Source organism: Miniopterus natalensis, chromosome 17 (genome assembly GCF_054644295.1).
Source record: "Miniopterus natalensis isolate mMinNat1 chromosome 17, mMinNat1.hap1, whole genome shotgun sequence".
In the NCBI taxonomy this organism is placed as follows: domain Eukaryota; kingdom Metazoa; phylum Chordata; class Mammalia; order Chiroptera; family Miniopteridae; genus Miniopterus; species Miniopterus natalensis.
The window spans coordinates 42,133,770-42,404,370 of NC_142097.1; the positions used below are offsets into that span (position 1 = coordinate 42,133,770).

General features: G+C 53.0%; 21 protein-coding genes, 1 long non-coding RNA gene, 5 other non-coding genes and 2 pseudogenes across 44 annotated transcripts; 14 read left to right on the plus strand and 15 right to left on the minus strand.

Annotated features, from left to right (window-relative positions):
• Positions 1-4,094: 4,094 nt before the first annotated feature.
• Positions 4,095-12,322, minus strand: FDXR (ferredoxin reductase). 2 transcript variants are annotated; one of them, XM_016220350.2, is made up of 12 exons: positions 12,213-12,322; positions 11,421-11,518; positions 8,322-8,417; positions 7,991-8,113; positions 7,668-7,781; positions 7,252-7,353; positions 6,423-6,530; positions 6,082-6,166; positions 5,749-5,948; positions 5,495-5,666; positions 4,665-4,835; positions 4,095-4,541 (listed from the first exon to the last, which is right to left on the minus strand). In XM_016220350.2, the coding sequence occupies exons 1-12, from the start codon at positions 12,289-12,291 to the stop codon at positions 4,411-4,413; spliced, it is 1,479 nt and encodes a 492-aa protein (XP_016075836.2). In that variant the 5' UTR covers positions 12,292-12,322; the 3' UTR covers positions 4,095-4,410. The 2 variants fall into 2 exon arrangements, with proteins under 2 accessions (XP_016075836.2, XP_087681811.1); XM_087825685.1 differs by having other exon boundaries at positions 5,495-5,695; positions 5,745-5,948.
• A 4,311-nt stretch (positions 12,323-16,633) lies between these two features.
• FADS6 (fatty acid desaturase 6) lies at positions 16,634-28,727 on the minus strand. Its single transcript, XM_016220348.2, has 6 exons — positions 28,550-28,727; positions 27,835-28,001; positions 19,809-19,989; positions 19,045-19,232; positions 17,739-17,918; positions 16,634-17,147 (listed from the first exon to the last, which is right to left on the minus strand). The coding sequence occupies exons 1-6, from the start codon at positions 28,710-28,712 to the stop codon at positions 16,998-17,000; spliced, it is 1,029 nt and encodes a 342-aa protein (XP_016075834.2). The 5' UTR covers positions 28,713-28,727; the 3' UTR covers positions 16,634-16,997.
• Positions 28,728-38,540: 9,813 nt separating this feature from the next.
• On the minus strand, positions 38,541-42,058 carry USH1G (USH1 protein network component sans). The gene is made up of 2 exons (XM_016220354.2): positions 41,895-42,058; positions 38,541-39,762 (listed from the first exon to the last, which is right to left on the minus strand). Exons 1-2 carry the CDS (start codon positions 42,056-42,058, stop codon positions 38,541-38,543), a joined length of 1,386 nt encoding a protein of 461 aa, XP_016075840.1.
• Positions 42,059-43,530: 1,472 nt separating this feature from the next.
• OTOP2 (otopetrin 2) lies at positions 43,531-50,199 on the plus strand. The gene is made up of 6 exons (XM_087825687.1): positions 43,531-43,843; positions 44,099-44,235; positions 45,376-45,434; positions 45,865-45,986; positions 47,558-48,435; positions 50,029-50,199. The coding sequence occupies exons 1-6, from the start codon at positions 43,531-43,533 to the stop codon at positions 50,197-50,199; spliced, it is 1,680 nt and encodes a 559-aa protein (XP_087681813.1).
• Positions 50,200-51,881: 1,682 nt separating this feature from the next.
• Positions 51,882-61,275, plus strand: OTOP3 (otopetrin 3). The gene is made up of 7 exons (XM_087825759.1): positions 51,882-51,900; positions 55,909-56,397; positions 56,485-56,621; positions 57,236-57,294; positions 57,574-57,692; positions 59,277-60,091; positions 61,105-61,275. The coding sequence occupies exons 1-7, from the start codon at positions 51,882-51,884 to the stop codon at positions 61,273-61,275; spliced, it is 1,809 nt and encodes a 602-aa protein (XP_087681885.1).
• Positions 61,276-62,566: 1,291 nt separating this feature from the next.
• Positions 62,567-77,674, minus strand: HID1 (HID1 domain containing). Of its 2 annotated transcripts, XM_087825688.1 has the most exons (19): positions 77,597-77,674; positions 74,231-74,380; positions 73,560-73,730; positions 72,945-73,058; positions 72,244-72,350; positions 71,889-72,005; positions 69,991-70,213; positions 69,739-69,795; positions 68,934-69,074; positions 68,670-68,760; positions 68,320-68,471; positions 68,147-68,225; positions 66,556-66,720; positions 65,808-66,035; positions 65,347-65,453; positions 64,796-64,876; positions 64,139-64,230; positions 63,775-63,933; positions 62,567-63,503 (listed from the first exon to the last, which is right to left on the minus strand). In XM_087825688.1, the coding sequence occupies exons 1-19, from the start codon at positions 77,660-77,662 to the stop codon at positions 63,440-63,442; spliced, it is 2,364 nt and encodes a 787-aa protein (XP_087681814.1). In that variant the 5' UTR covers positions 77,663-77,674; the 3' UTR covers positions 62,567-63,439. The 2 variants fall into 2 exon arrangements, with proteins under 2 accessions (XP_087681814.1, XP_087681815.1); XM_087825689.1 differs by lacking the exon at positions 62,567-63,503 and having other exon boundaries at positions 63,844-63,933; positions 64,800-64,876.
• Positions 77,675-86,349: 8,675 nt separating this feature from the next.
• CDR2L (cerebellar degeneration related protein 2 like) lies at positions 86,350-96,811 on the plus strand. 2 transcript variants are annotated; one of them, XM_087826345.1, is made up of 5 exons: positions 86,350-86,436; positions 92,164-92,276; positions 92,512-92,660; positions 93,207-93,371; positions 94,251-96,811. In XM_087826345.1, the coding sequence occupies exons 1-5, from the start codon at positions 86,358-86,360 to the stop codon at positions 95,143-95,145; spliced, it is 1,401 nt and encodes a 466-aa protein (XP_087682471.1). In that variant the 5' UTR covers positions 86,350-86,357; the 3' UTR covers positions 95,146-96,811. The 2 variants fall into 2 exon arrangements, with proteins under 2 accessions (XP_087682471.1, XP_087682472.1); XM_087826346.1 differs by having other exon boundaries at positions 92,545-92,660.
• Positions 96,812-100,252: 3,441 nt separating this feature from the next.
• MRPL58 (mitochondrial ribosomal protein L58) lies at positions 100,253-106,098 on the plus strand. Its single transcript, XM_016220364.2, has 6 exons — positions 100,253-100,535; positions 102,885-102,921; positions 104,720-104,779; positions 105,330-105,412; positions 105,499-105,668; positions 105,928-106,098. Exons 1-6 carry the CDS (start codon positions 100,350-100,352, stop codon positions 106,010-106,012), a joined length of 621 nt encoding a protein of 206 aa, XP_016075850.1. The 5' UTR covers positions 100,253-100,349; the 3' UTR covers positions 106,013-106,098.
• LOC148091306 (uncharacterized) lies at positions 102,798-109,261 on the minus strand. Its single transcript, XR_015715888.1, has 3 exons — positions 108,949-109,261; positions 105,239-105,492; positions 102,798-104,990 (listed from the first exon to the last, which is right to left on the minus strand). It is a non-coding gene; the product is annotated as an uncharacterized LOC148091306 (long non-coding RNA).
• Positions 107,998-108,070, plus strand: TRNAR-CCU (transfer RNA arginine (anticodon CCU)). The gene has a single exon. It is a non-coding gene; the product is annotated as a tRNA-Arg (tRNA).
• Positions 108,461-108,533, minus strand: TRNAR-CCU (transfer RNA arginine (anticodon CCU)). The gene has a single exon. It is a non-coding gene; the product is annotated as a tRNA-Arg (tRNA).
• Positions 108,949-109,021, minus strand: TRNAR-UCG (transfer RNA arginine (anticodon UCG)). The gene has a single exon. It is a non-coding gene; the product is annotated as a tRNA-Arg (tRNA).
• A 220-nt stretch (positions 109,262-109,481) lies between the features above and the next one.
• TRNAR-CCU (transfer RNA arginine (anticodon CCU)) lies at positions 109,482-109,554 on the plus strand. Its single transcript has one exon. It is a non-coding gene; the product is annotated as a tRNA-Arg (tRNA).
• A 1,878-nt stretch (positions 109,555-111,432) lies between these two features.
• ATP5PD (ATP synthase peripheral stalk subunit d) lies at positions 111,433-116,027 on the minus strand. Of its 2 annotated transcripts, none has more exons than XM_016212461.2 (6): positions 115,829-116,027; positions 114,129-114,259; positions 113,739-113,835; positions 112,519-112,590; positions 111,759-111,821; positions 111,433-111,633 (listed from the first exon to the last, which is right to left on the minus strand). In XM_016212461.2, the coding sequence occupies exons 2-6, from the start codon at positions 114,248-114,250 to the stop codon at positions 111,502-111,504; spliced, it is 486 nt and encodes a 161-aa protein (XP_016067947.1). In that variant the 5' UTR covers positions 114,251-114,259; positions 115,829-116,027; the 3' UTR covers positions 111,433-111,501. The 2 variants fall into 2 exon arrangements, with proteins under 2 accessions (XP_016067947.1, XP_016067948.1); XM_016212462.2 differs by lacking the exon at positions 115,829-116,027 and adding an exon at positions 115,093-115,221.
• Positions 116,028-116,134: 107 nt separating this feature from the next.
• Positions 116,135-127,404, plus strand: KCTD2 (potassium channel tetramerization domain containing 2). The gene is made up of 6 exons (XM_016212363.2): positions 116,135-116,494; positions 118,062-118,170; positions 120,001-120,092; positions 122,011-122,106; positions 123,833-123,958; positions 124,695-127,404. Exons 1-6 carry the CDS (start codon positions 116,150-116,152, stop codon positions 124,722-124,724), a joined length of 798 nt encoding a protein of 265 aa, XP_016067849.2. The 5' UTR covers positions 116,135-116,149; the 3' UTR covers positions 124,725-127,404.
• Positions 127,405-130,601: 3,197 nt separating this feature from the next.
• Positions 130,602-135,995, plus strand: LOC107536573 (E3 ubiquitin-protein ligase TRIM65-like). Its single transcript, XM_087825761.1, has 7 exons — positions 130,602-130,617; positions 130,895-131,565; positions 132,798-132,893; positions 133,087-133,320; positions 134,179-134,341; positions 134,563-134,625; positions 135,430-135,995. The coding sequence occupies exons 1-7, from the start codon at positions 130,602-130,604 to the stop codon at positions 135,993-135,995; spliced, it is 1,809 nt and encodes a 602-aa protein (XP_087681887.1).
• Positions 135,996-148,027: 12,032 nt separating this feature from the next.
• Positions 148,028-161,154, plus strand: SLC16A5 (solute carrier family 16 member 5). Its single transcript, XM_016212466.2, has 5 exons — positions 148,028-148,205; positions 151,004-151,259; positions 153,845-153,988; positions 156,095-156,904; positions 158,337-161,154. The coding sequence occupies exons 2-5, from the start codon at positions 151,061-151,063 to the stop codon at positions 158,597-158,599; spliced, it is 1,416 nt and encodes a 471-aa protein (XP_016067952.2). The 5' UTR covers positions 148,028-148,205; positions 151,004-151,060; the 3' UTR covers positions 158,600-161,154.
• A 750-nt stretch (positions 161,155-161,904) lies between these two features.
• ARMC7 (armadillo repeat containing 7) lies at positions 161,905-173,249 on the plus strand. 2 transcript variants are annotated; one of them, XM_087826347.1, is made up of 3 exons: positions 161,905-162,270; positions 162,362-162,505; positions 171,454-173,249. In XM_087826347.1, the coding sequence occupies exons 1-3, from the start codon at positions 162,180-162,182 to the stop codon at positions 171,813-171,815; spliced, it is 597 nt and encodes a 198-aa protein (XP_087682473.1). In that variant the 5' UTR covers positions 161,905-162,179; the 3' UTR covers positions 171,816-173,249. The 2 variants fall into 2 exon arrangements, with proteins under 2 accessions (XP_087682473.1, XP_087682474.1); XM_087826348.1 differs by having other exon boundaries at positions 162,362-162,441; positions 171,454-171,674.
• On the minus strand, positions 168,685-170,093 carry LOC148091308 (large ribosomal subunit protein uL15 pseudogene; annotated as a pseudogene).
• NT5C (5', 3'-nucleotidase, cytosolic) lies at positions 173,027-174,570 on the minus strand. Its single transcript, XM_087826351.1, is given in 6 exon segments — positions 173,027-173,252; positions 173,255-173,386; positions 173,509-173,623; positions 173,823-173,883; positions 173,956-174,056; positions 174,352-174,570. Coding segments are annotated over 6 exon segments (693 nt in total). The 5' UTR covers positions 174,556-174,570; the 3' UTR covers positions 173,027-173,172.
• A 3,079-nt stretch (positions 174,571-177,649) lies between these two features.
• On the minus strand, positions 177,650-190,580 carry JPT1 (Jupiter microtubule associated homolog 1). The gene is made up of 5 exons (XM_016212405.2): positions 190,431-190,580; positions 184,245-184,387; positions 183,553-183,650; positions 182,632-182,650; positions 177,650-177,927 (listed from the first exon to the last, which is right to left on the minus strand). The coding sequence occupies exons 1-5, from the start codon at positions 190,484-190,486 to the stop codon at positions 177,773-177,775; spliced, it is 471 nt and encodes a 156-aa protein (XP_016067891.2). The 5' UTR covers positions 190,487-190,580; the 3' UTR covers positions 177,650-177,772.
• Positions 190,581-197,186: 6,606 nt separating this feature from the next.
• Positions 197,187-207,590, minus strand: SUMO2 (small ubiquitin like modifier 2). The gene is made up of 4 exons (XM_087826350.1): positions 207,427-207,590; positions 205,705-205,836; positions 200,336-200,407; positions 197,187-197,646 (listed from the first exon to the last, which is right to left on the minus strand). The coding sequence occupies exons 1-4, from the start codon at positions 207,445-207,447 to the stop codon at positions 197,584-197,586; spliced, it is 288 nt and encodes a 95-aa protein (XP_087682476.1). The 5' UTR covers positions 207,448-207,590; the 3' UTR covers positions 197,187-197,583.
• Positions 207,591-214,438: 6,848 nt separating this feature from the next.
• Positions 214,439-231,059, plus strand: NUP85 (nucleoporin 85). Of its 3 annotated transcripts, XM_016212420.2 has the most exons (19): positions 214,441-214,508; positions 216,105-216,198; positions 218,154-218,322; positions 219,915-219,985; positions 220,509-220,552; positions 221,988-222,057; positions 223,235-223,356; positions 224,664-224,798; positions 224,903-225,025; positions 225,220-225,351; positions 225,583-225,689; positions 226,992-227,075; positions 227,221-227,286; positions 227,488-227,639; positions 228,385-228,502; positions 228,607-228,707; positions 229,902-230,053; positions 230,387-230,488; positions 230,869-231,059. In XM_016212420.2, the coding sequence occupies exons 1-19, from the start codon at positions 214,476-214,478 to the stop codon at positions 230,968-230,970; spliced, it is 1,977 nt and encodes a 658-aa protein (XP_016067906.1). In that variant the 5' UTR covers positions 214,441-214,475; the 3' UTR covers positions 230,971-231,059. The 3 variants fall into 3 exon arrangements, with proteins under 3 accessions (XP_016067907.1, XP_016067905.2, XP_016067906.1); XM_016212421.2 differs by lacking the exon at positions 230,387-230,488 and having other exon boundaries at positions 214,439-214,508; XM_016212419.2 differs by lacking the exon at positions 230,869-231,059 and having other exon boundaries at positions 214,439-214,508; positions 230,387-230,849.
• On the plus strand, positions 223,465-224,655 carry LOC107536617 (large ribosomal subunit protein eL42-like; annotated as a pseudogene).
• On the minus strand, positions 224,203-246,256 carry GGA3 (golgi associated, gamma adaptin ear containing, ARF binding protein 3). 9 transcript variants are annotated; one of them, XM_087826340.1, is made up of 17 exons: positions 246,119-246,256; positions 240,460-240,544; positions 240,260-240,335; positions 238,862-238,960; positions 238,024-238,147; positions 237,662-237,765; positions 237,447-237,527; positions 236,956-237,093; positions 236,310-236,391; positions 236,082-236,198; positions 235,524-235,769; positions 235,068-235,138; positions 234,548-234,864; positions 234,115-234,335; positions 233,648-233,817; positions 233,384-233,494; positions 231,435-233,157 (listed from the first exon to the last, which is right to left on the minus strand). In XM_087826340.1, the coding sequence occupies exons 1-17, from the start codon at positions 246,156-246,158 to the stop codon at positions 233,047-233,049; spliced, it is 2,193 nt and encodes a 730-aa protein (XP_087682466.1). In that variant the 5' UTR covers positions 246,159-246,256; the 3' UTR covers positions 231,435-233,046. The 9 variants fall into 9 exon arrangements, 7 of the variants coding, with proteins under 7 accessions (XP_087682467.1, XP_087682466.1, XP_087682465.1 ...); XM_087826341.1 differs by lacking the exons at positions 231,435-233,157; positions 246,119-246,256 and adding an exon at positions 224,203-225,134 and having other exon boundaries at positions 240,460-241,301; XM_087826339.1 differs by lacking the exon at positions 246,119-246,256 and having other exon boundaries at positions 237,456-237,527; positions 240,460-241,300.
• On the plus strand, positions 241,937-242,057 carry LOC148091309 (small nucleolar RNA SNORA32). Its single transcript, XR_015715933.1, has one exon. It is a non-coding gene; the product is annotated as a small nucleolar RNA SNORA32 (small nucleolar RNA).
• MRPS7 (mitochondrial ribosomal protein S7) lies at positions 246,249-249,542 on the plus strand. 2 transcript variants are annotated; one of them, XM_016212422.2, is made up of 5 exons: positions 246,249-246,558; positions 247,173-247,288; positions 247,398-247,461; positions 247,833-248,000; positions 248,919-249,542. In XM_016212422.2, the coding sequence occupies exons 1-5, from the start codon at positions 246,376-246,378 to the stop codon at positions 249,138-249,140; spliced, it is 753 nt and encodes a 250-aa protein (XP_016067908.1). In that variant the 5' UTR covers positions 246,249-246,375; the 3' UTR covers positions 249,141-249,542. The 2 variants fall into 2 exon arrangements, with proteins under 2 accessions (XP_016067908.1, XP_016067909.2); XM_016212423.2 differs by having other exon boundaries at positions 246,395-246,558; positions 247,097-247,288.
• On the minus strand, positions 249,461-253,311 carry MIF4GD (MIF4G domain containing). The gene is made up of 6 exons (XM_016212424.2): positions 253,250-253,311; positions 252,227-252,358; positions 251,301-251,410; positions 250,972-251,127; positions 250,789-250,881; positions 249,461-250,208 (listed from the first exon to the last, which is right to left on the minus strand). Exons 2-6 carry the CDS (start codon positions 252,306-252,308, stop codon positions 249,981-249,983), a joined length of 669 nt encoding a protein of 222 aa, XP_016067910.1. The 5' UTR covers positions 252,309-252,358; positions 253,250-253,311; the 3' UTR covers positions 249,461-249,980.
• Positions 253,312-253,791: 480 nt separating this feature from the next.
• SLC25A19 (solute carrier family 25 member 19) lies at positions 253,792-263,453 on the minus strand. Of its 2 annotated transcripts, XM_016212455.2 has the most exons (8): positions 263,337-263,453; positions 262,926-262,976; positions 261,096-261,265; positions 260,754-260,909; positions 259,284-259,454; positions 257,347-257,530; positions 256,332-256,462; positions 253,792-255,778 (listed from the first exon to the last, which is right to left on the minus strand). In XM_016212455.2, the coding sequence occupies exons 3-8, from the start codon at positions 261,225-261,227 to the stop codon at positions 255,590-255,592; spliced, it is 963 nt and encodes a 320-aa protein (XP_016067941.1). In that variant the 5' UTR covers positions 261,228-261,265; positions 262,926-262,976; positions 263,337-263,453; the 3' UTR covers positions 253,792-255,589. The 2 variants fall into 2 exon arrangements, with proteins under 2 accessions (XP_016067941.1, XP_016067943.1); XM_016212457.2 differs by lacking the exon at positions 262,926-262,976.
• Between the last annotated feature and the right edge of the window lie 7,148 nt (positions 263,454-270,601).

The window sequence follows — 270,601 nt, forward strand, 5'->3', positions numbered from 1 at the left end:
AAGTGAACGTCATTGCTTTGGTGAGTGGCGCCCACTGACATAGCTCTGCCTCCTAGCTGGCCGTCAGCCACAGCTTTGCGGCCTCTTCACCTTCATCACATCCCCAACAGAACCTGTGAACAGGGCGGAGAGCCAAAGGGTGACCAGGGTGGGCCTGGTTTCATCTCAGTCAGAGAAGTCAGGGTCGGGGCTCGGAGGGGATACTCTACTCATTTTAGTGCCCTCGAGATCTCCCCTGTGTACGGTTGTCAGCCTGGGGCATGGTGGCCCTGGAATGGGGACCTAAGCGTGCCATGCCACACCACACTCAGCCACCACCAACAGCAGTTTACGCCCGCAAAGGACACTCACTGCCGGGCTTACCTCTGCCCAGGCCTCCAGGCCCTGCAGGCTGCCTGCCCCCTGGGGAGCCCCAGCCTCCCGCACCCCTGCCTCGGGGCTCTGCGCTCAGAGCTCAGATCTGTCCTGCCCAGTACAGCAGCCACCGCCCCTGGGACTACGGGCCCTGGAAATGCGGCTCGTCCGCGCGGAGCTGTGCTGCAAGTGAAATCACACCCGGCACTGGAGACTAGTAAGGAAAAAGGAAAGTAAAACACCTCGCTAATCTTTTTATGTTGATTACATGTTGAAAAAAAGTTAGATCCATTGAGTTAAACAAAATATACTATTAAAATTAAGTTGGCCTATTTCTTTTTACTTTTTATAAGGCGGCTACTAGAAAAGTTTAAATTATACATGCAGCTCCTGTTTTCTTTCTTTTGGAGAGCATGACCCAGGCTCTCCCTGAGCTCCAAGGCAGGCAGGTGCCCCCTGGGTGATGCCCCAAGCCCGCAGGGGACTGCTGCCCACCCGCTTGTGGCCCATGACTTTCAGGAACGCACTGAGCTAATGTTCCACAACCATATGGACCCACAAATGGCCCAGGGGAGGGAGACAGTGGTCAGTCCTCCGGGACACTCAGCATCACCTTGACCGCCGGGGCACCTCCGTGTGTTTCCCCCCCGCCTTCACCCCAGCTCCCCCAATCTCAGGCAGGCTCCCCAACACGGGACCAGGTACTGAGGGCTCCCCCCTCCGCCAGGTCAGGAGCCCACCAGATGCGCTGCTTCCCGAAGCGGAGGGACCGCAACTGCTGGCGGATCCACTGCCCTTCCCCCGAGCGGCCCCCGCTTTGCCGTCGGGTTTCCCTCCCTCCCTTTTGCCGAGCCTACGCCCGAAGGCCGGCGTCGGGGTAAAAGACAGTCCCTCCGTCTCGCCACCCCTGGATGGGGCACCGAGGTCTCCCTCCTCCGAGACCCGCTCCCCGCTTCCCAGCGGCCTCCGCACGGCCCCCGGGGGCGCCCCACCCCCTCCCTCGGGCAGGAATCTCTTACACTCGGGCTGTGAAGTTCGGGGTATTTTTAGGCCGGTGATAAATAATTCACAGGGAACGTGGCATCAGGCTCCCCCGCGGGAGGAGGGGGCTTCGGCGGCCAGAGCCGCCGCCACTCGCGCTCAAGGACACTCGCAACGCAGCGGCGCTGACTCCCCGCGCGAAGATCCGCGCCACGCCTCCTGGCGGCCAAACTGGGCACCGCGCGCTCCGTGCCCCCCCCCAGCTGCTGCCCCCCGCGGGCGTCCCGCGTTCCTGGGCCCCCACTCCCACCCCCCCAAGCCGAGTCGTGGCGGGAGCCCCACCAGTGGGGTAGGGGACGGAGCTCGCCTGGCCGGCGGGGCTGCCCTAGCACCTGGAGCGCGCCCCTGGGTCCAGCGGCCAGCCTGCCCGTCTCCCTTCCCTGCAAGTTCCTATTCAAATTCCTTGCACGGAGTTTAGAAACAGACTCGAAGCCGACCGGCGCAGCCGGAAACTGGACGGGCTCCGAGACAGAGCAGGCCAACCCACAATAAGTTCCTTCCCTCAGTTTCCCTGTGGCCCCACCTTGGAGACACAGCCAAGGTGGTGCCTCCATCAGAGGGCTGGGGGACCGAGCCTGAGGTCCCATCGCGCCAGCAGGTCTCCGAACCGGGTGGACCACCGCCGTGAGTACAGGGCCCGGCGGGAGTTCCCGCTTTGCTCACCTAGCAGGACCTTTGGATGGGGGGGGGGGGGGCAACACGCACCTTGGGGACCTTCTGACTGCTAGAAACATTTGCCTTCGCACGTCCCTGGCCCTGCCCACCTAGGCCTAGCTAGACGTGACCCGCCTTCTGCAGCAGGCTCCGGCTTCCCTTCCCTGCCGTCGGGGATCAGAGTGGAAGCCCCTGGGAGACCAGAGCAACCTGCTGGTGCCATAGCCAAGGCCCAGCACCACGGGGCTCCCAGGGCCTCTCCGTCCAACCTTCCTTTCTCGCCCTCGGAGTCTGGGTCCGCTGGGCTCAGGGTCAGCATTTAGAAAGACCTCACCGCCTGGCGAAGCCCAAGCTGATTCCCTGGGGTCAGAAGAGAGAGCTCACGCCCACCTAGGAGAGTTGGAGGGGGGGCTGGGGCACTCACTGTGGGTGAAGGGGAGGGGGACTGACGGCAGACGCTGTAGGTGCTCAGCCGACCTGCAGGAGTCGGGCTCCCGGAGTCACCCGCGGCCCCACGTTCTCCCTGCTCCGTACCCGCTCCAGCTCCCTTCGCTCTGGCTGAACCCAGCAGCTGTCCCCTGCTCAGGGCTCCGTTCCCTGCCCCAGCGGCCTCCAGCAGCAACAGTTGGGGACTTCCGCAGCCCAGGCTCCCGCGTCCCCGCACCGGCCCCTCCCCCGCGCTGTCGCAGCGCCAGGCGAAGGAGCTGGAGGGCTGGGCGACCCGGGAGACCAACGTCTTGGGCGCCTCGCCCGCGTCCTTCCCTCACGTCCGCCTGTCACCTCCGCCTCTCTTCCTCTCCTCCCGCCCGGGGGTCCACACCCCAGGCCTGGCCCCGAGGGTCCCGGTCCCCTGGCTGCCCCCTTCTCTGGCTCCCTGCGCCGGCCCAACTCTCCTCGTGTGTCCCTCGTCTGTTTCCGCCGTCCTTGCCCGCGCGGCCCCCGAGCTCAGCCCCAAGTTGGCGAAGTTTGCGCCCCCGATTTGCCTCCTGCCACTCACCGGGGGAAGGGGCGCCGCGCCCGCGCCCGGAGCCTGTGCGGGCTGCCTCTCGCGCGGTGCACGTCCCGGCGCCCGGGCTCCGCGAGCTGGCGCGCGCTGTCAGAGCCCGGCGGGCGCCGGAGCCCAGGGGCGCGGGGCTGGCGCCCGGTGCGGCCTGGCGGGCTGGCCTGGGCTGGGCCCGCCCCGCCTCCGCGCCCCTCCCGCCAGACCCCGTCCGGGGCTGGGCTGCGCACCGCACCTCCGGCTCCCGGGGCTCGCCAGCCGCTGTGGCGGAGCGCTCACCGCTGCCGGCTCCGCCCGCCCCACCGGGGCTGGCGCCTCCGCCCCGCCCTGGCCCGCCCGCCGCCCGCACCCGCCTCCATCCCCTCCTAGCCGCGGGAACACCACCGCCTGGGGCCCTTCGCCCCTCTTGAGGACTGTGTCCCCAGACTGACACTGGGGCCAAGGTAGCCTCGGAGAAAACACCAGCCCAGAGCCCTGGGTTCGAGCCCGCAGCCCACTAGCTGTGTGACCTTGGACCAGTTAATTTCGAGGACCCCTCAGTCTACAAAGTGAGGCCAGCATCTTGGGGACTGGCATTTAGATGGTGAACATGCTTAGTAAATTGCAAACCACTACGGAGATTTTGGTCCTGTTGGCTTGTTGATCGGGCTGAAACCTGATACGGGAGGCAAGGCATTGGAAAGTGTGGGGGCCCCAGGGAGGGACTGGGGCAAGCTGCTGCCCAGTCCCCTCACTCCCCCTTTTTGCTTTTTCTCGTTTTGGTTGTACCGGTGGCTAACCAGGCAGTGAGGCCAGCAGAGCAGGCAGGCCCAGGTCCCAGGTGCCTGCAGTGTGGGCGGAAGGCAGGCAGGCCGCAGCAGCAGGGCCAGGAGAGGAAGGGAGGGTTCCTGCCAGGCCTGGAGACCAAACCCACCTCCAGCCCCGGGCCCCTGAGCAGGGAGCTGGCTCTGCAGCGCCACCTGGGGGCTGGAGGGGAGCTGCTGCTGGAAGGTGACCCCAGGCCCCAGAAGAAATCACAGGCACATCAACCATTGGCCCTCCGTTGCAGCTGTTTTATTTTCAGCATATTCTGGACCTGGTGACCCTTCACAGTACAGGAGGAGAGGTGGGAGGGAGGAAGGTCAGCCTGCACCTGCACCAGTCCCTAACTGAGGTTATCTCCTTGCTGAGAGTTAAACCCACACTGGCAAGGGTGACCTTCTGGCAGGAGGGAGTGCTCATTGGTCCCTGGAAGAGGCAGCCAAGGCCCCACGCCAGAGTGGCCAGGGGGTGCAGCTGTGGTGCAGAGTCCCATTCAGACTGATCCCGGCCCCTCTCCTCTGTACAGCACTCTGCCCTCCTTGCCTGGCAGGGACCTGGACTCAACGCCCCAGCAGCCGCAGCATCTCCTGAGGATCCAGCAGCTTCTCCCTGGGCTTCCCAACACCCTGGCCCCGGGACACCTCCTCAGCATCCAGCTTCTCCCAGTCCGAGAAGGAGATGGGCCGGACCCCTGAGGCAGAGGGAACATGAGTCACTGCCCCACCTCCTCCAGCCCAGCCCAGAGCACGAGCTCCCAAGGTAAAGGCCAGGGGCCACCTACCCCACCCCCCAGGAGTTCACACGGGGCCCAGACCTCGGCTGCTGAGCAGGGCCTTGATGGCCACATAGCCGGGCCTGGAGCCAGACGGCAGCAGCCCGGCCTTCAGGTCCTGCAGCAAGGTCTGGCTGGTGCAGAAGCTGTCGGTCATGGTGGTGGCGATGACGCCTATGGGCCCCTGCTTCACCCAGCCACTGCAGTAGAGGCCTAGGAGGCGATAGCCAAGGTGTAAAGGAAGGGCAAGCAGCTGGACACTCACCTGGTAAGCCTGCGCCTCCAGTATATGCCCATGTGCACAGACGTCAGGACATCCCAAGTCCTCCCAGCAGCCCCAGCAGCTGGGCCCCTGTGGCCACTGGCCCACCTCCCTGGATCCTGCTCCGCCTGGTTTTACTTTACTATCTCCCCGTACCCCTCAGTTTCCCTGTACACCACAAGCTCCCAGAAGGCAAGAACTGGGTCTTGCCCACCTCCAGTTTCAGTAGGCGCTTCGTAAACATTTACTGAAAGAATAGTCAGGTGTGTGGATATTTAATCAGACTGGAAGCCCCCTGAGGACAGGAACTGCTCTTTAGTCTTCAAACCCAGCACTGAGTACAAGGCCTAGCCCAGAACAGGCCTCCCTCAGTAAACTGAACAGTTTAATAGCCATACACAGGTGGGCATCTCAGCTAGACTGGGCATTTCCTCTAGGGCCAGGAGGAAGGTGGAGCTGGGTTCTAGGACCCACATCCCCAGGGCCTGGCTCAGAGCAGTTTTCCAGTGCATGTCACTGGATGAATGAATGAATGTGAATGGCCCCAGGAGACATCAGCTTCCCTGTCCCCCACCAGAGTTTGGTACCTAGCATTCTTGCACCCTCTCACCTGGTACATCCACAACCCGGCCCTCCGTGTTGGGGATGATCCCAAGTTTGGGGTCAAAGGGCACACTAGGGTCAATGGGGCGGCTCTTATACCCAACGCTGCTCAGCACCAGCCCACAAGGGAGGTCCTCCGTGTCTCCAGTGGGCACTGCCCTGGCGGTCTCACCAACACCCTGTTGGGGAGAGTGTGGGCAACACCCAGCTGAGGTGAGGAGACTTGAGAACAGGGGTGTCTTTGGGTAACAGGAGACTCACCTCCAGTCTGGTGACTGCCAAGCGGATGCCTGCTGCTCGCAGCCCGTCTGCTGAGGGCAGCACCTGCTGGGGGCTTCGGAAAAAACGGAGACCCCAGGCTCGGGGGGCCACTGCCTGGCGGGCAGCCTCCTCCCCTGCTGGCTTCTCCGTGGCTGTTCGAAGCAACAGTTCTGTCAGCCGCTTCCGCGGGCGTGGCATCTCTGTCAGCAGCACAAAACATCTCAGGGCTGTCCCTGGGGTACAGTCCTCTCCCCAACTGCCCTCCCCCAAGCCCTCTCTGACCTAGACCATCCCCTCCCTAGTGAGCTGGGGGGCCAGGCCAGGGCCCCTCACCCTTGATTCTGTCCTGGAGGCCCAAGAAATCCGCAGGATCCAAAATGGGCCGGGTTCCTGGTAACTGAATCATCTCCCGCAGCTCCTTGGGGATGGGGGGTTGGGGGGTTGAGGAGTTGGGGAGGAGGTCAGGCCCAGAGCACTGTCCACTGCTGAGCACACCCCAAAGCCCAGGCCAGCTAGGACATACCACCACCACCCACCACCATGGAAGGCACTGGGCCTGTCTGGCTCCTCTTTGACCCCAGGAAGCAGCATTCCAAGGGGCTCTCCCCTGCCCCACCTCCCAGGGGAAGACCGTCTTCTTAGGACCACGGCCCCTCTCCCTCTGGCTCCAGCACCTTAATGGTAAAGGCCACTTGCTGGGGTCCACGTCGGCCCACGATCCACACGGTTTTCACCCGACTCTTCCTCAGTGCCCCCAAAGAAGCCTCTGTGATGTCTGTTTTCTGGCACAAAAGGAGGACTTAAAGTCATCCAACCGTAAGCCTCTCCATTTGGTCATGTCCCTACCCTGAGCTGAGAGGGCTGACAGCTAGAAAGTACACCTCTGCCCCATCTGGTGGCCATAGGCAGCACTGCCGCCAATTCTGCAAACGGCTCAAACTAGTAGCAAACCAGGCCCATGCTCTTTCACTCAAGTTTACCATGTGCAGGGCACCATGCAAGGGGCGGGGGGTTATGGTGCACAAAAGAGACATGGTGCCAGCCCTCACAGAGCTTCTGATCTGGTGGGGAGAGAGATACTTATCAAATACTCATTGACAAATGTAAAATTAAAGTGGTCATAACATGCTTCAAAACAGGAGACAAGTCTATGAGAGAAAGGTATAAGGCTTCCAGAAGGAAAGGACAACTGAGCTAAGAACTAAAAGATTAACCGGCAGGACGTGAGTTGAGAGTGTTCCTAGCAGGGGGAGTGATATGTGCAAAGGTCCTGTGGCACACTGAATAGTAAAGGCCCTTGTAACTAAAGTGCTGAAAGTAAAGGAGAAACTGTATGAGATGAAGCTCGCAGGCTGCCTTTCAGAAGGCCTCTGCCTGATACCAAGGGGAAGGAGAGGCACTGAGCTCAGTTTTGAGGGATGAATCCTGGACCCTGCAGCAGGCGCACCCTCCCCTCAGTGTGACATCCGCTCTCCCTCTCCTGCCCCTGGCATACCCACTCACCTCCAGGTGCTCAGGTGGGGTCAGCAGGATCCGGGCCACGTCCAGAGCCACATTCCCCTGCCCCAGAATCACGGCCGTGTCACAGCTCAGGTCTGGCGCCAGCTGGAGGGGAGAGGTCTGGATAGGGTATCCCCAGCCTTGGCTCCAGTCAGGCTACCAATCCATAGCTCTCGGGCTCCCCCACACTGGGGAACTCCATCCCATCTGAGCCTCCACTCAGCCACCCCCAAACCCTACGCCTCCCTCCCCAGAGGCCTTCCACAGCCATCAGCCTGCTGGCTCACATCTCATCTCACCGGGAGCCTTCCAGTGCTGCACGATGGCTCCTTCTTCCCCCATCTCTGGCATCTAAGAGCTGCCCCAGCACTGGCTGAGAGGTAGGAGGAAGAAGCAGCAGGAGTGCTCCCCAAACTCACCTCCTGGTTCTCGGGAAGCCCATTGTACCAGCCCACAAAGGCCCGGGCTGAGAACACACCAGGCAGCTCCTCACCGGGAATGTCCAGAGCCCGATGGTCCTCTGCTCCGTAGCTCTGAGGAAAGACCAGGAGTCCTCAACGCCACCTACGGGGCCAGACAGCCACACCAGCCTCCCCGTGCCTCCTGCCAGCTCCTCCTCCTCGGCTTCCAGCCTGGCCCACGCCCAGAGGTTTGGGCCTCACCCCTACGCCTTCCACCCCTCAGCCTCCACCTCCGGCTGCTGCCCTGCCCCATCCACCGCCCCCCACCCACCTGCACTCACCAGCACCACAGCATGGTAGGCCTCCCGCAGCTCCGGCACGGTCACATCCCTGCCCACAACCACATTGCCGTGGAAGGCACAGCGGTCAGAGCAGGCCGTCTGGGTAAAGGTGTGGATGACATTCTGCCGGGCCCCAGGGTGGGAGGGGTTAGAGGATGCAGCAGCTCCAGGGACCATGCTTGTGCCACCCTCACCCCACAACGTCCCCAGAATGGAATCTAGGTGGCATCTACAGGGTCTGGGGTCGTTCCATGCGGCCAGCAGAGCTTCCCTTCCCTCCTCACCTTGACCAAAGTCTCCAAACCTCCCCTCCATGCCCAGAGAGACCCACCTTCACCTCGGGGTGGTCGGGCGCCACGCCAAAGCGCACCAAGCCGAAGGGCATAAGCTGCTTCTCATAGATGTCCACGTGGGCCTGGGCGTGGTGCTGGGGGAGAGGGTGGCAGGTGGTGGGGCCTACGGAGGGACTGGGCCCCTGTGGGTCCTCCCCTTCCCAGACAGAGCAGGGAACCCAGCCCAGTGGGCAGAGGACACAAGGAGGTCTCAACCCACTGCAAGGAGAAAAGACCCCCTGACTCCCCACCTGCCTAGAGAGCTAGACAAGAGGAATGGGGCAGCAGAGGGCAGGCCTCGAGAACTGCCAGCCAGTGGAGACAGGAGGACTCGGCCGACAGGAAGGGGCTTTAGCTTTCCCTCCACTGGAGGGGGACCAGGGGAGTGTCTTTATCTCCTTGGGTGAGATGCTCCACACAGCCTGCCTTAGACCCCTCGACACTTCTAGAAATGCCAGGCCAGGCTGATGACCCGAGAATCACCCTCTGAAATTCACGCCTGCCTTAGCTTGAGATCATCCTATTGGAAAGGGGACCAAGCTGGACATGGAGCTGAGAGCACAGCTGGGGCATGTGGGGGCAAAGGGAGATAAAAGTAGCCCTACTCTTAGTCTTAGAAAACACAACCTCACTCACACACTGGCTCCAGGGCACCTAGAGGGGCTGTGGGGAAGGCACAGGGTTGGGGTCAGGTGCCAATCAGCCACATGACTGCTAAGTCCAGGATCTGTTCTTTCTCTGTAAACTGGGACAGATAACCCCACCCCTCTGTCAGGGCTGTTGGGAAGCATCCTGGAGGTCAGGACGGTGAGAGACTCTGGGCCATAAGCAGGTTCAGGGTCAAGCAGTGCCCAGTGACACACACCCTGCCTCGTACCCCCATCCTGGCTCCTACTGTAATGCTCTGATTCAGTGGGACTCAGGCCAAATGAGCTCCTGCCCTCCAGTTGCCCTCATCCTGACAAAGGCTCCTGCTCACCTCCTCGCCTTTGCCCAAATCCCCCTTTCCCTCCAGTCCATAGCTTGCACTCAAGTCCAGGCCACCCACCACCCACCCGTGTTTCCTGACTCCCCATCCGTGCCTACTACAGGTGGTGCCTGACCCACCGCCTTCACACCCCACTAATGTGGTACCCAGGTATAGCTCTGGCTTTGGAGTCGACAGCCACAGGGACCCCACCACTCTGGCTCTCTACCTTCTCTGTACAACAGAACATCCCTTCTGGCGTGATGCTCAACATTAAATAAGCAAGGCCTGAAGCACCTAGGCCAGGGCTTGACCATGGTGAGTGTGCCGTCAACCCAAAGTTATCGTTACTGTTACTACTATTGCTGTTGTTGCAAGTCACTGCCTCACTCATGAGCCCTCCCTGGCTGCCCACTGCCGCAGGGCAAAGTCCAAACTGCTGAGCCTGGCGGACAACACCTTACACAATCTGACTTTATCTTCCATTCCTCCGGGCTGTGGGTCCTTCCCTCTAGGTCACAGTGCTCTCTCCAAGGCCACCTCTATAAAGCTAAATCCGATGGACATGTTATCTTGAACAGCCGACCTCGTCTCCCAGGGAGCCCTTTCCTCCCCAACCTTGAAGTTCCCTCCTATCCCTCCAGCTATTCTTTCTCAAGCCCCTTTCCCTCTGTCCCCCCTCTTCTGTTTAAATTAAATCTGTCCCCCTTCTAACAGAAACTTTCTCTAAGGTTCTTCCAATATGGGACCCTACACTCCACTAAGTGCCACTGCCCAGCTGTGCTGCACATGTTCCTGCCGCTGGAACACAACCAGGAGCTTGGAGCTCCCAGTGGGCAAGGACCAGTTTGGAACTGGCCCATGTCTATCCCCCAGCACCCCACAGGGAAAGCACATGCAAGTGTTTCCCCACTGAGTGCAGGTCAGAGCTTTTACTCACATTTGAGGCACTGAAAATCCTGCCAGAAGGCCCAATCTCAGGTTCAGTGAACACAGTGTCCCTTACACAATGCCCTCCAGGGCCTCCCCAGCCCCTGTGAGACCCCTGGTCTCTGTCCCAGAGCCCAGGCTTGGCCGACTACATGGCAGCTTGCCTGGGATGACTCCCCGCACCTGGGAGGCCTTCTCCAGAGCCTGTGGCCTCCTTTAATACAGATTCAATGTACCTTCTCCAAGAAACACTTTCTGACTAACCCCAGCTAACTCGGCTTATGCTGGTCATATCACTGGAATTAGCTTTCACCTGTGTTGTTTGGCAGGCATGCTTAGGTCACTTTTCAGAAGGGTGACCAACTCATCTCAGTCTCCCCAAACCCTTCCAGTTTTAACATTGAAAGCCCTGTGTCCTGGGCAAACTGGGCCAGCTGTCACCTTACCTTTTAAGCATCTGCAAATGTGTGTGTATAATTAATATGTTCATCATTTCTCCTGTAGCTTCACTCCAAGTCCCTCCAAAGCCAGGCCATTGTCCCATGTCTTAGTTAGCCTAGGTCTCCCTTCTCCCCTCCCCCACCATGGTTTTCCCACCCTCCCACCAAAGTCCAAGGTCTGGCAAAGTCCCAAGAGTAATTAATAACCTTGGGGCCCTGCCCACCAAGGCCAATACTTTAAGCCTTGAGACCCTGGCCTCTGGGGGAGGGGATGGGGGGGAAAGCAGGCTGAAAGAACAGCATGGCATGGGGAGGCCTGGAGCCACTGGTGAGGAGAGCACAGGGAGGTGGGTAAAGTTACAGAAAACCCTGAAAGGAGGGGGCAGACCCTCAAGATGCAGGATGTTGGGGACTGAGTGGAGATGGAAGAAAGAAGGGAAGAAGAGGCGCAGGATAGTCACCTTGCAGGTCTGCATAAGCTCCCTGCAGGGCTTGGCCAAGGAGGCAGAGCCCACCACCGGCCAAGGACCACTGACCATCGCCCATGAAGCAGACACACTTCTCTCATAGCTGAGGACCTAGAATGGGGAGCCCCAGATGCAGGTGACAACATGTGCAGAAAGTGTCCCGTCTAGATGGGCTGGGAGCCCACTCCCCATCAGGGATCCAGAGTACTTTTAAACCCAAAAGAGTGGGGCTTGCCCTCAGGATTGGAGCAGCAAGTGAATCGTGGGTGAGGGAACCAGGAGGACACGGCTTACCTTTAGCAGGTGTTGGGCGGTGTAGAAGCCAGCTGGGCCACTGCCCACCACACAGATCTGGGGGGTCTGCTCCTGTGTGGAGAACTGCTGGCGGGAGCCTAGGGGTGGAGGAGGGGGAGGAGGTCAGAACAACCAACTTCAGTGACAAACATGAGCTTCACCCTCCTTTTTGTCAAAGCTTTGGCGTTTACAGTTCCTTGTTTCATCGGAATAAAGCCATGTCTTCATTCAGTACCCCACATTTCACACATGGACTTCCTATGTCCGGTCGCAGAAGATGACCCACTCAACAACCCCCACCACCCACCCCTGAAGTTGCCCTGCACAGAACTTCATTTTCCTTATGGGGTCCCCTACCCTCCCAGCCAGAATATCGCATCCTTCTATCGGACCCCGTGGATCTTCCCACAAGGTTCCCATTTACCTCTCTCACCCTTCTCTTCCACAGAACCCTACAGCGCCCCAATAGACCCGTCCCATTCCTACAGACCCCTGTTTCGCCTCAGACTTCTCTCTAGCCCTACAGACCAGCGTATCACCCTCATTCACCCCTTCTCTCGCCCGTGGACACCATGGTCTCCCCTTCTCACCTTAGTTGACCCTCCTCTCACCCTAGGGCGCCTCACCCCACCGGCCCCCGTCTGCCTCCGTACACTGCCCGCGGGAGTGGACCCCCCCAGTCTCCTGCCTCGTCCCTCTCCAGCTCTGCCCCAGCTGGGCTCCCACCCCTCCACTTAGGGTTCGCAGGCCTCCCCGCACTCCCATCCAGCCCCAGGGGTGCGCAGCTCCTACTCGGGGTGCTCCCGGAGGGAGGCGGCCGGATCCGAGGCCATGCCGACCAGTGCCACCAGCGCCAGCAGCGTGGAGCCATGGCCGGGACGAGGCTCCAGGCGGCAGAACTGATACCAAGGACCGCCCCGCTCGGCGCTGGGCCCGGGCTCCGTCCTGGCCCCGCCCTGACCCCGCCCACAGGCGCCCCAAATCCCGCCCCCACGCTCTGGGAAAGCACAGCGTTGCGGGTCCACCCCCGCGCCGGAAAGAATCCCGCCCCCAAAAGAGAAGCCCGCCCTTGGATCCACCCGCTTCCGCTGAAGGCCCGCCCCCACGACTTCCGGTCCCTGCGTGTCTTAATAAATTTCTCCCCAATCTTCACCCTCCCTCCAATTATCTGAAGTTTAGAGTTAAAGGAGAGCAAATCCCCATCGCTGTTTCAGTCCCGCCGGAAGGAGGTAACCAATTAGAGAGGAGTTTACTCAGCTTCGCGTCGCTGGCTGATGACGCAAAGCGCCTTTCCCTTTTGATAGGTAGTCCCCGGTTGCCTGGTTTCCTGCTAGCCAATCAGCAGTGAGTTCAAGCAAACCCGGAAGTCGGGGGGAAAAAGGGGCCCGCCTGGAGCTCAGCGGCTCCTTTCACTGACCAGGATGCTCTACAGGTAGGACCCCCAGCAAGATGCCCACATGAGAAATATCCACACCTGTAGAGAGTTTTTATGAAAATTTATTTGAGACAAAACTGATTAAAGAGGGCACATAAGGACGATTATATGAAGATGGCAGAAAGCAAGGCAGAGCTTGGGCTGCGGGATCGCTAACTAGATTGTGTGCTCTCTTGAGGGCGATGACAGCCTGGAGAGGTGTTGCATATGGTATATCAAAAACGTGTTAACCTAGATGCACGGGAACAATGGGCAGGACTGGCTTAAAAACCTACTGAAGAAGTTATAGGCCTGGGACGTGACTGCCCACCACGACCTGCCCATTTAGGAATTTACGATCAGATCGCCCTGTGAGGTTACTTTCTGTGGAACCCCTTTTTTCTTCCACACAGATTTTGTCCTGCGTGACTCACCCCTTTCCTTTACGCAGGTGAGGAAATGGAAGAAGCGATTTGCCCCAGGTGCTATGGACAGAGCCAGATCTTGTCCCTGAGGTGAGGGAGGCACTGGCCTCAGTGCAGAATTTAAGAAAGCACCAAAAACCTCAGTGATCAACATAATAGTTTAATGCAGCACTTTCAAAGAGCAAAATTAATGCAAACCAAAAAAGCCCCACGATGAACAAAGTAGATTTGTAAATGACAGGATCCGTGATCATAGCTGACCCAGGAAGCCTCATGCCAGCTTCAGCTTCCTTTTCTCTCACAGACCCTCTTGTCAAATGCTTCCCTGGAGAAGCCTTTCCTGACCCATCCTCTCCCAGACTGGTTTAGGGCCCCTTCTTGTCCTCTTAACACTCTACCCAATTGTTATTATATTGCCTTATGGCTTTTAATTGAAGTGTAACAGAAAGTGCACAAATCAGAAGTGTAGTGTTTGATGAATTATCACAAGATGTAATCATGTAACCACCACCCAGATCAAGAAGTAGAACATGGCCAGCACTCCAGGAGCCCCTTGTGCCCCTTCTCATCACTTCCTCTCCCTCCTAATGTTCCAATTTCTAGTAAGTCCCTGCGTTTTGTGCCTGTCCCACTAAACCAGGAATGGGTAAACTGTGGCTTGCAGAGCAAATCCTACCCAATACCTGTTTTTGTACTATACACAAACTAATGGTTTTTACACTCTTACGTGTGTATTTTTTAATGTAAAGAATATTTTGTGATGTGAAATTACAGAAATTTAAAAAAATTATTGGAACACAGTCATGCTCATTTCTGTACATATGTCTATAGCTATTTCGCTCTTTGATGGCACAAAATGCTTTGAGTATTTGTGGCAGAAACCACGTGGTACACAAAGCCCAAAATATTTAGTACCTGGCCCTTTCCAGAAAAACTCAACTCCTGCACTAGACTGTAAGCTCCAGAGGCTGGGGCCCAGTCTCATTCACTCTTCTCTCCCCAGAGCTTCGCACAGTGCCTGGCACATAAAGGATATTCATAAAGAGTTTGTCTTATGATAATTAATCATATCATTTATTATCCTTTCCCATGGGAGGAAGAGAAGGAGACTTAGGATCAGATAAGACAGAAAGCCCTAGAGGGCTCCTCTCCCAGAGGCACTGTGTTTGCTGGTTAAGAGCAGGGGTTCTGGAGTCGGACACACTGGGTTCAAATCCTTCTTCTACCATTTACCATTCTCATCTGACATTGAGAAACTTAATCCCTCCAAGGTTTATCTTCACAACATGTAGCATGATGGAAAACAGTCCCACGTTCATATAAAGATTAAAATTAAATGGAATGGGGAAAGAAATGTGCCATAAGTTTTGAATAGATGGTAGCTGTCATCATTATCATCAATATTATTGCCTCAGATATGCCTGTGTAGATTAGATCTTAGGTCACTGCAGAGCCCTAGAAGGGCCTCATTCCCTCCTGTCACCTCCCCTCCCCTCCAAGCCCCATGCATCCCAGTCCACATTCTCAGAATAGCAGAAAATCAAGTCTCAGGATGATCAAGCAGCTTGTTCCCAGGAGCCTGTGGTGCAGCCAAGTCTGGTACCAGGGCCTCCAGCGGCTGCCCAGTCCCCACTCAGGCCCAGATCGATAACAATGAGTCACTGGTTATGGATTAGGATGGTTTTAATCATTAGCCAGGACTATGCAATGGGGCCTTTTCTGACATTGCATTTTTCACGTGGAGATTTGGCAGTTTGATTAGTCATACTCCTGGACCTTAAGGCCATTTCTGAGCTACTGATGTACTTCAAAAGAGCAGCGGTAAAGTATAGCAAAGCAGTAGGCTCGGGAGGCTGCCAAGCCTGCCTCGTTCCAAGCGGGCTGCTTGGATCCAACACTGCTGATCAGTCAGCCTGTCAGCAGGAAACAGATGGTGCTCTTGACAGTGCTGATCGCAGAGAGTTTAATGAAGGAACTTTCTACAGAGGTGTGAGCAGCATTAAGGGACAGGTGAAGCACTCCTGGGCTACCAACAGCTGGAAGCCACTACCACCCAGGCCCTGAAGGGGCGAAGGAAGGGGCTGTTTCAGAGGTAGAGTTGTAGCAGGAGCTGTGGCCTTCAGCAGAGAACGGCAGGGTGGAGAGGAGTGGGGAAAGGACGGGGAGAGCCAAATGGCAGCTACCCGGCAGAGCCATCTAAGGCCACACTAGAGATGGGCTCTCGCAACAGGACCAAGCTTAGAGAATGCCTTTCTCCTGCCATCTGAGCCCTCACCCAATACCACTTGCTGACATTGAGCCTCAACTCAGTGGCAGCATGCCTTTCGCCCACCCAGGGACTTCCCTGAAAAGCAAGGCCATTATGCACTCAGAACATGCTGTTCATGTTTTCAGCCTGGGATGATTTTGTCGCCACCACCCCCCTACCCAAGGGACATTCATCAGTGTCTTTAGACTGTTCTGATTGTCACAACTTGGATTCCTGGCATATAGTGGGTAGAAGCTAGGGATGCTGCTAAACACCCTACAATGCACGGGACAGCCCCATCAACAGAGAATTATCCGGCCAAAATGTCTAGTGCCAAGGTGAGAAACTCTGTTTTAAACTGACTGCTCTGGCCTCCTTCTCTGGCCCTCCTCAGCCTCCAGCTGGGCCTTCTTTGCACCCCCTCTTCCAGCCTCCAGCCAGGGCAGCTCCCAACCCTCCCAAGGCTGCCCACTGTAGGCTGACTCTCAGTGGTATCCCCAGCCTCTCCCTCTGGCGTCACGAGTTCCCTTACATTCCCGCCTCCCTCCCAGGCTGCGGACGATGTGATGTGTTCACAGCCCAGCCCAGCCCTTGGCTTCCAGCTCTTGTATTTGCACCCACCCTCCTTCTCCGTTTCCTCTCTAAAGCCACCTGTCCTCCAGGCCCTGTGCCCATCACCCCCATCAGCCTGTTACCTTCTCAGGAATTTTTCTCTCTCACTTGGTCATTCTTCCAGATCCCCTCCTTCCAAGTATCATGGAACAAAGCAGCCTTTTTCCAGAGCTGGCCAAGATCATGCTCAAAACTATTTATACTTTCTCCCCTACTTCCAGAACCTGGAATGTTCTTTATAAAACACACTTTGATCTCGCTGATGCTGCGGCTCTTGGGAGCTGCTGAGCCAGTATCTTGCACAGGCTTCTCTGGCTGGGAAACTAGGAAGTTCTGCCAAAAGTGACTTCCCCTGTGATCCCTGGGGAGAGAGCTCCTTAGGAGACAGAGGCTCCAAGGGCACAGGAAGAAGCAGTGGCCAACTAAGTATGTGACTCTCCCAGTGCCAGGGAGGCCCTAGCTGAAGGCTGACCCTGCTCTCTCCATGCCCCCTCCTAGCCTGCCCCCTGCACAGGCCTCTCCTCACCCGGTCACCCTCCCTTAGTCCTACCCAGGCTCAGGCGGAGTGGGGAGGGATCCAGCAGTTTAGTCCTGAGATGAAGTTGGCCAGAATACCCAGCCACCTTTATTCCTTTCCTCCAAACACCCCTCAAAACTCAGCAAAGCAAGCGGGGCAGGTGACCCCCCAGGTCCCCCAGCACGAGCTCCCTGCCTCCCTGCCCACCCAGGGCCTCCACACTCTAGGTCCGCCACCAGTAGCCCAGCCACGCCCTCTGGGGAAGGGCCTGCGCCCTCCTGGCCCCAGGAATGGCAAGCAAAAAAGGAAGAGCCAGGGTTGGGCCTGGGAAGGGGAGCAGGGTACTGTGCCCGCCCACCCCTCATTGCAGCCCCACCAGCTCAGTGATGGGAGGGGTCTGCACCATGAACTCCTCGTAGCGACTGAGAAACAGCCGGAAGCGAGCGAGGTAGGTGTCCTTGTTGTAAGGCAGCTGCTTCTCCCGGAGGAACTGGGATACCACGGGCTTCACCTGCCAGAAGGTGGGTGGGAGGAGGGGCCACTGAGCCCAGACTGGACTGCGGCAGGCCCATCCCCATTGGGGCCCTTCTCTTCCCAGCCCCCAGTTTCTGCTTTGCTCCATAATGCTCGGGGGGGGGGGGGGGGGGGAGTTGGAGAATCCCTGCCTCTCCCCCTCCTAGAAGACAGGAGAAAGAGGGACATACTTCTCCACAGCATCCCCCATCCTCCTTGCTATGGTGGCCGCCAACCATGGCTCCCTTTTAGCAGCACCTACTGTGTGCCCAACATCTCAGATCCATTTCTCCACTTCATGCTCAAGGCCTGTGAGCGTAAGCACTGCTCACTCTTCATCTGCCCGGAACAGATGAGAACACTGAGGTTCAGGGACAGCCAGGGAGCTTGTTAAGTCCCACTGCTAGTAAGAAACCCATGTGTCTCTGACCAGAAGCCCACACTGCTGCTTACACAGTGGACTGCCCTTCCTGGGGACCTCTGACCGGGCCAGGTGGGGGACTCTGTGCAGGCAAACGCTGAAGGTTACCCACCCCCTGCTCTCAAACAGTCCCTTTGTCCCAGCCCCTCCAGCTCGACCCTCATCTACCTTGAGGCACATGTTGTCGGAGAGCTTGGGGAACAGGTGGTGCTCCACGTGGCAGCTGATGATGGAGTGGCCGAACGCCCAGTCCAGCACGGGCAGGCGGGGCAGGTTGAGCACACCCAGGCTCATCATGTGAATCCGTCGGGGCTTCTTGTCCCGGGAGAACATGGGCAGCCCGATGTGCTGTGACATACAACGCGGGTCACGGCCTGGGCCGTCCCCGTACCTCCCCACCCTGCCCCAGTGTCCTCACCTAGCACTCAGGGATCAGTGGGGCCTTCTGCCCCCCACTCCCGCTCCGGCGGGACCTGGTAGAGGCGCGAGGAGGCTGTGCCCTGAGCTCAGTCTCTTCCATCTCTGGGCCTCTTGCCCCGACTCTACAGTGAGGGGCTTGGCCTGGGTACCCCTCAGATCCTGTGGTCCTCTACAGCTCTCCACCACCTGTTTGCTCTCATGTCACTATGTCTGGACCTCTGTGCCGCTTTCACCAATCAAAATCCTGTTCATCATTCAAGGTCAAGTTTGCACCTGCAAGTATTTTTTCACTTGACGGGTTTGTATAAATGCCTTCTCTGGTCCTGGTCCTGTGGCTCTGTCTTTTGGAGCATTGTCTGTGCACCAGGAAGGTTGCAGGGTTCGATTCGTGGCCAGGGCACATACCCAGGTTGTAGGTTCGATACCCAGTTGGGTGAGGATTTTTAAAAAATAAAAATAAAAGTAAATGCCTCCTCTGCCAGGCATTGTCCTAAGTCTAAGGGACAGGAAGGGAACAGGAGCTCCCATTCTAGCAAGTCAGGCAGACAGGACACACTATGGATTAAAGTCTTCATGGCAGCGTGGTCAGTGCAGAGATGGTGATGGGCAGGATGCTCTAACCCAGGGTCTTCACTGGTTCAGGGAGCAGGGAGGTGTTTGTCCCTGTGGAAATGGCCTGGGACAGTGCGCTGAGCCCCTCCCTCCCAGGGAGACCTCCGTCTCCAGCTCCTCCGTCCGCTGCCTCGTGGCTGTGCTGGGGCCTTGGCAATGACCCTCATTCTGCCTTGGGGTCGTCACAGTAAGCCCCCCGAGGGCAGGGGCTGGGGGCTAATCACTTGTGTCCTCAGGGGGCTTAACCAAGTGCCCCAGGGCACAGACCGCTCTTAACAAATCTTTGGTCCCCACGTGAGTGGCAGCCGGCATTGAGGAGAGCAGATTCCTTACCCAAGCCCACAGCTCTCCTCCCGACCCGCAGAGAGGAGCAGAGGGCTGGGCAGGAGGTGGCGGGATGCTCCCGCCGCAGCCCCGCAGCGCCCTGGGCGGGGGCGCTCACCTGGAAGATGTTAACATGGAGGTAGGGGTGGGCCAGCAGGGATCTGGTGCTGAGCATGCAGACCAGGGCCGAGCCCGGGCTCTGGAAGCCAGACACGTTCCGGAGCAGCCAGTAGTGAGAATAAAGGCCCAGGGAGATCAGGCCCAGCGCCCGCAGAGCTGCCCCGAGCTTCGCCTTTCTCAGCCTCTCTGCCAGAAGGGGAGAAACAGTGAGGGGGCGGGCAGGGCTCAGGTCCCAGCTGGCTCCCTGGGGGCCCACTGGTGCTAACTAGGTGACCTAGGTCAGCCACACACAGCCCTGGAAGTAGACTCACCCACGTTACGGATGAGATGGAACATCGAGCAATTTGGCCAAGGTCACTCTGATAGTCACTGGTGGCCTGGGGCCTGGATCCAGGTCTGCCTGCCCCCAGCCCCGCTCCTTCCAACAGAGGACATTGCTCCCATGATATTAAAAATTCTAATATGCAGCGTTTTTCCATCTCTGACCTCACTGTGCTTTCACACCACCCTTGAGGAGCGGGTAAGAACCTGAGGCTCAGAGAGGTTAAGTTACCTGCCTGAGGTCACCAGCCAGTAGTGGCTAAGCCAGACTTGGCCCGGGTCTGAGGCTCTTTCCACCCTGCCTGGCTGTCTCGAAAAGTTTCTGTCCAGCCATAACTCGGGGCTCCCCTCCTCACAGGCAGCCTGCCCGAGGGGAGGAGGAAGGCAGAGAAGGGAAGGCTGGGTCTCCGCAGCGGACTCGGACCTCGGCCACATACTCACCGACAGCCACCAGTGGGGTGATGATGGGGATCAAGAGAGGAGCGAGGAACATGTAGACATAGGCGTTGAGGTAAGGCAGCCTCCATGTGCTCGAGTCCCCCAGGCCCAGCACGTTGGTGTAGCCATGGTGCATTTTGACATGTCCATACTTGGCCTCCTCGGCAGGGAAGGCCGTGCACACCTAGAGGAGGGAGCCGGAAAGGGCACCGGGGCCCATGGCAGTGCAGCCAAGCAAAGCAGGGCCTTTGGGCACCTCGGGAACACCCCACCCTCCAGGGCCTTCCTGCCTCACTTACACCCCTAGCTAATCAACCTTGACCATCAACTCTCAGGTATCTGTGACCACAGAGTGGCAGCCAGTCAAACCAACTGTGTCCACTTGGTGTGGCGCTGCAAAGTGTCAGGGAGCATGAGGCCAGCCCCCCGGACTGCCACTCTGCCCCTGACCGTCCAGGCAAGCCTGCAAGCCCGAGAGGATTGGACAAGTCACGTTCCGGGCATCGGATTGCAATTGTTTTGTGTTTATCTTGGAAACATCTGTACCTTCACTGCCGTACTCTGCATCCTGAGCCTACTGCAAGGAGGGGAGGGGAGTGGGTGGGGTCTGGAGGAGAAGGGGGGCCATGTCCTAAACTGTCCAGGAGGGTGGCAACTGGGGAGGGTGCCGCCAAGAGCTAACTTCTCCCTAGGGGTGGCTTTTCTATGGCATTTGTGGGTTTCTCCAAAGCTGGTCAAGAGCAGCAGCTCTCTGACTCCAAACATAGTCTTTCTGGATGCAAAAGAGGGGCTAAGGTGTTTCTTATGCAGATATATGCAAACGAACACGCAGATAGCAGCCTCCTCCAATATTTGATCCAGGCCACACACAAGATGCTGCTAATTGCACTGGAGATGCTGCTGCCTGTTTCCGGCAGAACATGAAGGGCTTCCCAGTGCCAATCCGTGAGCCTCTTCAAGAGCAGGAGACCCCTGGGTGAGTACTTTGCGTTCGGCACTTTGCGTGGGTGACTCGTTAACCTTCCAGCCCGGGCCTGGGTGGTGTTATCACCCACTGTAAACAGACACGGAAACTGACAGAGAGGCCACGTGACCACCCAGGTCACTCAGCTATGTAGGCAGCAGGGGCGGATTGGAACCCAGCTCTCATCCAAGACCAGCCATAAGGCCCCTGAGACCAGCCACTGGCCGCCACAGAGCAGGACCCAGGCTCTGGGACCAGGCAGCAGAGGCAAAACCAGGAGACACCAAAGGACACTGTCTTAACGCTCTGTGCAGACTTCTCCTTTGGGATGAAGTGAAGCAGAAATGTAGCCAGAAGCTCTATCTAAAGGACACTGAGGAGCACAGGTAATGATGTCACAACTGCAGTTTTACAAAAGGTGTGACAAGCCAGTGCTGTACAGGATCCCGGGAAGGCAGAGGGCAGAAAGTAAATGCTAATTCAGGGGCAGCGTTGCTGTGGAGTCCGGGAAAACAAGCCCAGCTGCTTTGCTCTTGGATGATGTAACCCCCGGGGGCGGGATTTGCTGTCTGTTTTTGTAACCTCTACAGAGGGATGGAACCTGGGGGAGGCTCAGGAGGGTGGGCAGGTAACCTGTGGTTTAAAGCAACACCTCTTCCAAGCTTGCCATCCCCGAGGACCTGCCCGCTCAAGAGGGCACAGCATTGGGGCCCCTTGGTTGGTTCAAGTTGGTGGCAGAAATCTGGCTCGGGCACAAGGGCTCTGCAGCCGGGGTCTGTTTTGAGCCTCACGGTTCTGGCCCATGTGGAAGAAGCAACTGTTTTTCACTGCTCCTTCCATGCCCTTCTGCTCTAAGGGTCAGTCCCCTCCACTTTGCTTCTTACTTCAAGAAATGTCAGCTGGATTGTCAATAAATCAACAAATAACAAGTGCTGGCGAGGCTGTGGAGAAAAAGGAGCCCTCGTGCACTCTTGGTGGGAGTGCAGACTGGTGCAGCCACTGTGGAAAGCAGTATGGAGGTGCCTCAGAATATTACAAATAGAGCCGCCATATGACCCAGCGATTCCACTAATCTGAAAACATATAAGCACCCCTATGTTCACTGCAGCATTATTTACAATAGCCAAGATCTGGAAGCAACCTGAGTGCCCATCAGTAGGTGAGTGGGTAAAGAAGGGTGCATACATACAATGGAGCAGGACTCAGCCATGAAAAGGAATGAAATCTTGCCTGCTGCAAGAACATGGATGGACCTAGAGGGCATTATGCTAAGTGAAGTATGTCCGACAGAAGGGCAAATACTGCATGATCTCATTACATGTGGAATCTAAAGAACATGAAAACACAAAGCCAAACAAACAGACTCCAAAATACTGAGAACTAACGGTTGCCAGAGGGAGGGGGTTAGAGGTGAGAGCTCTTTAAAAACAGAAATATTAGCTGTCTGCTTCGTGACAAAGTTGATTTTCCTCCTGGTGCAAGCTCTGCCTCTCCTCCCAGACCCGGAGCTGACCACTCTGGACAGCAATGCCAGGAGCCACCTGCAGCCTGAGCCAGGCCCGCAGGGGCCGGCAGAGGCTCCCAGTCAGGCTCTCAGCCATGGGTCCAGACTCGGGGACGCAGGGAGACAGGCTGCCTATTGGGTATGTGCGTGTGATCTGTGACTCAGGACACACTGAGTCTGTGTACGACTTGCCTTTTTATGTGAATGAGAACAGATTTGAGGCTGTTTCTAGAACACCGGATTCTCACCCCCGTCTAGATGTTCTTTCAGGAGAAGAGGGGGAAGGAGTGGATTTAGGCGAGAAGGGGAGGCGCACACAGGTTACAGCGTGTCCAGGCGCACCCGCACCCATCGATCGGAGGGCAGTGGGACACGGCCTCGTGCTGCGGAGGTAGCTGGAAAATGGACCGGCCCGCTGTGAAGCGTTATTTAAAGGTCTTGCCCAAAAGGACTCCACATCCAGACCCAGAGAAACTTCTGGAAGCCTCAAGGTTGGTGCTGCTTCTTGATGATCACCACCCTCTGTGCTCAAGTGGCCACACTATGCGAAGGGCGGGCGTCGGTGTAGTGCCTTTTAACATCTTCTCTCAGCTAAATACGGGGGCCCCAAATCTCGGATTCATTCGTTCGTTCGTTCGTTCGTTCGTTCGTTCATTCATTCATTCATTCATTCAGTTGTTTGTCCACTAAAGTGTCCTCAAATCTCTGCCACTGGCCAAAGGCCATAGTCTAATTTCTTCTTTGAATGGGTAGTGTGTTTACCTAAATCAGAACGCACAGCTCAGGCGGGCGGCCTCCGTCTTCCCGCCCAACTGCCCTGGGGGTAAGGGAGGCTCTCCATCTCTGCACAGTCCTCTAGCATTTTCCTTTCATTTCTTAAACAAACAATACTTTGCAGGATTAAAAAACATCACGATAAAATTATGACCCAACCGAAGATGGGTGTCAAATAGGTCGCTCTGCTAGGCTGGAAGGGGAGGAACAGGATGAGGCAATTGCTGGGCCAGAGGCCGTCGGGCTGGGGCGGCTGGGGCGTGAGGGTGGGAAGGGCAGGCACCAGGCAGAGTACAGGAGAAAGGCAAGAACTGGGGGGGGGGAAGGACAAGGCCAGGCTTCTAGCTCAGGGCCAGGGGCATGGTGGGGCCACTCGGTAGGCGGGCAGCAGGCATGGACAGGACGAGAAAAAGGGGCTGGGGTCATCCCCAGGGCAGCCTCCCTCAGGCAGGACGGACCCCAGGCTGGAGTGCACCCAGCTCCCATTCCTCCCCCCAGCTCCTCTCACTGATGCCCAGGGGCTGGGCGGCCCCGTCATGCTGGCTTCATTGCTGGGGGGCCTCTGGGGCTCCACGGGCTGTGGCGACAGGCTCGTCAGACAAAGTATAGGACGGCCAGATACATCCGAATGTCAGATAAAGAACCAGTCACTTTTTGTAGCCACACACCCCCAACACTGCCTGCCTGCTCTTGTCGTTTATCTGAAGTTCAAGTTTACCTGGGCGTCTCTATTTGATTTGCTGCCTCTGGCAGCCCCCACAGTGAGAGTACAAGTTCCTGATGGGAGTCCTCAGGCACAGCGCAGGCTCTGTGAGAATTCGGGGATGTCAGCAGCTAATTTGTCCGCTAATGTGCCCTCGGACCTGCGCCGCTGGCCAAAGGTAGTTGTCTAATTTATTTTTTGAATAGGTAATGTGTTTACATAATTCAGAATTTGAGAGTGTGCAGTAACCGGTCTTCTTCCTCCCCCTTTGGACAAGGGAAGGACAGTGGTGAGGGCCGAAGCCAGAGGACCCCTGCACCCCGTCCTGATGGGAGCGAGCGGGCTGAATGTGGTCAGCGCTGAGCCCATCAGCAGCTCCGAGAACATTCTCTACCCTTTCAGGCTGTGTCCCCAGTAATCTCTTAGCTCCTCTTCTTGGCACACATGCCTCCCTTTCTCCAGGGTCCCCATTAGATTCTAGTGACCCCATATTTCTGTGGGTCCCTCGTGCACTGTGCTGTTTCCCATGTCTGTGCCTTTGACATCTGTTGCATCCAAAACCACCTTCCTGCTCTGGGCCAACCCTGTCCTGGAAGCATCTGCTTCAGACACTCTCCCCAGGGCTTCTCAGCCTCCACACTTTTTTTTTTTTTAATTGATTTTTAGAGGGGAAGAGAGGGGGAGAGAGAGAAACATCGATGTGAGAGTGGAACACTGATCAGCTGCCTCCTGCACGCCCGCTATCAGGGATTGAACACTCAACCCACAACCTGGGCATGTGCGCTGACGGGGAATTGAACCGGCTGGCACTGAGCCACACAGGCCAGGGCAGCTGCGGCACTCTGGACATTTGGGCTGGGTCATTCTATGTTCTGGGGACCTGTCCTGTGCATTGTAGGGTGTTCAGCAGTATCCCTGGTCTCTACCCACTAGATGCCAGTCACACACACACACACACACCTCAGTCGTGAGAGCCAAAAATGTCTGCGGACATTGCCAGTGTCCCTGCCCCGCTCCCACCTCTCTGTGCCCATGGCCTCACACCACCTGGTTGATGGCGCCATCAGGTTCTGCCTGCCCGGCTGCCAGCCCCACCACATGCCAGCTGAGCAGCCTCGGGCAAGTGACTTAAACTACCCCCTGACCAGTGTTTCCTCATCTCAAAGTGAGTAACAGGTAATAACAGCTTAGACCACATGAGGAGGCGTGGCTATTAAACGAGGTAATTGGTGTAAAGTACACAGGAAGCAGCCACTAAGTGTCAGCTGGTACAATCGGGATTTTTCTTATTTTGAGGCCATTTGTGTGTCTGTTCCCCCCCTGGATTCCGAGCCCCTGGGGAACTGGAAGCGTGTCCTTCAGGTTGTGTCCCCAGCGCCCAGCGGAGGGCCTGGCAGGGAGCAGAAGCTCACTAATGCTGAGTGCACTGCTCGGCCCCCAAAGCTTGCCACCCAATCTTCCAGGCAGCCCCTGCCGCCCTCGAAACAGCCCTGCTTTTCTCTACAAGCCCCTCCTTCAAGGGATCATTGGACTCAATACAGTCCTTCATAGCCCACTGCCTGGCCTTGGCCTTGCTCAGGGGCAGGCCCACTAGATGCCAGTAACGCACACACATGCACACGCCTCAGCCGTGCAAGCCCACCCGGGTCCCGCCACCAGGAGCTAGGCTTTACAGACCCACAAGAGTAGGAGCCACCACGAGACCCCCTTCCCAGAGTCGGGCCCATCCCCGAGGAAGCCACACCAAAGCTGGGAGTGGGGGGTTAGGGGCTGCTTGAAAGTATTTGGGGAACCTGCACGTGATGAAACGGCTTAGAACACAGAGAACAACTCAGGCCCACAACTGCACTAATGTCAGTTTCCCTGTTTTCCTACTGACCAGCACTTACATAAATGTAATTATTGGGGAGAACGGGGTAAAGGGTTCACCGACCTCTCTATACTATTTTTGCAACATCCTGTGAATCTGTAATTATTTCAAAAATAAAAGTTGTGGGGTTTTTTAACAAAAATATATTTTGGACTGCAGATCTGAGTTTGCCCTCTAAATTAATTAAAAAAAAAAAAAAAAGTCATAGCTGAGCCTACGCAGTCTAACACACCTGGGAGCTCTGGTGGAGAAATGTAGACAGAAGGTCAGAGAGAGAGACAGCCCTGAGCATCAAGGCCACCCTGAACTTTTGGGAAGAGAACATTCGAGCATTATGGCCAGGCTGGGGGTTCTTGGCCCTGTTTCCACCACCACAAAGGACTTGGATGAAGGTGGGGGCATTCCCCCGGGTGACACTCTCTCCCCGGTAGAGCTGGCCTGCGCTCCCTTTGGACCAGCTGTGACTCAGGAAGTTGAGACACAATAGAGCTTAGTAACCGGTACAGCCTGTCCTCACCTACTCTGAGGAGGATGGTGAGTGACACGCAGGAGAGTCCCTAAGGCCCTCTGATTTCAGGAGCTGATCCTTCCCAAGCTTCAGTACTTAAGCCACGTGACCCTGCCCACCCACCTTGTCCCCCCTTCCTGTGGCCCTTCACTGGCAGTCCCCAAGAATATCAGCGAGGACAGGGAGGGGCGGGCACTCTTGCACGGGAGGCCAGGGTTATCAGTGGGCTGGAGAGAGGGTCAGAGGTACGCTAGGAGGCCTGGAACATTCTCGTGTAGACAGAAGTGGGACTTCAGAGGGAGGCTCATGCTGGTGTGGGGAGGTGTGTATGGTTTGGGATATTTCAGCAGAAAAACGACAACAGCCCGAAGTGTCACCGCCCCCTCCATCCTGCTTGCCCCTCCCCCCAGATCCAAGGGGTCAGAGAGGGTGAGGTCCTGTCCACCCCTACTGGAGCCAGCAAACCCTGAGACAAGCCCGGCGAAAGCTGGGTGCCCCAGGAAAGCCAGCGATGCTCAGCTAACACCCAAGGATTAGACTAGTCTATAGTGACGGGGTCTTCTGAGGGCCAGGGCGTGGGAAGAGCACGGATACCCAACAAAAAGAGGGGACAGCGGGACATGGGAGAAGAGGAGAGTCAAGGTCCAAGAAGGTCCTGGGCAGCCAGAGCCACAGCCAACAGCCCCCTGAACGTTCACGCACACACACAGTTCTGTCTGCTTTGTGTAACCGCATCAACCTTCCAGTTAAAAACAAACACCACCACCAAACAAGCAGCCAACACTGCTGGTCCTTTCCTCGCCACTGATTCATGTCCCCTGCAGGGAACAAAAGCAAAGCTAACATTTGGGGAGCATGGAGGAGCCAGGTCCAGGCCCTAAGTCAAGATCCCAGTGAGTCCTCCTCACGCTGGCTTCACGAGGGGGGTAATGAGGCTATTTCTGTTTATTAGATGAGCAAGCTGACACTCAGATGCTGAATTCCATAACATGCCCAAGGTCAGGCGGCCAGTGGGGCTGGGAACCCCACTGAGGAGTGGGGCGCCAAAGGCTGTGCCTACACTGTCCTCTGCCCGGCAGGCCAGGTGCAGGTCCACCTGGAAAGGAGCGAGGAGGGAACAGAGGGAGCAAGTTCCGAAGAGGAACCAGAGGGCCTGAGACCAGTCCAGAGAGAAGGGCAGCCTGGCCAGCAACCTTTGCCTCCCTGGCCTTACCTGTGGGGGGAAGGCTAAGGCCGGATGGGGAGGGGGGGAGGAGGGGCACAGGGTAAGGAGAGAGGAGGGTCCTTCCTGGAGCAGACTTGGGGGAGCAAGGAGGGGACTTCTCAGGATGGCTCAGCCATCGCCAGGCATCAGGGGGCACGTGTCCCAGAGCTGGGACACTGCGAGGAGGACACTGTCACCATGTGGGCCAGTGTTGCAAAGAGGTGACGGCACCCTCAGGAGAAACGGGCGCCGAGGCCAAGTCCACTGCCATAGGTAGATACTCATGCATCCCTCATGCGGTTCTCTGCCCACAGGTGCCACCACCCTCAAGGGCACACACAGACGCACACACTGTAGTGCCCGCCACACACTTTGGGTCCACATCCCAACAGCTGCAGCCGCTGCCCACGTGGGCACACGCTGCTGTCCACATCTGCACGCTGGCACGGAACCACGAGGTTGCCCGCCCAGTGCCGGCAGCGGCCTCCACTCCCAGGCTCACCTCCACAAAGAAATGTGCCCAGATCTTGCTCCAGCGTTTGGACTCGGTGAGAGCACCATGAGTGGCCAGGTGGCTGCCTTTCACAGTGAGCGTGGAGTGGCTCACACCCAGGATGGTGATGCCCAGGACAAAGACCAGGACGTTCTCAGAACTCAGGCACAGGAACCCTGCCAGGGGGAGAGGGCAGGGTCTTTCTCAGCTTTTGGAGATCTGGGCCCAAGCACCCCAGGTCCCCACTGGTGGAAGCCCAGACCAAAGTCCCACTATGGCCTGAGGGGGATGGGTTGGCTCTCTCTACAGGACTTGGGGACAAAACAGAGCCCCATTGACTCCTCAAGGTGATTCCAGGAGTCTTGATTCTGGGCCCCAGCCAGAGCAGGGTTGGGCCTGGGCACCCCGGGGGGTCCAGACCAGGCGAGGTCCAGGGAAACGCCCCCTCCCCCCACCCCTGGAGTTCCCCCCACAGAACATCCTCCCCTCCCCCCGACCACCAGCCTCTCCGTGACCCCTCTCCGCTCTCCCCTCCTCTGCCCTCTCTCCTCCAGCACCCAGGTCCTCTGGGGACACAGGGCAGGGCACCCCAAACAAACTTTCAGATTTGGGGTGTGGCTCTGCATCCTGGGGTCCCCGGCACTCGGCGTCTCCCCAGCTGCGCCCCCCAGCCCTCTTCTTTCCCTACCCTGTCCCCGTCCCCGTCCCCGTCCCCGGGCCTCACCAGGCAGCACGGCGAGCAGGCTGAGCGCGAGGACAGCGCCGTCCGCCCCGTGGCGCTCCCACCACGAGCTCGCCCGCACCACGTCCCGCACCCGCGCCTCCAGCTCGCCCAGCAGGGCCTCAGCCCCGCCGCCCGCCCGCGGCGCGCCCTGCGCCGTTTCCATGGGGCCCGGCCGTCCGGGGAGACGCCGAGTGTCCGCGGGGCGCGCGCGGCGCGGAGCACGGGCGGGGGCGCGGCGCGCGGGGCGGAGTCACGCGCCCGGCACCCGCCCCGCGTGCTGTGGCTCGCGCTGGGCGCCGGGCGCCTCTGGACCCGGACCAGAACCAGAACCGCCGCAGGAGGAACCGGTAGATGCGCGAGGGTGGGAGGAGCGCTGGCGCGGGGCGGGCGCGGCGGGGGCGCGCTGGGGCTCTGACCGCCTGACCTCAAGCAACTCCGGTCCCCTCGCCCTGCTCCGGTTGCAGCAATTTTATCCCACAGCCTGAGTGTTTTTCTCGGCAGCACTTGGCAGACGCGTGTCCCGTGGAGGGGAGCCCTCTAGCCCGGTGGTTTGGGGGGTGAGAGGGACAGCTGCAGAGAAAACACATCCAGGCTTCACCATTCCCGGTGGGGTCCCTCCCTCACCCAGGGGTGCCCAGGCCTGAACCCAGGAACGAGGCCACGGCAGACAGCCCCCAAGACTTGGGTCCTGGCCCCTTCCCGCCAGGCCAGCCCCCCCCCCCCCCAGCACTGCTCTAGAGGCACAGGCCACTTGGCTCCCTGCAAACCCCCCTCTCCGATTTCGCCTTTTCTCTCTTCTGTTTTACTTTCCCCTGGTCTCACATGGAAGTCCCTCCAAACATGAAGTCTCCTATGGTGAGGGCAGGAGCCCTTTGGGACAGAGTGAGACCAGGAAGGGGGCCTGTCAGGAGCACTAATGACAGATTCCTTCTGTCTTCCTTGGTGTTTTCCTTCGTGAACTCTTACGAGCTTGTCCCTCCAGTTCTTTATACAAGGGCAAGATTTCTTTTAGGCTTACAACCTAACAGGCCGGCGCTCACCACCGACGCGTCTGGCTGCTTGAAGTGGCCATTGCCTTTCACATACTTGCTGGGTTGTGTGGTTTCCCCACAGCGCTCAAGGACGGTATCAGCCCACCAGAGGTGCAGGAGACCAGTTTGAGGACTGTTTGGGTCCCCTCGGAGGAGAGGATGCTGGGGGGGGGGACTTTGGGATGGGAGATGGGAGAGTAACAAACTAAGGAAGACTTGAACAGACGGTTCACCAGAGGAAATGCACACACGGCCAATACGCACGTGAAAGGATGCCAACATCACTGGCCTTCGGGAAATGCCAATTATAACCCCGGCGAGCCCGCCCTCGGCCGCTGGAAGGGCTCGGGCAACGCTAAGTGCGGACAGTGGGTCGTGGAGCAGCTGAGCCCTCACTGCCGATGGGGGGACAAGTGGCGCAGCCCCTTTGGGAAACAGCCCGGCCTTTCGGGGGGGGGGGGGTAAATATCCACCTGCCCATAACCCGGCCCCTCGGCCCGGTGTTCACCCAGCAGCGCTGAGGAGGCCTCCGCATGGGACACGTGTCTGAGTGGCCATAGCAGCGTCCTTCCCTGCAGCCAAAGTGGAAGTCGCCTCAGTGTCCACCAACAGGAGAGCGGACAGACAAACGGCTACAGCCGTGCAACCTGCGGAATAAGAGGAGCAGCTGGCAGCCACGCAGGTGACAGTGGAGATGAACTGCCATCTCACCAGCCACATGCTGGGGAAGAGCCCAGACACAAACGGGACTTGCTGCGAGTCCCCTTACAGAAAGTTCAAGAGCAGGCAGGACTGACAGAGTGGCGGAGATCAGCTAGCAGCTGCTTGAGGGGGCAGGGGGCGCACACTCGTTGCAAAGGGCCACGAGGAAACTTTCTGGAAGGATGGAAATGCTTTGGCTTTGATCTGGGTGTTACTGACCCTCGAGAGTGTTCAGTTTGTAAAAACGCACCCCGCTACACTGTAATGATATGTGCATTTTTCTGTGTGTGAAATTTTAATTAAAACATTTGCCTTGTTTTAAACTGGAAATAGTGTTTTTGTGGTATAAATCAGAAGGTAGATATCGCCCATCCACCCAGTGCAGGGAAGTGTAGGAGAACAGAGTGGGGCTGGCATCTGGGTTCCCTTGGCCATAGGGTTGGCAGCAGAGCATGTGGGGTGGCAGGACACCTGGTTTATCAGTCTCTTCCCCGTTCCTCTCTGTCAGCCCATCCTGATATCCATCCAGCCCCTGGTGCTCCCCTTCCCTGCTCCCAGGATCCTGCTCACAAAGGTGAGAATGAATTCTGAGACTGAGTCCTGGGATGAAAGGCTCTGGGTGGTTGGCCAGGCAGGCCTGCACCCATCCTGGCTCCCTGTTTGGCTTCTCACAGCAGTTTTTCATGCATTACACTTATTCAATCAATTTTATTGAGCACCTACTATATGCCAGCACCTCCTGTGTCTTGCCTTTCCTCTGACCTCATCTACCAGCTGGCATTAGACAGCAGTTGTCATGCACTGCCCAGCAATGGTCCCTCCTGCACACTGTGATGTAACCACAAGATTCAGTGTGCTCCCCGTGTCTGTGTCATCTGCCTGTATTAGTCAGGGTAAGTAACACTAGCTGTTGTAACAAACAACCCCAAACGTCTCAGTCAGTGGCTAAACACAATACAGATATATTTCTTGCTCACATCACAATCCCGTATGGATCCTGTGGCCCTCCTCCAAGTGGTGACTTGGGGATTCAGGCTCCTTCCATCTTGTGATGCCTCCACCTCCAACACAGGCCACCATGATTGCCATGGGAATGGAAGAGACAACATGGAAAGGTAGCTTTAGCTCCAGGTCTGGGAGTGGTGCATGTTACTTGCACCCTCACCCCCGTTGGCCAGAACACAGGCATCTGGCCCCAGCTACCACGGGGTGACTTGGAATTGCGGCCTTCCTGTGTGCCCCAGAAGAGGGGGAAGTATAAATGACCACATAGCTGTCTCGGCCCCATAGCCAGCTGCACTGTGAGCTTCCCGAAGGCACTGACCCTGCACAAACCTCTTTATGTTTCCCCGAGCCTCCTCCGTAACTTCCAACCTGCCTGCCCTCAACACAAACTCACACACACATCACACCCAGCACAGTGGCTTGTACCCAGTCGTTGCTCAGTATTTACCCGCTGAGGGACAGATGAGTGCCAGTCAGAACAGGCTGTCCAAAGGAGAAGGGGGTGGGGATTGGCAGAGATAGTTCCTTCCTATTCCTTGGACCACTCTGCTTCCCTGGGGTGTGGTACATAGTAGCTGCTCAGTAAACTTTTGTTAAGTAAATAAAGAGATGGATTCATACAAAGATTAGGAAACAGGCTCAAGAGAATGGAAAAAAGAGATTAAAATATTGTTTTTAATTGGATGGTGGAGAAGACTCTGGCCCAAACCCGAGAAAGGTGAGCCCTCCTCCCAGGCCCCAGTGGGCTGGGTACCCATGGACCTACTCAGGCAACAATGATGCGGGGAGTGGGGTGTTAGACGATGCTAGGTTTGGCCTTCCTGGGACCTCCGGAGTTCCCCGTCCTGGGGCAACAATGACTCCTCCCTTCTGTGATTCAGATCTTTATTTGCTGGGGTTCACTGGGGTTAATTATTGTTGTGGTTGAGGTAGGGGTGGGAAGGAGCCCTGCGCTGGCGCCAGGGCCTGGAGGGGGGTCTTGAGAGTCATGGATGGATTTGGAGACCTGAGAGGCTGGGGGGCACAAAGTGAATTTATAAAGGTACCTCCTCCAGCAACATAACCATTTCTGTGCTCTAAGCCTAGGTGGCGGGGTCTCTAACCTTTCTTGTCTTCCACCCATTCGTGCCACCCACCAAGTCATCAAAGCCCGGTGAGGCCTGGCTCCATGAGGCAAGTGGCGCTATTCACAGGGGTGTGGCCAAGTGAGCTGGGGGAGAAGCAGCCTGGCCTCTGGCTCAGATCTTGATCACCTGAGAGTGGGACTGGCACCCCAAGCTCCCCTGGCTCCAGCAGGGCAGGCCCACATCGACGGGGTGTCTCAGCGTCAGCCCCATCTCCGAGGACTGGACCCCCAGCCTGCCCCAGCTGCCTGCAGCCTCCATCCCGCCTCCCCAGGCTGCCAGCCCTCCTGCAAGGACCAAGTCAGGTTGGTGACGCCCAGAGGCAGGTCAGGGAGGGAGGGGGTGAGGAAGAGGGGGCCAGCCTTGTGCTGATGGGGACACTGCTGAGGCTCTGAGGGCTGTCAGTCTGACCACATCTTACAGGAAGGGAAACTGAGGCCCAGGCCACCTTTCCAAAGTACACAGCAAGTTAGGTCCTTGAAAACCCGAGGCTGGAGCTGTTAGTAATCCCTACTCCCGACGGGTGAGGTTCCCAAGGGTCACCTGGCTGTTCCCTCTGAGCCAGGTCAGCACCACAGTCCAGCGTGTGCAAGTGACCCTGGATAGGATTAGCCTTGAGGGTGTGTGTTGGGCCTGGCGGGGAGTGCGCGCCGTGACCCTTGCACAGTATGGAGGCCCAGAACCCTGTCTAGAGCGAGGCTCCGGACTCAGACACACCCAGGTTCCAGTCCTTGCTGTGTGACTATAGGTAAGTCACTTGGCCTCTCTGAGCCTCAGTTTTCTGAGAGGGTGATTCAGAGTGGACGAAGGTGACACTACTTGCCCTAACAGCTCTCTGGGAGAGTAGTAAGATAATTTCTGCAGTGTGGATATCAATGGGCCACACAGGGCGCGTGCTCGTGGCAGGTGTGGTTGTCACTCACTGATGCCAGTTCGTGTACAGCTGTACTTATCTTTATTTTGAATATTGATGTGGCTTAAATCTCACATACCTCAGTATCAATAGTGATAATAAAAAGTGGTTTCTGTTTCCAGCAAGAAAAGAGCCTGAACCTGCTCACTCCCTCTATTTCCCTCTCCTCTTTGCCCCTGTTTTCCGTGTGTGAGCGTGTGTGGAGGGTTGGGGTTCAGGGCCATGGTGACTTCTCCCACTTCTGCTCTGAAGTATGACCAGGCTGTGCAGAAGGTGTGGTGAGCATGGAAAGAGGAGCCTGGGGACAACCCAGCGTGTGAGTTCTGTCTACCACGGGCCCAGGGATGCCCAGGCCTGGCTGATGCCCACGAGCCCTCCCCATCTCCAGATTCCTGTCCACCAGGGCAGGCTGGTTGTCAACGCCCCCTGCTGGTCAGATGAGGATGCCTCCAGTGCCCCCTCCAGGAGCTAGTGCGTTTAGTGGGGTCGGGCTCACTCTTAGGTGGGGCTCAGTCTCAGGAGACTGCTCCCTGGGACTGCCTAGGGCTCACCGACGGGTGGCTGGGCCCACAGATGCAGTGGGTCTGCCTCGGGCCACCAATAAGCATGAGCGTTATTAACTGATGTGCACTAAACAGTGGGCAGTGTGTTGAGTGCTTTGCCTGTATTATCATTTCACCCTCCTAATGACCTATGCGATGAACACTGTTATTACAATAAATTATAACACCTAGTTTACTGCTGAGAAAACAGACTTGGAGAGGCGGGGTAACTTATCCAAGGCAGTACAGCTAGAAAGGGGCGGGGATGGTTTTGCTGCCCAGATCTGGCTGTCTCCTGAGTCCTGCCACCTCTCCTACAACCCAGACTTATCTCAGAGGAGGTGACACAGGCATGCGCTAGGAGAACAGGAGAGTTACAACTGTCCAGGACTGGCTAACATGGGGACAGGAGGCAGCTGGCACCATGGAAGGCATCAGGAAACCTGGGACTACTTTGCCTGCTTGGCTGGTCTGTGACCTTCATCCAGTCCCTTGCCCTCTGGCCTCAGTTAACCTCATCTGTAAAATGGGAAGCTTGTGCCAGCTACCGGGAGGCCCTTCCTGCTTCTGATTCATCCCACCACCCTCATCTCCATCGTATCAGTAATCCCACCTATGGTACTTCACAGCATTGTAACCAAGGCTTCTTAGCCTGGGGTCCCTGGACCTCTTGGGGCTCCATGAGCTGCCTGAAATTGAAACTGCACTGAGTGTGCATTTTTCCAGGGAAAGTGCCCATATTATTACCAGATACTAATCCCCAAAGGCTAAGAATCACTGGTTATTCTAACCTTTTAGAAAGAATTTCCCTAACTCGATCCAAGTTTTTAGGGGAGTGGAGAAAGTTGAGTCTCTACCTTGTAAAATTGTCCCCTTCGCTGTGTGTTTAAAGGCCCCTCAGGCTTCCTGGAGCCGCACCAGCTCCCGCGCCCCAGGCTTCCACCCTCGGCCACTGTGACCTCTGGAGACCCCGTCCCGCTGCTTCGGGTTAGTCGCGGCCTCGGAGCCGAAGCTCTGCCCGCTCGCTCTCGTCGTTGCGGGAACTCAACCCCATGTCCTTCCCTGGACCTGCGGCGCCAGGATTGGCCTCTTTCCCGAGGTAGGTGCAGTGACCAAAATGGCCAGTAGGGGTCGCTGCGCGGACGAACCCCGCGGGGCATGGGAGCAGAATCTCAGATCTTGGCCCCCTTGGCAGCCCCAGGGCGAGGAAAGGAGGCCTGTGTTCTGGGTCTGGACCTTCCCTTTGGTGGGCCTCAGTTTCTTCATCTGTAAAGTGGGAGGGAGGTGGCCTAGAACCCCTAGATGGTTGCTAGGCAACTTTCCGGTGCTGATGTCCAGCGAACCTTTCCGATTGATGTTGGAGGGAGGGGTCTGTCTTGAACTCCCCTTGGCAGAAGCACTTGGCCCAGCATCCTTGAGAAATGAAACAAACCGCCAGGGCCCTCGAGATCAGGGTTCATGGGGCCGGGTGATGGATGGAGCCTGCCGGGATATGGCTTCTGCCCGTGTCTGGAGAAGCCCAGGCAGACCCCGGGGAGAAGGGAGAAAGCATCCTACCCTCAGCATCCGCCGGCCCTGGGAACAGGGCTGGAGCCTGGGCCATCCTTCTCACTCAGCTGCTGGGGGCTGTCCTGTCCCAGTTTTCTGAGCCTTCCCTCTCCATCAGCTCCAAATCCTGGGCCCAGAGAGAGGTAAAGGCCCAGGGATAATGGGAGGCCCTACAGACATGCCCAACCATCCACCCCAAGACCCCCTCCAAGGAACAGGATCAAGTCCTCAAAGGCACAAAAAGACCCTCTCCCTCTCTCACACCCCACCCCCTTGCTCTCTTCACCCCACCCCTCTCCCACCCCGGGGTGATTAAAGGACAAGACACAGGCGCGACAATGATGCGAAACATACTCTACAAAAGTTATAATGAGCCTGCAGGAGGGGTGCTGTGCACAGGGGTGGGAGTCACAGAGCCCACCCACCCCAGCACAGGGAGAGCAGGGAGGGGCTGAGGCAGTGCACAACCAGGAGCAGGAGAGAAGGGCAGGACCTGGGGCTCCGAGGAAGTCGAGTCGGCACTTGGGGGTGGCCCCAGGCTCAGGCCCAGAGAACAGGGAGGAAGACTGAGGTGGGCTCAGGGTGGCAGTGGCAGGCAGCCAAGCCCTCCGTGTGGGCCGGGGCCATGGACCACTTCCATCGCGCCCCAGCTCTGGGCATGCGTGGACGGGGCCCACACACAGGCACAGACACCCAAAGGGAGGCCTGTGGCATTCTTTGGGGTTCTTTCCCTGCCCCAGCCAGGGGGCCCCAGAAAGGAGTGGGGGGGGGGGCTGTGGCAGTGCTCCCAGCAGAAGCTGAAGGTCAGGGATGGGGTCCATTGCATGGGGGTGGGTATGTGCACACATTGTGTGGGCTCCTGCGTGGCTCTCCCACATCTGTGACCTTGGTCTGGCTGAAGAGCTCGGAGGACACCTGTCTCAGGACCCTCTGGGGCTGGCCCTTCTCCTGATCTCACCACCATCACAGAGCAGGGCACCCGCTGAGCCCTCGCCCACCTGCTATTCATGTAGAACATGCAGCCTCCCAGCCACTTCCAGACCTTGAGGGAAATCCACCAACCAACCCCCAACACAGGCACACAGAGCCCCAGGGACCTGGGGGAAGTCAGCAGCTTAGGTCATCCGCACCCCCAGGCTGCTCCAGTGTCCACAAGACAGGACTGCCCACGCCCGGCTGGACACCCTGCCTCGCCCAGTCTCCCTCCACCGTCTCAGGCCTGGGGGCCATAATACTGCAGCCGGTTACTCTAGCACCTTGCGCCTACTGCCCTGACCCGCTGGGGTCCCTGGGGGGCCAGGCTACACAACCAAGGGGAGGAAGGTGGAGGACAGGGAGGGAGGCAGAGTCAGGCTGGGCTCCGCCGCAGGGTGAGCTGGGAAGGGCACCAGTCACCCCCACACTCCAGCCTGGCACTCCAGCTCCCCAGCGTGGCCAGTGGAGGAGAAGGGGACTGGCTGTGCCGGAGCAGGGTGGGGGCAGAAGTCAGGGCATTTGGCTGAAGAGTCCAGCCAGGACCTCTTCTCTGGGGGTTGGGGGAGGGGAGGGAGCCCAAACTCTTCCCTTCACAAAAATGTAGGACTCGAGCAAGTGTCCAGCCTGGGCAACGGGATCCTCAGAGGAGGGATGGGGGAGACAGCAGCCAGGGACAGGCTGTGCCCACCCCTCACCCACCCACTCCCACCGCTCTAACGGGCACGTATGTCATCTAGTCCCTGGGGCCTCCTGCAAATCCACATGTCCTTTAGGGCCACTCAAGTGGGGGTGGCTCAAGGGCTCCAGGACCCTTCTGGGCACCTCCAGGCCACACGCTCAGCTTCAGAGTGTGGGCAGGATTTCAAGGGAGACGACCCACATGGTCCTTGCCCCTGGGGAGGGGCCCCGGGGGCTGCAGGGCTGGCAGCTGTGAGGACTTCGTGGCCCCACTGTGGGTTGTGGCAACTTGCAATTCATTTTGGTCTGGGGAGAGAAGTCCCCCCGTTATCTGTAGAGAAAGAGACAGAAATAGGCCTCAGATAAGAGCCTTTGAGACATTCTAAACCAAGACTAGCCGTTTTGACAACTTACCATCTCTGGGCAGGCTGATGGTCAGGCATGGGGACCCTTGCCTAGGGGTGCCCACCCCATACCCCAAACTCTAAACCAGATGCCTCCCCACATCCACCTCTGCCCAGACATGTAGGGTAAGGGCCACAGACACCAAAAGGGCTTGTGGAACACCATGAGGGAGGGGTGGGGCAGCGATGGGCCACAGCACTGCCAGTGTGGCAGCAGCCTCGAGCTCCCCACCATGGCTTTTGGAAAGTGCGTGACAGCTTGGCCCTTCGTGGGAGTCACTAGTCCCCAGGCTTCAGAGTCGCATAGTCAAGGGGTCAAGCCCAGCTCGGCACTGAGCAGCAGCAGGCTCGTGGGGTGAGCTACTCTAACCCTCTGAGCCTCCACTTGCTCGCCTGGAGAATGGGGGTGGTCGATGCGGCCCTGCAGTTGGGAGTGGGAGACGATTAAGTGAAAGCACGTGCGTGCCAAGGGCGTCTGCGGCAGCTGGGAGTCGGGAGGGCTCAAAGCATCCTGGCTGGCCCTGGCGCCCGAGGCCCAGCGGTTAGTGCGGGACCGTGCACGGCCAGGCCTCGGGTGTGATTCCCGGTTAAGGGCCTGCACCTGCCCAGGTACATCCTGGGGCACCTGTGACGGCGCTCAGTCAGTGTGTCTCGCTTCGGTGTTTCTCTCTCCCTCTTTCTCTCCCTCCCTCCCTTCCACTCTCTCTAAAAATCAACGGGAAAAAATATCCTCCAGTGAGGATTAACAACAAAAAAAAACAAAAAACAAAAATCCCAGCTGTGACCACTGTGACCACTGTGTCTCATCCAGAGTAAGACACCCACGTCCCCACACTTCGGTGTATCCAAAATCGAGGTGCACTGTACTCTCGCTCTGATAAGAAAGCCTTGTGTCTTCACCAGAGTGGCAGCTTCCTTTTCCGAACTGAGGGTAAGGAAAATAAGTGGGGCCTCTTGTCACTGATGGCGACTTCGGTTCTTAGGAAATGTGGTTATAATCCCTCACTCCCGGGAACGGCAGGCCCCTCCCGGCGCAGCCCGCTTCCCCCAGTCCCCCAGGGCGAGGCACTCACAGCTCGGTGTCCTCCAGCGCGGGTGGGCGCTCCAGCGCCTGCCTCCGCCTGCGCACGGCCCCCAGGATCTTCTTGCGGGACCCCAGGGGGACGCTGATGCTGCGGAGGTCGAGGTCCGAGCACAGCGTCAATGCTTCCAGGTCGATCTTCTCCTGCCGCAGGAGCGGGGCGAAGTCCTCCATGTGCAGGGAGGCCAGGAAGGTCTCCAGAGGGCTTGTCTCGGGCTCCAGGTCCTCATCGAGGCCCAGGTCCAGCTCGTCCCAGGGCAGCTCCTCGGCGCAGCTGCGGTCCTGCAGGCTGTTGGCACTGCCCAGGCTGTCATCGTCCAGGCTGGGGGAGCTCTGCAGCCGGCCCCGTGGCGTGCCCGCGCCCTCCGGCGCCGCGTCTTCCCGGCCCAGCCCATGCAGCCCGCTGCTCAGGTAGTTCCTGCGGAACACCATGGTGCCCAGGCCCGGGCGGGTAAACAGAGAGTCGTGGCCGGAGTCGGTGCTGACCTCCGAGTGGGCAGGCTCGGCCGCCAGTGTGGCACGGGAGACGCTGTCCTCGTCGGAGAGGAACATGTCCCGGAGCGGGGAGCGACCCCACTCCTTGGGGTTGGCGTAGGTGCCCTGGCGCACGAACATCACGTCGCTGCCCAGCTGCAGGCCCGAGAGCGAGCGCACGCTCTTGCGGCCGTCCTCCGAGATCTTGAAGGTGCCCTCGCCGCCCTGCTTGCGCCGCTCCAGCTTGCGCTGGATCTTGGTCTTGCCCCGGTTGGTGCCGTGCAGGGTGGCCTGCGAGTAGGGCAGCTGGCTGCCCAGCGCCAGGTGCTGCAGCCGGCGGCTCAGGGTGCTGGACGTGAGGCTGGAGAAGCTGAGCGTGTCGGAGCGCTCGGCCAGCTCGCGCCGGTAGCGCCGCTCCATGCGCTCGTGGTGCCTGCGCTGCATCTTGGCGCACTCGCGGATGCGCCGCTCCGCCTCGCGGAACGCCTTGTCCTTCAGCTTGCCCACCAGCTTGGGGTTGAGGCCGCTCTGCTTGGCCGCGATGGAGTCCAGGTAGCGCACGCACTCCATGTGGCCCTTCATGGCGGCCATGTCCAGCGGGGTGTGGTAGTCGTTGTCCAGGCACCAGATGTTGGCCCCGAAGGACACCAGGAAGGAGAGGCAGTGCAGGTGGCCATTGGAAGCTGCCAGGTGCAGCGGCGTGTTGCCCCAGATGTCACACTTGTCCGGGTCGCCCCTGCGGGGGGAACGCGCGGAGGGGCCCGATGAGCCGTCGCAGCCCGGGCAGGCAGTCCGCGGAGGCTGCAGGTGGCTCCCCGCAGGCTCGCCAGGGGGACCCGAGGGCCTGAGATCTCTGCTCTGACTCCAGGAGACGCGCAGCCCTGAGCCGCTAGACGGACTTAGCATGGCCCCAGGTGCGCAGGGGGTGGGGCGACAGAGAAGGCGGGGGCAGGGCGGGGCCTTCCCCAAGAGGCCCGAGGGCTGGGAATCTCAGGGCATAAATAATTGATGCCCAGAGAGAAAGGGGTGAATTATTCATGGGGCCCGGTGGGGAGCTGGCCCGGAGAGGTGGTGGGCCAGGGCGAGTCTGGGTCTCTCGGCAGGCGTGGCGGCCAGCGCGGCCGCATGTGCAGGGTGACGTAAAGGAGGACCGGGGGGGGGGGGGGGGGGGGGGGGCTGGGCCTGAGCCCTGGGTGAGTGCGGGAGGGTGCGTGCCTGCGTGGCCGCGGGCACGGCCATGTCTGCAGGGAGCGGGGCCAGGCCTGGCAAGCCCGAGTGTGAGAGCAGGTGTCGGGTCTTGGCCTGGGCCAGAAGGGGAGCGTGGGGGCAGCCAGGACTAGAGGAGAGGAGGAGAGAAGTTTGCAGCCTGCGCCCAGCCACCCTGCTGCCCCATCTTTAGGAGCCCCGTGAGGCAGGCTGGCTTGGACCTGTCCAGGGGACCCACGCAGCCCCCTCCACATCAGGCTGTGTTCTCCTAGGGCAGGTTCCCCACTGGGCTCCTCCAAGCTCTCCCCTCCCTGGGGGGGGAGGGGGGCCTAGCTCAGAGTCTCTGCCTCATGCTAATGAGGCCACAAGGCCACCCCTCAGGGACAGAGAAAGAATCACCCCTTTGTCATTACCGCTCCCTGAACAACCCCCTCCTCACTTCCCCTACAAGTTGCCAAGTCCTGGAGGGCAATGTGGGAGGGGCTGCTTGGCATCTGGTGTCCACACCTGAACGCCAGCCCTTGCCCTCTGCGGGAGTTGGGGGGGGTTAGGGAGGTTGAGTCTCTCTCTGAGGGAGGGGACAGGCGGGCAGAATCACTGTGTGCCCTCTTGGTGTGGAGAGGGGCCAGTCTTGGCCTCTTGGAACATGGTTCAGCTGCCTGGTCTTAGGGCTGCCCCCACCTGCTGGGCCCCAGGAACAGCTACCAAGGGAGGGCAAGGGGGGTTTCCCCGCCCACCACAGGCCACAGGCCAGCACCTGGCACCAGGGCCAGCTGGGCCCCTGGCCCTCCACCAGGATTGCCCAGGGCCTGAGGTGTACAACGTTGACCCTCCTGAGGCATCTCTTCCACTCTTTTTCTCTGTCCAGGCTGCCCTGGTGTCCAGGTCAACCTGACTTCTCTTTATAAATCTGCTGGGGGCAGGGGAGTTGTCCACAATGTCATTCAGACCCAGGAGCCCCCTTCAGTGTCCCTGGACCCTGCATTCCTCAAATGCTACCTCCATCCCTGGCTATGACACCTGGGTTCTATGCCCACCCCTCCCCCTAGACAACTCCAAAGGGGGGGGTGAGGGAGCCTTTGGTGGGGGAGGGGCACAGAGGGAGTTGTGGGGTGGCTGAACCCAGTGACATTTGGCACTGTAGACAATGCCCATAGATCCCAGCAATGAGCAGGGAGAGAGAGTGTGAGCCCCAGCCTAGGGGGTGGGGGGCAATGCTGGGAGAGCCCTTTGGATCCCAGCCTGGGGGTGGGCAGTGAGGAGCCCCTCCTTTCCTAGCCGGGCTCTGACCCCTCTGAGGCTTCTGCACCTTCTCTCCGTTCCCACTGTGCCTCTCACCCTTGCTTCAAGGTGCCACCCACGCAGGAGACCTCTCCCACCCTCCCACCTCCCCCTCTCTCTGCAGCTCCTCCCACAATCATGAGCCCCCAAATCCCAGTCCTCCTCTGCTAGCCCCATATCCAGGTCACAAGTGTCACACCCCGCAGCTTGCGCCCCCTCCCTCCCAGGACGGCCGGGCCCCGAGTTCCCACCTTAGGGCCCGCCGCCAGGGCAGGGAGTGGCTCAGGGGAGAGGGTCTGGAATCTGGGGGAGGGTCTCCGGGGGCGGGAGAGCGCCGCGATCCCTTCCCCCTCCCCTGCGGGGCTGGGGCTGGATACTCACCCCCGGCTCACGATGAGGCGCAGCGACTCCAGGTTGCCATGGTAAGCAGCCCAGAGGGTGGGGGTCATGCCATCCTCGTCGGGGGCGTTCAGCTCCTTCCGCGTGGCCTCCTTGAGGAGCTCCAGGTAGCCGTCCCGGGCCGCCCGGTGGTACTGGTCGTTCATGGCTCCCGACTTGGACGGGGCGGGCCAGGGGCACAGGAAAAGGCCCCCCGCGGGGGAGGTTTGGGGGGTTAGGACTGAGGCATGGGGCTGGGGGAGGGGGCCGGGCAGGGGCTGGGGCCGCCAGCCCCCGCTGCCGCAGATGGTGGGTGCGGAGCGCCAGAGCCGCCGCTACTCCGACATCTGAGCCGCGCACCCGCGGGAGGGGGGAGGATCTCCAGCCGCCCGGGGAGCCGCCCCCGGGCTGCCCCTGGGTCCTAAACACCCTGCTGCCGGGAGCACAGGGGTGACCGGACGAGGCCCTGCCCTCGCTCCAAAAAATGCCGACCCCAGCGCCCTGCCCCGTGAGGACCAGTCTGGGGACTGTCCGAGGTCTGTCCTCAACTAGAGCCCCGGTGCGCGGCTCCCGATGTCTCCACCCGTCAAAGGAACGGACCGAGGGCTGGGGAGGGGTGCCCGAGGGCGGTCCTGAGCCCCAGGGCAGTGGGCCTAGGGGGGTTCTTAGCACCAACCGCCGGACAGTGGGCGAGTAGAACCCTGCGGCCCAGTGCGGCCCCGCTCCGCGGGCTCGGCGGGCGCTCTCCAGCAGGGGGCGCTAGACGGCCGGGCGGGACTCCGCGCCCGCGGGGGAACCTGGCGTCGGGGCGGGACCGCTCGGCCTCCAGCGCAGCAGAAGCGGGAGGGACGGAGCGGGAGGGAACTTCGACCACGGAGAGGGCGTCGGGGAAAGGGGCGCGAGGGGCCAGATCTTGGGGCAGCAACAGACGAGCACCAAGGTATAGGGCGCACCGAGGGCCTTGCGGTGCCTGCGGGTCCTTGGGGCATCTACTGAGCATAAGCTCTCGGGGCTTCTGGCAGCCGAGACCGCGGGGTGCCAGGGCGCGGTGGGCGCCGTGGGCGGGGTGCCCTCTGGGTGCGGCAGTGCGGGGGCCCCGCGGAGGTGACGGGGCGGCGGGAGAGGGGGCGCCTCCTAACAGGTGAATATAAATCTCGCCTTATCTGGCTCCCTCTCGCCCTTCCCTAAATTCAGCTCGGAGGAAAGATGGGTCATGTGAGCGGGACCGAGAGGTTTCCGGAGCTGAGCTCCCTCGGCTGTAAATCACCCTGCCCTCCGCGGTACAAAGCGCCCGTCGCGCCCGGCGTGGGAGCGAGGAGACGCTCGCCGCCCTCTGACCCCCAGCGCAGCGCGGGCTCCCGGCCCAGCCAGGTGGGTGCGCGGGGCCAGGGGCCCTCGGATCTGGGGAGTTGGGGACCTCGGACGGGGTCCGACGGGGCTGCGTCCAGTCTCAGCCTTTCTCTTCCCCGTTGCCAGCGCTTCCTCCATCACCCGCAGCCCCCCTCCCCTCCCCTCCCCTCCCCGGGTTAGCAATTCCCCGGCCCCCAAATCTAGGGATAAGATGAAGGACCGACCCGGGGTCCTGTTCGCCCCCCCCCCCCCCGCAGTGACGCCTCCAGCCTCCCCGGTCGCCCCTGCCATGTCCGAGGAGCTGGCCGCCGGCCCCAAGGAGAGCCCGCCCGCGGCGCCGGCAGGGCCCCCCGAGGTGTGGAAGAAGGGGGGCCGCCTGCTGTCGGTGCTGCTGGCCATGAACGTGCTGCTGCTGGCCTGCACGCTCGTGAGCGGCGGCGCCTTCAACAAGGTGGAGGTGTACGACACCGACGTGTTCGCCCTGCTCACCGCCATGATGCTGCTATCCGCGCTCTGGATTCTCTTTTACCTGCTGCGCACCGCGCGCTGCGCCCGCGCCGTTCCCTTCCGGGACCCGCACGCCGGCCCCATCTGGCTCCGAGGTGCGGGGGGAGGGGGGTCAGTGGGACATCCGTCCGCACACTCAATCCTAGGCTCCCCCCTCCACCCACCCATCCATCTTTCAAGCCATCCATTCACCCCTACACCCGTCCACCTCTCCATCCATCCACCTGTCCAGCCCACGCGCCCCACCCTCCATCCATCTGCCCAACCACCCAACCAACCCTTCATCCAGCGGCCTAGCCTCAGGTCCATAAGCCTCTCCCGCCTCTCTGACCCTCCCCTCCCATTCCCAGGCGGGCTGGTGCTGTTTGGGGTCTGCTCTCTGGTCATGGATATCTTCAAGACGGGCTACTACTCCAGTTTCTTTGAATGCCAGTCGGCCATCAAGATTCTGTATCCTCTCACCCAGGCTGTGTTTGTCATGGTCCAGGTGGGTGGGTGGGAGGAGTGTCCTTGAATGTGGTGCAAGGGAACCAACACCCGGAATGGGGGCAGCAGACCTGGGCTCCACTCTTATTGCACCCTGAACAATCAGATGACGTGGGGATAGGACTGTAGAGGAGATCATGAGTCCACGCAAATGGAAGCACTTGGTAATGAAGTAATATCCAAGTGTGATTGCCTGCTTAGGGAACCTGTGATTTCATTTCAACCTGAGCAGCGCCACTAGTTAACTCCTAAGAGGTGTGACTTGTGGCAGCCACCCTGTCTCCTAGGATCTGGCCTGCCCTCCCTGGGTGCCCGTAGAGGGCTTCAGTCTTGGTCCAGGGTCCTGCTGTGGGCATGGCCAGTTTGGCCTCAGCCATGGCCCTTATACTGTGTGTTTGTTCAGGAAATAGGGTGTGTTGTACCGGGGGGTTTTCAAATAAGTTCAAATACATATATTTTATTTACTGCATATACAACACGTTGAAAGACCTTCCTACTGAGCTGAGGCAGGACTAGTCTTACATGGGACCAGGACAGACCCCAGTCTTGTATGCCACCCGTATGCCCCACCCCCCGCTGAAACATTCCTGTGGCCAGTTTTCTGCAATTCAACACACTCGTGACTTTGGGATCTGTATAGTTTTGGTCTCTTACATTTTATGAGTTTGAAGAATCCTCGGGTAAAAGGAAAACACAGACACTCCCGCACAGCAAGGGTTTGTTGGCAGCCGGCTGAGCGAGGCCTTGCAGGGCAGCAAAGGGTGACTGTGGGACAGGGATGCTGCCGGGACGAGTGAGAAGTCACCAGGGATTTTTTCTACCTTGGACAAGACCTAGCCCGAGGCTGGCCTTGCCCCCAGGAATAAATAGCCAGACACTCGACTCTCCCAGACCTCCACCCTGCAAAAAACAAACACCAGGAGCAGAAAGTTTTACAGGTGACACTTTACAGATTGTCAAAGAACAGAACACTGTTCCACATGAACTGTCCCTGGCCTCATCTCGTAGAGCTAAAATAAACTTAGTAACTTCCTACGAGGGTTTCGAGGGAGAGAGAACTTAACGCTGGGCGCGGACATGGGCACTGGAGCTCCGCTGTATTTGCTGTGCGGAGTACATGACCTCGCCACTCTCTCTACAGACTTACTTTCTCTGGGTGTCTGCTAAAGACTGTGTTCACATCCACCTGGATCTGACCCGGTGAGTGCCTGGGGCGTGGGTCCTCTTTCTGCCCCTTAGGTGGGGCTCCAGCCAAAGCCCCCTTGCTCTGCCAGCCTGATTTCCATCAGCCTGTGCAGCGACGTGTGCGTGTGTGTGTGCCCACACTTGCTCATGCGCACACGTGCGTGGATGTGCACCTGCATGCGCCTCCATGGGATGGGCTGGGTATCGCACTATATGTCCTTTATCCCCAGAGAGGGAGCAGCGGTGCCGGAGCCCCTGGATATCCCCAGGCATCCCCGCATCCCCACCAGGTTGTTCCTTTCAAACTCAGCTTCCTGTTCGCACAGCGGCCTGGCTGCTTTCGTTTCTCTCCCACTGTAGCTCCCCAACCCTCTCTCTGCCTTGCCAGGGACCCAAGATGAGCCAAAGAGTCTCACTGGCCTTATTGCTGTCCCTCTCCAAACAGGTGTGGCCTCATGTTCACACTCAGCACCAACCTGGCCATCTGGATGGCAGCCGTGGTGGATGAATCCGTGCACCAGGCCCGCTCCCACAGGAACACCAGCTACTCCCGCATTGCTTCTGACCGTGAGTGCCCACTCCAGGTGACCCCCGCCCAGTGACTCCCAGGCCTTGGGCTGGGGGCTTTGTTCACTTGTAGAATCCATCTCCGTGCCCTCCCAGGAGACCCTCCTCCTGCTCCAGGCTCTGACGTCTGGGTGTAGATGACACATGACAGGGAGTATCGGGGCACCTTCACATCCTGGAGAACCCAGCCTTGGCCCCGCTGTCCAAGTCTCCATTCCACTAAAGAAGGGGCTTGGGCTCCAAGAAGAAAGGGCAAGGGTGATCGAAGCAGAGGGAGGGGAGGGAGGCAGAGTGGCTGGATGGTGGGAGCATGGGGTCAGATGGAGGGCCTGGTGAGCAGAAGCTAGGACAGTAATCACAATGATAATAGTGACCATCTTCTGAGCCCTACATGGCAAGCACAGTGCTAAGTGTCTTAAACACTCTATGTTACTTAACCGTCACAACTTCCCTGTGAGGTGGGTAATATTAATATTCCCATTCTACAGATGAAGAAACTAAGGCATAGCAAGGTTATGCAGCTTGCCCAAGGTCACAGAGCTTGAAATTGGACTAGCGTCCAGATCCATCTTTGCTTTTAGCCAAAATGCTATACCGAAGAAGAAGGGGGTCCACAGTCCCCCTGGTCCTACTTCTCTGGACTTTTCTAGGGCCCCCCACTAGCCAGGGCCAGACTACATGACTAAATCCATCTGGACTTGGCCTGAAGACAGACACACACGCCCAATATGGGAGAGTCCAGGAAGGGAAAGCACGGGCCCAGCCCCAGGCAGACCCCAACCCAGCAGGACTGACAAAGCGCCACCTTTTACACACAGAGGGCTCCTGAGCATGGCTAGAGCCAGCCTGGGAGGTGGCCAACTGCCTGCGCTAGGGCCGCGGGGCAGAGGCACGCTGGAGAGGCGCCCGCCCCAGGCTTCAGAGGCAGGTCATTTGCGTTAGTTTTGCCATCACAAGTCACTTTACCTCCGTGAGCCTCAGTTTCTCTATCTACAAAACCAGCTGGGATAGTTCTGGGGATCAAAAGAGATGTTTGCCAAGGCCCAAGGCATCCTACAAAGCACGGTCTGGGTGCAAGAGCGGGTTTCTTTTCGTGTGAGACAACCGAGGTGACGGGGGGTCACCGTCCAGACCCAGGCCCAGCAGCTCACTTTCTGGGCTGGGTCAGACGCTGGGGAGAGCTTAGAGGGAGCTGGAACTTCTGTCAGGACCAGAACCTCGCCGATTTCGGGGAGCCGGGTCATTACTAGTGGGGACACATTGGCAGTGTTTTCCTGAAGGAATGGAATGGAGTGAAGTGGGCAGCTTTTCAGCTCGGATTTTTTTTTTATCGAGCCCTGGCTATTGTTTACCGATGTGTCCTGCAATCTCTGGCACACAGTGCATGTTCAATAAAAACCTGTGGCACGAATGAACATGCCAAGCCCGGCGTGGGCTTTTGGGATACAGTGGTGAATGGGGCAGACAGAGATCCTGCCCTTACGAAGGTCCCAGTCTAGGGCTGAGGCTCTGCAGATGGGGCACCTCCCAGGGGAGGGGGGCAGTACAGCTCTGTGCCCCTCTCTCCACAGCGGAGCGCGTGGACGGCCCGGTGGCGGGGGGAGACTGCCCCTGCAGCACGGCCATCTGCAAGGCCTTCCAGCAGGGCTACTTCTACTTGTACCCTTTCAACATCGAGTACAGCCTCTTCGCTTGCACCATGCTGTACGTCATGTGGAAGAACGTGGGCAGGCTGCTGGCCTCCTCCGGAGACTTGGGCCACGGCCACGCCCCTTCCCCGGTCCGCCTCTTCCGGGAGACATTCTTTGTTGGCCCAGTCCTGGGCCTGATGTTCTTCGTGGTGGGGCTGGCCATCTTCATCATCTATGAAGTGCAAGTGAGCGGGGCCAGGGGCCACGCCCAGCAGGCCCTGGTCACCTACTACAGCTTCAAAATCATCTGCCTGGGGCTCATGACCTTGGTCAGCCTGAGCGGCTCGGTCATCTACCGTTTTGACCGCCGGGCCATGGACCAGCATAAGAACCCCGCGCGCACCCTGGACGTGGCCCTGTTGATGGGTGCCGCCCTGGGCCAGTACGCCATCTCTTATTACTCGATCGTGGCCGTGGTGGTGAGCACACCCAGGGACATAGTGGGGGGGCTCAACCTGACCCATGCTGTGCTCATGATTGCCCAGCATACCTTCCAGAACGTGTTCATCATTGAGAGCCTCCACCGGGGCCCGCCCGAGGCTCAGCCGCTCAATGCCCTTCCTAAGGAGCCCTGCCTTACCTTTGCTAATCCAGGCGCCCTCCACTCCTTGCCCACCTGTCCGCCCACCCCCAGGTTGGTTGGCCCCAGCCTGGTGGGCCCACAGGAAGCCATGGCCATCATCTTGGCCCCCAGGGCCCACTGGAGGCGCCGGTGCCTGAAGGACATTTCTCTGTTTCTCCTGCTCTGCAACATTATGGTGAGTACCTGGGGGAGATGGGGGAGGGCTGGGGAGGGGGGGAGAGAAAGCCAGGAAGGAGGTTCTTCCAGGTTTATGTACTTGGCCTTCTCTGTCTTGCCCCGAGCCTATTTGAGAGTCTTATGTCTGTCTAGGAAAGGAGTAGGTGCAGAGAGGGTGAGGTGCAGCCCCGGCAAGCAGCATCCCAGGGCACACAGAGAATGAGGTCCTGGCGCTCTGACATCCAGGCAGCAGCCGCAGCTGGCAGGGTCGAGGGAATGCCCACAGGGGGGCTGGGCAGAGATGAGAGGGAGCTGAGGAATGACGTGGAGGGTGGAGGGTGGGGCCCTTACCCTCATGTGAGAGGTGTGACTGCTCCTGGGAACTTGTGACCAGCTTGCTTCTTAGAATAACTGGAGCAGCGTCAGGAAGCAGTGGAGGCCGGGGCAAGTGTGAGCGGTCTGTTAGCAGAGCCCAGCGGAGGGCTGACCGGGAAGGGGGGCGCCCACAACAACCAGCCCCTCCCCAGTGATTCAGCAGCTAAGGGAAAGTCCTCTGTATAGCAGCAGACAAATGTGCACCCCAACAGAGGAACAGTCCTAATGTAGCCTCCACCCAACCGTGTAGGTATAACCCCCCGGGGAAATCTCTGGTACTGAAACATGTAGCCATGTGAGATCATCCCAGAGAGAATACACCTCTAGAGAAATGTCACTCAATATGAAAATAGTCCTTTTAGCTATAACTTCCATCAGAAAAAAAACTACTCGTAATATAGAAACAGCCTTAATGTGGGTATATCAATATAAAACATCTCCAGAGAGAATTCCACCCCAGTGTCGTCTACTTGAAATACACCAACAGTTCATACTAACTGAAGTGCATTCTTAGTGAAGTCACAACTGCAAATATTGCCCATACTACAGGAAGCTTTCGCCCACCCCCCACCCCCAAAAAAAGAAAAGGAGTGATCAGCCATCTCTGGCCTACCAGCGGAATCATATCCTGAGCTGGCCCCCAGCCCTGGCCCTGCCCACAGGCTGGGCGCCGCCTTTGGGTTGGCTATTTTTGCTCCAGGTATCTGACTCCCAGAGCATCACCTCCAACTCCTTCACTTTCTAGGACAGGGACAGGTTGAGAGAGGAGTTGTGATATGCCCAAGGACGCAGTTAACTGGGGATGGGGAGGGCGGGGTTAGCCTAGAAGCATTTGTTCATACCCCACACCAGAACCTTCTGGCTGGATCCTGACGCCCCTGCCTTGGGCCTGTCTGCTTTGCCACATAGCTCTCCAGGAGAGGGCTCCTGAATTAGCCATTTCTAAATGTCTATCAAATTCTCGTGTGGTCTATTGAAACCTCTTCTCCCTCTCTCTATCCCACAACCGAGGATGGGAGGTGTGATCACAGCGGGAACCCTGTGGGGTGGACAGGCGGAATGGGGCACATTTCCTGAACTCCTTAGTGAGTGCCAGTCCCTGCCAGAGACTCGGGAGGTGCCCATGAAGCAACACCCAGCCTTTGCTGTCCACCAAACTAGAGGGCAGGGACCCCCAGCAAAGCTGACCGATGTGAACCAGTCCAAGCCAGGTCCTGACACACCCTCTCCCCCACAGCTGTGGATTATGCCTGCCTTCGGGGGCCGCCCTCACTTCAGCAACAAGGTGGAGGTGGGCTTCTACGGCTACTCCCTCTGGGCAGCCATCGTCAACATCTGCCTGCCTTTCTGCATCTTCTACCGCATGCATGCTGTCTCTAGCCTGCTGGAGGTCTACGTGCTGTCCTGAAGCCCCTGACAGACACATGGAGGGGGAGCTCAGCTCATGCACCCACCCAGAGACCCTTGGAAATGAGCCCCCAGCTGGCAGTCACTGTGCCACGTTACCACCCATTCCCCACTGGCCCCAGAGTGGAATTTTCACAGAAGTTATTTTTTCAGGATGTTTTTAAATTGCAATCAGGACATGCCCATCCACCCCAGCATGACCCTGGTGCATGGGGCTACCGGGCAGGGAGATCTCTCCCTGAAGTATTTCTAGAACCAGGTAAGATCTGGAATTGTCAGTGGCTCCAGCTCCACCCCTAATCCCAGCCCTGTGGCTTGGCCAGTGCCGCTGCCTGGACCTGGGAACCAATAAATCTGCTATTTGCCCCCTGTCCCCCGCTTCTTGTCTCAGCCACAGCAGAGGCTCTTGGGGATCAGAGCTGGAAGGGTCCCTAGAGATCTTCAGGCCTTAAGCTTTTCAGTGGGTGAACCAAGCATGAGTTACAAACCAGCTACAGACTAGTGCCTGGGCGGCTGGGCAGAGAACCCGGGCTGCCGCCTTCCACTCCCCTTTATCCTCAAGTGACACACATTTTTTATTTGTTCCACGACATGGGAAAGGTTAGGAAGTAGCGACCTAGTCCAACCACCATTTTACAGAGAACGAATCTGAGGCCCAGAGGGGTGACGTGACTTGCCCAAGCCACACAGCTGGAGGGCCAACAGCAAAAATAATTTTCCAACAGCAGAACGTCTTTCCCCCATAAATAAAATATCTCAGGAACCCAAATGTATAACACAGACATAAACAGGGCTGTCCTAGTTTGAGAGGAGTTGGGGTACATACCTTCACCCCCTGGGCCGCCTCTTCCCCAGCAGCCCCACTCCCTGGGGGTCCCTGCGACTCCTCTAGGACAGGGAGAGAAATGGGCTCGGCAGGGAGAGAGATTGAGAAAGAGGCCCAACAGCTAAAAGAGGGAAGAACTGGTGGCCAGCTGAGTCAGGTGAAGGGGGGACAGGCAAGAGCGGGGATCGGGCGGGGCCGGGTGGGAGGAGGGCGTGGGGGCAGCGGCCACCCCCCCACCCCCACCACCCCCCACCCCCCCACCCCCCCCACCCCCACCACCCCCCACCCCCCCACCCCCCCCCACCCCCACCACCCCACCCCCACCACCCCCCACCCCCCCCACCCCCACCACCCCCCACCCCACCACCCCCACCCCCACCACCCCCCACCCCCCCACCCCCACCACCCCCCACCCCCCCACCCCCACCACCCCCCACCACCCACCCCCCACCCCCACCACCACCCACCCCCCCCCACCCACCACCCACCCCCCCCCACCCACCACCCACCCCCACCCCCCCCCACCCCCAGCAAGGTCACTGCCTCGGCCTAGGTTCGTCGCACCCCGCCCCGCCCGGGAGGGTCCGGGGACGCCCAGCCCCGCGCCGGCCCCGCCTCCGGCCCCGCCCCCCCGGCCTGCCGCCTCGCTATTGGCTGCTCCGTCGGGGCCCTGGCCCCCGGCGGGGTAATTAACGAAGGATTAATGACATCCCCAAAGTCAATAGAAAAATCGATGGGCAGCGGAGCCAGAGCAGCGGCTGCGCAGTCCCGCTGGGGGGGGCCGTCGGGGGCATCGGTCCGGGCGCCTCACCTGGACGTACGATCCCGCGCCCGCAGTCGGTGGGCAGCCGGCAGCGATGCCCGCCCGGGCCTCAGGTAAGGCTCCGCGGCGGCGCCTTAGGGCTTCGGGGAGCGCCCTCGGACCTCGCGCGGGGCATTCGGGGCGAGCGCACCCTGACGCTCAACCCTAATGCTCCCCCTCGCCCCGCCCCGGGGCTCGGGAACTAGGGGCTGCAGGGATTGAGGCGGGAGGGCGGGATGACTGCGGGGAGGCCAACCACCGGCGACCCGAACGCCGGCCCCCGCCCCAGCCCCGCTCGGCTCCCCACCTCCTTTCCGCGGACGGGGGCGCACAGCCAAAAGGGGGCGCGGAGGCCAGTAAGAAGAGAAAGACCCGAAGGACGGCCAGGAAAAAAGCGGGGTGCCGGGCTGGGGCGCCTGGGCTGGGGCATACGTGTAGCGGCTGCCCCAGCCCCGCAGTACCCCCCCCCGCGACTGGGTCGGGAAGAAATCCCGAAACTCCCGGCCCGCGCTCAACGGCCCCCTCCGGAGCCGGCGCTGCGCTCCTGGCCCGGCGCCTCGCCCCGACGGCTCCGCGGCTCCCGGTTTTCATCACCTGCCTCTAACCGTGACCCACAAACCAGTTGCGCGGGCCCTCCCTTGGACTGGCGTCGCGCCGAAGGGCGTGCCAGGGGGTGGCGGGCTCTTCCTTGGCAGTTCCAGGCGCCGGAGCCCTCTTCCCACGACCCCTAAGTGCCCACAGGTCACCCTCTCCCCGGGCGGACCGAATCCGCCGCTTTTAGGGCTCCCTCTAGCGGCTGCTGGAGGGTTGAACCCCGCGGGGGGGAGGGCGGGGCCGTGAGTTGGGCACCCTGGAGGGAAAGGACCCGGAACCTTCTCCTCCAGGGTCCCCTCTAGGCTTGCAGTCCAAGCAAAAGCCGCCGCCGAAATTCACCAGTAATCCCGACCCTCCCAGCCTCGCCAGGACTTCGAAAGAACTGGAAGAAAAGCTCAGATCGCTAACATTGAGAGCTTTCTTTGTGCCAGACACTGATCTGAACTCATTTACATAAATTAAATCACTCAATTTTTATTAAAACCCCTGTGACATAGGTATTATGCATAATTCCTTCATTTGTTCAAGAAATCGTTACTGAATATTTACCCTATACCAGGTATATTCCATAGTTGTGTATCTGCTTTACAGATGGGAAAAGTGAGGCACAGAGAGGCTAAGTAGCTCGTCCAAGATCACACAGGTAGTAGGTGTCAGAATCTGGGCTCTTAATCATTAGGCCTTGGAAAGAAGGGGGCGATTCTGGGAAGGGCCAGATGGAGCAGCCAGGGTTGGGAGAAAGGAGCAGGGAGGTGTGTCCCCATGAGCGTCAGGCTTGCTCAACCTGGGCAGGGAAACTCGAGAGGAAAGATAAAGATCGTCTGAAAAGTCTCCCGCTGGGCCAAGTTGGAGAAGGTTTGATGGGAAGGGTCTCTGTCCATGGCTCTAGTGCTGAAAGTTCCCCAGAAAATGCCTGAGTAGTCAGCAAACACTGGTGAGCGTCATGCTGTGCCAAGTTTGGGGGTGTCCGACTTAAGCAGGACCTGGTCTCTGCCCTGGAGGAGCTCCTGGCCTGAGGGGAGCCAGCCACACCCACAGCACCTTAGCAGGCGGTGCACCCCGCCCTCCACAGAGGCTTGGGCAGAGAGAGAAGGTTTCCCAGGAGAGGCCCTGAAGGTGGGTGGTGAGGCCGGGCGAGAGCCACGGTGGAGGGAAGTGGGGGAGGCAGAAAGCACAGCGGGCTTCAGGAGTGATGGTGGGAGGCAGGGGACCACATGAGAAACTGGGAGCCCTCTGGCTGGGCCTGGAAGAATGTGGGGGGCAGGTGCTTGGAGTGTAAGGAGGGGGCTGGACAGGGAGAGGGCAGACGTGGAGTGAGGATGACAGGAAGGACTAGGAAGGGGGGGGAACCCCGTAGAATCTTTAAAAGAGAACCAAGTTTGATATTTGACCAGAGTTCGAAGGGACAGACAGAGCGAAGCACAGCCAGTTAAAATAGAGTGTGAGAGGCGATGCTCCAGGAAGAAGCATGGGGCTCCATGGGGGCACCAAGAGTGGGCACCTAATCCAGTTTTGGGAGGCTGCTTACAGGAGGCAGGGCAGTCAGCTAGAAAGCAAGGGCTGGGCACTATGAGCAAAGGGTGGGGTGTGGGCTGACCGGGAGGCGAGCAAAGGCAGGGGCATTGTGGGAGCCGTAGCAGGATGGCATGGGAGTCTGAACACAGTCCTGGAGACCTAAGTCGAGGCCAGACCAGGAAGTGGCAGCAGCTGCCCTGCCCTGAGCACTCTGTGCGTAGAAGCTCATACGGCACGCGTGCCGCCTTGTTTCACCTGGCGAGGGCAGGCTAGGCCGTTTGGACTTTCTACTGAGGGCAATTAGTTGCTTTTGCAGGGCCTACAGTAGGGGAGAGGCATAGTGGGCGGGAAGGCCAGTCCAGGAGAGAGAGGAGGGGGCCCTGGGCTAGTGGTTGAGGTCAAGGAAGATCTAAGGGCCCTGGACAGTTTGGGTCAGTTGTTAGAGCATCAGCCTGTGGACTGGCCAAGGGTACAGGCCTCGGTTGCAGGCTCGGTCCCTGGCCCCAGCCGGGGGTTGTGCAAGAGGCAGCCAATTAATGTGTCTCTCACATCAATGTTTCTCTCTCTCTCTCTACCCCCCCCCACTCTCTTTCAAAAGCAATGGAAACAATATCTTCAGGTGAGGATTTTTTAAAAAAAGAAAGAAAGATCTAAGAGCAATTTGTGGGCTGGAATGGACAGGCTTGGCCCCTGAGAAGAGCACTGGTGAGGGGAGAGGCAAGGAGGATGCCCATTTCTCTGCTAAAATACGTGGGGGTGAAGATGCCACTCAATGAGATAGTGAATTTGGGAAGCAGGCCCCCTGCGGCCTGGAGAATGGGGACAGCGAGCACTTAGGACCCTGAGTCCAGAGCAGCAGGGATGTAAGGACAGCCGCAGGACCAAGGGAGAGCACCTGGGGCGGCAGGGAGCAGTGAGGGAGCCTTTCGGTTCCCGTCAGGGCTGCGCCCGGCACCAGCGGGGCAACCCCCCCTCTAGCGCAGCTCAGTCCACAAGGAACGAGTACCCAGAGGTGCCCAGGGGCCGTGCGCTGGACTCCAGGCCAAGGCCCCGAGCTGCAGGTAAGGGGTGACCTAGATCTGAGTCCAAGAGATGGGTGACAAAGGGGCCGGTTTGAGTGAAAGCTCGGGGACAAGGAGGACGTCGCAGGAGACGTTCAGGGAGAGAGACGGTCAAGGACGGTGTTGTCCATGTTGCTCTGGGCATTTGCGGAGTTGGGGGGAGGTGGTACGGATGGAAGTCAGAAGTCAGTCCTGTCAAAGTCAAGGGCGAGGCGTTCGTGCCGATCCCAGCCTGCCCCATGCTCACGGCAGACATTGCAAATCACCCCCAGAAGTTTTCCCCGAAGCCTTTAAAATTCGCTTTAATGGCATAAGGAATGTGTTTTTAAACCTAGAACATGAAACCGCTGCCGCTCTTCCATTCCCCAGGGGAAACTCCTGCTGTCAGTCTGGTGGGAATTCTCTAGGCCTTTCTGGAGTAATGTCACACTTGCCTGTATGAACTAGAGCATTATTTCCCAGGGCAGCGTCTCTCCCACCAGGCCCACACTCGGCCTCAGGAGCCCTCTCACAACACTCCAGGTCAGCCAGGACCTACCCAGAGTCGAAACAAGAGCGGACACCCGCTCGCTCTTTACTCGGGGTTAACTTCCTCCCAGAAGTCAGCAGAGCACGAGCTGCCATCTGATGGCAAAACGTCACAGCCCCGGAAGCTGCCCAGTGGCCAGGCACCATGCGGGTGCCCCTGGCTCCCTAGACAGACGTTATTCCATCTCAGGATCGGGCACTGAGTTGGGAAGGGGGGCGGGTCCTCAGCCCAGTGGAAATAATCTGTGTTAATGTGGAGTATGAAGGGTTTCCATATCCCCCAGGCATGTTGAACCTCCAGGGCACTGTCAGGTAGATGGGCAGCTGCTGTTATTTCCATTGTTCTGACCAGAGAGGTTGCTTCATTTGCCCTGGGTCACACAGTGGTTAGGGGCAGGGATGGAATTGAAACCAGGGCAGCCTGCGGGCCAACCAGGACCCTCTCTCCCTCTCCAGCCCCTGCTGAGGCTCCACCGGCGGCCTCCTCAGCAGCACAGGAGACTGGAGCGGCCCCGGCCAAGGAGAACCTAGCGGACATGGGGGCCGAGGAGGCACAGGCCCCTGCCTCCCCCCACCAGAAGTCCTGGCTGGTGCGGCACCTCTCGCTGTTGCTGCGGCGGGACAGGCAGGCCCAGAAGGCGGCGCAGCTCTTCTCAGGGCTCCTGGCCCTCAACGTGGTGTTCCTGGGAGGCGCCTTCATCTGCAGCATGATCTTCAACAACGTGGCCATCACGCTGGGTGACGTGTGGATCCTGCTGGCCGTGCTGAAGGCCCTCGCCCTCCTCTGGCTCCTCTACTACGCGGTGGGCACCGCACGCCAGCTGCACGCCGTGCTTCACCAAGACCCTCACGCGGGACCCATCTGGGTGCGGGGTGAGTATCGGGGCGCTGGGTAGACGGAGAGGGTGGGGAGGGAAGGCCCATTCCAGGAAGGTGCCAACGGCCTCCTGGCCCGGCCAGGCTCCCTGCTGCTCTTTGGCGGCTGCACTGTCGGCCTCAACATCTTCCGCGTGGGCTACGACGTGATGCACACCCACTGCAAGTCGAAGCTAGAGGTCATCTTCCCCTCCATGGACATCATCTTCATCGGCGTCCAGGTAACAGGCCTCTCGTGTCCCTGGGCACCAGGCACAGCCTCCCTATCCAAGCCGCGTGCGCACCCCAGCCTACGCCTGGAAACAGCCTCATAGGCAAATACCTACGTGGCCCGGAGTATGTGCACACACACCACAGCCCCCCACGCATGCCTGCCTGCGTGTACCCCCTCCACGCACACCTGCATGTGCTGCACTGAAGAGCCGCGTCACTGGTGCACAGACACCTGCAGATACATCCCCTGCACCTACTCGTATGTGCCTAAATCACGATGCCACCCTCGCCATGAATCCCCAGCTCCCTCCTGACTTCCTGTTCTGCACCAGGCATGGGGTTTCGTTCCCATCACCTCTCATATTTTCCCAGCAAGTTGGCATGCCCCTGGGAGGTAGGCTTAGTTCCCTTTTAGAGGTGAGGAGACTGAGGCGACTGAAGCTCAGAGACACCTTGCCATTGGCCCGAAAACACACAGCAAGGAAGCGGTGGAGCCAGGATTCCAACCCAGGTTTCCTCACTGTGTCTTCATTGAAAATACACACAAGCAGCCTGGGCGCACACCCCCTGGTCCCACCCCCACCTCCCCCAACCCCCAGGCTCAAGGCCCTGTCTCTTTTAGACCTGGGTGCTCTGGAAACACTGTAAGGACTGTATCCAGGTCCAGACCAACTTCACTAGGTAAGACGGGAGTGCCTTCCTCCCTCCAACAACTCCTGGGCCTCCCCATCCCCAGCTAGTGCCTGCCCCTAATAGCTTCCCTGGACACGGTGGCCCTGGGGCTGCAGGTGAGTCTGGGAATGTTCCCAGGTGGCCCCTAAGGCTGCCTCTCCTGAAGTCCTAATGCCAGATGGGATCTGGCTTTAGGAGAGACTGGTGACCCAAAATGCAGTGATGGGGAGGGCTGGGCACCCGAGGAGCCGGCCAGGGTGTGTGGGCAGAGTGTGGCATCTCTTCCAGGTGTGGCTTGATGCTGACCCTGGCCACAAACCTGCTGATGTGGGTTTTGGCTGTCACCAATGACTCCATGCACCATGAGATTGAGGCGGAGCTCAATGCCCTCTTGGAAAAGTTCTCAGGTACAGAAGAGACCATGCCCCCACCTCTGAACATGCACACACACTCCCTCGATCGGGTGAGGCTCAGTGAGTCTATAGAGTTGCGAGCAAACTCCAGAGGCTGGATCATGACTAAACAGAAAGCAGACGTTTGCCAAGAGCACCCATCCTGTCCCCGTTCTGTGCCTGCCCCATCAGGTGCCCGCACCCTGCCACCCTGCTCCAGGCATCCATCTAGCTGTCAGAAAGCTAGCCACTAATCCTGGCTGAGCCACTCACTGATAAGTTCAGCTACGCACCCCACCCCTAGTATTTGCATTTTACTTGCAACCAACTAAAAAGGAATGTCTTCCTAATACAATTGTGGGTGCCTGGACATACCAGGAGGGATGGAAGATTTCTGGGGAAAAAGAATTCCCCACATTGTTGCAGGTGCCTAATCCCCACCTGTACAATCTGCCCCTTGTGTCCCATACCTGCACAGGTACATGGCCGTCTGTGGGATTCAGCCACACCTGTGTGTACACAGCACCCCCCCCCCCGGTGGCATCACCATCCTGGCCTGTGTACAGAGAGGCCTTCCCAGCGCACTCACGCATGTTACACCCACCACGTCAGTCCCTGCACGCCTGCACACTGCGCTCGGTCTCTACACCCTGCATGCGTTGCTCAGAGGGGCTGTGCAAAGGGAACTTTTTGCAAGTAGCACCATAGATTGCTAAATTATTAATAAATTCAAACACAGAGGTGGGTAGCAGAGCAAGACCTATCCATCACGCGATGAGGATGAACATTTCGCTATATTTATTTTTTTGTTGAATTACTTACATTACTGAGACCATGGCATTTTATCTCAAACATTTTAGTGTGCACCTCTTTGAAATAAGCATATTTCGCTGCTCGACAGCAAGGCTATTACAATTTCTAACAGAGTTCCTTAACGTCGTTCCTACCCGCTACGTCAAATTACATGAACTTTTCTGACCAGCCCATGCAATGTCTTTCACGGTGGTCTGTTCAAATACGCAGCGCAGTTGGTCGTGCAGCTTCTTTTTCCCTAATGACACTGAGATTTGTCGAGTTGCTTCCTAGGGGTGGCATTTGACCTGTTCTGCCTGCTTTTCCTAGAAACTGGAGGTTTGGGCCAAGTATTTATTAGATTCAGACTAAGCGCTTTTGGCACCAGGTTCCCCTAAGTGAGGCTGGGCGTCTTGCAGGGCACCTCATGGTGAGGCTAGATGCCCGATCACCCCACAGTGCGTGCTGCCGAGGGTGCAGGTGTAGCAGTCAGATCCTCCCATTATGACGCTACGGGTTTCCGCTTGTGCCCAACAAGTGATCTGTAGAGGTCACATTTGGCACCAAAGACATCATGCATTAAATGTTTTACCTAAGCTTGACACCTGAAGTCTGGGATCCCTCTGTAAAGGAATGACCATCCTGTGATTTCTGATTTCGCTCTCTGGGCCTCGGTTTCCATACCTGTGAAATGGGTGGCTGGGTGCCTTCAGCCTCTGGCATACTCCAGGGGGCGAATGGGACTGACCTGTGCAGCTGGTTTCTCCAGAGCAAGGCCACGTCCCCTTCCTCCCTCCCCTCTTCCAGGCAACGGCACCAACACCTGCCTGTGCCTCAACGCCGAGGTGTGCGAGGTCTTCCAGAAGGGCTACCTGATGCTCTACCCCTTCGGCACCGAGTACTGCCTCCTCTGCTCCACGGTGCTCTTCGTCCTGTGGAAGAACGTGGGCCGCCGCCCGGCCCCCCACGCCAGCGCCCACCCGGGCTCGCGGCCCTTCCGCCTGCACGGGTCCATCTTCGGGCTGCTGCTGGGCCTGCTGGCGCTGGTGGCGGGCGTGTGCGTCTTCGTGATCTTCCAGATTGAGGCGAGCGGCCCTGCCATCGGGCGCCAGTACTTCCTCCTCTACTACGCCTTCTACGCGGCCCTGCTGCCCGCCATGAGCCTGGCCTGCCTGGCGGGCACGGCCGTCCACGGGCTGGAGCAGCGCGAGCTGGACACGCTCAAGAACCCCACGCGCAGCATGGACGTGGTGCTGCTCATGGGGGCGGCGCTGGGCCAGACGGGCATCGCCTACTTCTCCATCGTGGCCATCGTGGCCATGCGCTCGGGCGAGCTGCTCAACCACCTGATCCTGGCCTACTCCGTCCTGCTCATCCTGCAGCACATCGCCCAGAACCTCTTCATCATCGAGGGCCTGCACCGGCGCCCCGTCTGGGAGGCGGCGCCCGCGGGCCCCGACGGCAGGGGGGAGGCCGAGCCGCGCCGCAGCGGCTCCCTGCGGGAGCTGGGCCAGGGCCTGCGGCGCGCCTCGCTCGCCTACATCCACTCCTACAGCCGCCTCAACTGGAAGCGGCGGGCGCTCCGGGAGATCGCGCTCTTCCTCATACTCTGCAACATCACCGTGAGTGGCCCGGGGAACCGCGCTGGGGAAGGCATGGTTCGAGGTGCACCCACTGCACACTGCCTGACCAAGGGCGATCGGCGTGTCCCTTCGATTGTCGAGGACACACGCCTCTTTCCAGCCAGCTCTATGACCTTTGAGAGCAGGGTACCTGTCGTGAATGAGTGTGCCCAGCTCGTAGCCAAATGCACTCCATAACCAAACGTGTAGGGGCTCTACCCTCAGGGAGCTTCCCGTCTAGCTGGGGAGACACTGAGGGAACAACTAAGGAATTATCAAACAATTAGTTTCCCACTGAATTCAGTCAAAGGAAGGGATCAAAAAGTGCCTGGTTTCTTAAAGAACTCCTGGCGGGAGGCGTGGACCATGGTTGCTCAGCCCCAGGTCCTCAGCTCCAGGCGATGGCTCTGCACCTGGTGAGTCCTCAGCGACTCCACGCAGCAGCATTACCGCCGTCCCCAGTTCACCGATGAGGAAACTAGGCTCAGGCCATTCGACCTGCCGCAGTCCCACAGCCTAAGCGGCGGCTCTGGACAGCTCGGGTTGTTTGCGCTCATGTTGCTAATGACTGCTGGGAACACACCGCAGGTGCCCAAAGCCCAGGTCCAGGCAGAGAACAAGCAATGACTCGGCCCTAGAGCGCAGGGAAGGGAGTGTGGGCCTGAGTGGCCAAGGAAGGCTTCATGAGAGTTTGATCTGGGCCTCGAGAAACAGGTCGAGTTTGGACAGAGGCGGGCCCGGGGTGGAGGGGCAGAGCCCAAGGCACCCAGCTTGACAGAGCAGACTGCACCGTGGGTGGTGGCAACTGGGGTCTCACGACCCATCCGAGTTCAGGCTGGCAAGCCGAGGAGGTGCTGTGGTCTGGCTGAGAGGGATGTGGGCCCGAAGGGCTGGCTCTGCAGGCCCGAGGGTGAGGGATGAGTGGAGGAGCTGTAGCTTCAGGAACCTGCCTCCCCTGTGCTGAGTGCCTGGGAGCGCCCCTGCACCACTCAGCACCCGCCTTTCCTCCCCAGCTGTGGATGATGCCTGCGTTTGGCATCCACCCCGAGTTTGAGAATGGACTGGAGAAGGATTTCTATGGCTACCAGACATGGTTCACCATCGTCAACTTCGGCCTGCCTCTGGGCGTCTTCTACCGCATGCACTCTGTGGGGGGGCTGGTGGAGGTCTACTTGGGGGCCTGAGGCTGCCCAAGGAACCCACCCCTGACAGAGCCCCAAAGTGCCAAGGCTGGGAAAGTGTAGCCCAGAGCCTCTGAGCAGACGCCCCATTCCAGGGGTGCTTAGGGCAGCCTGGGTTCCCCAAAGCCTCCCCTTCCCCAGAGCCTCACTAAGGGGGGTGGGGAGGGGGGAGTGGATCACTGGGCATGTGCCTGCCCCAGCTCACCCCCACATTAGTACAGCCCAGGATATACCCAGGAAGCCCCACAGCTACTCTGGCAGGGCCAGCCCTAAATGACTGAGTCTGGGGAGCTTGGAGAGGGACACCCCAGCCAGATCTCTGGGGTCTGCCTCCTGCCTGAAGAAGGGCCCATGGTCCAAGCCAGGCCCAGGGCACCCTGGAAGCAGACAGCTCGGCAGGCAGCCCTGCCCTGCTTTCCCCACACAGCCTAATGAGCTCATTAATTAGCTGCCAGGCAGGGTTCAACAGCTCTCTCCCACTGCCATAAACTCTGTTTGTTTGATTGATTACATTTGGGCTTCATGGCATTTGTTCCCAGGGACAGAACTGCCACTTGGGTATGGTGGGAAGGGACTGTCCTTCTGGGCAGGGCTGTGGGCTGAGACAGTCTTGTTTCTGGGCCAGGAGAGGTCGAAACCAGTTCTTGTCTGATCCATGGGAGGGGGAAAGAGAGGGGCCAGGGCTCTCAAGTCCCCCCACCCCTCATCAGCACACCCTCTCTCCGACAGAGAGCCGCAGGTGACTTTCCCAAGCTGGCTCAGCACAGGGGCTGTGGCCTTTGGCTGCTGGGTCCCTAGGCCTGCTGGATCCTCAGCCATCAGGCAGAAAGGGCAGATATGACAGGCCATCCATCTCCCAGAGCCCAGTGCAAGCACCAGGCCGGGCCCAGGGTGAGGCTTGGTGAGGCCGGGGGAGGGCAGCCCCAGGCCTGCGGGCAGCTCTCACATGCCTCTGGGCCCCTCCCCATGACGCTGGACACTGGAAAGCACAGGCCTAAGCCCCAGGAACCCCCAGTACTCTCAGTGGCTGCCCGGGCCAGCAGGGCCCCTGGGAGTGAAACAGACAGCTGAGAGGTAGGCCCCTCACCTCTCCTGTGTAGGTTCTTTCTCTGGGCGGCCACAGCCCAGAGGTCCAATTCTCTATCCCCATCCCCACCCCCAAGAGAATGATAAACACAGGTTCCCAGCCAGCACTAAGGCCCTCTGGGGACTGACTCTGGGAGGCAGAATCCCCAGCTCCCCTGGTGACAAGGGCCACGGCTGGACCCTCCCCTCCAAGTACGAAGAGCCGGGGTGTGGAGAGGGGTGTTTATTGTGTAGAGGCCGATTGTACAGAGCAAAGATTGTACTGACACAGGTGGGGTGAGGGAGAGCCAGAGGCCAGAGGCCAGAGCCCAGAGGACGGAGGGGAGGGCAGACGGTGGCACCCTGCCCCCCAGTCCTCCAGGCAGTGGGTGGGGGCAGGAGGACTGAACAGCTGCCCCTCCTCATTCCTTTTGCCCCACTTCTGGATATTAGAGGGAGCCACGCTGCATCCACCGCCCTGGAAGAATATAGCAGGACACCCTCCACACCCTACTCCAAAACCCTGAAATGCATGGGACCCCAATCTGGCTTTTGCAGCCGGCCAGTCCCCAGCCCCCTCCTCAAGCAGCCCGGCCACCCGCCCTCCTCCCACAGGCCCTGACAGTGAGCCAGGCCTGGACCAGGTGGTTTCAGGTTAGGAAACTTGGCCAGGCCCCTCACCCTGCCCAGGTCCCTCAAAAGACAGCCCTCAGCTCCCTTTTGGGCAACCCATTAGGGCCCAGTGCCCTGATGGCCTCTGGGGTGAGCAGCGCAGGAGCTGGGCAGGCACTGAGGGTCAGCATAGAAACAGGTCTTGAAGGGGGAAAAAGGGAGGTGGGGCTCCGGCTGGGGCCTACAGCCGCAGAGACGGGGTGCTCCAGGGCGAGGAGGGGAGTTCGGGGAAGGTCAGAGCTGATCCCCAGCATCCCAGCCACAAGGGGCCTCTGGGGCCTGCCACCTAGGACTCGGTCACTGTGCTAGCCCCCAGCCCTGATCAGAGTGAGTTAAAGCTCAGAACTGTCCGTGGGTCGGGGCAGGGGGGATGGATGAGGGGGCCCAGGGCCCCACCCTCCCCGGCCCCTGTCCCTGTAGGCTTCCATCCTCACACCCGCTGGATCTCAAACAGCTTCACGTCGGTGTCATACCAGACGGGCGGGTCCACATTCCTGCGGAGGGAGTAGGTTGTCCTGGGTCCTGGGAGGCCTCACAGAGATACAGCCCAAACCCCTCCCACCCTGACGTCCCACCCCGATGTCCCACCCCGGACTGTGGGTGCCCACAACCAGGCAGGACCACCCTGGTTGACTGCCTTGACATTAACCCCACTAGGATGGTGGGACCCGGTGCTGAGACCCCCGCTGAGCCCCACTGGGCAGGCTCTCAGGCGGACACCAGACCCACCCAGGCCGGCAGCTGCCCCGCCCCCACGTGGCCCACCTCAGATAGATGACACCCCACATGTAGGTGCGGAACCACATGGCCGTGCCCGAGTTGGCCTGGTACTTTCGAATGAGGATGGGGTGGGGCACGGGCAGCAGCCCCACCAGGGTGCCATGCTGCAAGAACCGCAGGATCTCCGACTCGTCCGTCAGGCCCCTGCCGGGGACGGGTGAGGGGGTCTGCCACATGCTCGTGTGGAAAGCCCACCTTGAAGGCCAAGGGGAGCATGGGGCTCACCCTGGACCCCCGAGGTCTGTGGCCCCAGTCACACCCCATCCAGGCCTGAACTGGCCCCTCCTCAAAGCCCACCTACCTCTCCCGCCCCCACCCCCACCCCCACTGTGACCCACCACAGCCTCACTTGTCAATGCAGATCTTCTCCACCTGGGGCACCAGCACCTGGAGCAGCCTCATGATGGTCTGCAGTGGCAGCTTCGACTTCCAGGAGAGGACCTGGGGGGGCACCAGGATTCCTCGGGCTGGGGAAGCAGCCGCCAGAGGCTATGGGACAGGCCTGACCCCTGACCCAGAACTACAGGCTTCCCAAGGCAAACAGCAAGGGCCTGGCACGGGGAAGCACCCATGAACGGTGGCTACTTTTCATGGTAAGAGCTGTGGCCTCGCACTGAGCACATACTACATGCCAGACACTGTCCCCTTGGAGCCTCACAACAGCATGATCAGGCGGGTATGTTCATTACCCCATGCAAGTGCCATTAGTAGTGGTGACCTCAGGAAACACACAAGGGATGGGCAAGTGATTCAGGGAAGGAAGCAAAAAGGGTGATTTATTGAGAAAGTTCGTGCTGTGGGCAACTGAAGCTCCACCCGCTACAGAGGAAGCAACTGAGTCAGAGGGAGACCAAGGCCACCCAGCCGGGAGGACTGATCCTGAGTCTGGTTCCCAGGCCAGTCCTTGGACTTGGACACATTCCCATCAAGCCTTTACTGAGCTGTTCCCAGTCCCAGGAGCTCCTGACCCAGCCCCCACGTGGGTGCCACCTGCCCAAACCCTCACCCACTCCGATGTCGGGCTCCACTGCCCACTGGCCGATGCACTGGACAGTCGCTGCTGCTCCCACCAGGCCTGGCTGGGCTCCTGGTCCCGAGAAGGGAATGGGGGTAAGGGGTGGAAGGCACAGGTACAGGGTTGGGGCAGAGGGCAGAGAAGTAGCCCCTCTTCCAGCCCATCCCACAGTCCAGAACCCATGAGGGCAATGAGGTCTCTCCACTGGCCTGTGTGCATGGGGGGCTCACTCCCAACTGAGGGGACAGCTCAGCCTGGCACCCTTTGCCCTGCGCCCCAGGCCCTGCCCGGCCCTGCCCAGCTCAGTGACAGGTTTAGGGTAAAGGCCAGCCCAGCCTCAGATAAGGCTGATGGATGAGAGGCTGAAGGTCAAGGGCTCAAGCCCATGATCAATAAAAAAGGGAGGGGTCGGTGAAAGCCCCCTCCCCAGAGAGCCAGCCAGGCACCTGCCCTCTGCTGCAGGCGGCCCCAAAGTGCCTTGGCTGGCCAAGGGAGAAAGGGAGCGCCCAGCCTCACCCAACTCCAGGAGCCCTGTCGCCCACCTCCTCAGCTGGACTGCCATCTGCGGAGCTCTGTTGGCGTGTGGGCTCCACGGATCGCAAGGTGCCATCCTCTGACACCTGAGACTTCTCCGTCAGCTTGTCAATGCCTGGGGGGCCCAGAGGGGCGTGAGGACACCTGCCCAGTGCCCCTCCTAGACAGCATCTCCACTGGGCCGCTCCCTCGAGGCTCCCTCTTTCCTCCACCCACTTTAGAGACCCTCTGCCTGATGGCCCAATGCCCCCACCCCTGTGCCCACCCCTCCCAGAGCCCACACCCAGGCTTGAGGCCCAGAGCCCCACTAAGCTTCCCCTCTGTACTCCAGTGTCTCTGCCCCCACCCCAGTTGCCATCCCAACTCAAGCTGTTTCTGTTGCCAGAGATGGGGTGACACACCCCAAAGACCCTGTCCACCCCCCAACCATACCGGTCTCCACACCCTCTGCCACCTGCCAGAGCCAGACCTGGGGTGGCCACCAGGCTGGTCTTGAGGGTGCCGGGCTCGGCGGGGGCGGCGGGGCGGGAGCCCTCCATGGAGGCGCCCTCCTGTGAGCTGGTGCGGGACAAGGGCTCCGGGGCCTTTCGGCGCCGCTGCAGGGCCTTGTGGATGGCGGGCGGGTCGGTGGGCAGGTTGGCCAGCTGGTGGAAGACGCTGCGCTTCCGGATGATGGCATAGACCAGGTTGGAGTTGCCTGTGGGGAAGGAGTGTCTCGCTTCAGGGAGGCCCCTTGCCTCCCGCTCCACCTGGGGGCTTCCTGGGACAGGGAATTTGGAGGACAGGAGGGTGTCGACCCAGGGGGAGGAGACACGCCCAAGAGAAGGAGCCTGGGCAAGGCCAGCACCCAGTGGCCCTAGCACCCAGTGGTGTGTGCAAACTGTGGCTACACCAAGATGGACCTTTTTGGAAAAGAGCTTCTGGGCTGAGCTCCCCCTGTGCCCGTCTCCAAAATGCTTTTCCCTGCAAATTTTACTTATTTTGGAAATAATAATAACTGCTCATATTTAAGTCACCAGGCCCTGTGCTAAGTGTTTTTGTAAGTTATTTTACATAATCCTCCCAACACCCTCTGAGATAGGGCCTCTTCGTACTATCACTATGACCATCCCACAGATGGGAAACTGAGGCCCAGTGAGGTTATATGTCAACAGCCACAGAGTTAACAAGGTCTCCTCGCCCCCGAGGCCAGGCCCGGGGCTTGGACGGTGCCTCACCGTCAAACTGGTACTGGATGATGTTGTTGAAGACCTCAAGGAGGAAGAAGACCAGGTGGTGGTTCTGAGCAGCAGAGAAGAGGAACCAGGTGGTGGAGAAGGCCTCCAGCAGGTGCAGCAGCTTGTTGGCAGCCACCATGGACAGGCTCTTGAGGTAGGGGGACACTGAAGGGGAGGGCTCAGCTTACTCCTGGGGCCCCATCAGCCATCCCTGCACGTCCTGGGCCTGAGTAGGACGAGATGCTCCTGCTCCCAAGCCCTCCCCACCCCCTGCCTGTGAAGTCCCTGAAAAGCCAGGGAGAGCGCACCCCGAGAGGCCGAGGCCAAGGCCACCCTGGCCATGACTTTTGCAGAGCCCCAGGGAGCAGTTTAGGCCCCACACTTGTCCCTCCACCAAGTGGACAGCTGTACTGTTTACAAAACCACTCACGCACACCATCTTCCCACTCCTCCCCACCTCTGAGAGGGGGGTGAGACACAGACGAAACCATCCCCATTTTACAGATGAGGACACTGAAGCTCGGAGAGGTATGAAACTTGCCCAGAGTTCCCCAGTTATAATACTATTGGGCAGGAATACAAACTCATGAGCTTTAGGTCTTGCTAGAATAGCCACTTGACATTCTCCACATAATTAGGCACACAACTTTTACACAGCCCGTGAGGGGGGATCAGAGACAAAGCACTGCACACATCTCAAAGGCACATATTGATCGCCCTGCGTGCTTCTTTGTCTCATGTCCCTCTGCCTCACCAAGCTGGGGCAGGGACAGCGGCTGTCTGGTTCACAAATGCATTCTCCGAGCCGGCCACACTTAGCTGGTGCTTGGTTCAGGTTTGAACAATAGAGCCAGGGGGTGAACAATTAAGGGAAGGTCCCTGAACTCCAGTGGAGCTAGAGGCCCTGCACCACCCCTCCTCCTGGAGTCGAAACCAGACCACAGGAAAATCAGTCCCTCCCACCCAGGACCACGGTCTCCAAAAGGTGGCCACATTAGAGTCATCGTGCCCCAGCCCACCACTACCACCTTGCTGGGCCCAGCTCTCCAGCCAACCTGAGCCCCCTCCCCTCCCAGGCAGCTGTCTGCAGCCCTCCATGGTGGGTGGGCCACATCACTGCACCCAGGACTGAGCTGGTCCAAGCCAATAATTTTTTGAGATGATGGTACCCTGGATAGTGGGTTAAATAAAATATACTATAAAATTATTGTTGCCCGGCCAGGCGTGGCTCAGTGGTTAAAGCGTCGACCTAGGATCCAGGCGATCAGGGTTCGATTCCCGGTCAGGGCACATGCCCGGATTGCAGGCTGCCGCCGGTCAATGACTCTCTCATCATTGATGTTTCTATCTCTCTCTCTCCCTCTCCTTTCCTCTCTCTGAAATCAATAAAGATATATTTAAAAAAAAAAATTATTGTCACCTCTTTCTTTCTTTTTTAATGTGGCTACTAGAAAACTGACCAGTATATAGGTGGCTGCCCTTATATTTCTACGGGACAAGGTGGGCTTGAACCAGGGAGCCGCTGGAAGGTTCGCCTGTGGCCTAGCGCCACCTGTCGGTGAGCAGGGCGAAGGCGTGTTCTGGGCCCTACCGTTCACCACGATGGTGAGCAGGCAGTCGAAGAGGGGCTGCAGCCGCTGGTGCCCACTGGTGATGATCTTGTGGAACACCTGCCGGGGGGAGCAGAGGGGCAGCCATGGGGTCCCCTCTGCCTCCAAACTCAGCCAAGAGGACATCACCCCATGCACCCAGGTGTCCCCTTACCACAATGAGCAGGTCAGCATGGGTACCCGTGAAGACCGGAATGTCCATGGGCACGCGCACTGAATAGGGCTTGTTCAGCCGCACCCCGAAGTTCCGCTCCCCACTCAGAAGCAGCAAGATGAAGACACCAATGTGCATCAGGCCCACCCGAGCTGCGACAGGTGGCATGGGGGGGCGTCACCACCCAGGGTGAGGAGGGGAGGAAGGGAGCCAATGGGCAGGGGCCCATCCTGGGGGAACTGGAAAAAGCCCCCCTCAAGGCACCAGGCCTGAGCTCCTGGGAGACAGAGAGACCGGCGGGACCACCCCTCTCAGGGACCCCGCCCATCCTGAGCCCACCCCCTCCTTACACTGATCTGCGCGGGCATCGTTGAGGAAGTAGAGGATGGGGACCAGGATGTCCAGCACATCGCTGCTCTTTAGCACAAAGAAGAGGAATTTCTGGGGGAGGGGGAAGGAACAGGCGGGCAGGGTCAGGGGGGCAGCTCCGCCCCACTCTTTCCCCTTCCTGGGAGTCTCCCCAGACACTGTCCCCATCCCTGGCCTAGGCTGAGTGGCCACTCCTCACAAGGGCGGACCACTGCCCGCCAGGCTGTGCCCTGCAGCTGGCTCACCTTGTTGAAGTCACAGAGCTTCCAGAAGAGGACCAGCAGCTCCTGGTGGAACTGGATCTTCTTGGTGGAGTTGGGCAGGTAGGTCTGGAGCAGGGGGTTGGACAGCAGCCGGGCTATGCCCTTGAGGATAAACTGGAAGTCCTGGGAGGGAGAGCAGGGGCCTGTCCAGTCCAGCTCCCTACAAATGCCTCCTCACTTCCCCAAACCTGACTCCACCCTGACAGCCTGAGAGGCCCAGATTCTAACATCATCAATAGCTGTCTTGGGGTGAGCCCCTCAGGAAGATGAGTCCAAGGCTGGCCTGGAAGGCCCCTTCCGCCAAGAAGGGCCACTCACTGAGCACCTACTACACATTGGGCTGTGCTCTCAATTAATCCTCACAACAAGGCAAGTGAATAGCTGCTGTCCCCATGTTACAGCTGCACAAGTTAGAGCTTTGGGATCACATAACCGAGCCCCCAAGGTCACAAGACACATGAACTTGGGTCTGCCTGGCCTTTAGGTCCACTACATCCCCTCCCTCGACCTTTGAGAAATTTGACATCAGAGCCACCTCCTCCTGGAAGCCTTCCCAGCTACCCTCACCCAGTTGAAGCCATCACCCCTTTTCTGCATTTTGAAACCCTCACAGACCTACTCTATTTTACTGGGGTGGCCTGAGTCCATGGGGACTGTGGTTCCTAAATGTTAGGGTCAGAACTCTCCCACTCCTGTCTCACCTGCATCCCCTCACCCCCTGCAAGGCCATAGCTACTGTGGGATGGGCACTGAGAACCCCCCTGAGCAAGAGCAGTGTTAAACTCACCTCCTCACGGTGGATTCGGGACAGGTAGTTCACAAACAGGTTCTCGGGCCCTGGAGGCTGCCAAGGGTGGAGCCGGAGTGAGAAGGAGCCCCCACCCTGTGCCCCTACCCCAGGCCTAGGTGTTGGCAGCTGTGCCCCTTGCCCCTTGACCCCCAGGCTCACCATGAGGTACCCACTGGGTATCCCTTGCCCAGCTCTGCCAGAGGTGGTGCCACCTGGCCAGAGGCCCTGCCCTCTCCCTCCCATCCTTACATCAACATCGTCCATGGCGGTGCCTGTGGTGGTGCCATCCACGGTGGGGTTGGCACTGGTGGCGCTGTCATGGTCCAAGGTGACGATCAGCACCTGGGCAGCCTCCTCCACCAGGGGTTCCCGGTAGTCGGAGAAGAGCAGGTGGTTGTAGGGGATCCCATAGCCCACAGGGTCATAGGCACACACGGTGTTGAGCAGGGAGGTGAAGAGGGGCAGGGCGTGTCTGCGGGAGAGGAGGGGCGACTGCAGCGACCCCGCCAGGCCCGGCCCTCCGTGCCCCCAGCCAGCCACCCGCTCATTCAGCACGAGTTTCAGTGCCAGCCTGGGCTGGAGGCCGGACAGCAGAACCAGGGGCTTGTCCCTTCCTGACTAGAAGGACACCTCCGCGGCCTGGTCTGCCTCCGGGACCCACACCGGGCGGGGCCGAGGGCAGGAAGAATTTATCACCAAGAGGGGTGGCCTGTCAGGAGGGGTCTTGGTAGGAAGTCCTGTCCACACGCCTTAGATTCCTCCCGCCAGGGGTGAAGCCTATTCTTCTATTTTTTAAAAAAACACTTTATATTTTAGAGGTTCACAGCAAAACTGAAGAAGGTACAGAGATGTGCCACATACCCCGCCCCACATGGGCACGGCCCCCCCACTATCGCACAACCGATGGGCCTACGTCGACGCAATAACCACCCAAAGGCCAGTTTCCATCGGGGTTCAGTCTTGGTGCTGCACCATCTACAGACTCGGGCAAAGGTTTAATGATGTGCCCCCCGCCCCGGTTTTGCGGGACAGGTACCCTCCCTGGGCTCCTGAGAAGGGGCTGGTGGCCCACAGGGAGGGAGGCTTCCCCACAAGAAGCAGAGCACATGCTCAGTCACCCAGTTCCCAGGCCACAGAATGACTCCATTCAGAGATTTGTAAGATGTCAGGGTTCAAGCTCCTCATCTTACAGATGAGGAAACTGAGACCCAGAGAGGTCAAAAGAGTGGCACAACATGGCCATTTGCCTGATAAGGCTGGTGAGAAAGAAAACTGGCCAGCTCTGGACTGTGGCTGGTGGCGGGAGTCACCTGGGTTCCCTTCCGGGCAGGGGCGTGGGGAAGGTTGGGCAGGAGGCCAGGAAAACCTGAAAAATGAGGCATATCATGTGGGCATCGAGTCTGGAAGTAAGCAGGTGAACCAGGGCTCTGGGACACTAACTCCTGTGCCTCCAGCACAGCCTGGGCACAGCGGGAGCTGCCCAGCTGAAGTACCTCGATCCCGCCATGTGACACCTCCTTGCACTCCTATGGGCCCCCATGGCTCATGAGCGCCCCCATGCGAGCCAGGCTTCCCCACCCTTCAGGGTATTCATTGTGCCCCCTCCTCATCCGCTGTCTAAACTGCACTGCCCCATACAAGCCAGGTGTAGCTCCCGAGAGCTTAAAATGTGGCTGGTGCAAACTGAGATGTGCTGTAAGCGTAAACCATACACCTGATTCTGAAAACTTAGCATGAAAAGAGAATGCAAAACATCTCAGTAATTTTGTATATTGATTACATGTTAAATGCTAATATTTTGGATATGTTGGGTTAAATCAAGCATATTATTAAAATTAATTTCACCTTTACTTTTAGTTTCACTTTTACTTTTTAATGTCACTCCTGGAAGTGTTTAAACTGCATGTATGTTTCACATTATATTTCTACTAGATGGAGGATCCAGGCACCAGTACCAAGGGCCCCCCAATGGGACACTGGACGGCTCTGGCAACAAGGTGCAGCTATTAAGTTATAGGTCATGACCACCAGACGGCAGCACCTCTCACCCAATAAGACTCCTATCCTAGAGCTGGAGGTGGCCTCAGCTCCAGGGCTCTGCTGCCTGGAACAAGGGGAAGAGGGAAAGAAAGGCCAGGGCCCCTCACCTGTTCTCCGTGGAACAAAAGAACTGCACCCACGGGTTGGTGCTGCCACTGTCCGGAGCTGGGGGCAGGTACATGGCCTCCGAGAAGCACGTCAGCAGCAGCTTCAGCAGCTCCGTCCTTGGGGAGGGAGTTCAGTGCCTGAGGATCCCAGTTCTCTGGGAGGGCGGGCCCACCCTGCCCAGCCCCGGCTCCGGTCCATGAAAAGAAATGGCCCCGTTTTATCCCTGTGAGGCTGGTGGGTCATGATGTTGGGCAGCATCTCTTTGTAAGGCCCCACGGATGGTTCCCTCCCTGGCTGTGCAGGGGCCAGGCCTGGGGTCCAGCATGCCGCAAGCTCTGGGTCCAAGAAGCTCACCGGTTCATGTCGTGGATATAGTTGGGTTGGGGGGAATGAGCGAAGCCCACACCAGCCTCCCAGATGTATTCACAACTGTCCAGGGAGTGCATGTCCTCCGCCAAGTCCTGGGGACAGGGTCAGGGAGAGATCAGGCTGCGGGTGGCCAGCCTAAGTCCCCTACTGTCCCTGGGACAGAGAGCCTCATGTTATCCCAAAGACAGATTCTCAAAGCTGCCAGGTGCTAATGCACAGGGGAGAAACGAATGTTCTCAGCCTCTTGAAAGCTCACTTTTCTTCAGTCTGGTTCTTTTACTTGCTCAGTCCAGAGTGAGACAGGGAGAGAGAGATAGTGAGGGAGGGGAATGGAATTGGGTGTGTGGAGGGGTGTGGAGGTGGGAGGCAGAAAGCACTCAAGGTCAAGTCCATGGGCCCACGGGAAGTGAAAGGGTCAGGCCTCCTATGCCCAGCCCCACACCCTACCCACCGCCCAGGCGAGGACAATGGGAGCCTGTGCTCAGCCTCCCGGATGCAGGGGGCATGGCCAGGCACCAGGTGGCTCCACTCCAGCTGTGCCAGCCACCACCCCCTCCCTGGGACCATGCATGCCAGGCAGCCCAGCTTTCCCTGAGCAGCCGAAACATCCCGCACGAGACAACTTCAGTCAGCCAAACCCAGAACTAGAGCCCTCCCCAGCCCGGGGCGGGGGTGGGGGCTCTCACCACAGTGCTCCTCCGGTGGCTCTGGACAGTAAAATCTGGGCAGAAGAGCAAGTCAGCAATGGCCAGGAGCAGGGACTCCGCCAGGGGCCTGGCATTCTCGTCATCGTCCTCTCCCTGCTCAGGACACAGCACCCAGGGGCCACCTCAGTGGTAGCTGGCCACAGAGAGGTGGCCCTGGGACTTGGGGGGAGAAGGCTGGGGTCTGGGCCCACTGGGACAGAACCTGGAGTGGACTGGGAGCAGTGAGGAAACCTCCTACTGACTGGGAGGGGCCAGGCCACACGTGTCCCCTAAACTCTGGAGTCTCCATCCTGCAGGGAACCACTGGGCCGCCCCCTGGCCAGGTGCCTGGAGATAAACCCAGGGCGGGAACAGGTGGGAGACCGAGGGAGAGGGCCCAGCTGCTCTGTGCCCATCTCTGCCCCGCTGCAGGGGCAGAGAACCCCTATAGGAGAGGAACCAGGGCTCAGGGAGGAGTTAACGCCCACTCCCCCTTCCCTGCACTTCCCAAAGCCCGGGAGAGGTCTGTGGGAACGTGGCCGTCCCTGAACTTGGTTCTTGCCCTGGACCAGGTTCTTGCTGAGCACCCAGCCCCACCCGATCAAGCCCACGAACCCCTCCTCGCCCTGCCCCGGGCACTGTGGACCAGAAGAAGCCCCTCCAGTCCGGGTCCTCAAAGATGTAGGGCAGCACGCGGGTGAGAAGCCGGCTGCAGTTCAGAACAATCTGCTTCTCCTTCTCCGAGTGGCAGCCGCTCTCGGCTCCCTGCACCAGCTTCTCCACAGCCTATGGGACAGGCAGAGGGGCACACTGGAAGGGCGGGGAGTGGGGCCTGGCACGTGGCTCAGGGTGGGCACCCCAGGCTCCAGAGGGAGATAGGCATTGGGGCCACAAGTGGAGGCCCTACCCACAGGGCCACTCCTCCAAACAGGGTCAGCCAGCCCATGTCCCATCCACCACTCACCGGTGGAGATCTTGCTAAGTGACCACCCACCTGAGCCTCAGTTTCCTTGTCTGTAAAATGGCAACACTAATCGTAGCAGCCCATGGGAAGCTAACTGAGTAGACCCATGGGAAGTGCTCAGCAAGGTCTAGCCCGGAGGAAGCCCTCACAGATGGTGGGTGCCATGATCACCTCCCCAGCACCCAGAGCCCAGCCAGCCCTGTGTGGCGGGATGTGCTGGGTGCCCACCCTCTTGGACCAGGGCTGGGCCAGCTTCAGTTTCCCCACAAGGGTGGTAAATGGCTCAGCTGGGAGTGGCAGTGAGGGACCAGGCACCCCTCACCTTGTAGCATAGAGTGGCCAGGTTGGAGGGTGACTCCTCCCGCACGGCCCGGATCTCCGCCGCGGGCACCAGCGCAAAGACATCCTGCACTGAGGTGGCCGTGTCCGCCCAGAACTGGTCCCAAAAGGCGTCATCGGTGGCTTCCACAGGCTGTGGGGGACCCAGGGTCCAGAGTTGCACAATCCCTTGCCAAAGGGCCCACAGTTTGCCCAACATGTAGCCAAGGAAGCCCCCAAGAGGGAAGCCATGGCCCCTACTCCATCCCTTCTGGTACCCAGGAGCCTTCCCAGGTGAAGGACATCCTTCAGCTACCATGAGCCCTGGCCAGCACAGGCAGGCTGGGGACACATGGCACAGATGGTCAGGGGTCGGCTGGGCATTGAGTTCAGCACCCAAAGCCTAATCCAGTCCCTGAGGGACTGTGTGACCTTCCACCTCTCTGGTGGGGCCTCCCCACCTGGAGACTTTCTCAAGTGCCCAGGGACCAGACCCCTCCCCCAGGAAGAAGACAAGGGGCATGTGTTCATTTCCATTCCCCCAAGCCTCCTCCCACCTTGGAACCCTGCTCCCTCCCTGCTGTCGCTCACCACAGTCCCTGACTCCATGGGTCTGAGGCCCCTTTAGTCCACCAGCCCTCCCTCCCTGACCTTGCAGTTGAGGCATATGGCAGATGCTCAGGCAACATTTGTTCAGCTAAAGGCTGTAACTACTCCTAGAGATCCCTTCAGCCCAGTCAATAAGCAGGGCTGTGGGCCAGTGGGGCTGTCCGAAGTCAGGGCTGGGGTTGCAGGCCTCACTGAGGTCCAGGTGTAACCAGGCCCACTGCCCAAGCCACACCCCAGGGCAATGTGTGGCCTTGGCCCTCTGGACAAACCTGGCACCAGGGCCTCCTCAGTCCCAGAACTGGTAGAGCGAGTTAGCTGGGGGAGAGGAACAGAGGCCAAAGTAGGGGCCCTGGGGCTGGGGATTGCTGGCACCTTGAGCCCTCAGCCAGGACAGCTCTCTGACACTCACTGGGGCCCAGGTGTATCACACCCCAATGTGGGTGGCCAGGGACTGAGCTACCTTGGTGGGAAACCAACTGTTCTTACCTGAGCTCTGCCAGGGCAGAGCTCCCACCGCCTGAGGGACCAGCTGTATCTTTTGAAACCCCTCTGGGGGGAGGGAAGGACCAACAGTGCTCCAGCCTGCAAAGGGTGACCTGCCTGGCATTCACACGCACATCAGATCTCATCTGCCCAACAGCACCATGGCATTCACACGCACATCAGATCTCATCTGCCCAACAGCAGAGAACCTCCGAACAGGCAGGATCTAGGAGATGGTCCAGGTCCAGGAATGTCCCCCTCCAGGGCTCCACCCACCTGGGAAAGTCTCAGGGAACACAGCCAAAGCCACTGGCCCTCAGGACCAGGGTCAGGCCTAGCCCAGGGCAGGAAGAAAACAGGATGCAGTGCAGGAAGGCCCAGCAGTGGTGGCTTGGGCTCAGGCCCTGGGAAAAGGCACTGGGCCGGCTTGTCCGCTGCCCAGAGCAAAACTGTGTCCACAGCACAGCCTCTGAGGTCCCAGGGCTGTAGGGTACCCTGTGGACAACTGGCCTGAATCTCCTTAGAGACATGGAGTAGCAAGGTCTAAAATGATCATCTGGGATCTGGTCCTCACTCCCAAGCTGCCCAAGCTAGGTCACTAAACAGGACCTGAGTTTTCAGGGACGGTCTCTCCCTCCAGGTGGCCCAGGCCACTTCCCACCTACAGGTCCCCAAAGCTCCCCAGGAGGGAGACCGGGGCTGGTCTCTGGCTTTGGTCCTGTCCCAAGCCAAGGCATTATCCTCAGCTGGGAAATGGGACAGCAATGCCTCAGTCAGCTCCATCACTATATTTTGGGGAAGGGGCTGGAGCAGTCCACTCAGATCCCTTAGAACCTGGCTGAGCTAGTCCTGCTAGCCCAGCAAAGGACTCTGGCAGCTAAGCCAACAGCCCATAGTTCATTTCTCCAACAGGGTGTTTCCCTTGGCAGGTAGGTAAACACAGAAGCCTCCTTCCCTCTTCTCTCTGTGGCCCCACACTGAGGGGCTGGCCCACCTTCCACCCACAGGCCTAGAAGCACCATCCCTAGAGAGCCAAGGGCCAGAACTAACCAGGAGCCATGGGGAAAGTGGCAAGGAGCAAGGTCTGGTTTCTATCAAACACCTCTCAGCGGAGCTGGACTCTCCAGAGGCCCTGGGCATTTGCCAGCACCTGACCTTTCTCTCATGGCAACGAGAGAGGGTGGGACCAGTGGTCTGGCCTCTGGAGCTGTGACCAGCTGGCTGTGGGGAAATGGTTCCCTCCATCCCACTCTAACTGCCAAGAGCAAGAGAGAGCCCTGGGGAGCAGCGGGGTGGGGGTGGGATTGGGGGTAAGAGGAAAGTCCCAATGGCAGCAGGTCCTGACTCTCTTGAAAGTGAGGGATCTGGGGAGTCAGGGCCGGCACCTGTGGCCAGAATGGCCGAATTCAAGGGTGAGACGGGGTGGGCAAGGAAGCTGCCTTGCTGGGGCCAGGACCCGTTTTCTGGGAGGCAAGGAGGTGGCTTCTGTGCCACCTGTGGCCCGGGGGGAGTGTGCATGCATGGACTAGGCTGCAAGACGCCCCCAGGCCGGACACCGGCAGGTCAAGGGCAATCTGGAGGTTCATCAGCCCTCACCCAGGGAAGAGCGGGTACGGCAAACACAGCCATCCCCACAGCTGGGCCTCAGAGGAGGAGCCCCCGTTCAGGAGTGATCCCAGCTGGGAAACCGGACTCCACGGGCCTGGGAACAAGTCCCCTTGCCAGGTTGCTGGGCCTTCCCTGCCCTGGGCATCGACCTGGGCCCAGCCAGGCTGCTGCCGCCGCGCACCAGCTGTTTCCCCGACCAGGGCGGACGCCGGCCTGGCTTTGTTTGCATTGAGTCAGCCCGGCCTGTGTGTCAGGGACCCGCGGGCACCGAGGGGCAGGGAGGGGAGCAGGGAGGTGGATGGGTGGGTGGAGGCGGGGAGAGGCTAAAGATGCTGGGCTGGAGGAGCGGAGGGGGCGGGGGACGGGGGGGGACCGACAGCTGCGACGCCGGCTCGGGGAGCAGGCACACGTCAGCCTAAGGTAGCAGCAGCGGCTGCGGGGAGAGGGACGTTCCCGGGAGGAAGGCTGGGGGCGGAGGGGTAGGGCTAGGGGATGGAGCCTCGGGGCACAGGCCAAGGGGTTCGGCTCCGGCCCTGGCCTCTGTATCACCCGCCGGCCCCGCTGGTTCCCCCGTCTCGGGGCAAGCCCAGTCCTCACAGCACCCCTCCCCCCGGCCCTGCCCAGCCCCCAGCCCGGCAGGTGGGAGGGGAGGCCGGGGCCCCCGGCGCACCTGCGTCTTGGTGGTGAGCTGGATCACCGCCTTTCGGAAATTCAGCTTGGAGTCGGCCGCCCCCATGTCGCTGGAGCCCGCTCCGGCCCGGCCCCGGCCCCGGCCCAGACCCCGACCCCGACTCCCGCCCCAGCCCCGGCTCGGGATCCAGCGCCGGCTCCAGCCCCGCGGCCCGCGCCGCTCTCGCAGAGCCCGGAGGAGCGCTGCGCCCCGCCCGCCTCCCCGCCCGGCGTCGGCCCCGCCCCCGCTTGGCCCCGCCCCCGGCAGGCCCCGCCCCGTCGCCCCGCCCCCAACACCTGCCGGGCGCAGCGATGTCCACTCCGGGCCCCGGGCGTCTACCCTCCGACCCTAAGCAGCCGAGCAGCCGCAGGCCCCGCGTCCTCAGCTGGACGCGCTGCCTCCGCGCCCTTCCTCCCGCGTCCGAGCCCTGTCCCCGCTCCACCCCCCATCTCCACCCAGCCCCAGGGCGCGCAGTCCTCCCAGCCCCCCGCCCATCCTCAGCACTGGTCCCCCCGCCATCTCTGGGCCCACACTTTCTCAGCCCGCTCTCCTCTCCCCTGAGCTTCGTCCTTGTCAATCCCTGTCCTCCCCTTTCTTTTCTTTTCTTTTTTTTTTTTTAGCATCTCCTCTCTTGGTTCCTTTTTTTCAGGGGTCCAGGCAGCCCCCAGCTCAGCCTTGCGCTCTGTGGAAGGGAGACTGACTCCCTTCCCCGGCTCCAGGAAAGCAGCTCCCGGGGCCCTGATCAGAGCTGGGGTCCCTGTGGGTCCCACAACTCCTTCCTGGCCACCTGCCTTCCCTGAAAACCCTTTTAAGTCCATCCATTTCAACAAATGTGTCGAGGGACTGGTATTTAGCAACACTGTGTCAGGGACCCGAGCACACACAGCCCCTTAAGGCACAGGGCCTATCCTTTACGAGCAGTTATTTAGGGAGAGAGTCAAGAAAAGAATTATCCATGATTCAGCCAGTGAGCCTTTGATAGAGGCACAGCAGTCGTAATAATAATAATAATAAACAATAATAATAATGTGATGACAATATCGCTGACAACAGAACCCTACCTCTGAGGTATGTATCATCTGCACTGTACACTTGGGAAAACTGAGGCTCAAAAAAAAATTTAAGTCACTTGCCGAAAGTCTCGCAACTTGTAAGGAACAAAGCCAAAAAAAAAGCAAATCCAACTCACCCCAAAAGAGGTTGTTGCACTTTTTCCACAACATCATCTTGCATGCTATGTCTGGAAGCTTCTGGAAATCCTAGATGCTTCAACAGGAGGTGACATTTAGCTTAGATAGAAATCCCACAGGTGAAAAATGAGCGATGCACTACCTAGGCAGCAAAAGGGGTGGCGCAAAGGCAGAGTAGGACAGGTGTGGAGGCAAGAAAGAGAGGGACAGGGTGTCCATTTGTCGCTGAGTGAGCAGACTGGACAGAATAGGCCAGTCCTTGCTCCAGAGGTGTGTTTTCCCTGCCCTGGATGAAATCCTGAGTAGGCTCCATGGCTTTTCTGATCGCTCTGAGATAATGAATGAATGAATGAATGGTACCTTATTTGACATTTAAAAAAACACCAAAAAAAAACACACAAGTCCACTCTACAAATCACCCAACTCCAGTCCAGCCCAGAGTAGCATTAAAACTCTGAATCTAAGTCATTGGAGAAATGCAAATTGAAACCACAATATGATAACCATTATATGCCTATTAGGATGGGTTATAAAAAAGCCTGACATACCAAATATTGACACTTAGTAAGGGCTAGAAGCAGTGGGGAGCCTGGGCCATCCTTAAGCCTAAAGGAAGCCCAGCTGTAGGAGAGGGCCCACAGGAGCAGTGGCCTCCCAGGGTCTGGAAGGGTGGCGCTGTTGGATAGATACCCCACCTTCACTCCTCTCCCCTCCATTTCCTGCTGGTGCTTTGCATCAGTGGACCCTCAGACAGCAAGAAAGCAAAGGACCCACGGATGTGGCCCTCAAAAGCTTCAGCCTCCCGGGCATGGAGCAGGTGAAGACAATGGAAAGAGATTGGAAAGGGCAAATGGAACATGTCCCACATCCAGGCAGGTAGAGAGAGCAGAAGGAAGGCTCAGAAGGGTAGAGAGCCTGGGACAACCAGAGAATGGAAACACGTAGGTAGGGTGAAGTAGAGAGAGTGACAGGAGATAAAGCTTGAGAGGCAGGCCAGGACCAGAGTATAAAGGGCTGATGCATCCTGTTAAGGAGCTTTTACCTCATTCTATGAGCAACAGGAGCCTTGGAAGCAGGGGGATAATGTCATTATGTCTTAGCAAAGTCATTCTGGCTGCTGCAGGAAAGACAGTGACCCAAACACAGGGAATGCAGCTGGGAGGTGAGAGATGAGGGTTGGACCTGGGCGGTCACAGGTGCATGGTGACTAAAGATGCAGGTGATGTTGGCCATGTGGAACCTTGATTGTCAATTTGACACATGTTTTAGGGACTCTTGCTGCCTCCTCACCAATCTTGGTGTAAAACAACATGTATTATAAATTCAGTGGTCAGTAATTCAGGCAGGACCCAGCGGAGGGGCCTTGTGTCTGCTCCACAATGTCTAGGGTCTCAGCTGGGAAGACTAGCATGGCTAGGGGCGGGGTTAACTCGGCACAGCTGGGTGCTGGAATCATCTGGAAGCTTCTCCATTCACATACCTGGCATCTGGCATCTTGGGAAGACTTAAAGGCTGGGCTCAGCTGGGGCTGAATCTGGAATCATCTACATGGAACTCCTGCATGGCCTGGACCTCTCATAGCCAGGCCCTGGGCTCTGAGAGGGAGTGTCCCAAAGGGTGCAAAAAAGAAAAGTGTCTGAGCCCTGGCCAGTGTGGCTCAGTTGGTTGGGAATCATCCTGTGTCCAGTTCCTGGTCAGGGCACATGCCCAGGCTGTGGGTTTGACCCCCCTATCTGGGTGCCTATGTTTTTCTCTCACGATGATATTTCTCCCCCCTCTCTCTCTCCTTTCCTCCCTCTCTAAAATCAATAAACATATCCTCAGGAAACATATCCTTGGGTGAAGATTTAGAAAAAATAAACTGCCACATTGTCGGTGATTCTCTTCTCCACATTTTGCCCCCTAAGTCCCATCCTCTCTCCTGACCTTTGTCTGTAAGTGTTCTCATCTCAGTAAATTGCACCTCCCAGGTGTTCTGGCTTAGAACACCTCTCTTCTTGTCACCCCAAGTCCAAGTCATCACCACGTCTTGATGTTATTCCCCAAACATGTATCATCTCCACTGCCCCCCTCGCCAGGGACCCCATCATCTTCCATCTACAGCAGCCTCCATGCCTCCTGCCCCCTCTAATCTCTTCCCTGCAGGACAGCCGAGCAGTTGTAAAATGCAGCTCACGACACTCCCCATTAAAAACACCTCAGTCCTTTTTTAGGAACAATTTCTTCAGGCTGCACCGAGCCCTCCCTGCCCTCCGCGGCCTTGCCCAGCTGCTCCCCTCCCCTGGAGCCCCGGGCTCGACACACTGGTCCTCCCACATTTCCTCACACCCCCCCCCCCCCCAGCTGTCTGCCCAGAATCTCTGCACAGGTTGTTCCTTCTGCCTGGGACATGCTCCTCCCACTCTCCGTGTGCCTGTCCCCTTCTCATCCTCGGGGTCTTATCTTTAAAGCCTCTTTTCCTGACAGTTTTCCCATCCCCAGCTGTTGTTGTTTCAGCCCCTGGTGTTTCCTAAAACTTTACCACCGTTTTAAACACTTCTCTCCTCGTGAAATGCAAGCTTCGTGTGAGCAGAGCCTGGGCCTGTCCTGCCCCCTGCAACTCCGACGCCTCGCACTGGCCTCCCGCACAGAAACGACCTATTGGATAAGGGGGTGGAGATGACTCCTGGGCGACCGTGGAAGATGGAGCCCCTTTGGTTGTCCACTTCAGTCAGTAGGAATGATACATTCACCAACTGTTTCTCAGATTCGTTTTTTAGTGCTTTTAGGAGCGTTTCAGGTAGGGCAGGTGGATCTGAGCTGCATGAGGAAGGGCCGAGGGGCATGATTGTGCCGCTGGTTTTGGGGCGCTCATTTCTCCATTCATTGGGCACCTGCCATGCGCCTGCCCTTAAGGAGCTCTCGTCTGACAGATGGATCCGGGCGTGCAGTGGGCATGCAAGGCGCCGTGGGAGCCCAGGCAGCCGGCAGTGCCCGGAGCTTCCCCACAGGTCTCTTAGGCCCACGGCTCTGGCCTTAACTGAAAGCCTTGCCTGCCCCCCACCCCGGGCCCCCACTCTCTACTGGGAATGCAAGGTCCCTGGACAGGCCATCCCAGGAGCCTTGCCAGAAGAGAGGTAGTGACGAGAGGAATAGATCCTCCAGGTAAAAATAGTTATAATAATAATGACCCTCGAGGCAAACACAGACTGATGCCCGCATGGCCCAGGCCCTGCCCTAAGCACTGGGCCTGTGTTAACTCGCGGGAGCCTCCCAGCAACCCCCTGAGCTGGTACTGGAGGAGTAGGGTGAGGCCGCGGGAGGACACTCAGCATACGCATCCTAAATGGCAGGCCTGGAGGGCTTAACGGCAGGATTTGAGGTAGACATGTGGAAGCACTTCCTGACCACAGGAACTGTGAGAATCGTGTCTGGGACAGGCTCAGATGGCCTGTTGGGGGAAGGGAGGGACACCAGATGACCTCACCCATTCAAATGTTTAAGTGCCTTACCCCGCCAGGCACTGACCTCAGACTGGTGGACAGGACCCATGGGGCAAGAGCATTCAGTGCAGCGGTGCCCAGCGCTGGGATGTCTGAGGACAGGCTGGGCGGCAGCTGGGCCTGCAGGGGAAGGGCACCGAGGAAGGTGTCCTGTGCCGCCCGATCCCTTGACCTCAACCCAAGATTAGCAGTGGGGGGGGGGGGGCCGAGGGTCCAGAGGCTCCGGCCCGGCACCCTGGCCCTCCCCCAGCGCCACTCGCGCGACTGGGAGGGACCGAGACCCTCTAACGTCAGCACCGCGGGCGCCGTCATTTCCGGTGGGCTGGGCACGGCTGGGCTGGGGGTGGGCAGTGTGCCCGCGGCTGTCCCGTCCGAGTCCCCAGCCCACCCCCGGGGAGGGCGTTCGCAGCGTTGCGTCGGGCTTCGAGCTCCCCCTGGGTGCGTTTCTGCGCTCTGGTCCCCCTCTAGGATCCGGAGCTCCTCGGGTAGGGACTGGGGGGTGCTCCTGGTCCCCGGAGTGTGAAACCCACCGCAGGGGAGTCCCGAAGCCCAAGGCTGCGGGTCGCTGAGCCCGTCAACGCGGCGTCCTGGCGCTCCTGACTCGGGGCGCGGGGAGACGGGTCAGCCTGGCACAGGTGAGGCCAGGCGCGGGGCTCCCAGGGTCAGGGCGCTGACAGGTCCCAGCCGGGGCGCGGCTCGTTCTCTGCTTAGGGGAGAGGGCCTGAACCGGGTCCCAGGGCTCCTTGGCTGCTGGCTCAGGGAGGCAGAGGAATCTCCTTCCTCAAAGGCAGATCTGACTTTCCTCCTCGTGCAGTTGTTTAGAAAGTACTAAGTCTGGCGGGTGTGGCTCTATGGTTAGAGCATCAGGCCTCGCACCCAAGGGTTGCAGGTTCGATCTCCAGCCCCTGTAGGGGTGATGTGGGAGGCAATCAGCCCATGCATCGCTCTCACATCAACGTTTCTCTCTCTCTCTCTCTGCCCCTCCATCCCTCCCACTAAAAAAAATATCCTTGGTTGAAGATTAAGAAGGAAGGAGGGAGGGAAGGAAGGAAGGAAGGAAGGAAGGAAGGAAGGAAGGAAGGAAGGAAGGAAGGAAGGAAGGAAGGAAGGAAGGAAGGAAGGAAGGAAGGAAGGAAGGAAGGGAGGAAGGAAAATACTAAGTCTGCCCTGAAGGCACCAAGAATGATCCCACTGGGCAAGGAGCCTGAGTTCTGATGAATCGGGCAAAGGGCCCGGTATGCAGCAGGAACCCATCCCTCAGTGTCCACAGCTCTGTGAGCCACCTGGGCCTCCATCCTCCATCCCCTGAGGAGGCAGAGGTGGTCAGGGAGGCTCCACCAACCTGGCTGAGGTGGTTGCCCAGCTTCAGCCCACCCCCCACCCCACCGCAGCCTCAGGGGACCTAGGGGAGTCCAGCCTGAATCACCCTGCCTAATGCTTGGGCAGCAGTGAGAGTCCAGCCTTGGTAACATGCTCGTCCCTATCAGGCAGCGCTCCTGGGGCTGGGGCACAGGGAGGGGGGCTACAGGGAAGGAGGGTATTTGGGTAGAGCCAATGCTGAGGTTGTGGCCAGTGTGGTAAAGAGAGGCTGAGAGATGACCGAAGAGCTGGGTGTTTTCAAACATGGGGCTAAGTCATCGGTGAAAACATCCTTAGGGTGGAGGTGAATCTTCAGGTTAGGGGCTACTTTTCATTGGCTGGGCAAGAGGAGGGGCCTGCTAGCATCATCACTGCCAAGGCCCTGGCCCTCAGCCCGTTGCTCCTGCTTTTCTTCTGGGGCTTCCAACACTCCCTGGAGGCAGCCCTGGCTCCTATAGTTACACTTACTTACACAGAGCTGCAGAATGAAGAAATGAATAAATGGGGAGAGGAACTTGGTGAGCTTGGGGTCCTGACCAGATCCCTCTGGAACTCAGCCCTGCAAACTGGTTGTCCCTTAGACTCCTTCTGTCCCCATCTCAGTAAGTGGCATCACCACCATCCTGTTACTGGAGCCAGAAGTGTTAAATCATTGCTCCAATGCTTCAGTTAATTCATCAGCACATCTTGGTTCTACACCAAAAATATTTTTCATCTCGCTCCATCTCCATGGCCACCAGCCTTGTCCATCTTCCCATCACCTCTGTTCCAGACTATCAAAGAAACTCCAAACTCATCTTCTTGCTCCCACTCTTGCTCCCCTCCAATCCATGCTCTACAATTGTCAGTGATATTTTACAACTGAAGATGAAAAGCTTCCTATAGGTTCTCTTTGTCCACTGGTGGGGGGGGGGGTCCCAACTCCTTCCCATGGCCCCAACTCCAATTTCTTCGCTGCTCTATCCCCTCCACTCCAGCTACTCTGGGCTTCTGCCAGTTCCTAAAATAGGTCAAGCTCTTCCTGCCTTAGGGCCTTTGACCTTGCCATGTCCTGTACCTGGAACACTCTCCCCCTGAGTTTGGCATGGCTGGCACCATTGCAGCCTTTAGGTACTATCTCAGATGTCACCTTTCAAGGGCGGCTTTTCCTGAATTCCAAATCTAGCGCCTCTCCCCCCCCCCCCCAGCAATCTGTTGCATAATAGTATCAATTCCCTTCATAGCACATGTTGTGGGTTGTAATAATTTATTTGTTTATCCCCACTAGAATGAAAGCTACACAAGGGCAGAGGCTGCCTGTGTCTCAGCCACAGGGTGGGTATTTTTCTTCATAAGTAAACTATTTTATTGAAGTATAACATATATTCAGAGACGTGTGCACATCATAAGTGTCCACATCAATGATTTTCACCAATGAATACACCTGTGTAACCAGCACCAAGATCAGGAAATAAAACACTCCCAGCCCCTCAGAGCTCCCCACATAACTCCCCAAGGCCAAATACTATCCCGATTAGATTCATTTTTGCCAGCTTTAAACTCTATGTAAATGGAATTATGATGCCCCAAGATGCCCACATCCTCCTAATCTCCAGAATCATTGACTATGTTACACTGCTTGGCAAAAGGTACTTTACAGCTTGATTAAGTGAAGGACCTCGAGATGGAGAGATTATGCTGGATTATCCAGGCGGGCCCAGTGTAATCCCAAGGGTCTTTAAAAGTGGAAGAGGGAGGCAGAAGAGGTCAGAGCGATGAAGCCAAAAAACTCCTTTAAGGAAAGAATGCTTGCATAGGTGACACTGTGTTTGATTTTAATGGCTATGATTGCATATAGGAAATAGGGTACGGACCCCAAGGAGAGGGAAACAGGACCTTAAAGAGAAAGGCCCAGAATGCAAGGAACACACCCTCCAGACCTCACCATTCAACTTCTTAAAGGTGCTGTGATTGTAAACGGACAGTCATTCATTCATGGAAGGCATCAATAGGCCAGTCTGTTCTGGGCACTGAGCAGCCAGCTGCGAACAAAGGATAAGTTCCTTGCTTTCAGGAGATCCAGAGGGAGAGAAGCACAGCGGGTAAACAAAATAAAATAATTTCACACAGCGAGCCCTAAACTGAAGGAGCCCAGCAGGGAAGGAAGGGGCGGGGGTTGATCGAGTAGCAGCCCGACCAGGGCCTCAGGGAGACCCCGCCCCGGCCCCGCCTCCAACTTTGCATACGCCTTCTGATTGGCCAGCGGTGGCAGGCCCCACCCCGTGGAGCGGGCGGTTGGGGAAGCTCCGGGCGGTTGGGAAGCTCCGGGCAGACCCGGGCGAGATGCGGCTGCGGCTCCGGGAGTCGGCGGGCGGGCTGGGCGCTGCGCGGGCCGGAGCCGGGCGGGGGGCGTCGGCCGCGGCTCACGCGCACTCCTAGCGCCCCAGACCCGCCTGCGGGCCCGGGCCCCCCGCGTCGCCTAACCGCCTGCCGTCCCCTCCCCTCCCCTCCACCCTTTGTGCCGCCGCCGCTCGCCGTCCCCAGCTCCGCAGGACCCCGGCCGGGCCGGACCGCCGCGGGCGCCGGGTCAGCGGCCGATGGCGAAGGGGCGCAGCGGGGGCGGGGGCGCTGCAGCCCGAGTCCGCGACGCGGGAGACCCGGCCCGCCTCCGCCGCATTGTCCCGGGCCCCGCACCCCGGCCCTGAGCCGCGCCGCCGCCGCCGCGCCCGCCCGCCCGCCGCCCGCGGGGCCATGCGGAGGGCCGCGGGGATGGAGGACTTCTCCGCGGAGGAAGAGGAGCCCTGGTACGACCAGCAGGACCTGGAGCAGGGTGAGCACCGAGGAGGGGGCCCCGAGAGCGATGTGCGCCCCGCGACCTCCGGCCGCTTCTCCATTGTTGGGCGGCGTCACCCCCGAGAGGGCTGGGCCGGACCCCGCGACCCGGGCTCCCCTGGGTGATGCGCGTGCCGAGTGGGGACGTGGAGGGAGGCGGCGCGCCGCCGGGAAGACCGGCCCCCGTCGGGGGGACGGCCTTCCTCCCTCCCCGAAGGACCGGGGCACGCGGCGCCCAGCTCGCCCACCCCAGCTTAGGGGCAGGCCCTGCCCAGGGGTCCCTGATATTGTTAGGGGGCCTGAGTACCGCCTGGAATTCTTTGGAGGCCGGGAGGTGGCTACTTGGTGGTTTTGCTGGGAGGGGTGGAGTGTGTGGGGGGAGGGGGAGCATGCTCTTATCCCAAATCCGGCGACACCCTTCCCTGCCAGAATTCCTGAGCTCCAAGGCTCCCAGAAAGTTTCCTCAACTCCCTTCCCCCTCTCCCCAGGGAGGGGGTTGGGGTGCGGGGACCCTGCCTGGGCAGAAGTGGAGAGTTGGAGTCATCCATCTGCCCTCCTGACGCAGGAGCCCCCTTGCCCGCCCAGCCCCCCCTCCCCCCAAACTGCCCGTGGTTTGGACGGGGTCAGGTTTGGGAATTCTGAGCAAGGGCCCAGATTAGAGGAAGGGCTGAGTAAAGAGGGAGCCACTCCCCCCCCCCCCCCCCCCCCCCCCCGCATCCGAGAGCAAAGAGGGTGACTGGAAGCGGGTTAGAAGCTCGTGATGAGGTGGCCGAAGTGACATCACTAGGAGTAGGGGGTGGGCTGTTAGGACGAAGAGGGTCAGAGCCAAGGCTGGCCAGAGTGGAGTCAAGTCCACCCTCTCCTCCCCAACAGCACCTCATTCTCCGATGGTCAGGGCTGGAGGGGTGTCCAGGAGAAGTGACCACAGTCCCCAGCAAGCGGGCGGGTGTGGACACAGGCCTGGTTCAGTGTGTGCTGACACTCGTGTTCTGGGGCTCCAACCACGGCCCCCAATGCCTAGCTTTGCCCTCCTGGGAGACATCTACCCAGATCCTGGAGCCTTTGTTTCCTGGCCCTGACCCACATCCCCACGTGGCCGGATTTGCAGGTAGATGAGGCTCGGTCCTTATGCTCAGGAATGTGGGGTAATCAGAGCATCTGGGGACTAGTGTGGGACTAGGGGTGCTGGGCTGCACCCTGCCATACTCTATGCCCCGGAGTCTACCCTCAGCTTCCCTGCCTGGAGCGAGATGCCCATTACTGGCTGCGACAACCCCTCCCCAACCCTGGGCACTACTCCCATCCCCAAATTTTGCATCCCACAAACACCTCTCAGGCTCCACTTATGTGTCAGACACTATCCTGGGCACTGGGAATAGTCCCAGCCCTGGCCCACTAAGTGGACCTGGGCAGGTGGAGGTAGGCCTGTAATTGAGTATGTGACAGGATACAGTGAGAGGGCTTCGTGGAAGAGGCGGGCCTAGGAAGAAAGATTGGAAACTGAGTGCCTGGGAAGATGGCCTCCCGGGAGGCAGATGCTAATATTATTGCTGTCTCATTTCATTCCCTTACAGAAGTCTCTGGCACCCTGCCTGGCCCAGATGTGGGGGGAAGGAGCCAGGGAGTAAGGGTGGGAGATGTGCTCCTCCCAGAGAGGGAGAAGTGTCCAGATTCCCACTGGGCTGGGTGCCTGCTCTGGGCCAGGGTGGAGGATGGTTCCAGCCAGCCCCCTGCTCTGACCTTGCTGGCCTGCAGCAGTCAGCCTCCCCTCACAGCCCCAGTAGTACCCAGAGCCCAGGAACAAGGAAGGAAACCAGAAATGAGACAGTTTAAAAAGTAACTGGAGCTTTGGACCAAACACCAAATGTCTGTCGCCAGGGGCGAGTGCTGAGCCTTCGGAGTGATCTCTGCCCTCAGGGGACTCCACATTCCAGCAGAGGAGGCAGAAAGGAGATCAAACCAGCAACTGTGGTGGAGCCACAGGGGTGCTGCAGCCAGCAGACTGGGGAAGGTTCACCTCCGAAGCCGCCCCCCCCCCCCAGCTAGAGCATGGAAAGGTCTTCCCTGGGCAAAGGGAGGAAGACAGGCATTCTAGGTGGAGGGGACGCCTATACAAGGCACGGGCAACCTGGAAAGACCATGCATGACTGGAAAGTAGGACTTAGATATGCTGGGATGGGGTGGAGGAAGTCCCAGGCCCAGGTGGTGTGGCACTACCCCCGTGGGGCCAGCATGGAGAGCTAGATGGTGGCAAGAGTGTTTGCCAAGAGCCAGCCACATTGGGAATCAGGTGCCTTTTGTGTGCCTCTTCCCTACACCCAATTCCCCAGTTCTCTGCGCAGCTGCCCCCTAGGTGCCTCTTAGTGTCCCAGGAAGTGGTTTGCCCAGCCAGCCTGGGTCCCCACCACCACCACGTCAGGGCAGGCCCTGATTTCTCCTCCTGAAGCTCGCCATAGACCCTGCTTGACTTTGATGCTGTCAGTCCCAATAGCAAGGTCCTAGGTTCTCACTGTTCCCTCTGCCCACTGCCACAGCACTTGTAAAAATAGAAAATGCCATTAATTATTAAGCACTGGCACTCTTTCTCTGCCCGCCTCCCTCCCCATCTTGGACCAGGCTTGGCGGGCCCTGTGGGTGGGTACCTCCTTCAAGGCTGAGAGATGGTTGCTGGGTCACAGATTTGAAGTCCTGGGTGCCTGACCTTGAGTCTCAGCCTTGGGCGAGAGCTCTGGTGTGGCAGTGGGCATCGGTGACTGGACCCCAGTTCTGTGGACACGGAGTTCCTGACACTCGTGCCCTGTAGGCTGTAAGCAGGACACCCGCAGCCCTGCCAGATGCCAGATGACCTCCTCCCTCCCCCCCTTTACCTTTGTCTCTCCTTCCCTGTGCCTGTCCCCTGTCCCTGTCCTACCTCCCTGATCTGGAGTCTGTGGTGCCCCACCCAGATCCCAGCCAGCGAGGGGCAAGGGGATTTCAGCGTTTCTTTTCAAACATCCCATCTCCTGGCCGTGTGCGCCCAGGCTTCTGGGGCGATGCTCCTGAATCTTGGCTGATTCAGGGGAGAAACTGCTGAAGCTGCTGCAGGAGACCCAGAAAACTCCAGAGCCCAGTCAGGGGGAGTGCCAGTAGATTCAGTACCTTCCCTGGCTTGGCCCAGTGACCTGGTCGTGACAGGCTGTTATTCCTCTGGCTTCGGCTTAGCCAGCTCACCCATTCTCCCACCCCAGGCCTCCCTCCTGCTCCGCTCCAGTGGGAGCTGCCCTCGGTTAGCTGGTGTCCCTTCCCCAGCCCTCACTCCACTCAGCCCCTGGCTGTGCAGCTCCTGGGCTTCTCTCATGATCCCTCCTGGCAGCTTTGACCAGCTGAGCTTGCATTATGATCCAGTTTCCCTGAGAGAGTCCCTGAGATTCTCCCCACCCCAAGAGCTTCTGCCGTGTCCCCTTCTTCCCCATTCCTGACCGATAGGGGCCTAGGTCACAGTCACTGCCTTCCCAGGGCCATGGCCCTGGTTTATAATGTGACTTTAGCTGCCCCAGCCCCTGCTGTAGGAATGCACGCAGCTCAGATGCTCGCCTGGGAGGACGAGCGCGAAGTGCAGTGTCCGTGACCACTCCTCGCTGCACCTCTGAGCCCTGGGACTCTAGGTTAAGCTGCAGGGGATCCATGCAGGCCACCCACGGAGCCTATCCCCTGACACCAATGCGGGTGACATCAGTAGCAATGGCCTCTTTACAGGCTACCTGACTGTTCCCCAGGGGGGAAACGGTGATGAGTGTGGCCCTGGGGTCGTCTTGCTGGGCTCCCAAATTTCCAAGGACTCAGCATAACAGGGCTGCAGTTTCATGACCCGAACATCTAACTTCACACTTTGTCGACTTGCCAAACTTACAGTTAATAAATTCATAGTGTCCTCATTGCCCCACTAGGTTTGTGTCAGGGAGCTAGTTTTTCTTGGCATCGGTATCAGAAGGTTAATTGCTCCAGGCTAAAGGTTCTTCTTATCTGAGATTGGTATGAGCTAGTGTTTTGTCTAATGGCTGGGGTAGGTGTTAGGAAAGCACTTGTTTATCCAGGCTAAGCTATTGTTATTGCAGCCTTTCTCTGGGATAGCAGCTTTGAGCTCCTCTGAGCAACATCTGGGCACAGACCACCACCATCCACCTGGCCTAGGTCTAGCCTGCAGGCTACACTCTGACTGTTCTAAAACCTCAGCTCTCCCTGTGGAGATGGACTCCAGGTTTGTTCCTAATGGACAGCTAGGCCTTTGGTCCAGGCCTGGTGGCCGGTCCAGCCCCTCTGGCTTTCATAAAGTGAGGTCAGCCCTACCCCCATCTGGCTCTCAAATGCCCACCTGGAGTCACTGCTCTCTGGGGCTCTCCTGAGAGGAAAACCCCACCCTGGGCTTGTCGAGTGCAAGGGAGGGGCTCGGCTAAAACTTCTGTATTTCTGAAACTTGCCAGGAAGGAGTATAGAGACCACCCATCCTCTAGGGATCCTAGAACCACCACTGTCTTTCTGAAAATGAAAGCAGTACCTAGCTCAACCCCTGGACCACATCACTTCAGCCCTATCAGAGCAACCTTTATGCTTCTTGGGATTTACATCATCAGCCCAGATTGAGGGCCTCATCATGGGCCAAAGACCCAAGCTTTCCTGGATGGCATTTTGATGGAAGAAATCAAATAGGCCCATCTCCCTCCCCACCACACAGCTCCCTACACCAGGCCAGATCCCCTCCCAGCCTGTTCGTGTACCTTGGGGTGGGATGGGGAGAGGAGGTTCCAGTTCTGCAGGTATAAGAATCAGGGCTGTGGGGGGGGGGGGGGTTTTGTTTCTCAGGGAAAGGAGGTTTCAGAGAGGGGCACATGTCACTAGGACCAAATGCTACTGGACTGAGGCAAGGAGACCTGAATTCTGCTTTCAACTCAGCTATAACACAGCTGATGACCTTGGTCAAGTCATTCTGCCCTCTCTGGCCTGCCATCCACAGAATAAGGAGGTTGGGCCAAAGAGCTGGGAAGCCTTATCCAATTCTAATGCCCAGCAAGCCCCTCTGCCTCCTCCAGCTCTCTGGGAGCTCCTACTTACCCTCCAAGCCCAACTCAGAGACGCCCATTGTCTGAGCCTCCTGCTGTCCCCAGGAAGATGAACTCTCCCTTCCCTATTGTCCAAGATACTCTGCCCTGTATCTTATCACATTCCATTCACTCATTTTTTTCAAGAAAAATGTATACACCTGCTCTGTGCCAGGTGCTTTCCTAGGTCCTGGGGGTATCAGTGAAGGAAACAGCAAAATCCCTGCCCTGTGAGCTTACAGTTAGTCAGGAGAGACGAACAAGATAAATGAGCAGATTGATTCGTGCTAAGTAGAAAAATTAAGTGGGGAGGGAACATGGGGTGGGGGAGGGTGCAATTTTAGATCAGTGGTTGGGGAAAGGCCTCCTGGAAAGAGTGACATTTAAGCACAGGCTTGAAGAGAGAGGGATGAGCCCTGGGAGTGTCTGGGGAGAGGACATTCCAGGCAGAAGCAACAGCCAATGCAGAGGGTTAGCTCCTGGCCTGCATCCTTTCCCAGGCCCGGAGGCTCCCCTAGTCAGCCCCTGTGTCCTGGTCGTCTTGGGGTCCCCAAGGCCTAGCTTGGAATGAATGCTCAGAACATGAATGGGGGTCCTCTGTCATCTTTCTCACACTGCTCGTTTCTCCCACCCTCTGCCCCTCCCTCCAGACTTGCACTTGGCCGCCGAGCTGGGGAAGACACTGCTGGAGAGGAACAAGGAGCTGGAGGAGTCTCTGCAGCACATGTATGCCACCAACGAGGAGCAGGTGCAGGAGATCGAGGTGAGGCCAGGCCCTGCGCACGCCCCTCCACCCAGCAAGGGCCCTGGCCTGAGTGTGCAACTTAGGAAAAGGCACAGCCACCCCAGGCAGCCTCCTGCACCACTGTCTTTACCACCCGTTCGGTGGCCCGTGAGTGCCCAAAGCGCACCTGTTCCTAGAAGTGGGAGGAGAGCCCAGGCTGAGACATTTTCCCTAACCCTGTTCTGAAAGGTTACTCACCCCCCCCCACCCCCAGTACCTGACCAAGCAGCTGGACACCCTGCGGCAGGTCAACGAGCAGCACGCCAAAGTGTACGAGCAGCTGGACCTGACGGCCCGCGACCTGGAGCTGACCAACCAGAAGCTGGTGCTGGAGAGCAAGGCCGCCCAGCAGAAGATCCACGGGTGAGGGCTGGTGGGGCTACAGGGGGGGGGGGGGTGGGCACGGAGAGGCCCAGGACTGGGTGCGCATGTGGGCATGTGGGCCGGGGGGGTGGCGCCTGCTCCTCCCAGAAGCCCAATGCTGGGAACTTAGGGTGGTGGTGAGTTTGCCCTTGTAGATTTGGGGTGGGTTAACATTCAGGCTACACCCTTCAAGCACCAACTATGCACCAGGCTCTGTTTAGTCACTGGGACACAGTAATGGGGATACAAAGACACTGTCCCACTCTGGGAGCTCGCAGTGCAGGAGGGAAGGCAGGCACGTAAACTTCTTACTGCAACACGGTGGTAAGTGATAGAGGGGCACACAAGGAGCTGAGGTGGTGAAGAGGAGGAATGGTCACTGTGGGAGAGTGGTGCTCGGAGCTCCCCATCTGACCTCAACACCAGGCAGCATGGCTGAAGGTTGTCCATCTGTCCCCAGCCCCATGTCCCTCCAGTGCTGCAGTAAAGAGGGCTGGCCCATCCCCTTAGAGTCCCTCCCATGCGTGTCTCCCACACCACCCCCAGGCTGACGGAGACTGTTGAGCGCCTGCAGGCCCAGGTGGAGGAGCTGCAGGCCCAGGTGGAGCAGCTCCGGGGCCTGGAGCAGCTGAGAGTGCGCAGGGAGAAGCGGGAACGCAGGCGCACCATCCATACCTTCCCGTGCCTCAAGGAGCTGTGCACCAGCCCCCGGTAGGTGAGGGCAACACTCGTGGGTGGAGCACCTAGACCCTGGATGGTATCTCTGAGTGCCCCGGACTGCGAGCCAGGAGAGTAGGGAGAGGTGGGCCAGGAGAGTTGGTGCAGCATCCTGGCGATTAGCGGGACTGGTCCTGTTGCTGGCAACAGTTATGAGCACTGGCCATGTGCCCATGACTCCGTTAAGTGGCCTAATAATCATGGCAGTACCATGAGGTCTGTTTTATCATTGTCACAGCTCAGATGAGGAGACTGAGCCTCAGAGGTTATGTGTCCTTCCAAGGTCACCTGCTTAGTAAGCCAGACCTCTAACCCAGGAGGGGCTAACACTGCCGCTCTTAGTTCCCATTAAACCTTCTCAATGGGGTGACTTGTTAATGTAAGAATACATATGGTGTATTTAGTGGGCGTTTCAGTAAGGGTCCTGGCAAAAGATTGCCTCCCACAGAGTAATTGAGGGGTGATTAATAAAGAGGTATGGACAAGGTATAAGAAAACGGGGTGCAACTCTGCAGCACCCCAGCATTGCGAGGGTGAAGAGCTATTACAATAGACCTAAAGGGGTGGGGGTGGGGGTTCCTGGAGCCTAGAAGGCATGGAGGGCGCTGCCTGCCTTCACTGGCCAGGAAGGAGCCTGGGGAAGACATTCCCATCTGCGTCCACTCCCACTCGTTGACCGGGCTCAGGGGAGAGCCAGGTAACCTGGCTGAAGCAGCCCAGTGAGGTCAGCCTCCCAGGCCCGAGGGAGGAGGGCGGAGAGCGGACCTAGTGGGACAAACAGACGGTGCAGCCCAGTGGACTGGAAGGCTGTGTCGGCGCTGGGCCCCGGGGCCTCGCCCGTGACCTAACCCTCGCCGCCTGCCGCTCTCCCAGGTGCGAGGATGCCTTCCGCCTGCACAGCTCCTCCCTGGAGCTGGGCCCCAGGCCGCTGGAGCAGGAGAACGAGCACCTGCGGACCCTGGTGGGGGTGCTGCGCGCCCAGGTGAGCCAGGAGCGGCAGCGCAAGGAGCGCGCCGAGCGCGAGTTCGCGGCCGTGCTCCACGAGTACGCGGAGCTGGAGCAGCAGCTGTGCGAGATGGAGGGCTGCCGGCGGCGCGCGCAGGAGCTGGAGGCCGAGCTGCTGGAGCTGCAGCAGATGAAGCAGGCCAAGGCCGCCTACCTGCTGGGCCGCGACGACCCCCTGGCCGAGGCCCTGCTGGCGCCCCTCACGCAGGCCCCCGAGACCGACGACCCCCAGCCGGGCAGCGGGGACGAGTTCGGCGCCCCGGACGGCGTCGCCTCCCCCGCCGCCTCCCCGGGCCATTCCGTGCGCAAGAGCTGCAGCGACACGGCGCTCAACGCCCTGGTGGCCAAGGACCCCGCGGGCCGGCACGCGGGCCACCTGGCGCTGCACGCCACGAGCGTGCGCAGGCGGGGCATGTCCATCCTGCGCGAGGTGGACGAGCAGTACCACGCGCTGCTCGAGAAGTACGAGGAGCTGCTGGCCAAGTGCCGGCAGCACCGCGCCGGGGTGCGGCACGCGGGCGTGCAGACCTCGCGGCCCGTCTCCCGCGACAGCTCCTGGAGGGACCTGCTGGGCAGCGAGGAGGGGCAGGGGGAGGCCAAGGCGGGCGAGAGGAGCCTGAGCCAGCACGTGGAAGCCGTGGACAAGCGGCTGGAGCAGAGCCAGCCCGAGTACAAGGCGCTCTTCAAGGAGATCTTCTCCAGGATCCAGAAGACCAAGGCCGACATCAACGCCACCAAGGTCAAGACCCACAGCAGCAAGTGACCGGGCTGCCTGCAGCCCCTCCCAGCGTCGCCCGTGGCCCTCGGGCCTGGGCCGCGAGGCCTCGGCCAGTGAGGAAGCTTTCAGCAGCGAGGCGTCCCAGGAGGCGGCCCCAGCGAGCCCGGGCACCAGCCGGGCCCCTGCTGCGGTGGGAGGTGGTCAGCGTGTCGGCAGCCTGGCCTCCCGGGACCCCCACCATCCTGTGTCAGCCCAAGGCACAGCTAAGCGTTTCAAAGCCAAACGTCCCCACTCCCCTGGGGATTCCCAGCTCCTCGGCTTTCTGTCCCCAGATTTGTGGCCAGGCTTCTAAAAGCCATCTGGACCAGTTGTTTTATTTTGTTTTCCCCCAAAGTTTGGGTTTTTTTGTAATGTAAGGTCCCCCTGACCCCTTGCCACAACTGGAAACACTTGAAGGGGGACCCCGAGCCAGCTGTGGCAGGTTCCCGGGGTCTCCTTGACCACCCACTGCTTCTCCCCAGCTGTGACACACTGTCATTCCCTTAGCACCAGCTGCCCCACCCCCAGGGTCCTCACCAGGTCAGACTTAGCCCCCGCCCTGCTGAGAAGAAGGCCTCAGCCTGGTCTCGAGTGCTCCCCCACTCCGGCCCTGGTGAGGGTGGCCCTGTCCCCAGAGACCCGCAGCCCACTGCAGATCTGTAGCCAATCAGAAGAGGGGAACAGAGCCCCTCGGCAGCCATACACGAGCAGTGCTCCCTGCTCCCCTCAGAGCCAGCCTCCTTGGGTTCCAGCCCTGGAAACGCCTTCTGGGCATTAAGCCTTCCAGGGGTCTGGGCGGTGGGGAGCCCCCCATCTCTGCACGCCGCCTGCAACTCATTGAGTTTGGCCTCTGCCTTCCCCCACCTCAGGGACCATAACGTGTCTCATTCACTCCCATGCTCCCCACAGGCTGACCCCACCGCAGGTCACACCTGCTGCCCCCAGAATGTCCTGGGCATGTGCAACAGCTTCCACCCCTGCCCCCCTTCACTGGGGACAGCCCAAGACTCACCCCACACTGAACAGTGTTGAAGTGGGCCTGGGATGGAGAGTGTGTCTCCTCCCATAAAATGCCTGCTCAGCCTCCTTCCTTTGTGGGGGCCTCTTGAGGACCCAGCTGGGTCCAGGGTTTAATCTTTTAAGGCTTCAGAAAGTCCAGCTTCAACTTAGAGATGCCAAGGTCCCCAGCTTGCCCTGAGCAATTCTCCGGGGCTTCCCGTTTCTGCCTCCTGTGCTGAGACCCAAGAAATCGGAGGAGCCATACAGCCCAGTGAAGGCGGGGGCCCTGGCCTCTGCTGGGAGCCCAGTGGGCACCTTCATGCCTTACCTGTCTCTAAGGGGTAAAGGGGTTTTCTTAACAAGCATGCCCGACCTCCCCAGGGGTGCCACCCTGCCCTCTGGGTGGCACTGTGATGAGAGCTGTGTGCTGGTCCTTCTTCCACATATGGAGCCCTTTGTCCTTGGAGCTGGGAAGCTCCCAGCCCCCACGGGTCTGTCATCTAGGGTGGAGGGTAGGGTGCGCCGCGGTGGGGGAAGGGCTCCTGCCTGGTCATGCCCCGGTTCTGTAGCAGCCCACCAGCATCACCTTCGATGTATACATGAGAGAAATATATTTACAAATGCTTTATTCTCTTCTTTAATAAAAAGTGCACCAGTATTCTAAAAGCAGAAATGGCCCCGGAGCCCTGGTCCTGTCTGTGCGTGTGGCACACTGCCTCCCATCGCACAGCTTTGGGGACAGGACTTCCTGGGCTCACTGCCCCGCCACTGGCAGCTAGTGACCTCTGAGCAGTAGGTCTCGGAAGCTGCCAAGTGCCAGCTATGAGGGTCACGTCACCTCGCAGGGCACCCCATGCTGGCTGGACCCTCCTTGCTGCAGAGATTTTGCATCTCCCCTCTCAACCCACACCTGCCAACAGCTTCGACTTCAGAAGCCAGAGAAAAGGCTCCTGGCTCCAGCAGGTTTGCTCAGTGGTTAGGGCCTCGGCCTGTGGACTGAAGGTCTGGGGTTCGATTCTGGCCAAGGGCACGAACCTGGGCTGCAGGCTCTGCCCCAGTCAGGTCGAGAGCAGAAGGCAACCAATCGATGTTTCTTTCTCTGCTTTCCACTCTCTGAACAGCAATGGAAAGTATCCTCGAGTGAGGATTTAAAAAAAAAAAAAGCTCCTGAATCCTTGGGTTCAGATTCTCTCTGCCTTCTCCACCTGCCTGTTTCCACACAAAATTCCACCGGCTGTGGATCCCAATCCCAGGAGGAAAAGCTTCCATAATCTTCCCCTGGAGGTCAGCTCAGGGATCTCCCCCAACACCTCTCCCTCCCCTGTTCCTGAAGGAGGCAGGAGCCACCTCCCTTGTACCCTGGAGGCGAGACTGTGGTGTGGGGAGTTCCAAATTGGTGGTGTCTGCTTTTTAAGTCAACTGACCGGTGTGCAGGTTTCAAGTACACAGCATGCAATGGCTGTGGATTTTCCCATCCAGTGGGATGGAGAGCACTCTGCAGGTGAGAAACCAGAGCAGCTGCACCTGAGGAGCAAAGGAAGCTGTCTCTCCCCGGCCTCTCTCCTTTCCCAGACTGACGACCTTCCCCAAGACCAAACACTGTGGTAAGGGGCACTGGTCCCCCTCCCACGGCCCCAAGAAACAGGCCTGTGCCCTCCCTGCAAGCCCTGAGCTGAAAGCCTGGCGGTGTTTTCAGGCAACCAGGCAGAGAAGGAAGCAGCTTCCAGGAAGAAGCGGGCAACTTTGCCCACCCACGCCAAGGGGCATGCTCTGTGCTGCCTGCCCAGCCCCTGGGGAGAAGGAAAGGTCTGGAATAGAGCTGGTCAGACTGGATTTCCCACCCCATTGCTGCAGAGAAAAAAAAAATAAAAGCCATCAGATTTCTGAAAGTAAAAGGAAGTTCCTTCAAAAAACCTGTACACGCTTAGCATGCCTTAGTAGCAGCTACCTGTTGTTGCCCGCTGACAGGCAGCTATAAAATCTGTTTTACTGATGGGGATCCTGAGGCTTAGAGGTTAAGTTAGTAATTCAGAGTCACTTAGAAATATTTGAACCTGGACCTGACCAAGTCCCACTATGCAATACTAAACATCCCCTATATCCATGTAATGCTGAGGGCTTTTTTCTTTTTTTAAAAATTGATTTCAGAGAGAGGAAGGGAGAGCGAGAGATTAGAAACATCACTGATGAGAGAATCATCAATTGGCTGCCTCCTGCGTGCCCCCGACTGGGGGTCGAGCCTGCAACCCTAGCATGTGCCCTGACCGGAATCAAACCATGACCTCCTGGATCACAGGTCAATGCTCAACCACTGAGCCATGCTGGCCGGGCGTAATGTTGAGTTTTAAGAGCCAGTCTGGGTGGTACCCCAATTCACAGGCCATAGAGAAGGGCTGCTGCCTGTAAGCCCCTCAGCTGCCAGGAAGGGCTTGGAGATTATGTGTGTTCCACTCTCTTCTCACCCGTGAATGTCCCCTTCCTTCCTGAAGTGCCATTTCAGCCTACAGAGGACCAAGGAAGGGAAGAAGGCAGGCCTCAGCCTTCAATGCTCACCTTTTTAAGGGAACAGGTGGCCCCTCTCACGTTTCTCCCTGAAGGGCCTCTATTCTGGATGGTTCACAACAGCAGCAGGTAAAAGGAGCTTGGCAGCTGCTCTCTCCACCCCAGAATAACTTGTCTCATTCTCTCGTCTACCCCCCTCTCCAGTCCCAGAATCCAGGGCACCAGATGGCCCCAGCAGGCTGTGTTTATTTGGGGCCATGGAAACCTGCAGCTTCCTTTTCCTATCATTCTGGGTCAGGAACAGGGCTGGAGTCCAGCCTCAAAGCAATGATGCCATGGAATGGTGCTGACTTTGTTACTCATAATCCCAGAGCCATAGACGTGGATGAGTCCCTGGCTTTGCTCCCCTAAGAAGCTTATTGCAGTCATCATGGAGACACCTCTGTTCCCTCTGAGGTCTTGGGACTATGTCAGACAGGGAGAGATCCAGGAGACTCTCCTTCCAACCTAGAGCCCAAAAGGCTTATATCAATTGCCACTGTTTTCCTAGTTTGGGTTTACAAGCCAGTGCGGGGGGGGGGGGGGGGGGGGGGTGATTTATTCCCTACTGAAGACTTTGCCTGTATCAATGAAGCCAAGACAGTAAAGCCTTGATTTAATGATAACCTCCTGATTCAAACAGCCAACATCCCATAGACATATTTTTCTAGGTAATTACGCTTTTTCTAAAAATAGAACTCGTCATTAAGAAACAACCACTAATATTACTAATAACCCCTAACATTCATTGAGCTCTGTTTTCATTCACCAAACTGCCTCTCAACAAAGTAACTCTGCCAACATTTAGCTGTTTCCAAACACTGCTTGCTTTACCTTTCTTGGAGTTAGAACTTCTCAGTTTTGAAGTTCATGTCTTAACAGCCCTGTAAAAGGGCTCTGCTTAGCCTGGCTGGCTGTCTGGATCTCCACCTACCTCCTCAGCCTCCCTTTATCTCCTGGCTGTTAGAAACTGCCATCCTGCTCCGCAGAGCTGCTGGTTCCCCCACAAAGGGCGTGGGGTGGGTGTGGTCCACCTGCCTGCCTCTCCTCCCATCTGGTGTTGGTCCTGTAGAGCTTTCTCACACGTGCTTAAGGGGGTCTTGCTTATAGGCTGCTGGAGTTACTAAAACTCATCTCTAGCGGAATTCAGCTTTCAAAAACACACTCCCAAAGAATTCATTCTATTAATGCTTATTGAATACCTAGGAGGTGCCAGGTTCTGGGTGCTGGGGATCCAGCTGTGAGCCAGTACCTTCCTGGAGCTTATTATATTCTGGCGGGGAGACAGGCAATAAAGTAGGAAAGTAAGATTGAGTGATGTGAAAAGGGAAAAAAAAAAAAAGATAAATAGAGCAGGGTACGGAGATGAACTAGGCCAGGCAGGGCAGGCCTCGGGGAGAGCGGTACAGGAGGAGAAAGGTGGTGCTTTCTGGGGACACGGATCTAGGGGTTCGTTCACCAGCAGGCTCTCCTGAGCGTTCGCTGTCTGGCCAACACCTTCCCCACGGCCAGCCTCCCGGAGGCAGCCGACGGGGACCTTCTAACGGCGCCGCAGGAGAGCCACGCCGGGAGCCCAGCTCGCCGCCTCCCCCGGAACCAAAGTCCGGAGGGAAACACGATCTAGCGGACCGGAGGGAAGAACCCACCGGAAGCAATCCGGAGACTCGAACATGGCGGCCGCCCGGTGCCTGCGCTGGGGCCTGAGCCGAGCCGGGGCCTGGCTGCTCCCGCCGCCCGCGTACTGCCCCCGCCGAGAGCTGCACAAGCAGGTAGACGGCACCGAATTCCAGAGCATCTACAGCCTGGACAAGCTCTACCCGGAGTCGCGGGGCGCGGACACCGCGTGGAGGGTCCCGGTGAGCCGGAAGGGTCGGACGGAAGGGGCGTGTCCTCGCCTCTGCTGGGTGACGTCAGGGAGCCGGCGCCCTATTGGCCATCCACGCCGTTAATCAAAGGGCCCCGCGGAAGGGGGCTGGTTGCCCGCGCAACCGAGCACCGGGGCCACTGGGCGGGTCTCTTTGGTCCCTTCTGGAATCTTTGGGAAGTTGCGCTGCCCTTAGCCTCCAGTAACCCCGCGCACCTGCGGAAACTGGGCTCCCGTTCGTTTCCTCGGGTTGCATTTAATGACAGCCCGCCGTGTGCAGGCTCAGCCCGGCCCCAGCCGATTCTGTGGAGCTCCCCCGTGCAGGACGGCAAGAGAGCGTTCATTCATTCAGTCGCGCGTTCAACCAGCTTCATTTGCAAGCAGGCTTCGGGCACTGCGCTAGGCATAGGGATAGAGTAGTGGAGAAAAAACACAAGAATCCTAAGGTTTTTGGAGCTTGAATTCTAATGGAGGGCACAGCAATAAGTAAAATAAGTAGTACAGAGTATGTGTGATGGTGATTTACTTTGGAGAAAATAAAGCCTGGAAGGAAGAGGAGTGCTAAGGTGGTGTTGCAGGGTTAAGTAGGATGGTCTGGGAAGGCCCCTGGGCAGCTGACGTTTGAGTAAGGATGTGGAAGAAGCAAGACAGCGAGCCATGAGAATAGAGGGGAGATGGGCATCCTTGTGGAGAGAATTGCAGACGCAGCACCTCAGGGCAGCTGCAGGCTCTCCCTGTTCAAGGAACAGCAAGCAGGACAGTATGGGGACCGAGTGGAGGTTTTGAGTTAGAGTGGAATGATCCAAGTGGGTTTTACAGGGAGCACTCTTACAGAGCCCTATAAAGAGCAAACCGTTGAATGGCAAGGACAAGACCAATTAGGAGATTGCAACCATACAGGCAAGAGCTGAGCAGTAGGGTGGAAGCAGTAAGGGTCATGAGGATTGTTCAGGTTCTAGATATATTTATTCTGAAGGGAAAGCCTCTAGGACTTGCTAATGGATTTTCTATGAGAAGTGAAAATGAGAGGAGTTGAAGTCTGGGGCCTTGAGCAGTGGAAGGATCGAATTACCATTAATTGAGATTAGAAAGTTTTCTCATTCAGCAAAAAAAATTATTGTGTACTTATTGTGTCAGACACTGTCTCAAGCATTGCAGATACAGCTTCTGTTCTAGTGGAAGGAGCGGACAGTAAACAAATGGGGAGAACATATCAGATATTGAGAGATTTTGAGAAGTAATAAATAGAGCAGGGTGCTGTCATAGAGAAGGCTGGGGAGCTACTTCATATCGTAAGGGATGTCCTCCCTGAGGTTTGAGGTTTGAGGCATCTGAGAGGAGACATCGAATAGCAGTTGGCTATGAGTCTAGAGTTGAAGAAGGAGGCTTGAGTTTGAGCCAAAAAGTTGGGAGTCACCAACACAGATGATATTTTTATCAACATGGATGAAATGTTCTGGGGAAAGAGTAAGATAGAGAAGAGAAAGGATTTCAGGGGCATGTTGGTGTTTCAAGGTTGCAAAGAGCAAGCAAAGGAGAGTGAGAAAGGCCTAGGGAGGGAAGAGAGAAAACAAGATCACTCAGAGGAAGGGGAAGAAGGTGCTTTGGGGAGGGTGTGGTTCATGGTCTTCAGTGCTATAGAGAAGTAGAGTAAGATGAGGATCCATCACCCGCCCCCCAATAACTCTAAGATGAAAAGAGATGGGGACAGGGAATGGGACAGGTGAGGATACTTGGAGCTTTGAGCTTAGATGGCCAGAAGAGCCTCAGAGGGGTAGTGTTTGCCCTGGGCCTGTGGACATGAGGCTCTAAGGCCAAAGGCTATCGCCAGAGGAACAGCACAGGAGAGACATGGAGGTATGAAATCCTGGAGGGAGTAGTTCAGTTTGACACAAACCCTCAAGGCAGATGTGCTAGTCACTGTTCAAGGCAGGCAAACTCCCAGGTGAGCAGAGAGAACACGGTAGCCCACAGGTTTGTCACTCCTGGTTGGCAGAGGGGGTTCCTTTCAGAGTCTCCCTGGTGCCTGTGAAGTCTGGTGCCTTCCCTCCCTCCCTCCCTCCCTCCCTCCCTCCCTCCCAGGAGCCAGGCCACTAGCTAAGGTCGGGGGCAGGGAAGGCTGGAGACGCCAGTTCCATTTTCCTAGAGGAGTGTTTCTGAGGCGGCACCTCTGGAGTTGGGAGAAGCTATCCCTATCCTCTGATATGATTTTGCTGGAAACCTGAAAATAGTTGTACTACATTTGTGTCATGGCTTTGCCTCATTTCTCTGGTTGCCCTGGACCAGTGAGGAGTCACCTGGCAGGTAATATTTATTTGACACTGTGTGCATTACATTACAGGATGCTGCAAGGCAAGCCAACAATGATATTCCTCTAGGTAAGTAATTTGGTTTTATAAATAAAATCAGCCATTTCTCCACCCCTCACACATTCCTTCCAGATCTTTCCAGCCTAATGGAAGTGAAGAAACCGTCTTTGGGTGTGCGAAGGTGGAGTCCTTTCAGCACTTAGAATAGCCAAAAAAAAAAAGACAGTGCAGCCACCCTGGCGTGCTTGCTGTGCAGTGTGCATGCAGCACGAATGAGAGCTCTTGATGTTCTTGTGACACGGAGTAACCTTTACAACAGATGAACTGATCATCATTTGAAGAAAGTAAGGTACAGAAGAATATGTATAGCAAGCTACCGCTTGTGTCTTACATATACATCCGAAATACATATATATTTCTATGTATGAACATAGATCTGAAAGGATGCACAAGAAGTTGGATAGGAGGACCGCCTTGGGGAGCGGAGAGGGCTTCTCCCTGCAAGCCGTTTGCCTGACTTTAGAACTGTGCACCCATCAAGCACGAGGCCTGACGGCATGGCCTGGAAAGAAACAGCCAGCCCTGTTCAGATTCAGAGAGCTTGTGACGTCCACAGACAGGGAAAGGAAGGGTATCAGAGGTGCGGGCTCCCCGTGGCCCGTGCTCAGGGCGACACTGAAACAAGGAGGCCAGGTGAGGGCAACACAAAGGAGAGGACACAGTGGCCCACTGGGTAGCTTGCAGCCTCGCCCTGAGGTGCGCACATGCCTGGAGGGGGCGGAAAGCCTGTCTCATCAGAGGGGAGGCTCAGAAACTGTCATGAGGGCCTTTGGGAAGACGGAGGTGAGTGGGAGAGGGCCGTGTCGCAGCGCCTCACCTGCCTCCGTGCTCCTGTGCTCCAGGAGGACCACAGGCGTTCCTGCAGACAGACGTGGCTGCAGCGAAAGCCATGCCTCGGTGGCCTAGGTGGATATAGGCGAGGTTGCGGGCACCGTGATGATACCGTCCCCCTACAGTACCACGTGCATCTGTTACCTAATCTGTCAGAAGGAGGAAGCCTCTCAGAAGCAGTCCTGGGAATAGTCACCGCTGCCCGTGGACGCCTGCTCTCCACCACCAGGCTGCCACAGTTGTGTGCCACCCAAACTTCCTGCAGCTCAGCTTCTACTCATCTGAAATTTTCCTACTTCCCTCCTTCCCTCAGACACTGTGAGGCTACTTTTCATGAATTGTAAAAGCAGAAGGAAGAAACCTCATTTTACAGCTTCCAAACAGACACACAAACCTGAGACCAGAGAGGCAGCGGGACTTGGCCAAGATCACATAGCGGGTCGGTGGCTGTGCCAGTGTTAGGAGCAAGGCCTCCCAGCTGCTACTTGAGTGCTCAGGCATCCAGCAGATGTTTTTAAACGCTGACCGAGCGCTAGGCACTGGGAGTCCACAATGAATTAGACACACCCACCCTCTTGGACCTTACAGTCTTTTGGGCTCCACATCCACCATGTTTTGACATATAACATTAAAACTAAGTCTGTTCCTTAGGTTGAGCTTCTTAAAGAATCCTTGCTTTAAAACAAACAGCAGAAAGTTAGGGCAGCTGGGTCTGGTGGAATGTTCTGGACCAGAAGCAGATAACCCAGACCATAATTTTACATCTTCTGCTGTCTGTGTGACCTTGGGAAAGTCACTTACTCTTGGTTTTAGTTTTGACACTAAAAATAGTGTCCAATATAAATAGTCTCTATAAATAGAGTCTCTTACTCTACTGATCTGAATGTTACATTCATATATATGGAAGTCATTGAGAGAGATGTGTAATATTTTGCCATGAGATAGTCATTTCTTTGGCGTGTGTTCTGTTTTACAGATCGCTTGAAGATATCTTACTGTCGGAGTAGCGGTCCCGGAGGCCAGAACGTTAACAAAGGTAGAGGGCACCTTGTCCTTCTCTTTCACTTTAAAACTTAGTTGGAAGATGGACTTCAGGACTCTCTGTTTACATTCATGGGGAATAAAGGGCTTTTTTAGCAGGAGCTTAAACACTGCCAGTTTATAATAATCCTCTTTATTCTTTTGAGCGTAGTCTGGTTCTCGGGTGCTCAGCTGTGGGCGGCTGGAACTAGGATTGGCCTGTGAGCCTAAACAAAGGGAAATCACAGTGTGAGTTGGCAGCCAGCTCCAAGCACAGGTTTCCTTCATTCTTGTGGAACCCATCCCCCCATTCTTTTCAGAGCCTGATAAACTGTAAGCGGAACGCTGGACATTTAGTTCCTGGAAGTTTATTTTTGTCCAAAAGTGCCTCACTATCTTTGCAGGCTCATTTCACAGCCAGCTTTGTATCCCTAAGTTGGCACAGGATAAAAACGGACCTGGTTGGGTTTCTCACCTGCCGTTGTTGCAGGATGGTCACCAGCCACCCAGGTGCTGAGCCTACCTGGACTCTCAGTGACTGTGCTACCTTGTTCCTTTCTTTCCAGTGAATTCCAAGGCTGAAGTCAGGTTCCACCTGGCAACCGCCGACTGGATCGCAGAGCCCGTGCGCCAGAAGATGGCCATCATGGTAACACTGGCCCTTCTTCCTTAATCCCTCAGTCACTTTCTGGCCTCTACTCGGTAGAACTCTGGTTTTGCCTTTGTTCTCTGCAGCATAAAAATAAGATCAACAGGTCGGGAGAGTTGATACTCACCTCTGAATGCAGCCGCTATCAGCTCCGAAATCTGGCAGATTGCCTGCAGAAAATTCGAGACATGATCGCTGAAGCCAGCCAGATGCCCAAGGAGCCATCCAAAGAAGATGCTGAACTCTGGAGAATCAGGTACCAGAAAACACCTAAGCTGCTTCCAACTGAGTCGTGGGGGTGGCACAGGGAAGAAAGGGGGCATGGTCAAGTCCATGACCTTCCAGCAAATAAGTGGAAAAGCCCCAGCAACAGGAGAGACTGACCGAGTGGAGGCTTGTGAGCTGGCGCCTGCTGATGTGGCTGCTCTGCCTCCTGCCGAGCTGCCAGCTCCTCTCACCATCCTGATAAGCACTGATTGGGCATCGCCGCCTAATTGTGGTCCTTTTGTTTGCAGGATTGAAAACATGAATCGGGAAAGGCTGAGAAAAAAGAGAATAAATTCTGCCATAAAGACAAGCAGAAGGGTAGATATGGACTGAAATCACCCTCCAGAGCTGGCGGAGACCCTCCGAGGGCTGTCCGGGCAGCTGGCCGAGAGCTCGAGTGCTGTCGGGAGACGGATTTGCTGTTTGCGATTGTTAATGCTTGTCCCTAACGCTGGAGCCGTCGGAGAGCGTTCATTCGGAGTGAGGGTGGTAGGCACTGGTTGCAAAGGTCTTTATAGGCAATTACGTGTTGTCAAGCCTTAATTATTCACTTACTGTATTAGCTTCAATAAAATTCTAAATGCAGTGGCTTCCCTTCTTCAGATGCTTCAGAACAGAATCCGTACCCCTCACTGGTTGAAATCTGCCTAACAATTACTGCCCGGCACTGACTGCTGTCAGCCGGGGGAAACGGGGCTGAGCGTGGTGTCTGCCCTCAAGGAACACACGGTTGGGTAGAAGCTGTGTGTGGGTATCTGAGCAGGGCCAGGAAAAAGGTACAGAATTTAATCAGTAGAAAGGGGCTGAGCATATGCCAGTTACAGGGAACAGTATTGATAAAGGAAACCAAAGAAAAGGCTGGGGTGGGGGAGACAATGAAGAACCATCTGAATGGTGGGTCTGTGCAGGGGCTCATGGGGGAAGCCTGGGAAGGGAGACGGCTCAGTGTGGAGAGTCTCAAACTCAAGTTAAGCAGTTTAGATGGTGAGAAACATAGGTAACAGGGAACGACTTAAGTGGGAAGGAATGTCAGGTGTTAGGTGTCGTCGCAGGCTGTGGGGGCAGGAAAAGAGTGAATTGGAACTAGAAAAAGGGTTTTGCAATCTTACGGGTGTGGGAAGCACCCAGGCCAGCACAACAGTAGCAGGTTAGTCTGGCGCATATGAATTTCATAGAATGTTCTCTGTTATTTTGATGTAGTTCACTCATTTGACAAATAACTGCACTGTGATGCTCTCAGTGCAAGATAATAAACAGTAGTAGTCTATACACTTCATGTAAGCAGGGACCTCATTCATGGGAGTGTAAAAAAGGGGGAAAAGTCTTTGATAAAGGACTAGAAAATATAGAAGATGTGGAAGACATGGTCCCAGACCCCTAGGGACTGAGAGCCTAGTGGGGAGCAAGGACGTGCAACGTTCATTAGTTCATGAGACCCTGGGCGAGGTCCCAGGGAATCAGCAGTGAACAAAGCCCTTTCTTCCAGAGAACTGACATTTGATCAGTTGAAAATGGATTTTGTATGGTAACATGACCTAAAATGTGGTACATAAGAAAGGTCTTGCTAATGTGAAAGGAGATCGGTTTCTGCAGACTCCACATCTTAGAGAGAGAAACAAGAATGTGTCCAAGTTCCCTGGGCCCTCAAGTGCGGAGGATGGGGGCCCAGGTCTCAGGCAGGCATGACAGGAATGCACAGCCTTGGCTGGAGCTTCTGCTGTGACATCCTTCAGACGAGCATAGATTCTAACAGTGGATTTCAGACCTTCGTAAGGTGTAAAAATACGCCTATTCTTTATTTGTACTGCTTTCTGTCTAACAGTGTTAAAGGAACATATTAGGGTGAAGCATCTATGTGGCTGATATATTTCTTTCCTGTGTATGATGCATTTGTATATAACAGATGCACCGCGTGTCAGACCCGCACTTGTTCTGATGGACGGCTTTGCTCCCCCTGCCCGGCGATGCTGAAATTCTTAGGGTTTATGTCTCTGTGTCATGACAGGTCGGTCTGTTCTGCTCGCCGCCTACCCCGCTCTCCCTAAAATCCCTGGGCTTTCTCAGTCAGTGGGGTGGACACGGTGGCGCCACGGTCCGGGTGTTCCCGCAGCCCCAGCCCCACTGCGCTCCCGGGGCGGCGGGGGAGGCTGGCCGGGGTAGCGTCCCGCATCCTCGCGGTCGGTTTGAGCTCCGGGGCCGCATCCGCGCACCTCCCCCACTCGGCATCCGGGGAAACGCGCGCCCCGCTAAACCTTCGTCGGAAAACCCGGAGTGGGGCCGCCTACTAGGGGAAGAGGCGCCGCAGCTGTAAGCTGCAAGCCCCAGTGGCCTAATGGATAAGGCACTGGCCTCCTAAGCCAGGGATTGTGGGTTCGAGTCCCACCTGGGGTAGGGCCCAGCTTTTGACGCTCTGAAAATTTCGCTCCACCACAGCCCTGCCTCATTAGATTCCCTCGAGTGAGCGGGCAACGCCGGCAAAGCGACACCCCAGGCCCCCACTTTTCTACAGCTCCCTGGCCCAGGCGAGAGCGCGGGCTTGTCCCGCAGGCTTAGGCTGCAGGTGGCCCCAGGACACACCGGGACCGCGACGGGATGAAGGGGGCGCGGGCGGCAACGAGCCAGGGGCCGCGAACAGCGAAGGCGGCCCCGTTCGCAAAAGCGAGGCGGCTGCAGGGGCGGCGCAGCGCCCCGGCCCCGACCACGAGGCACGGAGCCCGAGGTCACCCCGGCGCAGCCCGAGCGCCCGCGGAGCCAAAACTACCTGCAGAAGGTCACACACCCCACCCCAGGTGGGACTCGAACCCACAATCCCTGGCTTAGGAGGCCAGTGCCTTATCCATTAGGCCACTGGGGCGCGACAAAACGCACCCCCCACGTGGCCCTTGATAAAGCTCACCCGCAAGCGCACAGCCCTCAGACGACCTGCCGCGCGGTGCCGGTGCCGCAGCGCGTATCCCTAGACCGGGACGTGGTACAGGTCGCGGAAAGCCAGCTAGACAACCGGAGGGTTCACCCGCCAGGCGCGAAAGCTAAAAGCTAGACACACGATGGGGAAGTGCCGGCCGAGACCTCCGGGCGCGCGGCGGCGAGCACGTCCCAGGATGTGCGAGACGCTCGGAAAACAAGTGTGAACAAGGGTCAGGCGGCCGAGGCGAGGTGCTGGCCGGTGGGACAGGAGGGACAGGAGGGAGGGGAGGGCAGTACAGGCGAGCGGGGTTTCTCCGCGCCGCCCCCACGCCGGAAGCCCCCCTTCCAAAAAGCAAACGCACCGACCACGAAGGGACTCGAACCCTCAATCTTCTGATCCGAAGTCAGACGCCTTATCCGTTAGGCCACGCGGTCCCGCTGCCTGCGGTAGGCTGTGCGCGGTCCAGGTGTAACTCCCTCGCAGGGGGTGAGTCGTGCCGGGGGAGCTGCGGGTTCTGGGCCGCGGGGTGCAGCGAAGGCGGAGCCGGAACGCGGTCTGTGCAGCCAACACCTGCGCGGTGCGTCCACAGGGCCCTACGGAAGCCTCGCGGCAGAGCCAGACGGCGTGCGTGGCGCAGAGAGTAAGCGCCCGACTCCGGATCAGGAAGGTGAAGGTTCAGGTTCTAGCCTTCTTCCAGAGGGCAGGCTCTACCAGAACCGAATCCCACACTTTGTTGGACCCCTCACCCCCGGCCTCCCGACCCATTCTCGGATGAGCTCTACTCCACTGGAGATGAACATGACGAGCGTGGTTTTGCCACCGGAAGCTTCCGGTATGACGTCATTACGCACATCACAGTTCAAAAGGCAAAAGATCCGGCGCCGCTTGCGTACTGCCCCAGTGGCCTAATGGATAAGGCACTGGCCTCCTAAGCCAGGGATTGTGGGTTCGAGTCCCATCTGGGGTGAAGTAATTTAACCACTGACGAACTTTTCCTATACCCTTCTTAAGGTGAATTAAAACATTTGGTCCATTTTCTCTCTTTAACAGCATTTTCTGTGTGTGCATGGGTGCATCTCAGCTGCAACTGTTTTACCCTTTTTTTGATCAAGCCTGACTACACTTTTGAAAGGTAAACAGGTATGAGGGCCAATGGGGGGTCCTACTTCCTGTTCCCTCTCTGAGTTGGTATCCACTTATCTGCTCAAAGGACTGTGTTCTGTGAGACCATCACTGTTAATAGCAGCCAAAATTGCAGCCCCTAGCCCCTCCCTGCCTCCCCCTGGAGAGAGGCAGGTGGGGTAGGAGTGCTGCACAACTCCATGCCAACAATCCTGCTGTGGACTGTCCCCACTGAAATGGCACCCACAGCTGAGCAAGGTGTGTGTTTGTGTGCGGGTGTGTACAAGCATGTGTGCACATGAGCATTGGACAGTGGAGATAATAACTGCCAATCCCAGGAAAAAAGATGGCACTGAAATCGTGTGATCCCAGGTAGTGTTTAAAAAGGGACTCTGGGAGAGATGTACATCCATGATTTTCACACTTCCCTGTATATGCGTGAATTCCTTTAGGAAAATGTTTACGTTTTTAGAACTACGAACCTGCCCAGAGATTTTTTTTTTTAACCTTGAAGCCCACAGTTTCTGAGGCGTCACGGCTGGGCTTTCAAGGTTGAGTATCTTACATTATGTGCACTTTGGGAATACTTCTATTTATTCAAGGAAAAGCTGTATTATTTATGAGATTTTCCTAAGTCCCTGACTCAAAAAAAGTTTAAAAACCAGTTTTTTGTACTTTTGTAAAAGAAACAACAAACAAAACAAAGAATTAGAAGTACAGAATTCTCCTCTCCCTTCTCCAGGGTCACCCAGAATTATTCTTCTCTACTCCAGTCACCAAGGCTCATGGACGCCACTTTACTACCTCTGGCTCCCAAGCCCTGCCACGTAACTGCAGCATCACAGGCCTTGTCTGCACGAGACACGAGACACTACTTCTTTTCCAGTTTCAGGCTTCAGTTCTCCCTTAAACCTCCTCCAGCCTCTGCCTCCAAGGAGCTTACGTTCTAATGAGAGGACAGTAAATAAGTAATAAACAGAAGATTATTTGAAATAAAAGGGGTGATGGGAAGCTGTTGAGTAGTCAGAGAAGGCTCTGGGTAGAAAACAGCAAACGTATCATATCACTGGCAATTTTGTCACCTTCAAAGGACTTCTTTTTTAAAATATGTCTTTACTGATTTTAGAGAAAAGGAGAGGGAGAGAGAAACATCGATCAGCTGCCTCCTACACACCCCTTACTGGGGACCAAGCTGCAACCCCCGCATGTGCCAAACCAGCCAGGGCTTCAAAGGACTTAATGTCTTGGCTGATACACTCCTTACCTCATAGGGTTGTTGTGAGGAGAAGGGAGATGATATTTATATAAAGTGATTAGAACGATTCCTGGAACACAGTATCTGCTTTATAAGTCATGATCATCATTTACTAATATACTAGTTGGCCCAATTATTCAAAGTTTATGTGTGAGCAACCCCTAGCGAGATATGAACCCAAGGGCTCACATTTCTTCTTTCATTCACAATGAATTCATATTAAGACTCTTCTAAACTCCAAGCACAATGCTAAGGCCTAGGGAATATAAATATGACTAAGGAATAGTGCCAGCACTCAACAAAGAATCTTCTAGAATCCTCTAGGATCTTTTTCTTTTGGGATTAGGAGCATATCCTGATCATTACACAACTGGACCAGCACACACCTGTAGGCTCACCTTTCCATTTTAACAAAAAGCCCACTTCCAGCTGTAACTATCTCACCTGCGAAGGAGCAGACACACACAGCACTATAGAATTATTTTTAATGTCCAGAGTTTATGATGTGAGGGCCAGAGCTTCCTCCCACACTCAAGTTTATAAACTCTCAATTGGCCTGTGAGGCCAGTAGGGATACTTCTTTTTGTCTAATTTGGTTTCTGGGAAGACTTCATTCAAATCCTCAATGGTCATCTGATCAAATGGAATTATGTTCCTCATCTTCTCCAGCTGGAAGGAGGGGAAATATGTTAAGGTAAGGAGGGCTGCAGAGATGCAAAAAAAAGAACCCCAGACAGGTAACTGCCACTAGGTTTAAGGAAACATCCCAGGCAAAGGCCAAAGCTCATCCTTACCTCTTTCTCATATTGCTCAATCCTGCTCTTTGAGAGAGTCAAAAACTCAGCACAACTTTTCACCTTTAAAAGAAGGGAGAAATTCTGTTTTGAAACCAAGTGAAACTGTCCTGACTCTGAGGCTCCAAAGGTCTAAGTCCCAGAAGCCAGACCACTCTTGCTTTCTCACTCTCTATGGAGAACATGTAGCCACTGTGACTACTGGGGGAGCTCTCTTTGGGAAACAAACTACAGCTTTTCCTAAATGCACAAAGGGGCAGGACCAGGGTTCTTCGTTACTTGTCTAGGCAATCTACAAAATGCCCGTGTTTTGTAGGTGCTGGTTAGCCAATGGTCAGGATAAGCCACCTGACCACCTAGCCAGACTTCTCTTTGGTGGAGCCATCTGATCCCCAACATTTGGCCTTTAGTACTTTCAAACACATTGAATAATTTTCCTACCCAATTCCAACTCCTTAACCATTTGTAACAGCTTTGTTGAGATATAACTGACATACAATAAAATGCCCATACTTAAAGAATACCACTTGATCAGTTTTGACATATGTATCCAACTGTGAAACCATGGCCACGATCAAGACAGAGAACAAACTGATTAGCTCCCTCCCTCCAATTCCCAAGCAACTACTGAGGTTGCATTTTCTAGAGTTTTATTTTACTGCTCCTTTTAGTTCGCTCTATCTCAACCTAATGACTAAGAAATGTAGAGCCATGAAGAATTAAGAGAATTTTTGATTAAATAAGAATCTCAACTACTTACATCTTCTTTTTCTTCAGCATCCACCAGGGCACTGTATTTATCCTCTGGCACAGGAACCTTCAGGGCATTAAACTACAAACACAGACACAGTGAGTTGTCATTAATATACCCAGGAACCCCAAGAAAGGGCTCTAAACTGCTAATCCTCATAGATCACATAAAAACACATTCTCCATGCCAAGAGGAAACCAGTACGAATCTAGTTGTAGTGGGAAGAATATTAGACCAGGAAAGGAAGCTCAAGGTTCTTCGCAGCCCTGTCACTAACTAACTGGAGACCTTGGACAATTCTTTATTATGATGATCTTCAGTTTCTTCATCTGAAAAGAACAGTTGAACTGGATGACCTCAAAAATGACCTCTTAGCCCTCACCAGGTAGCTTAGTTGGTTAGTGTTGCCCTGATATGCCAAGGTTGTGGATTCGATCCCCAGTCAGGGCACATACAAGAGTCAACCAATGAATGCATAAGTAAGTAAAACAACAAATTGATGTTTCTCTCTACCCCCAAAAAAGGGGGGGGGGTGCCTCTTAGAACCTTGTAGTTCTAAAGAAATTCTGATTTCTCTTTTAAGTGAAACCCTACTGGACTTGGTGGAAGTAATGTTTGCATAATGTAGATGGATATGGTCCCCTAGAAGACAGCTTAAGTGTTATAGCCCCAGCACTCAGCATCGCACCTGGCACAGAGGAGGCCCTTGATAGGTTGACAAGAAATTACAGCTAGAAGGGGAAGGTTAATGGGGAAAAGAAGGGGACATCTGTAATACTTTTAACAACAAAGATAAATTTTAAAAATAATTATATAAGTAAAAATTTTTTAAAAATTACAGCTATAAGAGACAGTAAAAAGGGCAGAGTAGAAAAAGGATAGAAAAGATGTCAGTTTATTCCAAAGAAGACAGGTGGGGAACCAACAATTATTCAGGAAGAGATGAGTAGAAACATTTAACTTGACAGTCCTCTGGCTCCCTAATTAAGGCTCTACTGTACTGTTTGTTTGGCTAAGAGCCTGATGAATGAATAGACCCTGAATTCTCTGCATGTATTTACCATGTAAATCTACTAACGACCACTGACCACAACCACCTCATCTAAACTTTCTTTGGGATGAGTGTTACCAACTTTCTTTCTGTCATCCTGCACATGTAATTGTCTACCGTCCTCCCCCCACCCACAAGCCACATCACAAGACCAATGCTTTAGTTGCCTAAGTCTCACCTTCTTCTCAAAGTCATCTACCAAGCCAGCCTTCGCTACATTGGCCTTGTAGTAAGCCCAGTCGATGGCAGGTGGTTTCTCAGGTAGAGTAGCCAACCTTCTCACACAGAAAAGCAAAAGTTAAGACTGTTCTATGAGCAACAGAAAATTCACACAGTAATTTCCCTGTTCCTCAGTACTATGGCCTGGACGCATCATCACAATTTTCTCTAGGAGAGCGAGCATAGGAATGAAAAAATATATATATATGACTTTCATTTGGAAAATACATGGGTTTTTTTTATACTTCCTGTCAGAAGAGCATCAGAAAGTCATAAGTAGCTCTAAATCACTGTTTTGTTTCCACATTCAATGGCAAGATAGGAGGCTCTCTCTCAGAAAGGCACTGACCTGGAGGTGAGGGTCTCATTCCAGGATTTCAGGGTGTTAGCAATGGCCTTCTGGTTTCGGGGTATGATCTCTCCAAAAGCTACCCAGTCAATGGTTTTTAGAGCAAGTTTTCGCCCAGCCATCTTGAGATCCTGGAAAATAAAACAGGTCAGATCAAAACAGGGCTCTTGGAGAGAATCCTATAAAGGTCATCTTAGAAACATGCGAGTCTTTCAGAAATAGATCAGCATCCTCTGAGCGCTTGGTGGATATATTTATCAACTAAAAGAAATTAGGATTACTAAATCAGAAAAGGAGGACAGCTTAGCTTTCCAAATCCAAGGTGTGCAACCTAGCATATAAATATATTCTCTCCCCCTAAATGCTCCTCCCTCTTCTCCCAACTCGTCCTTAAAAGCTCATTTCTCTGGTGTTTGTTCTCCATGTACCTTTGGAAATATTTTTAAAGTAGTACTCATAGCTTGCATTCAAGTTAACAATTTAATTTAAATTGTCTTTTATTTATCTATTCTTCAGTGCACAGAACTGACACATACCCAAGTTCCCACAAGGCTTAGATAGAGCAGAGCCTAGACCAGAAGTTCCTCACCTGAAAAGTGGGGATAACATCAGCCCTGCTTACCTCAGAAAGCTACTGAAAGTATCAAAGGAAACTGCGCATCAATTTGCTCTACAGTCTTATACAAATTAAGGGGCTCCCTACGCCTTCCCTAGCAGATTGGTAATAGGCCTGCTCTTCTTATTCATGTCGGATTTATCCCCTGCAGCACCACCACGTAGCCTGAGCATATTAGCAACATCCCTAAAAGAGATATTCAATAATATTTATGAACGTGAGAAAAAATGGAAAGTGATTATAGCCAGCTTTTTAAAATAAGACAGAATATAGTAAAATAGTCAACTTAAACCAAATAGGATCAGCGTCAGACATCAGGAGAAAGACTGAAATATCAAAGCTCTTTACAGGCCATGGGGTGGATCCCAAGAGGTGGTAGTAAATCTTCCCCAGGATCTTAAAAAACTTGTCCAACACCTGCCGCTTCCTTTCCTCCCCCCACCTCCAGGATAGCTTGCCTCCTGAAATGGAAGTGAGGGACAGGTGACTTTTTTAAAGACACCAGAGAGATAACTATCCTTAAAGAGACCTTCTCAAGCACCAGTAGAAGGTAGGCTTCATAAACGAAGGAGTTTTTTGTCTTTTATTTACTGCTGAATCCCCAGGGTGTAGAACAGGCCATGCACACGGGAGGCGCTCGACGAATGTTGGCTGAAGGGGTAAATGACCCCTGCACTCGAGAAGCTCCGAGCGGCCCAGACGCTCGAAAGCTGGGGCCCTCAGGAGGGAGGGGCGGGCGCCTCGAGTTACATAACTATCCTCAGGTAAGGTAGCTCCCGGCTCCGAACCCGACTACTAAAGTCGGCCGCTCCGGGGGCGGACGGGACGAGACCAGGTCTGTGGAAGCGCCTAAGTTAGAGGCGACCAGGTCACAGCCGGGCCGCTGCGGCCTCTCGCGCCGGGGAGGGAAGAGGAAGGGAGCGCGGAGCAAAGCGGCAGCAGCTACACCAGGGGCACCCAGCCAGCGGGGCACCGTAGGGCCTGGCGTCCTTGGCAGGATTGCGACAAGGGTCGGCGCGAGGTTTGGAGGCGAAAGAGCAGAGGAAACCCCTCGGGTCGGACCCAACGTCCCAACCCTACTCACCTTCACCGACCCCGGAGGCCCACAGTCCACAGCAGCAAGTGACGGAAGTACGTCACCGGAAGGTCTTCCCTCGCCAACCCCGAATCGAAGGGGGCGGGCCTTGCTTCATAGGCCAGCCAATAGAGATGAAGATTAGTCCCGGAAGTCCCGCCTATAAGGGCGGGCACAGAGCCTCCACCGTTCAGGTGCCCGGGTGCTGGTTGGGGGCGCTCCCGTCCCTCTCCCCGGCCCCACCTCCGCCGATGGGCCGGTCCGGCTCTCCCTGCCGAGAGATGGGCCGGCCCGGCAGCGCGCGGGCAGTGGCGGCGGCGGCGGCCCAAGATGGCGGAGCTGCAGTTGGACCCGGCGATGGCCGGGCTGGGAGGGGGTGGTGGGAGTGGGAGTGGGCTGGGCGACGGGGGCGGCCCGGGCCGCGGACCTCCCAGCCCTCGCCCCACTGGCCCCACGCCCCGGGGGCACAACCGGCCGCCCGCCGCCGCCGCGCAGCCGCTCGAGCCGGGTCCCGGACCGCCCGAGCGGGCAGGGGGCACCGGCGCGGCCCGCTGGGTCCGGCTGAACGTGGGCGGCACCTACTTCGTGACCACCAGACAGACCCTAGGCCGGGAGCCCAAGTCTTTCCTCTGCCGCCTCTGCTGCCAGGAAGACCCGGAGCTGGACTCGGACAAGGTGCGCCCCGCCCTCGGGCGCGCCCCCGGCCTTCGGACCCCCTCGTTTCTCCTAGGCTGGTCCCCAGATTCCTGGGACACGCGTCTCACAGGCGTTTCCTTGGGCCTGGACCCCCTCCCCTCCGCTTCCCCCAGCAGGCTAACCCCGGCAGCTATTCTCGCCCATCCTCAGGCGCACGCAGGGTTTCCCTCCGACCCCGCCCTTCGTTCGGGTCTCAGAGACTCGTTCCCCGCACTGCCCACCGGCACCCGCGAGAACCCACTCCACACCCCTTCTCCGTATTCCTCTCTACGCCTCCCGGTCCCTCAGATCGGCATGAGTTTTTCCCTGGCTTCTCGTCTGTCCCTCACTGCCTGTGCCAGATACACCCAGAACTGGGTCAGGGTGAGCCGAGGCGTCTTTGTAGCTTTCTCAGACCTCCTCTCGGACCCTCTGCCAAGTTGGGTGAAAGCCTGGGTTAGAGGATGGCTTCCACAGCTGCAGGAAGTGCTTCTCATATCACACTTCTTTCCTGCGGTCGTGGTCCCTGAGCTGGAAGCTGGTAACAGTCACTGTTTTAGGTCCGTATTTGAGATCTGACCCATTCCTTGGAAAGCGGTTACCATTTCCAGTGCAAACCTAAGACCCAGGGAAAATGAAAACAGGAATGCTGTTGGGCAAGATGCATGGCTGCTAACCAAAGGGTTGAGAGGTCCCAAGATACTTAACCCATTTCCAGTTTGAACTGGTGTTTGAATTTTTTTTAACTTTAGACGTTCATCTTTTAGCTCCCAACATATAGGAATTGACCATTGCCTACACTATCTTATATCCCATGTAGCATTCAGCCTGTTACCTTGAGACTGACTTGGGGTTGGGTAAACATTGATTGATTTTTCATCTCTTACCTCTCCTCTAATGAATCTCACATTGATGGAAACCGGCAATGCCCTAATTTTAAAGTATAGAGATGCCAAAACCCTTGCTTATAAAGGAATTGTTTTTATCTACCCTAAGTCTTCCTTATTGCAGTAGAAGCCAGTTTATTCTTGTTTATTTTATGGTAAAGATGAGTAGGATTAAAACTGCTCAGAGCCAAGTCCTGGCAGTGCCAAGCTTCCTCTGGACACAGAGCTGGGGTGTGTGAGGTACAGCTGGCAGTGCAGACTTTCACTGATGTTGGCCTTGATTGAGCTCAGGAGCATTGCCAACTAAACAGGTTTTCTTAGAATTAGGAATGTGATTTGGGGGCAGTGGAGAATTCAGAATGTCCATCACAAGCAAAGATTTAACCGCAACTATGGCTCCCCTCCCCCCCCTTTATAACAAAGAGCCCACAGAAAAATTGTGACCACGTAAATATTTTAGAAGTTCAAGTAAACACTTACATGATATGACTGTACATCTGGAACACCCCACCTTAAATGATCTTAAAGTATGAAAACAAAACTAGCTTTCTTGCCAGTAGTTTGTGATAAGCAAACCTCTGCTAAAACTTGCCCTCTCACTAATGAATTGTGACAGGTTGAAACCCTGTCCTGACTTGGTCTGAAAGCTCCACAGTGATACACTTGTGTTTGGTTGGCAGGACGAGACAGGGGCCTATCTGATTGACAGGGACCCCACCTACTTCGGCCCTATCCTAAACTACCTCCGGCATGGGAAACTCATCATTACGAAGGAGTTGGCAGAAGAAGGTAAGAACAATGAACCAGGCATTTTCAAAATTCAGGCTGACTCTGCTTCACAGCTTTGAGTTTTATTTTGAGACTTTCATCGAGCTCATGTGCAGGTTTAGTAAAGGTCTGTGAAAGTAAGCAGGGAGCCTCCAGTTACCTAGTGGCGTCTGAGGAGTCTTATTTAAGGGATCCTCTCCCGGCTCTATTCGTCCTTCTTAGTAGAAGGAAAAGAGATAGCTCAGCTTTGCCGATAGCTTTGGGAGTTCTTCCAAACCTGCAGAATTGTCAGGATTCCTCTTTACATTTGCTTATGTGCTAACAGTGACTGTCCATAGCCTGAAGAACACATTTCTGATATTTAGTTATTTATATTTTCGATTTTAGTTTGAACTTGCAGCTGTAAAGAAGTAATAAAGGCTTGGCCTCATTTCTTTCAAGACTGGTCTCATGCCTCCTTGTCAATTTTTGCAACTGACCTAATTCATTCTCCAGTCCATTTGGTGCATCATCAGTGGCCTCATCTTTTTGGTTTTTAGGGCATTTGGACTGTAAGTGGGTCTATATATCTTTCTAAAAGGTTTGTTTGGCTTGGTCTCATCGAAGACATTCAGCTGGAGATTGGGGCCTTCTCTAAATCCAGGGCACGTAATCAGGGAGTGTTAGCTCTGAGTAAGAAAGCTGTAATGGCTGCTAGTTAATTAAGTGGCTGCAAAACACCTCTGTTTCAACCAATAAAAAGAAGACTTGCTCTCTCTTTTTTAAAATGTCCTCTTTAAAACAAACAAAACATTTCAAATGTATACAGAGGTAACGGGCATAGTACAGTACATTCCATGCACCCACCATCCAGCTTCAGCAATTGCCAACTCATGGGTAGTCTTGTTTCTTAAAAAGAGGAATCTCAAGCATCTTTTCTAATGCCTTTTCAAAACTTTTATTTTGAAATAATTTCAGACTTAGAGAAAAGGGCAAGAATAGTACAAAGAACTCCCTTCACCCAGATTCACCAATTTTTAACATTTTTTTGTCATGTTCATTCATTCTCTCCTCATTCTCTTCCTCCTGCCTCTCCTCCCTCCACCCCTCCCACAGGTTTATTTCTGAGCTATTTGAGAATAGATTCCAGATTTCACCCCTTAATACTTCAATGTATAGTTCCCAAGGACAATTATATGCTCTTACATAACCACAGTATAGTTATCAACTTGAGGAAGTTTAATATTGATAAATACTTTTATCTGTAGCTTATTTTCCAATTATGTCAACTATTCCAATAATGGCTTTTATAGTTCATTTTTTTTCCTGGTGCAGGATCACACATCCCATGTAGTTGTCCTGTCTGAGGCCTTTGATTTTATGTAGCATGGGAGTCTTTCCATGATTGCCTTTTATATTGTTCAAATAATAAGCATTCTATTAAATTTGGGCCACATATATTTATACACACCACCCGCCCCTGGTCATTTTTAGGACAAACTGCTGCAAGCTCAGATAAAAATTGCAAGCTCAGGAGTTGTCCAATGTGACTAGTTCCAGGAAGTAAGTGACATATGGTCAAGGTATCCTGCAGCTAATGGGTAGCTACGGAGAGAGTCAGGGAAGGTACCAGGTGGGAAACTAAGGGTGAAACGGAGTGAACAGGGTAGACCCTTCTTCTTGACTCCCTTCCACTGGGGAAAAGGTAATGGGTGCACCCTAAACAGCAAAGAAACGTCCCAGGCTGAGGGAGAGAGACTAGACTTGCATTTGAAAAACACAGTCCTTAGCAAGCATGTAAACTCCAGTGTTTCTTGCTGTCCTCTGGGGGATTCACACGCATCTCTAACTACAGCTTGGTCCTTGTTCTAGGTGTGCTGGAAGAGGCAGAGTTTTACAACATCGCATCTCTTGTGCGGCTGGTTAAGGAAAGGATACGGGACAATGAGAACAGAACTTCACAAGTAATGGGTTTTGGCCTCTTCAGGGGAAACTATCTCGAGTGGTCCTCTGTCCGTGTGTCTGGGTGTGATTAGGAAAGGGTGATTTGCCCTCGGAGCCTGAGATCTGTGTGGAAGACTGTCCATCTGTCAGGCAGACAGCGTATACTCCACCAGACTTGTTCAGAACAAAAAAACAGAGAAGTAACAGAGAAAACAAAACAACCTCCCGTCCCTTTGGAAGAATGGGGAGGGTGTGGCTATTCACCATATGGCAGTGGGAGGTCCCAACCTGCTAGATGGAGCATCTGTCTCCCTCCACGTAAAGCCCAGGCGAGGTCTTGCTTGCGCCTGTCTGCTGCTCTTTATTAACACTAGCCTTTAATATGTGACCATGTCACATCTGGCTCCTGCCAGCCACTTGAAACCAGTCTCATGGTGTAGACCAGAAACTGCTTATGAATTGTGCTTCTGAGAAAATAGTATCAAACTTCTCATTTTATTAGGAAGTCTAGATTTTGATATTAACTCAGATATAGTAACAGAAATGAAATGCAGTTTGCCACCTAGTTTGAAAAGGGAAGACAGTAGAGCATATTTGGCTTATTTCATGTCACATCACCCACCCATCATGTGTCTTAAGTGGCCACAGTAGCTTTTATTCGGCCCTTGGGTTTCTATGACCAGGAGAAGTTCAGTGCTCTCAAGAAGCTTGAAGTCTAGCAGGAAAAACTGACACTCCCTTTCATGTATTTAAGCTCTATTTTAGGTACAACTACAGTAACAGAGAAGGGTCAGACTTCAGTGGGATCATCTGTCCTGTAGCATGCCGTGCCTCCTACCCCATCAGATTCGGGTGGTGGAGGCTTTCTCAAGGTCTAGTTCTATTGCAGTGTAGAATTTTCCTGTGATTAAGAAGAGGGCAGTTCGTTTCTTTTCCACCTTAAAATACGGTTCCTTGCTCCTTCTGTGTTAGACTTCACATATCAAAGTTCTCTGGCTCTGAATGGATTATCTGGTTGAATAACTGACACCTGTGATAAAAAATGAACCCTCTTGTCACTTTATCTCCAGCAGTTTGCAAAGATGGAAAGAGGGCTTATCCATTTAGTTCTTTCATCTGGCCAAGGGCTAATGGGCTCCTTTAATATTCAAAGATGAATATCTAGTTGGTTTGCAAATTACCAATGAAATAGGATCTAGTGTCGCCAAGCTTTTTGCCACCTCATATTACATTTTCCAGCTAACGGGAAGCCCACTCATTCTATCGAAAAAGTACTAAGTAAGTGTTCATGATTCTTAAGGGAATGGTGCATATTTTCTTAATATTGTGATTGAACATAACTCATCCCTCTCCATGACTGAGCATTGGTGTTATGAACCTCTGTTGCTATTTGTGCTCCATCAAATGCCCTGTGCCCTCCAGGATGGGCACTGGGTATGCAGCTGTTGGACCCAACCCCACATCGTCCCAGGCTGCTTCCCAGGCTGCTTAACAGAGTGTTCCTGTGTGGCTGTAACTATCCTGTGAACAAGAACTTTCATCTGAGCACATCTCCCTGCAGCAACCCTTGCCTCCCGGACTCTGGCTTCTAACCCCCTCCCCCCAAGTTGTAAGTGTGAATTCTGTGGTTAAGTGTAGGGGCCTCAGTGCTGCAGCTTTGGGGCAGCCACTTAGCCTTTGGGCTTCCGGTTCTAACTTACATTTTAGAGAGTTGAGTCTGGTTAACAAATGACTTCTCCCTGGATTTCTGACAATACCTGGGTGTCCCAAGATTTCAGTTTTATTCTGACAAACTACCTGGCTATGGAGTTTCCAGGCTCAGTGTTTCCAGGCTCAGTGTCACAAAACTGCCCTCACTCCAGGCATCAGTCCTGAGTCCTGAGTTCCCAGGCTAACTGCACTGGCTACAAATTCAAAGTCTGTTCATGGTTGTTGCAGGGCCCCGTGAAGCACGTATACCGAGTCCTGCAGTGCCAAGAAGAGGAGCTGACACAGATGGTCTCTACTATGTCTGATGGCTGGAAATTTGAACAGGTATGTTTCTTAAGCAGTACAACCCCAGTGTCTCAGCCTGGAAGTCCACACTCTTCAAACATTGCCCTCCATAGCCAAGTTAATAACCCCCAGGAGTTCAGTAGGACTCCAAGTCATCCTGTTCAAAAGCATAGGAAAAGAGAGCCCCTCAGTGTGGAGTATTTGCTCAGTAGTATGTGGTCAGTCGGGAGAACTGAAAATAGTATCTTGTCTCCCAGCTTCATAGCCAAAGTTTGAACTTGATTGTGCCCAAGGGAGCTGGCCACCTTGTTTAGGCTTGAAGTGACTCTCTCTCTCTGGGTTTTTTAATTTACTGATTTTGAGAGAGGAAGGGAGAAGAGAGAAATATCGATGTGAGAGCACAACATCGATCACTGCCTCCCACACGCCCGCAAGCCTTCGGTGCACAGGGTGATGCCCAACTAACTGAGCCACACCAGCCAGGGCTCTCTCTGTTTTTTTTCCTCTCCCAGAGGGGTTTTCCAGAAATGCTTGTTGATACATTCTAGAATAATTACCTAAAGAGACCAGGATTCATCAATAACTCTTCCTTTCCTTGCCCCAGGGTGAGAACCTTATGATCCTGAATATATGCATAATCCGCAGAGAAAGCTTGGTGAGCGGGGGTCATAGCCTAGGAATCAAACATGTTATCAGACTGCAGATTGCTGTTCTTTTAGCTTTGAGCTTATGGCCAAGGGATCAAAACAAAGCCAAAGGGGCAGGATTTTACTGCTCTTTTCCATTAGGTGGCAGACTTGTTCTGTTCATCTATTGTCTTCAAAACCCAGGGCCCTGAGCATGGACAAAATGAATATGTTATAATTTTATATGGATCACGCCTGTTTTTACATAGAGTTTAAGAGGTCAGTTGAATTGTCACCATAAACTTACCTTCCCAGAAGTTCCTTTTTGTGTCTCTGTCTTCAGAACCAATACTGGCTTGTTTCTCCCACTTACCTCCCTCTGTAGAATCAGTTCTGCAAAGGGTATTATAAAAGCCTTTTTAAAGTGTTCTTTGTGAAACCAATGAATACTTTTTATCTTATTTTTCTCATCTTATTAATGCTCTGTAGATGCTCCCAGTGACTCTATTATATGGATGAGGAAGTCAAGGCACAAAGGGGCAGAGGCATCTGCAGACCAGCCACATGGTCATGGTCCCCTGACTTGCAGCCCTGCGGGCTCGCCAGGAGGACCTCGCCCTTGGGCTCAGCTGCCTCCTGCATGTATATTTGCTGCTTAGAGTTAAAGCCTGAATTCAGTTCTCCAAAAAGGTGAAAACAGCCAGTGCGTGTGGCTTATGGTAGCTCTCCAGTGATTTTCCTGGTGCTCTCCAGAGCCTTCTGGGTGCTAGGCTCCTGTCTGGCACTTCTTACAGATGAGCCAGCCTTGTGTAGGTGTTTTGGCTGAAGCCAGTGTCCATTTTTATTCACAGAAACACTATTTCACCTTCACGTTTGCTAGAAGGAGCATGATCATGTTAATCCTAGCTGCTGCCTTGGGGATGCTTCTGCTGCTCGAGTGAGGGGGACAGTGGCAGAACTCCTACTGTTTCCTCTGGCGAAGCCCTGCTGATGGTGCCCTGATGAGTAGCCGAGACCTGGGCAGTCCCAGGGCTGTCCATCCTCCAAGGAGCGCGGTTACCGATTTCCCTGAAAGGGTTCATGTATGTGGCACTTAGCGCTTTACGGCCCCTGTGTTCACCATGTCCTTGTCTTATCAGCTGATCAGCATCGGGTCTTCCTATAACTATGGGAATGAGGACCAGGCGGAATTCCTCTGTGTCGTCTCCAGAGAACTGAATAATTCCACCAATGGCATTGTCATAGAGCCGAGCGAAAAGGCAAAGGTAAGAAGGCGCTTCACCATGACCTCATCTCTGACAGTTCGCTCCCAGCCCCTCCGTGGACTTTGCCTGCTTTCTTCCTGTCCCTTCTCAAGCCAGCTTTGTGGTTCCCCTTCATCTGGGTCTTTTGACTCTTGTAACTTAAATCAAGAAAGAGCGGTTTTAGTTAGGAAACATGATCCGAAATAGGGCAGACCCTTCCCAGCCTCTGTCAAACCAGTGATACAGAATAGCTCATTGCCACTCATTACTCCAGAGTCAGAATTCAGAAACTCAGAATCGGAAAGTATTTTGCCTTTATTATTGGAAACTTCTTTTTTTTCCTGCTGCCTCAAGAGAAAAGGTATTTGGTTACCTTTGTGACTTCTTATGTTAACTGGAAAACTGTTGTCCACTGTTATCTTTTTCTCCTGTGGGCCCCCCTCAGACACACTCACACACTTAAGTCGCCAGCATGCGTTGTGCTTGAGCCATTTCCTTGAGCACCGGAGAAGCAGGCCCACAACACAACTGGCCCCGCCATGTTCAGCTGGAGTCTTACAACCAGAGCGCTTTAGGTGGGGTGGGGCTCCCATCCTGCCTTGCGTCCTGGGTAACAGGAATTATTACTGTGGTTGGTGGCAACTGTGGGTCTCCCTGGTTTCCCTCAGCGGTCTGCTTGGCAGCTCAGCAACTGGGCCTAAAAGCAGTCTGCACCCAGAGTCCAAGCCTCAGCCCCTCCCCCATCTTCCTCTTGCAGATTCTTCAGGAGAGAGGATCTCGGATGTAGACTCCAGAATCCTAAACATCAAGAGAGCAGCCCGGCAGAGCACATCTGTGAAGTTAAATCTTGCTCCTGTACAGTAACCGAGCTACTGCAAAGCAAGGCTGAGCCTGGCCCCCCGTGGAGAGTGTTCTGGTCAAACCAAAGGAACCCCCACCCCACCCACAGGAACCTGAAGACAGATGCAACTTCCAGCTGCAGAATACCTTTTCGGAAACCTGCTTTTGTGTTCTTAGCCAGTGTTATAACAAATCTTTACAACTGCATCTGGGCTGGGTTCCCAGCTGGAGCCCTTCTGGGGACAGGAGAGGGGAGAGGAAGGCCTGCTCCTGGTCCATGCCTGTGCAGGGAAGCCGGAGCAGATGGAAGAGGGTTGTCCCTGAGCCGTGCCGCGCCCTGAGTGCCATGGTGGACAATGGCGGCTAGCTGTTCTGTAACACTCCCTTCCCCTTCCTTCTGTGCACCCCTACTAATGTAGCAGACGCACAGGATTCTAGCTCCCTTTCCCCGAACTGAATCGAGGGTTTTGCTAAAGGACAGAGTTGCCAGAGTACCCCGCATTCCTATGAACTAAGCCTCTTTGAGGAAAGGGAGGGTGGGGCTTCCTTGCTTATGGTAGGAAGTTGGGGATTGCTGCCCGGGGTTGGGGCATTCAGCTGCTGCCACAGGGCTTTGCCCCATTTTTCTCCAGCATCCTGGACCCTCTAGGTGGCTTGCTTTCTTCCCTGGAAGAGGTTTGAGGCAGGCAGCACTCTGCACTGGGTTAGACAGACACGCGGGAGCTGTAGGTAGTTGGTATAACTGCTTCTGCAGACTTCTTCCCCTCCATTGGTCCTCCTTCCTTTCCTGACTTTTTAAACTGGAATAAAGGGACTTTGGACCCTCTGGTGGCTTAGCGTGGGGACGGCTGTTTATTTGAGAGTTGCCAAATGTGTTGTTGTTGTGTCCAAAGTGTTGTTTCTGTGATTGTCTCTTGGAAATGCCTTGGCTGAACTTGTGCTATTTGTTTGCGTCCCTTGGTTTCTGACTTTGGCAGTCCTGCCCCGCAGCCATGTCAGTGACTCACACCTTCCCACTAGTGTGTATGTGTTTGCTGAGCAGTCTGAGGACTCCCCACATCCCTGACCCAACTTCACTGTCCCTTCTTTCTATGGAGTGCCATGTCCTTAAGGATCAAACGCTTGTTTGACCTGGGTGAGCAGAGCTGTGACCACAGAGCTTGTACCTGGACCCTCTCTGAGCTTTTGAACCTTGGAGAGCAGTTGTTGAACACACGGGGGCCTGAGAATCCTTGTTTTCCCCCTTGACTCTCATAGTGCAGATGGTCCAGAGAAGGGGAAGGTGTCTCGGGAAAGCTCCATCTGTAAAAGCCACCTTGAGCCGGTCGCTCCTGGTTCCTTCAAAGCTGAGGTTGTCTGCTCCACAGTTCAACTGCTTGCTAGGTGGGTCTGGGGTTGTAATTTTGGAAATGACTGTAGACTGTGCCAAATGTCTTTTGAGCTTGTGACCTGCACATGCCCAGGATTCTCACTTTGACCTTATTTCTCTGTGTGTAAAGTAGGGTAGAAGTAGGGGGGTTCTGCACACCAGCCTGAGCATACATGTTGGCACCTCAAGTCTGGCACCTGCCTAGGATTTATAAAGGTCGTGGGCACCCATCCTGTCATCTTTCAGGAAAAAAAAAAAGATTTGAGTGTGTCAGAGAAAGCTGCTCTGACCAGAGGACAGAGGACTGGAAGAGGTGTCGTTTGCCAGTAGGAATAAATGATGTCAGACCGAAAGGAGCAGGAGCCCCAGCAGCCGTGCTTCCCTGGGGGGTGCCTGATAATCTGCCTCCTCCCAAGCTGGCGAGGAGGAGTGAGGGCTGGAGGGCGGGCCTGGGCAAGCCCCGCAGGAACGCATTGTACCTTTATTTCTCCTTTCAGGATTCCACAGTGGGCCCTGTAAAAAGGCTGCTGAATCCCTTGCTAAGCGCTCTGAGCACAGACATAAGTGACATTTCTTATCTCCTAGAGGACTGGCTTTCACCAGGTTTCCCTCCTCCTGGCAACCCAGCGACAATTTAAATGATTCCAGTGCTCCAGGAATGTCAGGATGGTTTGTTTCGCAAGGTTTCAGGAAAAGCATTTTACCCAAATGCTTATGGACCAAGTGGGTGTTTTCCTTAAAAGGTCTCCTCCCCCAGTGCCCTGCAGAGCCTGCCTGATAACTTCAGAGAGACGTGTGGCCGTTGGCGTGGGGGTGTCACGTAACCAGTGACCCATCCTCTCCAGCTTCCCAGTGCTGCCAAGTGGGGAGTGTCTTCCTGCTTCATTCTCTGCCCAGATCCAAGGCCACAGGCCATGCAGGCCAGGCCCAGGGAGCCGCCTGGCACCTCCTGAGTGACAGCACAGTAGTATGCTCTGTTTTATCCTCAGAACCTGCGCTTCCCCTTGGCAGTGAGGTGGAGACACTCCCTCTAGAGTGACTTTGTTCCTGCAGTTTTAACTGGTCTTAGGGGTGTCGGGAGGAAGGGACAGAGCTGCTGAAGTGGTAGGGCCAAGAGGACACCCACACCCTGCAGCGTGGCCTTCGATCCAGATGTTAGGGACCATGCCTGTCATTTGTGGGTGCCCTTTGTGACTGTGTGTCTGAAGAGTCTGAACTGTTGTGACCTTTTTTTTGGTCAATAAAGACATGAAATAAACTTCTGAGTCTTGAGGCCTTCAGTATGTTTTCCAACGCTGCGAGCTCCTTGTTTCCCCGGTCGCCGTTGCCCTTCATGTTCCTCAGAGCGCTCTCTGGGAGGAACTTCACCTTTTCTAGCAGTGCTTCCCGAAGTCCTGGGGCTCCTGCCTCCTTCCCCCCACATTCATTTCACTGAATCTGAAAGGACCCAAGAGTGCTGAGGAACAGAAGGTGGGGACAGATGGGCGACCCACCAAGGAGCTGGAAAGGCAGAGGGAGGGGTATGAGGTGGTTTTTTTGTTTTGTTTTGTTTCAATATATCTTTATTGATTTCAGAGAGAGGAGGGGACAGAGAGAGAGAGAAACATCAATGATGAGAAAGTTGTCATTGATCAGCTGCCTCCTGCACACCCCCAACGGGGGTTTGAGCCCACCACCCGGGCATGTGCCCCGACCGGGAATCGAACCTCGATCTCCTGGATCCTAGGTCAATGCTCAACTGCTGAGCCACGCTCGGCTGGGCAAGGTGGTTTTTAAGGGAGAAAGCCTTCCTGGGAGAACGGGTGAGTAGGTTGCCCATTTTCTCTGCAAGGTAGAGGGTGAGTGAGAAATGGGAGGAAAATCCAGTAACCAAGTGAGGGACCACTCAAGGCACCAGGCTGGGTGTGGAACCCTCAGAAGGCCTTAGGTAGTCCCCCCTGTAGGAAGACGACTGTACGTAATGATCCAGCACAAGGTACAAGGTGACATCAGCCAGGGCCCACAACATGACACGGAGGCCACAGCAGTTAGGCTGTGGAGAAAGGAAAGGGCCTGGTGACACAGGTGTCACAAGTGTACTGACTGCAAGACGCAGTTGCTCCCAGGACCAGAAGTGCAGGGAAGAGTTTAGGATTATTAAAATGAGGCTCAGGGGAGGGGCCCTGTGCAGGAGGAGATGCCATCTTGGGCTCAGTAAGGCTGGGTCTAGGAGAAGAGAAAAACTGAAAGAAACTGTGGAACCAGCTACTGCTGCCCAGACGAGCTGCACTGCTGTGGTGGCTCAGTTAGAGCCTCACCCCGTGTACCACAAGGTTGCGGGTTCAATTCCCGATCAGAGCATGTATGGGAGGCAACCAATCAATGCTGCTCTCACATCGATGTTTCTCTCTCTCTTCCTCTTTCTCTCTTCCTGTCCCTCTCTCTAAAATCAATAAACATATATCCTCGGGTGAGGAGAAAAAAATAAATAGATAAATAAAAATAAAGATCTTTTCCTCTCCCCAACAGGAAGCAGCACAGCGCAACAGTCATTGTTCTGGGTTCTGAGAGTCACATCTATTACTCCTCAAATTGGCTTGGTGGGTTGGACACCACCAGGTTTGTGGTGGGCAGCTCAGGCTATATGGTCACTGGATGGCCTGTAGTTAGATAACAGAAGCTGTATCTCAAAAAGAGAAGAGTTAATCTGCAAAAGAAGGCGTGGACCTGTCCCCAAACCCTGGAACTCTGCGTGCTGACTCTCCAGTGAGGGCTCGCTGGCAGATCCGTGCAGCACCAGCATTCGGACCAGGTCATCTGAGTGTTGCTGAGTCTGCTCAGTCATAAAGCCCAGGTGGCAGCCGAGAGCTACATTTTTAATAAGAATCATACCACACATTTTTATCAGTAAAGCTCGCCACTGGAGTGAATTGTTACTCCATTAAGCCAGTTTAATTCCTTGATTGCTTTTCTATACAGTGAGATTAAATCATTCCCAAGTTTCCTATTTTCATTTTTACTTAAAAATATTTTCATTGAAATTGTTTTCCATGTGATTATATGGTAGAAATTTAATTCATTTTAACTAATTATAGCTTTTGCCCTTATGAGCTTTCTTTTGAGGCTATTATCTCCTCCATGTTTATTTGCCCCTAGCTAAATCTGGCAGCTCAAAAATCTAAGTTTCACCCGGCCGGCGTGGCTCAGCGGTTGAGCATCGCCCTAGGATCCAGGAGATCTCGGTTCGATTCCCGATCAGGATACATGCCTGGGCTGCGGGCTCGATCCCCAGTAGGGGCATGCTGGAGGCAGCCGATCAATGGCTCTCTCATCATTGATGTTTCTATCTCTCCCTCCCTCTCCTTTCCTCTCTCTGAAATCAATAAACATATACATATATATTTTTTAAATATGTATCTTTTATTGATTTCAGCGAGGGGAAGGGAGAGGGAGAGAGAGAGAGAAATATCAACGATGAGAGAGTCATTGATCGGCTGCCCCCTGCAGGTCCCCGACTGGGAACTGAGCCCGAAACCCAGGCATGTGCCCCGACCGGGAATCAAACCCTGATCTCCGATCTCCTGGGTTCTAGGTCGATGCTCAACCACTGAGCCATGCCCGGCTGGGCCAATAAACATATTTTTTAAAAATAAAATAAAAATCTAAGTTTCATAACTTTTTGAAGCAAGAGAGTGATATATGGCAAACTTATCAGGGCATTTGTCCTGTTGAGTGGGTAAGACTGGGAAGCAGAAAGACTGCCAAAAAGCTCTTAGAGTAATGACTCTCTCTTCAGTTTTCCTCTTTCCTTTTCTCCTCCTGAGGGTCAGAACCAGAGCAGGAAGCAACAGTCTTTAGGATCACAAATCTGATAATGTTTGGATCATTCAACTTTAGACCAAGAGGGGGCCTTGAAATACCATCTCCTACCACAACCCTATTGATTCACAAGAGAAGATCCATGGCCCAGAGAGACTGAACAAACTGCCCGAGATCCTACTGCCACTGAGTTGCCATTTTCCCCCTCTGGTTGGTAATACGAGTCCCTTCAGTCCACTGCAAGTGGCCCCAGGTGCAGTGGTGACTCTGCCTCCTGCGGTGAAGGCTCTGGAGTGAAGAGTGGCCCGTGGGCAGGCAGAACGCATCAGCACCGCAGCAAGGCCAGTGGTGCACATCACACCCTTTCCCCTGCTGACATCACAAGCAGGGTACTGGGGCTGGTGGCACTTGAATTGTGACGTCAGGAAGCAAAATTGCAGGCAGTCTTCCAGAGGGGGGGCCGACTTGATAGGGAGACCGCAAAACACAGCCAGAGACAGGTGAGAAGGTGGTCATCAGACCCACAGAGGGGGGCCCGCGGGGCCGTTGGGAGCCCTCCCGGCAGCTAGTGAAGTGGGACCGGGGGCAGGGCCCTGCTCCTGAGTGCCCAAGGGTCCTTTTCCCTCCCACACAGGGCAGCCAAGTTCTGGCTCCAACATGCAGAGAGTTTCAGGTAAGTATCCGCGCGTCCCACCTTTCTCTCGATGGGCCAAGGAAGTGGTTCCTCTCCCTTCTCATGTGACTGCTCTCTGCCATCCACTCTCTCGCCCAGGATTTGTTCCAGGAATTAGGGCTGGGACAAGAGCACAATCCCCGACTCATGCCCCCCGTATGGGTTGGCCGATGACACGGTCCCTGGGCAGACAGCTGCCTCCTAAGAGAAGTGTTGTACCCTCAAAGGTCCCCAGCTCCTGCCTAGGCTTCTGCATGGCTTTGCTCTGTCTTCCCAGAGCCAGTCCAGGACCACGCCCCAGCCCCGCAGCCTCCTGCCCAGCCCTCCGGATCTCCGCAAGGCCAGCTCCTGACGAGCAGCAACAGCAGTCCCTGCAAGTTTGAGGACCAAGTCCTCTGTCCCATTTGCCTGGAGGTGTTCCACAGTCCCGTCACCACCGCCTGTGGCCACAACTTCTGCATGACCTGCCTCCAAGGTTTCTGGGACCACCAGGCGGCCACCGGCGAGACATTCTCCTGCCCCCAGTGCCGAGAGAGCTTCCCCTCCAGGCCGCGCCTCTGCAAGAATGTCACCCTGGGGGAGATGGTGACCTGCTTCACCCAGGCCAAGAGCCAGACCTCAGAGTCCTCATGCAACCTGACTGGGCCCAGGGATGTGCCCTGTGACTTCTGTGCCCCCCAGAAGCTCAAGTCCGTCAAGTCGTGCCTGCAGTGCATGGCCTCCCTGTGTGAGAGGCACCTGCGCAGCCACTCGGAGGACCAGGCCTTCCAGGACCACCAGCTCCTGGAGCCCCTGTGGGATTTCAAGAGCTGCTTGTGCCTGAAGCACCGCAAGCTCCGGGGGCTGTACTGCCGCAAGGAGGGCTGCTGTGTGTGCGGGAACTGTCTGCTGGAGGAGCACCAGAACCATGACGCCATCCCCCTGCGGGAGGAGCGCGCCGTCAAGGAGGTGAGGCTGGGGCAGGGCCAGAGCAGGTCGGAGCCAGGGGCCTCCTAGTTCTGAGTCTTTTGGGGAGCGGCCCTCTCCCTCCAGCCCCTCCCCCCCTTCCTTGGGGGCAAATTCTGCAGCTGTTAAAGTGATGGTCCCAAGCGTCAAGCTGCGACATGAAACGGGCACGCAAGTTAAATGAACACGGGTCAACAACAGCAAAGCCCTCCCTGTGTTCTCAGGGGTTGGAGCGTCACCCGAGCACCAAAGGGTCTCGGGTTTGATTCCCACCCGGTCATGGGCTCGCACCTGGGTTGCAGGTTCAATCCCCCTGTGGTGTGGAGGCAACTAATCAATGGGTGTGTCTCCTTCCCCTTCCCTCCCCCCTTCCACTCTCTTTAAAAATCGATGGAAAAAATATCCTCGAGTGAGGATTAACCAAAAAAATGCATAAATAAAATAAGGATCCAACATCGTATGTATGAATCCTATGACCAACTTTTTTTTTTTTTTGCAAAGAAGGCTGAAAGAAAACATCAAAATACAAACACATCCCTGTATGTTCAGACACTGTCGAGTATATTCCATAGCAGTGCTGTTCCAGCACAGCCCCCTGTAATGGTCCGTGGCCAGGAGCTCCTTCGGGAACGCAAACCAGCTCATCACACTGCTCTTTTCCTGGCAAGACTCTCTCGGTGAAGAAAGCAGTGAGCTGATTTACTGTCTGGCACGAACTTGTTTAGCTGCAGGTCAGCAACAGTTCCTGGACAGGCACTTGGAACAGCACAGTTCTCTGATATATCATAAAACGTGAAAATGCCAGCGGCTGGGTAGGTGGAGCCCACAGGCTTATGTAGAAGGGCTGGGCCTGGCAGTGCTGCCCCAGGGAGCCCAGGAGTCCATATCTGATGTGCCCTTTTGCCACCCACTGCCTCCCAGGTTTCTCAAGCTGCTGATCCCTCCATAACCCCTTGTGACCTGAAACCCAATGGTCATTACTGTCAGGAGCAGAGGCTGGCTCCTAAAAATAGGGAGAGAGACTCTCAGGGAGTGAGACCAAGCGCAGAGGGGTGAGCCCTTGGCCGACTCCCCCGACAGCTCTGGTCTGTCTTAGTCTCGTTCTCACTCAAACCCTTCAGAATGTAAGAGGTACATCTCTTCTGGGCTTGAACGTGGGGCTGCTTGCAGAAGGGCTTCTCCTACGTGCCCCGTCTCAATCAGGGCCCTCTCCTCCTCCCACCCTGTCACCCCAGGTCGAGGTGCGGCAGGTCCAGGCCAACGTGGAGAACCAAATGCTAATGATCACCTCCGAAAGCCAGAAGCACCGGGAGCAGGTGGCCTTTCTCTTGGTAAGGTTGCCCGCCCTGCCCCAGGCCCAGGCTTCTCCACCAGGCTGAGGGGACTCTCAGGGCCTGGAATGGATGGGGTGGGGCCAGGCAGACTGAGACAGGATGCCTAGGCGGGCTCTGGGCCACGACAATGCGAGTACCGGGGTGGGGCTCAGAGATGCCTCCCTATACACCCTCCCACGCCCACCCCCAGAAACTAATCCAGACAACACGAGATGAGGTGAACTCCTGCTTCTCAGAGATCGTCCAGGAAGTGAAACAGCTGCAGGTGAAGGTCTTGGGTTTTGTGGAGAAAGAGAAGGCAGCTGCCCTGGAGAAGCTGGGCAGCTCCATCCAGCAGAGCCACAACCGGCTCCTGAAGCTGGAGGGGGACAGCATCTGGCTGCGCACCCTACTCACCAACCCGAATGACCAGCAGTTCCTGCAGGCAAGACCCTGCCCCAGGCCCTGTCACAACCGCCACTCCTCCTCCACCCACAGATGCACCAGACGTGCCCAGACCTGGGAATTAGTGATCAGTGTTTGGGGTGGTGTCACTTATCCACTCCCCCGCCTGAGAGAGCGGCCTATCTGAGGTCATCTGTCCTGAGCTTACACCAACACCCTTGGCTCCCTCCACCTCAGTGCTCAGCCTTATCCTAATGTTCCTGCCTTCCTTTCCCTGGATCAGATGGGTGCAACCTAAATTTCTGCACACTCCCCCTGGCAGGGCTGGAAGTGAGACCAGAACAATCTACAGAGCCTGGATTGAAATCCCTTTTCTTTCCTCAGCCCTGGCCTGGCGCCATAGCCTGGTCTGGTGCCACTGCAGGAGGGTACCAGGCAGGGTAGCTGGTGGGGTCATGTGAAGGTTGGGGGTGGCAGCCTTCTCTGTGGGTGCCGCCCCAGCCCTGTGCTTGGAACTCCTAGCACAGCTCTCCTTTCTTCAGCACCCTCACACCCCTGAGCAGACTTCTAGGGCTGTTAATCACCTTGTACCACACACAGCAGGGAGTCTTTGGCAAGGTTTTTCACTAAGCAATTAGAGACTCAAAGGAAATCCTCCCAGCATCATTTCCTAAAAATCACTCTGTTTAATGCACTAGGCCAGGTCTTTGGCAAAGCCCTAACCTACGATGTCCAAACACCAGGAGCTGGGGAGAGAGGTAGCCGGGTTTGAGAGTGGGCAGCTTCTCCACCTGCCCCATGCTTCTAGGCACCACCAAGCCCCTGGCATAAGCAGGAGCTCCTGGCATCTGCTTGGGCCCTGGTGAAAGGTGGTATCACTGCCCCTCCTTGCATGCAGGAGTTCCCCAGGATCAAGCACTTGCAAGACTGCACAGAACCCCTAATGGGCACCAACTGTGAGGAGAAGCAGAGCTTCCTCCAGCTGCCTGAGACCCTGGCGGAGCTCCGGCGCCGGCTGGTGGACATGGGTCTCAGCTTCATCAACCAGCTCCTCCTGAAGGGTCAGTACCTGGCGGCCCGGGGTCACTGAGACTCATCTGCATTCTGGGGGTGGGACAGACCTGCAGGGCAGTGGTTGGAGTTCCGTGAACTTGCAGAGGGCCCTGCCTGCCCATGTGCACCTTCTCCAGGTGACACAGCCTCCTGGAAGCCCACGCCTCTCTCTCCAGAAGGATGCTGGCCTGTGACAGTGTCCTCAACAAAGCCCCTCCATCTCCTCCAGGCATTAAAATGAACTCCTATGAGGTGCTGCCCCCAGCCGTGGATAGGAAAACACTTCTCAAGTGTGAGTGCTCAGTACCGGGGTCCAACCCCAGGGGTGGGAAGGAAAGGAACAGGGCCCCTTGGTGCCTCGACTTCCCCAGCTCCACTTTCATTCAGGCCAGGGCTCCAGAGAGATGCCAGCTCTCTCTTGCCTTGGGACTGGAGACCTCAGAAGGACTTGGCCTGTGACTCCAAGGCCCTGGTAGGAAAGAGAGAAGACTCCATCCTGTCCTACCCCATGGTGGGGCAAGGCCTCACTCACTGCCCAGGGGCCAGCTCTGCAGCTTCCCTGGCCCCTCAGCCAGGTACCTGCCGACCTCCCCTGGGCTTTAGCCAAGCCAGTTTGGCAGACCCTGCCCATTTCTTCCTCAATCTCCCTTTCTATTTGATGTTCCCACAGCCCCTCCTCTTTCAGGCTGGGCTGGGGGCCAAATCCCAAAGGCGCCTCTAATATCTCCAGGGTCAAGGTTGCATTGCCTTTGGCAAAACCCCTCTGAGTGACCTCCTCCGGGAGCCCTTGACTCTCCCTCAGGGCCACTCAATCGTGAGTCCTGAATAAATAAAAAGGGAGGTTATGTAAGGGTCTGGTGAGAGCACGGAGGGAGACTCAGCTCTCAGCTTTTCTAGAAAGGTGGCCTTGGGACAGCACCCAACTCATCCTTCCTCCAGACTATGTCAGCACCCCCCCCCCCAGAGTTGGGGACTTAGGGAGGGGTAGCGGGGCCATTCCTAGGAGCTGGGGGTGGAAGCACTTGGAAGCCTCTATGCAAATGCCCTGGGGCCCTGACCCTGGCTCCTTTCCATCCTTGGGGGGCGGGGGGCCCAGGTTACTGCAACCTGAGATTCGACCCCGCCACGGCCAGCGAGGAGCTCTTCCTGTTCAAGGAGACGCACTCGGTGCTGAACCTGGGCATCCTCCTGGAGCCCCTGCCCGCCGGCGGCCCCTTCCCAGGCTTCAAGCAGTGGCCGCAGGTGCTGTGCTCGCGCGGCCTGTCCGAGGGCCGCCACTACTGGGAGGCCGAGGTGTCCGACTCGTGGGTGTGCCTGGGGGTCACCTACCGCCGCAGCCCCCCGCTCGGCCGCCGCCCGCGCGGCAGCGTCGTCTACCTGCTGGGCCGCAACCCCTACTCGTGGTGCGTGGAGTGGGACTCGCTCCGGCTCTCCGCGTGGCACGACAACACGCAGACGGTGCTGCGCGGCGGCTACCAGCGCGCGCTCGGCGTGGCGCTCGACTGCGGCGCGCGCAGCCTGTCCTTCTACGGCGTGGGCGCGGGCGCGGCGGGCGGCCTCAGCCTCCTGTACCGCTTCCCCTGCCCCGCCGCCTTCCCGGAGCCGCTCTACCCCGCCGTCATGGTCAGCGGCGGCGCCTCCGTCACGCTCAAGCAGCTGTAGCCGCAAATAAAGCTGGACTGGAGCGCTGGCTGGCCCGCGGGGCGCGGGGAGGGGCGGCCCGCGGGGTCCCCGGGCGGGGGGAGGGGCGGGGGAGGGGCGGGGGAGGGGCAGCGGGCCTGCCCTTCCACCCGGTGGGCCTGGGGATCCCAGAAAACAAGCAGACCCGTCCGTCGCCGCAGTCACAGGCTCTGATCAGGCTGCACTGTCCCTGGGGCTGAGGACAGTCCTGTGGCTGCATTCCTGACACCCCCAGACCCCATCAGAGGCCCCTGGCTGTGGTTCTCCAGGCTGATCCTGGCCACTCAGCACCGGGTACCTACCCGTCCCTAGAGGCCTTGTGGCCTGAGAGTGGACGGGGCTTGCACCAGGTGGCCTCTCTCCGGGCTCCTCTCCCGCAGGTGGCCAGACTGAGAGGTGGCACCTTACAGATTGGGGGTGGGGGGCGGGGGTGGTTCTGACTGAGCTGCTGGCTTAATTGCAGGCGAGATGTTAAGCCCAGGAGCCCAGGCCCATCTCAGACCCAAATGGAAGGCTGCTGGGCTGCTGACCCTACTGCCCAGAGCTGAGCTTGTCCCAGGGCTGTTAGTACATAGTCCAGGGGGCTGCGGAACAGGCGATCCTGGGCGAGCGAACCTTAAACCACCGCGCACCTCCTGTTCCCTGAAAGCTGCTTTCCTGCCTGGCCACAGGCCCACCAGCCCACCCACAGAGCTCCAGGAGGGTAGCTGGCCTGAAGGCAAAGGGGGGATTCATCTCAGCTAGGCCTCTGCCATCCCACCTGCACAGTGGGATGTGTGCAGCCAGACAAGTTGGACCCCGGCCAGGCCACTGCCCTGTGACCCTGGCAGGAGTGGGACTGGGGACTCGACCCCTCTGGGGAAGCCGCCTCTGCATTTCCAGCCTCAGCCAGCCACTAGTTCTCAAATGGGGGCTCTAGCAAGGAGACTCTGAAGAGGAAATGAGGCAACTCACAGGAGAAAATCCTCAGGGCCCCGCAGGGGGTGCCTGGATTCCATCCCCCAGAGGCCTGTTCTCTCGGAGGAGTGAGGGACCCCCATGTCTCGGTAGGAGCTGGCTGGAGCCGGATGCAGGGCTGCAGGGCCGCAGGGCCAGAGGTCTGGCTGGGGCAGGGAGCCCCTAGCTCCTCCGAGCAACCTCGGCTGGGGCCTCTCTGATCCTCCTGCGGTCTCAGTCTAGCACCTCTTCACTTTTCTCCATGGGCTGCTACCTGTGGTGATGGGTAGGAATGAAATCCAAACCTTTCTCCGATATTCGGGAGAAACCTTTCAAGCCCAAATGCCTAAATTTTGCCTCTCCCCTCCCAAATCTTCAAATCTTCATTTTTCCTCCTTCAAGGGGCTGTAGGCCTCTGCGTCACATCACGGGGTGGAGTTAATAATGCCCAGGGTGTGAATGTGTGGCCCAAGGGGACAGGGGCCTGCTCTGCTAGCTCCGAGGATCTCAGTCCTTCCCCATCAGGAGCTGACAAGGAGAGGAGGGCTACCCTCACCTTCGGGCTCTGAGGGACGTGTAGTTCCAAAGGTGGGGAGTGTGATGCTGGGACCATGACACCCTCGGGCACGCGGGGTGAGACCACATCCATCCGAACACAAGAGGGGCGTTATTCCCTTTCTTAAACAGTAGTCGTTTGGGGTTCCTGGGCCCATAGGGCTTCACAGGGATAGAAATTATTTTGAGTTAATTTCTAGTATTTCAAAAAGCCAGATGGCTAGCAGGTGAGGCTGGCCAGCCAACCAAAATGTCAGGGCTCTTGGCTTGTGACTCAGCATGTGCCTCAAAGGGGAAAATACAAAGGGGAGCTTTGGGGTGCAAGATCAGCCAATGCTCTTAGATAATCCACATCAAGAAACTCTGCCCTTCCCCTTTGCCCTACAGTGGAGAGACCAGGGAGGGGACTGTCCCTGGAGCGCCACCCACACACTTCTCATGCCTTCCTGTTCCTGTCTTAGCACGCAAAGAACATTTTGTTTAATTCTAATCCAAACAGGCTGTGTGAACTAATCTGCCTCCACGGATTATTTCACTAAAATATGTTCCGAGGTATTCCTTTCAGAAAGATTGGGTAATTTTTAAATGTGCATTTGCATTTCCTTTTTCTAAAAGTTTATTATTTTTATTTTTTATTTTTTTTTAGAGAGAGAGAGAAACATCAATCAGTTGCCTCCTGCAGGGCCCCTGACCAGGGATGGAACCTGAAACCCAGGTATGTGCCCTGACCAGGAATTGAACCCACCACCTTTTGGTGTACAGGAAAATGCTCCAACCGACTGAGCCACACCAGCCAAGGCTGTCTTTTTGCATTTTCTATAAAAGTAATTTTGCTTCAACAATAACCTAGTGCCTCCTATGTGCCAGCCACCGGTCATGGCAAATGAAATGTTCATGGCAAATATGAACTCATTGATTCCTCACCAATTCTTACCTTGGGAACCCAAAAAGTAGGTATCATTAAATCTCTCCATTGCATGGGTGAAGAAACTGAAGACAAGAAATTAAATGACTTCCCCAAGATCATAGAGGTGTATACTTTGGGGAGCCAGGATTCAAACCCAGGCAGTCTGTTTTTTTAACCACTGTTCTACAGCACCTCTCAACACATTCCTTGTAGAAAATGTACGCAATATAGAAAAGAAAATAAAACCACCCATAACCCTACCCTCCCAGGGATAACCTCTCCTTTTCCTTCCAGCTTTCTCATGCAGACCAAGCTATGGATCAGCTGACGATGTAGACAGCTGGAAGATAGTTATAACTCCTGTGTGCTTTTATCATCAGTGTCACACTGTGCACAATGGCTTGTTCACTGGCTGCCTTACATTACATCCTATAAGTCTGTCCTATAGCTTCGTTTGGTCTGAACTCCTTCCCTGGTTCCCTCTAGAGGTGGGTGGCAAGTGGCAACCCAGCCAAAGCCACAGGTGTTGCTTCCTCAGTGTTACTCCCAAGTTTCACTCAAACCCAGGGGGGTCACTGTAGGAGCCGTAGCATGCTGGCAGCCTCAACAGTTTCCATCTGTCTTATCCCACAACTGGGGGAGAGCAGGAAGCAGGACCAGAAGGTAGGAGCCTAGGGAATGAGCCTCAACCCTTCCCTCACCCAAATGATGGTGTTCGCAGGACAGGATGGAAGGGAAAGGATGGTCGGAGCCTCTGGCAGAGGCCTTGCCTGGCATAGAGTGGGTACCTGATCGCTGCCAGGAGCGTCTCACTGTAGACATCAGCTCAACTCTGCACTTTTCCTGTGAGGAAGGCACCTGGTGGTCCATCTCCAGTTGCCCTGCTGTTCCAGTCCCACCCCCCCAGCTCCTTGCCACAAGCAGTCCCCAGTAGCTCTCATGGGCTTTGCCAGCTCCTGCCCCATTCTGCCTTCCAAATCTTCTCACCTACTGGCCTTTGCTCACGCTGTTTCCTCTGCCTGGAGCTCTCTTTCTCCTTCACCCCCTTTCACACTCCTGTTACTGACTCATTACTTTCTCCTACTCTGTGCTTAAGGCTCAGCTAAGACAGGCTGTTCCCAGAAGCCAGTCTTGAAGTCTCCCTAAGCCAGGGGTTCCCTCCTCTCTGCTCCCATAACACCCTCTGCACCCGTCCCTCATGGCACCTACATTTTTTATGCGTGAATCTTCCATTAGACTAGGGGCAGACTGGCTGTTTCATCTCAGTCTCCGTACCTGCCACATAGCAGGTGCTTAATAAACTTTGACCCAAGGACTGAAGGAACTCCTTCAAGGCTGGAGTGTGGGATCCACTCAGATCCTTTCCTAGGGCAGGTCAGCTGGTGGCCCAAGTATGGCTGCTCACCTCCTTCCTTCCCCCTTTGCCATCCCTTTGCTCCCTCCTGGAGCTCGGGATCCAGGTGGGTGCAAAGGACCTGCCTACTCCTCCTCTGTCTCTATCTCGGCTTCCCCTCCAACCTGAAGCTCCTGTGAGGCTGAGGACCCTCCAGCAGGTGCATGAGGAGAGAGACACCTCTCAGCCTGTTTCCTAATCTGTAAAATGGCACAGGGAGGGACACCATTCGTACATGCTGATTATACACTCCCAGGGCTTCTCAACCAGCTGCTTGGGAGACATGGTGCGTTTCAAGTAGAGCCAGGGTGAGGCAAGTGAGGCACTCACCTTGGGCACAAAATTTGAGGGGAGATACCAGAAATCTCAGGACTCAAGCAATATTTTACAAATTTTAAATTAATGCAAAAGCCATGATGGACAGAATATCAAAATTATAAATAAAGGCCAGGTCTGGCCTAGTGCTCACACTAAGTTCCTCAGACCCCTTGCACTAACAATGGCCCCGAGCCCAGCAAAATTTTATTCACGAAACCAGGTGAATGTTCCGTTGGCCATAGTTTGTTGACCTAGTTTTCTTTAAAAATTAAGTTTTCCTCTTGATTACTGAGTTTTGTTGGCATCTCTGTGAATTTTAAGCTCCAGGCAGTTGCCTCACTCACCTCGACCTGGTTGAGGTTGTCACCTGTCTGGACGACACTACTGGAATTGAGTAGGTGGACCAGGGGGAGGCGTTAGGGACACCCAATGTCCTGCAATGCTCAGAGCAGCAGTGCCCCAAACGTCCCTGTCGTTAGTAGTGGGCATGTACACCCACACTTGAAGTGAAAATGAGTGACATTCCTTGGCCACTCACCGTTGCCAAAATAAATCACAAAGTGACAGAAGCCCAAGGGCACCCGTTTAAACGCTTTGGTTCCTTGCCAAGTGCTTCTGGAAGCTGAATCTTCGTCACTTTCGGCTAGATTCCTCCTGCCTGGAGGATGTGTGTCTTGGATCTTTTGTATTTCACACACATTGGAGATGACACAGATGGTTAGAATTCTACCCAGTTTGCTCCAGTGTTCCACACATGTCCTCTGAGTGGCTCCTGTGGGCCAGGCACAGGCTCCCCATGGAGGGTGCAGTGGAAAGCAAGATAGTAGCTTGGTGGGTGGAGGGGACAGACCCTCACTTCTAGCCACATGCTGAGATAAAGCCCCTTCAGGGAAGAGGTGACCAAGGAGCCATCCCACACCAGCGATCCTGAAAGAAGAGAAGTTGAGCCCGGCCAGCGTGGCTCAGTGGTTGAGTGTCAATCCATGAACCAGGAGACTGAGATTTGATTCCCAGTCAGAGCACATGCCCGGGTTTCAGGCTCGATCCCCTGTAGGGGTCATTCAGGAGGCAGCTGATCAATGACTCATCATTGATGTTTCTATCTCTCTCTCTCCCTCTCCCTTCCTCTCTCTCAAATCAATAAAGATATATTAAAAAAGAGAGAGAGAGAGAAAAATTGACCTGATACACAGAATGTACGCCAGCTGGATGAGGGCGGGGGTTGGCTGGGGTGGAGACAGCTTGGTTTGCCCCATCACACTGACCTTGGCACCATGATCGACCTCAGCAGACACTGTGTGGTGGCTTAGCACATAAACTCCAAAGCCAGGCTGCCTGACCTGACCTGGCTCTGCCACTTACAACTCTGTGATCTTGAACAAGCTACGTAACCTCTCTGTGCCTTAGATTCCTCACCTGAAAAAAAGGCAAAATAACAGTACCCACCTCATTAGTGAATTAATCTATGGACCTGGCTATTTGTACTCATTCAACAAATATTCATTGAGCTGGGGCGGGGGTGGTAGAAAAGAGGGAAGGATATTCCTCCCGTATATCAGGCAGTAGGGACACCATAGGGAGCTAAGACAGAAGCACTCCCAGCCCTCAAGGAGCTTATGATCTAGTGATGGCTGGAGGGAGAGGGTAATCACAGAATTGTTCAAATCACGAGTCAGTAAACAATGGCCCATTGCCTCTTTTTGTACAGCTTGCAAGCTAATAAAGGTTTTCACATTAAAAAAATTTTTTTTATTGATTTCAGAGAGAGGAAGGGAGAGGGATAGATAGAAACATCCATGAGAGAGAAACAACATCGGCTGCCTCCTGCACGCCCCCTACTGGGGATCAAGCCAGAAACCCAGGCCTGTGCCCTGACTGGGAATGAAACCCTGACCTGGTTCACAGGTTGACACTCAACTACTGAGCCACTCCAGCTGGGCGTTTTCACATTTTTAAAAAAGTATTTACATTTTTTCTGTTTTTGTTTTTTTAAATATGTTTTTATTGATTTCAGAGAGAAGAAGGGAGAGGGAGAGAGAGAAAAAAGGGAGAGGGAGAGAGAGAAAGAAACATCAATGATGAAAGAATCCACAACCTGGGCATGTGCCCTGACTGGGAATTGAGCTGTGACCTCCTGGTTCATAGGTGGAGGCTCAACCAGGCCGCATGGTTTTCACATTTTTTAATGTGAGAAAAGAGCAAGAAAGGAATGATATTTTGTGACATGTGAAAATTATATGACATTCAAACTTCCGGGTCCATAAGTAAAGCTGTCTTGGAACACAGCCATGCTTGTTTGCTCACATGGTGTCTGTGGCAAAGTTGAATAGTTTTGACAGAGACTGACTGGCTTGTGAAATCTAAAATCTACCATTTGGCCCTTTACAGAAAAAGTGCCAACTCCTGAATTAAGTCAATATAAACACACAAATAGGGGAAATGCCCAAAAGGAGAGGTAGATGTGCTAGGAGGAGAAAGAATTTCCAGCCTCACCAGGAAAATCAGGGCAGGATTCCTGGAGGAAGTGATGTTTGAGCTGCTATCCGAGATACAGGAGTTATCCAGGGAAACAGGGTCAGGATGGTGCTCCAAGCAGCGGGAACAGCAGGGGCAAAGGCTGTGTGGCTGGGGGAGCACAGCAAGCAGAGAAGGCCAGGGTGCCGGGAGGGCAGTGAGGGAGGGAGAGAAGCTGCCCTGGAGCTGGCTGTGAACGGGAAGGTGCTGAGGAGCCCAGCTGCCAGCAGCATCCAGGAGAGCTGGAGCAGAACTTGTCCCCACTGTTCCAGCAGAAGGCACTCTGGCCATACCAGGGACACCAGAGGGTCACAGCAGAGGCCAAGAGCTGGAGAGAAAAGCAGAGAGACTAGGAGCCCATCCTGGAGCTTTCGAGTAATTAAATATTTTTAAAGGACCCCAGGCCCTGGAATAGGGGTGTTAAGACCGAGGACTGGGGGAGCGACTCAGGTGGGCAGTACTCCATTCCTTCATTCAGCTAATGAGTCAGTACCTGGACAGCTCTTAGAACCGTGCTCCATGCATGTCCACCCTCATTATTAAAGGTATTATCAGCCAGTGCTACACACTGTGCTAAGTGCCCGGGAAGGGTAGATCAACAGGCGGGAAAACTCCCAAGCCTTAGAGAGCTTAGTGGGGGAGACACACAGCGCTCAGCCCATTCATGCCTCTGCTTGGGAGGTCCGGGAAAGCTGACACCAGCAGGCTAACCGGGGGCCAAGCAGGTAAACAAGCATCATCAGGACAGAGTGTTCCAGGAAAAGAGCACAGCCATCCACACCCAGAGACGTCAGGGGGCCCTGGCAGACCAGCAAGAGAATGTGATGATGGTTGTTATCACTGGTGTATGGCCATTGTGCTGTTAACTACAAATTACTAACTATTCATTTCTAAAGATTTATGATTTTGAGCAAGCACCTCCCTCTGTCTTTGCGGAGGTGACTCAGTTCCCTTTTCTATAGGATGATGTCCCCTTCCACTCTGGGCCCCTGGTCACCCACCCTAACAAAACTGGGCCTGGTGACTAGGCTGAGTGCTGAGACCCATTCTTAGGGGACAGAGTCACAGAGGAAGCCTGGGGAAAGCTGTAGGGACCGCCTGCGGGAGCCAGCGGCCTTGGTTCTGAGTGCTGCAGCCAGAGACCGTGCCCTAGCCTGATGAGAACCTCATTCAGGAAAAGCACCGGAGTCCAGGGTGGTGGAGGGGGCGTCCCCACAACTCTATCAACTTCATCTTGATGAAATACAGGTGGAAGATTAGGGTGGGGCTCCCCAGCGGACAGTGGGGTCGATTTTTTTCGGGAGGGTAGGCTCCTCCAGGAAGTCCCTGGGTATAGGTTAGGGTTAGGGTTAGGGTTAGGTATGGAGTCCCTGGGTCCGGCCAGAGCTCCCAGGATGGGGTGGAAGGCTGCATCCAGCCTGTACTGAGTACCCGGGTAGGTGCTGCCACTCATTGTGCCTGGTCAGGGGGAGATGAGTGCCAAGACGGCGCAGAAGGACCTCCCAAGTATATCCTCTCTGTCTTCCATACAGGACCTCCCGAGGTCTGCGATCATCCCTATAGGACCATAAATAAATCTGAACAGATCCCACCCCCTCGTCCTGTTACCGGTGAGAAGATGACGACAAGACCTCAGTTCTCGTCTTCTTAAAGGAAATATTCCAATCAAGAGACAAAGTGCAGCAAAGCCAGCAAGAATTTATTGGCTACAGCAAAAACACACTTAGGACAGTGAAACAAGGAAGGGCATAGAAGTGACCGGAGAGCCCAGGCTGGGCTGCTTTGGCTCCCTGAGAGGTCAGAGAAAAGGGGGCCTTCGAGACAGGTTCAGGGGGTTAGCCTGGGACAAGCTGCTGCCGCCCATTGCTCTCCCGGTTGCAAGTCTCACGGGGTCCCTCAGAGGGAGGAAGGGGGGAGGGAATGGTGAGGGCTGCTCCACTGTAGGAGAGCACAGCACGCTGGGTCCTTTGTGTTGAGGGTGTTTGTCTCTCTCTCAGGTGGATATCTTAGGGAAGTTCTCAGGGAGTGTCTCACTAGAATATTCACCAGCTTTCCAGGTGTGCTCTTCCAGGGTCACTGTCGCCACTGATTAGTTGGTGCCAGGGCTGGGAGTCATTAGTCAATGCAGCTGGCCCTGAGGCAGCCACTGAATCACTTGTCTGGTTTTGCTGCTTTTTTGGGCTTGGAGCCGAAATACAACTGAGGCCTAGATGTTATCTTTAGGGAAGACATGCTAGGGGAGGAAAGGTTACTCTGGTGGCAAAGTCCTTGTTTTCTCAGTTTTGTCCCTTGCTAGGCACCCAGGGCTGTCTGCCCTGATGACCTTCTGTACCTTCCCCATCGTCCTTGGTCTGCTCATGTCTGTCTGCCTATAACACTCTCAATGTTTATATCCAGAGACCTTCACATTAAACTGACTATCCTCCCATGCCAGAGCCAACCCCAGCACTGAGACAGCTGGCAAAAAAAAAAAAAAAAATGAACCACAGGTACAGCACTGACTTGTCTAGGACACGGCTTACAACTCTGGACACAAGCATCGCCTATGTGATACACCCAGGAGTTAAGGCATCTTCGTGGGTGGCGAATAGTATCTCCTTGTGGGTTTGATTTGCATCTCCCTGATGGCTAATGACATTGAGCATCTTGTCATGTGCTTGTTGGCCATTTGTATACCGTCTTCACAGAAATATCTACTCAGAGCCTTTGCTCATTTTTAATGGGGTTGTCTTTTTACTGTTGAGTTGTACGAGTTCTCCGTGCTAGTCCCTTATCAGATGTACGATTTGCGAATATTTTCTCCCATTCTGAGAGTTATCTTTTCACTTTCCCGGTGGTGTCCTTTGGTGCACAAAAGTTTTCTACTTTGATGACATCCAATTTGTGTGTGTTTTCCTTTGTCACATGGGCTTGTGGTGTCGTATCTAAGAATCCGTTGCCCAGTTATGAAGATTTAGTCCTATGTTTTCTTCTAAGAGTTTTATAGTTTTAGTTCTCACATTTCCATCTATGATTCTCTCTCTCAATGGTGCGATGTAGAAGTCCAGCCCCTTCTTTCTCATGCGGATATCCTCTGTCCCAGCACCACTTGCTGAAAAGACTCCTTCCCACACAGGACTGTCTCAGCACTATTGTGGGAATTCAACTGACTGTAAGCCTAAGGGTTTTTCTCAGTTCTATCCGGTCGATCTACATGTCCACCCTTATGCCAGTACTACGCTGTCTTAATTACTGTAACTTTGTAGAAAATTACATACATTTTGTTTATTTTTTTAACCCTCACCTGAGGTTTTTGTGTGTTTTTTCCCCCCACTGCTTTTCAGAGAGCGAGAGAGACACATAGGCACCTGGATTGGTCGCCTCCCGCACGCACCCCTACCAGGGCCGCAGACGGAGCCTGCCGCCGAGGCGCGTCCCCTGGGCTGCAGCGGAGCTGGGACCCTGCAGTCCGCAGGCCCGACGCCCTGACCACTGAGCCAACCGGCCAGGGCGGCATGAAATACGTTCTAAACACTGCATGTGGAGGCCCGGCGAGCCCGAGGAGAAGGGGGGTGCCTGGGGCTCTCAGGGCGCCTGGGGGCGCGGGGCGCGCCTCCCGCCCGGCTCCCGGGAGAGGGAGGGAGACTTGCCCTCTTGCCCGCTCCCCCACAGCTGCCTGCCTGGGTCCCCCTGGGTGTGGCTCTCAAAGCTCTAGGCTCCCATTGGAAGGACCCCTGGACAGCTAACCACCCCCCCCAAAGAAGGGGTCGTCCACCTTGGCTTCCCACCCCATTCCCGCTGGGAGCCCGGTCTCTCCGTCGCACGCTTGCTCCCTGCCAGCCCCGGGGCGCAAAATCCAGCAGCAGGGTAGCGAGCATATGGTCTATGCAAATGACATGCTAACGACATGCAAATGAGCCGCCCGGCCGGCGTCCGGCCGCAGCTGCCCGACTGTCTAAGCCACTCGGAGGAGGGCGCGAGGCTGGGACGCGGGTGCGGGCGCTGGCCCCGCCCCGCCCCGCCGCGCCCTCCCACCGCGCGGCCGGACCTCCTTCCCCGCGCCCCGCGGCTCCGAGGCGGCCCCACCCACCGCCGCCCTGCGCCCGCCTCCCCGGGGTCTCGGGGCCAGACCGCCCCCTGCGCCCGCCGGGCGTCCTGCCACCTCCCGCGCGGGAGGCCCGGGCCGCGGGGAGCCGCGCGCGGCAGGAGCGCAGCTTCGGGTACGCTGGGCCCGCGCGAGCCGGTAAGCGGGCTCCCCGGGCCCCCCACCGCCCTCGAGGCGTCCTCCCGCTGGGGTCCCCGTCTGCGCGCGGCGGACCCGCCCCTCTCCCGGCCTCCCGGGCCCCTTCCCGCCTGTCGGGGGTTTGGGTCCGGAAAAGCCTTTTTGTCCCGGGCTCTGGGCTGCCACAACCGCGGGTGGTTGGGGACCCCCCCCTCCACGCCTGAGGGGGTGCCTCTCCAAAGCGACTCCTTGCCCTCCACCGCCTGGGGAGTGAAGGGAACGGGCACCACCCAAGGCCTGGCCTGAAGTCCGCACGCGGGCGCCGCCTGGACGTCCGGAAGCCCCACCCAGAGGAGATCCGTCCAGCAGAGGGTGGGAAGCGGTGGAAACTAGATCCCGGACGGCAGAGACAGGGCGCAGGGTGACGAGAGGTCATGGATTTCTGTTGCCTGTACCATCCCCCTTCCAGGCTGTGAACACCCGGCCCCTGTGGGAAATGTGGGGCACGTTTGGGGACAGAGAAGGGACGGGGTGACTTGCCCCAGCTCGTGACCTTTAGAACTGCCTCCTTCCTTCCGGGGGCCCCTGCCAGGTGCAAGAGTTTGAGGGCCTGTCAGCCCCAAGTTCAAGCTGGCTCTTTCAGTTCTTCAAGCCCAGTGGGGAGCCCTATGTGGCCTGTCCTGTGTCCTGGGCCCTGGGCTGCAGGCCCCGGGGTCCTGCCTGATATGGATGTGGTCTGTGGAGGGAGGGGGTCTCCAGGGCCTGCCCATCCTTTGCCGGCTCTGGGGCTTGTGGCTCCTCCTTTTCGCCTCACCATGAGAAGCGAACAGAGCAGAGGAAGAGAGAGGAGGAGGCCCCCCCACCCTGCACACCAGCCCAGCAAGCTGCGTGAGAGCATCTGCTCACCCCCCTGACCATACTTACAAACTCAGAAGGGCAGGGAAAGGATTCTGAGGGTCTAGCAGGGCCCCTGGCATCCAACGGGAAGCCCTAAAATGGGCCTGGGGTTTGGGAAGGCAAGAAAGGTCATCTTGAGATTGTCACTTGGGCATGAAGATGGTCTCACTCTGGGTAGGGGGGCTGAGGTGGGGAGCTCCAGGTGGAAGGCGGCTCACCTCCAGTCCCAGGAAGTGAGAGCAGGCGTCTCTGTCCGCATGTCCCTCCTTGCCCCAACCACACACCAGGCAGTGATCATGACTCATGGTTCCCAGTACAAAGGAAAGCCCACTCCCCTGCCGGGGCAGAGGCAAAGCCGGAGCCCCCAGCCCCATCTCTTCTCTGCTCTGCTGAGTCTTCTGGAATGGACCTGCCTGCCAGGAAGCCAGGTCACCCTTGGTCCTGGGCTTGCCTGCCTTCTGGGAAACACAGGTGCGTCACATTAATAGTATTTTTTGTGCTGTGCCAGAAGCGGGGTGTGTGTGTGTCTGTGTGTGTGTGTGTGCATGGACAAGTCCTTACTTATAGTGTAGAATGGGGGTAGTTGAGGCGGGGGGACAAGATAAAGGATTGAACCACTTCAATGTGGTACGAAAACCACTATTAAGGAGAGAAAACAGGATGTCTAGCCCAGCGGAGGGTAGGGTCAGGATAGCTTCCTAGGGGTGCTGCCAGGGCTGAATCTCTCTGGCTAAAGATTTAGGGGGAACCACCACCACTGTGGCCAAGTTTTTGTGTGGGGGGGGCAGCTTGCTTGGGGAGGGGGCTGAAGGACCAGCTGGACATAAAAGCTATGTGTGTGGCCTGGGAATTGCTGGGGGTGTGGGAGGAGATGGCCCTCTCCTCTCCTGGAAGACTGGGTTCTTAGGGGAGCTCCCAGAGGGATGCCAGGGGTCCCCAGAGCAAGGAGGCAGCAAGCGAAGAGGGCAAAGGTACTTAGTGGTTTCCTGGGCTCTGGTTGTCCCGGGAGTCCCCAGGGAGGAGAATCTGCGAACAGCCAGCTCCACTGGAAGCCTCTGGAAGAAAGGTGGGTGCAGAGTGAAGGTCAGAATCCTGGACAGAGTGGTTGCTGAGAAGGGCACTAAAGAGACCTCACGCCCTAGTCGGTCCGGCTCAGTGGTTAGAGCGTCGGCCCGAGGTTTCATTCCAGCCAAGGGCAGGTACCTTGGTTGCAGGCTCCATCCCTGGATGAGGTGCCTGCAGGAGGCAACCAATAGGTGTGTCTCTCTCCCATTGATGTTTCTCCCTCCCTCTCTCTTCCATTCTTTCTGAAAAGCAATGGAAAAAATATCCTCGCTTGAGAATTAAAAAAAAAAGAGACCTCTCCAACGGGAGGTGGAGGGAGCGGGACAAAGATGAACAAGGGACTAGAGTGGGGAGAGCCCCCCCTACACACGGCTCTTCTCTGATCTTCCCTCCCTGCCACCTCTTGGTCAGTGACAGTGTGCTGCTCTGAAGGGAAATCTGTAGGGTCCTGGAGCTCGGGAGTGCCAGGGGTGGGGCAGCAGCGGAGGGAAGAGCTGGAGGAAGTGAGGGGAGCAGAGGAAGGCTGGTGGCCCCTCTGGGTGGAAGAAGGTAAAGTGGCAGGTCTTGGAAGGTTGAGGGGCTGGGATGTGTCAGGGAGGAGGGGTGAGCTGTGGAGAAGGGTGTGGAGACTTGCCATTCAGGTCACAGTAGAGAGGATCAGGTGGCATTGGTGGCCTTTCCGTTTGCTGAGGGAACAGAAATCCTGGAAGGGGCAAGAGCCAGTTTGCTGGAGGAGCCGTATCTGAGGTTTGCCTGAGCCTTGGAGCTGGGCCAAGAGGATCGGGGCTGAGGGGATCTTTAGGGCCAGCCGGTGTCACAGGCAGGAGCCAGGAGGGCAGGAGGTGCTCCTGGCCCACACAAGGGCTCAAGGTCACACACATGCACACTCACACGCACACCCTGAGGCTGGGATGAATGGGCCGCTCGCCTTGGCAGGGCTGTACCAGAAGGGACTGGAGCATTCGAAGGAGTCACTATAGGGTGGGTCCTGCTTAGGTGCTGTTTTGAAGCTGCTGGGCCTGAGGGAAAGGTGTGGGCTGCAGGGCTTGGCAGGAAGAGGGGGTTTCATATTTCTGAGAGTTTCCTGAGTTTCCATGGATCTTCCCCAGACTTGGGGCTAAAAGGAGGGAGGCTGTGGGAACAGTAGCTCATGGGGCCCTTGGCTTCACCGAGGTGAAAGTTCTCCCACTTTCACCTTGGCATCAAGGAGATGCCAAGGCCAAACCTGGAGCCCTGAGTGCAGGTGAGGTCTCAGGGCGCTGGGGGAGCCAGGATGGAGGGAGGGGTCTGGGAGAGGGCTCTGCTTTTGGGGGGGACTTGAGGCTTCAAGGTCTGGTTATGGCAGTTTCTGTGATGAGGGGGAGTCCACCTGGTGGTGGCAGGGAACTGAGATAGGACTGAACCAAAGATGAGAGGGTGAAGTGTGTGTGTCTGTGTAGCATGTGTCTGTCTGTATGCCTTTGTCTGTATGCCTCTGGGCTTGCCTGCGTGTCTGTGTAAGTGTGTGCCTATGTATGTGTATGTGTGTCTATATGTGTCATGTGTGACTGTATGTATCTGTGTGTATGTATTTGGGGGGGCTGCTTGCAGGCGATAGATCATTATTCAGCATGACTGTGGAACTTGACTCTTGGCCGTGACTCTAAAAGGAGCTGCAGGGTACTTTCAGAGGTCGGTGCCCGTGAAGCTGTTCTGTGTACTCTCCTTGGCTGCACCAGCACCAGCTAGTTCAACTTGGCCTTCACAACAGCACGACAGAAATTAGCTGTTGATGTGGCCTTGCGCAAGTCTGTGCATATGCAGGAGGCCTGGTTATGAATGGAAATGTATGTGTGTGCCTGGGGTCAGTGGGACTTCACGGACCCTAGAGCCCTGCTCCATTCTACAAGTAGTAACTGTGTGGGGCCCGGGCCAGCCCGGGAAGTCCCACATGCTGACTACCAAGTGATGTTAGACTAGAAAGAATTCCAGCCACCTGCCTTGTCCCACTGATTCCTCACCTGGCAGCCCCTCCTGCCAGGCTGGCTCTGGGAAATGGGTGAAAGGAGATGCCAAGGCCAATGCGTGGGCCTCTGGCCACCTCCTAGGGGGTGGTGCTCCCCCTAATACCTGGTGCTGAGGCAAGAGGGACGGTTTCAGCCGCCCACGAAAGGTGTCAGGTGAACTGGGGGAGGGCTGGCAACTTCATTCTGTCCCCTTCCCAGGTGGCCCAGGCACTGGTAGCAGTGGCAGCGAGGCTGGGGCAGTGTTCCCAGCAGAGGATGCCCCAGGCCCTGGAGCGCGCGGACGGCAGCTGGGCCTGGGTGGTCCTTTTGGCCTCCATGGTGGCCCAGGGCCTCACCCTGGGCTTCCCCACGTGCATCGGCATCTTCTTCACTGAGCTACAGCATGAGTTCCAGGCCAGCAACAGCGAGACCTCCTGGTTCCCCTCCATCCTGATAGCCATGCTCCACGCAGGGGGTAAGCAGCCCAAGAAGGAGCCCTGGGAGGGATGACAAGGAGCCACAACCTCCCTGGCTTCCAGGGTCCCTCTCTCGGAGGCCATAGGCTTTGCCTTTCCTGGTGAATTCCTAAGATTTCATCTGATTTCAGGAGGGCCCGCACCCCAGGCTGCAATCCCTCAGGGCTGGGCTGGGCTGGGGTGGGGAGGGGTAAAGGCAGGCAGGCAGGCAGGCGCCTAAGATGCAAAGTCTGTCCTCAGTGGCCGCTGAAGGATGGATCCAGACTGTAGGAGTGCTGTTCCCAGCACAGACTGGAGGAGTAGCTGCATGGGGTCCAGCTGGGAGATCCCTCTGAACCTTAGTTTCTTCCCCTGCAATATGAGGGTAACACCCAACGTCCTGCCCACCTCCCACATGGGATCACAGGGTAGATCACATGACGCTGGGCAAATGCCAAGAGAGCGAGGGAAATGTAAGCAGCTGTGAATGATTGGACTTCTGGAGACCATCAGGGGCTTCAGGACGGGAAAGGGGACTCTTTGAAGTCACCAGGAGCAAGGTGGGGGCATTGCAAGAGCCCCATCTTTCGCCAGAAAGCAGAGGGGGAGTTGCAAGGGCTGGGGAGCTGGAGGGAAGGCAGCCCCCCTCATTTCCTGGTTGGCTCCTCCAGGACTGTGATGACCTGACTCTTACCCCAGCCATGGGGGCAAGTCAGGAGCTGCCCAGGTGGGTTCTGCACAGCAGCTTTGGGCTCAGGGGCTGGCCTCCAGCTCCTGGTTGTTCTCCAGGGAGACTCCACAGACAGTGGCCTCCAGGGAGGCCTGGTGAACTGGAGCTGGTCTGATGGGACCACAGGGCTCTTCCCACGTGGGGGTGGGGGAGGCACTTGCCTTAGCTGACCCATCTCCCTGCCTACCTCCTGCCACTCCCGCCACCTGGCACCAGCATCCTGCTTGTTCTCACAGCTCCTTCCCTCCAGTTGGGAGGGAGGTAAAACTGTGATAGGTGCCACCCTTGCTGGAATGACCCCTGAACCTGTCACCCCAGGGCGTGGGCTCAGGGCAATGGGAAAGGCCAGACCTAGCCCAGACTGCATAACCTTTTTACTTGTAAGGTTGGTGCAGACGTGGGGATCTCAGAGGGTTCCTTCCACGAAGCCAGAGAGGGGTCTGGGCCAGGGACTGGGATCCGGGCATCCAGTGGAAACCCCCACTCCCCAGCCAGCTTTAGGCTCACTGGCCCCTAGTAGGCTCTCCAACATCTCAGCTTGGGACTCGTCTGTCATTTCTGTCTCAAACATACATGCCTTTAGCCCATGCTCATTCCGCGTAGGAAATTACCATTGAAAGTACCATTGATCTTAAGCACTCCCTGCTCCCACACATTTTAGAGGTGAGGAAAGCAAGCTAGTGCAAAGTACAAGGCCTGCCCAAGGTTGTAGAGTGAGTTCAGGGCAGCAGCAGTGCCGGTGCCAAAGGAACGCCCTGCCTCCCAGCGCCCCACCCCAGCACCCTCAGCTATCTCAGCTAAGCTGGCTCACATCCCAACCCCACCCCCAACTCCATGACTCAGGGCTTTCCCCAATATCACCTTTCCTAAGTCAGGTCAAAGTATGGTGGTGGGGAAAGTGCATGGGGCCATGGTCATATCCACTTCAAAGCCTCGCCTCCCCCTCAACAGTTGCTCTGCTTGATTATCTCTGAGGATGGGCTGCTCACTTCCTCTTTCGCTCCCACACTTGCACTGGCTCACACGCACACATCCCCTTTCCACCCCAAACACACATACAAGCGTGGTGCCCACACACACTTTCCCTGAAGCTCCATTACATGTACTTGGGGCCAGGGCACTCCGGCCAGGACTGGCTTGTTTCTACTATTCTGGGTTTGAGTCCAGAGAAAGCTGCTCAGGGTGGGGGTGGGGTGGACGAAAACAGGCCCCTCTCCAACAGGAGCCAAACACCTGGGTGCATAACTTGTGGCTGGAGGTGATGGGGGAGGGGAGAAGGTACCTCACCCAATTTTCTCCAGAGGCCAGTGCAAGGGGGTGCAGAGGCTGGAGGGAGGGCTGTGGCCAGTCTTCTTGAGGATGGGGTAGGAGGAGGGACAGGGGGTGCTCATCATGATTTAGATGCCCAGGACCCCTGCAATTTAAGACAGACTCCCCCCACCCCCATGAGGAGCTTTCACCTAGGCCTACGTCATGAGCCAGTCCCGTTTCAGCCGGCTGGAAGCAGCCTCAGGTCAGAGCAGCGAAGGTCCTTGGTCTGCACCCCTAGGGAACCTTGTCTGGGTCAAACTGAACATTTGCAGCACCTCACTTCACACCTGGTCACACATCACCCAGCCTGATCCCTCCTTCTGTAGGGGAGGAAACTGAGGCAGAGAGAGGGATAGCCTTGCCCGGGCCCTCTGGCCAGTCTGGCAGAGTGGGCAGCAGAATCCAGGGCTGCAGGCTCCAGGGCTTATGCCCTTAAAGCCTCCTGCCTAGTTCCTGCTGGGATTCCCTCCTGGCCTCCCTCTCCCTCTCCCTCTGGGACCCCTCAGGCAGTTGCCACCTGCTGGCTGGCTTCTCACCCCTGCCCCTCCTGCCTCCACCCCACAGGACCCCTGTGCAGCATCCTGGTGGGACGCTTTGGCTGCCGAGCCACAGTGATGCTGGGGGGCGTGCTGGCCAGCCTGGGCATGGTGGCCAGCTCCTTCTGCCGCACCCTCAGCCAGCTCTACCTCGCAGCAGGATTTGTCACAGGTGATTGTCATTCCGTTTCAAGAATTCCTGGGCGCCTACTAAAAAGTGCCAGGTGCCAGTGAATGGGGCAGGCAAAGCTCCTGATCTCTGGGACAGTTTACATGAGAGGGAGAGAGACAACGAACAGATAAATGAGGATTATATCTGATCATGACAAGTGCGTGAGAAGACGGGACAGCTGATTCACATCAGTGTCCTGGCTGAGGGTGCTGAGCAGAAATTAAACCCCCAGGTAAAATGGTAGAGTATCCAGAACACCCAATGGGAAAGATACGCAGGGCAGGGGGCTGCTGTTTGCAACAAGTGGGCAGAGAAGGCCTTGCAAAGAAGGTGATGTTTGGGCAGAGAGCAAACAGGAAGTCTGCCGCTAGCCTCGGTGGGGAAGAGGGAACAGCAAGTGCAAAGGCCCTGAGGTGTCCAGGAGCAGTGCAGTGGCCTGCAGGGTAGAGGAGCATGAACAAGCGGTGGAGGCTGGATGGGGGTTCAGTTGTAGTGAGATGGGAGGCCATGTGAGGAGTCCAGGTGGCCCAGTGAGTGACATCCACCTGACCACGATTTGTAAAGCACCATGTGGGTGGGTCAGTGTGTTAAGAGTACATGACCTGGAGAGAAGAGTTGAGGATGACCCAGGGCTCCAAGGACAAGAAGCTGGACTCCAGGCCTTTTGCCCTGAGCCACTGGGAAGATGAAGTAGCCACTAACCACCCTGGGAAGGTGAGGGCAGGTTTGCAGGAAGATGGGGCGCACAGGTGTGGATGTCTCCAGTCTGGAGTTCCAGCAACAGCCTGAGCTAGAGCAAGCAGTTGGGACGTCATGAGATGGCTGGCATTCAAGTCTTGAGATGAGGTGTCACCCTGCTGTCACTAAGGGAACGAGGGAGGACTGAGCCCCAGGACACTCATGTTTGGTGGTCTAGGCAGGGAGAAGTGACAGGAGCAGGGGAACCAAGAGGGCGGATCAGACTGAGTGGGGACCTTGGTGAGAGCGGTTCTGGAGCAGAGGTGGGGGTAAAACTCTGATGGGAACGGTTTCTCCAGACAACAGGAGGAGGGAAATTGGAGATGGCTGAGATTAAAACTTTCAAGAGAGTTTGGTGTCAGGGGAGCAGAGAAATGGGCTGGGACCCAGAACAGGCTATGGGGTGAAGAGAGGGTTTTAATGGGAGAAATAACAGTGAAGGGTAATGATCTAGAAAAGATGAGAAGATGGGTGGTGCTGGAGAGAGAGATTGCTGGAGGGATGTGCCTTCTAGTGGACAGAGTCAGGGCAGGAGTGAAGGGCTGGCCTTGACTGGGAGCACAGATGGTCCATCGTCACAGATCCATTGTCACAGGCGGAAGACAGGCTGCTGGCTGGGAGTGAGGAGGGGGGAGGCATGGAGTACAGAGAGGAAGAAGGCCCTGGGGTCATCCAGGAGGAGGGAGAGTAAATGGATGAGGGACCCGGGCAACCCAGGGCCTGCCTGAGGCTAGCGGTCATGGGTGGTTGTGAGCTTTCTCTCCAGAATGTTCAGCTGTGCGGGGGCAGGCACAGAGTGGGTGGGGAGGTGGCATCTGAGCTGAGTTAGGAGAGGAGAGTCGGAAGAAGTGTGTTCCAGGCAGAGGGAACTGCAATAGTAAATGTCCAGAGGTAGGGAGCAGCGTGGTGTCCAGAGGAAGAGAGAAAAGGTAATGTGACTGCCTCATGGTGAGTGACAGGGAGAGTGGCCTGAGATGGCACCCAAGAGGTGGCCAGGAACCAGGCTGTGTAGAGCCTTCAGGGCATAGTAAGTACTTGGGCTTTTTTTTCCTAAGTGTGATGGGAAGTCTCTGGAAGGTGTTAAGCAGGGGAGAGACTTACTTTGATTTAAGTTTTGAAAGATCACCTGAGTGCTGTGCCAAGGGGACAGGTGTGCCCCTGGCAGCCTTGAGAGGGCAGATCTGAGGGACAGGATGCTTCTAGGGAGCGGGGGAGGCAGGTTGATTTCGTTTTAAATCCCTGGGGACCTAGAGGTGGCTCTGGGCTAGAAGGGAAGGAGCAGACGTGGGACAGGGCCCTGCGATCCCCACCGTGGGTGCAGTGGAGGCTGCAGAACACCCTCGAGCTGGTCTCCCCTCTTTCCCACAGGCCTGGGCTTGTGCTTCAGTTTCCAGTCGACCATCACCGTCCTGGGTTTCTATTTCATCCGCCGGCGGGCCCTGGCCAACGCACTGGCTTCGGTGGGCGTCTCCCTGGGCATCACGCTGTGGCCGCTGCTCGCCCGCTACCTCCTCGAGGAACTGGGCTGGAGGGGCACCTTCCTCGTCTTTGGCGGGGTTTTTCTCCACTGCTGTGTCTGCGGGGCCATCCTGAGGCCCGTGGCCACCGGCATGGTCCCTAAAACCAGAAAGGGCCCTTCTCCACCTTCCAAGACACCCGCGCCTGGCTGCCTGGCAGCATGTGGCTGGGCCATCCTGCGCCACCTGGCCTTCGACATCCTGTGGCACAACGCGGGCTACCGCGTGTTCACTCTGGGTGTCACGTGGATGATCCTCGGTTTCCCGCTGCCGCACGTCTTCCTGGTGCCGTTCGCCATGCGGCACGGAGTGGATGAGCACAAGGCGGCCATGCTCATCTCCATCATCGGCTTTAGCAACATTTTCCTGCGGCCCATGGCGGGGCTGGTGGCCGGCCGGCCGGACTGCGCCAGCTCTCGCAAGTACCTCTTCACCCTAGCGGTCCTGCTCAACGGGCTCACCAACCTGGTGTGCACGGTGTCGGCCAACTTCCGAGTGCTGGTGGGCTACTGCCTGGTGTACAGCGTGTCCATGAGCGTGGTGGGCGCCCTCTTCTTCCAGGTCCTCATGGACGTGGTCCCCATGGATCGGTTCTCCAGGGCCCTGGGCCTCTGCACCATCCTGGAGAGCATCTCCATCCTCATTTCCCCTCCGATGGCTGGTGAGGCCCGGGGGGAGCTGGCCAGGTGTCGAGGGTGTGGCCTGGGGGGGCGGGGTCACGGGGTGAGGCAAAGGGATCAGTCTGGACAGATCTGGGCCCCGTCCAGCATCCCAGGGGTAGGGACTTGGAACTTGTGATTTTTCCCAATCACCCCAAGGGACTGGCTACAGCCTGTTCCCCAGCTGGCACTCAGGGTATGAACGGTTAAAAATAGGGGCCTGGCCCTGTCCAGTTGCTCAGTGGTTAGAGCGTCGGCCCTCGGACTAAAGGATCCCGGGTTCAATTCTGACCAAGGGCATGTACCTTGGTTGCAGGCTCGATCCCCAGTCCTGGTCACGGCAGGTGCAGGAGGCAACCAGTCGATGTTTCTCTCACATCGATGTTTTTTTTTTTCTCTCTCTCTCCCACTCTCTCTGAAAAGCAATGGAACAAATATTCTCAGGTGAAGATTTGGAAAAAAAAAAAAAAGGGGAAAAGGGGAGGTCACATACCAGATTTAGCCAAGTGTGTCTCTGTTTTCTTATTGGCAAAGTGAGGGTAATAATAGAATCTACCCGGTAGGCCTGTTGTGAGGGTCATACCGTATACCGGTAAGAGCTTAGTAGAGAAGCTGGCTCAGAGTAAGTACTGTGCACAGATCTGCTGTTAGTGACATCCTGGTCCTCCCACTTTCTGCCTGTGGGACTCAGCAAGTCATTTACCTTCTCTGAGCCACAGTGTCATCTGCAAAATGCAGAACGGAGCACCTGCCATAACTAGCAATTGACCTGTGCCCGTCACTGGGTGCGCATGGCCGATGCAGAGACTTACCTTCTGGTGGAAGAGTAGGGAATCAAAGCAAAGGGACACATTTGGGGGCGCAATGGTGATTTGTGCCAGGAGGGAAATGCACAGATATGGAAGCGGAGACCCGCTTGAGAGGTGTGACATCATAGCAAAAGGGAAGGTTTGTGAAGCCTTCGGTGCTGGGGGCAGTCAGCAGACAGCATGTGGCTGCGGTTATTATAGTCAGATAACGGGGACTCTTATCCCAAGTGTGGAGTTGGAAGTCCCAGTTCCAAGGGATTTCCCCACGCCAGCAGTAGAGAGAGCTCTCTGGGAGGAGGTATGGGGGGCCCAGGGCGTGGCTGAGCAGCTGTCTCAGACTCCCCTGGCCATGTCTTCCGAGCTTCCTGCCACCGGGGTAAGAGACATGCCCTTATGTGCTCTTTGGCCCGAGGACTCTTCCTGCCTGGGCCAGAGTAGGTTTAGTGTTTTCTCTCCCCGTTTCATTTAATAACTATTTGTTGAGCGCCTACTAGGTGCCAGCCACAATTCCTAGTACTGGGGATTCAAAAGAGACAAAAATAAAATCCCTGCTCTCGCGGAGCGCTCAGTTTCGTGGGGGCCCGGTAGCCCTGGGCGGCGGTCTAACTAGCTCTCTGTCCTTCAGGGTTTGTCCTGGACAACACTGACAACAACTTCAGCTACGTTTTCTACATGTCAAGCTTCTTCCTCATCTCATCCGCCCTCTTCATGGGTGGCAGCTTCTGTGCCCTTCAGAAGAAGGAGAGGCAGGGCGCCCAGGCCGAGGGGGAAGCAGGCGTCACGGAGGCCTCCCCGGAGGCCGCCCCGGAGCGCGCCCTCACCACGGAGGGCATCCACACTTCAGAGAAGCGGCTGTACACCGAAGTCATGTATGTGACCAGCGTCTGAGCCCCAGGATCACATGTGTGACCAGCATCTGAGCCCTGAGGTCAGTGAGTGACCACTGCCTTAGCCTGGGAACGGGATGTCCAGCCACTTCAGCCTGAATCAAAGGCGTTCCGGGCTCAGCACGTCGGGGCTCAGCCAGGAGCTGGGACCTTGGAGGCTGGCCTCCGAAGACTCAGGGTTCCTTCCAGTGAGCAGAATCCAGGAGCGGGTCCTTCTGACTTTTTTCCTTGGGCACCAGGGTACTTGGGGCCCAGGACAGTGGGTCTGAGCCCTGCTCGGTCTGTCATGGCTGACTCGGCTCAGCTGGCTGCCCACCGCCGCTGCTACAACTCAACACACCGGACCATCAAGTCCAGCCTGGATGCCTCTGATGTGACCTCTTTGTCCTTCCCGGGCCTCCAGACAGTTCCAAAGAGCTCGCCCTCCTGCCTCCCTTCCTCCCATTGACCCAGCCCTTGCCCTCGGTGCTGCCCGCAGCACAGGCTGCTGGCCTTGTGAGAGAATTGGTTGTGGCCTGCAGCAGTGGATGGCCAAGCGGAGGAGTTGGCGTGGATGGAGGGTTTGGACAGATTAAATGTCGGGTGGAACACCTCTCTGGTGTCTGTGCAGACAATTGGAGGGGAGCACCTGACTTGGGGTCCTAGAATCAGTAAAGTCTGAGGATCCCCCTGCACATTCAGCAAAGCCTGCTCTAGGGTCTCCCTCCTTTGCCCCACCTGATATTTTGGCTGGGAAGATTAGTGGTAGGGTTGAGGGAAGCCAGACAATTGACTGACCAGGGAGGGTAAGGAGTGCTAGGCAGCGCCCAATGCCCTCTGTGAAAATAGAGCTGCTTTTGTAACAGAAGCCCTTCTGCTCCCCTTTCCTGCCCTCGTCTCCTCCCTGCTGTGTCAGAGGCGTCAACCCTGGGGTGAGTAGCTGGCTGGGCAGGCTGCCAGTCCACCCTGCTCCCCTTTGGCCTGAGTCTGTGGCCTAGAGTTCAGAGCTCTCCCCACACACTTTGCTGGTGCCCTTCCTTGAGGTCATCACTGTGGGGGGCTGGCTGTCATCAGCTCAGGCTTGTTCCAGCAGGGTACCAACCAAGGGAACAGAAGGAGTTTGTTTGAATTACACACAAAAATGTTTCCTGCAGCAGGTTATAAACGCTGTGAACTAATGAAGCAAGAAATCAGGCCTGGGGTAAGTCCCCCTCCCCCGCTGCAGCAGGTCTTCCAGCTTAGCAGGGGCTGCTCACACCCAGGACTTTGTTTGTTGATTCGGGCTCAACCAGGCTCCAACAAGAAAACCTTATCAGGAGGATTGATTTTATTTTCATGATCTGACTCCAGCCTGCCTCCTCCACATATCCGCCTGGCTGCCTAAGCATCCTTGGGGTTGCAAAGTCTTCTCCGGGACCCTGCCACGAGTGCCCCCTTATGGCCAAAGGAGGCAGTGCAGAGGTGAAGCAAAGGACGCTTGGCTGGGATAGTAGAGACCGGAGTTCGTGTTTGACTCTGCCACAATTTACTGTGTGACTTTGGCCAAATTGTTCACCGTCTTTGGGCTTTTAAAAAGAAGGAGGTTGACCTGGATAAGCTAAAGTCTCTTCCAGTTTGAAAAGTCTGATCCCAAAGAGCCTCACTGCCTTCCTGCCCCCCACCGGGTCCTGTGCTTGGCCACCATCCACAGCTTGTGAACTGAAGGGGAAAAGCTTGGACACATTTTACCAAGTCCTGTCTCCTCCACCTTAATGGAGTTGGGAAAGGAGGGAGTTGGGGGTTGCTTTTGGTGCTAGTAGCCACCGGGCTTTGAAATGTGCAAACCCTAATAGGCCCACTTCCTTAAAACATTTAAGGAAAAAAAGATTATCAGTGAACATTCAGTGTAGAGAACTTTGACTTCATCTGCTCCAGGCAACAGTAGCCATAATCACTAGGCAGACTCCCTTAAACAAATATTTATTAAGCATCTGCTCTGTGCCAGAAATTGGGCAGATGGGAGCAAGAACTGGTCAATGCCCTCAGCACAAAACCAAGGACGGAGAATTTTTCCCCAAGGAGGAGGGCCCCTGAGGCCTTGGGAGGAAACAGATGAGGGAGGATGGGTGGGCTATCTGATTCCAGAACCCACACTAAGCTGATTTTCTAGGAATTCTCTAGAGAGGGTCTGGGGCAGTTCCTGAGTAGCACAGGGTTGAGCTCATTTCCACCCTTTCCCCAAGCCTTTGCTGTTCTGTCCAGGCAGAGGCAGAGAAGCCCCCTGGCCACCTTGGACTAGGATGTACATCCTCAGGTTGCACCAGGTTCCCAAATAAGCTGAAGTGCCTGGTGAGGGCCCTGAGGCCATCACTGTCACGGAGCAGCCACGTACCCAAGCACCCAGACTCTGGTCACAACTCCTGCCCCCAGGGGCTGTGCACAGGGCAGGGGCTGACCCCAGGGACCTGCTTCCAGGGAGGCTGTGGCAGGACGGAGTGTAGCCCAGGACCAAAGGCACAGGGCCCTTGTCCTCAAGAAGCTCACAGCCCGAGCCCCCTTTACCCTCACATTTTCAAGCAGACAGGAGCACTGCAGGAGCACCTCCCTCCCTGGTGCTTTCTCCCCTGCACCTGAGGTCTCCACCACACACCACCTTCCTGGGAAGCCCAGAGAAAGAACTGGGACGAAAGAGAGGGCTTCAACACCCAGGGCTGCTCCCCAGCCCAGAAAGCTGCCAGAACTGTACATTGGGGCGAGCAGAGGTTCTTGCCACCCGTCGGTGCTGCCCCAGCGCTCCCCGAGATTTCTAACCAGAAAGAAAAATGAAAGACTCAGCTCGGGGCTGGCGAGCATGGGGTGCCGGGCTCGCCCCGCTTTTCTGGAAGGGCCGACCAGAAGGTGGTGTCAAAGGACCCATGGAGGGTGGCCCGCAGGGAGCCGACGCCCACGCTCCAGGGGGGCATCCCTCGGTCGAGGAGGCTGGCCAGTGCCCCTCGTCAGATGCAAGGGGATCTGGAGGTGGTTCTGCCTCGACAGCCCGCCACTCGGGAGCCCTCCGGCGCCTCTGAGCTCCTAAGGGCCCTAGAACTGTCTCTCCGGGAACCCACAGCCCGCCGCCGCGGGCGGGAGCGGGAGGGCGCGAGGGGTACTGCACACGCGCCGAGCTCCGCGATCGCCCCGCCTCCGATCGCCCAGGCCCCGCCCAGGCCCCGCCTCTGCCCCGCCCACTATCCGCCTAGGCCCCGCCCAGATTCCTGCTCGGCCCCGCCCAGGCCCACCCCTGACCCGCCCTCCGGGGCGGAGCTAAGCGCGGCTTCCGCCGGAAGTCCGGAATCGAGCCGAAAATCCTCCGGAGCCGCTGAGGGCCGGGGGATGCCACCCGCTTCTCCGGCGCGCAGTCGCTCCCGTGCCTCCCGCCGCCCCAGTTTAGATTTTCACGCGCAACCCTGACGATGTCCTGATACCACATCCCATCGCAATTCCAGCTGCAAAATTACTGCAGGACCTGGAGCCCGGAAAGGAGCCGACATCCCGCCCTGGTCCGCCCTTGCCCGGCGAGGCGCGGGGAGGCTCTCGCCCGCCTTCCCGGCCTGTCCCCCCGGGGACCCTGCGCCACCCCGACCATGGCCCAGAAGCCTAAGGTGGACCCGCACGTCGGTCGGCTGGGATACCTGCAGGCGCTGGTGACGGAATTCCAGGAGACGGAGAGCCGAGGTGAGGGCGACGGGGTGGGGCTCGGGGGCCGGGCCGGGGCCGCCCGCGACCGTCGCCGGGACCTGGCTTCAGTGCGCCTTTTCCGCTGCAGACGCCAAGGAGCAGGTCCTCGCCAACCTCGCCAACTTCGCCTACGACCCCAGCAACTACCAGTACCTGCGGCAGCTCCAGGTGCTGGACTTATTCCTCGACTCGCTGTCGGAAGAGAATGAGACGCTGGTGGAGTTCGCTATTGGTAAGGCCGGGACCGGCCGGGCCGCGAGGGGACGGGCGAGGCCGAGCGGGCCGCCGGGAGAGGAGCCCCGGCAGCCCCTCAGCGCGCGGCGCACCTCGCGGCTCGCACCTTGTCGGGGTCACAGCTACCTTCAGTCAGGTCTCGAACGCAAGCCCAGGACTCCCTCTGCACGCCTGCCTTCCCTCCTGCTTGGAAGTGAGATCATAACTGAGGGGGGTGGCCCTGCCGGGGTGGCTCAGCGGTGGAGCGTCGACCTGGGATCCAGGAGGTGAGGGTTCGATTCCGGGTCAGGGCAGGTGCCCAGGTTGTGCGCTCGATCCCCAGTAGGGGGCGTGCAGGAGGCAGCCGATCAGTGACTTCAGCATTGATGTTTCTCTCTCTCCCTCTCCCTTCCTTTCTTTGAAATCAGTAAAAAAAAAAAAAAATTACAAATAAATAAATAAAAACATATTTTAAAAAGTAAGTAAATGAGGCGATGGATTGAAGCCACTTGGAGGGGAAAAGTTTAGCGTGCTCTTTTAAACCTCTTTAATGTTTTAGTATCAAGAGAAGTAGAGGTGACTTGGAATTGGCTTACGGTTCCTGTAGTTATGGCCTAAGATCTACTGAAATATCCGCTGGACAGGTATTTATTGGGCATGAACTGTGTGAGCAAGGTACTGTTCTGAGTGCCGGAGAGATGGCGAACAAGTCAGAAAGGTCTTGGCTCTCAGGGAACTTTCATTCTGGTAGGGGAGACAGATGGTGAGCAAACCAAGAAGCTGAGGATTGAAGGAAATAAGCAGGATAATTAGATGGAGCAATAGGAGATGGGGCTGCGTCTGCTTTGGCCCTCATGGGCCAGCGTTCTAGGCAGAGCACATGGGGGCGGGAGACCCTACAGCAGGAGGAGTGAGGGGAAGGCTGATGTGTCAGGACTGTGGCGAGTGAAGCAGAGGGTGGCACAAAGTGAGGTTAGAGAGGTGGCAGCACCAGAGTTTACACCGGCTTAGAGCTAGTCCGTGGGAAAGAGTGTGGAATTTATTATGAAGGCAAACAAAAATTCTTTTCAGCATGCATCTTTTAAAAATAACATTTCTCTATAGTGGAAGACTCTTATCTATGTAGGGGAAGAAATCTTTAATAATAATTCCAGTAAGCCGGTGTTGCTCAGTGGTTGAGTGTTGACCCATGAACTAGGAGGTCACCGTTCAATTTCCGGTTAGGGCACATGCCCAGGTTGTGGACTGGATCCCATCATTGGTGTTTCTACCTCTCTCACCCTCTCCCTTCCTCTCTCTAAAATCAATAAATAAAAAAACATGCCCTCGTCCACCCCACATGCCATCTTTAAAAAAAAAAGAAGAAAAAAAAAATTCCATTGCCACCTGATACCCAATTATGCAAATTTTTCTCATAATTCCCAAAAAGACTTTTTTGGTTGCTTCTTGTATGTGCCCTAACTGGGGCCAAAAGGACATTTTTTTTAGTTGGTTTGTGTACGCCAGGATCCATGCATTTAATCTGGTTCTTATGTTCCTTAGATCTCAATTTCTCTCTCTCTTCATGGTGTTATTTAGTTTGTTCCTCTATCCCCTTTAATTTCCTGTAACCTAGATATTAGATCAAAAGCTTTGATAGAATTAAATAACACTCCCCCCACCCCTGAATACATCATAGGTAAGTGTGATTTAAAGTGTTGAAAGACCATCCAGGTCTGCCCCTAATGTTTGTGGTATTGTGGCTAGAGTTCAAGTGGGAGTTGCCCCTCCTCTTCTCACCACCACAGGTCTCACACATGTGTATGGACATCGAAGCTCCATTCCCTCCGCCTCCCTCCCCCCACACACACCTGCCTGTGGCCTTTCCTTGGATTTAGGAGTATATATACCAGCGGTGGGGTTCACCTCTGGGAGTGAGGATCCAGGAAAGAGGCCCATGCAGCAGAATGAGTATTCCAAGTTCGTGCCCCAAGTAAAAACTCTGGCTGCCTTTGACATTAATTTGGAAATGTTTGCCCAAAGCACCATTTGCTGGTTGTGCACACCTGCTCTCTCCTTGATGCTGTATGGAGACAAAGGAACCAGAAGAGAATCCTCTACTTCTGTGAAAACTGGTTGAATCCTAGGCTATCACAGAATACTTGGCAGTCTTTTTACTAAAACTGGGTTCAAGTAGGTTGCCTCCCGGAATTCAGGTTGAAATCCCTTTCCTGTGCTCTGTTTCCTGCAATACATGTAGCTGCCACGAGATGGTGATGGTGCTCAGAAAAAGGCTGTTAGGTACTCAGGGGCCTCTTTGGAAAACAGTCTGTAGTAAAATTGAAGGTAGGCACACCTCGTAACCCAGCAGTTAGGAACAGTAAACAGTAGAATGGATACCAGCATTGCGGGATATTGATACTGTTTAGCAAGGTAAAAGAACAGTTTAACTACATGCAATAATGTTATAAATGTAATAGTAAGCAAATGATGCTAGACACAATATTACACATACAGTGTGATTCCATTTCTATAAAGTCCCAAAACAGGCAGACATGAACTATAGTGTTTAGGGATGTGTCTGTATAAAATTTTAAATTTATTGATTGATTTTTAGAGAAAGAGAGGAAGATACAGAGAGAGAGAAAGAGAGGAACATCGATTTATTGTTCCACTTATTTATGCATTCATTGGTTGCCTCTTGTATGTGCCCTGACCGGAGATCGAACGTGCAACCTTGGCCTGTTGGGATGATGCTCTAACCAACTGAGCTATCCTGCCAGGGCCTAAAAATTATTTTTAAATTAAAAATATAAAAGGTTCTGCTTAGTAAAAATTTGTTATGAAATTATTACAAACCAAGAAGGTTTACCTCTGAGGGAGGGAATTGGATCAGGAAGGGACACACCGAGGCTTATGGACTGGCGACAGTGTTCTAGGTCTTGTCCTCAGTGCTGGTTACATGGACATTCGTTTTGTCATTGTTAAACGCTCCCTGTATGTGTGGTTTGCAGGGGTGGCCCTGTGCCAGCCTCTAGGGCTATAGACAGGTGTGTTCTTGGTCCACACCTACTGTGTGCCAGGGAGGGGCCTTGATCACATTATTTAATTCTCTCTGCCCATTTTACCATTGAAGAAGCTGAGGCTTAGAGAAATTGAGCTGCTTGCTCAGGTCACCTGAATCCTCAGAGGCAGTACTGGAATTCTAACTGGATTGGCCCACCACGAGCCCCAGCTCCGTCCTCATGCTCCATCCTTCCCTCACTTACCAGTGAGGCTCCTGCAGTCATACATCTTTCTGCTTAAGAGGAAATTCCTCAGCCATCCACCTGTGGCAGGTTTCCCCTGACAGGAAGGTGGTGTCCAGGTTCTCACCCCTGCTCCCTTCCTCACTAGCTCAGAAGTGGCCCCAGGCTGTCCTCACCGGTGCCAGGGCAGCCGCCACCATCCCTTCCTGACTTGCAGAGACCAATTTCCCATCCTCTTAGGTCTAGGCACAAGCAGGGTGTGTGTGCGCGGGAGTGTGTGTGTTTGTTATTTATGTGAATGTATAATTTATTCACATGGTACAAAATTTAAAAGGTGGTGAAAGGTAACTCCCTCTGCAGCCTTCTCTGTGGCTCTCCAGTGTCACTAGTTTCTTGTGTAGCCTCCCAGAGATATTTTCAGGGTTTACAAACATGTATTTGTCTATATGAATACTTGGTTTTTTTAAAATATCTTTATTGATTTCAGAGAGAGGAAGGGAGAGGGAGAGAGAGAGATAGAAACATCAGTGATGAGAGAGTCATTGATGGGCTGCCTCCTGCATGTCCCCGACCGGGATCAAGCCCCGATCTCCTGGATCCTAGGCTGATGCTCAACTGCTGAGCCACGCCCGGCCGGGCTGAATACATTTTTGCATGTTCTACACATGTAGTAATATAATGTCTATATTATTTATTTACTTTTAACTTAGCAACATCTTTTTTTTCCATATACAGATTGTATAAATTTGTTTTTATTTTTTACTTAGCAACATATCTTGACACCCCTGCCGTGTCAGTCCGTGGGAGCTGCCTGGTCCTTTGTAAAGCACCCGGCGCTCCGTGGCATGGGGGACCGAAGGTTAGCCGGCCCCTCGGGGATGGATGTTTATTCATTTCCCTTTTGCTCTCAGTGTTTCAGTGGGGTAACCTTAAGTCAAAACTATATTACAGTGTTTGTGTTCAGTTTTGGTTAATTCTCACCCAAGGATAGTTTTTCCATTGATTTTTGGAGAGTGGAAGGGACGGGGGGGGGGGGGGGGGAGGAGAGGGGGAGAGAGCGAGGGGAACATCGAGGGGAGAGACACAGTGAGAGACACATCAGTTGATTGCCTCCTGCACACGCCCCAGCCAGGGCCGGAGATCGAACCTGCCGCCCAGGTACATGTGCCCTTTGATGGGAATCAAACCAGAGACCCTTCTGTGTGCCGGCCGACGCTCTATCCACTGAGCCACACCGGCCATGGCTAATACAGGCTTTTTAAAGACGTCTCCCTCCATTCCTGGCTCTTCCACAGCCCTTCCCTCATAAAGAACCAGCAGATGTGAGCATATACACATATGTATATTTGTCCCCCCAACTCCCTTCTTCTACCTAACGGGACTGTTCTGTCCCTCAAATTTGAAATTTCAGAGAGAACCATTTTCAAGATGATAAAGTAAAACCCAAGAACTAATAATCCCAAATGAAGATTTTGACTTGGGATGGGCTGCGGGCGGGTCCTCAGATGTGGTAATGTCTGGGGCCCTGCTCTCCAAGGGCTCACCCAGCCCCCAGGCGCCAGGCGCTGGCTAAGCACTTGTCGGCTTGACCTCATTTAGTCCCTGGGACCATCCTTACACCCTCCTGCCCTCCCAGCAGCAGTGCCCGACTTGCTGTGTTACCCAAGGCCACCTACCTGCCCTCTCGGAGCTTCCAGCTTTCTCATCCTGGGCTGCTCTTGGGGGCTCCCCTCTGCCTCTCCCAGGGGTTTCTACGGTTCCCTACACCCAGAAAGGCCCTTTTTCTGTCCTGTCTGGTTTGTCCAAAACGTTCACCAGCCAGTCCCAACTTGTTTTCCTTTTTGCTTGGTAACTTTTTTTAAATTGCAGCGTGGTTAACACAGCAGAATGCACACACCTTAAGTACAGTGTATGTACCTCTGTAGCCAGTCCCTTAATCACGACATAGAAAGGTCCCTCGTGCCCTCTCCCAGTTAGTCTCCCACCCCAAGTAACCCCTGTCCTAACCTCTAACTCCATTAGTTTGGATTAGTTTGGCCTGTTCTTGGACTTCATGTAAGTGGAATCACAGTTTCTTTCACTCAACAATGGGTCAGCGTAAGAAACATCCAAACCTGTAGAGACTTTATGAGTTTGAGCCAAACTGACAATTGCAGGGAAGCAAAATCTCAGTGGATTGAGAAAATGCTCCAGAGAATCGCAGTTTTACAGCTTATTTTATACATTAGAATCAAAGGAGGAGACAAAAATTCATTGCTGGTAGATCAGATAGCGTTGCCATTTGATCTTCCCCTGGCCTTGGTGGCAGTGTCCTGCCCAGACACGCCTCGGTGTGATGATACTAAGGAGAGAGTTAGTCTTACTGCAGCCGTAAGTCCCATCCCCCAGCCGAGTTCCGTCTGCGAGGTGGGTAGGAGGCTGGGTCGCACTCAGCGCAGGATGGTGCAGATGTGTCTGCGAAGCCGGTGCCGCCCCCCAGCATTGGCACTTGTCCCCGTGCTTGACCAAGCCTGGCCTCTGCCCCACGGCAGGGTTAGTTTTCCTCGGAGCTTCTAGAGGGACACCCTTTCCCATGGGAGTGGCAAAGGGCTCCCCATCTCCTGGGACTTTGGGTGAATTACTCAACAGCCTTGGCTTCTTCCACTAAAATGGTGGTAATAACAATACTTTGTGGGGTTCAGTTGTGTTTCCCAGCATATGTCCAGGGAGTTTCCGCAGCTGCAGGTTCCTGGGTACAGAGGGACACCAGAGAGTGGGGCCCTGCCTTATGGTGCCCAGTGATAGGGACAGACAGCAGGCCCGAAGGCTGTCTACAGGCCCAGGCTGTGCCAGGTGCTACACTGGGTGAAGGGGCACTGAGGGAGGATTGACAGGGAAGGCCCCTGAGTGTCTCGCAGGGAGGGACCTCTCCATCAGAGCCTGCCTCCTTCTCCTCGCGACTCCAGGAACACCCCTCAGCCCCTTCCCTCCCTCAGATGTATCCTGTGGGCCACAGCCCGGATCTCAGAACTACAGGGTCCAAGGTGGGTAGGGTCTCAGGGAGCTGTCCCATGCAGCCCCCCAACCCTCTGCAGTTCAGTCCTTCCTCCCACCCCCAGCCCACCCTGCTCACTGCTTGAAAACCCTTCCAACAGATACTCCTGGAGCGCCCCTTGCTTCTGGCACCAAGGACTGGTGGCAGTAAAACAGCTGAGGTTTTTTTTTTTTTTTACAAAAGCACCTGTGAGCACTAAATGAACTTCCCTCCATGTGGCTTCAAGCTCCCAGGTGCCCCCAACACCCTTAGTCTCTTCCTCAGCTCTTCTGCTGAGAACTTGGCCTTCGCAGTGACAGGCTGCCGTGGAGCCTTCCCCTCCCGACTCTGGTAGCTGATGGCAGTGTGTCAGCAATGGGAGCAGCTCCAGTCTTGTTTCAGGCAGCATTTACATGCCTGCTCCCTGACCAAGGTCCACAATTTACTGGGTTGACAGTTAGAAGCTTTCATTCCTCTTTAAGGGCTTGTGCCTCACACCAGCTTTCCCAGAGTAACCTGGTGGTATTTGTCGGAGCTGGCCCTGTGGCCAAGCAGGCCACCTCGGCCTCTGGGGGCTTCCTGTGCTTCTGATGCAGCCATGGCCGTGGCCCACGTGGCCCTGGAGTTTGAGTCTTCCTCAGGCTGCAAGAGGAAGCTGAGGTCTCGATCTCTGACGCGCACCTCCTGGGGGCTCGGCAGGCAGTGCGCAGGAAGCCGGTCAACAAAGGCAGTTTCTAAGCATCTGAACAAAATGAGCTGGGGTGGGGAGGGGAGTCCCCTGGCCGTGGTGGGGAGCTCCAGGGCACCCTTACTGCTGAGGAAGCAGTGAAGTGCCAGTTACCAGCAACAGGGTGGCCACTTGTGAAGCTCTGGGACCAAACGGTCCCAAGGGTGGGCTGAGGTTGGTGACTGCCATGAGTGGTGAGGAGAGGGAGAAGGGCCCGGCCAGTTGGTGCAGGGCAGTGAAGACCACGGAAGGGAATTTAGATTTCATTTGAAACACAATGGGAAGTCCCTAAAGGCTAAATGGATAAAACCTTTAAAAACGTTTTCTTACAGAGCAGGACTCTCACTGACCCAGGTACTGCTAGGGGAGGGGCATCAGTGCCAAATCTGGGCAGACTCTTGCCGCTGGAGGAGGAGTGTCCCTGCCAGGGGCCCCATAGGCACCTGTCCCCTCTTGCTGGGGAAGACATCCTAGCTGAGACAGCCTGTGGGCAGCCCTCTGCTTGTTTTAGGGAAGCAGGGGAAGTGAGTGGGCTGTGACTCACTCCTGATTGGACACTCAGGTCTGTTCCTACCCTGCTGTGCAAAGAGCTGGAAGCCCTTCCTCTGCATGGAGCAGGACCCTGAGTGTGGGGCGCCATGATGGCGGGAAGCTTAGTCCCTCACAGAAGTCAGCTTCCTGCATTGAGTAGCCAGTGCTGTGCAGTGAGCATCTGTCCCCTGGGCCGAGAGGTCACCAAACCAAGGGGGCAGTGCTCATAGACCTGATGTGAGAGAATGGGAGGTCGAGAATGGGAGGTCTGGCCACACTACCTGAGCCATGGCTTGATCCAGCACCACAGCTGGCCTTTTTTTTTGTCCCCCAGAATCCTAGTAACAGTGTTGTGAAAATGACACTAAAATGCTCTAACCTCTTAATAAATTGTACTGTATCCGTAAAATGGTGCACTGCATAAGCACTAAATGATGCCATGATTGTAGATTTATTGGCATAGAAAGATGGTCACAACACATTAAGTGAAAAAGCTGGAGTATAAAACATTAAGAGTAGATTTTTATGAACTATATATTTACATATTTAAAAATCATGGGATGGCCCGGCTGGGCGTGGCTCAGCAGTTGAGCGTCGACCTGGGATCCAGGTGATCAGGGTTCGATTCCCTGTGAGGGCACATGCCCGGGTTGTGGGCTCGATCAATGACTCTCTCATCATTGATGTTTCTCTCTCTCCCTCTCTCCCTCTCCCTGGAATCAATAAAGATATATTTAAAAAATAATAATAAAAATCAAAATCATGGGATGTCCCAGGCCGGGTGTGGCTCAGCGGTTGAGCATCGACCTAGGATCCAGGAGATCGCGGTTGGATTCCCAGTCAGGGCACATGCCCGGGTTGCAGGCTTGATCCCCAGCTGGGCGCATGCAGGAGGCAGCCGATCAGTGACTCTCATCATTGATGTTTCTCTCTCCATCTCCCTTCCTCTCTCTCAAATCAATAAAGATATATTAATAAAAAATAAGTAAAAATCGTGGCATGAAAAGCAAATGTTAAATGTCTGGGTGGGAGGGTTAAGATGGTTTATATTTTGATTTCCAGTATTTTTAGCTTTATTGAGTTGCAACTGACATATAATAAACTGCATATTTACAGGTAAATTTGGTAAGTCTTGACATATGTATATACCGGTGAAACCATCAAAGATAGATTGTGGGTTTTGTTTTTGTTACTTTAAAAAAAAAAGAAAGTATGTCAACCACTAGACTGGCTGGACCAAGGGGGAGGTGCCCACTTCCAGAGGGCTAGGATGTGGCAGGCAGGCAGGCCTTTCTGGAACCCTGAAAGGGAGGGCTGGAGACCAGAATGGACTTTGGATCCCTTGTCCCTCGGCCACCTTCCCACAGGCCTGGGCCCTTCCCTGGGACTCAGTGGGCAGAGAGAAGCAGTAAAGGGAGAAGGGAGGAGGCCCAGGGCTGAACATCCAGACTTATCTTGCTTTCCCCCAGGAGGCCTCTGCAACCTGTGCTCAGACAGGGCCAACAAGGAGCACATCCTGCAGACAGGGGGCATCCCGCTCATCATCAACTGCCTGTCCAGTCCCAACGAGGAGACTGTGCTGTCCGCTGTCACCGCAATCATGTACCTGAGCTCGCCCGGCTCCAGCTCCCACCCTGAGCTGACCGCCATGCCTGTGGTCCAGTGCATGCTGCGCTTCTCTCTCTCGGCCAACACGAGGCTCCGGAACCTGGCCCAGATCTTCCTGGAAGACTTCTGTTCCCCAAGCCAAGTGGCCGAAGCCCGCCGCCGGCCGGCTCACTCTGCCCTGGGTATCCCACTGCCAAGGACCAAGGCCCCACAGCAGCCCTGACCCACGGACACATCAAGGCCATGGTACTCTTACTGCCAGAGACAAGACTGAAATCCTGGTGGGGGCTCAGGAAGCAGGAGCCGTAGAGCTCCCACTGAGTACTTTCTCCCCACATGGCGCCTTTTCAGCCATTTTAAAGGTGAGTTTTCTCAGCCTGACAGGTATTTACACTGTGATGAATGGCATTAGGAGATGGGTTGAGGAAGACAGACTTTGAGACACGTGGCGAAGGAAGTGAAAGGCAGTGGCGTTTTCATGGGCTGGCACTCAACCAAGGGAAGGTGAAGGTCCTGCCTCATCCGCCCACTGCCAGGCTCACTCTCTCATGTAAGAAGCACCCTGGTCCCTAGACCCAGAGGCTTTTGCAGAAGGCAGCCCTGACCGCAGCCAGGCCTGGGGCTCAGGAACACTGCTCGAGCTTGAGGAAGTAGGCACGGCCCCTCCACAGACATGTCTGGATTAATTTTGAGGAATAGGAATGAGTCTCAATGCTAAAACTGTCTCGAGGCTCTGGGAAGCTGGGTACCTGCCCACAAGCTCTCCAGGCTGGTGCTGGGCATGGTGGGTGCTGGCCTAGAGAACTCTATGGCCCAAGATTAACCATTTATCCACAGGCCTGTCTGCCAGGCACAGTGTGAGGGCTTCAAAGATGAAGTGGTCCCTGCTCTTGAGTGATGCAGCCCAGTGACTGTTACTGTGGCCAAAGGGCATTAGGACCAAGGCCATGAGGGTGATGACATCAGAACACAGGCACAAACCCTTGGAGCTGCGTCTTCTCCCCACACCCCATGGCCCTGGCCCTCCTCTGCCACCAGGGTTAAACGAAGGGGAGTCCTTGCCCCTGGAAGTACATTTCAAGCTCAGGAGGTCTTCGGGGATGCAAGTAGAGGTGCGCAGGGAGACAGAGGGCTAGATATCGACATAAAGCGTGTGGCTTGCAGTCCACAGTGTGTTGGTCAGCACAGGGCAAGGGGTGTGGGACACCCATGGAAGACTCCGGAGCAGTGGGGAGTACTGGTCCTCTGTTGTCCCCTAAGGTTGACCTCTTACGTCCAGGGTACGGGACCAAGGAAAGGCAGCTGCAAGAGAAACGGCACCTGGGTGGGAGTGGAGGTTGGGCAGGTCCTGGGGCCTCTGGAGATGGAGGAACGGGAAGGCCTCCTCTTCAGCCTCCATTCCAACTCCACAAATAAAGGGCCTGAAAGGAGCAGTGCGCCAAAGTGTTTTATTAAAAGGTTCCTGACTGATTTCCCATGCCAGCCATCTCTGGAGGTGCCAGGTGGCTGGCCTGTGAAAGTAGAGGTTACTGTGTCTCCCTGCTCCCCAGTACTGGGGTCACCACTGCGCCGCCGCCTTGTCACTCAGCTCTGCTGGGTCCTTGCTGGCCTGCCTTCCCTTCCTTCAGCGACTGTCCACAGCCTTCGTCCCAGTGGCTCCCCGTTTGCTGTCTATGATCTCCCTCCAGTTGTCACTCCAGGAGAGCAGCCGTCTCCTTGTCGGAGGCAGGGCCAGGTGCTGGTTGTGGCAGCAGGTGAACAAGATGTGTTCCCAGCTTGGGATCTCCTCTTGGCCTGGGACAGGGTATGGGAGAAAGGCAGCAAGCATGCAGTCTCTACCCTGGTTATTTTTGCTCCCTCCCCCCAAGTCCCAGCAGGCCAGATGCCTGGAGGTTCCCAAGGAAAACAGATCCAACCTAGAATGGTGTCCTTGTCATCAATGAGCAGGTCCCCCAAGACCACCGTCTTGTCCCTTGTCAGGATAATGCGCTCCACAAACTGGGGCCCCAGGTGCTTGTCCACCCAGCGGAACTGTGTAGGGGACACAGGTCTGTCAGTAAGGTCTTATGGGCCCCTGAGTTCAGGGCCAGTGAGAAGTAGTGTGAGTGGGGTGGGCGGCAGGTGACAGGCAGCTCCCCCCTCCCCACCCGCACTTCCTCCTCCTGCCGGTTTAGTTTGGAGCCAGGACTCAGGAAGCCGGGTCTGTCTAGCAGGTGCTGGGCAGCCTCACCTTCTCGCCCACACAGTGGTCGTACTTCATCAGAGGGCTGGTGCAGATGAAGACCTCCGTGCTGCGGGGAAGGGGCAGGTCAGCCCGGGCGGTGCCAGCCCTGCTCCCCACCACCCCGCCCTCCCTTCCTCACTCCTGCATGGCGTTCATCGCCTGCATGGCTTCCAAGGCTCCGGGGATGGGCTCCAGGTCTAGGAAAAAGCCTGGGGCTTCATACACACTGGCGACTTTGTCCTGAAAGATACAGTGTTCCCATCCCGGGTTCTGCCTCGGCAGATGCAGCCCGGCGAGGATCTCCCAGCGAGGCGAGCGGTGGGGGAGGGGAGGCTTTTCTTACGCTCGCGTGAACCGTGTCTTCCGAAGTTAAAGTTAGTTTTGCTAATTTGAAACAGCAAGGGGATGCCTCGGGAAATAGAGCAGAGACCATCCTGCCCCTGAGGAGGGCTCCCCACTCGGAGGGGTCCTGTGGGGGCGGGCTGCCCGCTCCCGGGGCGGCCCCGCGCCCGCCCGCCCGCGCCCCACTGCCTACCGCCAGGTCGGGCCGCAGGGCTCCGTACTGCTCGCGAGCGAAGAAGCCGCGGCGCTGGTCCAGCGGCACGTGCGGCTCCCCGGGGAAGCGGCGGCGGTAGGCCCGCAGGAGGCCGGCCTCGAAGTCGGCCAGCACGCCGTCCATGTCCACCAGCACTCGCACGGGCCGCGCGCGCCGTGCCGCCGCCGCCATCGCCGCCGCCATCGCCCGAGCGCCGGGACCGCGACAGCGAGGGCGAGCCGGCCGGGCCGGGCGGGCGAGCGGGGCGCGCGGGCGCCGCTTCCGGAGCCGGAGCCGTGCGTGGGCGGGGCCGCGCCGGGCGCATTTGCATGGGCGCGGGGTGCGGGGCGCGGAGCCGGACGCGGCCTAGGGGTCACCTTTCTGGCCGTCGGCTGCCGCGGGCGTTACTAGGGGCCGCACGGGGACGGTCGGAAATGCCGAGAAGCATCTTCCCACGAGGAGCCGAGACCACAGCCGCGCGGCTCCCGCGCCTCTCCGGGAACCCGAGCCTCCGGCGGGGGGGGGCGCACTAGCCCAAGGCGGGGATCGCGGGGCTCCCGGCAACCGGAGTCCTTGAAGCTGCGGCAGACGACCGGTCCGAGCGAGCCAAGCTCCTAAGAAACGGATGCCCAAGCCTGCTGGTTTGAGACATGGGAGCCTTAACACGCCAGATCCCGCCGGGACCAGGATTTCCATCAAGCTCAGGTAACGGGGCAGCCCCTTCGGTGGGACCGACACCTCGCCTCTAGAACCGACAGTTACACCCCGCTCTAGACAGTGCTGAAAGTTGCTAAATTTTGTTAACGGCCCCTTTTGTAGATTTCACTCCATTTCCTGCCCACGCCCAAGTATAGTTTCCCATCTGCGCGCCTCAGTACTTCTAGACCAAAGCCCCAGAAGCATCACAAAGGGGAGCCGGCGTTTCCTTCTAAGGCGACCTACAAAAACGCTCAAGAGGTAGAATGTATTGCAGACGCTGTCAATTCTAGTCATCATTTTAAGATCATTCAGGTTCACTGTCTAGACCCTAAGCTTTCTAACTGGAAAATTAAAGCAAACATGTTTACATAGAATTTGTAATTTTTTAAAAATATTTTTTTATTGACTTCAGAGAGAGGAATGGACAGAAAGAGACAGAAACATCAGTGCCTCTCGCACGCCCCCTGCTAGGGGTGGAGCCTGCAACCAAAGCATGTGCCCAAACCCGGAATCAAACTGCCATCTTCTGGATCATAGGTTGATGCTCAACCACTGAGCCACACCGGCGGGGCTCTATGTAATTTTGATAGAGCATAATTGCCTGCCGTTTTGCTAGTCTTTCCCTCAGAACACCTTGTTTTTTTACCAGTTGTTTTATTTTCTGCTGTAACCACCCCCTCCAGAACACCTTAATTTTGATTAGGCATTTTTCTCTATATAGAATTAAAAAATCCCAAGTCACAAGTTGTGATACAAATCAGGGACATCTCTTTTCCAGGAGCCCCACCATTACTGAGAAGGGTGCTGGTTCCCTACCTCCAAAGTCATAAGTGAAACTCTACCTCGGGCTGGTGTGCTTTCCACTGTGAGAGAAATGTAACACCCCAACAACCTGTAAACACCCCCATCCTTCCTGAAGAGATGCCCAATAGTTCAGATGAGCCTGTGGTTACACACTGTCCTGGTCATCTCCATCATGGGAGGGGTTCAGAGATGACCTAGTTCAAAAGGGACACTTTAAAAAAAAAAATCTTGATTTCAGAGAGGAAGGGAGAGGGAGAGAAACATCGATGGTGAGAGTCATTGATTGGCTGCCTCCTGCATGCCCCCCCACTGAGGATGGAGCCCACAACCCGGGCATGTGCCCTGACCAGGAATCGGACCTCGATCTCCTGGGTCCTAGGTCAATGCTCAGTGGCTGAGCCATGCCCGGCTGGGCCAAAAGGTGTCACTTTTTAAGTTAGGAAATTGAGCCCCAAATAACAAGCCAATAGAATACAGCTGGGTCAGTAGCACAGCTGGACTTAATAATGCCCAATTGAGACACAATACAGCACGTTAACCTGGAACTTTCTCCCTAAACCCAGCTGTCTCCGTATCACTCAAGGGGACTCATTCCCCCCATCCTCCCACCCACCCCCTTCTAATTATGTGAACCCCTCCCTTCCTCTGGAGCACTCTTCTCTTCTTTGAGCACCCACCACTGAGAATTACCTTGCAGGTGTGAGAGGACTTACAACTTTAAATCTTACCACCCAGCACAAAGGGTAGGTGGTAGAAGAATCTAAAATATATTGGCTGATAATTATTTTGGTTACCAATTCGTCTTATTCCTGAATTTTATTACCACAGATATGAGAGTTCATGATCCTTTTGGCATTTTGAACTCATGCTATGAATCTAAACCTGCCGCTCTAGAGAACTTTCTTTAGAGAAGCCCACTTGTCTCTGGGCCTCACCAGTCTGACCCTGCAATCACTGAGCAGCAGGACCTGCAGGAACAAAGCAGCAACTAGACAGGTAGAACACTGAGACAGTCTCAGAAAGACGACACAGGACACGGTGTTTCAAAATTTGTACACTTGTTTACTTCAAGCAACAGTCCAGGATTGTGAAGTACAACACGCTTTTTAAGGATGAGACTTTTCGTTTGAGGGTCAAGCACCAGCATCATGCACACAGCTTCAAGTTCTCTCTGAGCCCTGCCCCAGCGGGGCCGCCCAGGTCGCAGACCCGCTTCTGCGTGGCCCCTGCCCTCGCTGGCTCCACGCGCTTGCGTTGGTCCTTTGGCGTGGACACGGAGCTGTCCTCTGCGGGAGCACAGGAGGCTTTGCTCCTTGGCCAGTCAAGTTAGTATCTGGCTTATTTCTTACGGTTCAAAAATAAAAGGCAGTTTCTTTGCTCTGCAGGCAGCAAGGCATGAGGCACAGGCCTCTTGACTGTTCATATGGCACAGAAGATGCTTTTAGCGAAGGGCACTCACAAGTTAGGGCAACGCCAGGAAGGTTCAGCAGAGAGCCCTGTGTCGAAGGCCTGCGGGACGGTGCCTGTGGACTGTTTACGGGCCTGTCCCATCGAGGCTTGGTGCACCCAAGTAAAGCTGACAGGAAGGGGTTTTAAAAACCTCAGTACAAAAGATCCTCTAACACATTTGGAATCAAATTATTTGTTCTTAAAAACACGGTACTAAGTCTCACGAAGCTTTCCCTCCAACCTACTACTAGAAAACACTCATGCCGTGGCCTACAGACCCAGAGGACTCGGGACAGATCAAGAACCTGGTCTTCAAAAGGGAAAGGAAAAAAAAGACAGCGGTACATAAAGTGCTTCTTTTTTAATGAAACAAATCCAAAAGATGTACAGTCAGGCTCAAGTTGTGCAGTTCACAAGCATGGAGAAAACAAACAAACAAACAGAACGACAGAGTTGGGGACAGTCGGAGCTAACCCAGGACGAGGCTGGACTTGCCACCAGGGGGGTTTCTTCGGGACGGCACCGGGGCTGGTGCCACCGCCACTGGGCTGGGCACAGGGGCAGCGGGCACAGGCTTCTCCTCACTCTGCCCCAGGCTGGCCTGCAAGTCTGTGTCCACATTTTCTAGGAAAACAGAATGAAATTAAGACTAACAACTATTTCCAGTGAAGATGAAAAATCTAAGATATTAGTTTTTTGAGGAAGGTTCCAAACAGACCTGGAAATGTGACGAAGAAAATGACAACCACCAACCATGTCCCCGCCACCCAGAATTAACCACTGTCAGCGTGTTGCTGTATTTGCCCCAGGCCCTTTTCTGTGTATGTTCTTCCTCAATGACACAAATAATGAAGACATGAATATTTTATTTAAAAAAATTTCTTTAATCCTCACCTGAGGATATTTTTTCCATTGCTTTTCAGAGAGAGAGAGAGAGAGACTGATGGAAGAGATGGTGCCTCCCGCACACACCCCAACTAGGGCTGGGGATCGAGCTTGCAACTGAGGTCCGTGCCTTGGCCGGAATCAAACCCAGGACCCTTCGGTCCCTGGCCAACGCTCTAACCACTGAGCAAACTGGCCAGGGCAAAGGCGTATTTTAAATTAAAACATCACATATAATCTCTAGGTCCCTGATCCCTAATACACTTCTATATGAGTCTCCTCACCCTGTTCCCAGCAGGTTTGTTTTATGTGTATTTTCTTTCCAACACATTATGATGCTGTTTCTGTTGTATTTAACATAAATGATATCAACTTCCCTTTTTTTCACTCTTGCAAAGAGACCCATATTTATACACACGGTTATAATTCACCTTAATTAAACTGCTTTATTATATATATTATGCATTGGTCCAGTCTTCTCCTCCCGAAAGCAACCAACCCAACCACTGAGAACCCAGCTGTGATGCATCCGCACTGGAACGTGTGCCACGCCTTCAACTTGGACAGACGCTACTCCCCACCCTCCCAAGTGGCTGTGCCACGGTCCACCCCACAACCACGTCAAATGTGCCCTCCTTACACGTGCATATCCACAGCTTGAAAGCCACCTCGCTTTGCTATTTGCCAAACTGATGGGTGAGAAACACTCCTGCATTCCTGGACTGTTACGTGTCCCTGATTACTGGGCAAGGGTGATTTTAACTCCATAGATTGCCAGTTGTACCATCAACATTTATTAGGGTCCACCTTTCCCCTGCTGACTGGTAATAGCACCTCCATTAACCAGGTCACTCCCATCTCTTATTACCTGGGCATATTCCACATTAAAGTGTTTAGAATTAGTGTATTATTATCCAATATTTTGGATATTGCCTGATTCATTCACTGATCTGTGAAATTCCCAACAAGCATGTATATTCTTAACCAGGTAGTTTCCAAAATCAGACGTCAATGATTCAAAGTCAAGAGCAACCGCAAAAGAAAAAACTCAGTATTTTCTGTGAAAGGAACTTTCCACGAAGAGTTTAAGTTTTAAGGCATGTTAGATTTATTTTTTATTTTTAACAAAATGCCAGGCCTCGTTCCATTGTTAAACCACACTCAGTTGTGTGTTCATTCTGACACTTGCGCCTTAGGATAATCACACACTCACACACATAAACACACACAGGCACCTTTATTAGAAGGTGGGGGAGAAAAGCTACCATAAACTTAGAAAAAAGTTTCCCATCTCACCCAAGGATATGATTTTATTGATTTGGGGGGGAGGGGGGAAACATCGATGTGAGATAGAAACATCAATTGGTTGTCCCCCGTTGCGCCCCAACCGGGGACTGAACCCACAACTTAGGTCTGTGCCCTGACCAGTCATCGAGCCCGCAGTCTCCTGTGTACGGGATGATGCCCAGCCACCTGAGCCACCGGCCAGGCCGCAAAGACATGTATCCCCTCCCCACCCCGGGAGTTCCAAACCCTGGAAGCAGTGACGCGAAACACTCCCTGGTTATACTCTACTACGTAAGAACTCCAGATGGACTCATACTGGACATCAACGAAAAATTCTAATTTCGAAAACATGTAGTTTCTGCATTAAAGACTAAATATTAAAAGTTCATGTTCCTGAAACCACTTGCACCAAGTTTGGATTCAGCCGACCGAAAGAGAGAAGTCCAAGGGGAAGAGGTCTTCGGTCAGAAACACAACACAATCTCAGAAATAAGCCGCTGCTGCCTTTAACATTGCATGTTATGAATTTCTGGAGCATTCTATAGATGTAACATAGTATGACACACATAATGTCCTATAGTACTGAACTACAAGTAAAGACCTGGTATAACAGCCTCACGGTTGTGAACTGAAGTTCGGGGAGAAGGGACCAGTCACCCTTCGGTTTCCTGTTGCTACAGGCTTGTCACACAAGAAGTGGTCACACGCATCACCATCGAGTACCCAAGTCCTACAGTGAGTGTCCCTTACATAACCTAGGAAAATACGTCCGATGTGCTACAAATACAAACAAAGCCCCCATTTTAAAACAACCCAAAACAGATGGATACAGACCATGAGCTCAGGCTGAGCCAGCGCATCAACGCGAGCGGACAGTCCCATTCCTGCCGCCAGGCCGCGGCCTCTGCCCGCTGTACAGAACCCACCCGAATTCACTGTCTGTCTGGGCCAAGCAGTCAGTGAGAACTTCTACAGGACACGAAATCACCTTGCAGCTCTACCAGGGCGGTTAGTTTCCCTAAAGTGATTTTTAGATAAATCAAGCTCATTCCCACCAATCTTCTACTTGTCTTTCATTATTAATGGAGCTGTTCTGTCTTTCACAAGGTAATAACATGCCAAAAAAGAAAGGAAAAGAACACATATGGAGACTAAACAGCAGCAGGCCATCATTTAAATGCTCGTTTGTCAGAAATAAATACTCCAGCCAGGAGAGATGGTTTGTTTGTTCCTCCATCTCCTAAGTCTGCACTGAGATAAGGAATTGAGTTTAGGAACTTCTATAGCAGCTCGACAGAGAAAGCTTTTGTCTGCTAAATCTAATAATTTAAAAAATTGGGCTTTAAACAAAAATACTTCTCCCATAACATCCATCTTACATACTCCAGACTACTGACTTGTCTTTCCTCATCAGTGAAATACAGAAGTGATTCATTATAAGGACCAAAGAGTTAGAACAGGAAGAGAAAGTAGCAGAGCACGTAACCAGCCCGACGGCACGGAGGGACTTCTGCCTCAATTTCCTGGACCCTCCCCCTCTTCCTTATAGATTTCCAAAGTCCTCCCCGAGGCCACTGCTGTGTTTAATTACCCAACAGATGAAGGCAATTTCCCACATATCCAAACAAAATCTGTTTTATTTAAACTGAGCAGAGTAGCTCGGCTTTGAAGGAATCTTGGCAACAGAGCTGGGGTTGACCTCTACTCCACCAGATGTATCTTACATGACTAGGCCCCTTGTCATTTTATGACAAGTAAACTAAAAGTAGCAGCAGATGGGAACACAAAATAATCAGGTGGCAAAATTGATGACCATTTTAAAAAAAAGAGGAAGGACTTGTCACACTACACAATTCAATGTGCTATTTACCTGCAGAATCTGTAACAAATTGAGCTGGGGGGGATTATTAATCATTCAGCAAGACACATGACACATTTTTTCACAACTTCATCGGGGTTCTCACATACTTCTCCAGGTTCCCCAAATTCATTTCTAATTGTATTCATTGGCCAAAATTAGTGAGTAAAGATTGTGGCTAAGGTCTAACAGTTGGAAGTATTTCAGAATATGAAAATCAGTGGAATCGAAAAGCCTAGAAGGTATTTTACCTCCAGAACAGTCTTTTCAAATGGAACAAACTGGACACAGACAAAAACAAAAGGTAATGTGTCCAACGAGCAGGAGCCCGGGTTCCACTCACAAAGGTTCAGAAGAATCTCCTCCCCAACCCCCATTGAGAAACACGTTCTAGAGGACAGAAGAGGAATGTGGTTCTTAAACATCGATTCCCTGGAGACTGATCACAGAATGTAAGGTAGGAAAGGCCACAAGGAAGCGCTTCTGGCCAGAAGGCCTACGATAGCAATGGCCGCACTCCACCAAGTCCTACTGCCAGGCCTGTCAACTCTGCATTACCTTCGTCAGCAATGCTAGCACTTGTTAAGGAAACGCCAATAATTACTCCACAGATTTAGAATAATCCAATAAATGATGACAGCTTTTTTTCCACACGGATGCTAACTGAGAATTTACATCTGCCCCCTAAATCACCACTTACAAGACCACAGGGTTGCCCTGTCTCGATGAATGACACCTCAGCATAAAATCCAGCTTGGTAAGTTCCATGCTGTGGGCCAAGCCTGAGCTGCCAGAGCTGTTTACCAAAAAGCTCTCATCAAGTGTAACGAACACCAGCCCAAATAATGTACATGCACCTGTAAAGGATTTGGGGTTTTCCCTTCTGGTACATTTATGGTGCTGCTCTCACTGCCAGCCGATACCACACGCGGTCAGCCTCGCTAACTTTCCTGCTTCATTTTTCGTCGCTCCCCACCCAGAGTATGCTGATTCTCAGGCAAACCAGGTTGCAGTCCCCAGTCTCTTCCCCAAGACATGATCTGAATCAAAATTCCAATCTATTCTTTCATTGATTTTGGAGAGGAAGAGAGAGACAGAAACATCAATCGGTTGCCTCTTGCACATGCCCCAACTGGGGACCAAACCCACAATCCAGGCATGTGCCCCGATCAGGCATCAAACCCGCAACCTTTTGGTGTACAGGACGACGCTCCAGCCAACTGAGCCACCCAGCCAAGGCTCCCATCTATTCTAAAACCATTTAAAGAACCAGAAATTTGGGCTTCAGAAGTACTCACCATGAATGTCGCCTTCTCCCTGGAAAAGAAAAGACATTAAAAATTTACTCCAGATTTTAATTTTGCAACATACAAATAAAGCAGTCTCTGTTCAGAGAGGCTACTATCTATCTGAAACCAAATGTTTTCAAGGTCAAGGTCAGGCTGCATTACAACAAGCAATCTTTATTCAACTGAGGAAAAAGCTGGACAAAAATGTCACTGGACAATTTGCCCCAGTGCCGGCAACACACCCAAATCCAAGAAACCGCAACATCTAACCAATATCACCCCAAAAGAGTTAAAAATTTTTTGAAAAAAAACCTTACTATCTACGCTGATGACCTGTATCAATGAGCATTTCAGAGGCTCTTTTATCAGAATGGGAAACTGGTGAATCTACCCTCCCTTCTCCCTCTTTCTTCTCACCTAGGGTTGAAGGGCATCTAACAATCCCAAAGCCCACAGGGAGATGGCTAATGCCTCCATGTGCTCTGAGATCCCTACGCAGGACAGCCTACCAGGCTTTCCAGACACACAGCTAGGGGCTTTGGGGTGGTGCTACAGTCTCCTGGAGTTCAGCTCAAAACAACTGGACAACATTTGCCAACAATTTAAATTGTCCTTGAACTCAGAAATACCACATATATGAGATACACAGGAAGTGGGTGTGATTCAGAAATTCCAAAAGTTGATACCGAAGGGTAGAGACCAATCCTAATGGTTGAAGAGACCTCAGGACACACCAAGATCACGTTTATTCACTTTCTGACTTCCCTGTCTTTAGTTCTCAATCTCCAATCACCAACATGGCCGGGTCCCTTTCCCAGCAACCTCTATGGAAAACTACAGGGGCAGAGCTGAAGCTCCTAGTACAACGGGGGGAGTCTGATTTCTAAACTGAATTAAAGCTTGCCCTCTTCCCCAGGTTGTCACACTGACCTTCAGGTCTAAGAAGTCTCCAGAGTTGGCTTCAGAAGAGTTCCTTCTCTGGGGTCCAGATGACTCAGAATCTTCTCTGCCACCACTGGACTTGGCACCTGTAGCAGGAATATAATAGGAAGACCTAAGGCAAACACTTTCTTAGTGAGTGATGTACATTAGCCTCATATTACAAAATGAGCAAACAGTGTTAGGGAGGTTAAGTGACAGCTTAAAAATTCGACAGAAGGCCCAGCCAGTGTGGCTCAGCGGTTGAGCATCGACCTAGGATCCAGGAGATCGCTGTTTGATTCCCGGTCAGGGCACATGCCCGGGCTGTGGGCTGGACCCCCAGTAGGGGGCGTGCAGGAGGCAGCCAATCAATGACTCTCTCATCATTGATGTTTCTCTCTCTCGCCCTCTCCCTTCCTCTCTCTGAAATCAATAAGGACATATAAAATAAATAAAAAATTCGACAGAGGGACTGAATAAACCAATCTGATGTCATTCCTTATTCTGACCAATCCCATAAATTCTCAGCGCTTCCCGAGACTTAGTCCCAGTCTTTCCTCCAGTGAGAAGCTTTAACTGTCGTTTATCTCATTAGGATAAAGCTGGATCTTGCTCAGCCCTAAACCAGCTGTGGCTGTCCACACTGGCCGCCTCCCTTGACCAGCGATCAGACATGAGCCAATCACTGCCATAAGCCATACCTGCCGACTTGGCCCACGAAGGGGGATTTTCCTCAGGTGTCCCAAAGATGCTAGAGGCCATTTTGTTCTTCCTCACGGGCTGTTCTGTCGGTTCATCAAAGCCTAATGAAAAATTGGATCCGCCACCTGGAGGCCGCAAAACCCTAGGAAGAATGACAAAACATCAGTTTCAAACTACACCAAAACATTTCTTGGCAAAAATGTTGTCAAATACCTTTCACTTCATTTCCCCCGCCCATTCATTCCCCTTCCCTCCCACAAAAGAGCTGCTAGTGGGGAAGGGGTATTGATTCCATGGGGTATAAATTCAATGCTGGATGTTAAGATATTAAAATGCTGCCTTACAATATCTGTAGTAAGGTTGTCATCAAACGAGGCGGCTGAAACAGCCCAAAAGTCATCACAAACAACAGCCTGGCTGGCGTCCACTTTTAAGAAATGGCAGAAAACCTAAGAGACCGTGCCTCCTGGGCTTAGCTGGATATACAGGGTGCGGCAAAAGCAGGTTTACAGAGTGAGTATGCAAAACAGAGTATATTCTTATGCTATTATTTATTAATTATTGCATCATTTTCCATACAAACTGTAATTCTACTTTTGCTCCACCCTGTATGTGCAAAGAAGTTCAGGAGCATATCTTATTATTTATTTTCCATTTTTATTTTCAACAAAATAAAAAATGGAAGAATATACATATTAAAAGTTAGCTAGACCAATTCAGAAGCCCAAGCAAAGGTGATCATAAAGCATCTCCCCTATTCTCAACATCACAAACAAGCCCTGTTTATATACTTGTACCTCACTATTGTCACTAGTAAACACCAGTGACTAGCCACAGGGAAAAAGTCAATATGAGAAATTAAGTGTAAGATTCATGGCATGTTCTATAGGCGTGCACCTTTCACACCACCTATAGCTTTTTGTTCAATAAGGAATACAGTACTTTCACATTTCCAAATCTTCCTGCCACAGGCTGACCAATTTGTCCCCTCCCTGGAAAACCTCAAAAGCACAGAAAATGAAGATGGTTTTATGGGAAGATTTTTCTAACTACTGATTCACTTCCTTTATTACGGATAGCAATAGTCTGGTTTCTATTTCTTCTTAAGTCAGTTTGAATAAGAAACATTTTTCAAGGAATATGACCACTTCATCCAAGTTTCCAAATAAATATAGTTGTCATTTGTAAACTTAGCTCCTAAGGTTAGAAAATAAAGGAAAAATTAATCAGGGTATACAAATTCTCTTCTAAGTACCCCACTAAAGGCATTCCCACATTTTGATTTTTTTACTATTGTTCCATTCTAAATATTTTAGCATTTCCATTATTTTCTTCTTTGACCCATAAATTAGTTAAAGTGCATTTGTAAGTTTCCAAACATAGGAGTCTTTGTAGTTTTCTAGCTTTTAATTATAACATAGACAACAGTTTTATGACATGAACCCTTTGAAATTTGATGAGATGTGCCTTATGGCCTAATATGTGGTGAATTTTATAAATCTCTCTGAATGTGTATTTGCCAATGTTCTATATGTCCATTAGATCAAGCCTGTTAATCGAGTTGTTCAAATCTACTAATTAAATGTTTTATCACTTACTGAGAGAATCTGTTAGCAACTTCTACTACAATGGGGGGTTTCTCAGTTTTTCCTCAGAATTCTGTTAAGATCAATAGTTCTTTCTCGCCCTGGCTGGAGTGGCTCAGTTGGTTGAGCACTGTCCCATGCACCAAAAGAACACTGGTTCTATTCCAGGTCAGGGCACATACCCAGGTTGCGGGTTTGATCCCCACTCAGGGTGCGTGCGGGAGGCAACCAATGTTTCTCCCTTAAATCAGTGCTTCTCTCTTTCCCTCTCCCTTCTTCTCTCTCTAAAAATCAATTTAAAAATATTATTTAAAAAAAAAAAAAAGAGTTCTCTGTCAAAAAGACTGCCACTGGAATATTTTAGATCAGTGGGGAAAACTGCAATGGGTTAAGTGGCTTTTCAGTTTGATTAAATAAAATATATATCCCTAACTCACTTCAGTTACCAAAAAGTCCCAGGTAGGTCAAATATTTCAATTTAAAGAGTAAAACAAAAATACCGGAAGAAAATATGTACAAATGTTTCCTAGTCTTGAAGAAAAGGGCTTGTTTTCTAAGCACAGGATGAAAGCCGGAAATCCTAAAATGGACAGATTAAATTTGGCAAAATACACATAATGTTTGAAAAGGATACTATCATTAGTATATGAAATGCTCTTAAAAATCATTTTAAAAATTATGAGAAAAATGGGCAAAAGGTAGTAAAGGTGATTTAAAAATATGGATAGCCTCTAAATATTAAAAATTCAACCTCATTAGCAAATAAATGAAATTTAAAACATAGTTTTTTTGCTTATTAGACTGGTAAAGATGAAATAAAAATTTGCCAAATCCCAGCATTAATAGAAGTGTGAGAAAATTTGTATAAATTTTCTAAAGAACATTTTGATAATATGTATCAAATGTTTGCTTGCATTTTATATGAATCAGCAGTTCTACTTTCAAAAATTATCCTAAGTAGGTAACCAGACATATGTACAAGGACACTCCTACAAACAGGTTAATCTGTAAAAAGGTGGAAATACCCTAGTTATCCAATAGTAGGAGGTTAGGTATCAAAGTCTGTCCATACAACAGAAAGCTATATACATGAGGGTGAGATTTACCTTTAGCAGATGAAAAAGGTTACCCAAAACCCAGTGAACAAAAAGGTTCGAGAACAAATATAAGCCCAATTACGTGTTATATAAAATGACACGTATAGAGATAAACACTTATCTGGCTGTGACGCTGGGTAAGTCGCTTAACCTCTCTATGCTTCAGTTTCTCTTCTATAAAAATAAGATAATAATAGCGGCCTAGTAAGACTATTAGAAGGATGTCAGATATACTGTGCTTGGAATAGCAACTGGAACGTGGTGATCATGCGTCCTAGCTATGATAACAGTCATAACTAGACATAAATATCTGAAAGTATGTGCACCACAGAGTAACAGGTGGAAGGAACCCAAAAGGTACAACTGGCTAGAGATCCTTTGTATAAAGGACCAGAGAGTAAATATTTTTGGCTTGTGGGTCACATAGTCTCGCACAACTAACTGCATCACATGGCACAGAGGAGCCACAGACAACATGAAAATGAATGAGAGAGCGGTGCTCCAATAAAACTTCATTTAGAGACACTGCAATTTGATTTTCATGTCATTTTCACAAGTCATGAAATATTTTTCTTCTTGGTATTTTTTTTCCTTCAACCATATATAAATGTCAGGATCCAATGCCAGCTGGGTTTGACCCTCAGTGGTAGTTTGCTGGGCTCTGCTCTATCCCAGCAATTTGCAACTGGTGTTCTACAAGAATGTTTAAAATATGCAATCAATACCTGGCTATGTAGTCAGGGGCACTGACCTCTTTTCCCTTGGATTGTCAAATTTAAAAAAATGGCAACATGCCAACGTAACAATAGCCATCTGGTGTGAGTGAATCAAAATTATATCTATTTTTTTAGTCAGATCAGCAAAAAATATGAGACATTAAATATCCACTTAGATTAAATTCACTATATGAAGGTAAATGCGTTCAGGTATACATTTTATGAGGATGATAATTTTAAGTTAGTGTAATTGTTTAAATCACAATTAAAAGGTATGTTATAAATTCTTAATAGGCTTTCTCTCATGTTAGTTTGAAGTGACCAGGTTGTCAACATCTGCACCCCAAAAGTTGACTTGCTTCATTGTCTTCCCCCTTTGTTCCCCAGAGATTAGATTTTTTTCCTTACCATCATAATTAAACCCTCATGATTTTTTAGCCAGATGAAAATCTTCAGAACCCTATTGGGCTGGGAAATATTTTTTGGCCTTAACAAAAAAAGACACTAGTGCCCAAACACCAGTTTAAAAAAAAAGTCAAAGCTCTGACCATTCCAACTTTTTAAAGGTTTGTGTTCCTCCTGCAACAGCAGGTAGGAACTACTCCGATGACGTCAGTGTTGTTGGAGCCCATTTGTAACAGCCAGACATCCCCAAACAAAGGATTTGAATCATAAGACAGAAATTATATTGGTTTTACTTTTTAAGGCCCTACTACTCTTTTTGAGCTACACAATGATAACGAAATCAGGATTACATATTTCAGGCTCGACAAAAATGTTTCCATGTACTGCAGATAGCACATTTTTAAAAATTACTTTTTCTTTCTTCTCTCTTTAAATCCTAGAGTTCCCATATGATCTCTGCAGATCGTTTCCTAACACACTAAATCTATAACGTGTTTATGGAGCCAGGAGAATGTTACTGGGGGAAAGAAGTTGAGGAGCATGAGGTGAGATCATAGAAGGAAAGGTAGGAAGTAAATAGGGGGACAATGCTACAGTCCTGAGGTCACAAGGCTGGAGAGAAATTGGTGACAAAGGGTGAATTAAAACACTTATTGTGCAGATTCAAAACTCATTTCTGCCTCACATTTCAAATCTGCATATCAAAAAACGAGTGTGAGGGTTCATTTGACCAGGTCCCCGAAATTCTTTATGAAGCACTAAGCCGCACTCAGCCCCAAAGGATGAAACCTCAGATTTTTTTTACACATTAACATTCCAACCACTACATTCTGACTTGCAGAAAGTTGACCCCATGGCACAAACTGAAAAACCACCGTTCAATGTGCTCCACTGTCCTCTGAAAAAAAATGATCTCATTGGAAGGATGACAACAGAAGAGGGAGTGACCCTCTCCAGCATTTCCGTAGGTCTGTACTCCTCAAGCTCCCCCATTCTCCCAGGAACCACTAATTCAGTCTTTTAAAATCTCTCCCGTTTTTTCCTACATTGTGAAAGGGAAAGGAATGAGTTAAAAAGGAATGTCATTTCCAAAGCTCCCTCCTGAGACTCACTGCTGAGGCTGAGGCCTGCTTTTGTCCCCAAGTTCTCCAGCCCCTATGAGACACAGCTATTTCACGGCTGTCTTCTTAGCCCCACAAAATGGCTCCCTTTGTGCCACTTGCTCAGGACCCCAAGGCTGGCCACACACGACTCAGGTCACTGTCAACGAAGAACAGATGCCCAGAAACAGTGGAGTCTCAGCTTCCTCCAAGCCCTGAGCAAGGATCCCAGAGACGCCTGGATCCCACCTTAAAGAGCAGCCAGTGTGCAATTAGCCAAGACAATGTGGGCATGTTCCACCGGATCCAAACCCTTCCGCCAAGTTAGGCAGCCGCCTGGCAAACGGTCCCAGTCCAAACGCCATGCCCAGGGCCCCCTTTCCCAAATGCAGTGGCCTGAGTGGCCAGAAAGGCCCCGGCTTCCCAAGTGGAGATAGTATACGGAAGAGACAATGGATGTCTCCGGCCCCGCCCAAGAACAGGAAGCCTCCTCCAGCGAGGGAACTGGGGCCAGAGATGAACTCATTTCACAGACGTCAACAGGAGAAGCAAAGGAGGTGGGATGCGAAGACCGAGGTCCGAAGGTTTGAGCACAGAAAAGCCCCTCGGACCGGCGCACACTCTCCCCCGTTCGGGGTGGGCGCGGGAGGGGAAGGAGCAGGGGTCTTTCCTTTGTTAGCAGACGGGAGGCACTTGGCAAAGGGCTGACGGGTGGGTCCTGGAAAGGAGTTGGGGGGTCGCAATGACCATCCCGCCTGACAAAAAAATGCCACCTGCCCGCCGGGCCCGTGGGCAGGAGCCCGCCGGACCCGGTCGCTGCGACCGCGGAATCTGACCGCCACGCCGCCACCTGCCCCGGGCCAGTGACAGAAGCGCGTGGCCCGGGGGTAGGACAATGGGGCCCGGCCGAGGCGCCCCGTAGGCTGTCCTGGCATCGGGGGGCTAAGACCACCGCCCTGGGGTCGGGCCGGCCACGCCAAAAAAAGGCAGTGCGCGAACCCTCTCAGCACATCCCAACTTCAAACCCGCCGCGCTGACAGGGCGAGCGTCCCCGGACCTCCGGTCCCCTCGCTCCGGGGCAGGAATGAATGAGGGAATCGGGCGGGGCCGGCGTGCAGGGTTCGCGGGGCGGCACAAAGGCGGGGCCGGCAGCCGAGCACCGCCGCCTGGCCAGTCGCAAGAGTGGCGCCCCGGGCACGTTACCGCCAACGACCCGCTGACCGGCCCGCGTGGTCCCGCCGGCTAGCGGCCCGCCCGACCCCGAGTCCCCCGCCGTCTCACCGGGAGCTATTCCTGCTGTTGGGGTCGACGCCCTTGAAGGTGGTGGTGGTGGTCATGGCGCCGAAGAGCGAGAAAGGCTGGCGCGGTACCACAGCGCTGAAAGGATCCGGCCAGAGGGGCGCAGAGGAGCTCCCCACCCCACCGACGGCGACCGCTGCAGAAGCCTCCGCCACCGCCTGTTGGACCGACCGCCGCCTTTATAGTGCTTGCAAGCCCCGCCCCCGCCCCGCCGGCATTGGCCGATTCAAATAGCTCTCTTCTTACCTATTGGTTCCCTGGAGTGCCAAGCATACTGCCGCGTCACGATTGGCTGTGGGGCTCTCCACTCACCCTAAACCCGCCTGCTTCCTGGTCAGGGAAGGTCTGGAGAAGTCCCCCTCCTCCCCACCTCAAATGTCGGAGATGATTGGGCAAAGGACAACCCCCCGCCCCCGCGCTCAGGAGGAGTTATGCTCGCCGCCACTTAAAATTAAGTTACCCCACCGCGGGGAAAGCTCGCTCCAGACAAGTTGGAACCCACAGCGCAGGGCGCACTTGTCGTTACCTTACACTTGCTTATTCGCCTCACTTATGGTGGGATAGCAAGGGCATGCTCCTCAAGGAATGAAAAGTGCTGCTCTAAATGGACATTTATTGAATACCTACAGTGTGTCTTGTGTGGAAGCCTGACAGTCCCAAAGCAGCAGCATTGAGTCAGCGACAGAAAGCAGGCCAAGCTGATCCCTTTGAAAACGACTGGAAATTCTTTCCATTTTAATGTTACTATTTAGCTGTCATGGGCTTTGCATGCACTAGACCAAAATTACAGTCGTTCCGATTTGAGGGCCTGTTCTAAGGCTGGTTAATGCCTGGCGGCTGGGAATGCCCACATCCCTTGCCACCAAGACTATTCCAGAGCTCTGCAGCTGTTTATACCCTTAAGTCATGACTCTTCCACCTGTCTGGGTAAATCTGTCCCTGCAACAAATGCAGACACACTTGGAGGGCTCAGGAATGACTGTTTACAAAATCATGCGGGGTTTCCTCAAGGCAGATCTCTTTTTTGGGTATTTCCATAAAAATTGAACTACATTCCTCTTTGCATGGCCTCCTCCTTCCAGGCAGTTAGAAGTTTGTATTTTTGGTTAACCCCTCTTTCCAGCTCTCATGAAAAGCCAGAGGTAAGTTCTTCTCTTCTAGAAGACATGGACCATGTCTTTAAGTGCTTACCACAAAAGCATGAAACACAGTTGTATGGATTAAAATCTTTCCATTCTTAAAGACTGGGCTTAAATTTCCAAAACCTTAAAAAAAACACCTTCAGACCCATCTAGCCAGTCAGCATGCAAGCCCTCCTCAAAAATCATGTAATTATTGCCCTCGCCGGTGTGGCTCAGTTGGTTGGAACATTGTCCTGTGCAGTAAAGGTCCCCAGTCAGTGCACATACTCAGGTTCCAGGTTCCAGGTTCCATCCTGGGTCAGGGTGGGAGGCAGCTGATGGATGGGTGTTTCTCTCACATCAATGTTTCATTCTCTCTCCCCCTCTCCCTTCCTCTCTCTCAAAAACAACAAAAAACAAACATGTAATTAAAGACTAGGAGGTAGAGGAGTAAGGTGGTTGCTGGCTCAGGCTCTCAACTCTTTTGAGTTTTTAATCTCAACTCTTACCTTTTCTGAGCATGTTTCCTCATTCTTAAAATAAGGATAAAATAGTATCTGGACTCCAGAATTGTGAGGACTAAATTAGGTAATAGATGCAAAGTGCCTGGCCTAAAATTTAAGAAGTCATCAAAGTGATAGCCATTTTTATTCTGACTTACTTGGAAAAGAATCACATTCTTTCTAACAATCTGAAATTTTTTATGTATGAAATGAGGGGTCTGCACCTGACTCTTTAGGGTCCCTTTTGACCTAGATTTTTGAATTTGTAATTGCCTTGCCTTACTTCATCCCCTGTAGTCTAGTAGAAGACAGGTTGCTGTGGCAATACAGCACTGGACTGAAAATCAAAAAGCCTAAGTTACAGGTCTGCGCCCTTTCAATGTAACACTTTTAAGTATACTTATGCCCTTGAGCCCAGTTTCATTTGTAAAACGGAGTTAAGAATTGTAAGAATGTTGTATATAGTAAATGAAAGCTTTCTCTTAGAGGTGGTCTCACCCTGGCTGCACAGCAGAATAACCTATGAGCTTTTAAGGAATATAAATAAACACGAGGCCCCATCTGTTATCTACTAAATTGGAGTTTTTGGGTGTGGGGTTCAGAGAGGGAGCAAAACATCAATATGAGAGAGATACATCGATTGGTTGCCTCCTGCACAAGCCCCAACCAGGGTGAATTGAGCCTGCAACCGAGGTACGTGCCCTTGGCCAAAATCAAACCTGGGACCCTTCAGTCAGCAGGTCAACGCTCTAACCAGAGCCAAACCAGCTAGGGCTATTTCATTATTTAAAAAAAATACCTGTCATGTGCTTTTTGAACTCAGTTTAATGATTGAATTAATGACTGCCCCACTGACAATTATTTCTAACAAGCTTTACTTCTCAGCCTCAGTATTGCAGGGTACTTCATAAGTGTATCACTTGTGTCTTAACCACACATATTTATACAAAAGTGCTGCATCCATAACTCTTAAAGCCAAATTTAGTATGCATCTGTCCATTCTTTTCTTAGCTGTACCCTCACCAAAAAAGGGGGGGGCGATCAATGCCCAATGAGACAACCCAAGTTCTCTTAAACTCATTTGCCATTAAACAAATGCACTGAGAGGTCTCCAATAATGGAAAATAGCTTTGTCATGTTCCTGCCTTCTCTTTATTCAAAGATAAAAGATAAGGTAAACTAAGGTCTGACACACACTTCTCAGGTTTTTTTGTTTTTAAATCCTCACCAGAAGATATTTTTTCCACTGCTTTTGAGGTGGGGGGGAGACAGAAAGAAAGGAAGGGAGAGGGAGAAACACCGATGTGAGAGACACACACCGAATGGCTGCCTTTTGCACGAATCCCAACCAGGGCCGGGGACAAGCTTGCAACCAAGGTATGTGCCGTTGGCTGGAATCAAACCCAGGACGCTTCAGTCCACTGATCAATACTCTAACCACTGAGCCAAACCAGCCAGGGCCTCAGGTCCTTTTCGTATCTCCCCATTGTTTCTTCCTCATCTCAAGAGCTGAATAAAATATTATCCCTTTTCCCAATTCCGTGTTATTTGTCTATTTATTAATAAACAGGCAAAAACTCCCCATACCCATCTGTCCCGCTTTCCTAAAAATGAATTTCACTTTCTTAGCAAAACTAATTGCTAACATTTTAAAGGGTATGCTCAGAAAAATGTGTGGAAAAAATTTTCCCTTAATATCCCCAATTGTTTTAACTTGTGGCAAAGTTAATCACATATGCCTTAAAAATGGGAATTGCAAAGAAAAGATATTACATGACAATTCTTTGACTTTTAAACTGTTTCACAAAGACCCAAGGGTGTAGGAAATTCTAAAATGATCTTAGTCACATGTCACTGCTTACAGGGAACACTCAATGTTACAAATAATAGATTCCTAGCCTGTTTATATACTCTAAGTATGTTCCATTCTGAGGAACTTATTTTCATTAACCACTAAACAGACCAAAGTCTCATTATAAAACATACTTCTCTCTACATTCAGGATTAACCCTCAAATCATCACCTAGATAATCAGAACACTGAAGCATCTTGCGGAAACGTCCTTTGGTTCCTAAAGATTGGAGAATCATTAAAATCCTGAGGAATGCCTTGGCTGGTGTGGCTCAGTTGGTTGGAGCATCGTCCCGTACACCAAAAGGTTGTGGGTTTGATTCCAGGTCTGGGCACATACCCCGGTCCGGGAGCGTGAGAGAGGCAACCAATCAATGTTTCTCTCTCACATCGATGCTCCTCCCTCTCTAAAAATCAATAAACATATCCTCAGGTGAGGATTAAAAAAATAAATCTTGAGGAAATCGTTTCCTTAAAGACTCACTAGAGCACAATTTAGTGTTAAGCATTTATTAAAAAACCTACTGAGACATGAGACTAAGATCATATTCTGTTTTTTAAATAGAAAGTTCTTGGCCAAGTCTCTGATTTCTCATTTACATTAAGTGCAGACCAATTGGTACTCAGTTGAAGCCTCAGCATTCTATGGCAGAACCCATACTTCACACTAAATAAAGTAACTTTTCTGTTTTTAATCCTCACTTGAGGATGTTTTTATTGACTTTTAGAGAGAGATCAATTGGTTGCCTCCCGTACATGCCCTAACCAAGGATCAAGCTCACAGCCTAGGTATGTGCCCTCACTGGGAATTGAACCCGTAATTTTTTGGTGTACGGGATGATGCTCCAACAGAGCCACCCGACCAGGGCTGAATATAGTAACTTTTACTTAGAGTTCAGTATATTGGAGGCATTTTCTGGACAGCTAAATCATGTATTAGCTCAACCTGACCAGTGTGGCCCAGTGGTTAGAGCATTGGCCCCCTGCAACGAAGGGTCACCGGTTCAGTTCCCAGCCAAGGGCACGTACCTGAGTTGCAGGTTTGACCTCGGCACCAGTGCCATGTGCAGGAGGCAATCAATCCCTGTTTCTCTCCCCTCTTCCTTCCTTCCACTCTCTCTGAAAATCCACTGGGGGGGGGGGATAGACACTCAGGTGAGGATTAACCAAAAAAACCAAATGAACAAACAAAAAAAACCAAACATATATTATCTCATTCAATCTTCACCATGAGGTGCTTAATTAACTCTTAAGAATTGTGAGGATGCCTCCTAGAACTGCTTTTCAATTCCACATTGCTTTGAAAATACATTTCTGGGCGTAGGGTAGAAGCACTGGTATTTCTTAAAAGGTCATCCAGAAATTCTAATGAAAAAACCATGATCCAGAATCACTGTCATATTTAAAAGTGGCATCATCCTAACTAAAAAGAAAAAAAATTCATCAGCACAGCTGGCCCTCTCCGATACACCATACAGCCCTCCCACACAAAGACCTTGGAAAAACCTTCCAATAGGCCTCCCCCCTCAAATTCTGGGATGCCACTGTCCATTGATCTGCTGGTGTCACAATCCCCAATGTAATTACACTTTCACCCGTCTCCCATTTTTCCTCAAACTATGCTTATTCCTTCCCATCTTCCATTCAATCTCATTAAATTAATGTAAGGGCAGCCAGAAAGAGTTCAGCTAAATTGTTGGAACAGTTAACCAAAATGGCAGCATAACTCCCATCATTTGAATGTCCCCTCCCCAAGCAAAAAAAATTACTTTCAGTATTTTCAACAACTCAAACAACTTCACTTATTCCAAATATCAATGTTACAACATACTGTATTATTAAACAGTGCTCTTTCCACACATTTCCCTCTGGCTCTTTTAATTCAACCAAGTTTTTCTATTATGAAGGAATTTATCTTCCCCTAACAAGGCAAAAGCTCATAGTATTATAAACTCCTGACTAAAGAATCCAATTCAAGACCCCTTCCATAATAGTTCTCTGATTTGAATTCCACTACTTAATAGTACCTACAAGCAAGTAAGTCAAGAAAAATGTACTTACCTGATCCCTAAGAATTCTTGGGGGCAGTCTTCCCAGTCGCACAATATAAATTGTAAAAATAGGTTGGTAGCAAAATAAAAGTTGTTGACACAAGATTAACTCATACACATAACAGAGCCAAAAATCTACAGAATTCCTGTTTCTGGGGAAGCCCATTCACTATGAAGATGCAGAATGTAAAAAAGACCATACTGCAAGAGGCAGAATGAATCAAGTGAATGACAAGGTGTTATAGCACATGGGGACTTGATCCAAAAAGGCCACACTGATGGCCATTCAGTTTCTCCAGAACCAGTATTGGAGAATTCTATTGGAATTAACAAGCATCAGGAAACCTATCTCTAGTCCCATTTTTATAACCATCTAGCTGTGTGACAAATAACCTTCCGGATCAGTTTCCTCATTCCTAAAACAGGGGTTAGAATTAGATAATCTGTATCTTTCCTGCTCTAATATTCTGTTTATTGGTTCTATAGCCTTGATCTTTCCCCATACATATGAATTTAAAGAGAATAGTGACCTGCATATATTTAAGACTGTAAGAAATACATGTCAACATTTCCTACCCTTCAACATCCTCAAATATGGAACCGCCTATTTTTTAGGTCAGGGAGTATTTACTCATCAAAGTGAAAGCTAGAAGGGTTAAGTGACTTATCAGCAGTTAACTAAAACAGAACTTTTTCCCAGCTGCACTTACTAAGGCACTCTGCCTCAGGTAGTGGTTACAGAAAGGGATGCTTAAGAGTAAATCCACACATTATGACCTTTTTTTCTAGTAAAGTTGCACATTTGGAACTACCTAAGCTTTTTAAACCAAGGGGAGGCTGAAACATCCCTTGCTAGTCATTCATATAAATTTGTTACTGTTTTGCATTAGTATGCAAGAAATAAAAAGTAGCTCTATTTCTTCCTTGAAATGTTACTTCTAGCAGGCCTACTGATGTCATGTTTTTCCCCTAAACTTCAATTTTCTTATTTAATATTCCTCAGAATAAAGAAAACAGCTCATTTTAAACAAGAAGTTTATTTAAACAACAAGACGCTTGACTTGAAGGGAAAACTATCTAGGATTCATTTTTTTAGAGTAATTTACCCCTACTTAAAGACAGATTGCCCTACATGTAACAGCTACGTACAAAAAAGTTATAAAATTGTCCTTGGTTTTACAATGATAAATGAAAAACATTAAAATTCTCCAATCAAACAAGGTATGCAAGGATTTTTATGTTGTTCTTTTTTGTTAAACAGTGAGAGCAAAATAACTTACTGGAATATAAAGGTAAGAGCTGAATGAGCATGCCACTAATGGAGAAAGGGGGTATTTTCACAGAACCAGTATTTTCCCCATCCCATCTCCATTTGATGTCGATCAAAACATACCATTGGCCATTTAGTTAAAAAAAAAAATGCAAATGCTTGTGCACATACATCAGTTACTTTATGTACAATAAAGGAACGGGGAAGGGGAAAATGAAAGAATAGAGAAAACTATACTGTAGTAGTCAGATGTGTTGAAACCAAATTGCAGTTTTCTAATTAAGAATGTTTTCTTGGTCTGAAGGAGCGGAGTTCTGGAGTAAAGGGGCAGGTTCCCTTTCAGTAGACACCTCCTGTCTGCTGCTGGAACACGTCAATTGTATCTTCATCCTCCATTTCCAACTACATAATGGAGAAAAACAAGTTAAAAGCCACTGATCACTCAGCTCTTGAAACTTGTAACTATCAGACCTAATATCCTGAAAAAATGCACAAGTTTCACCCAATTCATGTTGACTATTTTAGACATCCTGGAGACTATTAGCATCAGCCTTAGGCTTAAGTAATTTTTCACTTGGTCTCCTTTTTTAATGAAGATTATAGAAAACTTAGTTTTTAAGTTAAAAGCTTAATATGTCTGAGTTAAATCATTTCCTTTGATTACTGGAAATGAGTGATGCATATAAAGGATCTCACTACTATGTTGTTTAGATGAGCAAAAGACTGGAAATAACCCAAGTTATCAATAGAAACCCAAAGAAATAAGATATATTCGTAATGAAATACCACATAGCTGTTATTAAAGAATAAGCAGATTTATAATACGTGCAGAAGTAGAAACATCCCTAGAATACTAATATTAGGCTAAAAACAAAATTTAAAAACTAGGCAACATTTGTGTTTTCATTTTTTTAAATTTTTGAATCCTCACCTGAGGATATTTTTCCCCATTGGGTTTCAGAGAGAAGGGGGTGGGGGGGTGGACATTGATGTGAGAGACACACATTGACTAGTTGCCTCCTGCACGCTCCCTGACCAGGGGGCGAGCCTGCAACCGAGGTATGTGCCCTTGGCCGAAATCGAACCCAGGACCCTTCAGTCCGTAGGCCGACACTCTAATCACTGAGCCAAACCGGCTAGGCAGCATTTGTGTTTTTAAGTGTGTGTGTGTCTATAACATGAATATACCCTTACCTATGCACAAAACAGTGGTTACCTCTATGCAGTAAGGGGAAGGAATGGGCAAGAAGAAACTTGTGTTTGTTTTTTAAAGAAAAAAACAAATTTAAATTTTAAAATGCTATTCACAAATTAAGGTTGCAAGGTTCACCACTTATACATTGTATACAAAACCACCATGTTGATAGTAGAAACTATCAACTACATATGGCAATGTTGTACAGTATATAAGCTTTGTAAAGTTTATTATTGCTGACAATTACCCTTGAAATTTTCTTTCTAAAAACTAAGAATTTTGAAGATAAAACAACTTTGGGCAACTAAAGACAAGAAAGGGAACTGTTTCGCCCGGCCGGCATGGCTCAGCGGTTGAGCATCGACCTATGATCCAAGAGATCGAGGTTCAATTCCAGGTCAGGGCACATGCCCGGGTTGTGGGCTCTATCCCCAGTAGGGGATCTGATTAATGACTGTCATCATTGATGTTTCTATCTCTCTCTCTCCCTTCCTCTCTCTGAAGTCAATAGATATTATTTAAAAAAGAAAGGGAACTGTTTCTAACAAAGTTCAAATATACTCAAAGTAGAGGTAAGGCATTGAAATATTAATAACTGAGTCTCAATTCCCTCTTTTGTAAAAAAGAATACCATTCGATCATGAGAATTAAATGAGTCAAAGAAAGTATTTAACAGAATGATACACACATAATTATACAGCTACTAAAATTGGCTGATAAGATTTTCTAATTTACTACAGTTCTTCTATTTAACACGGGGGAAACAATTCTAAAACAAATCAATTTCATTCTAAAACGAATTCAATTCTAAAATCATTTGAAGATTTTATAATGCAAGTCTGAACAAATCCTCCTCAAGGTTTAGTATTTGCAGCTAGCATGGTAGACAAGCCTCAGAACTATTTTTTGGTGGTGGGTGAGGGCTGCGCAACAGAAAATTCATTCTAATCATCGGAGTTTAGCATAATGGATTATTTTTTTAAAACCATCAAAACAGGTCTTTAGCTTATCTACTGAAATAAAACTAATGGAATGTTAAATTTTTATAGTGAAACTTTAAATGCCTTCAAAGGATAAAAGAGCTTTCTCTTTCATCAAAAGAAATCAGCTCCTCCTTGTGGTTATGGACTATAATTGCTTCTTAGAGACTTATGAAGGGAACTTCTTCAAAATATTGTTCCCTCAAGTATAATTCATAGATATTTCAAATTTTTGAAGACAAAACCAGTCTTGATGTGCTGCTTCACTCATACCATATTTATCACTTCTTGGTTTTTATGGGGTGATAAAAAATTTCAAAAATACAAAGGTTCTAATTTAAATTTCCAAACTGGAATCCTTAATTGGAACTGGAAAAGGTAAAAACAAAGAGCTTCTGCCATAGAAGACATCCCAGCAGATCTCTTACAATGTGACAGAACCACCACCTCACTTCCGTGATGGGTAAAGAGATAAAGGATTCAGAAGGTCTGGAAAGCCACCCATTGTCAAGAGCCCTCCCTCTCAAACGAAGCTATCAAGAGACTTGCTGAGATTTCAGCATGAGTTAAAATGGTCAGGATCAAAAGCCAACTAGTTCACAGAACCCAGGTATGATCAAGAGCTGCAGCAACCAAAACAAGGGATACATTCTGAAGAAACAGACAATAAGAAAAAAATGGGTTGTTAACTAAATGACCTATTAGTTTTACTAAGTGATAACCAGATATTTTACAACCATTTCCTCAATCTAGTCCTTTTTTTCTTCTTTCTGTTCCCCTTTGATCATATTTTACACAGCTTTGAATTATGGTAAAGAACTATATCTCAACATCTAAAAATTCACAAATAAACAAAGCTGTTAAGAAAATTACAAAGAAACATTGATTTTTCTAGTTAGCACAAAGAGATTTTTACCTGTGCAGGTGTGTCTGTTTCATTGATTGGCTGCCCGTCAAATCGGAATCTGATCTGCCTCATTGACAAACCCTGGACAAGAGAGTTTGAAAGCATAAGAATGCAAAGAAGCAGTAAGAAATAAAACTCTATGCATATTTAGCCATGAATGTATTAAGAGAGACTTAAATAAATGATCATCACTATGCCACCAACCTTTCTATGTGGGTAAAAAGATTTGGGGTGATTTTCACTTTCTTTAAACTACGTTTGATTTTCTTTGGGAAAAATGTTTTTAAAAAGGTCTTCTTAAAAAAAACCTGTATTGCTTTTGAGACCATAGCTACTCCAAGCTTTAATAGATCATACATTGAGTCAAACAGTGCATTTAAATGAGTAAGATACTGCAAGGAAATTTGAAGTAACAGATGCACACAGCAAACAATATTTCTCAACACATTAGAGATCAAGCACTACCTTCCTGACACAGGGGTGAAGAAAAGAGCAAAGCACTGAAGCTGTTGGTAACTGCAGCCAAATGAAGAACAAGATAGAAAAATAAAGTATCTTTGGAGATATGTTATAAATATATTAACTTAAAAGGCAGCTTTCTAGAAAGCATCTTACAAAAAGTGACTCCTATATCATGCTCAAATTACACATTATAATTGTTACACAAACTCCATACTTCAATTCTCACCGGAGAATATGTTTTTATTGATTCTTGTTTTATTTAGAAAAAGAGGAAGAATAAGAGAGGGAAACATCAGCTGCCTCCTGCACGCACCCCAACTGGGGATGGAACCTACGACATTTTGGCATACAGGACGCTCCAACCTACTAAGCCACCGTGGCCAGGGCTCAATGAATATTTAAGAGAAAATTTAACTGAGTTCCTAGGAATAAAAATATTCAAAATGAACAAATACTTGTATAACACCTATATTCTCTTAACAAGGATTTGCTGAATCTGTCTTTAAAACTAACTGTAACATGATCATATAACTTTTCCTTAAAACTCTAACCTTCAACACATGCCCCGTCTTGAGGAATACATGCAATCCTCCATCAGGTAGATAACATCCACAACCTTATCCTCGTGGCTTTCAATTTTAATTAGTGATTACACAAAACCACCAAGAATTCAATGCTGAGCATTAATTACCATTATATATTTTAAAACATTCCATTGAAGACTTCTTGCTTCAACAAAATACTAAGAACCTTCTATATGCTGGATTATTCCTGCACTACATCCAGTGGTAACGTCATAAGGACAATGGTGCGGCCATTCAAAATAAGTGGTAATGGTAGTGGTGGGGATGCAGGGTCAGTACATAAGCAAAATGTATTCCTTTATTATTATTTAATCTTCACCCAAGGATATTTTATTGATTTTAGAGAAACATTTGTAGGCGCCCCAACAAGGGATCAAACCCAAAACCTTCTGGTGTATGGGAAGACACTTCAATCAACTGAGCCACCCAGCCAGGGCTGTATTCCTTTATTGCCGCGTTCATATGCTTCTCTTCATCAATTAATTATTTTGCAAGAGAGCAGAAGTCCAAAATTCAGAAAACTTGCCTTTACGATTCCATAAACCATGTAAACCCAAACAAGGGCTTCACATTAGACCAGTATTTCAGCTCCCCTTCTAAATAAACCTCATCCCTGAGCTTTAGAACTGTGCCCAGAGAGTTGTGTAAGCTTCTCTCTTTGGGTTCTTTTCTCATTTCACAAAAAATGAACTGGACTAAACAAATCTGTGCTCTCTGAAACCACCTGACACTCCATGTAATAATCTGTTAGGGTAAATCCACACTAGAATGGGAAAGGATGCTCTCAATCAGTTAGCTGAAGGCTATGTAGCTGACATAAAGTAGGCAACCTTTCATTCTACATGTGAATGAAACTTATTTATGAACCAACCTCCAGAGATATTAGTTTGAATGTTCTCTATCACTGTACAAGCATTTATTGAACATGTTCAATATCCCAGGTACTGGTCTGGCTCTACAGAAATAGTGAAAAAGGCTCTATGCTCATGGAGCTTGCATTTTAGTGAAGAGACAAATGTAGATGAAGATCTATGAAAAATACCAAACTGAATGAGAGAATTGATTGACAGGAGCAGGAGCTCTTTGAATTAATCAGAGATGTCTACAAGGTAATAACTTAGCAAGAGTGGAATAAAATGGTTGAGGGCTCAGCAATATCCAACAGAAATATGTGAGCCGCATACGTATTTTAAATTTTCTAGTTGCCACATTAAAAAAAATAATCTTAATATTTTAATTCAGTCTATTCAAAACACTACCATTTCAATATGTAATCAACATTTTTAAAGTTGAGATATTTTACTTTTCATACTGAGTTTCAAAACATGCCATAGATATTACACTTTACAGCACATCTCAATTTGGACTAGCCACATTTCTAGTGGTAGTGACATGTGGTTTGTGGCTACTGTATTGGACAGCACAGGTTTAGTTAAAGAACAAAACTTACTGACAGCTTATATGAGTTAGGAAGCATCATCAAGGATGACCCCAAGGTTTTGACCTCACAACTAGATGTTGAATTGTGCTGTTTACTGAGTGGGAACACCAGAAAAAACGATTCCTAGGAGTAAAATGAAGTGTCCCCCTTTTCATGTTTGGTTTGAGTTACCTGTTAGACATCCACTGAAACTCCAGAGATAAGATACCAAATAAGTTCAATACAAAGTAAATATGACCACTCACTTAATCTTGATTGTAAATCCTTGGTCAAGAATTCTCAACTGCCAAAAAACTTTAGCTATGCACATTAGATTGGATAAATATTTTAGTCTTTTGATAGCTTGTACCTACACTTAAAAAGCAGGGAATCAGCCCTATTAGGTGATAATTCAACTCCCTCTTCCTTAGAATGTGAGAAACCATTTGAAACTGAAACAGGGATCTTGTTTCACTCAAAACTCCAATTTAAGAGGAAAATAGAAATGTCTATCCAAACCCTTCCTGAACCATATCTTCAAATTGTATTTGTAAAAAAAAAAAAAAAAAAAATTTTATTTGTATTCCCATAGATATGCAGTGGAAATTTTTTACGTGCTTCTTTTTCCTCTAGCACAAATTAAGTGACCTCAACAAATATATTCAAATATAAGCCTAATAACTAAGAAAATTCAAGAAAAACTATCTTTACACTGGGTAATACACTAAAATTACTTTAACATAGCAGGAAAACTAAAAAATTCTTGAGTGACCCACTAACTTGATCTTATAGGGCACTCTCCCATAGGGACAATCTGGAATATAGAAGATGTGTGCTATGTACTTTGTTTTTCTGGCACACAGTATAATGCCCCAGCACATGGTAGGCATCTGGCAATTATCAGATAAACATACCAGAATCTACCAATGAATGCATAAATAAGTGGAACAACAAATCTATATCTCTCTCCTCCTTCCTCTCTCTAAACATAATTTAAAAAGCTAAAATCTAGTAGTGATTAGAGAAAACTTAAGATACATAGAGCATTTTGCTGAAAATCACCAAATCTAAGCATGAGTTTCTATTTTGTACGTTTGCCTAAATAAAATTCTACAAAATTCGCATTAAAAATTCCCACGTAGCCTTGGCCAGTGTCACTCGGTTAGAGCGTCGGCCGCACCAAAGGGTCACAGGTTCAATTCTGAGTCAAGGTCACATACCTGGGTTGCAGCTTCGCTCCCTGCACCCAGAGCTCATGCTGGAAACCAGTAAATATTTTTGTCTCTCTCCTTACCCGCCCCCCTCCCCTTCCACTCTCTGAAAAGCAATGGAAAAAATATCCTTAGGTGAGGATTTAAAAAAAAAAAAAAAAAATTCTCCTACCTAACCTGAAGAGAAAGATGCCAGTGCAAAAAAAATCTTTAGCACAATTAATAAGTACATATTCACTAATTACTAGGTGGATTTCATCAAAATTCTTCGAGTAAAAGTATACTGAAGCCCTGCCTGGGCAGCTCAGTTGGTTAGAAGCATCGTCCTGATACACCGCGGTTGCAAGCTCGATTCCTGGTCAGGGCACATACAAGAACCAAACAACGAATGCATAAATAAGTGTAACAACAAATTGATGCTTCTCTCTCTATATATATGTATAAAATAAAAAATAAAATTTTTAAAAAGTGTCCTGAAGATACAATCTTTGTAAGGACCTGTAAGAAACTTCACATACGAAGTTAAAGAATCATAAGCACACGTTCTCTTATTAAGTTATAAGTAAGACTTCAAACTCAAAAAGGAATTTATATCCTCAGTTTTTTTCAAATGCCCATATATCTCATGGAGAAAGCCCAACCTTCAACCCAAGCTCAATTTCCCAGCTTCTATAGGTTTAAGCCTTATTCTACTTAGAGCCTGTATTTAAGACAATCTGCAATGTAGGAAAGTTGTTTAAAATAATGATTTTCTCAACTTTTATATATTATATATTCAGGGTTGAACAAGAAAATACTTCAGCCCTGTACTGGTCACTCAGCTGGTTGAAGTGTCATCCTGGCACACCAAGGTTGTGGGTTTGATCCCTGGTCAGTGCACATTCAAGAATCAACCAAAAAAATGCATAAATAAATGGAACAACAAATCGATGCTTCTCTCTCTCCCTTCCCGTCTCTAAAAATGAATAAAAAAAAAAACAAAAAAAAACTTCTGCCAGGTTATTGTTGTACTTATCTAAGTACCAGAGTATTTGTTATACTTGCAAAAGTCCTTTTTTTAAAGTTGCTTTGTATTGTTAGACTCATCACAAAGGGAAGCTTCTTTGTTTTAAATCTTGCTTTTACCTCCCAGCATCTGTTCAATTCTACTTCTTCTACTTGATGCCTATTTACTATTATCAGAGTAAAATGCAAATGTCTTGGGAATATAATAATGTTTATACTTAGCTCAGGTTAAATTTCTTGACCTCAACTATTAGTGTAAAAAGAAATTATTAAAATTTTACATGCTTCAGGAAAATTGCAACTTCCTTAAACTCACATTTAATTGCATTTCCAAACTGGTTAAAATACTCAAAATAGTTCTGACATAACGCAAATTTTAAATGGATAAAAAAAGAGCCTGACAGGAAATTTTACCATGTTCATTCTTATTTTCTTATATCACCTTGGAAACAAACCACGTGTTAAGTATAATTTGATGCATTTGTGGCTAGGACTAGAGCCATACATTAACCAACCCATCCTAAGGGTTTTCATGAAGAATCATCATACCAAGTCTATGATAAAACTGGTATGTCAAGTACATAAGTGCATTTTCACTCTACCAAAGTCAGTCTAGTTTCTATTCTCATGAAAATAAGGTTTGTTTTTTATTTAAATAAGTTTTATTCAGTGAAAGTGCTCACGTCATTTCCTCACCTGTCGTTCACAATAGGCTTTCATTAGTTTACTAAGTGGTGTATGCCTCTTAATCTTAAACTGCACCACAGAACCATCCTGCCCCGCCACCTTCAAATTAATATGATCGTTGTTCTCAGTCTTGACTCCTTCCTGTTGAAAGAAAAATAAAAGTATAATTTGGAAAATGTGAAGAACAAACACCTTTTAAAGCAGCTGTAGCCCAAGTTGCTTCAGAAATCAACAGGTTTCCCATTCTGTATGATAAAAGAGCATACAGCTGTTTTCAGTCACTGAAATAAATCTGAAAAAATGAGAAATTCTGAAGCAACATTAAATAGCTGTCACAGAAACAGAAAAGAAGCCTCATGCAATACTATCAGTGACAACAATAGATTTTTAAAGATGGGTCCCACTCAATTTGCTACAATGCTCTCTTCAATTGTCTAAAGTGGCATATTTTATGTCACTTTCAAAATCTATCTTTTCCCTAAAAAATTTAAAAACGAGTGTCTTTTTCAAAGTGTTTTTAGTACAGTATGCAGGGGAGCAAAATCTAGACCTTGCAATTCAAAACTCATTTACAATTCTCCTGTTAAAGTTACCAAACTCAGCTTTATAACTTAAATCTCAAGCTACATTAACAAAATCGAATTGAGAAATGTCCTGATTCTCTCTGAAGCAGCGGTAATAACTCCGAACCTCCATTAACGTCCGCCTCAATTAGCAGCTTCATTTTGTTTATTTTTAGTTAAGAGCTCTTATTCTCCCCTCCCCTTTGTTGACATGAGTCAAATGCACAGTTCATTCCAAGTCTTCCTTGCAGGTTTCGACCCAATCTGAAGTTCACCCCCATCAATTGTAGAAAGGATTCTGTAGCCCTTAAATTACTTCAGAAGGGAAGGGTGTCACAAACCAAACCAAAAGAAAACTCCCCTGTGCCAGGTAGAAACGTGTGCCCTAGTCCTCACGGGAAAAGCCTCTCTGTGCCTCAAAACCCGCGTTAAAAAGTTAAGCCCCACGAAGTCTCCCTGCTCCTCCATCTGCCCCCAACTTCTCGAAACCACATGGTCTCCGCAGGTTAGGGGTTATCTGACACCAAGGAAAAGCCCCTGCCCATCCCCCCCCCCGGGGGCCCGAGGCCATTAAAGCGGGATATACTCCCCGGGAATCCCCGGCCCCTCACGACGACCCGGCGGGCATCCGGCTTCTAACCCATCGCAGCCCATTGATTCTTCCCGAACCCTCACCGGGCCACTGCGGCCTGGGGCAGGGGTCCCCAAATGCTCGCGGACCTCATTCCCGTGGGGGGAAAGTCCCGGGCCAAGGGAACTCCCCGCCACCGCGGAGGCGGCAACACCCGCCGCAGCTCTGCACCGGGTCCGCGGAGGGTGGGGACACCGCGCGCCCTAACGCCCCTCCCCACGCGCGCCCGCCTGGCCGGGCCCTAGAAGCCCCGCTCGCAGCCGTTGGCCTGCGGGCGTCCGCGACCCGCCCGCCCAACTCGCGCCCGGCGCGCACTCCCTGGCGGCTGGGGGCGGGGGAGGGCCGCGGAGCCTCCTCCAGCGCGGGAGGGAGGAAGAGGGGAGGGAGGAAAATGGCGCGGAACGCCCGGGCCTGAGCCGCGGCCGGCCCGTGAGGGGCCCGGGAAGGCGCGGGGAGCCCGCGGTGGCGCGGGCCGGTCCCCAGCCCGCGCCGTGACCCCGCCGCGAGGCGAGGCGAGGAGGCCGGCGCCGAACTCACCTTGGGCTTTTCGTCGGCCATGGCGAGCGCCGGAGTCTCCTCAGCTGCCGCTTCACAAAAGAGGTACCAGGTCCGCACCAAACGAGCACACAAGCAGCACCAGGAGCGGCAGAAGAAGGAGGCGGCAGCGGTAGAGGAGGGAGAGGGCGCGCGCACGTTGTGCGCTCCCTCCCCCCACCCTGCGTGCGCGAGCACGAGCCACCGGGGTTTCTCATTGGTTGTCGCCTCGCGGGAGCGCGCAACGCTTACATAACCACCCCCACCCCCGCCCCGCGCCGCCCCGGCCTAGGCCCGGCGCCTGCCTGGCCGGCGGGAAGAGGCGCGGACACGCGCACCCGGCCCGCCGCGGGGGCGCGCCTGCTCTGGGCGGGGCTGTATTGTCCTTCTGTGGTGGAGCTTAATCAAAATGGCTTCCAGCTGGTCCTCGTTGAGGGCGAGGAGGCTTGAGGCCTGGACGTGAGAGACACGCCGGGGAAGGCAGGCTGGACGAGGAAGGGGGAGCCCCAGCACGAGGCTCTAGGAAAAAGAAAAAAAAACCCTGTTCATTGGCCCAAATGCAGTTTTCCCCACAGTGAGAGGAACGTCACACTTCCTCTCAGTCAGCCTCTCATCCTTTGAATTTTAAAGCTTCAGCCTCAACCCGCTTCCCACCAAGTTCCTGCAACGGCGCAGGAACTGCTAACGCGTGCTGGTAACCCTATACCTTGGCCGGATGAAGGAAAATGCTCATCCTCCACACTCCTTCCTCATGGCCAGGCTCCCAACCTCCGAGAGGAAACAGAATCCATCCGCGAGAACTACCCAATATCAGGTTTCCAATCCAATCAATCATTTCCTCTTTCCGTCGGGTTAAAATATAGACGTTGGCCCCTCCTGTTTTAGGAACAAATCCTAACATCTGTGCAGTGGATTCCCCCCTCCCCCTCAGGTTTTATTATTTCCTTTGTCCCCGTATTTCCTTCCACTCCAACGTTAAGAATAGAAAAAGACTCAATTCTATTTCCACCATATCTCTCGGTTCTTGGCCAAACATCTTGAAAAAAATGTCCACGCCAGCTGTCTCCACTCCCTCACCTCCCACTCACTCTCAACCCACTGCAGTCTGGTGCTGTCCCCACAGCTCCATGAAAACCGCTCTCTGCAAGGTCACCGCAGACTCTGCAAGATCCAGTACGCCTGCCAGCTCGTCACTCCTCTTGAACTCCTTCCCGGTGACTCTGGGCTGACTCTGGCCTGTCCTTGATCCCTTTGCTTTTTTTTTCTTCCTCAGTCCTTCCCTTAAGTGTTCCTTGGGTTGTGTTCTAGACGCTTTCTCTTATCATTCTCGTCGCTCTCCTGGGATGATTTCGCCCACCTCCATTACCATCTATTTGTTAATGATTCTCAAATCTATATTTGTAGTCCAGATCTTTCTCTGAACTTCCAACCTATAAATTCAACTGACTTCTGAACACCTCCACTTCGATGTCCCAGAGGCACCTCAAACTCAGCAAATCGCAACTAAAATTCCTCATTTCGCCTTCCCTGCCCTGCCCCTCTCCATCACCCTGACTCAGTGAATGGTACACCATTACAACACTGCTCCAAGCTAGAAACCCGGCATCCCTGACTCCCTCTCTTTCACCACCCCCTCATACAACCCACCTCCAAGTCTTGTCTATTCTGCTTTCTAATACCTACCAAATATGTCTCTGTTTCTTCAGCCTCTGTCCAGTCTCTGGGTTAGGCAGCATTTGCTGGGCTTCCAGCTGGCCTCCATGGGAAAGGGGAGGCTTAAAGCCTTGGATGTAAGACAAGCCACAAAAGGCAGATTCCTCGGGGGAGGCAGGGGGAAGCCTAAGTTCAAGTCCGCTCTCCCCAGAGCTACTGCAATAGCCTCCTAACTGGTCTTTTTAAGGTAAGTCCGACTTGTACCTGAATATTTAAGTGAATCAGAATCAACTAGGGTGCTGGTTTAATGCACGTTCTTGGGCAGTGTGACTCTAGGATCCCTCCTTTTTGACAAGCTTTCCTGATGATTCTCACCCCCACCCCCACGATTCTTAAGCACACTAAAGTCTGAGAACCATGAACCATTCTAAAATAAAAACAAAATAAGTCTCTGCCACTTTTTGGTTCAGTGGCAATCCTCTGTCTTACAGGATAAAGTCCAAAATTGTTTGTAAGAGCCTACAAAGCCCTGTAAGAGCTAATCCAACCCTGGCTAGGCAGATCAGTTGGTTAGAGCTTCATTCCCGATACACCAAGGTTTTGGGATCAATCCCTGGTCAGGGCATGTACAGGAATCAACCAATAAATGCATAAACAAATGGAATAGCAAATCGGTCTCTCTCTTCCTCTCTCTCTTTTTCTAGAAACAAAAAACAAAACAAAATTTAAAAAAAACAACAAGGAAAACTAATATAGGTTAACCATTTTAGTTCCTTCTCATCATTTTTTCCTGGAAGCCTCTGCTTCTTCAGTCATAGTCAATTAGTTGGGTTCTGAAATGTACCTGCTCTCTCTCAACTCTAAGCTTTTGTCCATTGTAGGTGCTCAAAGATTCACTGAATGCATGAATAAATGGAAACTATCACTATGCAAAGTTCCTGTGGTAGTCATTGGGCAGACAAAGAAAGGCAGACAAAGTCCCTGACTAAATAACATAATTTGGTGGGGTGGGGGTGGGGTTAGGTAGGAAATACACAAGAAGTGAAAGGGGAAGAGCACCAACTGCCATGTGTCAGGTACTGCATGGGGCTTTACTAATAATATTAGCTCATTTCCTCCTTACACAAACCCTTGTAAGCGAGTATAGTATTTATTTGCTACTAAGGCTCAAAGGAATTAAGTAACTTACCCAGTATCATGCAGCTGCCAGGTAGTGTTGACTGAGCTCCTACTGAATGCCAGGGAATGAACATGCTGGGTGCTGTGCCAGGTACTGTGGAGAAAGAAAAAGAGATGCTATCCTTGCTGTCCAGAATCGTCTTCTGTTGCCATCGCACATCTTCCCAGCCTTGTAGGACTACAGAACCATCAAAGAGGAATATGTCGTGCTAAACTGACCATCATTAATATGTGGGGACTTCCAGGAATCAAAAGCTTGTTTGGTCCTTAGCTTCTGGGTGACAGGTGTGTCCTACAATATCCTCCCTCTCCGAAGTTATGCTAAATTACAAAATTAGCTTCAGGCAATGGAGGAGTTCCTATAAAAAGTAGTTAAGCACATTCAAATGTGTGAGCAAAACATATTCCAATGGAGAACTGGAATTCTGTGAGCTTAGCCTAGGGGATCTACTAAAATTGTATACTGAGAGTCCCTTTCCAATTTCCAGCAAAAAAAAATTGTGAAAATATAGAAATTTCCCAACATTACGTTTCTCCCTCCAGTTTTTAAAAATTGATTTTAGAGGGAGAGAGAAACATCATCGATTTGTTGTTCCACTTATTTATTTTAAATCCTCACCTGAGAACATTTTTATTGATTTTTAGAGAGGAAGGGGGAGAGAAACATCAAGGTGAGAGAGGACATGACTGGTTGCCTTCTGTAAGTGCTCTGACCTGTGATCGAACCCACAACCTAGGTATGTGCCCTGACTGGGAATCAAACCCGCAACCTTTCAATGTACAGGACAATGCTACAACCAACTGAGCCACACCAGCCAGGGCTATTGTTCCGCTCATTTACGCATTCACTGGTTGCTTCCTGTATTTGCCCTGACCAGAGATTGAACCAGAAACCCTGATCTACCAACTGGTGTTAGAAGTAGAGGGTAAAAATAGGGTGAACCATCCAGAATGAACCCCTCAGGGTCAGATGCCAAAGAAAAACCATCATTCCTAAAAAGTGCAGGAAAACAAGATTCACGGAGTCTGTTTAGAGCTTTAAATCTTTGCCAAAACCCTTGAGAAACACATAACTGAATTTGTAACACAGATGACTAAACTGGTAATTTATGCCATCAAATTTCCTTCAGGTTCTAAGGTTAGTTGAGTGCTTGAGCTCTCTGTGAATACTGCAAGAATACTGAATATTGGGGGGGCGGGGGCGGTAAGAATACTGAATACTGGATCCCTGAATACTTCAGGAAATCTGGAGGCAGAATGGTGATGTAAAAACCTTCCAGTTTTCTCTCCTTGGGTCATGGCAAAGGTGGGACCCAAGACTGTGCCAGCAGTCATAGCCAAGAACCTGGTATAATGCACTATTTCCCTACCATTTATAGTTGGGGTATAAAAGGTAGGGAAATAGTGTTCCATTTTACAATACCACACATTCACTGAATATTAACATACATGTTGCATAAACATACTTACAGTATGGTCCTATAAGTTTTTTGAGGACAGGTATGACCACTTTTTGTCCTCAGAGTCTCAGCAAATAACAAAGTCCTGAGAGTCAGTGTTCAATAAGAGTTCATTGATTTATTGATGCAATAGTAACACAGCATTTGCCATGAGAATACCAAAAATGCCTAAATTAGGGTTTCTGAGTGTCAGTTATACAGCCTCTACATTTGTATGACAATTTCAAATTCTTCTAACCCAATGCTCCAATCTTACTCCTCTGTCCATTACTGGAGTCAAGTATGGCCCAATGACTTGAGACTGTTTGTTTCATAAAATGAATGAAAACAACTTAAACAAGGTTATATTTTGCAGTCATGCCACATATAGATAATATGTGTATTGTTCAAGCTCTGGTTTGTGACTAACTACTTTCACCCTGAGGTAGAGAAGAGTTGAAAGGCTGATATCACTGGGCAACAGTATCACTTCCACTTGAAAATGTGTCAGAAGTACAAATACCTGGGGCCCCATCCCAAACTACTGAATTAGCAGCTCTGGGGATAGAGCCCAGGAATCAGTGGTTTAACACTCTAGATAATTCTGAAGTTCACTAAGGTTTGAGAACCCTAAGCCTAGAGTAGTTTTTACCTTCCAGTAAGAAATTTGTCACATTTATAGTTGTATTTCTCAACCTGACGTTTTATGTGGCTAGATATACACTACTAGGACTATAAAGCAGGTTTTCACAAACATGGTCTTATTCATGTTTGTGTACATATGTATGTATATATATATTTAAAACATCAGTGAAACATTTTTTTCCTTTGGGTTATTTTGCTTTATTTACTTATATTTTGAAGGTTTTAAAAAATATTTTTATTGATTGATTGATTTTAAAGAGAGAGAAACATTGATTTGTTGTTCTATTTACTTATGCATTCATTGGTTGATTCTTGCATGTGCCCTGACCGGGGACTGAACCTGCAACCTTGGATATCTGGAAGATGCTCTAACCAACTGAGCTACCTGGCCAGGACTCTTGAATGTTTATTTTATTTGTAAAATATTAGGGCTCTTTTTACCACCCAAAAAAGGAACATGAGCCCTGCCTCAGTAGTTCAGCTGGTTGGACTGTCAATATGTCAAGGTTGTGGGTTCAATCCCAGATCAGGGCACATACAAGAATCAACCGATAGCCCGGCTGGCATGGCTCAGTGGTTGAGCATCGACCTAGGATTCAGGCAACTGGGGTTCGATTCCCGGTCAGGGCACATGCCCAGGTTGCAGCTTGATCCCCGGTTGGGGGCGTGCGGGAAGCAGCCGATCAATGACTCTCTCATCATTGATGTCTCTCTCTCCCTTCCTCTCTCTGAAATCAATAAAAATATATTTTAAAAAATAAATAAACCAATGAATGCAGAAATAAGTGGAAAAACAAATAAATGTTCCTCTCTCTCTAAAAACAAATCAATACTTAAAATAAATTTTTTAACGCCTAATTTCTCATACTTCATAGCCCCACCATTGGTGTCAGAAACATTCAGACCAGTAAAAGTGAAACATTTAGAAAATGCAAGACATAGATGGCAGAATTATATTAAATTTCATCCTAAGGATGGCTGTCTTAAGAGAGAGGGATTTGGATGAAATTGTGATAGCCACAGGATTTTCCTTCCTTCACTTAACACTTGTACATCAAAAAAACAAACTACCCAGGTGACATGATTTTCCTTATCACTCCAAGTCAGCGTATTTGCACCAATTCAAATAGGTCGTTCAGCTTAATCTCAGGGAAAGAACTGTTTTCCCAGCTAAAACACTGAAAACTCGTCCTTTTCAGGTCAAATTTTTCTTAAATAAAATTTTTTAGAAAAATGCTGCATTTTCAGGCACTGTTTCCTAAGGCTTACTTTTAAGTTCCGAATTACCTTAAGTTAAAAAAGTTGCTTATTTGGGACTTTAGAAGCTACTATTATCTTCCTTGTATTTGTAAATAGGGTATTTACATAATAAACTCCTTTAAGTAAATGGGGAACTTCTGGGTTTTCCATTAACAAGACCCAGTATTCCCTGCTTTTTTTTCCGGCTTTTCTTCGGTGAGGTAACAAACCAGTATCTGTGTTTAATTTAAGCAAGCCCAGCAGTCTCGGTTTCACAGTTGTTTCAGCTGCGTCAATTTTGTCCGCCCGCTTCTTGAGCGTTGAGGTGCGAGCTGGCAGCGACTGCCTTCGTACCCGAGCCCAGTGGGCCCACGCGTCCCGGGGAAGGGGCTCCCTCGCCCTGGACACCGCTCGGAGAAGCGGCTGTGACGACGCTAACCTGCAGACCAAAAGGGGGGACAAAAGCCAGAGCGGCGAGAAGTCGCGGGGTGCTCCAGCCCGGGGCACGCCCAGCTCTCGCCCCCACTGCGACCAGCCCGCGCACGCGCAGCCGCACCACCGCTGCTCCCGCCGTCTCCGGGGACCTTCTCCCGGACCAGCGCGGGGCTGTCCGCGGCGGCGCCTGACCAGGAGGGAGGGTTACTCCGAGGACAGACCGCCCCTGGCGCTGTTCTCCCTGAAGTGTTTTTGAGGCGAGGAAGGAAGGAATCGTACAGAGTGCCACAGAGGGGTGGTCGTGGCCGAGAGGAGAGGCCCCTGCAGCGCTGGGGATTTGGACCTGCGGGCAGTGCGAGAGGCGCTCGGGCGGGGTCCTCTGCCGCAGCGGGCTCTGAGCGGGAGGCCCGAGCCGCGAGCTTTGGCGGCCCGGCGAGTTCCAGGCCGCTGAGGTGTGGCGCTATGGAGGAGCTCGATGGCGAGCCGATAGTCACTGTAAGGGCGCCCCAAAGAGTCTTGATTGCCCTCGCGGTCCAAGGGTTGAGTCTGCTTCGTCTGTGCAAGCTTGTCTCCCTCCCTGCCGCCCGCGAGGCGCCCGTCTCCTCTTTCCGCTCGGTTGCCCCTGTGCGGAGGTCCCGTCAACTAGGCTGTGGTGTTGGGGTCGCAGTGGTCGCTGGTTTTGTGCTGCTTTCAGTACGCTGCATGCCCGGCCTCGCAGGCCTCACTCCGTCCCTCTCCCTCCCTTGTCTGCCCGCCTGCCGCCTCCCCACGCTTTTCCCGTCGGAGTAAAGCTCTTAAAGAGCGCGCTCGGACCAAGCAGGGGAATGGGGGCTTTTTTCTTCCAGCCGGACTAAGCTTCACGCCGCGGCGCAGTGAGCTTGGCTAGCGGTGCTGTACTTGCCCAGGGTTTACTGAACGTATTCTTTCTCTCGGGGGACTATTTCTGTTTTTATTGCTCTGTTTGCTTTCCTTTTTTTCCTGAACTTTGAAGAAGTATGTCAAGTGTTTCTGATCTGTGATGCTTTAGATGCGAATACCTACCGTTCCCCCAGCCTGGAATGCACTTCTCTTATCTCCTGCTCATTTTTCAAATGCAAGCTCCTGCGGCCTCAGCCTTAGAAAGCCTCCCCTGACTAGGGCAAATATCTCTGCCCGTCATAGGCTTGTTATGCACCTCTTAGCCCTAGGTAACCTATAAACGCCACTAAACCGCAGGTTGCCTGACCTTGTGTTATTTGCTTTTTAGAAAGTTGAGATGCCTACAGTGTTCAGCTAAAGCTATCAGGTTGCAAAGCAATATCCGACAAAACAAAACATTGGAAATGGGAAATTTCAAAGCTAACTGGACTAAACGAGGCATGAGATGTGGGTGGTTATGCTTTATAAAGTGTACTGCTGTAGAATGTTAAATTTTAATGCGTATATAAAGTACTTTAAATATGAAACATCCATCAAGGACTTATGTCTGTTTGCAGGAAGAAAAATTAGGGTTTCAGAAAAACTGGAACTTTTTCAAACTTTCCTTCCTCCACTAGTCAGAATCTTTGGATGGGGGAACCTTCCCAGTGCCCTGTGCGACCCTGGAGAGCCACCACTTTGATATTGGGTCATGATAACGAGCCATGCCTTTCCAAATGGAATGAAGATGATCTAAGCTTTATTTTGATCCCAGTAGTGATTGACTTGCGATAACCCATCTCTATGTTGGCGTTGGGGAAACCAGATAGGAAACTGGTTGGCCTTGTAGGCACAACAGCCTCACATAGGGGCATTACCTTGGTAGAACTCCATAGTCTAGAGTGTGAACCTCAGCTCAAGTTCAAACTCTCTCACATCTGTATTTGAGTGTTCAACTGCATTCTGGGCTTACTTGTAACACTCTCAAGTTGGGACTTTGTCCAAGTGGGGACAACAAAGTTCATTTGCTTATTCTGGGTGTAATAGACTGGGCTGATCGCAGCCACATTCAGCTGTTACGTAGATTAGCACTTAACTTTTCACGACCACCGATTTCTAGGATTGTGCTTGCAAGTCAGTTGGAAGCAAAGCCTTTAGTAATCATAACAGTTTCTTTGCCTTATTTTTTACTAGTTGATTCCAGGAGTGAATTCCAAGAAGAAGCAAATATGTTTTGACTGGGGTCCAGGGGAGATGCTGGTGTGTGAAACCTCCTTCAACAAAAAAGGTAGTTATTATTTTTCCTTCTTGGTTATCTGTCCTGGCACATTTAGTTGGTTTTTTTCCCTTATTTTCTCAGATTTGACTAGCTGAGGCATGATACAGTTAAACTTATTTTGGACCATTTTCATTTTTGAAACTTTAGTTGTTTAAGAATTTCATTGATTTATGAGACCTGGCAGATGTTGAATCCAGGGGAAAAAAACACCACACAATATTCTTCCTGGTGTTAAAGAAGGGTTTTCTTTCTTTTCTTTCCTTTTCTAATCGATTTTTAGAGAGAGAGAAATGAAGGAGGGAGAGGGAGAGAGAAACATCAATGTGAGAGGGAAACATCTGTTGGCTATCTCCTGTATGCCTCCTACCAGGGATTGAGCCCGCAACCCGGGCATGTGCCCTGACCAGGAATTGAACCTGGATCGCCTGGGTCCTGGGTCGACGCTCAGCTGCTGAGCCAAGCCCGGCTGGGCGGGAAAGGTTTTCTTTATATTTAAAAACTTCAGGCTATCCCTCTTCTTGTCCAGAGTGATTCAGTTCCCTTCATAGCATCCCCCTTATTGTGAAACTTTGCAGATCTTACAGCCCTTACCTTTACATTATCATTATGAACTTGATTGAATTCTCTAGGCTGTTGCTACATAGCACAAATGATCTGGAGAGTGAAGTGACTTATCCTTGGCTTTGTTCTTTAAGCTCTGTTAGGTACTGGATATGAATCTTTTTCCTTCTGATACAGACTCCCACTAGTAGCAAGATAAAACTGAAATCTTGACATTTGATTCTGCTTTCTCTTTTTCAAAAGAGAAGTCTCAGGAAATGTTGAAGAGATTTTCTTGCAAATTTTTGACAGGTTCTCTAAAGAATAGGTTTTCCTATTTTGTAAGGAGCAGGTAGAGCTAATGAAAGTCTTATAATTTTGGCAAATTATAATACGCAGTTCATGTAATTTTTTTTTAAATACATGTTTATTGATTTCAGAGAGAAGAAGGGAGAAGGAGAGGGAGAGAAACATCAATGATGGGAGAGAGTTGTTGATCGGCTGCCTCCTGCATGTCCTTCAGTGGGGATTGAGCTTGAAACTCAGGGAATGTGCCCTGACCAGTGATCGAACCTCGATCTCCTGGATCATAGGTCAATGTTGAACCACAGAGCCATGCGGGTCGGGCCAGTTCATGTAATTTTTAAGCAGCGTAGTTTAAAAATAGTTGAGTTGTCCCTAATGTTGCTAAATATTTGTCAGGTATATTGATATTGAAGATATCAAGCTTGGCAGAGCTGTAGAATCTGCCAAAGGGGCACTTGCTCAGAAGAGAAACTTCTGTGAATGTGTCTGGATCGTCTCTTTCTATACTTAGTGGGAAAGCTTATCAACATTTCCAGTTTGACCTCTGTTGTTGGAAACACAGGTTTTCTTTTTGTTTGTTTATATCTGTTGAAATCACATTCAGGACAAGCCATTGAATATTATCATAGCTTGTTTGAGAAGCTATTATATAAGAAATTTCCACAAGTTGGTTTATAATTTATTATAGAGCCTTTTCATCGCTGTTGCAAAATAGTTTAGTTAACTCTTGATTCTTTATTTTAGGGATAATGGCAGTACAAAGTAATATAAAACAACATTGACTTTGAGTTTATATAGAACTTTGGCTGTAGATTTATCTTTTTTATTGGGTTTTACATATTGGGCTACTATTAAGAGAGTTTACTTTTTTTCAGTAGAGTTCGATTGATGGAGGCGAAAGGTAGTTTCAAAATATGCTAGTGAATTGAGGTGTAAAGTCTGAGAATGAACATTTAAAAAATTCCTGTGTGGATAATTGATAAATGGTCTTTTATATCATTTTTAATAAGTGAAATTAGTATCAAAAAACTGAAGCTTTTGTAATTACTCAAAAATTTTATAGTGGGTTCTTTTATGAAGATGATGGTGATAGGTGTTAATTTTTTTTTTCTATTTAGTTTCAGGAAAATCAGAGACAGTGCCAGGCTGTCCCTTCATCCATATCATCCGGAAAGATAAAGATGTTTACTCGCAAATCTTGAGAAAACTTTTCAATGAATCCCATGGAATCTTTGTCGGCCTCCAGAGAATTGAAGAAGAATTGACTGGAAAATCCAGAAAAGCACAGTAAGTGGGCTGCTAATAGGTGCTTAAGTACACAACTAAATTGTGAAAAGCCAAATGAAATGCATTCTTGACCTTTTGCATAACAGACAGATCCCCTGGACGTATGAGGGAGTCCTGGTTCTGCGCCAGCCTCTATACTGGGCAGTGGGAGTGGTCAGAGGTGGAAGTGCCTTGCAGAGATTGTGCAAATGGTGCTGATTGACTTGCTGGCTGATACGGTTTCTTTGTTTATATTCCTACTCATTTACTCTTCAAAGAAGAAAAGTTAGACCAAATAAGCACCTGAGAGTCACTGAATGAGGTCCCACTATTGGGAGACTGTGAAATTAATATAAAAATGAATTTTGTTTTGTTTTTAAAGAATTACTCTCAAGACATTTTTTGGCAAGAGACCAGAAAACTATTGTACTGTTTATAGACTAGGATGTTTGAGGTGTGGTTCATGAGTTATCTGCATCAATGACAGGTACTTGATTTTGATCATCAAAATCAAAATTTTGGGGGGTGGATCCTAAAGTCTCCAGGTGAGTCTTAAGCACAATGGAGTTTGAGAGTCCCTGTGTTAGGTTTTAATCAGTGTCCATTCATATGGTTAGGCATGGGCAATATTGTTATTGAAAACACCCCGTTTCCCCCTTCTCCTGTGTTTTCCATTGCTTTTCAGAAAAAGTGGACGGGGGGGAGAAAGAGAGAGAAACATTGATGTGATAGAGACACATCAATTAGTTGCCTACCTCATGAGCCCACAACCAAGGTACGTGCCCTTGGCCGGAATCAAACCCGGGACCCTTCACTACACGGGCTGATGCTTTAACCATTGAGCTAAACCAGCTAGGGTTCCTGTGTTTCCTTTACTCCTACAGTGCTATCCCACTCAAATTTTCAACAGTTGATTTTAGTGTCCCATCATTGAGTCTCATCTGCAACAGTATCAGTATGAACTCAGGGATACTTATTTTATTTATTTATTGTTAATCCTTACCCGCAAATATTTTTCCATTGATTTTTATTTCTTTATTTCTTTATTTTTAATGCTCACCCAAGAATATTTTTCCATTGCTTTTTTTTTTTTTTAATATATCTATTGATTTCAGAGAGAGGAAAGGAGAGGGGGAGAGATAGAAACATCAATGATGAGAGAGTCATTGATCAGCTGCAGCCCGCAACCTGGGCATGTGCCCTGACCGGGAATCGAACCCCGATCTCCTGGATTCTAGGTCAGTGCTCAACCGCTGAGCCACACCTGGCTGGGCTCCATTGCTTTTTAGAGAGAGAAACATCAACGTGAGAGAGACACATCAATTGGTTGTCTCCCAAACATGCCCTGGGAATCGAACCCACAACCCTTCGGTGCGTGTGCCAATGCTCTAACTACTGAGCCACACCAGCTAGGGCCTCATGGACACTTATTTTTTTTCATGTTTTATATTGTATTTTATTTATTTTGTTGCTCAACTTGTTCCCACTTTGGCCAGTAGGAGCTCCTTCAACTGGCCTTCAATTTGTCTCCTTTCAGCAAGCTCCTGTCACCTATCTTTTCATTACCACAAGATATTCCAGGCTCATCTTGTATGTCATTTCATTTTTTGTAGATTGGTTCGAGTCAGTAAAAACTACCGATCAGTCATAAGAGCATGCATGGAAGAAATGCACCAAGCTGCAAGTAAGGATTTTGTGTGTATATATGTGATAGTAATTGAAGTATTTATCTGGCTATAAATACTACAAGGTAAAATCTGATTGACATTCCAGCTCAAAACTCTTACTTTCTTATCTTACTTAATTTTTTGTCTATCATCTTGAGTATGTTTTTCAAGTTAGAACATACAGAGTTGACAGGTATAAGGCTAAAGGGCCAAATTAAGGATTTTTGAAAATTGCATTCTCAGTTCTTTGAGTTGGTAATTTAAAGTCACCATGACCACGAGAGCCACGTGACCACTGGATGTCAGATAGTCTTGTATAACATGGTCGTCTCAATGTTTGCTGTGCCACTTCTAACATTAGGGTCTTGGTTTGAGAATTATTGATCTACAACAAAAAGATATGAAGCATTTAAAAAAATATCTGTAGTGAAAATGGTTGGTCATTAGAAGAAACAAAGCACAAGCTGAAGAACCTAGTATGTGAAGTTATAACAGACTGAAAGTTCCATTGCTCACTTAAAATGTTTTGTGTTTTGTTAGTTGCTGCTAAAGATCCAGATAGTAGCCGCCAGTTCAGCAGCCAGGTAAGGGCTCTGCCTTTGTTGTTGCTGGCACTTTTATGTCTTTCTGTGTCCTTGGCACCTACCTAGGGTCGCTTTGCAATCAGTTTTTTGCAGAACTCTGTTCTTTCCAGGTATATAGGCAACTCTTTGGGGTGGTAAGGATCACCTTAAACTTCCTAGTGCTCCTTCAAGGCCTAGAATATTGAAACAAAGGATGTGCTTGATACATACTTGTGTGAGTTTTCAGTTCTTATGGGAAATATAAATCCTAACCACATTGTGTCACCTTGGGTAGAGAGCTAAGCTTTTGGAACCACTGCTTATTTTCATAAACTCAACTCACGAAACCACCATTTTACTGAGCCTGAGCCACAAGTTCTTACCCTTTAGTTGGAACTGGATGAGGGCTTAAAGAATTCTCTTTCTTTGGTAGAGTCTTTTAAAAAAATTTTTAATTTTTCAGTACAGTTGACATTCAGTATTATTTTATATTAGTTTCAGGTGTATAGCATAGTGGTTAGACATTCGTATCATTTACGAAGTGATCCCTTCAATAAGTCTAGTGCTCACCTGGCACCATACATAGTTATTACAATATTATTGACTATATTCAATATGCTGTACTTTATGGTAGAATCTTGATACTTTCAAACTCCATATAGGGACTGATGCACTGTATCTGAAGTCAGCAAAGCATTTATTTCCCTTTACCAATAAGCTATTCTGTGTTTGTGCACAGAAGGATGGTAGGGAAGGGAGGAATGTATATTCTCAGGGCAGGTTTATTTTGGGGCCTTATATTGGGTTTGCCTTTTCACAGATGATTTCCTAAACTCCATTCCCTGGAATACCAACTTCATAATTTTTACTGTATATATTTCTTATAATATTACTTACTGAATTATTTCTAAAAACCATCTCTCCTTTATTATTCAAATAAAGCCCCTTCCTAAACCATAATATTCATCAAGATCATGGGTATGATGAGCTAGTTTATTATTATTTTTTAAGTATATTTTTTTATTTTAGAGAGAAAGGAGGAGAGGAGAAAGAGACACACACAAAGATCGATGGGAGAGAGAAACATTGGTTGTTTTCCTCCCGTATGCACCCCAGGCAGGGACCGAACCCGAAACCTGGGCATGTTCCCTGACCGGGACTCGAACCAGTGACCTCTCCTTGCACAGAACAATGCTCAACCAACTGAGCAACACCAGCTGGGCAGTTATTTTTTTCCTAATGCACATTAAATGAAGACTACAACCATTAAAATAAAAAAATGTTAGTTTGCGTCCCCCCCCCCTAAAATTTTTTCACCGGCTGTGGGAAACCCTGCCATAGGAATACTCAATAAATATTCACCATCATGTGATTCTAGCCCTGCTTTGTTCCTTTGCTCTAAGAGTAAATCCTAGGAATCTTTTCAGTCAAAACTTTGTCTCCATTTCTCCCTTAGGTCTCCATCTTGTCAGCAATGGAGCTCATTTGGAACCTTTGTGAGATTCTTTTTATTGAAGTTGCCCCAGGTGAGCATGGAACCTTTCTGTCAGCATCAGAGGTGTCCCCCACCCTTTCTCTTTGTCTTTCCTGTGTGTTGTGGTTAGTGTTTTGTTGCCTACGTTGCTCTTTTCATCAACACAACCATCAGAAAGCTTTACATGACAGCCAAAGAAGCCTGTCGTTTTGTTAGGTACTGCAGAAAGAATCAGACTGCTTTCCAGAAGCCTAAACTGTTTCAGATGACCCTTGAAAAAACCAAGAAAACAGATATTAAACTAGTGCTTGAAGGGAGTGATCGTTGATATTTGTATCCTGGATGGTCAAGCTTAAGAAAGGCTTAGGAGAAGCTAGAGGAGAGGCACCAGTGCTTCTTCACAGCCTGCAGAAGGAGCCAACCCTGCTAATACCTCAGTGTCAGACTTCTAACCTCCAGAGACCGTAAATTTCTGCTGTTTAAAAAAAAAGGAAATGAAAAAGAAAGTTTTAGGGATGTGAGGAGGGGTTAGGCTGTGGGAGGCAAAGTTCCTTTGAGAATTTTGTTGCTAATGATTGGGGCAGGGACAATCCTGTGCATTAACTGTCCACTTTTAATTCTTCTGTTGATCTTGAATTAAATTGTGGTCAGTACAGTCTCTTGTCTTGAGTGGGCTCTCTGTGGAATTGCTAGAGACTTTTTCGTATTCTTTTAAGGACCTATGTTTGCTCTTATCCATGAACAAGTGTAATCTCTGTGCAGTCAGCTGTTGACTCATTCTCCTGCTAAAAGATTGAGCAACTTGAAAATAAAATGTGTTGTTTGTATGCCTCTCTCCTCCAGTAGATTTTTGAGGGCTATCAGTGTGTTTTTATTGTTGCATACCTAGCACCTAATCAGTACCAATTCCTAAGTGGCCGCTGCTTACATAGCCGTTGAGTATTGAATAGTCATGGAGAACCTGAAGGCTGGAGTGGGAAGCGGGGTTGTGGTAGTAAGGGTGAGGAGGGTGAGGTCTGGGCCTTGTGGTCAACCCTTTCCAGGAAGTATTCCATAAAAGTCTATTTGCAAGTTCAGTCCTTTATTCAGGACCACACCTATGCTCACTTAAGAGGGATAAACCATTTCCTACAAAGCTTGTCTGCCCTACATTCTCTGTACTGTGGGAAAGTGGAATTTGCTGCACATGAAGCTGAGGTCCTGTGTGTGACGAGAGTCTCTCCCTGCAGCTGGCCCACTCCTCCTCCACCTCCTTGACTGGGTCCGACTGCATGTGTGCGAGGTAGACAGCATGTTGGCAGATGTTCTGGGCAGCGAGAATCCAAACACACACAAGAACTTCTGGAACTTGGTAAGTACCCCATGCAGGCCAGGCCTCCCTTTCTCCTACCACATGTCCTGTTTCCCCCCGTGTTCGCAGGCACGCGTGAGGGTTACTTACTGAGCCTAAGTGCACTTGGCCTGGCTCTTTTTGTCTGTGATTATGAAGATGCCCTTAGATCTTTTCTTCCCTGCTCCACGGGAGAGTTTAGAACTAAGTTATGTAAAAAAAAGTAATGCTTTGTAGACTCCAGTGAGAAGGGACATTTGGTTTTTTTGTGCATCTAAGGGAGAGAAGACTTGGAGATAATACAAAACTGATGATCGGGGCTGGGGGTTGGGGCGTTGATGTAAATGAGCTTGAGGGCCTTTCTGTGCTGGCACTGCTCTCCCAAACATGGTGAACATTCCTAAAACCTGCCTGACTTGCTGGAAGAAGTGTGGCAAGCATCAGCCCCACAGAGTAACATAGTACAAGGGCAAGGATCCTCTGTATGCGCAGGGAAAGGGACATGATGACAGGAAGCAGAGTGGCTACGGTGGGCAGACTGAGCTGATTCTACGCAAAAAGGCTAAAACCGCGAAGAAGGTTGTGCTGAGGCTTGAATGTGTTGAACCCCACTGCAGATCTAAGAGAATGCTGGCTAGTAAGGCATGCAAGCATCTGAACTAGGAGGTGATGGGACGAGAAAGGGCCAAGTAATCCAGTTCTAAGCTTCAAATTTTGTTTTATTATGTGACAATAAAATCTTGAGGATATGTTCACTTGAAAAAAAATAAATAAATGAGCTTGTGAGGTGGTTTTGAGGTGATAGAAATGTTCTAAAATGACTGATGGTGTACAACTCTGCAAACTTACTAAACCTCATTGAATTATACATTTAAATAGGTGAATGTTTATAGTGTATAAATTATAACTCAATAAAGCTGTTAAAAACAAAAAGATTGATGATCCGAAAGCCATTTTGGATTATTTATTTGGATGTATGTATATCTGAACTGAAACTTTTATGAACCAATAATTTATTTGATGCACTCTGATATTTTCTGTTTCATTTATTTTTTAAAAGCTGGTCACAGCCTGTAAATGGGTTACAATGTCAGTTTCAAAAGCATGGTTCAGGTTAAAACCATAAGACTTGATGACACTCCCTTTCCAACCTTGCAGAAGGTTCATCACAATGATGAGATATCCTTCTGGGGAGAGGGCTGAGACTAGATTACCTCTGGAGGGAAGAAACCATCATGCTTCCCCAAGGCTAGGAATCCAAAGTGTGGACTGAGGGGAGGGCTTCTGGGCCTCCTGTGAATGTTCATTTTCTTGGTTGTACCCCCCAGGTGACCATCTTGGTGCTGCAGGGCCGGCTGGACGAGGCCCGACAAATGCTCTCCAAGGAAGCTGATGCAAGCCCCGCCTCTGCCAGCATGTGCCGAATCCTGGGGGACCTGATGAGGACAATGCCCGTTCTCAGTGTACGTGGGAGCAGCCCTGCTCTGCTGGATCATGGGAGATGGGTTCATTCATTAAGCATAAGGGGTTCATGTGGTGATGACGTTTCACTGCATCTCTCCCTCAGCCTGGTAACACGCAGACCCTAACAGAACTGGAGCTCAAGTGGCAGCACTGGCGTGAGGAATGTGAGCGGTACCTCCAGGATGGCACGTTCGCCTCCAGTCTTCACCTGGAGTCTCTCTGCAAGGTGTGGGAAGCAAGTCCAGGTCGGGGTCCAATGTCTTCCCTTATGGCTTGTGGCATCCAGCCCAGTGCTGGCAGAAACTTGGTCCTCCTTGGCCAGGGCTATCCATTCTCTGCGAGGAAGGAGAGGTGCTCTCATTGAGATCAGGAGAGTTACAGAGAGCTCCCCTAGAGCTAAGGGAAAACATCTCTCCTCAGATCATGTTGGGCGACGAAACTGCCTTGTTGGAGCAGAAGGAGCTCCTGAATAACTGGTATCATTTCCTAGTGACCCGGCTCCTGTACTCTCATCCCACAGTAAAACCCATTGATCTGCACTTCTATGCCCAGGTGAGTCTGAGCTCTGTGGGGTAGGGGTGGGGAGTAGGAGTCCTGGGGCTCTGCTCCCTGCTGGGTCACTTTCAGTGTGTGTCCTGTTTGAGTTAAACCTCCCTGGAGAACCGGAAGGGGCTTTCCTTTGGCACTTTTAAAGGACTCTATCGCCCTTCTCCAGCGTTCCCGCCAACCCCCTTGAGCCTTTGCTTTCGTCCAGGGATTGAGTGGGTCACCACCTTTCCACAGTCCAGCCTTGACCTTTTTCTGGGAGGTGAGAGCAGCCCAGAACCCCTGGACAACATCCTGATGGCAGCCTTCGAGTTTGACATCCACCAAGTGATCAAGGAGTGCAGGTAGGACCTGCTGCGCCACCAGCATTCTGGACACCTTTAGGTGTGGGATTCAGTGGCATTAAGTACATTCACAGTGTTGTGCAACTGTCACCACCATCCTTTTCTAGAATGTCCTGTTCCTTTTTGCTGGTGTCTTAACCTTCTTCCCACAGACCTGCTTCCTTCCCCAGCCACAGGTAGGTAGATAATGGCTTCTCTCTGGACACATTTGGGGACCTTCCTAAAGCTTGAGGGCTACCATGTTTATAACAATGTCCACGTCAGGGATGTTTACTTAAAATAACATGGCAGGAAATTACTTTGATGTTTAGAATCCAGAAAAAACCCGGCCGATGTGGCTCAGCAATTGAGCATCAACCTAGGATCCAGGAGACTGAGGTTTGATTCCTGGTCAGGGCACGTACCCAGGTTTCGGGCTCAATCCCCAGTAGAGGGTGTGCAGGAGGCAGCTGATCAATGAATCTCATCATTGATGTTTCTATCTCTCTCCCTTTCTCTCTCTGAAATCAATAGACATATTTTAAAAATAATAAAAAATAATAAAACTTTTAAAAAATCCAGAAAAAGCCAGCTTATTGCTTGGAAGCTGACCGACCTGCAGCCACCTTAGGGGACAGCGCTTCTCAACAGCCTCACTCTCTGATGAGCTAAAGGCTCCCACACCATGGGGCTCCTGGCTGGGTCTGTTCAGAGCAGGTATTCTACCCAGCCCTCTTCCCAAAAGGGTATCTCATCAATGTGATTAACCTTCAGCATGGTTGGAAAGGGAGTGTCAAAAAGAATGAATCAAAGGTAAAGCTTTCCAGAAACTTTTATGTATATATAGTAAGTCAGGAAGAATTTACCCTTTGTTCTGTGCAGCCTGTATAAGTGGCTATTGCACCAAAGACTCCCAGAAAGGAGAAAGTGGGAACAGCAGGCAGCGAGTGGCCTTGCTCAAGTGTCAGGTTCACTCCCTTTGCCTGGGTGGATCCCAGTAGATCTGGCAACTGCTACGTGCGCTTCCTGTTTTGTTTCATCAGACATCAGAAACCACCAGTCTTTTAGTTCTTTTCTTGTTCATTCTGTGTCCACGTTCTCTGCATCTGATTGGATCCCTGGATTAGATCTCATTGTGTGACATTTGGTTATCCCTATTAGTCCCCACATAGCAAGGAGAAACTTCTCACTCAGCGCTCTCCTCACTGTCCCTCCTGTCCTTTTTAAGCAAAGGACCTGTGGGGTTCCTGTTCATGCCCCACTCATGTGAGCCATGGCTTCTCAACCTGACTTTCCTTCTTGCCTTGGTGCCTGAACCTATAGCATCGCCCTAAGCAACTGGTGGTTTGTGGCCCATCTCACCGACCTGCTGGATCACTGCAAACTCCTCCAGTCGCATAACCTCTAGTAAGTGTACGTGGCCATGCCCACCCTTTTCTCCCCACCACCCAGCCCCTCGGGTGAGCTGAATGCCTAGAGATGTTGGGCTGTGGAAGGGGGCACTGAATGGAGCAGACCAGGACTCTTGGTCTCATGTTACGTTTTATTCCAGCTTTGGCTCCAACATGAGAGAGTTCCTCCTGCTAGAATACGCCTCGGGCCTGTTTGCTCATCACAGGTAGGAAGGCCCAAGGGGTGACAGCAGGATGCTCTTTAGCATGTGGGTGCCATTGGAGCTTGGACTGTGTTCTCTCCAGTCTGGTTCCCTGAAGGTTACAGTGGTCTAGAGATGAGCCATCCTGGGGGGCCAATCCCAGAGCTACCTGGGAGCACGTAGACTTGCCAGGCCCTCATGTCTGTCCTCCTGGGACCTTTGCAGCCTGTGGCAGCTGGGGGTGGATTACTTTGACTACTGCCCTGAGCTGGGCCGAGTTTCCTTGGAACTGCACATTGAGCGCATCCCTCTGAGCACCGAGCAGAAAGCCCTCAAGGTGCTGCGGATTTGTGAGCAGCGACAGATGACTGAGCAAGGTGAGTTGGCCCTCCTCCCGGTACAGCCCTCTATATTCGTGCTATGCCAGCTAGACTGGAGAGAGGCTGGGCAGTAGATGCCAAGAAATAAACCAAAACACAGGAACACCACTGAGGAGGGACAAAGAGCTAGGGATCCTTTGGGACCTAGAAGCAATTGAGCATGTTGCTCAATAAAAAATTATTCCCAACCCACTTCTCTTGTACTTACTCTAAGAGGTTAGGGCCAGGGTCAGCTTTGAGTTTACCTGTCCCACGTGGGTTGCTGTTGCTAGCCAAGGCTGGCTCTGGGGAGGCAGAACCAGAGGTGGCTTGGGAAGAACAGAGAGGAAATGATGACGTTTGCCCTTTCCCTTTTCACTGTTGAATGATAAAAACCTAAGTTATTTTTCCCAGAGGCACTTGCATGTTTGACTGTCTGAAAACATATGGCATTTAAGACCCAAGGGGTGATATGATTTTGGGCACCTGGAATGATAATGGAAGAGCTGATCTGGGGGAGCAATAAGTACCTTATTGCCACCCCTGAAATCAAAGCTCACAAAGCCAATCCTGTCAGGGTGGGTCATACTCTTAACAGGCAATTTATAAACCTGGAGTTCCCAGTTCTGCCACCAAGCTGTATTTGGGGCTTGTGGGGGAGGCTGGGAGGCTGAGAGGTGGGGGAAGGCTGCTCCTGTCCCAGCAGGGTTTAGGAATGATTTATAGTGTGAAAGGTTTTCCTTTTCTCTTTCCTCCTGCAAAGTTCGCAGCATTTGTAAGATCTTAGCCATGAAAGCTGTCCGCAACAATCGCCTGGGCTCTGCCCTCTCTTGGAGCATTCGAGCCAAAGATGCTGCCTTTGCCACGCTGGTGTCAGACAGGTGGGTTCAACCAGTGTCAGCTTCCAGAACTGTCTGGGAAGGTAGGAGGCTGAGGTGAGGTGGGCTTGGGACTGCTGCTCTGATCTCCAGGCCTGGCCTTACAGGTTCCTCAGGGATTATTGTGAGCGAGGCTGCTTTTCTGATTTGGATCTCATTGACAACTTGGGGCCTGCTATGATGCTCAGTGATCGACTGACGTTCCTGGGTGAGTCTCTGGGCTCTGTCCCCTGGACTGCTGGCACAGGTGGTCAGTTGTGGAAATTGAAGGGACTGTTCTAGACTCCTCCATTTCCTTTCTCTTAAGCCCAAACTCCAAACTACATAGAACGCTGTGTGCTAGACTGCAAAGTATATTTTTTGGTAATATTTTATTTTCCAGTAACTTCAAACTTAGAGAAAAGTTGCAATAGTAGTATAAGGAACTCTCATATACACTTTACCCAAACTTGCTAGTTTTTTATATTTTGCCTCATTTGTTTTCTCATTCTCTCAGTTGGGTTTCTTGGGAACAATTTGGAAGTTGGAGACACTGTCCCCCTTTCTCCGTAAATACTTGAGCATGTATTTCCTAAGAACATTCTCTTATATAATCATATTTATCAAATCTAGAGATTCAACATTGATACAATACTCTCATCTCATCCATAGTTGATACTCTTATTACACAGTTGTCCCAGTAATGTCCTTAATCGTGTGCAGGTTCACGAATTTATATCTCTTTAAGTGCCTCTGCTTTTCTTGGTGCATCTTAACGTTGACATTTTAAAGAGTCAGTTCAGCTCTTTTGTAGAATGTCCTCAATTTGGGTTTATCTGATGTTTCCTCATTATCAGATTTAGATTGTGTTTGGGGCAGGAATGCCACTGAGGTGGTGTGTCCTCAGTGCTGTGTCCCCTTGTAGTTTGCTTTGATCACTTGGTTAAAGTGGGTCCACTAGCTGTCTCCTCCATGCAGCACTGAATTTCCCTTTGATTTAATGTGGAGAGAGACACTTTGGAATCCCTTAAATGTCTTGTTCCTCATTGAGCTTTCACCCACTAATTTTAGTGCCTACTGTGATTTTCTGACTCACTCCTTGTTTTAGTTGGCATCCCAGCATTCGGAAGGCTTTCCCTTCATCCCTGTTTATTCTCTTACTTACATCAGTAACGGACTCCTGGGTTATTTTGTTCAGTCTGTTATAATCTGTAACTCTTTGTTTATTGTAATGCTTACATTTTCCCAGGTTTGGCAGGTTTCAGTCCCTTCAAAAGTGTGTTTTGAATCCTTTTGGGGTCTTGTTGGTCCTTGAGCTTGGATACAGCTTTGGAAGAATCTCCCTGCTCTATGGAATGGCTGGTCTGGGGTCTGTCTTGTCTTGTTTGGGGCCAGAGGTGACCTAGTGCTCTTTTCTCAATAGGAAAGTATCGCGAATTCCACCGATTATATGGGGACAAGCGTTTTGTTGATGCGGCTTCTCTTCTCCTGTCACTGATGACCTCTCAGATTGCCCCAAGATCTTTCTGGATGACACTCCTAACAGATGCCCTACCCCTTTTGGAACAGAAACAGGTACAGGTTGAGCCCAGTGTTTTTCTTCTCTGCGTTTTGGAGTCCTTGATAGTGCTTCATTGTGTAGCAGATGCGTAGGTCGCACCTCATAGCACCCACTCTGGAAATCTCATATCCACACAAGAAAAACTACTTAATTTGAAATGAGGCAGTTGCCTACTGACCATACCCAGCCTAGGGCTGAGAGAGTAGTGGTGCTTTCCCAGGGCTGCATATACAAAGTACACCCCTCCAAGGGCATGCGAGGAAGGCCATCACTGAACTTTGGTCCAGGCCCAAATCAGTGTAGGCCTCAGCTGTGAGCAGCTAAGCAAAGCAGCTTCTCTCTCCTAGGTGATTTTTTCAGCAGAGCAAACATATGAGCTGCTGAGATGTCTGGAGGACTTGACCTCAGGACGACCAGTGCATGGAGAACCTGATGCCCAACAACTCCAGGTCATTTTAGCTTCCTGGGTTGATTTCACAATGGAGATGAGAAAAGGCTCCCTCTATCTCTGGTTCCTCCCACCTTCCACAAACAGTGGCTTCTTACAGACTCATGTGCCTCTTAAATTACCTCTTAACCTGTAACTGTGACACACCACCTTCTTTTAGGAAAACAGTGGGGTCATTCTAGTGTTCTGATCTCTCTCGTTTTTCTTCTGTCAATCAGTTGCATTAGTCCTTTGCATTCAGCTCTTACATTGATTGAGAACTTGCTGGAAGCTATCGCTGAATGCCAAATGACCTCTGTCTGCTTTTGGATTAGTAGAGCCCTTGGGAGCTGTAAAGGATCATTTCCTGCCATTCCTCATGCTGGCTCTCTTTGCTTTTAGGATGATGACATAGAGACCACCAAGGTGGAAATGCTGAGACTTTCTCTGGCACGAAATCTGGCTCGGGCAATTATAAAAGAAGGCTCATTGGGAGGCTCCTGAGGCTAGCCGAGAGCTGCTCCAGCATGTTATCTTTTTATGGCATTGTATATAAGTTTTTAAAGAATAAATGTTTTCGTTTGCAAATATAAGGTAAGTTCTTATTGAGTTCAGCTAGGGAGTTTTATCAATGTCCCCTGTATACATGAGGTAGTAAAAATTAAGAAAATGTTCTCCTTGACATGGAACTGACTTCCCTGTCTCCTTACAGAAAAAGGCCCCCTCACAAGTTATAGTGAGTGCAGTGCCCTCCTGCCTATAAACAGAAGCCATCAGTGGTTTACTTGTGATTCTAAAATCTGCCCTCACCTGAGAATCATCTGAAACGCTGTCTCCTTTAAAAAAGGTCGAGGAACCTGTATTTTTTAACAAAAACCTAGGTGATACCTACATTTGGAATTCATAAGTGGTGCCCCCCCCCTTCTTCCCAATGGGGTGAATGGTTTCTGCATTAGAAGGATTCCACATGGGGTGAAAATGGTTTTATTCAACATGCAGCAAAATAAGGGCAGCAGAGTTGATATATCCAGTAATAGCTGTCATGAAACAGTGACCTCAACAGTAACACTCATAATTTTAATGTCTAAAGCTTATTGTAAGAGACAGTTCCATGTAGTAATCCCACACTTTCCCAGGGCTGCAGCAGCCGGTCTCCGGAAAGCTCTTGGGTTTATTCCTTTAGTGAAATCAATTCACTTCTGACCTATCCTAGTGAAGCAGTGAAACCTGCTTGCTAAAGAGGGGAGGGGCAGATGACCTCTTGATAGAGCAAGGAAGCCTGGCAGGAACAGGGAGGGATCAGGGAGTGAGGCTTGTGCCACCTTCCCCTGGAGATGGCTCTGCACCCGTCCAGCTGAGCTCAGGTGAGCCGTGTCCTTTCCCCAGCAGCCGGTTCTCCTTTTCCTGTCCTGTGAGGCCTACAGTCTGGCGCAAGCTAGCTGTGGCTGAGCACTGCTGAAGCAATAGGGTCTGGCGACTCGATTCAAGCATGGGCCCAATCTCACCACCCCCAGACCCAACATCTCGCTGACAGTACCCCTCAGCAGCCGAGGATAGTCAGTTTCTGGGCAGCAGGTAAGTCTAGTGCAACGTTCCTGACCCTGAGGCCTTCTGTTCCTGACTGTGCTATACCACAGGCCATCTGGGGTGGGGAAGGGAGGCCCAGGCAGGAGGACGCAGGTGGGGGCAGGAGTTGTCCTCCCTTTAGAGACTGAAAGGGCAAGACAGCAGTTTATTTCATGCCAAGCAAGAGGTAGTGAATAGGCTGGCCTGTTCCCACAGTGGTAGGCACACTTTTTGCAGAAAGCTCCAAGTACCTGCTTCCACAGAAAGGGAAGCACCGGTTCTCTTTTAAGTTTCCCTCCTATCCTTAGTTCAGGCTGCCTTGGGGCCAAGTTCTGTTTCTAATAGGCTGAGTTCCACATCCTGCTGAGATGTCCATAGGACACAGCCTGTCATCGCCAGGGACAAACACGCTTATCATCCAGTGGCCATTTCAGGCTAGTGCTGCCCATAGAAGGCAGCACAACCACTCCTTTCTTTGTGCCCTGGCCCGTCAGGGAACACTGGGCTTTGCCCACCTTCTTGGAGGTAGGAGTAGGAGCCTGCCAGCAAGGGACGCACAGAGTAGCATGGCAGGGGTGGGGTGGGAGAGCTGAGGCCTCTGGGGGTGAGGGGTGAGGACCTGGTCCTCGAGGGAGGGCCCCGAATCTCTTTAGAGACCTCCTCCCTGTGGCATCAGGGGATGCCAGCATGAGGGGAAAACCTATTCCAGCTTTGAGTCTGTTCCCAGGGCAACAGTGCAGAGTCTGGGGCCACATCCCGCCCAACAGTACATGGCCACTTCAAGTCACACAGGTAGATAAAAACAGGTCCTTTTAAGGGGCCAAAGGAGGAGAGACCATCACAGCAGTAGCTCAGCTCCTGGCAGCAATGCTCAGCAATGCCCAGGGTCCCTGTTCCATACCAAAGCTCTAAGCACTGTGGTCAGGACATGGAAAATGACTGGACCCGGAGAGCCTTCCTGTCTCAGGGCAGCCTGCTTGGGCTTCAAAGTGGAGATGACAGCATCCTCCGGGGTCATAGGTTCCCCCACTGCTCCACAGGAGGGAACTGGTCCACCTCACCCACCTCCGTGCTCAGCTGCTCCCCTAGGGTGAAGGTCAGCCTATACCGAAGCCTTGCCTTCTCCTGTGACAGAGAGGCAGCACACGTGAGACTCCATTACCCTCGACGCTTTCTGTGCTAATGGATGGGCCCTGCTCCCACCACCACATCCTTGCTCAGCCACTGGACCAGGGTGGGGAGGGGGCAGGGTTAATGCCACAATACTAGGACACTTCTGGTTGGGAGGTAGCCTGGGGCAAGGGCTTGGAGTTGGTGGTCCCAAGGTCCTAATCTGGGGCTTCTAGCTCACCTTCAGTGGATTAGCCAGCAGCATGACCTGGGTGATGGCTGCAGGTGGCTGGATGGGGCTAAATGGAGAGAGCTCTGTCCCGGAGGGCGGCTGTAACTTCACTTTCATTGACTAAAGAGGAAGAGAAAGCAGCTCCTTTGAAGAGAGGGCAGGTGCCCAGGTGCAACCCTGTAGTCACAACGGACACACTGCCGCCTGCTGGCCACCTCAATGCAGGCGTTCAGGATAAAGGTAACTTGTGCCTCTAGAGGCCCTAGGCAGTACCTTGGGCACTGCGGCCTGCAGCACGATGCTCTTGATGGGCAAGGGAGCCGTGTTCAGCATGGACACCACTACCACGAGCACGTCGGGCCGCCCTGGCGGACACTCCTTGGCAAAGTGGAAGAGGATACGGAAGCCGTCTTTGTCGTAAGCGGTCACAGGGAGGGCGCTGCCTGCAAGAAGGTAGCATGTGGACGTGAAGGCGAGAGGTCCGCAATCCCCAACAGAACCCGGGGGGGGGCCTGCTGCAGCCAAGTGGGGAGAGCAGCACTCGCCAAAGGACTCCGGGAAAGGACCGCTGTCGGAACTTCACTAGTGCACAGAAGCCACAAGCAGGGGCTAGGACAAGCAAGCAGGTCCTGACTGATGAAGGGATCCCAGCAAGAGTGCCTGTCCCTCCCCATCCCTCTCCACAGTGCTGCAAGGTGGGGGTCCCACTTCCCCTCCCACCCCAAGCCTCCAACACCTACTAGGCTTGATAGATTCCAGGGGGACATGGACACTGGCCAGGGAAAGCTCAGGCCCCTTCATGGGGCTCCCCTGGGACGAGAATACAGGTGGCTGGAAGAGAGGGCTGCCAGGCCCCGTGGAGAATGGCAGGAGAGGCCTAGCTGAGGCGCTGGTGGGGATCAGAGGGGAGGTGGTAGCCCCGGGGAGGAAGCTGGAGATGGGTTTCACCAGGCCTGAGGTCCTGGGAGGCAGGAAGGACAAGGCAAGTCAGAGACCAAGCAGAGCTGCTGGACTAACCCCTCACCCAGGCCAGAGCCACTCTTACCCACTCCCTAGCTTCTAGATTCCAATCTCAAGTCAGACCAAAAGAAAACATCCCCAATCCCTCCGGTTTTGCCAAGCCAAGCCCAGGCCCAACCCACCCTCCCCAAGCCCTCCTCTCCCACTCATTACGCTTTGGCGTCTTCTAGAAGCTGATCGAGGGCATCCAGCTGGTGCAAGGTGCTGTCGCCCAAAGCTGAGCCATGGTACCCAGGGCCTGTGGGCTCAGCCTTTGGGACTGAAGCTGGGGCCAGTCCAGTAGGGAACAAAAAGCCTGCTTTTGGAGCAGAAACGCTGGCTGGGACCACAGGAGCTGGGAAGGGGGGTGGCAGTGGAGCCTGGGAGTTGCCTGCAGGGGTTGCTGAGGGCTGGAGGACAGGCCTGTCTGTGGGGCTACAAGCAGCAGTCCCGGGTTTGGGGCTGAAAAAGTCCAGGTCCGACTGTTCATTCTGTTGGGAATGGAAAGTGCGAGTGAGCAAGGGGTGCAAAGGGTTTCAGCTCTCCACTCCTGGCTCCTTTGCAACCCCACTGGACTAGCAGCCCTCCAAGGACAGAGGAGCTGCAGCTAATTGCAGCTGAGGACTAGTCGGGAAAGAGGATACTGGTAAGTCAAGGTGGTTGAGTGCTCCAGTGATGTCACCTGTGCACCTACCTGGAATAGGGGCCACTGGCCATTTCCAGCTGACTCTTTGGGAGGAACCCTAGGGGCTGGGTCAGCTAGGCCTGAGAACAAAGATGGCTGTGATGAGCAGAGGTTCTGGGCTAGGGCAGCCCAGCCCTACCTCACCTAAGGAAGGGTCATGCAACAAAAATGGTGAGGTATTCCCCAGGCAATCTCGAGGGGAGTCCTTATAGTTGGGGAGGTGGTCTCCAGGGGAGACAGAAGCAGAGCAAGACACTGGATCTACCATTTCTACCCTAGAGTCCACTACAGATTGCCCTGGTAGCCTGACACAATGAACTTGACTTTCTCCCCCTACAACTGAAGCCTCCCTTCCTATCCTTGCTAAGCACACAGGGCACCCTATATATACACTACCCCCCAATTCCATGCCCCTTCTCTACCAGTTCTGCTAAAAGCCCTTTACAGCCTCCCTCCAGGACGCACCCAAGCAGAGCAGCTCCTCATCCAGCAAGCACAGGGCGTTGCTTGTGTTGTTGGGCCCTGGGGGGGCCTCAGCCTGGCTGGCTGAGCGGCTGCGCCCAGGTCCTGAGGCCTGGGGGGGTGGGGGGAGGATAGGGATGCCCGAGGAAGGCGGGGTGGGGGCTGGGGCCAACACTGGGGATGAGCTGCTTGGTGCGTCCAACTCTGCAAGGTCGATGAGAGTGCCTTGGTTACTGGAGTGGAGGTTTCCTGGATGAGTGAATGGAAGGGGACAGGAATAATTAGGGGCCACTGTAGTGGCTACACAGCAGGAGGCCAAAACCCTGAGCGCAGCCTCTGGTATAACACAAGGGCCATTCGTGCCAAGTACGCAGAAAAGTGAAAGCAGGTGGAGAAAGCCCTGTCTGGTCTCCTGGCCTCTGGAAAGCTGGAGAACCTTTTGGAATAGCTTAGAATCCCCTTGGGCCCTGTGGGCTGACACACTGGTCAACGTGCACCTGTGGCTTGGTGGGGACTGCGGCTGGTCTGGAGGGGTCCAGAATGAGGAACTGAAACATTTACCTTCAGAGTCAGACACAGTTGAGGTGGCCACCTCACCATTGATGACCTGCCCTTCAACGATTGTTTTATATGAGTTGATGACGCGGGAGAGGTTGTCACTGGCCTGCAGGATGTCCCCTAGAGCAGAAAAGAGACTTCTCATTCCTGGACATGACAACTCCCCCACCACACACAAATTCAATTCCTGTCTAGTCTTTCCGTTTCAACTAGTCTTTCCTTTTCACTCACCCAAACTATTATCATTGTCCTCTGTCTCACTGGCTAGTTTGAATAATGTCCTCCTCTTATTCTCACATCGATCAAACAGCTCCTGAAAGAGACCCAGATATAAAAATCAGCTACAAAGGCTATTGGAGATCATCTAATTCAGCATTTGTGTCCAGAAAACCACAGCCTCTCCTGGCTCCATGGTCAGTTATGGCCGAACTGGGCTCCGAGCACAAGTCCTCTGCCACCACTCTGCACCACACTATCACCCAAATACCTGCTTAAGTGGAGAAGTCACAAGGACAGACAAGGGGAAGTTCATCCCTTCCTGCCTCCCTGCTGGCATGTGCTCAGAACTCAGAGTATCTATGTGATCAAGAACTGAGATGCCACAATTCGGGACGCACAGGGGCCTTTCTGTAGGAGGCGAGGCCAAGAACAGGTCTCAGAGTCACACAGATTTGCATGTACATACAGTCTTCTGCCCGGGGCGAGTTAGTCACACTCTTGTAAAATAGGGGGCACCAACCCCCTCTACCTAGCTGCCATGTTGATTCATAAGTTAGGGATCCGAGATGTGGAGCAACATCTTCAAAAGAGCAGCCGCTGAGCAAAGGCTGGCTCCCTTGCCCAGAGCCCAGTTCTCCAGCGGAGGGGGGGGCACTACCTTCATGAGCTCTTTATCTGCCTCTGAGGAATCCTCTTTGCTGTAATGGAGCAGCATCTCACTGAGCAGCTTCACGTTGTTGTTAACCTCCTCTAAAGTGTGCAGACGCTTGGTCACCTTCTGGATCCGCGCCTCATCCTGCAAAGAGGATCGAGGAAAAAGGGCTCCACCAGACTCGTCCCACGGCCCACAGAATCCCACAAGGCCAGGGTCACACCAGAGAGTGTGAGGGAGGCCAGGCCCCCTGGAGGCTCCTCTCAATGCACAGTGCTTGGGAAACACGGGATTCAGACCCAGTTTAGTTTTTCTTTTAAAATAATGGCTCTCCCCCCACCCCCAAACTTGGCCTCATCCACTCTTGCTCCTCTATTCCATCTCGGGCCTCTCAGAGAGGGCTGGTGGCAGGGGCGAACAGCAGGCCCAATGCCAAGGGAAAGGACTTCTGCTTTGTGTCACAGGCTCCTCCACCCCACACCCCAAGGCCCACTCACTTCCTTCACCATGGACTTGATGAGCTTGTTGGCCTCTTGCAGGTCATCTGGGTTTTTGCTTTTCAACAACTTGGCTAAAAGCTAGACGAGAAGGACATCAAAGATGAAGGCAAAGGTAGCACCCCACCTGGGAGACCCGAGAGAAACGGGAGCTCCCTGCAGCACGAGTGAGACCACGCCTCGCCTGAGGACTCTGCCGGCTGGATGCACTTTACCTTGGATTTCTCCTCATCATCAAAAACAGGGTTTTTGGGACGAGGTGGTGGAGAGGGGATCAGTGTCCTATCCACAGGGATCAGTGGGTCAGACTGCACTATGCCTGAAAGGTGACACAGGGCAGAGTGTTTGCTCAGCTGAGGCAACCTTGTTGCCCTTCCTCACACAGCAAGGGGCACATCCCTGTGATCAGGACCTGCAGGGACAGGGACAAGCAGGTCTAATCAAACCCCAGCCAAGCCTGTCCCTTGTCTTCGGGAGGGAGGAAGGGCCGAAGCCTGGGTACATCAGACACTCCCTCATCCACCCTGGCCCTGGCGGCCTCTGGGCTGGTGGAGGCCGAGGTGGTACAGGCACATACCCTGTCTCTTCAGCATGTGGTAGGCGTCCTTGATCTTCGATTCTTCCGGCAGGGCCAATGTCCAGCTATAAAGCAACTCGATAACCTTGGTCTTCACTTTCTCAGACACCCTGTCCCCTAGGTACTAAGAAGCAAAAGGAAATGGGGAAACTAGTAACTGCAGCCTGGGGCAGAGACAATGGGAAGGCTCTCTTCACAGCAATGAAATGGTCCCAGTTAAGTTAGAGCCCTCAGGCCTGTGGGAAACCAGCAGGGATCAGAGTGCAAGAAAGAGAAAGGGAGGGGGAGGAGAGGACGCTGCTTGTGGCAGAGCCGCATCCATCTGGAATACAGTCGGTGGTTAGGGGCCAGGAGCTTGGCCCTGAATTTCAATGCACAATCTGCCAAAAACACAACTGTGATTTATCTTAAAGGAGTCAAAGTCTTTAGCATAAAAATTGTTCCCTCTGCTGTAAGCGGGAACTCAGAGCTTAGGCAACACGAGTGAGCAACTGAACCTGAGCAGCTGAGTAATGAGGGAAGCCAGCTCCTTGTATCCAGGTGATATCGGCCAGACAAAAGTGGCTGCTGTACTAAGAGCCCAAAGGCCTGCGCTATGCAGGCCCTCCCTGGATACACACATAGCTGCTGCCGTGTCACTTATCGCATTTAGGCTGGGAGCCTGTCCCTGGGGCCTGTATGGTCATCCTGTTACCCTCGGGTCCCAGTTCTCCAAGGACAGGACATGGAGAAATTCAGACCCATGGGGATGCTGGTTGTGCAGTGAAAGCCAGTAGATGGGAGAGGGGGAGAAACACAAAGGAGGCTCCTAGAAATGAGAAAACTGCCACTCACTGACCTTTGGAGAGACAACTTTGATTAACTCATTCAAAAACCGGAACTTTCCCACTTCATTATGAAACCTCCTCCCACAGTTCTTCATACACGCCTCCAGCACCTGTAGCCACACACAGGAGAGGCGCTCGGTGAGGGTGAGGGTGAGGGTGAGGGTCTGGGTGGGACCTGCACTCAGCCAGGCACTGAATAAATATTCATGCAAGGAAGGAAGTAATCAGGAAGAGTTATGAGCACAGCCCCAGGGGACAGCTGTGTCCCTCAAATTGTTGAGCTTCTGGGGAAGCTCAACAGGAGCTAAAGAAACCAGGTTACCAAGAGGGATGGAATGGCAGCGTTGGAAGGGCCTTCCTGCGAGATTCTGCCGTTTTCAGATGAGGAAAGTGAGACCCAGAGAAGGTTTCTCTGACTCAAGGTCCAGGGTTCTTCCAGAAGCTGTCCGACATTTTGGGGAGGTGGGAGATCAAGTTTTGTTTTCTCCATTTTAGATAACATGGTATGTTCCCTCTCTGCTTCCATCTATTTTCCTTCTGGGGCCATAAAACTACCGTAAGCTTTCCTGTGCCTGCAGTTTATGCCAAGGAGCGTGCCAACCCAGGGATCCCTTTCTTGGCTTCTGTCTTTGTAAGGCAGGGTCTTTCAACTGTGCAATTACTGACCTTTTGGGCTGGTCATTCCCTATTGTGGGTGTGGTCCTGTGCATTGCAGGATGTTTAGCAGCATCCCTGACCTCTACCTACCTGATGCCAGTAGCACCCCCTGACATGAGACAACCAAAAGTGTCTCCATATATCACCAAATGTCCCCTGGGGGCAAAACCACCCTGGTTGAGAACCACTGTTTGAAGGCCTTCGGTCTATGGTGATCACGACAGAGGCGTGCATGTGGGCTGTCTAAACACCCTTTCCATGACCATTTCCTCTCCTGTACCTTTCTACTGCCTCAAGGAAGGCAGGGAGCACCCTGGGACTCCTCATCAGGTTTAGGGGAGAGCCTGGAGGCGCCCAGGTGCTGTATACAGCTCCACGTCTTGAATCCTCAGTCTGAATAAACACTAAGATCCGTCCCTTGGTGTGATGACTTCACTAGTAACTGGCATTATTTTTTGCTACAGAATGAATTATACTCACCTCTACTTTTCTTCAGTTGGCTTAACTGGCAGGACAGCTCTGTCAGCATCTCTTCAAGATGCCTTCTCTGAGCCCCACCCTGGGCTCTGGGCCCTGCCTCTGGCTCCCTCCCTTAGCCTCTCTGCTTCTCCCACTAGACCTCACAGCCGTGCAGTCATCTGTGAAGCCTCAGTGCCTGGCACAAGGGCACACACATTTGTAAAACAGCTGACTGAACATGTACAGAACAGGCCTGGGCTCATGAAGATCCACCCTCAGGATGAAAAACCTACCGTCAGGGCCTGCACTGCCTCCCATTCCTGCGGAGACTGGATCTTATGGGCCAGCAGTCGGACAGCGATCTGTGGCCTGGGAGATAAGCAGACCACATTTTCAAGACACTGACCCTGAGGCCATCTGGCTAGCCCTCGGCCTCAGTTCTGTACTTTCCCATTCAACTATGTCACCTGCCCCTAAAAGCTTTGAGACTCACCCTTCAAGCTCTTTGTTGATCTGATCACAGAAGCCGATTATGTATTCCCAGTCCTCCTGGCGGTTGGAAGGATTGGTGGCTTTATCTTGGGACAGAACCAAGAAGACAACTGTTACAAAGAGCAAGGAGGACACAACAGAAGGTTTTTTCATAATTTTTAGGTATTGATGTGAAAATAAGTTTGTTTCCAAACTTTGTCTCTAACAGAAGCCCTAACAGTTCCGTCAGGCAGCAAGTCCCATACAAATACCACTTGCTGTCCGTACTGTGAAAGTCACAAGTGAAAGAGAAAACAAACCCTCAGCTCAGGGAGCTTAGAGTAGATCACGATCAACAGAACACACACAAATAGTCAGTGTTGCTCAGTGGTTAGAGCATCATCCCACACACCAAAGTTTCCATCCCTGGTCAGAGCACTTTACAGAGGGCAACTGGTCAATAATGTCTCTCCCTCTTCTTTTTCCCTCTCTAGAATCAATGAAGGAAGTATATCCTCAGGTGAGGATTAAAAGAAAACAGAAAACAAATAATTATAAACACTCTCTCCCTTCCCCTCTCTCTAAATATCAATAAAAACATATTAAAAAAATAAGTAAATAAATATTCAAGTAGATATCTATATAAAACATTTAATATAAAAAGAATACGGACAAATCCAGCTATATAAAAATAAGCTAAGTGTTAAGCAAGTAGGGGTGATCAAGAAGTGTTTCCAAAAAATAAAGCTAACCCTAACGTTGGGGGAAAAAAAGTATTTCCTGGTATAGCATAGGAAATATAGTCAATAATAGTGTAATACACCTGAAACCTGTATAATTTGTTTAGTAGTGTCACCACAATAAATTCAATAAAAAGGGGAAAAAAGTTGTAATCACATGCTTTTAATAAATTTATCAATTAATAATTAAAAAATAATAATGTAATAACTAGGTATGGTGCCAGGTGGGTACTGGAACTATCAGGAGGAACACTCTGTATATGATTGTCTAACCACTGTGCTGTACAAACTAATACAAAATAATACTGAATATAAACAGTAAATGAAAATAAATTTTTTTAAATTGACAATTACAAAAGAAAAGAAGTGTTTCTTGGAGAAAATGAAGAAGGGGATACTTGATAAAAAATATACATACTTAGAAAATATACTTCCCACATACCTTCAAAGCCTTTTTCAAGATCTAACCTCTGTAATGCTTTAAATATTTTTTAAATTGCACATAATGCTCATCATTTTAAGTTATGCTAACAACATTTATTGAACCCCTACTAGGCACCATTACTAAGCTGTCCCTGGGGTCACAGAAACAGAATCTAAGCTTGATGGTCTTCTAAGAGGGTCACTGAGGGTTTAAAATCCAGCCCTAAATGCCAAGTCTGCTAATACTTGGGGAGGGGTCCTCTTTTCCATTATTCCGGGAACCTGTGCTTGCAGAGAATGGCGTGGCTGAGGGTGGTTAAACGTGTTCCCATCTGTTGGTCGTTACCAAGGCTTTTAGAGTGCAGTTTCTCATTTGCCGTGGACATGACCACAAAACACTTCCCCACCAGGTTTTCTTTCTGCTACATTGCTAGCATTCAGACTATTGGGGACATTTTATTTTAAAAAATAATAATTAAAAAAAAAATGTTCCTATCCCTGAGTCAAATCTTGGAGTTTGCCTCTTCCAGAAAGCAGCCTCAAGCTGTTTGCTAAATTTAGGGCTTCAGGTTCAGAAGACAAATGGAAGGCTCATCCTTTTTAAACACCCACACTCCTGCAGATTCCCACCAGGGCCAACAGCAGAGAGACAGAGGCTTGGAAAAGCCTCTCCCAACAGGGGGGTTGTTAAAAGTTCTTGAATTCTGATTTCTTGGGTCTGTTTTCTTAGCTTTAAAAATCATTAGCTCCACACAATCAAATCCTAACAGGGACTGCCACCCCCACCCCCTGGGGCTCTGAGCCACAAGAGGACAGCAGACGCCACGCAGAGGCAGAGCCGAGTCTGCAGTACCAGCGACGCTGCACCTGCCTGGCAGGGTTTCTGCTCTGGCTGCAAGAAGATTCGGATGGTTTGGGTTCATGTTTGGAGGAAAAAAGAGATGTGTGCCCTCAATCGTGTAAGAGAATTAGTAGGCCCTTCAAAATGTCAAGCTTGAAGGAAAAAGATAAATTCTATCAAGAGGGGCTATTAACTGCCATAGTGACCTACTAGCTGTCACCCTCCAGAGAAGCCCGAGTCTCTCCCACCAGTTATCTGAAATCTTCTCAGGTGTTAGTGTGGCTTTGTTACTAATCCCTATCATTTGAGATGTTTAAGGTTCTCACATGCCATCAAGAGGCTGTAGTAATACAAAAATAAGACAGTCTAAGGAGCCATACCCACTCCATCACTATTATTTTGGGAACAGTCACATTCTTATAAGAACAAGCAGCCCACTCACCTCCACTGTTGAAAATTAGAAAAGCATGTTCCATACACACAGTCTGATGTGGACACCCCCTCCTCCCCAACACACACACACACACACACACACACACACACACACACACTCACACACACACTCACACACACACACACACACACACACACACCCGGCATTCACCAAACAGTGTATTTTTCCCAGAGCTGCTATAATTCCAACAGCATTCCTGCTTCCAAGAATACCCCTGCTTGCTTTTCACTGTGTTCAGCTTCTCTAGAATCCCACTTCCTTTAATCTTGGTAAAACTTTCTACTGAAAACCGGCAGGGAGTGCTGTGCCTGCACATGGGCACAATAAGCCCTGGCTTCAGCAATGGTCAGCCCCACTTCTAAGTACCTCCTCCAGCTCTCCAGCCAGCTCAGAAAGCACACCTTGATTGGCCACAGGACTAAAGAAACCTCTGAGGATCATTCTGGCTGACTAGATCTCTCCATCTGCCCACTGCCTCCCCCAGGAGATGCACACCATCTTCCACCCACTCAACATTCACCATCACCGGGCACCAAGGCGACATCAGGGCTTCCGTTGCAGGCCCTGCCTTCTAGAACTGCCCCTCTGGGCTCTACTTTGACTCAAGGTTTCTAATTTCAGATCTTTATTGAAAGTCTTACTGTCTTGTGTGTCTCTGCCTCTAGATTCCCTGCTCTCATTTTCAGCTTAATTCCATGCTAGCATTGACTGTTGTGGGGCCTCATAAGGTCAAGTAGGGATGGAAATAGCAGCTCTGGCCGCCCCATCCATCATACCTCAGATATCCCAGAGACAATAAGTTCTAATGACTCAGAAATAAACAGAGGCAAGAACAAGGGATGGAAGGAAAATCAAGAGTCAACCTTCACTGAATCAAGAGAGACTGAGCACATCACCAAATGTTTGTTAAGCACCCACAGAAAATTAAGTACATAGCATGCCAGGCCCTGGAGGGACTTGGCAGAAACAGTACAAGACTTGGATCCTACGCTGGGCCCAGCAAGAGCTTCTGCAGTAATTCTGGCAAACCACGGAGTGACAAGGACCTAGAATAAGATGCACTGGAGTCCAAGCACTGGTTGTTTACTTGACATAATTCACACCATTAAGTCGTAAGACTAACGATGGAGTTAATCTAGATAAACTCTTCATACATTGAAAATATCGAAAGTCGAAAATGCATTTAATACAACAAACCTACTGAATGTCATGAATGTCATAGATTAGCCTAGAACACAACATCCAAGGTTTTCTCTTCTGATGCAACACATGAGACATAACCAGAGCAAAAGACAAAACAGTGTGTAATTATAAGTGCTTCTTTGGCACAGAAATGAGTCAAAAAACAAACTCATCACTTCTCCTTCCTGACTTTCCTGTTTCTATAAAAAAACTCCCTTTGCCCCCTCCTTCTGGCGCCCCCATCATTGACCCCTCTCCTCCTGCCTCATCCATTTCTCAGTACATAGCTCCTTCTTCTCAATGTCTTTTTAAATCTCTCCCTTCATATCTTATCCCTGTCCCCATCCCACCTCCCTCACACCTGTTTCCAGAAGGTTGGCTCCAATCCATCCTATATAAAACCCCAGTAGCAATTCATTTGGTATAGTTCACACCATTAAGCCATAAGACTTACGATGGGGTTACATCCAGTAACTCTTCATAAGTTGAAAATATCAAAAGTCGAAAATGCATTTAACACACACAATCTACCATACAGCTTAGCCTAGAACACAACATCCAAAAGACACTGGCAACACAGTACACTGTGGACTACCAGCTGTTTACGCTTGTGCTCAAGTGGCTGATAGGGCGCTGCGCTTGCTGGCGCTGCCCAGCATCAGGAGAGAGTATCCTACTGCATACTGCTAGTCTGGGAAAAGATCAAAATTCAAAATTTAAAGTACGGTTTCTACTGAATGCTTACTGCTTTCCCACCATCATAACGTCTAAAAACTGTGTCGAACCGTGGTTAAGGGAGGGACATCTGTAGTCCCTAGAGATACCATCCCATTCCCCTTGTCATCTCCGCTCTCCCTCAAAAACAGGGCTGTACCTCTCCTATTTCAAAATATAACTTCTAGATCTACTAACCCCAGCTTAGGTCACTTAAACTACTCCAATGTCCCCATTAATATCTGTAAATCGAACCAATTCCAGCGTGGTTATATCTGGTTGGATGGCTCTGGGCAAATGGTTTGATTAGAGTCAGGGTGTCCCCTTTTTGTGAAATTGTGACAATAATATCCGCTTCGCTAGGAGACTTGATAAATTAATGTCTTTTGAGCACTCTGAGCTTCCTGGAGAACAGCTCCCCACATCCAGACGGCTTTGTGACCTGCCTGCAACGGAGGATTTGCACAGGTAACCTAAGTTCAAACACCTGAAAGGGAGTTTCTTATTAAGAAAGGTCAGGCAACTGGAGGAAACAGCCTTCACCTCCGAGAACCTGCATCGCTCTGTGCCTTATCGCCACGTCCAATTTCTGTCTTCTCTCAGAAGCCTCCTCTTGCCCATAGTAAAGTTAACTGACTTACCCATTCAGCAGACAAGGTTAACCCGCATTTCCTCACTACCAACCTGAATTAGCAATTACAGCAACAGGCCGCTGAACTACGGAATCAGGCCGGGCTCCCCCGCTTTGCCCAGAGGTTACCGACAAATGGCTCAAGACGCTCCGCGCGCGCGGCGCAGGGGCGCACAGAGCGCTGCTCTTTATCTTTGGAATAGTCTCACTTCGAACATTCTGCGTGCGCGGAGCGGTCACTTCTCTTCGAATACACAGTCACAGTTCCGAGGCTGGGCGCGCTCAGCAGCAGCGGCCGCCCCCGGAGTCTCAGCCCCAGTCCGGAGCCTTTCCCTCCGTCGGGGACTGAACCGCTCGCAGCCCCACCACGACCTCCCCAAAGCCCGGTGCTTGTCAGCCGGAAGCACCTGGGTGGCTGTCACTTTCCCGGAGCCCCGAGGGCCGGGCCGGGACCCGAGCTCACGCCGTCGCGCGTAGGAGCGGGAGGAGGCGCCGCAGCACGGGGAGCGGGCACCGGGCGGGGGCCAGGAGCCCAGCTGGGGAAGGGGCGTGATCGCGGGACGCTCGGGGCGGCGGCGGGCTCGGCTGCAGGCTGACAGGGAGCGCCGCTGCGAGGCCGGGGACGGGGCATAGAGTGCAGAGAGGGGCGGCTCGGTGGTGGCTCGAGGGCATGCAAAAGCGACCGCGGATACTCACTCAGCCAGGACTCCAGGCTCTCTCCTTCCGCCTCCGCCATATTGCAGCCGCCCGGGCCGGGCCCGCGGCCTCAAACCTCGCGATATCCTGCTAGAGATGAGCCGGGGCGGAGCCTGCATGGGGGCCTGAGAGGAGAGAGCGCCGCTACCGAGGGTCGCGCCAGGCTGCGACGGATAACGGGAGGGCGAGTGTTTCTTCTTGAGTCTTCCCTTTGGATCTCGGAATGAGAGGTTCTTAACGCCCAGATTAATGGGGTGATGCGCAGGTTTAGGACCCTTTGGAGCCTTTTCCCCGTCTCCGGTCAGTCGCTCAGGCACGCCGAGGGCAGTTCTTGTGGGGTCCTCGTAGCAAACCAAGATGGCTGCGCCCTTGGTGAAGGCAGTGCGAGGGTGGTCGGACCTAACGCTGGGCGTACGGAGCGCTGTCCTGCGGTTTCCAAGGTGAGAGGGTGGCGGGCAGCTGCGAGACCGCTTGGGTGTTCTCGGGGAGACCTGCGGGGAAGGAAAGAGGCCACAGGCAAGACGCGCGGGGACCTGGAGAGAGCCTAGGGGCCAGGATATCTGGGTCCAAACCTCTTGACTAGAAGCGTGACTTTGGTCCAATCTGAAGGCTTGGTAACTGCCCCCTGCCCGAGGGGGTTCTAACTCGGAGTTAAAAGTGCGGTGTTGCTAAAGAGCTCAGAGTCGGGGGCTCTGTGTTGGGATTTAGGGGGAGAGATGCATAGACAGGCGTCCACCCTGAGGTCCAAGAGTTTGTCCTTGTCGTAGGCACTAGACGAGGAGGAGACTTTCCAGGCCTGTTTGGGGGAGGTCCTCCTACCTCTTGGGACAAGAGCCAGAATTATTGCTGTTCAGGTTTGGCTAGCGGTCTGCGCGCCGCTCACTAGCCGTTTGGTTGGCTAACATGCCTATTATTAAGTCAAACCTTTTCACTTGTGGGGTCAGCTTTGCCCGCCTCTTCCTCTTCCCCGCCTCCCAGGTTAACCCAGGTTAGGGGGAGCCGCTATGGCCCTGAATACGCAGATCCCCAGGTTGACAAGGAATATCACCGCAAGCCCTTGGCAGAGCTGACGGAGGAGGAGAAGTTTGAGCGGGAGCTCAGGAAGACTCAGCGTATCAAAGCTGCCCCGGCGGCGAAAACAAGCTCTGTGTTTGAAGACCCATTGATCAGGTTAGATGGAAACTCTTTTGTTCCACTGGGGCAGTACCAGGGAGGATCTACAATAAGGATTCTCTGATACAGCCTTGGAAAGGTAAACGTGTTACTTCTCTCCTTGAAGTAAATTCACCAACATGATGATGAAAGGAGGAAACAAAGTACTGGCCAGATCCCTCATGGCACAGGTAAAGGGTACCTCTCTCATCTTTCTCCTATGGCTTTGTACTTGGCTCTTTCAGTTTAGCATGAACAAGAATGAATTCATGTGTCTGTCGTTAAAATTAACTTCCCTGTATGTATGTGTTGGGGGCTTTAATGAAGTCCTGCAGCAGTCAACAACTGCCATCCCCACCCCTCCCTGAAATCTTAGCCTTCCCTTTCTGGCCTAGTGGAGGAAAGAGGGAGGCACTTAAGAACTTTGTCTTAGAAGTGCTGGGGGGAGGAGCTGTACTGCTATAGAAGAGCGAGATGGTGGGGGTGAAGGGCAAAATACTAGCTCAGCTGGGTAAACCATTCAGGAAGCCTGGGCAGCCTCTACCACTGTATCCCTTTGCAGACTCTGGAAGCTGTGAAAAGGAAGCAATTTGAGAAGTACCATGCTGCTTCTTCAGAGGAACAGGCAACCATTGAACGCAACCCCTACACCATCTTCCACCAAGCACTGAAAAACTGTGAGCCTGTGATTGGGCTGGTACCCATCCTCAAGGGTGGCCATTTCTACCAGGTAAGTGGTCAGGGCAGGGAAAGCAGGGTTGCCCACATGTGTAACAAGATGGGGGAAGGGTTCTTGTAGAGTTGGATCCAGATTGATAGCTTTCTAGGGACTAGAGACTGTCAGGATCTGATCATCTGAGTCTCATAGTGTTAAAAATGACAGGCAGAAAATGGAAGAGAACAAGTATCCAAGTACCCTCTTCTGGAGCCCCCCACCCCCCAGCATCTTGTGTTCTGTCAGTTTCTCATGGTGAGAGGCTATGTTTATATCTCGTCTTTATCCACCAGTGTCTAGCATAGCGTTTGACTTGTAACTGATGCTTCACCACCATTTGTTAAACTGAACTAGGTGCCTCCGTTATAGTGTTTAATTATACTTCATGGTCCTCTTTCACTGTAGACTTCATAAAGGTAGAGACTTTCTCATTAATGTCTGTGTCCCTAGGATCTGTGCCGCTATGGCCCTGAATACACAGATCCCCAGGTTGACAAGGAATATCACCGCAAGCCCTTGGCAGAGCTGTGCGTGATACCTGGTGTGATACCATAGTGGGGGCTTGGCAAATGATTCTTGGACAAGAGAATCTTATTTTTAGGCACCCATCACCTCAGCTGACTAAGTCACCCCAGCTGATGGGGCTTCTCCCAGTTGGTGCCTTGTTAATCAATTTGGCTGAGCTTCCATTTACAGGTGAAAGAGGTCTTGCTTAATGAGCACTTGCTCAGTGAATGCCTCTGATGTCTGATACACTGAGGTCACCCAAAGGTGAGGGAAGCTCAAAGAGGAAAAGACAGGCCCCTTTCCTCAGGAGCCTTGCTAGGGCTGACCCAGAGGGAACCTGTGGGCACACTTTAGAGCTCCTGGAGGAAGGAGGCTACAGTTCTGGCAAATCCTTGGACCAACTTGCCCATGTCCTGTCATGCCCAGGTTCCGGTGCCACTAGCCGACCGGCGGCGGCGTTTCCTGGCCATGAAGTGGATGATTACTGAGTGCAGGGAGAAGAAGCATCGGCGGATGCTGATGCCAGAGAAGCTGTCACAGGAGCTGCTGGAGGCTTTTCACAACCAGGGTCCTGTGATCAAGAAGAAGCACAACATGCACAAGATGGCTGAGGCCAACCGTGCCCTGGCCCACTACCGCTGGTGGTAGGGGAGGGTAGAGGCTCCAGGAGGAGCCCAGTGCTTGCTACTGCAGGAATCAATGTGAGCTGCCACTACATTGAAAAATACCTGTGCTTAAAAATGCAGTTCCTTTTTAAGGGCAGGCGGGCAGGCCTCACAGGAAGGATGGAGCAGTATTTTGCTTTAGTCCTTCCTTTGTGGGCTAGAACTTGCTCTTCCTGCCCCACCTTTTGCAAAGAGGCAATACATGGACTTGGATTTCCCCCAAGAAACTTAGGGCCTATCCAGCCTTCTCTTCCCTCTGCTTGGAGTGGACCTTAGGGTGATAAAAGGGAGCATTTTAGTATCAGAAAGGTTTATTAGAAAATTGTCACCCTGAACTGGAGCATGTGATGCAGTACTGCCACTCATTAAACCCTACTGGAGGAAATATGCCTTTTTCCAAAGTGGTCCTTACACAAAGTGTATAAAACAGTTTCTGGTGTGACTTGTGCTCTGCACCTCTCCCTCTTACATTCCAAAGCATTTCACCAGTGGCTATGGGTACCCATTTTACAGATGGGAAACTGAGGCACCAAGATGGTGTTATACCAGTGGTTACACAGTGCAGTGGTTGTTAGTTGTGCTTCTCTGCCTGGCCCAGGTGGGAGGTGATGGGAGAGACTGGGGGGGCAGGTCTGTGTGGTGTATTCCCCAATCCCTGGAGGAGGAAGGGTGCTCAGGGCAGGACCACCAGGTAAGTAGGAAACCTCTCAGGAGCTGTTTCAAGTCTGGAAGGGAAAACATCTTTGGGAGAGGCAAAGGCTGGGCTGCCAGGTTGGGAGGTGGGTAGGCCAGTGCTGCTTGAAAGGAAGCCTGATCTGAAGGCCTAGTCAGAGACCTCGCTGTAGTAATACTTGTGGGCAGCTGGGGTCGTCTTCCAGCCAGCTGCCCGGAACTCGATGATCTCCAGCAGCAGCAGCTGGGCGAGGGAGCTGAGGCCAGTTGGGAGCAGGAAGCCATCCCGGATCAGGACAAAGAGCTCATCCATTCGCTGCCTGTTCATCTTCTCCAGCTGCTCCCCAACTCGGTGCAGCTGCAGCACCAGGCAGTCCACCTGCAGGGGGCAGAGGGAGGTAAGCCCTGGGGCACGGCCAGCCTATCACACAGAGCAACCATTTACTGAGCTCTTGCTGCATGCCAGGCACCGCGCTTGGCTCTAGACGGGCATTTTCCCATTTCATCCTGTCAGCACCCAGTGGGTTCTAGCCCCACCTTATATGAGAGGAAGCATGTTTCAGGGACTTGCCTAAGGTCTTCCATCTGGGCCAGGCAGGACACACACCCTCTCTCCAAACTGCTGCTTAGCCTCACTTCCTGCCTCTCCCACACTGCCTGGTCCTGGCTTGGTTTCTGGCCATCTGTATCCGCAACTGCCAAGGCTCTCACCATCCCTTTTATAGGCTGGCTTTCCTGCTGGGAAGGAAGCCTCTGAGCCAATAGGTTTTGGCTGCTCTCTGTTCTGGATAAATTCCAGACCTGGCAGCTTATCCTGTAACTGACAGGCCTTAACTGCCCCCACCAGGCAACTGCCCCAGGAAGTGATGCCCTCCAGGCCTCCATGGACACTGGGCTGGCATTCTGAGCTGAGCTAAAGACTGCCCACCTCCACAGCCTTCCATGCCAGGGCCACCCACCTCCTCCTCCTCGCTCAGACCATCAGGCTGGGCCAGCCGGAAGAGGCAGTCATAGACGGGGTTCACCAGGGCCATCATGGGCATGTTGTTCACCTGTGGGGGAGAGCAGGGCTCAGAACACTGGCTTGGTGGCCTCAGAAGACAGGCTGTCTCTGCTGTACAGGGTGGCTGTGGTGGCCTCACCCTCAAGTAGTCAAAGATGTTGCAGATAAAGGTGACATAGCAGACCCAGCCCTGTGGGGAGCGGGCTCGCAGCTCCTCCCGAGCCTGGTACTCCTGCTGCAGCCGGTTGAGGAGTCCACGCCGGAAGACACTCTGACCGGCCTGCTTGCTCTCCGCCTGTGAACCAGAGACAGGATGGGGGGGGAGGACGCTACCGTCACAACTCCCACCTAAGCTAACAGGGCTGAGGACCCTCTTGTCCTACTCGTCTCTGTCTCTGAGGGAAGTCCTTTGCATCTCTGCCCACTCCTGAAGCAAAGTATCTCCCCTCTTCACCAACCCTACCCAACCTGAATAATCGCATAGCACATGCGTCCTGCTTCCTTGCTGAACACACGGTCCTGCAGAGAATGGTCCACAATCACATTGGCCACTTTCTCCAAGTCCACGGCACCTGGATCTGGGGTAAAGATAGGCAGGCAGTCTCGAGCTGCTTAATGATCACATTTGCCTCCACCTGCTCCTGAGGACTGGAGATGTTTACAAAACAGCACTCTCATTGTAAGCTTACATTTAATTGAAAGAGACCAGAAAACATACAGAGAAGTAACCACACATGGAAGCAGCTCCAGCTGTGAGCCTCCTGTAGCCCAATCGGAGGCAACAGGAAGGGTTATGTGGCCGATAGAGACTAATCGAAGAATGCTTGTTTTTTTAGGACACCTCTTGTGGCACTAGGTTGAGGAAGGAGCACTGAATATGTGTCTTTAACAGCAGTTTTACAGGAGAGTGTTATAACACACACCCATGAACCTCTGACATGAGAGGGCCAGGCAGGGCACTGCTAATTGTGAGCTGAGTCAAACTTCTGCCCTGAGTGCTGCAGGAAGGCCTTGGTCCAGGACAATTACTCTAGCTCCTCTGCCAAGCAGGACACTCCATCCTCTGTCCCTACAAGGGCAACTCCGCGCATTCAAGTGAGCTGGCTGCAGCAACGCAGGAACCAAGCCCAATTTAAGGACTTAAAGGGCAGGAACTGTGTTCTGTGCCCCACCCCACTTTCATGGATACTTAAACTTTAAAAAGGTTTTACAGTCAGTGAGGTGACTCTCTGAATCACACTCCTAAATACTGGCCAGAATGTAGCCTGCCTTTTGGTTTGAAGGGAGAGAGCGAACTGGACGTTCCCAGGCTAAGGCTCAGTCCTCCAGTCCTGTCCCCCTGGCCCCGTGTCTGCAGGTCCAGACCCAGGCTCAGGAGGGCTCCGCATGCTCACCTTTGAGTGCTGTCTTCAGCAGCTGCTGGGTCTCCGCATCAAAACACTGGATTTTATACTCCTCTCTACCAGGCTCCCCCATGACCACCCAGCCCCAGCAGCTCTTTACTGGGGCGGGGTTAGTGACAGCACCTGGGGAGGAGGAGAGGCAAAGGGGAAAGCCTCAGATGTGGAGTGAGGGGCTGGGGCTGCCCAGCGCCTGGGACAGGTACTCCTGGGCAGTCCTTGGCATTTGGTGGTTGGCTGGGTGCCCACCGAACTTGGCTTCTGGTGGAGACTGGGCACCAGCTAAGCACCTGATGCTTAGTTTAGGAACCCCTGTAGCTTCTGGGATTACATAAGAGCAAAGAGATGAAGGGGGAAAGCGCCTACCCCCCAGTCCCAACAGGAGGCAGAGTTATTCTCAGCTGGGGTGCGGGGTGCGCTGGGCTGGGGGTGTGGGCAGGTGGATTTTAGACACTTGCCTGCCTATATAAGCCGGCCTGGAAGCTGCTGGCGCAGCGAGTGAGGGGGCTGGGGCTCCAAGCGGCGCACAGCGCCCCAGCAGGGCTCCCAGCCCCTCTCCAACCTCACCTCACTCAGTCCCTCTCAGGCCGCAGAACCACTCGTCCCGCCCTCGCGGGGGGCCGGCCCGAGTAGGTGGGGTGGGTGGAGACGACTTTTTTGCCGCCTTGACGGTTGGGAGCACCCACTCCCTGCCCTGGCCAGCCTCTCCCGGGGGCGAACTGGTTAAACTGGCCTCCAGAGCGGCAGAAACCCAGCCTGCCCGCTCAGGACTCCCAAGTCCTGAGCTCCATTCTAGACCCTTCCTTTTAAAGAGGGAGCGGGTATCCGTGTCCCGAGGGGAGCCCCCTCTCTGGACTCGGTGCCTCCCCCCGGTCAAAGGAGACGACCGTAGGGGTCTCCAGACCTGGGCAGCCTCCCTAAACCCGGGACGCCCCTCCCGGCGGTGCAGGACCGACGGCGGAACCCGCTGTCGGGTGCCCCGCGGGAGGGAGAGGAGGCGTGAGCGCCAGGACCCACCTGCCGGGCCGGTGCCGAGCCCGGAGGCCGCTCGGCGGGCATGGTGCGCGCGACCCACGTCCGCGACCTGCTGGTGAGACCAACGGCGCCTCGCCGCGGCTTAGGTCATTTCCTACCGCGGGAGGGCGGGGCCGAGGGGCGAGGCGGGGCCGAGGGGGCGGGGCCGAGGGGCGGGGCGGGGCCCGGCGGACTCGACTCGCCGGCGCCACCTGCCGGAGCCCCGCTGACTCTGCTCATCGCCTGGCGAGCCCGGAGGTCCCTGGAGTGGGACCGAGGCGGTGCGGCGCGACACCTCCGCGACACTGCTCCTACTGCCCCTGTCCTCTCACCCGGTTCGTCCCCCGCCTGTCTGGGATCAGAACGGCTCGTCGGCGCTGGGCCGGCCCTGCATGAAGCCCCGGGTCTTAAGCGGTGGCGCCCGCCTCACCCCGCCCCACGCCGGGGCGGGGCTCAGGTTAAAACCTGATAGGAGGGGGAGACTCCGCCGGGCTGGGTGCGTGGCGTGGGAGGAGCCGCGGGGGGCGTGTCCCGGACCCGGGGGGGCGGGAGGGAGCAAGGAGGGAGCGCAGAGATGGCTGGAGGGGTAGGACTTCACAGGTGGTGGCCGCGCCCCCCCAAGGTAGAGAAGCGGGTAGGGGTGTAAGGGCAGGATCAGTTCCACTACCCCCCTCCTCCCCTGCCCCAGGTACAAACGATACTGGTAAAATAAGTTGAAAATCAGTGGGGAAAGGGCCCTCCTAGTTGCCAACTTGCGACCCCGAGGTGTTGGGGTGACCCTGAAGTGAGCGAGCCCGGGCTCCGTCTGTCCTGGCGGGCGCAGGGCCCTGCCCGAGCTCGGCCCTGGGTGCAGGAGGGCGTACAGAAGGCGCCGCCAGGAGCTGCCTCTCCCCTTGGCTTGGACAAGAAGTGCTGACCGTGGGCTCCTGGCGCCACAGCTCTTGCCTCCTGTGAGGAGAGGCCGCAGCAGTCACCAGAAAATGGATGAGGCAGAGCACCCCCAGCTGCAGCAGGGGAAACCAGGGAGCAGGAGAGACGAAGAAAATAGTTTACTTCATGGAATTTCATAAAAATACATTCAGGCAGCTACCTCCCCCAGCCCCATGCCCAGGCCTCAGTGCCCAAACCCTGTGGGTGTCCGAGTGCCCTCTGGCCACAGCCAGGACCTTCATGATCAGCAGCCAGGAGCAGGCAGCTTCGGGATTCAGGGTCCCAGACATGTCACAAAGCCCCAGATGGGGGATGAAATAAGAACAAGGAGAGAAGGGGCGCAGGCTCCACGGGGGCCCACACCAGGCCCGCTCCCAGCAGGTGCCTTCAGAGTAAGTCAGAGCAGCCTGGAGCTGAGGCCCAGAGGAGACGGCGCAGGTGGAAGTCCTACATGGGATTCTGGTGCCCCTCCATCCTGGCTCCCCCTGCAGAGCCCACTCCTCGGGGCTGGGGAGACCTGGATGAGGAGGGCGGTGGCTGCTCTGTAGATTTTCTCCTCTCACACCCCGGATGGAAGTTTCTCCCGGTGCCTAGATGGGTATCTGCTGGGTTTCTGTGCTCGGTCTCCCCTGGGCCCACCTCCTCCCCTCAGCACAGCCCCCCCACTTCCTGCAGGGCTGCAGTACCTGCTTCCCCAGAGCGCCCCCGCTGTGACCAGTCCTGCCCCAAGAGAAAAGAGCCTGCATGGTACATTTACAGACATGCAGCTCTGAATATGGTGGGTTAGAAAGTGACCAGCTTCCCCCAGAACTAGAAGCAAAGCTACCTGAGGGCTGCAACTACTGAGAAAATGGAGTTTGAGAAAGGCTGGGCACAGCTGGTATCCAGGGGACATGTGACTTGGGAGGGAAGGTGGAGGGGTAAGGTAGGGAATGTGCTTTTAGCCTTAATGTCTATTTAAAAAACTGGCGGGAACCAGAGCCCAGGTATAAGGACCAGACCCCTGCCACTGGCTCAGTCTCAGCCCTCACTCTAAGCTGTGGCCGCACCCAGGGCTAGGAGAGCTCTCTGGCAGACTGACTAAGACATGCAGGACAGCAGGCAACTGTTCCCCTTAGTGTGGACTAGACGGAGGGGAGACTTCAAGCTCCTTGACTGGAGTGGCTGGGATCCCACAGACCAAGTCCTCAGTCCTTCCCATGCTCCCGCAGGGAGAAAGCCCCGTCCTTCTGGTGGCATCCAAGCCAGTGGGATCGAGGCTGCAGCCCACTCCCAGTGGCTCTTCATGCTTGGGACAGCTGGCTGGAGGGATGGACCAGACGGCGCCTCTCAGTGCAACACGAGACTGTAGACCAAGTCTTGCTTCTTTCAGGAGGTCGTCTCGGTGAGAGACCTCAGGCCACCTTCCGGCTCTCAAGGCGAGCTGTCTGCCTTCTTCACGTGGTGGAAGAGGCTACAGAAGAACTCATAGCAGAAAAACACGAGGCCGGTGGAGAGGGCAGCCTTCAGCAGGCTGGGGGACAGGCCCTTGAAGAAGCCCCGCACACCTTCCTCCCGCAGCACCTGCCTGGCACAGTCCAGGAGGCCCTGGTAGCTTCGAACCTGAGGACAGGAAGGTGACTCGGGTTGGCGAGAGAGGTGAATACACATGGGGGCGGCTCTGTTCTTTCGTCAATGCAATGCCTGGCACATCAGAGCTCCCAATAAATACTTTCTGGATGGAGGAATGGGTGCAAAAAAGACAGAGAAAAAGCTAACCTCGTTCTTTCTCTCCCAAGTTGACGTGCCTGGAAATCGGCGCTGGACAGAGCTTCCTGCCCAGGCAGCTCCCACTGGCTGTGGCTGAGAGCTCTGGACCTTCTTCCCAGAGGCACCTGTGACCCTCCACCCCACCGTCCTCCTTGGGCAGCATGTCTGAATCTGGCCCTCATTAGCTCTCAGCCTGACCAGCCACCCCTCCAGCTGGGCCTTCTCCAGATGACCTTGCTCCCCTCCAAAGGCTCCAGTAACTCCCAACTGTGATGATGGCAGTGACATCATGAAGAACCAAGTTCAGGCTCCAAGGCCTGGTGTTCGTTTGGAACTCAACTTCCCTCTCTGCCCTGCCCTTCTCCCCTATGGGCCCCTCCCACCTCCAGTGAAGAGGACAGCTCACCTGGCCGAAGGTGACTCGGGCCTGCTCAAACCCTCTGACTTGCAGCCGCTTCTTGAAGAGGTCCAGGGGGTACGTAAGGGTCTTGCTGATGACTCCAGCTCCACTACCACAAAGCAGATTTTTGAGGTTCCCTAAACCACAAAAGTAGGATTGAGGGGGAAAATAAGAAAAATGCAATTTAGGGTAGACAACTTCAAGTTCATGAGCTCTATCTTCCACCATAAAACAAAAAGCCACAAGCATCCTTGCTCTCAGATGAACTTAATCCAGGAAGAGAGGACCAGACCCAGTCACTTCTGGCAAGAATGACAAGGGACTGCAGATTAGACAAGCAGGTGTCAGGATGGGTGTGAGCAATCACTAGTGATCTCCCTCCTCAACTGGAGGCAATAAGGGCCGTGGGCTCTGCAGTGTCACTCAGTTCAGGCTCAAGAGAGAACAGGAAGCCTAACTGGCATGACTCAGTAGTTAGAGCGTCGGCCCTTGGACTGAAGGTTCCCAGGTTCGATTCCAGCCAAGGGCACGTACCTCAGTTGCAGGCTCAATTCCCAGCCCTGGTCAGGCGCATGCAGGAGACAACCAATCAATGTGTCTCTCTCATCCACCCCCTTCCACTCTCTCTGAAAAGCAATGGAAAAAATATTCTCGGGTGAGGATTTAAAAAAAACAAAAGGGGAACAGGATGCCCCTCCTCCTGCACATCCTTCCAAAACAAAAACCAAGCAAAACACACAACCAAAAGCAGGTGGCCTGCAAGTTGGACCTCTGACCAAAATGAAAACCATCGCCAATAGTTGGAAATAAATGTCGATGATGCCACTGATGGGTGGGGCAAGAGCCTGAAGAAACAGAGGCATCTGTGAGCCGCTGCATTTCTGTGCCAGATCCTGAGACCTGGGGTGTCTAAGCTTCTGACAAGAAAACTTTATATCCTACGTGATTCAGAAAGACGTTATGGCTTGGGAGTGGGGTGGAAGGGAGCCCCCGGCTTCCTCTCTCTTGGGGGCTGTCTCACCGTTTTTCTTTCCTTCGGCTGGCGTGACCCACTCATACACGTGCTTCAGAGAGCTGTAGAAGGAGAACTGGAACCCGGCGTAGGGGAAGATGGCGATCAAAGTGGGGTTCAAGCCTTTGTAGAAGACCAAGGGGCCTTCGGTCCTGTACATGGTGGCCACGGCATCCCGCAGGGTTTTATACACCTGGATGGCACACATGCAACTCGAGTGAGCACGTGCTAGTGTCAGCTTGAGCATACAGCCCTCACGTGTGCGTCCCGCACCTATAAACCCAGCTACTGGGGGCATTAATCCTCCTGCCAAGAAGACAAAGAACACGCGGAACAAAAATCCCAAGGGTGGGCTTTTCCAGCGACTCCCCTTCAAGCTCTTTACACGACTGATACATCCGCGTGAGTACACAAAGCATGTGTCCTTCGGAGCAGCAGAAGACGGGACATCCACCCTCGAGTGACTGGGTGGATTATGACACACCCATTGAAAAGAACACGGGAACACAGTGTAACTGCTAAAACAGGAGGTGGCAATCTGTGTGACTGACAGGGACTAATCCCCCAAAGATCACAGCCAAGCACAGAAGAGCAGGCAGTGTTTGTGCAGGAAACAAACATATGCAGAAGTCATCGCCCCCCCAGGACACACAGGTAACAGCACACTCCTCCCGCCCTGGCCACGCCCCCTTTCCCCCCCTGAAGGTCATGATCCCCATTCTGTGTCCTCAGTATCCTGTGTGGATGGTGCATTTTTTTGCTGTTCCGCACTGTGTACCTAAATTATACTTCAATAAACCTGACTGAAACAAACCAAAAAGAGCCCTTAGGAACTAACATGTGCTGGCAAACATTTAAAAAATTCAACTGAGGGCCCAGATGATAAAGGTAAGGAAACCTCCCAGAGAGAGGGAAAGACAAAGAATGCTGGGCAACAGAAGAGAAAAGCTCAGCCAATCAGAGGGTCGATCCAGGGTGTCCAACTGACATGAACTCCAGAAAGAAAGAAAATTAAAAAACAGAGGGCAGGCCATCGTGAATGAACAATTCATGACCATTTTCCAGGCACGAGGAACAGGATCATCCAGACTAAAGGGTCCAGGAAGCGCCCATCACAATGAAGAAAGGAGACTCACACCAGTGTACATTTCTAGAATACCAGGGGTTGAGAAAGATCTTGAACACTCCCAAGGTGGGGAAGGGACGAAGGGGTGATGGTTTCATATACAGGATCAGTGATCAGAATGGTTCCAGACTTCTCTCTTCAGCAGCACTGATAGCTACCTAGAATTAATTCTATACCCAAGTCAGCAGCTAAGTGTAAGGGTAAAATAAAGGCATTTTCTATCAAAACTTCTCTCAGGAAGCTACACCAAAATGAAAGAGAAGACGTGGTCTCCAACAAGAGAATTCCTAAGAGAGCAGCTGGCCAGGGTCCTAGAGCAAAGGGTCCAGACTGAAGTCAGGGGGTCAAGGGTGCCAGAGAGGGGACTCCAGGAGGGCTCCACAGTAACGTGGGACTGACGACCATGGGCAGAGCCTATCGAGGGAAGGTTTAAGGGTGAATTCGTGATAAGTATGTAGAAAGCTAAACAAATAAAATACAAGGCCTTTCCTAACTTCAGGAAAAACAGAGATGAAAGAAAATGTATTTTAAGGCTCAGCAGTAACATCTACGTAATCGTAATAGCATAAACACTGAGTTGATTTAGCCAAAATCTGGTCAGTTGTACTGTAATCAGATGAGGGAGGAAACTCGAGCATACACGAGGGTGATGGCGAAAGAGCCAAACCTTTACCTTCCTAGCAGCCGTCAGTAGCCAACGCCTACAAATAAGGACAGGCGGATGGAGGGGCAGAAGGAAGAGGAAAGGAAGAGAGAGAAGAGAGAAACAGCGGCTTAAGCATGTTACATAGAAAAAGTAAATAATGGCCGGGCCACTCACCCTGGGCTCACCCTGAGCTGCAAAGCGGGTGCGCAGGACATCCACGGGGTGCACGGCGAGGGTGGCCACACAGGCAGACAGGCCGCCACACACGAAGTGCACGGAGAAGTCGCGGGCATCGTGTGTGCTGGCTCTGTGCACCAGCTCAGTCAGCATTTCAAATGACAAAAACTGCAAGAGCACGTGACAAGGTTATTGGCGAGCACCCAGATATGCCATCTATGACCCATAACCCAGGTGGGGCCCAGTCCTAGGGACAAGAAGAGAGTCCTCCTGAGCAGTGACAGAATATAACAAACACAATTTTGTGCAACTCAGATGCCATTTTACACTCTACTGCTCTATTGGAGTTGAGTCAAATATTCAAAGGGTTAAGAAAATATATGAGAAAAATTTTATATCAGAAAATTCTACTCATTAACTTAGTTTCCTAAGACCTGGGCAAAGGCGGCCATTGTCTGATCCTCAGCAGGGGACCCTTCCAGTGCAGCAGGCAGCGACACTGAGAAGCATTCTGCCTCGGAGCAGGGATTCTGTCAGGAGAGTTCCACATATTCCAAATTCCACGGTGCTACCCCCTTATGCTCAGATCTCCCTCCAGCCAAAGCAAGATAGCTCGGGGTCCTGGGAGCCCAAGTCACTACGTGCCAGGTGCGGAGATGGGATGGCAGGGCACTCCAACCAGGCGCCTGACCTGAGCAATGGCTGTGATGTCGCAGGAAGAGCAGGCAGGGACTACTCTGGTGCTAGCTGTCCAGGTGGGAATCCTGGCTCTGCTACTTTCTACCTACTAACTTTGGTTGCGTTAATTACTTAAGCTCTCTCTGCCTCACTCTTCTTGTCTGTAAAACAAGACTGACAACAGAACCTATCTCAAAGGACTGCGATGAGGTAACAGACGTAAAATGCTTGCAATAGGGCCTGGCCCGCAGTTAGCACTGGACAGGGGTTTACACTGTGTGTTACACACTCTGAGATGAACCGGCGCTTAGCTGAAGAATGAACAAGTCAAGAAGCTGGGTTCTAATCCCAACCCCACCACTTACAGGCTGTGTGACCTCGGGCAGCTCACTTAACCTCTGTGATCCACAGAACATTTGCTCTACGCTCCTCACAATGCTGTTGGGAAGTTCAAAGGAAGCACAGACATGAAAATGCTATTTCGAAAAATGAGAAGCATTGTGTCACCATCTGCCAAGTCCCATTGTGGGTGTGGTGTCAAAATAGTCTCCCAGGTGCAACACCTAATGTTCAGTCGGTGCTCAGTCCCTGGGGTGGGGGTGGGGGGGGTGGGAGAGAATGCCTACAGTACAGCTGAGTCTGACTCGGTCTGTCCGTCAGGTAGGTTCCCAGTGGAGACACGTGAGAAGTGTGATGATCACCTCCTGCTGCCGGACCCCAGGCAGCGTCCCTGCGCTGCTGCATTGAGCAACCCGACACGAGGTGCCTAGTGGTTCTCCTGCCACCTACTTGGACAGCTCCATAGCCTATGGAGAGGAGCTGGGCTGGAATGTGTCCCTTCCAGAATGCCGTCGGGCCCTCCTCCCGCAGAATCTGTCTTCCGGCCTGCAGGATCCCATGGTACTTCGCACTGGGGTCACTGCGAGACAGGCGCTCAATCTGAAGCTAGGAATGAAAATCGGATGGTCGGGAAAACGGGCTGGGGCTGGGCGAAGAGGAAAAATTCCAGTCAAGGTAGTGAAGGCAAAGTGCTTCTCGACAAGATGTCAAGCTCTTAGGAAATGCTCTGGCAAGAAAGCGTGAACTTGTCCTCCAGTCTGTCCATCACATGGAAAAAGGGGGAAAGGGTACCTGGAAACGGATCTTGATGACGTCCAAGGGGCTGACCAGTGCCCGAGTGACGAGTCCAGACACAGACCCAGCCACGGCCACCTCGAATTTGGAGATATTCCTGTCATCGGCTTTGGGGTCATAGCCGACCATCCCTGCCTCTGGCCCATACACTGTCCATCAGCTTCGAGCTAAATGCAAAAAAACAGGAGTAAACACCAGAGTAAGTTCTCAGGGTCTCTGCTCACACATCATCTCCTCAGAGCAGCGCTCCCTGACCACCCATCTAAAAGTGCGCCTCCCTTGGATTCAGCATAGAACAGAGAAAATATCTTTATAGGTCTGGATTTCTGCCCTGCTTAGATTTTAAAAGTACAAGCATGGATTGCCAATTCCACTTGATGTAAACAAAACTTTTTATACGTTATATAGGGTGGGCGAAATTGTCCCTGATTGAGAACCATCGTTGTAGAGGGGTTTTACACACTAGCATCACTGTTTATAAAACTGGATATGGCACAAATGCTTATCAATAGAGGGATGGATAAATACACCAAGTCATATCCATGAGATGGCATACTATGCAGCCATTAAAAAGAATGAGCCAGTGCTATACACGCTTGAAAAGATGTCCACGATAGAGTGAAACATGAAAAAAAGTAGGTTTCAGAATAGTATGTCTAACCCCATTTTTGCTAAAAGGAAAACAGCAAGACCTAGACACACTCTGTACAGTTGTATAATGCATGGGGGGAAAGTCTGTGACAACACCCCCCCCCAGGTCGGTAGGGTTACCTTTGGGGGAAGGCTTGGCAAGGGAAGAGGGAAGGTAGATCTCTCCCTTTTTCTTAATACAATTCTATATTTTCTGGGTTTGCTATAGCTCCCAAAAAATTCCAACTAAAACTAAATATAAAGTTATTTTAGAAGGGACCTTAGAATTAACCTAGGTCTTGAATACCTGTAGTAACAGGGAAGTCAGTGACCACACAGTGACAGCCTTCACCCCACCATTGATTCTTTTTTTTATTATTGATTTTTAGAGAGAGAGGAAGGGGGAGAGAAACATTGATGGGCTGCCCCCTGCACGATTGAGCCTACAGCCTGGGCATGTATCCTGACCAGGAATTGAACTGACCACCTTTCAGTGCATGGGACAAAGTCACACCACACCTGCCAAGGCCCACCATTGACTTTTTTTTTCTCTTCTCACCCAGCCTGGAACTCTGTTCCACTCTCTCAGCCCCAACCCCTCGCTTTTCTGAAAATACCAAAGTAGCACTCCAATCCACCCTCAAAACCAACACGAGATTTCCATGGAGTTCTATCAGCAAAGTATTCTAAAATGATATTTTATTAAAAGTTTGATGGTGTGAAACCCCCCAACCCCTGCCAGAAATGTACCTTTGCTGATTCCCTCAAAGAGGGACACCTGGCCTTTCCCATCGACTTCCCTCACTTTAACTCAAGCTGCTTTCCCCCAGGCACCTGTGAGGAGCAGTTTAAACACAGGGTAGAAGGCTGAGAGGGAGAGCCCCTCCCCAGGTTCCCCAGGGACTGCTCAGGTCACAGCCCTGAGGGAAAGGAGGTATTTCTATAAATAAGCAGCTCTGCCTAGCTGGACATAACCTGCCACCGCAGACCAAGAAGCTCTGCCTCCCCCATGTACCTTGGGCAGGTTCCTTTAACCCGGGCTTAGTTTTCTCTTGTGGAAAGTGGGAATGGTGTCTGCCCTGCCTAGCCCGGATTGCTGCCAGGCTCACGCAAGATACCACATGGGATAAGTTTTGTAAAACGGAAAAAAGTCTTAGACACGTGAAAAGGCTAAACATAGTCCAGCGGTGGCCTTACTTTTTCTGCTGTTCAAAATGTCCTTCTTGTAGCAACAATCCTTGATTTTATCTAAAGAGACGAAATGAAATATGATTATGTTTTATCTGTAACGCAGCACCCAGAGGTGGGGGCCGCCGGTGTGTGGCAGGTTGGGGGGCGGGTGAGTTTGCCCCGCCACCCCCTCCTCTCACTGCGGGCGCCCCGCCGCCCGTGTGTCCGGCTCCGGGTCTCCGCCGCCGTACCCGCGTGTACACACAGGTATCTATCTAGGTGGCCTCAGGCAGGGTTTCTGCTCCCAGAGTCCGAGAAAACGCCCGCGAGGTGGGCACCGGCGTGCACAGGTGCCCCGGGTGTGTGCGGGGTCCCTGAAGAGGAGTCTCAGGTCAGGCCCGACACACGTGCCTACGGTCCCCGCCCCCGCGTGAATACCTGCGCACGTGTGCTCCCTCCCGGGGCCAGGGCACAGGTGTCCGAGCGGACGGCGAGGGGGGCGGGGGAAGAGGTCACTCACGCTGCCCGGAGGGCACCGCCCGGCTCCACCAGCGCCGCTCTCCCCTCCCTCCTCACGCAGTCTAACAGCAAAACTAAACTGAGCCCAGCAGTAATTGACGGGCTCCCGGGCCAACCACCGTGCAGCTTCCGGTAGACATTGGACCAATGGTTGTACAGTCTTCCCGCCCCGCCAACAGCTCCCACAAGGTGTCACTGGGTAATGTAGTCCTCCGCTGTCGAGGCGGTTTTTCCTGCGAGGCGCGGAGCCTCCTGGGAGATGTAGTCCTGCTGGGCGCGCGCGCGCTGACGTTACCAAGCGGCGGGAGGCGGCGGGCTCGGCTGCGCGGAGCGTCGCTGTGGCTCAAGCATCCCGCGGGCGGCCGGGCGGCCGGGCGGGCGGGAGGTTGGGGAGCCCCGAACGTCACCCGCTTTCCTCCGGACCCTGGCAGCCCCGGAACCCGGACAGTGTAAACCTGGAAAAGATGGCGGGAGCTTTGCAAAAACCCGGGGGCCGGGGGGGAAAGAATAGATGGGTTTTGAGACCAGGAAGAGGACTGCGAAAGTGGAGGCTTTGTTTCCCCCTGGGGTTTATTTTCTCATAAAAAGGAGGCGCATCGCCGATGCGACCGCGAAGGGAAATGACTCAGCCTCCCGCGCTCAGGCGCGTAACGTCAGCGTGTCGCAGGACGGTATTTCTTCCTGATTTTTAAATTGCATTTTAAACGTTAGTGCAATCGTTTTGACGCGCACTTTTTAAAGTTTATTGCACAATTTTAACATATTTCATACATATGCAGAAGTAGAGAAAATTGCCTAATGAACCACCAAATAGTCACTACACAGCAGTGAACCGGCTCGCGGTCAACCCTGTTTCCTCCGTGCCTGTACCTACCTCACCCCTCCCCTCCTGCATGATTTTGAAGTAAATGCCAGGCATGCTGTGGCTTCACCAGTAAACATCTCAGAATGCAGCTTTAAAAAAGAAGCATTCTCCTTTTAAAACATATCCACCAAACTATCCCCCCCACCCAATCAATGATTGCCTAATACCAAATATCAAATTAGTATTTACATTTTCCCGACTGGCCTATAAATGTGAAACAACAACAGCAACAACAACACAACAGGTTTGTCTAAGTTGAGATCCAGACCATACATTGCAACTGGTTAATGCATTTCTTAAGTCTTTAAATCTGTGTTTTCCCCCTTCCTCTTTTTCCCTTGCAATTTCTTTCATTGCCACTTCTTTTTTTTCTTTTTTCTTTCCTTTCTCTCTCTTTTTTTTTTAATTAAAGAAAATAGGTAGTTTGTCCTGTAGAGTGTTCCTCAGTCTAGCTCTTGTGGCTAGTGGCATCCCCATGACATTGTTTTTTGTGTTTTTTTAAAAGATATGTTTTTGTTGATTTTTTTAGAGAGAGAGGAAGGGAGGAGAGAGAGCATAGAAACATCATTCGTCCGCCTTCTGCATGCCCCCTACTGGGGGTAGAGCCTGCAACCCAGGCCCGTGCCCTGACCGGGAACTCGAGCCCACAACCTTGGTGTGAGGACGACACTAGCCAACTGAGCTACCGAGCCAGGGCCACATGGAAGTTTTTGTGTGAACATCTGCGCTGATTTCTCTTGTACAGACCTAGGAGTACAATGTCTGGATCATATGGTCAATGTATATTTAACTTTTTAAGATACTACCAAACTGTTTTCCACTGGTAAGGTCATTCATGATACACTTAACCATTTTAATAGGTAAGTAGTGATATCTCATTGTGGTTTTAATTTGCATTTCCCTAATGAGTAATGTGGAGTATCTTGTCATGTGCTTACTTGCTGTCTGTATGTCTTCTCAGGGGGGTATGTGTACAAATCTTTTGCCCATTTTTAATTGGATTATTTTGTTTCTTATTGTTGAGTTTTGAGAGTTTTTATATTTTCTTTTCCATAAGCCCCTTATTATATACGTGGCTTGTCCTTTCACTCTTGTGTCTTTCAAAGAGCAGAAGTTCTTAATTTTAATGAAGTCCAGTTTACTGGTTCTTTTTCTTTTATGAGTCATGCTTTTGGTATCATACCTAAGAACTCCTTGACTAGCCAAAAGCTATAAAGATTTTTCTCCTATGTTTTCTAATAGAAAATTTATAGTTTTAGGTGTTACATCTAGGTCTCTCACCCATTTTGGGTTAATTTTTGTGTATGATGTGAGACGTGGTTGAAAATCTCTTTTTGTTTTATTTTTTTGCATTTGCCTATTTAATTGCTGCAGCCCCTGGAACATTGTTTTTGTTGGAGAGTCTATTATTTTTCCACTGAATTGCCTTTTGCACCTTTGTTGAAAATCAGTTGTTCACATGTACACGAAATTTTGACTTCTGCTCTTTTTCACTTAACATAAGTGCTGGTAAACATTGTCCAGGCAGGAAAAGGAAAAGTTAAAAATGTTAAGGTGGCCCTGGGTATCTTATTGGTTAGAGCATCGCCCCCATACTCCAAGGTTGTGGGTTTGATCCCCAGTCAGGGCACATACAGGAATCAACCAATGAATGCATGAATAAGTGAAATAAAAGTTGATGTTTCTTGAAAATAAACAAATGGGACTGCATCAAAATAAAAAGCTTCTGCTCAGCAAAAGAAACCATCAACAAAACAAAAAGGGAGCCCACTTTATGGGAGAACATATTTGCCAAGGATGCATCTGATAAAGGGTTAATATCCAAAATATATAAGGAACTCATACAACTTAACAAAAAGAAGACACACAATCCAATTAAAAAAAAGGGCAAAGGACCTAAATAGACACTTCTCCAAAGAGGACATGCAAATGACCAAGAGACACATGAAAAAAATGGTCAACTTCACTAATTATCAGAGAGATGCAAACTAAAACCACAATGAGGTATCACTTCACACCTGTCAGAATGGCACCATCAACAAGTCAGCAAACTACAAGTGCTGGGAGGGTGTGGAGAAAGGGGAGCCCTGGTGCACTGCTGGTGGGGATGCAGACTGGGGCAGCCACCATGGAAAACAGTATGGAGGTTCCTCAAAAGATTAAAACTTGACCTGCCATTTGACCCAGTGATCCCACTTCTAGGAATATATCCTAAGGAACCGGAAACACCAATCACAAAGAACTCATGAGCCCCTATGTTCATAGCAGCACAATTTACAATAGCTAAGATCTGGAAACAGCCCAAGTGCCCATCAGTAGATGAGTGGATGAAAAAGCTGTGGGACATTTACACAGTGGAATACTACGCAGCTGTAAAGAAGGATCTTGTACCCTTTGGGGCAGCATGGAGGGAACTAGAAAATATTATGTTAAGTGAAGCCATTCAGAGAAAGACAGGTATCACATGATCTCACTTATATGTGGAATATAATGAACAAAATAAACTGATGAACAAAATAGATCCAGAGACATAGAAGCATGGAACAGACAGGGATCTCAGAGGGAAGGCGGGGGTGGGAAGTGGGTGGGGAGAGATTAATCATAGAACTTATATGTTTATAAGCATAACCCAGGGACACAGGCATTGGTATGGGGAAAGCCTGGGGGTGGGATGGATGCAGGGTAGAGGGGATCAATGGGGGTAAAAAGGGAGCACCTGTAATATTCTCAACAATAAAGATGAAGAAACTTAAAAAAAAAATTTGATGTTTCTCTCTCTCTCTTCCTCCCCCCACCCTCAAGTCAATAAATTAAAAAAAAAAAGTTAAGGTGGCCCATAGTGAGCTGAACCTGGTACCGAAATTTTTTTTTTTTTAAATATATCTTTATTGATTTCAGAGAGAGGAAGGGAAAGGGAGAAAGACAGATACAAACATCACTGATGAGAGAGTCATTGATCGGCTGCCTCCTGCAGGCCCCTGACTGGGGATCGAGCCCTCAGCCCGGGCATGTGCCCTGACTGGGAATCGAACCCCGATCGCCTGGATCCTAGGTCAATGCTCAGCCGCTGAGACCCGCCCGGCCAGGCTGGTACCGAAACTTAACTTCCTGGAACTGTCCCCCACGGTACTCTTCAGGGCCACCTTTACTCTCGCCCACTTTCACTTCTTCCATCTCCTTGCTTAGCAACGGCCTTATTTCCCCACGAAGCCCCAGCCTTTGTGTTCAATCTGTTTTCCATCAGTTTTGTGGGCTGACTGCTCACCTCTCTCTTCAGCTACAGAAATCTTTGGGTCTGTCTTGTTCTCCTGGACCAGAAGATGCCCTCATTTCAGAATAGGCCCCCCAAAGGTCATTCAACAAAAGAGCCAGCAGGGTAGAGTGCGTTAGACTCAGAGGCCCACAGACGGTCAGAACTGGAAGACTCAGGGCCAGGGCCAGGGCCCAGAGGGGCGAGGTGATTCGCCCAGGGCTCCCCATGGTCAAATGGCAAATAGGTGGCCGAGCTGAGAGGAGATTAGTGGCAGGTGCCAGTTTTCCTCGGCTGACACCTGGTTCTAGTTTTTGCATATTTCAAATCTGGTCATTTCAAGTTAAATATTCTAAGCAAATCATATCATGTGAAAAGAGAAACGGGAAGATAGAGGTTCCCGTCAGGTTAGGGAAGTGAATCCTCCTTTGACCTCACCAACATTTACCCTAAACAGACAGACTTATTAAAAGCTCGTTTGGACTTCCCCCGCCTCCTCGCCTCCTCCGAGGGAGTAAACACCTCCCGGGCCTTGCAAACAGCCGGCCTTCATCAGCTGCCGAAGGCGGGGAGCTTTTCCAGCAGAGGCAGGAGAATCCCTTGCTGCCTGAGTGGGTGTCAGCCATGCCACCCGCAAGAGGCCTGAGAGCCAGGAGGCGACTTGCTGTGGCTCTTCGGCCAGGCACTGTTTCTCCGGGCTGCAGTTTCTCCATCTATAAAGAAAGGGGTTGAACTACAGGGTGTCCACGCCTTGCTGCCTCTCTACCTCCTCAGGTCTAAAAAAAAATCTACATTTTTAGTAAGCATTGCAAGGGTTCTCAATTTCAGCTCATACAAGAATTATCTGGGATGCTTATTTAAAGATGCAGCTTCGGCCCCGCCGGCGTGGCTCAGTTGGTTAAGCGTCATCCCATGAACGGGAGGTCAGGGTTCGCACATGCCCAAGGTTTCCAGCTGGATCCCCAGGAGGGGGCGTGCAGGAGGCAGCCGATCAATGACTCTCCCATCATTGATGTTTTTCTCTCTCTCTCCCTCTCCCTTCCTCTCTCTAAAATCAATAAAACATATTTAAAAAATAAAATAAACTTTAGGACTTTAAGTTTGAGGAAATCATGAAAACCCAACAACTGTTGGAGGATTCTGGGGAAGTTCTGACAGCCTGCAGGCGCCAAGGATTGAGGCACCCTGGATCCAGTTCCTTTTTCCGTCCTTTCAGATTAACTCAGCGAATGGCTCAAACACCAGCAAGCTAACCAAAAAAAGAAAAAGAGAGGGAGAGAGGATTTACTGTCCAGTAGCTTTCAAGAGCTGATTTCTTATGCACTTCAACTTTCTTCTGCTGCTCTTCTCAGCAGAGCCAAGCGCCAGGAGGCTACCGAGCGTCAGTGTCAGCCCCAAGAGAAAGAGAAAGGTTCCCACGTTTGCCAGAGGGGTCTCCAAGCTTCTAGCTTCCTGATTCTCAGTATTTGGTTCTCAAGGTCCTTCCACACTGGAGCATGTATCAGAACCTCATTCTTTTTCATGGCCGAGTAATATTCCACACGCACGTATAGACTGCATTTTGTCTGTCCTTTAATCCTCGGTGGGCACTTGGGTGGTTTCCGCCTTTTGGTCATCGTGAAAAACGCTGCAACAGACAGTGACATTCAAGGATCTGTTTGAATTCTTATTTTCTTTCTTTTTTTAATGTTTTTATTGATTTCAGAGCGAGGAAGGGGGAGAGAGAGAGAAACATCAATGATGAGAGAGGCGTCGCTGATGGGCTGCCTCCTGCACGGCCCTGACCGGGAATCGAGCACGACTCCGGGGTCAGAGGTCGATGCTCAGCCGCTGGGCCGCGCCGCCGGGCTCTGCTTTCTTGACGCCGGGGAGCTTTCGCGTGCACGGTGCTCCCTTCCTTCCCCCGCAGCCCTCTGACCCTATCCGAGTCTGGGCGTCCTCCCTCCGCCCATCTTGGGGGAGAATCATCGCTCAGGACCCTCCGCATCCACACGTCTCGAGCTCCCTGACGGCTGGGGTTGGGTAAATTTCGGATTCATCTCTGTCGCCGGCCCCGGGCACAGGCCCCTGTTCAAATGCCCAGCCGTCCCGCGGTGGGCGGGGGTGGGGGAACCGTGCCCGCTCGGCTCAGAGGGCCGTGACTTTCCTCCCCACCTGCCCAGGCCCCCCGGCGTCTACAGAGCTGGAAACGGCCTCGGAGAAGCGTCTGCAGCGGAGCCGACGGGGCCACCTTCGGGCGTCTTTCTTTGCTCACCTTTCGAGGAGACACACCTGCTTCTGAGGCCCCTTGAACTGGGAGGGAAAGTGCAGTCGGGGCTGTGGGGGTTGGCCACCTGGTAGCCGGGCATGAACAGCGGGGTGTCAGGATTAGACCCAGCTGCCAGGGAAGTGACAGAGCCCCGCAATAACAGTGGCTGAAACCCGGCTAAGCGCAGAGGAAGCCGAGCAGGGCCGGCCTGGCAGCTGTCTCCACAAACTTCCCAGGGGCACGACTCGCTCCAGTCCACCGTGTCACCGCCCCAGGGTGTCAGGGTGTGGTCCCCCCGGCTGACCAACAGCGGCAGCTGGAACTCCAGCCACGGGGTGGAGGAAGGGCTGAGGAGAGAGTTCTGGGGGGGCGCCTAGAGCCGCCCAGGAGACTGGCCTGGGCCCTCTTGGCCAGCACTTAGTCACGCGGCCACCCCGAAATGCTCGAATGGCTGGGACAAATGGCCTTTATTCCGGGTAGCCACGACCAAGCTAAAAATTGAGCATTCCGCTGCCACGGGGGAGAGGAGAGGAAGGAGAGGCGAGGCCACAAGGGCAGCAGCGGCCGGCGGGCGAGAAACGCGTTGAGCAAGCGCCGCGTTCCCGCACCGGGCTCAGAGCCTAATGTTTAGTCACGTCTCCCCGCAGCCCTGGGCGGCAGGCGGGCCTCGTGCCCCCGCACAGTCCCCGCGAGACAAGCTCGGAGCTCCGGTCCTACAGCTAGCGGGAATCCGAAGCTCCGGACTGAATGCCCCCCAAATGGACATGAAGCCCTCGCCCCCCAGCGTGATGGTATTGGGAGGGGGCCCCGGGAGGCCACGA

Coding starts and splice junctions, on each gene's coding strand:
- OTOP3 (XM_087825759.1), top strand. Junction 57,295..57,573: donor GTCCAGACCAACTTCACTAG/GTAAGACGGGAG, acceptor CATCTCTTCCAG/GTGTGGCTTGATGCTGACCC. Junction 60,092..61,104: donor TCATACTCTGCAACATCACC/GTGAGTGGCCCG, acceptor TTTCCTCCCCAG/CTGTGGATGATGCCTGCGTT.
- GGA3 (XM_087826338.1), bottom strand. CDS start 240,611: ATGAAAAAACCTTCTGTTGTGTCCTCCTTGCTCTTTGTAACAGTTGTC. Junction 237,766..238,023: donor CCACATGCTGAAGAGACAGG/GTATGTGCCTGT, acceptor GTCACCTTTCAG/GCATAGTGCAGTCTGACCCA. Junction 237,528..237,661: donor ATGATGAGGAGAAATCCAAG/GTAAAGTGCATC, acceptor CTTCTCGTCTAG/CTTTTAGCCAAGTTGTTGAA.
- SLC25A19 (XM_016212457.2), bottom strand. CDS start 261,227: ATGGTCGGCTATGACCCCAAAGCCGATGACAGGAATATCTCCAAATTC. Junction 259,455..260,753: donor TAGGCTATGGAGCTGTCCAA/GTAGGTGGCAGG, acceptor GTGCTCTTGCAG/TTTTTGTCATTTGAAATGCT. Junction 256,463..257,346: donor AGCCGAAGGAAAGAAAAACG/GTGAGACAGCCC, acceptor TTTGTGGTTTAG/GGAACCTCAAAAATCTGCTT.
- CDR2L (XM_087826345.1), top strand. CDS start 86,358: ATGCGGAGGGCCGCGGGGATGGAGGACTTCTCCGCGGAGGAAGAGGAG. Junction 86,437..92,163: donor CCAGCAGGACCTGGAGCAGG/GTGAGCACCGAG, acceptor CCCTCCCTCCAG/ACTTGCACTTGGCCGCCGAG. Junction 93,372..94,250: donor GAGCTGTGCACCAGCCCCCG/GTAGGTGAGGGC, acceptor CCGCTCTCCCAG/GTGCGAGGATGCCTTCCGCC.
- NUP85 (XM_016212419.2), top strand. CDS start 214,476: ATGGAGGAGCTCGATGGCGAGCCGATAGTCACT. Junction 223,357..224,663: donor ACAAGAACTTCTGGAACTTG/GTAAGTACCCCA, acceptor TGTACCCCCCAG/GTGACCATCTTGGTGCTGCA. Junction 225,352..225,582: donor ATCTGCACTTCTATGCCCAG/GTGAGTCTGAGC, acceptor ACCTTTCCACAG/TCCAGCCTTGACCTTTTTCT.
- SLC16A5 (XM_016212466.2), top strand. CDS start 151,061: ATGCCCCAGGCCCTGGAGCGCGCGGACGGCAGCTGGGCCTGGGTGGTC. Junction 151,260..153,844: donor AGCCATGCTCCACGCAGGGG/GTAAGCAGCCCA, acceptor TCCACCCCACAG/GACCCCTGTGCAGCATCCTG. Junction 156,905..158,336: donor CATTTCCCCTCCGATGGCTG/GTGAGGCCCGGG, acceptor TCTGTCCTTCAG/GGTTTGTCCTGGACAACACT.
- ATP5PD (XM_016212461.2), bottom strand. CDS start 114,250: ATGGCTGGGCGAAAACTTGCTCTAAAAACCATTGACTGGGTAGCTTTT. Junction 112,591..113,738: donor TAGATGACTTTGAGAAGAAG/GTGAGACTTAGG, acceptor CTGTGTTTGTAG/TTTAATGCCCTGAAGGTTCC. Junction 111,822..112,518: donor ATGCTGAAGAAAAAGAAGAT/GTAAGTAGTTGA, acceptor CTTCTTTTAAAG/GTGAAAAGTTGTGCTGAGTT.
- JPT1 (XM_016212405.2), bottom strand. CDS start 190,486: ATGACCACCACCACCACCTTCAAGGGCGTCGACCCCAACAGCAGGAAT. Junction 184,388..190,430: donor AACAGCAGGAATAGCTCCCG/GTGAGACGGCGG, acceptor CATTCTTCCTAG/GGTTTTGCGGCCTCCAGGTG. Junction 183,651..184,244: donor TTCGTGGGCCAAGTCGGCAG/GTATGGCTTATG, acceptor TTCCTGCTACAG/GTGCCAAGTCCAGTGGTGGC.
- KCTD2 (XM_016212363.2), top strand. CDS start 116,150: ATGGCGGAGCTGCAGTTGGACCCGGCGATGGCCGGGCTGGGAGGGGGT. Junction 116,495..118,061: donor CGGAGCTGGACTCGGACAAG/GTGCGCCCCGCC, acceptor TTTGGTTGGCAG/GACGAGACAGGGGCCTATCT. Junction 120,093..122,010: donor ATGAGAACAGAACTTCACAA/GTAATGGGTTTT, acceptor TGGTTGTTGCAG/GGCCCCGTGAAGCACGTATA.
- LOC107536573 (XM_087825761.1), top strand. Junction 131,566..132,797: donor AGGAGCGCGCCGTCAAGGAG/GTGAGGCTGGGG, acceptor CTGTCACCCCAG/GTCGAGGTGCGGCAGGTCCA. Junction 134,342..134,562: donor CAACCAGCTCCTCCTGAAGG/GTCAGTACCTGG, acceptor CATCTCCTCCAG/GCATTAAAATGAACTCCTAT.
- MRPL58 (XM_016220364.2), top strand. CDS start 100,350: ATGGCGGCCGCCCGGTGCCTGCGCTGGGGCCTGAGCCGAGCCGGGGCC. Junction 104,780..105,329: donor AGGCCAGAACGTTAACAAAG/GTAGAGGGCACC, acceptor CTTTCTTTCCAG/TGAATTCCAAGGCTGAAGTC. Junction 105,413..105,498: donor GCCAGAAGATGGCCATCATG/GTAACACTGGCC, acceptor TGTTCTCTGCAG/CATAAAAATAAGATCAACAG.
- SUMO2 (XM_087826350.1), bottom strand. CDS start 207,447: ATGGCCGACGAAAAGCCCAAG. Junction 200,408..205,704: donor AAGCCTATTGTGAACGACAG/GTGAGGAAATGA, acceptor TCTCTTGTCCAG/GGTTTGTCAATGAGGCAGAT. Junction 197,647..200,335: donor AAACAGACACACCTGCACAG/GTAAAAATCTCT, acceptor TCCATTATGTAG/TTGGAAATGGAGGATGAAGA.
- USH1G (XM_016220354.2), bottom strand. CDS start 42,058: ATGAACGACCAGTACCACCGGGCGGCCCGGGACGGCTACCTGGAGCTC. Junction 39,763..41,894: donor CGCCTCATCGTGAGCCGGGG/GTGAGTATCCAG, acceptor TTCCCCCCGCAG/GGGCGACCCGGACAAGTGTG.
- ARMC7 (XM_087826347.1), top strand. CDS start 162,180: ATGGCCCAGAAGCCTAAGGTGGACCCGCACGTCGGTCGGCTGGGATAC. Junction 162,271..162,361: donor CCAGGAGACGGAGAGCCGAG/GTGAGGGCGACG, acceptor TTTCCGCTGCAG/ACGCCAAGGAGCAGGTCCTC. Junction 162,506..171,453: donor GCTGGTGGAGTTCGCTATTG/GTAAGGCCGGGA, acceptor GCTTTCCCCCAG/GAGGCCTCTGCAACCTGTGC.
- MIF4GD (XM_016212424.2), bottom strand. CDS start 252,308: ATGGGGGAGCCTGGTAGAGAGGAGTATAAAATCCAGTGTTTTGATGCG. Junction 250,882..250,971: donor ACATCTTTGACTACTTGAGG/GTGAGGCCACCA, acceptor TCTCCCCCACAG/GTGAACAACATGCCCATGAT. Junction 250,209..250,788: donor GTCTGAGCGAGGAGGAGGAG/GTGGGTGGCCCT, acceptor TGCCCCCTGCAG/GTGGACTGCCTGGTGCTGCA.
- MRPS7 (XM_016212422.2), top strand. CDS start 246,376: ATGCGCAGGTTTAGGACCCTTTGGAGCCTTTTCCCCGTCTCCGGTCAG. Junction 246,559..247,172: donor GCTGTCCTGCGGTTTCCAAG/GTGAGAGGGTGG, acceptor TATCACCGCAAG/CCCTTGGCAGAGCTGACGGA. Junction 247,462..247,832: donor CCAGATCCCTCATGGCACAG/GTAAAGGGTACC, acceptor ATCCCTTTGCAG/ACTCTGGAAGCTGTGAAAAG.
- HID1 (XM_087825688.1), bottom strand. CDS start 77,662: ATGGGGGCGGCCGACTCCAAGCTGAATTTCCGAAAGGCGGTGATCCAG. Junction 69,075..69,738: donor CCCGAATCCACCGTGAGGAG/GTGAGTTTAACA, acceptor TCTCCCTCCCAG/GACTTCCAGTTTATCCTCAA. Junction 64,877..65,346: donor ATGGCAGTCCAGCTGAGGAG/GTGGGCGACAGG, acceptor TCTCGGGACCAG/GAGCCCAGCCAGGCCTGGTG.
- FADS6 (XM_016220348.2), bottom strand. CDS start 28,712: ATGGAAACGGCGCAGGGCGCGCCGCGGGCGGGCGGCGGGGCTGAGGCC. Junction 19,990..27,834: donor GGGCACATTTCTTTGTGGAG/GTGAGCCTGGGA, acceptor TCCCTCCTCTAG/GTGTGCACGGCCTTCCCTGC. Junction 17,919..19,044: donor TCCATGTTAACATCTTCCAG/GTGAGCGCCCCC, acceptor TGTATGTCACAG/CACATCGGGCTGCCCATGTT.
- OTOP2 (XM_087825687.1), top strand. CDS start 43,531: ATGTCCGAGGAGCTGGCCGCCGGCCCCAAGGAGAGCCCGCCCGCGGCG. Junction 43,844..44,098: donor CGGCCCCATCTGGCTCCGAG/GTGCGGGGGGAG, acceptor TCCCATTCCCAG/GCGGGCTGGTGCTGTTTGGG. Junction 45,435..45,864: donor ATCCACCTGGATCTGACCCG/GTGAGTGCCTGG, acceptor CTCTCCAAACAG/GTGTGGCCTCATGTTCACAC.
- FDXR (XM_087825685.1), bottom strand. CDS start 12,291: ATGGCTCCACGCTGCTGGCGCTGGTGGCACTGGTCGGCATGGCCTCGG. Junction 7,354..7,667: donor GGCTTCCCGAGAACCAGGAG/GTGAGTTTGGGG, acceptor TCTCCCCTCCAG/CTGGCGCCAGACCTGAGCTG. Junction 6,167..6,422: donor AAGTGGCCTTTACCATTAAG/GTGCTGGAGCCA, acceptor CCCATCCCCAAG/GAGCTGCGGGAGATGATTCA.